Below are 288,358 nucleotides of genomic sequence, written 5' to 3'. Positions count from 1 at the left end.
GTCTATCACTAGTTGTTGCTATTATTTAGTCTTATTGCTTTGTTTAGATAATACCAGTCATATAACAGAAAACTAAATTAAAGAATTAAAGTGAACATTGATTTTCAACTAATAACACTGTGTGTAATTACTTCTCACATATTATCTTATGAATTTCCCTCCCAGTACAGTTGTATTCTGGGTTGTCTTCCTAAAGGCTAATCACCCTAATAATATAATAAAGTACATTGGTAAAAGACAATAGAAACAAGGTACTACTTGTATATTGCATAGACAAGTTTTTAAGTCAAAACTGTGGAAGTCAGACAGTGCCTTTTCTTTTTTTAAATGTTATATGTTGTGTACAAACTACTCTTTTTTTTTTTTTTTCATTTTGGTGACTCTGATATTTATTCTCGCAGGCAAGAATTCATGGGACTGGCATGGGGCTCCCATGAGCTGAGCTCAGTGCCGAGGTGACTCTCGTCCTGAAGAGGGCTGAGGCATTCTGAACTTGCAGAGGTCCAGGTTCAGGTCTAGGAAGGTGTCTGAGTTGTAGTCATGATGCTGTAGGTTCTTGTAGGTGGTGGTTTTAGGCGACTCAGGGACCAGAGTGGACTCTGTGGGTGCACTTTGATTCTTGGGATTTGGTTGTATTCCCCCTTTACTCTTCCCTGACTCTTTAGAGAGGGGCACCGTAGAAGGCAGTTCTCAGAACACCCTTGCCTCCAGGAACACAGCCTTCAGTGCCTGGATTCGTCCTCCCCGAAGCAGGAGAGCCATGGTACAGAAGCTGCTCCCTGAGGTCGCACCTCGTATGTCAAACTACTCATTTATTAGTTTCTACTTATTTTGAAATGATAATCATTTTGCACACTGGTCAGCTGTTCTAAGAGTAGGGGAAAGATGCTATGGAATGAAGGTTCCCACTGGAAAATCACACGGTCATTCCCACGGGAAATAACATGTTGCTAAGTGGGTTCATTCCCACTGGAAATAACGTGTTGCTAAGGTGGGGAGTCATTCCCACCGGAAATAACGTATTGCTGGGGGGCATTGTTAGCATGCACAGGGCTAGAACGTCAAAGTTCAAAATGGCTATCTGTAGGTCGGTTGATGCTGATGAGATCGTTGAGGTGCCTGATGAGGTAAACTGCTCTACCCAAACTGAAAGGTTTTCTAAGCCCCTAAAGTTTAATGGGGGGGGGGAGCTATTGTATTTGTTATAACTAGGAGATCTGTTCAGTTGTAAGGAAGTGAAGGAGCCTCATTTGGGAGGCCTAATTCAAGGTTAATAAGCAGTTAATATAAAGATGTTACCATCACAGCTCTGGAACTAAATACCAAGACACAATGAGATGTGATGTGATTTTGTGAGGTAACCCTGATAAAACTTGTTCCTAATTAATAGGCTAAGGGAAAGAGATGTTACTGCAGACCATGTCTGATCTAGTTGACATGGCAACCGTTTCAAAGGCAGGAGATAGTAGAATAGTCGACACATTTAGGAACAGGATTCTCTGACACCTTTTAAGCCAGAGCCTGTTAACTGATGTCTTTTTAATTTGGAGGGGGCGAGAGGAGATCGGGAGAGTTGGTGCCATAGCATGAACGTCATGGCGCTCAAGCCCAGGGGCATTTTGTAGAGGAGGAAGGGTCGTCAAACTGTCCTCTTTGCTGGTCCCTATGCCTAACATATTCTAAAAAAAATGGGACTGGGCAATCTGGGAGGCAAGAAAGGGCCCAGTTTGGACCTTAGTGGACTGTTCAGATCGTGAGAGGGACAGAGGGAAGAAGGTATTTCTGTAGGCTTGTCTATTTCAGTGGTTCTCAACCTTCCTAAGGCTGCGACCCTTTAATATAATTCCTCATGTTGTGGTAATCGTTAAACTTATTAAATATTATTAAATTTTAATTTTATATTATATATTACATATAATTATTTATATTTATATATGTTTACATATTAAATATAATGTATAAATATATGAAATATTAAAATTATTAAATCTCCATAAAATTATTTTATTGCTATTCATAACTGTAATTTTATTACTGGTATAATCATAATATAAATATCTGATTGCAGTCCCCAAGGGGTCTCGAACCACAGCTTGAGAACCACTCGTCTATTGGGTAGCGTTCTCAGACTTAGAAAAGAAAAAGAATTCAAAATGCTCATTTAAATTTGAATTTCAGCCGGGCAGTGGTGGCGCACGCCTTTAATCCCAGCACTCAGGAGGCAGAGCCAGGGGGATATCTGTGAGTTCGAGGCCAACCTGGGCTAGAGAGCGAGATCTAGGACAGCCACCAAAACTACACAGAGAAACCCTGTCTCGAAACCGCCCCCCCCCAAAAAAAATTGAATTTCAACTAAGCAGCGAATAATTTTGTAGTATCAATATGGCCCGTGTAAATGTGGCAATACACTTACAAGCATGAATTCATTGTTAATGTGATACTCAAATGTAAGGGGCCAGGGCCGTGTTCCCCCTGAGACAGGTTCTCGGGAAGGGCCTCTGCGCGAATTCCAGGAAATTCCGAGGGCCGGTGGTCGTCAAGGGGAGTGAGGATGGTCCAGGCAGAGCTGGAGGTGGGTGGCGCACAGTCGCCCAGCGTTACTAGGGCGACTTGTCCGCATCTCTCCATCTCGGAGCCTGTGGCCGCCGCGCGCCGGGTAGCCGCCCCCACGCAGGTAGGGGCTAGGCGCTGGGAAGCCGCCCAGGCCCGCGGCGAGCCCAACTCGAAGCCGGCCTTCCATCCCCCACAGGGGTGGAGCCTGGGCGAGGAGGAATCAGCAGCCGGCAGCTCCCTCGCCTTGATTGTAGAGTCGCAGGAGAAAATGGAGCCTAGCAAGATGGCGCCTCTCAAGAACGCTCCTAGAGATGCCTTGGTAAGCCCGAGGGGAGCCAGGCCAGGCGCACTCGGGGGGCCGCCGGGTGTGACGGGCCCGACTGAGCGCCTGGCGGGGAGGCAGCGGGGCTCGCGGGCCATTTGCAGCTGGGCGACAGAGCTGGGTAAGGGCAATGGGGTTCCCCTGCCCCCTGGGGCGCCGTCCGCCCTCCGGGGAGCCCTTCCAGAGGGGCGCGGGCTGCCTGGGGGCTTTTGTCTCGCTAGCCCCGGGCCGCCCCCCGTCCCCAAGTCTGCAGCCTCCTCCCTTCACCTAGTCTATGAGCCCTGACTGCGACATAGGTTCTGATGCTAGCTTCCCTCACTGTCACATCCGAAAATGACAGCCAGCTGGACCCACCCCTGCCTCTGCCTGGGAAGCCAGTCCAGGCCTTTCTTGTGTCTTTACTCCTAGCCTTGCTAAAAGTTTTCAGCAAGAGCACAGGACTGATTTTGTGTGATCACAGACACTCACGGGAGGAGGCACAAGGAGGAGAGGATTGGGACTTTGTAGCAAAAATATGCCTTGAGTTCAGCCTTGATTTCCTTTATCTACATTGTGCATCTGACTTTTTGTTTTTATTTGAATCCACAGGTGATGGCACAGATCCTGAAGGATATGGGAATCACCGATTATGAGCCAAGGGTTATAAATCAAATGTTGGAATTTGCTTTCCGTAAGTTTAAAAAAAAAACAAAACACAAAAACTTGACCTTGTGAATTAGAAAAGATCATTTATTGTAACACTTTAAACCAAATTATGTTATCAATCTAGAAATGAGTAAAGCACTAAGAAGGAGCTCAAGTCAAGGGACAGTAGTATTTATATATAGCATGTCTGTTTAAATAAAGTATCATGTGAATAGGACAATTAGTTATTAAAGCCAAAAGTCACAAACGTTCCAGGAATTAGTGGAACCTTTTAAAACAAGGAGCCATAAATATAAATACTAAGATGCCTTCAGGTCAGGTTTGGCACACACTGTAATCTAGCCCTTGAGAAGGGGAGGCAAGAGGATCAGGAAGGAGTTCAAGGTATCCCTTGGCTACCTAGTGATGTCAGTGTGGGCTAGTTAAGATCCTGCCATATATTATTAATATTTTTTATTATTGATATTAATAAATTATTAATATATATTAATGTCTTCATTTATGTAATAAAAATTATTTTGCTGTTAAAGGATATGTGACTACTATTCTGGATGATGCAAAAATTTATTCAAGTCATGCTAAGAAACCTACTGTTGATGCAGATGATGTGAGACTGGCAATCCAGTGTCGGGCTGACCAGTCTTTTACCTCTCCTCCCCCAAGAGATGTGAGCAAACATTTATTTGCAGTTCTTTTCACTTAGACTTTAAAAATTATATTTCTAATGAGGATTTTTCTCTTTTAGTTTTTACTAGATATTGCACGGCAGAAAAATCAAACCCCTCTGCCACTGATTAAGCCATATGCAGGACCTCGACTGCCGCCTGATAGATACTGCCTAACAGCTCCAAACTACAGACTGAAGTCCTTAATTAAAAAGGTAAGAATTTCTGGCTCATGCCTGTAATCCCAGCAGTAGGGATGCAGAGGCAGAAACATCAGGAGTTCAACACCATCCTTATCTCTTCAGGGCCATCCTGAGCTACAAGAATTGTTTATCTCAAAAAAAGGGAAGAAGTTTCAGTTCATTTGTTTTTTAAAAGGTGGAAGTAATAGGTACACTTATAAAAAGCAAAATTCCTGTAGATAGTGCAGTAAAGGTTAAAATAGTTCTTAGAATGTTTTTTTTAATTTTCAGAGCTAGAAGAAACTTCATTATTTCATCTAACCCAGTGAGAATCTTTCTCATTATACAACTGAACCTGAACTCCCGGAGACAGTAGTAGGCTAGGACTGATTCCCAGATCTCATAGCTCACAATCTTTCTGCTTTGCCATAGCTTTCTCTGTGTGAGATCCAATAATGAATGAATGATATGCCATCAGTAATTAGACCTTTTTCAGACATAGGACCTAAGGCTCTCTCAGCACTGAAAAAGGAACTCTCCATATTGGGCTGCCTTTGTTTTCTGAAATTCTACTGTAAGACAGTTTTAATTTAGGCACAGTTAAGACACTGACTAGTTAAAATTCAATATTATAATACAAGGAAGTTAGTATTTGTCACCATTCATAAGACTCTACCTTAAATATTCTACAGAATTAGATAGGGTCATAATTATGTATTATGCAAAACTCCAAATATTGGATTTAATACACAGAAGAGTTCAATCCTCAGTAACATGACAAAAAAGAAAACCACAATAAAAACATATTTTTGCATTGGATCATCCACTAACAAGTCACATCAACAGTTACAGTTTCACTCTTCATCAAGTTGAGGTGTCAAATCTTAACATTAACACTAACTTGTGTTTGAATCCCCTAGGGACCTAACCAAGGAAGACTAGTTCCTAGATTAAGTGTCGGTGCTGTTAGTAGCAGACCTACTACTCCTACTGCAGGTAAGTAAGAGGGAAATGGCCTTTCTGGACGGTAAAAACAGTGTCTCAGCCTCTGCTTTGGAACCCTAACCCAAGTCAAAATGGGAGTCAAAAAACTCCAGTATGTTGCCATTGATAATTTTACTCATCAATGACAAAAACCACAGACTGATCCCAAATGACACTGGCCCAACTCTTGTTGGTATAAACTGTGATGCCAGAGACACTTTACTGTTTCTCCGCCTTCTATGCTTCAAGTCACCAAACACACCCTTGCCAGCTACCTACTTAATCAGAACTTGCCAGGTGGCAGTGGCGCACGCCTTTAATCCCAGCACTCGGGAGGCAGAGCCAGGTGGATCTCTGTGAGTTCAAGGCCAGCCTGGTCTACAGAGTGAGCTCCAGGACAGGTACCAAAGCTACACAGAGAAACCCTGTCTCAAAAAAACAAAAACAACAATCAGAAATATCTCGATAAACTGGGTATAGGTTCAGAGAAGTTTAAAATCTACAGAAAACTCAAGGATCTTAAAAATAGGCTTTAATACTTACCTTTTAAAAATAGTACAAGGACCAGCCTGGGTGACATAAAGGAAATCATGCTAATTATCCTATATTGATCCGTGAGAGTCCTCAAGCTGTGTCCTATAATGTATTTGATAGCTCTCCACCATACTGTGTACATTTCTGACATACAATGTTCCAAGCCTATCTTATATTTCTTTGTCCAGGTTTTAGAATCAACCACTTCTCCAAAGAGCCTTAGTTCTTTTTAATGAATGGTATTTAGGAACCAATATTTGTAATGATTTTTAAAAAAAAGTTTTCTGATTTTTTTTTCATGTTTTGCGGGGGGGGGGGGGGGATTCTCTTTTTCACTTGTATTAATTCCATGGCTCTTGCTGCTTTTGAGTCTTTTTTTTTTTTTGCTACTTTTGAGTCTTACCTGTGTCATTATACGTCTAGTATAAGAATGATTAATTTTTTTTTAAAACTGGGCCTTAATCTGTACTGGGATAGCCTTAAACTTGCTGTCCTTCAACCTTCTGAGAATTCAGATTACAACTGAGGAACACTGCCCAGCTATCATTTGACCTTCGAGGTGTGAACCATCTCTCTGTATTGTCAGGATATACATTTACACGTCAGCATTTTAACACTTGTTAGCCGTGTAGCTCCAGAAACCCACACATAACCTCGGGTGAGCGGACACTTGCGTATAAAATCTGTGTCACCACTTACCTGCGTGTTCACATTAAGTGAATATCCAACTTTTGCTTTTTGAGTTTTTGAAAGTTATCTCACTATGTTGCCCAGGCTTGTGTGGAAGTCCTAAGCTCAGGTGCTCTGCCCATCTCTGCTTCCTGACTAGCTGGACTACAGGTGTGTGCCACTGCACACAGAAGAGGAGCAGGGTGTAGTGTTCAGTTACTGTAACAGGCAAGTGAGCCAACCTCAGTTACCAGTTGCTTCTTCACGTTCTTTAGAGTGTAGCACCTAGAATATAAATCTTAACCGAAACTTTCTATTAAAGGTGTAATCTTTAAAATTAAGCAAACTTACACTTTTCTTTTTCAACATAGTAAACATACTTACTAAAGAAAAGTGAGGAAAATAAAACTCCCAAGAGTGAGAGGATTACGGAGGAAGAATCCCCATTGTAAATCTTTTTACTCTGCCCTCATTTCTCGCCTCCCATCAGCCCTCTCTACTTTGAAGATGTATTCCTGTAAGCTATGGAGTATAGAATATAAATATGTAATAAATCATCTAACTGATATGATCTGTTCAATTGTAACTACAGCACCCCCACAAACAGTATCTGTCCCACCAAATAAAGTTCCAACTCCAGTGACAGTGACAAGCCAAAGATTTGCAATGCAGATTCCACCTTCTCAGTCCGCACCTGCCAAACCAGGTAACGTGATATGGAAGCGGGTCAGAATCCAGGAATAATTTCCAGTTATACAACAGTTTGTATTACTGTAGGAAGACTCTTGCTTTAGGATCACAACAGAAAGGTGGCAGGCAGAGCTGCAGGTTCTTCAGACAAGGTCTCTAGCATGAAGTGAAGCTTTGCATATCCATAACATTTCAGGAGGAGGGTGGCATATTGAGTGTGCTCATCAAATTCTAAAATACTATAAACTAAGAGAAATTAGAGTTCACAGATCTCAGAGGTGTCTTCAGGGAAAAGCACTTCGAGTAAAAACTCAAGAAAAATGATGCCGTTTAGTGAAGAGTGTGCATGATCCCATTGTAAATTTGAATGAAGATGTGCCTGTATTCACATCATAGGTGGTAGCTATAATATTTTATAGACTGCTGACATAGCAGTTTGCTTATGTGTATGTTTAGATGCATCTTTTGAAACATTATCTCCATACAAGAAACAACTTAAATAAAAGTTGGGCCAGCAAGGTGGCTCTGTGGCCATCAAGTCACCAAGCCTGATGACCTAGGTTCAATCCCCAGGACCCACATGGTGTAAAGAGAGAACTTTCCCCAAAAGTTATCCTCCGACCTCCACATGTGTTCTGTGGTACACACAGACCTGCACACATACACACAAGTAACTAAAGGCAATTATTTTGAAAAATGCCCTATAAAAGCATGTCTCCTGGCCTTACACATGAATCCAGTGCACTGAATGCTAATTACAAACTCAGGTAAAAATAAAACAAAATTTTGTTAACTTTGCAATATATAGGTTTAGGGAGATTTATCCATACATTGATCCAAACATCCTTACGCCTGATAAAATCTCTATTAGCAAATTTAAGACAAGAATGTTTAAAGATTGAAACCCACTCTTAGTAATTACCTGTATCTCTTCTATGGTTTAGTTGTGTGCTGTGCTGTTGAAGCTTGTATAAAAATTATATTCTGCTTTGTTGTCTACTTTGGGACCGTGGGTAATTGATTATCTGTGGGGCTTTTCTTCTGTTTATAGCTCCTGCAACGACGGCAGTCCAAAATGTTCTGATTAATCCTTCAATGATTGGGTCCAAAAATATTCTCATTACCACCAATATGGTTTCCTCACAGAACACAGCCAGTGACTCAAACCCACTGAAGAGGAAGCATGACGATGACGATGACGATGATACTATGTAAGGAATAAAGTCTGTTCTCCATCCATTAAAAGTTGAGTGCGTTTGGGCCCACATGGTGGACCAGACAGCCTAGGTCTTCATACATTTTATCTTAGAAATAAATATAGTGACAATATTTTTCACACTAGTGATACCTGGTAGGTTTTGTTAACTGTACAAAAGTTTTCTGAGTAGGCTTCAGGTATACAAGTACTTGTTTCTAGACAGCTTCATTAATGTTGAGTCTCGCCATGGCAATTCTATTTTTAGAAGCAGTTTTGCGCCATGAGTCTCTGACAGCAGCACTTGGATTTCAGTTCCTGGTCTCCTTTACATGACTTTCTTTTGTTAGGTGAACGATTCACATTATCACCTCTTTGACTGACCAAATCTCTGAAATTAGTAAACTTTTTATTTGAAACAGTGGGTTTAGAAGGGTGCTAAATCCATTTTGAATGTATTTGGCTTTCGGTCTTTGCTAACGCCCCACCTCAGCTCCCTATCTAGATCCCATTCGTTTCCTGTCCCCAGCGCTCACCGCCTTAAGTCACTTGCCATGGCACTTCCACGTAAAAGGCTGGAACTGGAATTTGCCAAACGCCCTATATGCCTGACATTCTGTGGTTCACTTGAACCTGCGTGTCTGCATTTGCAACCTGTCACTCCACTAACAGAGCAGCTGGGTCTCAGCCCTTGCCTTCCATGCCTCTTAAGCTTTACTCAGTGACAGGCAGTTACATTCCCGGTTAACTTCACCATCTTTCATGTTTATAATTTAACAGACATAACACGAAACCTGCCTTGGTAATTTACACTGGACCCAGACAAAAACCACTGAAGAGCAAGTGTTTTTGTTTGTTTTCTTCCCACCTGCATAGACGCCTTGGTCACTACTGCTTGAAGCAGTCCACTGGTCTCATTCAGATCATCTTTTCTAGCTTGCTGCTGAGGGTGTCAACGGAAGATGGGTAGATCTAGCCTGAGAGTAGCCTAATGATCCTCCTTCCCCATCAGGCCACCAGGAAAAACAGACTACTGTCACCTGACTCATTTACACATGCCCTACAGGAATTCTCCAACCATGTTTCTAAACTTTCTATCTTGTTTTTATACATACCTACAAGACTCATTGGGAAAGACTGCAGAAGCTTTTTTGAGAGTATAAAAAGAACTGTTTGATTTGGTTGGAGTTAAGTTCCACATGGCCAACACTGGAAAAATGTAAGCAGAGCTTTCCAGAACCTTCACATTATTTAGATTTTATAGCCGTGGGTCATCAAATAAGGATCAGCATAGGATGGTGTTTGACACAAGCAAAGTAGTACAGTAACAAGACAGAAATGTCTCATCACAGTTGGAATGTTCAGGAATGTTCGGGAAAGTTGATCTGGTCAATGTCATGAGAAATGTGCATTCTACAGCACGGATGTGACTACTTGAATGTTCTCAGGGAAGCAGATCGGGTGGCCTAGGTTCTAGTGCTAGTTTCATTTGCCAACCATGTGACCTTACTTTACCTCTGAGCCTTGTTCTCACTAGGAATAGGGAAAGAAATAACACCCACCCTGCCTACCTCACAGGGATGTTGTGAGGGTTTGGCTGGTGTGTGTCTCTGTGTGTGCGTGTCTGTGTGAGAAAGTTCAAGATTGTAAAAGCTATATAAGTAATTATTAATGTATTTGTTCCAAGGTTATTAATAAAAATCTAACTTTATCAGTGACTTCATTTGTGACTGAATGGATTCAAGGAAAGTGAATAAGGCATCAGTACAGCAATTCAGATCTCCTGATGTTGTATCAGGGGACCGCTTGCTTTTGCTAGGAATTGGCATGACTCACGGCAAAGAAATCAATAAAAATCAAATATGGGTTTAAAATCTTACAAACTTAAGATGCTGTCTTTGGTGGAATTTGTATATAGAGCTCTGTACTGAACTATAACTGGTCTTGGGAAGGGTCATTGGGGAGTGAAGCCAGGGGACAGGTAGGAAGGTGACTTCTCACTGTATACCCCTTTATGTATGTAAATCTATGCCAGGGGAAACTGGATATTGAAAAAGCAGGAAACAATGAGTTAATAATTAAATATTAGCTGGGAGTGGTGATGCATAAATCCAGCACTCGGGAGGCTCTGGCTGGATCAGTTTGAAGCTATCCTGAACTATAGCATAATTCTTATAGCACAGCTCCCCAAAACCCAAAATTTGAATTCCTCATTTACAGCATGGGGATTCTGTGGACATATTAGGGGACTGAAAGTGATTTTACTATCTAAAATCTGTGCCTTTTCAACATTTTATGAAGTTACACTATTTAAATTTACATGTACAGGAACAGTTTGTTCCTGGGTATCTCCTTTAACTAGGTTTTAAGTTTTTTCAGGACAAAAGTCCTATCTTCTGTTCCCTCCACTGTGTCCAAAGTACACAGTGGTACTGCAATATTTGGTTGCTTGCCAAGGCACCTTTTCTTTTAAACTGGAGTTTCTCTATTCATTCTCTGTATTAAATATATAAATAGGGGGCTGGAGAGGTGGCTTAGTAGTTAAGAGCACTGGGCTGATTCTCCAGAGGACCCTGGTTGGATTCCCAGTGACTACATAGCAGCTCACAACAATCTGTAACTCCATCAACCTATTCTGGTCTCCACAGGCACTGCATACATGTTCACGGATGTACATGTATGCAAAAGACCCATACACATAAAGTCCAAAAACTGAAGGAACTTCGTAAATAGAAAACCCTGGAAATAGAAAAAAACCCATACACATAAAGTCCAAAAACTGAAGGAACTTTGTAAAAAGAAAACCCTGGAAATTGAAAAATTGAAAGACGGTGCTGTCAATTATAGTCTTAAGTACTAAATGCATGGATATTTATTTATAGTTCTTTCAACTTCTATGTACTTGAAATAAAAGTATTGAAGAAAAGGTAGTGTGTGTGGCAAGGGGGATCATCAGCTAAAGTTCTAGTCCAACAACAGTCAAGTTCACTTGCTACATCTCTGATCCTCACCTACAAAGACTGGACTAAACTTCCTGCTGCTCAAACCAGGTCTGTCTAATACTGTATTTAGGAATACAGAAACAAATATGGAGAAGCATATAAACTAGAATGCCAAAGAATTTAGGACCTAACTAGAGCTTTCAGAATCTCTGCTGAAGCAACTGCCAAGTTAGACTTGACAGTGGCAATGAAACAATGCCTTCAACTCTGATAAAAATGATGTTCGGGGGCTGGAGATGGCTCAGAGGTTAAGAGCACTGGCTGCTCTTCCAGAGGTCCTGAGTTCAATTCCCAGCAACCCCACATGGTGGCTCACAACCATCTGTAATGAGATCTGGTGCCCTCTTCTGGCCTGCAGTTATACATGCTGTATACATAATAAATAAATCGTTTAAAAATGAAATTCAGGCTCTAACTATACACACCATCATGTCTACATAACCAAGGGTAGTAAGTAGACAAACACCAGTATCTATATTAAACATAGACTTTATAATTTCTTTAGTATTTAAGAGATGGTCTAATGTTAGGTACTTTAAGCATGAGAGGTTGTACACAGGTTTTAAGGAAATACTATGTTTTATAAGAAAGAATGAGCATCAGCAGTTTGGTATTGGAGATACCTAGACCCAATTCCCCATAGATACAAAAGCATGGCCAGATAACAGCTATTTCAGACCAAGGCTCAGCCCTTCCTCCTTGGCAGTCCTTCTCAGGAAGTAATTAAGTCCAGATTTCATACAAAGTAAATTAGCCAGGCATGGTGATATTTTCCTACCATCAGCACTCCAGGGGCAAAGGCAGAAGGATCACTGCAAGTTCAAGGCCGGCCTGAGCTAGATAGCAAATTCCAGGCCAGCCAGGTCTACACAATTAACTCTCAAAAAACAAGTAAACTGAGACACAATTAAGTCAAGAGGAAACTGAGATACACTTAACTCTGAAAAAAAAAAAGAATAACTGAGAAAGAGGGGGAAACGGGTTTCCAAGGTGACAAGAACCCTCCCAAGAGGGACACAGGAAAGCCCTGAGCAACAAGTATACACCAAACCTAGGGCAGCCAGTGAAACTGGAGCAGAGAGGCACTAAGGATTCCAGAACAGATTTCTAAACTCAAAAAAAAAATCCGACATGTTTGAATATAGTTAATGTTCATACTTTTAGTGGATGTTGGAATGAATCAGTCCTGTAAAAAATGAGAAAATTGCCAGGTGGTGGCAGCGGCGGCGGCGGCACGCCTTTAATCCCAGCACTTGGGAGACAGAGCCAGGCGGATCTCTGCGAGTTCAAGGCCAGCCTGGGCTAGAGTGAGCTCCAGGAAAGGAGCAAAGCTGTACAGAGAAACCCTGTCTCAAAAAACCAAAAAAAAAGAGAAAATTATTTTATTTTTCTGTTTTGAGATAGGATCTCACTTTGTAGCTTTGGTTAATGTGGAACTTATGTGCTAAGATCAAAATATGTGCATCATGCCCAGCAAGAAAAAATTGTTAATTGTAAAATAAATTAAAATGGCAAAATAATAGCATACTATATACATATATTTATAGAACTTATAATCATCATGTAAACCTTAGGGCTTGAGACAGGATCTCATATAGATGAGACTGGCCTCTAACTCACTATGTAGTCAAGGATTCACTTGAACTTCTGTCCTTGCTACCCATGTGGTGGGATTACAAGCAAACACCATGCGCAGATCCCTCATAATGTAAATTTCTGATCTAATTTATAGCAATGGCAAACAACACTGAGAATGAGGAAGTGTATGTGGAACAGAGGCTGTTGATTCCATTCTTCAAACTACGAAATTAACAGACTGCTTGAAAGTCTCGATACTTAAAGCCATGAGATGGGAATCAAGAAAAACAATGGTCACACTAGGAAATGGGAATCAAGAATGGAAAGAATGAGCTGGGGCTTCTTTGGGTTGGTTTTGCTTATAAGGCTAGGCTTTTGAAATTATGGTATCCAACATTTATATGGAAAAAAAAGCAAAATCAAGAATAGGCCTTCATAAGGAGCAGGCATTTATCTATTCCCACCTCCCCACTGCTACAGCCCCAATCCTTCCATTCAAAAATCCATAGATTCTATTCTCACCCTTCCTAACAAAGCATGACAGGAAAACTCGTTTCAGTGGACATCTTTATTAATCATCATCAACGTCTCCAAACCTACAGCTGGAATTTCATCTCATTTCCATGCCGAGTCATGAACGGTGACAAAGCTAACCAGAGACTACTCAAAGAGAACTAAGCTTTTACAGCTCACTTTCTTTTACAGGCAGAATATAAATAGATGCACTCTAGAATGCACAACGGTTTAGTCACTAAGGAACTTAAATGGGATCCTGAAGAATGTAGACAAATCCCGGTGCAGTAAAGACGAGCTGAGTGAGATGCTGTGCAACTGTTTAAGGGTTCCTGGCGCTGCATCTCGGCCACTAGCTGAATCTTGCGCTAACACCAAGTGGAGATGCGGAAAACACACTAAGTTGACTTAGGGGCTGTGCACAGGAACCAAAAGGCAGGAAAATACTAAACATTGCTGAGAGCATCCACCCCAGGAAGGACTTTACCTGTTTTTGAGAGAGCACACACACAGACAGCGTTACTGTAAGACCCACTAAGTTACATCTGCCCTGGTCTTCCTGATAAAATGCCAGCTCTGTTAGGTTATAGTTCAAAAACCCCAGCATTCTGGGTCCCAGGTCAATTAAAACGTGTTCCTACCTACCCCTCCCGCCAAGTGGATGCAGGTGCTTTGTGCTACCTCGCTGATATGACTGCTCGTGACAACTGCTGGAGCTCTCCACTGGTCCCCACCCTGCCTTCAAATAAACACAAAACAACCTCACCTTCCAGGAGCTCGAGACTGGCACCACCCCCAGTGCTCACGTGGCTGACTTTATCCTCCGTGTTCCATTTGGCACAGCAAGTGGCAGTGTCTCCACCACCTGTTGAATGAAGACCGGAGAAAAATGTTTTGGCACCCAAACTGTAAAACAGTGTGGTTCCCAAACCAAAATGTAGCTAATAAACACCCCGCCCCCGCCACTCCATCTCAAGAGGATCCCCTATGATTGATACCTCCATGAACTATCAGCTAGAGATTTACCCATAACGAGACCCAGAAAATATTAACCACATGCCCCCTCTGAATACAGCTCAGCCATGTTGCATTAGTGAGTTTAGTACAGAACCCCTTACCTATGATAGTGATGCAACCCCTAGAAGTGGCTTTTACCACCTCATCCATGAGGGACTTGGTTCCCCTGGCAAAAGCTTCCCATTCAAATACCCCAACAGGTCCATTCCAAACAATCTGCTTAGCTCGAGCCACAGCCTCAGCATATTTCTTGCTGCTCTCAGTACCACAGTCCAAGCCCTAGAGGGTAGAATCAAGACGATGAACCATTAAGACAACTCATTTGAACGGGCGTGGTGCACCACGCCCTTAATCCCAGCACTCAGGAGGCAGAGGCAGGCAGATCTCTGTGAGTTCAAGGCCAGCCTAGTCTACAGAGTGAGTTCCAGGACAGCCAGGGCTACAGAGAATCTCAGAATTTTTTTTTTTATCCAGACAGGGTTTCTCTGTGTAGTTTTGGTGTCTGTCCTGGAACTCACTCTGTAGACCAGGCTGGCCTTAAACTCAGAGATCCACCTGCCTCTGCCTCCCAAGTGCTGGGATTAAAGACGTGTGCCATCACCGCCTGGTATAGAATATTATTTTAAGATGTGTTACATTTCTTCATGCTGGAGAACATTTGTTTTAATGATGCAAAGATGTGTTGCATTCTTTTATATTGCATTTGTTTAACTCCATTAAGCTGTGTTACTTTGCCTGTCTGATGGTCTAAAAAAAGAGCTGAATGGTAAATAGCAAGGCAGGAGAAAGGATAGGCGGGGCTAGCAGGCAGAATAGAGGAAGAAAAAGAGAGAAAAAATATTAAGGAGAAAAAAAAAAAAGAAAGGGCCAGCCACCCAGTCACACAGCCAGACACAGAATACGAAGGAAAGAAAAGATATACAGAAATAGAGAAACATAAAAATCCAGAGGCAAAGGGTAGACAGGATAATTTAAATTAAGAGAAGTTGGCTAGAAATAAGCCAAGCTAAGGCCAGGAATTTATAAGGGAGAATAAGTCTCCGTGTGATTTATTTGGGAGCTGGGTGGCAGGCCCCCAAAGAGCCAAAAGAGTAAAAACAAAAATAATCAACAACACTGTCTTAAAAAACAAATAAAAAATGTTAAAATCTGTTTCAAGTTTTATTCATTTGTGTGTGTGTGTGTTGGAGGACAATTTTGGAAAAGTAGGTTTTCCCTTTCCATAAAGTGGGTTCTGGGGATTGAACTCAGGTTGTCAGACTTGGCGGCAAGTGGTTTTATCTACTCAGCCATTGAGCTGGTCCTAGTCTAGAGTGCGTTCCAGGATGGGCCCCAAAGCTACACACATAAACTGTCTCAAAAAACCATAAAGGAAACTTACTAGCACCAAATATCACCTCTACCAAGACCATAATGTAAGGCTGAATGAACATCAAGAGTTTCTAGTAGAATCAAAATGCATGCATCCTCTATCCTGTGTGTATATGCCTTTTGACAAAAACATTTTACTTTATGGATCAAATAAGGCCAAACCTCATGTTGCCTAATAGCAGCCAAGATCTAGATCAGTGGTTCTCACCCAGATCGATTCTGCCTATCAGACCAGTATGTGCCAATGTCTGCAGAGGTATTCGGTTGTTGCAACTTGGGGTGAACACAACAGACACCTTGCAGCTAGTGACACTATACATATGCCGCAATATACCAACATCCTTGCCACAGCTAGAACTATTTGAGATGTCAATAGACTGAGACGCACTGAACTAGATCAGTTGTGTTCAAACCTTCCATGTATCATAAGCTCCAGGAAGCCTTGGTCAAAAACAGTGGGTTGAATCTCACTCCTAGGGTTTCTGATTCAGTAAGTCTAAAATAGGGCTCAAGAATTTGCCTCTTTTTGTTTGTTTTTTGAGACAGGATCTCACTATTCACCCTCGACTGGCCAGGAATTTGCTATGTAGACCAGGCCAGCCTCAAACTCTATGATTTATTTGTCTATATGATTTATTTATGCTCATGCATGTGTATATGCCACATTTATGGGGCGGGGGACCTCAGAGACCAGAAAGGGCACTGGATCCCCTGGCACTGGAATTATAGGTGGTTGTGAACCACTCAATGTGGGTACCAGAAACCTAACTCTCCCCATAATTGCTAAAGCCATCTCTTCAGATCCCAAATTTGCCTTTTTAAAACAACTTCCAAAAACGATGCTTGTGGGACCACACTTTGGGAAACAATGAAATAGAAAAATGTCTAACAAATGAAAAATAGTGAGCAAACAAGCATATAAACATGACTTTACAGTTATCAAACTAATGTGAAGGCCAGGTGTAATGGCACATTAGTTTAGGGTCTAGAAATATAGCTCAGGTCCCTCGGGTTTGTGTAGCAAGCACTTTGACCTACTGAGCCACCTCGTTGACCTGAAAGTTTACTTAGAATGGCTTGTAGTTAGCCATGTGGTCCGGAACAGTTCAGACCACGAAAGAGCATAGTACTATCTCCAGCACATAGTGCTAAACGAACACTGAATATTCAAAAAGTGGGTTTGCACTATTATTGGTAAAACTGCAGCAATTACTCCACGCAATTGCCCTCCAAGTGCCCATTGCAACATTTCCCATCCTCTTTGAGTCCCATGGAAATTAATATAAAACATTTGCTGGAGAGGAAAGGGCACAGCTCAGCAGTAGAGCACTTCTTAACATCTGTAAAACACTCAGCTGGATCTCCAATGCCACAAAAAAATTTGCTAGATGAGTGAATTTTCTGACCACTTACATAACCAACCAACTGACTCACCATCCAGCCAGCAGGTATACCCGAGGCCACAGTAGCTTGGCCAGTCTTGGCATTCTCATCAAATTTGTCAGCAGTGACAAAGTCAACAGGCAAGGTAATCTTCACACCATTCTTCTCAGCTTTGGACATGAGATCTTTGACAATCTTGGCTCCTTCTTCATCATACAGAGAAGTTCCAATCTACACAAGAGAGCCGAGGAAATGAAGATCAGCCTCTAAACTAAGAACATGACTGACTCACCACCGACGGGAGCATAACATACTCTAAGGTAATACAGATGAAATGGAAATGTTTTTAGGACTCACATAAAGTGCTATCACTACAGAAGCCATTTCACAGCCATTTGCCATGGGTTTCCTACCTCCATGTTGTTGAGCACCTTCAGGAAGGTAAAAGCCATTCCACCACCAATGATCATCTCATTGACTTTGTCCAGCATATTATTGATCAGCTGGATCTTGTCTGCAACTTTCGCTCTAGAAGGGAAAGCACACAATTGGTGAGGGTGGTGCTAAAACTCAGACACAGCAGGAGAAAAAGAAACGCCCCAAAGTGGCAAAAGCACTGCCTAACTTGGCCATGTTTCTCCATCACTCCATGTTTGAAGAAATCCTCAAGGCAGCTCCAGAACAGGGGCTTAAAATGGACATTCGCAGGTTAAGGGTAGAGCTAAGTATGAGAACATGTCTTCCATGTGTAAAACCCTGGGTTTGATCCTCAGCACCTAACCAGAAAAAGGAAACCTCCCTTATCTAAACAGCCACAACCCAATCCAAAATTCAAAGCCCAGATTGCCAGATTAGTAACTGTGATGGTTTGAATAGAAATGGTCTCCAGAGACTAATATTTGCATGCATACTCCCAGTTGAATGTCTGAAAAGCATGAGGTAGTGTGGCCATGTTAGAGGAGTGTCATTAAGAGTGGTTTTAAGGCGCTGGGCGGTGGTGGCGCACGCCTTTAATCCCAGCACTCGGGAGGCAGAGGCAGGCGGATCTCTGTGAGTTCGAGGCCAGCCTGGGCTACCAAGTGAGTCCCAGGAAAGGCGCAAAGCTACACAGAGAAACCCTGTCTCGAAAAACCAAAAAAAAAAAAAAAAAAAAAAAAAGAGTGGTTTTTAAGGCAACCAAAACCCATGCCAGGCCCAGCGTCTGTCTGTCTCTCTGCCTACAGCCTGTACATCCAGAAAAACCATAGTCTATCTTTAGGATTCGGGCTAACCTTGGCTTCAAGTGTTCAGAGATCTTACGACATATGCCCTGTGATTAAAAGACAGCTATACTTCAATCTTACTCTAAAATCTGAACACACCAGTGGTTGACTTTCACTCCGATATTCCAGATCTTCAGAAAACCTAAGAACCAAACCCAGACAGCTCAACGGAGAAGCCAGAGAAAAGAGTCTGATGATTTTAAATCAGTAAACAAAAGTGTCAATGTTTCCAGGAACTAACATTTTTGCAAGACAACACAAAAACCTACACCCATCTGGGTTATTTTTAGGACTCTGAAACAGGGCTCATGAAGCCTAGAGAGCAACTATGCTAGGTGAAGCTGACACCCAGTTCCAGAGTCAAATTTCATCAGGAAATGCTGAGTGTGCTTAGTCATGTGGAAGGGGAAAAAAAAAAAAACATCCCATAGATGGGTCATGGTCCTCTACCCGAAAGAGGCTGATGCCTAAACAGCTATGCCAAGTGAAAGGCAGCTTTCTCATCCAAGCAGTCCAAGTTCCTCCTTCCTACTTTATGTGCAATGTAGCCACTCGACCTTCTCTTCTGAAAGTTCTTCTTGGCTAAACTATTATTACCTACATACTGCCTTTCCCCACAAGACACATAAAATAGGTACATGGTCTGGAGAGTTACATCTAAATGATCCTTTAAGCACTCAGAGGGAAGTTTTCAGTTACTCCCTACCAGACTGCAATCTACCAGCTTTGGAACTGTTTTAAAAAGCACCTTGCCAGGTGTATGGCCCAAGCATGTCATCCTAGAGCTCAAGAAGTTGAAGCATGAGGGTCAGGGCAAGATCATCCTGGACTACAAAGCAATTTCAAGGCTAGCCTGGGGTATGTGAGACATTATCTTAAACTGGAAAAGAAGAAGCTCAGAGACTGAGATGAGCACCCCCGAGGGATCAGTCTCCATTTTTCCCTGTGGAACCATTTTATGTCCTCTACATTCTGCTGTCCCACCAATCTGACCTACATAGACCACATTAAGAGGCTCACATGCCTTCTCTTCTGCTTTCCAGGTAAGCTGGCCAATGAGTGGTGCATGCAGGGGGTGTCCAGGCAGAAACTGAAGAAAAGGCACAAGTATCTTTCCCTGGCTCCTTCTACCACTTGACCAACCCTATATCCCCTGACTAAAGAAAGACCAGAGGATTCTAATCATACTGCCTTTTTCCATGGACTACCTCTCTGGAATCTCTGTATCTTCAGATGCTGATGGCTATTAATAAACCCAGATGATGGCAGGGCCTTCCCTAAACCCCACCCTCACCTGTCTCTATTAAATTCTCCTCAGTTACCCATTGTGATTATGCTATCTGACCATAAGCCACCCATGTTATGGACGACTACCAGGCTAACACTATTTAACATGGTCCCGAGGTGTTCTTCATACCCTCCCAAGATAGCCAGGAAGGGTCGTTCAGGACTCTCCAAAGCTTTGGCAAAGTAGTTCAGTTCCTTCTTCATCAAAAATCCACCAGCCTTCTGTGGCAGATTCACACCCACCATGGAGCTAGAAGGAAAAAAAAAGAAACCAAATTTATTCAAAATCCAGTCAAATTCTACCATTTTTTTCACAGACCCAGAAGCCTGCTCCTTATCACTAAAATGTTTTCATCAGCTGGGAAACCATGGTTTCATCCCTAAACTGCAATAAAGCCAGTTACATCTTAGATACATTTCTGACTAAGTTTATGACCAAGGGTAAAACAAGCAATGGACTGAGGTGGAATTTAAAATATCCAGTTAGGTCAGGGTCTGAGCTAGGTCCTCTGCATATACTAATGTATATGGTTACGGTTGTGTAGCTGGGTGTTCTTATGGGACTCAAGATGTATGCCACCATACCCAGAAGTACTCTGTTTCATCTTAACACCAATACAAATAAATGAATGGCAGGCCAGTACCATTCTGTAATCTAAAATTCTAACTGCTTTAATAAAAGACTAAAATCTTCCCAGTTTTGCCTGCTCTTGGGACCCTTTTCCTCCTACTGGGTTGCTCGTCCAGCCTAGGAGGGGATGTGCCTAGTCCTATCGTAAGTTGGTTCTGCCACGTCCAATTGCCATCCCTAGGAGACTTAGTTTTTGAGAGGGAAAACAGGAACGGATCTTGGGGAGAGGGGAAGTAGGAGAGTGGTCCGGGAGAAGCGCAGGGAGGGGGAACTATGGAGGGGCTGCTCAAGATCACTGTACTCTGCCTAGTACTGACAAGGCTCTCGGTACCTGTGGGCTCGGTGTGCAGTCCCAAAAGCATCATTGACATAGACATCCCCAAGTTTGGACAGTGAGGCTCGGAAAGCATCAATTTTGGCTGGCTCGGCTTTAATCTGCAGAGAAAAATTTAAAGAGGAAAATCTAGCATGGGAATCCTCTTGAACATCTTGAGGACTCTGAGTTAGTAGGGAAAGTTTTACTATTAGCAACAGGGTCTGTTCTTTCTCCTAAATATTTCAGGTCCTTTGGTCATTTCTTGTCTCCATTACCTCCCCCTGAAAATCATACACGCATGTACGTATGTGTACACACATATGCAAAATACATGTGATAAAATTCAAAAACAAACAAAAAGAATGTAGGATAAATTCAAAGTTTTTCATGAAAAGATGCCATAGACATTATCAGGACATACCTCATTTTTGACTTGCCAATGAGTATAAGGAAGGCAATGTTAATTCTGAAAATACCAATTTGAACACACTGAACATTCAATTATGGGGCTGGAAAGATGGCCCAGTGGTTCAGAGCACTTGCTGCTCCTCCAGAACCCATACTGGAGCTCACACTCGCCTGCAAAAATCAACTTTTAAAACTGAATTGTCTTCATTTGGTTTGTGTCCAGTGTGAACTTGTAACTGAATGCCTGCAATTTCAGGCATTCTAAATAAGCCATTAGAGCGAAGAGCAAGTGAATTCACTAAAAGTGAAGTCAGAGACTAGCAGTCAGTTCACTGATTCCTGAATAAAACCTCCCGAGTCACCTTTCCAGTTGAGTGCTTAGTTTGGGCATCTTGAGTTTCAGTTTAAAAGGGCACTGAATTTTAGGTCAGCATTGAGTAGTACTGTAGCAAGACCACGCCAAAGCAGGGCAGGGCCAGCTCAGGGCCAACGCTGCTAAGAAAAGAAACTGCTTGAAAGCGGGCACTCCAGATGACCTTAAGAAATGTCAGAAGTCAAAAGGGGACTGACATATACCCTCAGAGCATCTTGTTCTTTCATCTCTAAAGCCCCAAAGAGTAGAAGGTACTAGGAACTGCCCTTGGCTAACTACCCAAAGGGCAAATCCAAAATCACTCAGAGGCGGTTTTAACATTTAGTGACTGAATTCTGTTGTCGTCTAGTGACCAGTCTTGTGGATTATCTACAGCTTTTATGACAATGGCATGTGAATAGATCCAACAGGACTGTATAATTGTAATTGACTACATGAGCCACATAGCTTACACCATTTGCTACATGGCTCTTTGTAGAAAAAAAGCTTGCAGATCTAACGGACTGAGCTATAAAGGCCAGCAACAGCACCACTACTAACTTCAGCAAAATGGCTGCCTTTCTGAAACCCAGGCTTCTTTCTGAGATGTTTCCTTAGGAAATGAGGATAACACCTGTACCTACTTTTTTTGGGGGGGAAGGGACTTTCAGGACAGGGTTTCTGTGTAGCCCAGGCTGGCCTCAAACTCAGAGAGATGCACCTGGCTCTGCCTCCCGAGTGCTGGGATTAAAGGCGTGCACCACCACCGCCCAGCCTGTACCTACTTATCTTACAGAGACTCAAATGTCCTGAGTCAGGTGAGAGGCCAAGCACTTGGAAGGTGGAGCAATCAGGAGCTCAAGGTCGTCCTAGGCTACCTCAAGTTCAAGACCAGCCTGAGCTACACAGTATATGAGCTACATGAGACCTTGTCTCCAACCACTCCTACCCTACCCAAGAAAGGAAAATCTTAAGTTCAATGCCTTAAGGAATCTCACCATGACCATTACCCTCACCAAATACTCTGATTACCTAAGAGCATTCATGTATTTTTTTTTTTTTCATTTTGTTTTTGAGACAGGGTTTCCAGTTCCAGGCTGGCCTGGAAATCTGTTTGTAGACCAGGATGGCCTTGAACTCAAGAGATCCACCTGCCTAATTCATGTATTTTTCAAAGGTATTTCAAAAAGTGAACAGGAAGAGAGTTTCGGCAGCGCTGGTCACATTCCACTCCTTGACTGGGTAGTGATTATATAATGTGTGTACTCTGTGCTAATTGGTAATTCATCACGTACATTTAAACAGCTGCTTTTGTTCTGCAGTGCTGAGGATTGTACCCGGGGCATCGTACACTATCATGAGCTACATCCATGGCCCACATTTGTACAGTTTTACAAGGATGTTATATCTCAATTTTAAAAGGTGTTTGGGCAAATCAAGATGAGTTTCCACTATTCTTTAATCATGGCCTCATACAAATTCAGGCCCAATAATATCAAAATCACAGGTCCTACCTTGTTCCCAGAAGCATCTTTTCCCTTCCCTTCTTCCTCTACATGAAAGCGGAGGTTCTCCAGCAGGATGACAGTGCCAGCTGCTGGGTTGGCACAGGCATTCTCTACTTCTGGGCCCACACAATCCTTCAAGAACAGAACATCCCTGGGGGAGGGAGGAGCAAGAAATGAAGATTAGAGCAGCCTGAAAGCTGAGACCCAGCGACAGCGTGCCCGACTGCTGAGAACCAGCCTACCTCACCTCCCCGAGCTCACCAGCACCAGAGCCCTGTACTTACTTGCCCAGCAGAGATTTGAGTTCCGCCGCAACTGGCTCTAAGGAGTACTTGTCAGGCATGGGAACACCATCAGGCCGGCCCAGGTGGCTCATCAGGACAACCGACTTGGCTCCATTGTCCAAGCAGAATTTGATGCTTGGGACAGCAGCCTTGATCCTATAACCAAAAGAAGACAGAAGATAGAACAGTGTTCTTCCTAGGAATTAGAGGGAACTATTTTAACTAGTGACTTGGTAAAATATAAAACGCCGTTTCTTCTCCAAGTTTCCTCAAGTCTGACAGTTGCAGAATTCATATTTGTGTTCCTAAGATAGATATGATGCAGACCTGCCACCTGGAACTACAGTCTCACCACAGACCTGTTCCACATGCAGAAAAGAACCTAGCAAAGCCTGTAGTCTCTCTCCAGCAGGGCCTGCCTGGGAGGTTAGCCCTCAGCTTTTGGGGCTTGGCGAGGTATCTCACTGGGTGAAGTACTTCCCTGGCATGCACAAAGCTCTGGGATAATCAGCTGCAGGACATGGTGGGGGAGAAGAAAGAGGATCAGAAGTTCAAGATCATCCTCAGTAACACAGCAAACGAGGCAACCCTGGCTTTTCAAGTGTCCCCCAGTTCTCTGACAACAGCTGGTCACTGTTTCTATACTCTCTAGAAGCCAGGTAATGATGACTAACACCTGCTCCCTTCTAAAAGTCTGAAGTTAGTAGTTGCTAGGTACAGGATACCTTTGTGACCAGAGCCACCTGGTACAGACCCAAAGGAAATGAAATTAGCATGCAAAAAAAGACATCTGTACACTCAAGTTTATAGTAGCATTGTTCACAATGGCTAAAATGAAGACTTCACCTCATCTCTCATCAGCAGATGAATGGGGGGAAAAATGAGGTATCATTCAGTCGCAAAAATAAACTCTTCATACACATAAAATAAATCTTTAAAAAAATTTAATTTGGGCCAGGCGGTGGTGGTGCCCGCCTTTAATCCCAGCACTTGGGAAGCAGAGGCTGGAGGATCTGTGAGTTCGAGGCCAGCCTGGTCTACAGAGTGAGTTCCAGGAAAGGCACAAAGCTACACAGAGAAACCCTGTCTCAAAAAACAAAAAAAAAATTTAATTTGGGGCTGGTGAGATGGCTCAGCAGTTAGAGCACTGGCTGCTCTTCCAGAGGTCCTGAGTTCAATTCCCAGCCACCACTTTGTGGCTCGCAACCATCTGTAATAAGATCTGGTGCCCTCTTCTGGTGTGCAGGTATACAAGCAGACAGAGCACTCATTTTAAATTAAAAAATTTTTAATTTAAAATAAAGAGCCAGGCATCATGGCGTATGCCTGGAACCAACACACCTGGAAGGCTGAGGCAGAAGGACCCCAAGCTCAAGCCCATCAGAAGCTGAGACCCTTCTCAGAACAATGTTTTGAAATAAAATCTTATATCATTTTCTTAAAGGCAACAACAGTACTATGACTTAAAAATTCTGCTTTTGAAAATGAAATCTGCTTCTGCAGGGCACAGGGAGAGATCACTCAGTGGTTAAGGCTTGCTATTCTAGAGAACCTGTGTTCAGTTCCCAGTAGCTGTATCAACTGGCTTCCAACCACCTGCAACTTCACCTCCAATGTATCTATTCCCTCTTCTGGCCTCCATAGGCAACTTCACCTCCAATGTATCTATTCCCTCTTCTGGCCTCCATAGGCAACTTCACCTCCAACATATCTATTCCCTCTTCTGGCCTCCATAGGCAACTTCACCTCCAATGTATCTATACCCTCTTCTGGCCTCCATAGGCAACCTCACACAGTGCAACCAATGCCCTTGCACACACATGCAAACATACACATCATCTCTCCACACCCCACCCCCTCATATAAAAATAAATCTTTTACAAGGAAATTCTGCTTCTGAAGCTAGTACCCAAGACACCAGGAAGCTAAAGTAGTGTTACTTCTGAAATCTTTTCTAATTTTTTAGAGGCAAAGGCAGAGCAAACTATCCCCTCCCTAAAAAAAAATACTTTATCTGAGCTCCTTGTAACAAACTCTAGTAAATCTACATGTAAGCTTAAAAATTACTGAAACTAAAACCCATTCTCTTGCACACTTCATTTTGTAAGAAAAGTCAACTAATCTTTAACTCTGATTTAAAAAAAAAAAGTATCTCCAAATTCCTTGAAATTTTTCTTAAAACAAGGAGTACTTCCTCAGGATGTTTTTGTTGGTAGGAGGATTTTTTAAACTGGGGGGTGGTCTGGAGTTTTCTGTTTGGTTGTTTTAAAATATTTATATTAATTCTTCAAGAATTTCATAGTGTATGTTGATCATTCCACTCACTTGTTTTAGGTGTTGAGACAAGTTTTTGGACAGCCTAGAATGGCAGGAAACTGGCTTTATAGCTCACACGCCTTTCAATTTAACTTATGGCCCTCCTCAATTCAGCCTTGCAAGCACTAAGATTATAGGCATACACCCCCACGTCAAACTAGAATTCCTGTTTGGTTGTTTTGTTTTTTTGAGACAAGGTCTCTCTATAGACCTGGCTGTCCCAGAACTCACTCTGTAGACCAGGCTGGCTTCAGTCTCAGAGATCTGCCTGCCTCTGTCTCCCCAAGTATTGGGATTAAAGGCGTGCGCTACACACCTGGAATAGGGTGAATTTTTTTCCAATATTTTTCATGAATTTAGAATAATTCCCACACTGACAAGAAAGCAGGTTAGTAAAGACCCAAAGTCATGTGGCTTCGGTTGATGTACTTCCACAGTATGGAGAAAGAAATTTGTACCTCATATACTCACACTTCTTAAAGCCAGGCCAGGTTTGGTAGCGATCTTACCTTTGGTTATTTGTGATCTGGTTGTTCTTCATAGGAACATTGAAGTCCACCCTAGGAAAGAAAAAGGCTTCAGTTGCACAGCCATCATCAACTTCTTAGTCCCTCAAAAGTTTAAACCGTTAAAAGCTCAAAGCTCACCTTTAAAATAATAAGAGGCATTAAAAGAGAGGGCTGGCAAGATGGATCAGGTGGTACAGGCACTGGTGCCAACCTGACAACCTGAGTTTTATCCCCACGTCCCATGGGTGGAAGAAAACTACTCTAGGAAGTTGTCCTCTGAACTCACACCTGTACCTTGGCATGTGCATGTACATATGTACACACACACACACACACAGAATAAATGTCATTTTAAAAACATTAAATGAAGACAGTACTTGGTCTCGGGCAAGAGTGACCACAGTGACTGGGACAGGCCAGATGACGATTCTGCGGTATGGCTTCACATTCCTCACACATGTGCTCATTTCATAGTCATTTGAGTACATGATTTGTATCTTTTTAGATATGTAGCTAATAATTTTAAAGGAATTTCCAACTAGACGAACTTGTCCAGGAGACCCGGGAAGCTAAAGGCAATTACACCTAAATGTATTTCTCTATTTTAGCCCAGTATTTTCTATTTAGTCTCATGATATCTGTAGCAGTCTGCTGGAGTGACAAAAAATATTTTGATACTGATTCTGGATCCTTGTAAAAACAACATCCCCCAGTAAAAACAACATCCCCCAAAGAAAAGAAATTGAAAAATAAAACACATCAAGAGAAATTCTGGCACATTAATAGAAAAAAACCTAGGCTCGAGTATCCAGTTTACACAATGCCCTTCAACATATAAAGAACAGTCACTTTCAAAGAACTTGAGGGAAAAAGGGGTGAAATGTGCCTCAGCCCATTGACCAAAATGAAAGCCAATAATATATTGAAGCTTTCCCTTTTGACCTAACAGATTACTGCTGGAAATTGAACCCAGGGCCCTGGCCATGGCAGACAACTGTTCTAGTGCTCACATAGCTCCCCAGCCCCATTTTATCATTAGGAACCAATTCTTTTGAACTACTGTCTGTATGGTGGCTGATTTTAATGTCTAAGTGGTTTTTGTTGTTGTTTTGGTCTTTTCGAGACAGGGTTTCTCTGTGTAGCTTTGCGCCTTTCCCAGAACTCACTCTGTAGACCAGGCTGGCCTCGAACTCACAGAGATCCACCTGACTCTGCCTCCTGAGTGCAGATTAAAGGTGTGCCCTGCCCTGCCACCCCCACACACACCCGGCTAATGTCTAAGTTTTGTCTGCCATGATTTGAGACAGACTATGTGGTCTAGCTTCCTTTCATCTCCTGAATAAATGCTGAGATTAAGTATTAGATTAATGTACCAATACATCCACCCTAAAACCATTTAACTAATTTTTTCTTTTTTTTAAGGGGGGGAGGGTGGTGTTCAAGACAGAGTTTCTGGCTGTCCTGGGTGCATCTCTGCCACCACCACCACCCAGCTTATTAATTTTTCTTAAATCTGAGAAATGAGGGCTGGAGAGATGGCTCGGTGTGAGAACACTGACTGCTCTTCCAGAGGTCCTGAGTTCAATTCCCAGCAACCACATGGGGGCTCACAACCATCTACAGTGGGATCTGATGCCCTCTTCTGGCCTGCAGGCATATATGCAGGCAGAACACTGTATACATAATAAATAAATCTTTTTTAAAAGCTGAGAATTATAGTATCTAGCTTATAGTTAAGAGAAACAAATTAGTGAATGACAAAAGGCTTAGAAGTGGTACATAGTATCATGCAAATGTTAGCTGTTATTATGTTAACAATTCCCCAAACTGTAGTTTTTATTTGAAAGACCAACTATATTAAAGACCTTACCAAAAAAAAAACCCAAACAAACAAAAAAAAGCAACAACAACAAAAAAAAAAACACCTAGTACCAGTCACTAAGGGACTATATATGGTAAGGCAGGATTGCTACTGTCCTTGACTGTGAAATTCCATCTTTTCCCGATGTCTTTTTCTCTGTCTGAGCAGTGACCACAAGTCCTGCAGATCACTGATTTCCTCTATCCCGTGACCACTAATCTACCTACCTCACCAAGGACCTGGAGGGACATAGTTCTTGATTTGGATTTAAGAAAGCCTTTAAAATTAAAAGGCACTACTCTAGTTGGTTTCTGGTACCTATGGCATCCTCTTTAAATATCCTGAGTAGGCCCTTGCCAGCCTTAAAGTTCAGAACTAGCAGATCAAGTATCCCACTACCATGATCCTCCTGCAGCCTCCAGGAAGGCTAATGGGCAAAACGGTTAACTACATAGGCTAAATAGTGCTGCTCCCTGCCCCCAAAACCTAAGAAGGAGGAAAAGGCTGAAATACCCAAACATCTGTGGCTTCCATCCAAGCTCTGATGGCATCATCTTACTGATGAAAAACTGGATTAGTTCTCTCGCTGTCCTCTTGATAACTTCAACCTTCACCTACCATCTCCTGGACTCACAACTCTGCCTGCCATTAGCTTCTCTTCTGAGGACTCCAAAGCAGGGAAGAACCTTGCCTACACGTTCCACTTGTTCTGATATATAATGTGCACCCTTTTCCACTCCCCAGTAATACTCTTGAGTTTTGCCTTAAGGACAAATTCAGGTATCACCACATATATCAGAATGGCTAAAATTAAAAAAGGATGACTACCAAACTCAGAGTGACAGTCTATGCCCCAAGAAGACAGGTTCGGCCACCTTTCCCTAGTAAGTCAATTAGAACAGTCACATTAATAGCAAAAAAAAAAAAAAAAATCAGAAAGACATTGATTTAATGTCACCACCATAAAAGACAAAGCAATCCAGTGGCCCTCCAAATCCATCTTCAGGAACCTATAGTTCAAACACAGATGCACACATCTGAGCAGCTCCCCGTCTAAGCAATCTGAAGGTCAAGGTGTGGTGCTGCTCACCACTGACCCATCTTTGTCTTTGTAAGATTGTAATTCTGCTGGAAAATAGCCCAAGCTTTTCTTCTCCCGGCATGGGATTCCTGGGGAAATTGCAATTTCTTATAGCCTACTGGGTTTTTTGTTTTTTTTTTTTTTTTTTTTTTTTGGTTTTTCGAGACAGGGTTTCTCTGTGTAGCTTTGCGCCTTTCCTGGAACTCACTTGGTAGTCCAGGCTGGCCTTGAACTCACAGAGATCCGCCTGGCTTTGCCTCCCAAGTGCTGGGATTAAAGGCGTGTACCACCACCGCCCAGCTTAGCCTACTGTTTAAATCATGCGGTAGCTAAAACCCCTCCTCAGTATACAGTCATTTCTGCCAGTCGGTTTTACCACCACCAAACACTGGTGAGGATGCAGAAAAACTGATCACTGATGTCCTCCAACAGGAATGTGAAATGGTGCAGCGCCTTTGGAAAGCTATCTGGGGATCCCTCCAAAGGTTAAAGATGGAATTGCTCAGTGGCAGAATGCCTGCAATCCCAATCCTAGGATTTTTACCCCAAGTACAGCATGTGACCATCCCTAGACTGGCACACAAAAAAAAATTCATAGCAGCTTCCTGTGTGAAAACCCCAAACTGGCAACAACCCAGATAGCCTTTAATGGGGATGGATGATAAAACTCTTGTACACACATCCTGTGAAAAAGCACCCAGCAATTCAAAGGAATATTCTGTTGGTACGTGTACCAACTTGGATAACTGTTCAATGAATGTTGAGTAAGCGTGCATCTCCAGAAGTTACACATTGTACGAATACGTATATACCATGTTTTGGAAATGACAGGTTTTAAAAGTAGAGCAGCAGGTCAGTAATCATCAGGCATTAAAAATGGACAGTATGATTCTAACCAAGTAACATGAGACATCTCGATGGTGATCAGCCAGTGCTGTCTTGACTGAGGTGGTGGTTATACAAATCTATGTGATAAAATGCTAGAACTGTACACTTCATACCAACGTCGAATCCCCACTTCTGCCATTGCACTACAATTATGCAGCCACTGGGAAAAGCTGACTTTCCATACAATCTTTGCAGTCTTCTAGAAATGTGTAATTATTACAAAAAAGTTTTTAAAAAATTTAAGTTCGAATAACAAGTCTTGTTGGGCAGCCCCTTTAATCCCAGCACTTGGGAAGCAGAGGCAGAGGACTTCTGAATTAAGAGGTCAGAATGGTCCAGAGAGAGCTCCAGAACAGCCAGGGCGACAGAGAAAGCCTGCCTCAAAAAACCAAGACAAAAAAAAAAAAAAAAAAAAAAACCAAGTCTTTCTGCAATCTCCGGATTCCAGGCCCAGTTCTAAGAACTCTCAGAGGAACCATGCCATTGTTGCTCTATGGACTGCTTGCTAAATTACACTAGTGTGATTCCATTTTCTTTCTTTCCACCAGGGCTGTTACTTCGCAAGTCACAACAAAACGGTGAGGCTGGAAAAAAATAAATAAATTGAATCCAAAAAAAAAAAAAACCAGGAAGTACAAGAAAAAAGAGAAGTACTTTACCAGCAAAGGGTGACTGGTAACCTACGAGGGGATAGAAAGGAAACAGTATGACAAAACTCAAGCAGGAAATGTACTCAAATGGCCTGGTAAAATCAAGCAGTTGGCGAGAATGGAAAAAAACGCTGAGCCGTGGAACCTGTTGGGGTTTCTGGCTATTTTCAAGTTGCTCTGAAAGGAGTGGGGGTGCTCAGGCATAAAACACCTAGTGTTTGACCCCAGCACATGGAAAATAGTTAGCCCAACCAATCCACTTCCCTCGCCAATTCAAACCAAGGGACTAGACACGTGAGAAGACAAGGGTACCCTTCTACTACCCTTCTACAGGCCAGAAAGGAGGGGAGTGAAACAGCCCCTGCTCCTGAGGCCCCGTTCCTGAAGCACCGCCAAGCACCACAAAAAGCCCTGAAACAAAAAGGTATTGAGCTCACCCAGGCAGAGCTGCCTGGACTCCTCTAAAATGGAAGCCTGCAATGAAACTCCCTATTCAAGATGCATTAATAATCAGGAAACAAAGCAACCTTGCCAGTGTGGCCTTCAAAATAAGTACAATGTATCCATACAAAAAAAAAAAAAGGAAGCGATTGCAACCCCCACAGACAAAGTCTACTTCAACCTGTCCCTGGGTCAATGTCCAAGTGTTTAGACAATGGGATTGGTAGCTAGAGACCCAAATTCTAGTCCCGACTCAGCCACAAACTTGAGAGTTCAATAACTTTCAACATGTCTCATCAATTGCCATCATACTGCTAGTTCAATAACCTTGAACAGTAAAACTGGACTAGCCAATCTTTTCAAGACTCCAAGTTAAGCTGTGTTAAATGAAACTTGATTTGGTGCAAAGGGAGAAAACTTGTTTCCTCCATTCTCACGCCCAAGCAGAGGTAATTCCTTAAGACAGTTTCCCTGTGGAGGAGAGCATAAGGCCCCAAACTGCAGTTACAGGAAGGTGACCAACACAATGTCCCCCTGGCTTTCAGCTGCTGCACACATCCACCTCAAGCCATCGGAGGTAGAAGGAAATATCTGAAACCTTTTCAGCTAGTTGCAGGCTAACATCTACCTTCTCAGTTTCACAGGGTCAATCTCATTTCCTCGGAGCACCATGAAGAGCTAGAACCTGCCCTTTAATCCTAGGGTGGCTGGGATCTCTACTCCATCCAGATTACAAAGGTCTAGCCCATGAAAGGTAGCACGAGTGCTTTGCATGAACACTGGATTCTGGCTATCTGCACAGCAAGAAAAGGCCACCTGCCTAGCAATATTGGCTACGATGAAATATGTGCCTGTACAGTTCTCCTAGCTGCAGAGGTAGGAGAGCCTCTGCTCCCTCACACGTGTTAGGATCTAAAAAAATGCCCTCATTCGAACTGGCCCAAATTGTGAAAGGGACCGGGATTACGTCATTCACACACTGCCAATCAATCAACCGCTTCCAAAAAAGGTCAAGCCGGCAGAGCAGTCACTGCGATTACCTATGGCCCTTCAAAAATTACCATCCGTGGGTCCTGTAGTTACACGAACAGCCAAGTGCATCAGTTATGTATCTAGCCATCATCTTTCACTCTGGCACACATTATAAATTACGAAAGTTAGAAAGGTAGAAGTCCCATACACGCTAGGAATTCTGTCAGGTAAGGGAGAAGTCAACTTGATAAATGACCAAGGATCCACATGTGCCGAGTAAGGAGTAAGTGAATGCCATGTGCGTGGAAGCCTTGCTCGCTTCTAACATCCTGCTTCGCTAGCCACCTCTGAGGGTGAGGTTAGAGGCCTCCAACTCCGGGCCGCCACACCCTGTATGTGTCACAATCCTGATGCAAACCTCAAGGCCAGTAGTCCAATGGCAAGGTAGGGCTGCTGAGGCCTGTTACATAAGCTATACAGAGCTTCATTCAGTGGGCCTCACCCTCCCACCCAATTTTTTTAGGGAAGAGACCTCCACTCCTGAGCATTTCAAACCACAGCCTCTGGGAAAGAAATCTTTTTGTACCGGGACCAATGAAACGTGGGCGGTTTCGAATTCGTCAGGGATGGTCCAAAGACCGTGGGGGAAGGGAAATTAGCTAAATGACCTTTCAAGGTCCCTCAACTGGGGCCTAGAGATTTGCAGGATAAGCATTAGGTCCCATCTCCTTACAGGAGACGAAACTGCATTTCGGAAATGGGGAAAAGATTCAGTCCTGCGAATCTGAACCTTTTCTCAGTGAGATCCACTCCCTAAAGGACACTATTGATCCCTTTTTATGCTGGAAGAAAAGCAGTTAGGAAGCATCAAACTCGGACAGTCTCAGCCCCAACGAGGTGAGGACACCCCTGGCTCAGCAAACCCAGGACCCCTGAGACCTAGCTGAAAACTAAGCGCAACTTAGGGTGCACGGAAAAGCGTGCTTGCCAGGGCCAGAGAGGCTGTGCTAGAGCCCCGAGGGCATGAGTACAGGATTACCTCATCACGACCCGCTTCCCCTTCACGTCCAGCTTGTCCAAAGTCAGCTTGTTAGAAAGCGACATTTTGGCAACAGAGTGAGATCAAGAGGCGCGGACCCGAGGAAGAGGAGATCACTGCGGCCGACGTGCGCTTTTGAAGCGTGCAGAACGCCGGGTTGCGGGGGACCAGAGGGCGCTCGCTCCGCCCCTAGCCCCGCCCCTGAGCCCGCCCTTGGACCCGCCCCTTCCCGCCGCTGCTCCCAGAGAACGAAGCGGCAAAGCTGCTATTGGTCGCAGCCCAGAAGGCCGGTCCGCTTCCATTGCTCCGAGGCGCTGTCCATCTACAAGGAACTGGTGGGACGTGCGACTTCCATTTGTCACGTCCAGCACGACGCGAGCAGCGGGGAACCTTCCTGACGAGGGGAGGAGTAGAAGATTTCACCTAAGGGCCCCTAAAGAAGAGAGTGGGTTGGCCCCTCAGGGTGGGCGTGGAATGTGTGCTTGACCAGAGGCCACTTGTGCAGCCAAAGTGCCCAGCGCAGCTGCTCAGCAGCGCATGCTCGGGACTGCCTTGGGAAAAGCACCGCCCCACCCGGTGGAATTCCCAGGGGCCTTTTCAAAAGCTTTGCAAATGCCATCTCCTTTTGGAATCTTTTGTTTTCTTGCCTCCAGAATGGAATTCTACATAAGGCCTTACTTAGTAATCGAAACTTCTCAGAAGTCAAAAAAGGACCAGGTCCTCCACCCCCTTTTATAATAAAAAATACAATGTAATTGCCGTGGTTACATTATCCATTGTAATGGTGAATACATTCAGCATGTGTCATGTTAACTAATAATGCTCATAAAACGCATAAGTACGTTCTGTTATTAAAGATGAAGTAACTGATGGACAAAGGTTTAGTGTCTTAACTAAGATTGCAGAGCTTAAGTGATTGTTTCAATCGTGGGCCACTGGGATTTAGACTTCTTTGTGAGTGTAGCTTAGTGATAAAGTGCATTCGAGAGGCCCTAGATCCAATCTCCAGCACTGGAGAAAACTTGAAATCTCTACGGACACTAATTTGGGCTAAGGATGCTTCTCAGTGGTAAAGCACTTGCCTCCTGTCTGAGACAGGACAGCTACTTAGGAAGTTGAAGAAAAGTAAGCCCTTCTCCCTCATTCTCCTGGTTCTTGTTTCCTTCCACCTCGTTCACTAGCTGACACCCAGGAGTAACTGACCAGACCATCTCTGAAAATTTCTATAATATGCAAAATAACTCAGAAAATAGCATGTGTTTTCTCTCATACGCAGATTTTATATAAACAGATATATGGAGAGGGTAGATACAGGTCCACAAAGGGCAAAAATAGGTTTTAAGAGAACAGGAGGAGAAAAAAAAATAGCGAAACAGAAGACACATGACATGGAAGAGACAAAGAATTACAGGCAACTGAGGAATGCTGAAAGCCCCCAATTGGTTATTCAATACCAAGTGGTCTGAAATCGTATACAATCATATACATACAAGTAACTTTATACAGACTAGGATGGTTGTAATTACATATTTAGGTACACAACACACACAAAGAAAAAGAAGCCATGAATTTGAAAGAGGAGCTGCACTTTTACGCACTAAACCATCCCTGGCCTGAAATAACAGTGAGAAACAGACAGCCTGAGATGAGAAGAAGCCTGTGACAACAGAAAAACAGAAAAATAAAGAGATCTCACACAATTATACATGTGAGGCAAGGCTAACATGGAGCAGATCCCTTGGGTGTTATAACAACGTTAAAGACACAGTTTTCATCCTAGCAGAACTGAGAACCCATTCGTTACAGTCAGTTACCTCCCCAGTAGCCATTCCCCACGTTCACTGCGTGCAGAAATCCGATTTAATAGAGCAGTGGGCTAGTGACCAGTGCTCAGCAAAGATAGGCTTATGTCCTAGCACCAAGGGATAAATCACTGTTGACCTAAGCCTGGGTCTGGTAATCCCATCCCCCACATGCCCCTTTGTCACACATTAGTCTGGGAATGAGCAGTGATCCAACTTAGGTCAATGAGATAAAAGGGAAGTCTGCTGTTCTGAAAAACAACAGAACAGTGAAAAAAAGCAAGACCTGTATATGTACTGACTATTGACTCGTTGCTAATTAATAGAATGTTGGGAAGTAACTGTGCATGACTTCTACACTAGGCCATAAAATGCACGATGGAATTCATTATCTCTCCCTCTCTCTCGTTCTATCCTTTCTCTTTCCCTCCCTTCCCCTTTGCCCCTTCCCCTCCTCTTCCTCACCTTCTCTGATCTCTCATTCTGGAGACAGCAGTTGCCATGTATTGGGGACATTCAAATAGTTTTATGGGGTAGCCCAGATGGTGAGCCACTCGGAGTACCTGTAAACAGCCAGCACAGAACCGAGTCCTGCTGCCCGCAGCTCTAACGGAACCAGCTTGGAAATGGACTCTCCTGTCCCCAAGTCAAGCTTTCAGATGTGTGCCACCTAACTAAAACAAATTTAGCTGTTGTCAAATTCCTGACTCACAGAAAGGATGAGGTAATATTTATTGGTTTGAAGTACTAAACTTTGAGGTACTTCCTTACTCAGAAATAGATGAGTAATGCAGAGTTTCAGCAATGAATTTGTTCCCTAAGACAAAATAATCACCGAATGTTGATAATGGTGAGCTCAAATTACAGAATAGCTGAGTCCTTGAAGACATCAGTGACTTACTCAATTTACCAAACCACAGCACTATTATACTACCCACCTTTCTGTCATGTGAAATAAACAAGCCTCTAATGTGAATAACAATTTATTGAATATAATGTTGCTTGCAGCTGAAAACATCTCACTACACTATTGAGGGAAATTAAATGGCATGCATATGATCAAGTTTAGATTTTTGTAAATTCTTTTTTTTTATGACAGGATCCTGCTGTGGCCCAGGCCATCCTCCAAGTCATGACCTTCCTGTGTTAGCCTCCTGAGTGCTGGAATTACAGATACATACCACCACATTTAAACTACACATCCATTTTGAAGAGATTTCCACATCTGCTCATATTGGAGGTAGATAGTTGAGGCTGATTCTTTCACTGAAAAATAATAGAAAAGTTGGACCTTTTGGAGGGACCAGTGCTTGGAGCTATGCCAAGGGTAGGGCCTCACACATGCTAGGAAAACATGCCGTCTGTTTGTTTGTTTGTTTTTAAGACAAGGCCTTATTGAAGTTGTTCAAGCTGGACCTGGACTTGAACTCACTCTGTAGCCCAAATCAGACTTCGGTGTGTAATTCCCCTGCCCCATTGTCCCAAGTACTGAGACTACAGGACTATGTCACCAGGTCCAGCTTAGCCGAAAACTTTAAAACACTGCTTTTTAAATGTTAGAATACTACCATTTGGGTTGGGGATTTAGCTCAGTGGTAGAGCGCTTGCCTAGCAAGTGCAAGGCCCTGGGTTTGGTCCTCAGCTTTTGGGGGGGGGGACTACCAAGATTAAGGAAGCACCAGAGGCAGGTGGATCTCTGAGTTTGAGGCCAGCCCAGTCTACAGATTGAGTTCTAGGATGGGCTCCATAGCTACAGAGAAAACCTGTCTAGGAAAAAAAAAAAAAAGGATTTAGGAAAGAAAAAGTAAGTCTGGGGCCGGTAAGATGGTTCAGCTAGTATAAGCCTGACACCCTGAGTTTGAACCTTGGGATCCACAAGGTAGGAGAAAATTGACTCCCTCAAGTTGTTCTCTGACCTCACAAGCATGTTGTGGTATGCATATAAGGACACACAGACAAAAAAATATTGTTTTAAAGAAGTGTGTCTGTAGTTTGGGTTATTTTCCTACAAGTCGCATGCCAACTCCAGAAGAGGCGGTTGAGACTAAAAGGATGAACAAGGCTTCATCTAGAGTCCTAAGACTTCAGAATCCACCGAAAAGAAGGAACTGTGGGGGTTTAGGTAAGAATGGACCCCACAGGCTCATATATTTGAATGATTAGTTCCAGGGAATGGAACTGTTTGGAAGGACTAGAAGGATTAGGATGCATGCTTTTGTTGGAGGAAATGTGTCACTGGGGTAGGCTCTGATCTGAGATTTCAAAAGTCCATGCCAGGTCCAGCCTCTTCCCCCCCCCCCCCCCCCGTGTGTGTGTGTGTGTGTGTGTGTGTGTGTGTGTGTGTGTGTGTGGTGTACATGCACGTACCTGTGTGGATGTCAGAGGAGACCCTTCAGGAGTCAGTTCTCTTCTTCTACCTTGTGGGTCCCACGGATCCAACTCAAGTCCTTGAGAGATTGTTCCCTAACCTAACTTAGCGGGTTCGTTCTTCAACTCGATTCTTCGGTGACCAATGGTGGAAAGCTGAGTTGGAGCTAGTCAAACAGTAAGCTCTGAGGACCCTGGCTGCAGTTTTGGTCAAAGGAGCTAACTTGTCAATTTGCAGTTATCTGACCATTTGACTGACGGTGAAGATCCTATTTCAAGATGGTGCTCTCACTGATCCTGGAAAGAGATCTAGTTTCTTACCAGCATGGTCCTTGCCATAATGCCTAGTGAGTGTCCTCATGATGTAAGAGTTGAGTACTCCTCAAATCACTGATCCAAATGGTAGAACAAGAAAAAATTGCAATAGCTCTTGTTACTCTTTCTCAAATTCCATGCTCCATTATCTCACCCAGATTCTATTCACTGGGAATGAATGATTAAATCCAATCCCCACTGGGGTGGAGAGTTACTGGGCTTCACCTTTTTTTTTTTCCTTTGGGGGAGTTCACCTCTTGAAGGTAAAAATTAGAGATCTTTGAGCATACATTGAAAACCACCAGACTCTTGTCTTAACCCCTTTTTCCAACATAATATTTTTATTGATTATTTGTGAGTTTCATATAATACACCCCATCACATTTACTTCCCAGTCTTCCCAGACCTACTACCCCCACCCTTGTGAACTCCCCCACAAAAAAGAAGAAAAGAAATAAAAAGAAAAAAATACCAAGTCCAATATGTGTTGCCCATATATCCACTGGAGCATGGTCAAACTCCCAATGGCCAGCCCCTTAAAGATGACTGAGTCCTTCCCTACCCACCCCTGCCAGAAACCATCAGCTGTGAAGAGCTACATTTCAGGTCTTATTAATGACTGCAGGCTCACAGTGGAGAATGAGAGACGCAGAAGGCTTCTGTGAAGTCTCCCCTGCCCCCCCCCAAAAGTAACAATCTAGACAGGAAGCCATTGAAGAGAACTCTCAGGCCTTTTGTTGCTGAAAGCTGGGTCGGATGAGATCCTGAGGCACACATTTCTTGGCCCGTGAAGAGGCAAGCAAAAGGAATATTAAAGACACCAAAGTTCAGTCCCTCTGACCATTGCCCTATACTTCTACTCCCACCTCACCTCTGCTGACAGTTCTTGGAATTGTAAAATGTCCATCTGGTAACAATTCTGAAGATTTCACAGGTCCAAACTCTTACCTTCTCTGCAGTAAAATAACTGTGATGGTTTTGAACATCTAGCTTTATTTTAATATTCAATGACTATTACATTAACTGAAACGTAGCATCTAACTTCAATTTGGATATTCAGTGAATACTACATTAAAAGATAGTTACATTGTTATAATTATTGAGATATTGTTATGCTAAACTATGACCTGGGATACAACTGGCAAAATCCAAAATTCAGGAAATCCAACAGGAAAAAAAAATCACCTGGTCTGCCAAGCAGTGGTGGCTCACACTTTTAATCCCAGTACTTGAGAGGCAGAGGCAAGTGGATCTCTGTGAGTTCGAGGCTAGCCTGGTCTCCAGAGCAAGTTGCAGGACAGCCAAGTCTACAGAGAGAAACCCTTTCTCAAAAAACTAAAAAAAAAAACTTAAAAAAAAAACCCACCTGGCTTTTAAAATTGCAAGGACAGGAAAAGGGTTGGAAAACAACATGTTTCGATACATAAGAGACACTTCAAAGTACGGTGCCTGTTTCCTGTTACTATTCTAATTCAAACAAGCCAACCACAAACTTTAATATCCACATATACATGTTTATGGAATAACCTGGAAAATTTTAATATTGACTGGATAGTTGATGGTTTTGGGATATTTGATTTAAAATTTTAGGTATGATAACTATATAATTGTGAAATAGTTTTAATATAATTCTTTGAGAATTTCATACAGTGTCTTTTGACCATATTCACCCCTCACTCCTCACAAATCCATCCCCACATCTCTTCAGTTTTGAATTTTGAAGAGTCTTTAATTAGACATACACTGAAGTGATTTTGTTTTCTTTTGTTGGTGGTGTGAGGATCAAAGACAGAGTCTTTAACCACTAACCTACATCTCCAGCTCCCCCCCCCACAGGTCTCACTGTAGAACCCAGACTAGTCTCCTTCCTGCCTCAACGTCCTTACTTCTAGAATCACACACCATCAGACTCACTTTGTTGACATTTTGTTGTTGTTGCTAATGGGTTTTTGATCCTCACTATGCAGAATAGGCTGGTCTTGAATGCTCTTCAGCTTTCTATGCCCTGAGTTTACAGGTTTGAGAAACTACACTTAGCTGTTATTGACATTTTGTTTTTGAGAAAGGTTTTCAATATGTCACCGTGGCTGAACACTATGTAGAGCAAGCTGGCCTCGAACTCACAGAGTTCCACCTGCCTATCTCTCCTGAGTGCTGGGATTAAAGGTGTGCAATGTGTGCTCAGTACACTCTTATTAGAAAACACATGGGGGCCGGGTGGTGGTGGTGGTGGTGGTGACACACGTCTTTAATCCCAGCACTCAGGAGGCAGAGCCAGGCGGATCCCTGAGTTCCAGGCCAGCCTGGGCTACCCAGTGAGTTCCAGGACAGGCTCCAAAGCTACACAGAGAAACCCCGTCTCGCAAAAACAAAGACAAAAACAAAAAGAAAAAGAAAACACATGGGGTTGGAGAGATGGCTCAGAGGTTAAGAGCACTAAGTGCTCTTCCAGAGGTCCCGAATTCAATTCCCAGCAACCACATGGTGGCTCACAACCATCTGCAATGAGATCTGCACCCTCTTCTGGCCTGCAGACAAACATGCAGACAGAACACTCTATAATAAACAAACAAATAAATAAATAAAACCCATGATGCTTGTTACTGTGCTACTGGTAATATTAACTTTGATCATTTGGCTAAGGCACTCCCTGAAACTACCCACTCTTTTTTTAGATGTAGTTTTGCTATATAACTCTGGCCTAGTATGTAGAGCATCTTCCTTCCTCAGTTTCCCAAGTGCTAGGATTACAGATGTGTTCCACCATACCCAGCTACCCTTATTCTGTAAGTAATTTGTCTCATTGTTCTGACTGTTGAAGTTGTTACATGAATCTCTCTCTTTCTTTCTTCTTCTTTTTTTTTTTGTTTGCTTGTTTGTTTTACAAGACAGGGTTTCTCTGTGCAGTTTTGGTGCCTGTCCTGGAGCTCACTTGGTAGCCAGGCTGGCCTCAAACTCACAAAGATCGCCTGGCTCTGCCTCTCGAGTGCTGGGATTAAAGGCGTACACCACCAACTCCCGGCCTTCCTCCCTCCCTCCCTCCCTCCCTCCCTCCCTCCCCCCCCCTCTCTCTCTCTGGACTGCAGAGTGAGTTCCAGGAAAGGCACAAAGCTACAGAGAAACCCTGTCTCGAAAAACAAACATGTCTGCCAACTGAATCCAGCACATACCATGAAGTTCCTTTGCTCTTTACTACCCATATTAAAATACAGTGTCTCAAAATAATCTGTGGTGCTGAATATCAAGAGAGTGGTTGCCTTTGCAGAGGAGAAGTGGATATTAACTGACCAATTACTTAAGAACTTCCTGGATGCCAGTAATTTCCTATTATTCTGGGTGGTGTACTGTAAACGGCTGTCTGGTTTGCCTAGGACCAAGGCATACAATATTTGTAGGGCTAAAATTAGGACAATCCCAGTATAATCACAACAGCTAGCCACCCTAACAGTTACATGTTCACATAGTGAAAGTTTACTGAGCTGTATATTCATACATCAGTGCCTTGAACTGAGCCGAGAAGCAGTCTGGTTAGCACAAATATGGAACTGATTCATATTTGCAGAATCTAGACTTCCATTAAAAGGATATTAAGGTTATGTTATCATTTTCCTCAGCCATATCATAGTGTTAAACTTTAAGGTAATTAAAACTCTCAGACATATTTCTCATGAAGTAAAGTATGATTTAGACATGATTCCTCTTTCCTTCCTTCATACAAGTAACTTTTTAGCTTTATTTATTTTATGTGCATAGGTGTTTTTCCTGCAGGGTGTCAGATCCTCTGGAACTGGAATTACAGACAGTTGTGAGCTGCCATGTGGCTGCTGGGAAATGAACCCGGGTCCTCTCGAAACAAGCAGAGCTCTTAACCGCTGAGCCATCTCTCCAGGGGCACACAAGTAATTTTCAACCTTAGAGACTTGAGCTCCATTCAAGTTCATTCTGCTTCTGTTTTTATTATCTTTTCCTGAAATACGTCCTTGACTTTGAGAGGTGTAATGGCTTAGTCCTGGACACCCCCATCCCCACCCCATGGTCTTTTGCCTGCTAATAAAGGCCACGGAAGTGCTCTCACTCTCCAGACCGTATCCACTTCCACTAATCTTGGCATTGTGGTCAATACCTTTGTTTCTAAGTAGCCTGCTGTATTTGAATCTTGTGTCCTCCAAAGGCCCCTGTGGTAACTAAGGCTCTACCTAGTGCTGTGCCCCTGGGAGGTAGTGGAACCTTTTTAAGGTGGTGCTAGTGGGAGGTTCTCAGGTCACTGGAGATATTCCCTTCACTCGGACAGAGGACTCTAGCTCTGTTGTCTTCTGTTTGGCTTCTAGCCATAAGGTGAACAAGTATGCTCTCATGTGTTGCCATCGGCCAAAGCAACAAAGCTAGTCAGGTGTGAATGGAACGTTCTGAAGGCCTTTCTCTTTATGAGTCTGTTTACCTCAGTCATTTGTTGTAGTTGTGGGAAGAAGCTCATTAACACATAATACTGACTCAGCTGTCAGTATAGCCCCAAACATTTAGTGTTTAGTGCGTTTTGTATTATAGACTCAACTGATTTTTATTCACAGAGCTGGGAAAATAAGTGAAATTGTGAGGGAAATTTGGGGGGTGGGCTTTATTTATTTATTTATTTATTTATTTATTTATTTATTTATTTATTTATTTATTTTTCGAGACAAGTTTCTTTGTGTGGCCCTGGCTGTCCTGGAACTAGCTCTGTAGATGAGGCTGGCCTCAAACTCACAGAGACCTGCCTGCCTCTGCCTCTGCCTCCTGAGTGTTGTGGCGTGCACCACCACCACCTGGCTGTGAAGGAATTTTTTTAGTTTGCTAAGTAAAATAGCGATGCTACATGTTGCTCAGAATTGGGGGAGTAATTCTTAATTGTTGAAAATACTAATTGCTGATAGTTCACAGTTAATTCCTTTTCCAAAAACTTCTCTTTGTTATGAAGAGCACTACCTTGCCTATGGCATGCCCCCTTTCCCAGGAGTATCCACCAAACAATCGCTCGATGGAGTCACAAAGGCCTAGCCTGCATGCTTCATTTCTGGGCTGTTTCTTTTCTTTTCTTTTTTTTTTTCAGAGCTGAGGATCGAACCCAGGGCCTTGTGCTTGCTAGGCAAGCGCTCTACCACTGAGCTAAATCCCCAACCCCATTTGTGGGCTGTTTCTAAAGGTCCATGTGTAGTTCAGAAATGTCTGTAGGACTGGCTGAAGCCTCCACTGCAATTTTCCCTCTCTGTATTTATTTCTTTATTCCTTTACTAATTTTGTTCCTACAAGAAGTCCCCAACAATCTACTGCCATGTAAATCTCAGCTACTCTTTCCCAAAGAACACTAGGAAGAATTCTAAGATGGCCCCTATGATCTCCTCATTCTACCAGGTTTGTGTAATTCTCACCCCTTAAATGTGAGCCGAATCTGGCAGTTGCTTGTATCCAGTAGAATATATCCAAAGCAATGGAGTATCATTTCAGTAATTAGATTTCCAGGTAGCCCTAGGACCCCATCTTGTTAGTATGCACTAGGGAACCTCCCTTGCTGGCTCTGAAGTAAACAAGCATTTTGTCAAAGGCTCTATGGAGAGGGACACATAGCAAGTGTTAATCCCACCAGTCGAGAATAAGACCACTACCACAATTTAAAGCCAAATTTGAAGCAAGCTTCAATTAAATGCTGGCCAGGAAGATGGACTCCGACCAGGTCCACTCCTGGCTTCCCAGGAAATGACCATAAATCACATTTTGCAGAGGCTTAAAAAGGCAACCTCACAAGGCACATGTCCAGTCAGGGGCAAACATATATCCTGACGCACTTTCTTCCTGCATGTGAGGGGTGGGGGTGGGTGGCAACACTCACACCCAATCAGGGGCATATCCTGACATATTTCCTGTCTGCATACCTCCAGCCTTCATGTGATCAAGCACTTCCAGGCCAAGCAAACCTGCTTAGGGGGGTGAAAATATGTGCTTTGTTATCTTCCATAAACAAGAGCTTCCAGCATTTCTGAAAGTATCTTGCCCCTGGGCAAAGGGCTTACAGGTTAGGCACATTTTTGTTTCATGGATCTCTTAGGCACAGTAATTTTTCTACAATTTATTTATTTTTTATTTTATTCGCATGGGTGTTTTGTCCGCATGAATATCTGTATGAGGGTACTGGATCCCCAGGAACAGAAGTTACATACAATTATGAACTGCCATGTGGGTGCTGGGAATTGAACCTGGGTCCTCTAGAAGAGCAGCCAGTGCTCTCAAGCGCTGAGCCATCTCTCCAGCCCTTTAGGCACAGTAATTAAAACTTAAAATGTGACTTTGGCTTTCACAGAAGGAAGTATGGGGAGAGCCTAGGATGTAAGATCAGTCCCCTGGTGAGTAGCCAGTAAGAAAATATGGACCTAAGTCCTCCAACTAACTGGAAGGTCAACTTTGCTGACCATGTTAAGGGAGAATACATCTCTCCTCAGCTGAACTTTTGATGAGACTGCTCCCTGCATGATAACTAGACTATCCCCTTGGTAACATGGCCAGGTTATCTAGTTAAGACGTACCCCCAGACTCCGTGTACAGAAATTGGGAGATAGTAAAGATGTGTTACTTTAAGCTGTTAAATTTGTTTCACAGAACTAATACCAGCATGTGACACTAAATGCTAGCGTATATACTCATGGAAAGAAGGAGGAGAGGAGAACCTGGAGCTAAATAAATCTTCACCCTGCAGCAATATAATACAGGCCCTAGGAAAGAAAACATCTTCAGCCAGTCTCTGCTGACAAGGAGAGAATAGCCTGGAGCTCAGAGTCTGGAGAGCGCCCTCCCAGGAAAAGACTTCTCCCAATTCTGAGAACTTACTCCACCCCTAAATCTACAAGTCTCATCTTTTCTATCAGTTATCACACTGCTAAATGAAAGGCAGAGCAACCAAGAGGTGTTCTACCCTTAGGTTTTTATCTCCAGGTTTTTTGTTTGTTTGTTTGTTTTGTTTTTTGAGACAGGGTTTCCCTGTGTAGCCCTGGCTGTCCTGGAATTTCTCTGTAGCCCAGGCTGACCTCGTACTCACAGAGATCTGCCTGCCTCTGCCTCCCAAGTACTGGGATTAAAGGTGTGTGCCACCATACCCGGCTATAACCCTTGTTTGTGTGTGTGTGGGGGGAGCATGCTGAGGACTGAACCCAGGGCAGAGCAGTGCATGCTCTCTACCAGCCGACTAACTCCTCACAGAATAATTTCTTTCTTTTTTTTTTTTTTAAGATTTATTTATTTATGTATACAGTGTTCTGCCTGCATGTATGCCTGCAGGCCAGAAGAGGGCACAAGATCTCATTACAGGTGATCGTGAGCCACCATGTGGGGTTGCTGGGAATTGAACTGAGGACCTTTGGAAGAGCAGCCAGTACTCTTAACCTCTGAGCCATCTCTCCAGCCCACAGAATAATTTCTTGATTCAAACATTACGGCCTACATAGAAAAATCAATTGAAAAATGTCTATATTTTCACATTTTAGGCTTAAAATATAGTTGTAATAAAACAGATTATAGGAAATATCATGAAAAATTAAGAATAGTAAGATCATATTAGGAAACTACATTTTGAGAAAAATACTACTAATATGATATTGAAGACATTATCAAGAAATTACTGTTTATGTTTTTTATTTTCTGGTTTTTTGAGACAGGGTTTCTCTGTGCAGCTTTGAGCCTTTCCTGGATCTCGCTCTGTAGCCCAGGCTAGCCTGGAACTCACAGAGATCTGCCTGCCTCTGCCTCCTGAGTGCTGGGATTAAAGGCGTGCCCAACCACTGCCCGGCTCTGTTTATGTTTTTTAAACATAATTTTTTATTGATTCTTTGGGAATTTCACATTACGCACCCCAATCCCACTCATTTCTCAGTCCCTCCATATCCACCCTCCATCTTTGTAGTGTCCCCCCAAAGGAAAACTTAAAAAGAAATAATAAAATAAAAAATACAAATAAGTGTATGGGCCCCTGTGGTAACATGAACAATGGACATCAACACAGACCCTGGCTGCAGTAAGGCTATGTACCCAGACTTGGCCCCTGGTCACAGCTCAGAAGGACATCACCATGGCCCCCAGTGGCTGTGCAGGCCACCCTAATCTGTATGGCTCTGGTGGCAGCACGACCCGAGGGCACCAACATGGCCTCAGCTGTCGGACCAGACCCTCAGAATCTGTACAGCCTTCTGAGGTAACAGGAGCATTTATGCTATTTTTAATGTCCAGATAAGCAATATAAATGAAGATATATGTAATATATATTGTTTATTTTAGAAAGAATTCTAGCCGGGCGGTGGCGGCGGCGGCGGCGGCGGCGGCGGCGGCGGCGGCGGCGGCGGCGCACGCCTTTAATTCCAGCACTCGGGAGGCAGAGCCAGATGGATCTCTGTGAGTTCGAGGCCAGCCTGGTCTACAGAGGGGGATCCAGGACAGGTAGCAAAACTACACAGAGAAACCCTGTCTCAAAAAAATAAAAAAAAATAGAATTCTTTCTGTTGGTTTTTGCCATGTGGCTCAGGCTGACCATAACTCCCGATCACTCTGAATGATTTTATTATGGAAGTTAGTTTTTTGTTGTTGTTTGTTGGTTGGTTTGTTGAGGGTTTTTTTTTTTTTTCCCGGTTGGTTTTTTGAGACAGGGTTTCTCTGTGTAGCCCTGGATGTCCTGGAACTTTCTCTGTAGAGTAGGCTGGCCTTGAACTCACAAAGATCCACCTGACTCTGCCTCCCAAGTGCTGAGATTAAAGGAATGCTTCGGCTGGGCGGTGGTGGCGCACGCCTTTAATCCTAGCACTTGGAAGCAGAGCCAGGCGGATCTCTGTGAGTTCAAGGCCAGCCTGGGCTACCAAGTGCCTTCCAGGAAAGGCGCAAAGCTACACAGAGAAACCCTGTCTCGAAAAACCAAAAAATAAATAAATAAATAAAAATAAAGACATGCTTCATCACTGCCCAGCTGGAAATTAGTTTTATTTTTCATTTTTTTCTTTTAATCGTTTTCACTGGTGTTTTGCCTACATGCGTGTATGAGTGAGTATGTCAGAAGTTCTGCAACTGGAGTTACAGGCAGGTGTGAGCTGCTGTCTGGGTGCTGGGAATCAAACCTGGGTCCTCTGGGAAAGCAGCCAGTGTTCTCAACAGCTGAGCAGTCTCTCCAGCCCAGCAAGTTAGTTTTTAATAGAGCTCTTTTACGGCCTACCAATATAACAAAGTGAATCTTTCAGCCTTCAGGTAACTCCTTTAGTGCCCTAAACTCTTTGAAATACTCTGGCTTGGGTGGTAAATCACAGGGCCTTAGTAGCATCCCTTTGCGGCTTTATTCCTATCCTCTAGTACAGCAGAGTCTGTAACTCAGGTTCCCTTTCGAAAGCAACCTCAGCCTTCCCTAGGGACAGAAAGGGCCACTTAGGCGTCTTAATTCCCACTCCCTCCTTCTCTATCAGATTTAAGTGAGGTAGCAAAGCAAGGAGCTAGACAGTCCGAGGTATAAGAAAGAGGCTCTGGTGTTTGTTCCCTGGGAGGCATCGTTTTGCCAATTAATTTATTAACAAGCCCCAAGAGTTGTCTTGGAAATAGATTGCTGTCTCCATGGACATGTGAGCAATGGGAAAAGAAGCAACAGAAAATGCACACATTCAGCTGCACAGACACTACTAACATGACAGGGAACTGAACGTCTATCGCCTTTAAACTACTTGCGTAAAATCTTGAGTGTTTGTTGCAGTATCTGTCTTATCCCTAATAAGACTATGCTGAACTAACGTTGAAAAAGACACCACACACACACACACACACACACACACACACACACACACTTGCATGCATGGAGGTGGGGGGACCAGAACATGAGAAGACAGAGCAATGGGAGATAATAGAAAGTCCTTTGGGCAATGGTGGCACATGTCTCTCATCCCAGCACCAGGAGGGGGCAGAGGCAGGTGATCTACAAAGCAAGTTCCAGGATGCCCAGGACTGTTACACAGAGAAATCCTGGCTCTAACTGCCCGCCCCACAAAGAGAGAGAGAGAGAAAGTCCATTGGGCCATTAGTAGATTAGTGGGATAAATATGGGTTTCTTTTAAAAAATCAGTGCTGCTGGGTCAACTGTGTAATTATGCACTGAAATAACTTTTTTGTTATTTTGATTTCTTCATGATGCTGAGGATGGAACCCAGGGCCCCATACATTCTAGGTAAGTGCTAGACCACTGAGCTAGATTTCTAGCCTAGAAAGATAAAGTTCAATTATCTTTTTCACATATACAGCAGTTTAAATTCTAAATGGACAAGGATTTAATGCCTTTATCTTTTAAGTCAGCAGTTCAATTTCTGTGAACTTAATGTAAAATATATCTGCACTTTCCAGATTAAGGCATAAGTATTTCCTCATCATGTATAACAACAACAAAAGACAAGAAGAGTCCCCGAGCATTACAGATCTCCTTGCATTGCTTAGGGTATGTCAAATTGACACAAGCCAGGGTCATCTGGGAAGAGGGACCCACAACTGAGAAAATGCCTCCATCACTTTGGCCTGCAGGCAAGTTTGTGTGACATTTCTTGATTAATGATCGATGTAACCACTGTGGAAAGTGACATTCCTGGGTAGGGGGTCCTGGATTGTATAAGAAAGCAGGCTGAGTAAGCCAAGAAAGTAAGGCAGCAAGTAGTGTTTCTCCACGAACTCTCACTACAGCAGGCTTCCTTGGTCTTCTTGTGCATCGACACATATCTTTTTAAATCACTAAATGATATTCCATTGCCTACGTGTATCACAGTTTACACATGACCTATTAAAAGACATGGTGGCTTCCAAGTTTGAGCAACCTTGAGTAAAGCTTCAATGAACATTTGTGTTCAGATGTTTGGCTGGCTGACTTGTTTTTGAAACAGTCTCACTATGCAGCCTAGGTGGGCCATGAATTCAAGATTCTCCTGCCTCTGCCTCTCCTGCTGAGAACTGACATGGACCATCACACTGATATTTGTGCACAGAATTTTTGAAAACAATATGTCTTATTTATTCTTTAGTGATTTCATACATATATACAAAGTATATTGATCATATCCACCCCCGGTGCATATTTTTATATGAATGGCTTTTTATTTGAAAATCAAAGTTTCTTTAAAATACATTTTAGGACCAGCCCAATGGCTGAGTAGGTAAAAGCACTTGCCGCCAAGTCTGACAACCTGAGTTCAATCCCCAGGACCCACTTTATGGAAAGGGAAAACCTACTTTTCCAAAATTGTCCTCCAAAACACACACACACACACACACACACACACACACACACACACACAAATGAATAAAACTTAAAATAAATTAAAACAGATTTTAACATTTTTGTTTGTTTTTCAAGACAGTGTTGTTGATTGTTTGTTTTTACTCTTTTGGCTCTTTGGGGGCCTGCCACCCAGCTCCCAAATAAATCACATGGAGACTTATTCTCACTTATAAATTCCTGGCCTTAGCTTGGCTTATTTCTAGCCAGCTTCTCTTAATTTAAATTATCCTGTCTACCCTTTGCCTCTGGATTTTTATCTTTCTCTCTGTATATCTTTTCTTTCCTTCTTATTCTGTGTCTGGCTGTGTGACTGGGTGGCTGGCCCTTTCTTTTTCTTTCTTTTTTTTTTTTTTTCCTTAATAATTTTTCTCTCTTTTTCTTCCTCTGTTTATTCTCTCTGCCTGCCAGCCCCACCTATCCTTCCTCCTGCCTTGCTATTTACCATTCAGCTCTTTATTAGACCATCAGACAGGCACAGTAACACAGCTTCATGGAGTTAAACAAATGCAACATAAAAGAAGGAAACACATCTTTGCATCCTTAAACAAATGTTCCATAGCTTAAACAAATGTAACACATCTTAGAATAATATTCTACAACAACTGAGATTCTCTGTGTAGTCCTGGCTGTCCTGGAACTCACTTTGTAGACCAAACTGCCCTCAAACTCGCAGAGATCTACCGGCCTCTGCTTCCTGAGTGCTGGAATTAGAGGTGTGCGCCACCACCGCCTCAATAACATTTTTGGGTTTTATTGATTAATTTTGTTCTTCGATAGTTTCATACTTGCACATGGTGCAGCCTGATTATTCTCTCCCCCACTCACGCCAATTTCTTCCTGCCCTATCAACAACTACACACACCTACCAGTCCTTCCCCAGATTTATTACTTTGGGTTTAGTTTTGTGACCCCTTTTAGTTTAGCTGTCCATCTTTGTGAGCATTGGGGCTTAGTGGGGTCACAACAGAAGACAGTGACTCCCCTCCTCTCTGAGTCTATCTGCAAACATTTAAGTCCCTCCTGCATCCCTGTCTGAACCTTGATGTTCCATTCTTTTGCCTTTTAGTATTTTCCATAGTGAAATAATACATGATTTCTATCACACATTCAAATATCACGGAAATAAAGTAAAACGTGAAAACTAATCCCTAATATACTGCCCAACCTTTTAAAAAATAATCATAAAAATCAGTCATAGTGGCACACACCTTTGATCCCAGCACTCAGGAAGCAGAGTCAGGCGTATCTCTGAGTTCAAGGCCAGCCTGGTCTACAGAGTGAGTTCCAGGACAGCCAGGACTACACAGAGAAACACTGTCTCAGAAAAGAATTATAAAATAATACATATTCATTGTACAGAAATTGAAAAACATAACGAGTAAAATGTAAACAAAGAATGACTTCCTGTTTCAACCTACAAAGACAGCCATCATCATTAACATTTTGGATGTATTTTCTGTCCTTAGGGATGGCTGTTTGATGTGTAGCCTAGGCTGGCCTCGAACTTGAACTCTTGATCTTCCCACCTCCACCTCCCAATTACAGGTACCACAACACCCAGCTCTTTAAGGCTTTTCTTTTTTTCTTTTGTGTTGTGTGTGTGGTGTATGTTCATGTAGTGCATGCATGTGAGTGTGCAGGTACACGTAGAGGCCAAAGCAAGAGTTTGCATGTCTTCCCCTATTGCTGTCTGCCTCACTGCCTTTAGATATGGTCTCTTATTGAACAGAAAGTTCAGCTCTTGGCCTAGACTGGCAGATTAGCAAGCTCTTGGAATGCACCTGTTTATGGCCCAGGGCTGGGATTATAGGCCTGCTTTTCCTATGGCTGTTGAGATTTGAACTCTAGTCCTCTGTTTACAGAGCAAGCACTCAGATCCACAAGCTGTCTGCCCAGCTCCCTCCTTCAGGATTTCCCCCAAATTAATTATTCTCTCTCTCTCTCTCTCTCTCTCTCTCTCTCTCTCTCTCTCTCTCTCACACACACACACACACACACACACACACACACACACAATCATACACACACACACACACAAGTTACACACATCATTAGAGGAAAAATTTTAAGATATAGATATAAAAAGATTAAACCATCCAAAGTTTTACCACTCAATGATCGTCACTGTTAATATTCTGGAGTGTGCCTTTATAAAATTGTAAATTTCGTGTCTAGATATATAAATGTACATATATCAACATGGGAGTTTCCTTGAGATCGTTTTATAAGCTGATCTTTTTTCATCTTACAATACAACTTACAATGTGCTTCTTTCCACTTTGATAAATACATACATTTATATTCTCATTGATGAGGCCTATATAGCACCCCACTCTGTGGATATATTATAAATTATTTTTTATCAGTGTATTCCCACACCATTATTATGATCTCCAGGTTTTCACCATTACAAAAATACTTCAAGCAATAGCTTTAGGGCTAAAGTGGTGGTTCCGAAGTTGAGAGCCCAGCTGGGCTATGAGATCCCAGCCCACTCGCTGGGTGGCTCACAAGTGTTTTCAACTCCAGCTCCAAGGGTTCTGCCGCCCTTTTCTGGCCTCATTAAGCACCAGCACATACACTCCCGCAGACACACACATTCAGAGGGGGTTCTCATGGTGCAGCTCCACTCCCACCTCCCCCATTGGCAGCTACCCTCCCTGACCTACCCTCAAATCCAAACTCAAAACTCAGCACTCTGTGTGCCATCCACTCCAACAGGTCAGTCCTATATATTAATTATTAACAATCGAGTGAATGAGGCTGGGGAGATGACTCAGTGTGTAAAACGCTTGTTCTGCAACTTGAGGACCTGAGGTTAATCTCCAGGACCCATGTGAAAAGTACCTATAACCTCAGCAATGGGGAGGCAGAAACAGATGACCCCTGGGGCTTCCTAGCCAGCCAATCAGTGAGCTCCAGAGTCAGGGAGAGACCCTGTCTCAAAACAGGGAGAGAGTAATCAAGGAAAGCATTAACAAAGGTCTCTGGCGCGCGCGCGTGCGCACACACACACACACACACACACACACACACACACACACACACACACACTCGCTTTGGAATGTCTGGCCTCTAAAACTGTGAAGAATAGTTTTCGGTTGCTTTAAGTCACCACATTTTTAGTAATTCGCTATAGTGGTCACAATAAACTGACACACAGTGTGTTGTTTGCTCTGTTCGCAGTGGAGTGCTTAGACTGCTCATTAGCAAAGAACAATGGGGCCAACAGGACTTGCTCCAGCATTGGCTGATCGGTTATTCCTCAGATGACCACCAGGTGGAGGTGCTGCACAGGCAATGGAGAGGAACCTACTTGTAATTCATGTTCTCCCTCTATTTTCTTTTCTTGAGGAAAAAAATCTTCCGTGTACCAGGCTGCCCTCTAATTCACTATGTAGCTGAGAATAACCTTGAACTGATACTCTTGCCTCCACTTCCAGTGCCGGGATTACAGGTGTGCATTACCACACCCGGATCCCTTTCTCCCTTTAAATAGCTTATTTGCTTTCATCCTTCCTACTCATAAAACCAGAATCTTCTTCCCCAAAGCAGCATGTTGGGCCCTTGTACGTCTTCAGGCTGCAGATAATTTAGATTATGGAAATTAGATTGGGCGTTTCTCCCTCCCTCCCCTCCCTCCGTATTCTTCCTTTCTCTTTTTATTATACCATCTCATGCGTCTCCGGCTAGTCTAGAACTCAGTGTGTAGTACAGTAAGTATTCAACTCCCAATCCTCCGGACTCCATCTCCTGAGTGCTGAGATGGAAGACAGGTACACGACCACACCCAGTTTATGTGGTGCTGAGGTTCAAACCTGGGATTGCATCCCTGTTAAGACAGAACTCTTCCAATTGAGCTACATTCCCAATCCCCAGATTTGGTATCTTAAGGACTGAAAAGGAATTTTTTTAAGACAAGGTCATGCTATGTTCCCCAGGCTTGCTGAGAGCTCAGTCTTCATGCCTTAGCCTCTCAGGTATCTAGGACTTTGGGTACAAGCCACTGTGCCCTGCTGAAGATCTATTAGTATTTAAATACAAAGCTTTCATGCTGGAAAATTGCAACCTTTGATCTGGATCTGTTGGTACATGCCTATAATCCCAGCTACTTGGGAGGCATAGACTGGAGGACTCCATTGAGTTTAAAGCCTGTGTGGGATGCAGAAGGAGTTCAAGGTCAGCACGGGTAACTTAGTGAGCTCCTGTCTCAAAATAAAAAGTCAAAAGGGAGCTGTGGCTATAACTCAGTGGTAGATTGAGGCTCTAGGCTTAATTCCCAGTATAGTAATAAATAAATAAATAAACAAATGCTGTGGACTTTGGAGAAAATGCTCCAGGTTTGTCTTTAGGGGTGGTCTTAGCAAAAGTTGAGATGGACAAAGCTGGTGGCCACTGTGTTTATAGTGGCTTCTCGTTAATAAGATCAGACACAATGCTTTTTCTGCTCCAGCTCCTTTTGTCAGGAGGAAGATGGGTTTCTTAGTTAACATTGTGGGTCAGGAGTGCTTCTGAGCCCTTGTATGCATTATTTCAGTTAATGCTTACAACATTTTGGAAGATGTTGTTTTGATGGTGCCCATTTCATAGATGGGACACAAAGTTTAGGGAAGTTGAGCGTCAGAGTTAGTTACTAAGGGGGGATCTAAACCCCAAGTCCTGGTCATCTGGGTATCAATTTCAGAGCTAATGTTAGGGATTTGACTTCTGGCCATCTTTCCTTTCTTTGATTTAATCATATACTGCATCATTAATTTGATCCTTGAACCATACGTTGCACAACATTATAATTATCATTTTATGTAGAGATGCTGTATTAATTACTGCTCTAGGTTCCATGATAATACCTGGAAAAGGCAGTTTATCTTGGCTCACAGTTCAAGTAGAGTCCACTATGATGCGAAAAGCATGGCAGCTAGAGCGTGAGGCTGCATCAGCAGCCAGGGAGCAGAAGGAGATGAATGCTTCTGCTCAGCACGCTTTCCCTTTTTTATGCATCCCTTTCCCACCACACTCAACCCACCTACAAAGGCCCTCATAGACATGCCCAGAAGTCTGTCTCCTAGGTGATTCTAGAGCTTTCAAGTTGACGGCCAATACTAGTCATCACCTATATGTTATATTTTCCTAATTAGATAACAAATTTCATCAAAGAAAGGTTAGCCGACCTTTGACGTCCAACCGGAATCTGGTGCTATGCTTAAAGCCATTGCTTTCCACTAAATGCTTGTTAACATGCGATTTGGGGAAGCTCCCTAGTTAGACCTCGAGATAATGAACTTTTCATTGCTGTGACAAAGTCCCTGAGGAAAAGCATCTTAAAGAAGGAAAGAGTAACTTTGGTCTATGGTCTCAAAGGCTTCAATCCCTGTTCGCTTGACTCCACTGGCTTTGGGCCTGTGAAGAGGCAGAGCAGCCTGGTGGGGAGCACCATGAAGCAAAGTCTCAAACCTCAAAGACAGAGGCAAGGGGTCAAGGTTGCAGTATACCCCTCAGGCTTGCCCCCACTGATGTAACCTCCCACTGGGCCCTGAGTCCTACAACTTCTACCACCACCCAGTAAGTGCGCCAATCTGGCAAACAGGTCTTTATTTAGGATATGGGAGTTGGGGGGTGAGGGGGACTTAAAATCCAAACCATAACAGGCTCTTATTCACGTCACTGTATTTAATGATTTTGTATGGAAAGAGTCTCTGGCAAACTTCACCTCTGATCTACTTACCATTGGCCACCGATAATAGGCTTAAATGCACCCTGAAGGTGCGGCGCATCCTGAAGTAAGATGGTTGTGTTGAGCCATTCTTGAGTCAATTTACAGACAGATCTGCACAGCAGCCCAGTGTCCAGACACATCTATAAACCTGCTTGCATAGTTCCTCAGCTAATGGCCCATTTTTCTTGAACTAATTGGAGGACCGTCAAGTTAAATTGCTCAGTTGGGTATAAATACATACCGTATGACCGGACATGTAGTGATAGGGCAAAGCCCTCGCTTTGATCTCTCACACTCCATAAAGCAGTGTGATAGCACAGGCCTTTAATCCCAGCACTGGGGAGCTGGAAGCTGGAGGATCGGGACTTCAAGGAGTTCAGCTACATAATAAGTTCAAGGTCAGCCTTGAACACATGAGATCCTGTCTCAAAAATTAAGCACATACACAAACAATCTTTATAATGTAGCTTGCAGATCCTCTATTTTATTATTTTGACAATTAGAATGAACATTATTTTGGACAAATAATTAAATTTGTCCAAGGAGCCTTCTGGGATTTGATGAGCCATTATGTATTTTCATACACAGACATGCATCCTCACTAAATTTCTAAAGCACTAAAGTACTGATTTCTGAAGCACTAAAGGTGCTCACTTCCAAGCCTGACAATCTGAGTTTGATCCCTGGGACCCACACAGTAGAAGGAGAGAACCAGTCTTCTGACTGCCACACACTCATGAGCACACACTATACATATCATTATATATAATCCTTATCGACCTAACTTCATATTTATTGGTAGAATGATTAAAATGCAAGGAACCGAGGATGATCATGTATGAAAGTGTATGGATGTTATGACTGGAGGACAAGTTCATAGAGTCGATTCTCTCTTTCCATCTTGACATGGATTCCTGAGATCAAACTCACATTGTCAAGCTTGTTTGACCAGTGCCTTTATCTACTAAGCCATGGCACCAGGCCTGTTACTATTGTTTTTTAAGAGCTATTACACGAAGAAATCCAAAGAATATGTAATGATAAGCGTTAATCACCATGTCACCTAAGGGAAGTTAATTTTTGAAGATAGGAGAACATTGCCAGAGTAACTGTTTAACTCAGAGCATCTCAAACTTGCCTGTGCCTAAGAATCACCAGGGAATTTTGCTGACAGGCAGATTCCGGCTGAGTAGGCCTGAGACTTTGTATTTCTAGAAAGCTTTCAGGGTGTATATTGATGCTTTGGGTTTGTGTAACAGTGTGAGGAGAAAGCAATCATGCTGACTCTGTCTTTGGTTTGGTGTGGTGTGGTTGAGACAGGGTGTCCCCATAGAGCATATGTTTGCTTCAAACTCATGATCCTCCTGATCAGTCCTGGCTCTGCCTTTTAAACCACTCCCAATCCTATTATTAATAGAATATGTGTGGTCACAAGAAAACACTATGTAACTGGGCCCCAGAACTTAGTAGACCCTGAGATTTAACACAACTGACTCCATGATAGAAGCACTATTCAGGCCATAAAACTCTGCATGTAGACAGCACCACCTGCCAAAATGAAAATAAAGACCTAATCCATCAGTCTATAGTTCTGAAAAGTCTCTGAATGTACTAACCTTGCTTTTTGGCTTCAAGTAGTTCCACTTTTGGCTAACTGTTCTTGTTGACCAAAGTATGTCAACCTAGAATATGGTTTTTGTGCTTAAAAACTCACCCAGAGAAAGGCTTGGGGCTGTGCTGGGATCCCCAATACCAAGTGTAGGCATCGGCCGGCTACATCATCATCATCATCATCACCATCGTATGTGGATGGGAGAGAGAAAGACAGAGACACAGAGAGACGCTGTTTAAAATGGCTTAAACCCATGCCTGAGCAGTCTTCTCTGGTGAATACTCCACAACAATACATAACAATGATGAAGTGGAGACACCACCCCCTTTTCACAAATACAAAACTGGCACTGAAATTGTGGTTTGGAAAACCTTGAGAGCCACACAGGTAGGCCTCAGATTCATTTCCCAATGGAGAAGTCTCTAACCCTCTTTCTGTATTCATAGGGAAGAACATTTAATTCTTCAAATTTAATTAAAGCTTAATATATTCTGTCTTTAGTAGCAGGGGGTGTTTGTTTTTATAGTTTAGTTTTTTTCTCCTGTGATATAACCCTTTCTAGTTCAGACTTGTTAAAAGAGAAATTGTACAAAGATTTTCAAATCTCTTTTCAAAAATAGAGCCCAATGCTTTCATTAAAAATTAAAAAGTTATTGGAGCTCTAGTAATTTAGTTTAGGAAATGAATTTTCTTGTGTCTTGACTAGCTAGTTAATATTTAACACATAAGAACACATAATGCAATTCCCTGTGAAATTAATAAGTATGCCTTGAACTACAGCACCATCCCTTCTAAGCCCCCCACAAAAATGACTACAGCACTGTTTCATCAATGATGGCATCATCACCATCATCATCATCATCATCATCATCATCGTATATGGGTGGGAGAGAGAGAGACAGAGACACAGAGAGAGACGCTGTAGAGTCAGTTCTCTCCTTCTGTCTCCATGAGGGCTCCAAGGATCAAACATAGGTCACCTTTTTTTTTTGAGGAAAGTGCTCTTGCCTGCTGATCCATCTTGATTGTCCTTATATTTTTCTTATATTTAAGACTTACTTATTTTTATTTTATATGTATGGGTTTTATCTGAATGTATATCTATATACCATGTGAGTGCAGTGCCCTCAGAGGCCAGAAGAAGAGGTCATATTCCCTGAAAATAGAGTTATAGATGGCTGTGAGCCACCATGTGGGTGCTGGAAACCAAGCCCCTGTCCTCTGAAAGAGAAGTGATCTGAACTACCCACCCATTTCTCCAGTCCCTACTTGTTTTTTAACATCAACTGCAGTCCACTTCTCAGATTGCTTCAGAGGCACAGGATCATTTGGTTGCAGCAAGTGTCCACCCCTTCACTGAAGTGGTTTTTAGATGCTTTGGGCAAACCCCACTGATTTCCTCTCTGGAGACTGATCTTGTGGGGACAAATCTGATACTCTTCTGGCTGATAGCAACAAGCAAGACCACTTTCATGAACACATGACTGATCTCACACGAGACCCCCAAACCCCAAAGTTTCTTGTGCTTGGTTGAATGCTTTATAATCTCTATCTTGAAATCCTGAACAACCTTGAACTCACTATGTAGACCAGCCTGACCTTGAACTCACAGAGACATGCCAGCCTCTGCTTCCCGAAATCTGAGATTTAAGGCATGCACCACTGTGCCCAGCTACATTTCCAGTTTACACAGGGTCCCCTAATCTCTGCAATACAAGAGCAAACATGCTGTTCATCTGGTTTCCTAGAAAATGCTTATCTCATCCTCTCCAAAACTATGTCCGTCTGAGTAGTTAATTATTTACCTTTTCGTCAAGAAAGACTCGACCTCTATGCACCTAAGTACACTTTCCTGTTAGCCCTCAGCCAACATCATCTTCACAATACTGGAAACCTCATGTCACATAGTTTCAAGGACTCTTAGGTCATTGACCAGTGACCTAAGTCTTTTTTATGATGTGTGAGATAAGCTGGTTTCATTAAGATAAATGTGGCATGTTAGTTATGTCAGTAAATCTTAGTCTGTGCTTTGTTTTCCCTGCTGTGACAGAATCAGTAAGAAGAACATGACAGTGCTCTCCCCATCCAAAAGAATCTCTGCTTATGCCCGCTGGGGTTGTTTGAATATCATCTCTCTTCTGCCCGGCATGCAGGATGGGTAGAGAGGAGAGCAACCACGGGGTGGAGTGGGCAAGCACGCAGTTGCCAGATGAACCAGACAGGTGAAGATTGCCCAAGACCAGGAGAGGAACACAGGTTCGCACGTCCCTTCCATTACTCAAGAGGGAGGCGACAGAACCTCGGGAAGGAATGGGTGTGGCCTGCTTCAGCAAAATTACACTGCCTGGCGTTGCCCAGAAGCAACAGAGTCTCAGGCTTCCAGGGTCCAATTTGGACAGTGGAAATATTATTGGTGATTAATATGGCCAAAACTGGGACCCTGTCCCTGTCCCCCATTTTCTCTTTATGTATAAAACACTGGGGAATAAGGTGAGTGTAGTGGTGCATGCCTGTAATCCTAGAAACTGTGAGGCCACAACAAGATTTTGAGTTCCAGGCCAGCCTGAACTATGTAGCAAGAAGTTGGTTCAAAACAAGGACGAAAATGTCTGAGTAAGTAGAAGAAAGTAGTGGCTTTGAGTAGGATGCCATTTATGTTGATGACTGGGCAAGGGCCTATGGAAGTAGACACCTGCTGCCCCCGTTGAAAAGAAATTCTGTCCATCAGGTCTCTTCCTAACAAGTTCCTCTTAGAATCATGTAGATAAGGAGGAAACTAGAAGTCAGGTCGTGACTTCGGGGAAAGAGTCTGAAACAGGCAGTGCTGGCTCCCTGTCAACTGATCTGACTTAGGTTCCTAAAGCCCCACATACAACGGGAATTGTTAGCACCTTTGTACAAAATACCTACCAGTAAGACTTCGTGGCCCCTTTGTCTAATGCCAGGGTCAGGCCCCCTTGCAACTTTAAAAACATACAATTGATAAGGGTTCAGAAACCTCAAAACAGAAAATCAGTCCGTAGTCATAGTACTGGTACTGAAAACAACAACGAACTGGTTTTTTGTTTTAACTAGAATCCGTGTTGTTTCCATTACAGTTTCTGTTATCATGAGACTCCATAAGTCAGCTTTTTCTCCACCATTCAGAGCACAGGCGCTTAAGAGAGCACTTGAATAAACCTATCGGTTTAAGACGTGGGCTTGATGAGTTAGCAGAGCAGTACGAGCGGCAACAGATATCACCCGGGCTTGTTGGGCAAAACAGACTTCATAGCAATGCCATTTTAAGACATCTTAAGATAGATTTGAGGAGCCAGGCATTGATGACACACGCCTTTAATCCCAATACTTGGGAGGCAGAGACAAGCAGATCTCTGTGAGTTCGAGGCCAGCCTAGTCTACAGAGCAAGTTCCAGGACAGCCAGGCTACACAGAGAAACCCTATCTCAAAAAAAAAAAAAAAAAAAAAAAAAAAAAAAAAAAAAAAAAAAAAGATAGATTTGAAAACTCCAAGGGCGGTGGGCGGTGTATCTGGGACATCAGTCACAGACTAGAGTCATGTCATGTAGGAGGAAATTCCTTTCTTTTTTCTTTCCTTATTTTACTTTTTGATTCTATGTGGTTTTTGTTGTTGTATTGTCTTTGTTTTGTTGTTTCTGTTGTTAGGGGTTCTTAGCATTACAGTGCTGTTATGTGACTCTATTCTGGGGAGAAATGAACAACTGTCTACTCACTCCAGATAGGGAACTGACCACAGACCAAAGTATGGATACCACCAAAGTCCAACTTGGTGAACCAATGAGTTTTATTGGGTTTATTTACAAGAACATGAGTGAGGGGTTACTTATCGGAGCAGACATGACTGAAAAACAAAGCCCACCCAAGCTTGGATGACAGCTGACATAAGCTGGAAACCTAGAACCCATTGCACAGCCTGCAGAGAGCTCAGCGGGGTGGAGTGTCCTTTCCTGGGGGCTCAGTTGGTGTGAGCCTCTTCCAGGGAGCTGGGCTGCTCTCCACTTCTTCCCTCTGCTCCTTCCGGGCAGCTAGGCTTGTCTGAGGTTGTCTCTCAGCAGGCTTTACTGCTTAGTCACACTTGGGGAGGGAGGGGTCCAGGAACTGGTCAGTATCAGGGACTCGGTGAAACTATTTTGAATTGTTTACCTCCTGTCTTAACAAGCTTTCCTGTGGGGTGGAATATTTCATTCTCCCCTAGAACATCCTGTTGTTTTATCTCTCTGTAAACATCTGTCTTAGGAAGTTTCCCTCCAAGATGGAAGGTTTTAAATTTTGAGGAAACCCGTACACAACAAGTACAGTCTCTCTTGACAGGAACTGACTTGGAGAAAATGATTGAGCAACGATCTCAAAGACACACAAGACCTTTCTGTTCCCCAGAATTTCAGATGACTGGTGTCCCAAGTCCTCTCCTTAATAAAACAGGAATTTCTTCCATCTATCCAATTCCATAGCAGTGGGACCCCGCTCCTGAAAGTTTTCCAAGCACTTCTCTGCACTCTCCTGGCTGCTTGATGAACACTACCCAAATGGTCCTAGGTCTTACAGTTATAAGCAACCCCTGCCTTTGTCCCCAAAGAGTGGGTTCATTTAGTCAACTCAGCTTACATGTATTTTGGGTAACATTATGCAGCCAGATTTGGGGTTATAAGACTTTCAGTCACTCGACAACAATTAGATGTGTATTTTCTTTCTCCACAGTCTCATTGCCCAGTGCATTTCTAATGCGAGCCCAGAAGAGTGGCTGCTGGTGAGCACTGTCTGGCCAGGTGATAAATGTCTGTCTGTTTATGAGTTTCCTGAGTCGGTGGTAGCTGGACAGCCTATAGTTAGGAATCTCTTCAAGGAAGATCAAGATAATGACATCCTTGTGCTCATAGAACATCTTCATGCTGGCCAGCTGGACTTCAAGCCGGCACCATTCACTGTGCAGGTACTGGTTACTGACCACACACAAAGTTTTCCGGCTTGTGTTGATTGCATTCTGGATGTTCTCGAAGATGTCAATGCCAGGTTCAAAGTCCCGGTGGTGAAGACAGAGCTTAAAGGTGGTCTGGCTGCCTTCTTCTAGGGCTGGAACAAGCTCTTTATATACCCACTCCTCATCGGTGGCTGAGAAAGAGACAAATGCATCATACAAGAACTTCTTCTCTGTTTTGTTCCATTTAGTGAGGTACCAAGCCCTACATATGTACAAACCATACCACAGAGAGGAAATCATCTTGGCACTGAACCAAGAGAAGACCATGGTGGTGAGAACTATACTGAAGGAACAGAAGAAGTAGACCATTCCAAAGTCAAAATTACACATGGCATCATCAAAATCTACAAGCAAACTCTGGCTGTCTGGCTGCTGACAAGGGTAGCTCCGGAGGAAGGGGACGTGGACCTCCCCTGTGTTCATTGACCAGTTCTTGAACCACATATTGTCACAGTTGCACTGAAGTTTGTTCCCATAGACATCAAAAAACATCAACGATTTCAGATTCTCCAGATGACTTTGATTAATGACCTTCAAGTTGTTGAATCTTAAAGATAAGACCTGTAGGCTCTGTAAGCTGGAGAACATGCCAGGAACCAACGAATCCAAGTTGTTATTTTCAAGGCGCAGGATCTTTAGCCTTTTGAGCTTTTTGAATAAGGAAGCATTTAAATAGAGACTTCGATCTCCACCTTTTGTTCCTGAGATATCCAACTTGGTGAGATTAATCAGAGGGTCAAATTGGCGGTGGTCCAGGAATATGGAGGGATTTTTTCCTAGGAGTAACTCCTGCAAGCTACTCAACCCTTGGAAAAAGTTACTTGGAACAACCTGAATCCCATTTTGTTGTCCTTCTAGACTGAGCTGTTTCAAAGACTTGAGCTTCATAAATGGAGGGTATTGAAGGGTCCTAGTGGTTTCATATTTGATCTTATTAAAACCGAGTTTCAAAACCTGCAGCTTTTCCAGGCCCGAGAAAAGGTGTTTATGAAAATATGACAAGCTATTGTACACCAGGTCAAGGTGATGTAGGTAAGTGAGACCGGAAAAGGCACTCGGCTCTATAATTTCCAGGCGGTTGTGGGAGAGAATCAAAACACTGAGTTTTTTCAGACATCGGAAGGTTCCACGGTTGAGAGTCCGGATATTGTTGGCTCCAAGATCTAAGAGCTCTAAATTTGGAAATTGAGCAAAGGAATATCTATCAATTGTTACTATCCAGCACCCAGCTAAGTTGAGCTCCTTCAGTGAAAATAGCCCACTGAAGGCCAAGTTATTGAGTTCTGTGATGGGGTTTCTTGAGAGAAAGAGAGACTTCAGGCCCTTCAAGGGTGAAAACGCAAAATCTGGAAAGCTTTTAAACTTGTTGTGGCTCAGATCTAGGATGGTCAAGTTCTGCAAGGAACTCCAGGTCCTGTTGCTGATGAAGGAAAGCTGGCACTTGTTTAGATTCAGTCTTTGGAGACTGGGTAGAGCGTCAAACTCACTGTCATTGAGATGAACCAAGTCACTGTTTTGGCCCAGGTCAAGGAACAAAAGCCTGGTACACTTTGCTAGATGCTTAATGCCCTCCGAATTGGTGGCATTTTTCTGAAAAACCAGCGCCTCTAACATGGGTAGGTTTCTGAGGAGGTGACAAACAGTTTTCACATTTAAGTGACCATGTCTAAGCTCCCGGTTACTGAGGTCTATAACCCTTATATTCTGCAGGTGTTTGGCCGAAAGCATCTCCAGTTTCACTGATGTTCCACTCAGATTCAAGCTCCTGAGTTGGGGCAGAGTTTCCAGATACACATTCTGAATGACGCCATGGCCATTCTGGGAAGCACTTAGAGTGGTTAGGTTAGGCAGTGACAAGGCAGAGAAGTTTAACTCCATTAGTTTGTTCCCCTGGAAACTCAGGTGGAGCAGAGAAACCAACGACTTAGGACTGTGGTCCAAGTAGATAATGCTGTTGTTAGTAAGATCAAGGTACTCCAGGCACGGGAGATACTGGACTGCTTCAAGAATAACAGAAAAATTGCTAATGCTGTTTCGAGCTAGGCTCAAATATTTCAACTTGACCAGAGGAGCAAAGGCTTTTTGGTGAATATGGGTAATCTGATTGTGGTTCAGGAGCAAGGTCTCCAAGTTGGACAGGCCCTCAAACGAGTTATTCACACTTTGAATCTTATTTTCCACTAAGTTCAGAAGGGTCAAGTTTTCCAGTCCCCTGAAGGCACCTTCATCGATCTTCCAAATGGAATTCCACTCTAGTCTCAAGTCCAGCAGAGCAGGCACATTAGTGAAGCTCCGGGCAGGAAGGATTTCAATGTAGTTCTCCGTCAGGTTGAGGTGAGTAGTGTATCCAGGTATGTCACTAATGGCATCTGTCAAGTTGGTGATCTTCTTCCGAATGCAGAACACATGGTGAATATCAAATTCATACTGTGTGCACTTATTGAACCCATATGTGTCTACCAAAGACAGCAGAGAAAGCCCGATGAACAGGAGCAGGAGCTGGAGAGCAGGCACCAAGTTGTCCCAACTCATCTTGACTGCCCCAGGCATCCAGGTTACAACAGGAAAAAAATCCCTCCGCACATGCAATGCTCATGTTCAAAGGCATGCTCTTTACCTATGGACTTTGCTGCAAAGAAAAACAAAGGTTTTTAGTTTAAATTTCTCTTCCCTAATAACTATTTCATAGCTGCTTCAAGGAAACAAAAAAAGCTTAATCCCAAACATTGACTTTTTTTTGCCCCTGAGGTAGGGTTTCTCTGTGTAACAGGCCTCTGTCCAAGAACTTGCTTTGTAGACCAGGCTGGCATCAAACTCACAGAGATCTGCCTGCCTCTGCCTCCTAAGTGCTCAACACCAACTTTCAAAACCCACTTCCAGATCACTCTCTTATCAAAAAAGGCTGCTGCTCGTTTTTTTTTGCAAGCAAAATGTTCAGCACAAAGAGCTAAAGGAGGCAAGACTGTGTGTCATTTAACTTATGTAAATCGGGATATGTCTCCTACCCTCATTTTCCATCTGACAGTAAAACATCCCCCTTGTCTTGTGGGCTGATACCCAAAATGCCATCACGACTGATGCATTAGATGGGTTGGGGTAACAGAATGTCATATGTGACACAAGTCACTTGTGCCTCAATGTGAATGAAGCCATATGATCAGTGATTTCACCACAATTTGCATTTGATGGAGGGAGAGGTGGGCTGGTAAAGGTTTGTACTTGAGCTGAACTGAAGGATGAAAAGGGGGGAAGGGAAGAGAAGGGAAGGGAGAGAAACATTGGGCAGGAGGAAGAAGGAACATTGAAATAACTTGATATAATTTGAGCAAGATGCCTTGACTAGTGACGAGCATGAACACAATAGCTGAGGATTTGTGATTTTTAGGATCAGTCTATACATCTGGTAGCTTTTCTCCCAGTGACTTGCTTGTTTAGCTCCATTCTTCATTTTCTTTCTTCCTTTTTTCTTTTCTTTTCTTTTTTGATGCTTTGTGAACATTCTTGTATATTCTTTGTATATTTATTAATCCTTTGTTAGTATCAATGATTTACATATCTGCTGCCATCTATAATTTAACATTGTCTAAGAACTCCTTTGTTGATAGAAAAAAATCAGTAATAATATGGTGTGGAAGTAAGTTTTAATTGTCACCCTGAAACAATGTAGAATCGAGTGAGACAAGTTTCAGGGAAGGACTGTCTAGATGAGATTAACCTGGGAACTAATCTGTAGGGGGTTGTCTTAATTACATTAATTGATATGGGAAAACCTAGCCTAAAAGCGGGTGGCCCCATTCCTGTGGCTGGGTTCAGAATCCTGTAAGAGTAGGGAAAGCTAGCTGAGCAGTTGGCATGTGTTCACTCTCTGCTCTTGACTGTGGTTGTAACGTGAGCAGCTGCTGAGTTCCTGCTGCCCACATTTCCCTGCAATGATGGACTACATACGAAAATAGGCTCTGTGAGATGCTGTTTTGTTTGGATCTCTGCAAACACCGGGACTGGCAGAGTGACAATCTATGTGAGGCAAGAAGGAAATCTGGTTCAGCGTGATTTAGTTAACTGGTGCTGGTTGAAACTTCTAGAGTCTGACACTAGGCAGTTTATTTTAGGCATATTCAAGCACAGCACCATTTTGGAAATTCCTGATGATGAATGAAGCCTGTGTGTACAACAAAGCTTAAGACTTGTTTACACTGAAGCTCTTTACAAATTGCATATGGTTTCTTCCATAAAGATGGGTTCTGTTAACTCAGAAACAATGCTCAAGATAAGAGTCTATGGAGAGTGACTGAGCTAAACATAACAGCCCAGGGGGGTCAGGAGTGGCCTGACCCTACAGATCCCACAGAGGTTTCCTAGGCTGTTGTAAAGAACAAGTGACATCTCTCAGAAGGATGGGTTTTATGCACTGGGAAACAACATTCAAGAGAAAGGACTAGGGAGGAAGTGTCTAAGATAAACCAACATAGTAGTTTTTCAGGATACAGGTGTAACCTGGCCTAACCTGGCCCCACAGATAGCACCAGTCACCAGGCTATTAACTACATCCATTCCCAGCTCTCTGGGTGGAAAACAGGTCAACATGTTCTTGTTAAGCAGACAACCCTGCCTGTTTAAATTCCCAGTTTCCCTAGTACTTACCTGTGAGCACAAGGACCTTCTGCCCTCTACACTATTTTCTGTGCTGTCTCCTGGAAGTGTTTAGGTCATGTTATTTTAGGACTCTATTTCCTCTTATTTTTCTAGTTTGATACAGCAAAAGTACCAAAAATTTTATTGGTGTTGATCTTAAATACAAGCTGAATTCCCTTATTTGTTCTTAAAATGTGAGTGTTTGTTGTATTAGGGGTTTTCATTAGTTAGTTTTTTTGTTTGTTGTTGTTTTTGTTTGTTTTTGCTTTGCTTTTCTGAGACAAGTTCTCATTATGAAGGTCTAGTTGTCCTAGAACTCACTATGTAGACCAGGCTGGCCTCAAACTCAAACTCACAGAGATCTGCCTGCCTCCGCCTCTCAAGTGCTGGGATTAAATGTGTCTACCACTATAACCAGTGTAGTTTATCTGTTAATGATTATGCCTTCAGCAAGTAATAGAAATTACACCTTTCCTTTTAAGTTCACTCATTTTCTGTGCCTTTCTTTTATGTTGATTTCCTAAAAGCTTCTAATACTAAATTAAATTATAGAGCATGTCTTCTTGTCAGTGAGATGACATCTATAAGCTTCCTATTAATTATTATTTGCCATAGTTCTTGACAAATGTCAAGTCAGGAGAATTCCTTCCTATTCTTAAATTTTTAAGATTGTGTGTGTGTGTGGGGGGCTGTTTCCATGGATGCCAGAAAAAGGTGCCAGATTTCTTGGACCACAGAGCAGGCACCACGACTGAGCTGAATAAATTAGCTCAATAGGGTGCAGAAGTTTAAGGAGTTTTGTTTGTAGTTCTTGAGAAAAGGTCCCACTCTGGAGCCCAGGCTGTCCTAGATCTCACTATGTACCCCAGGCTACACTGTGGTTTTTAAGGCATTTTTATCTTTTAAGGTAACAAGAATGAAACAGTACAGAGAGGAGAGACCTCCTACAAAAGTAAATGCAAGAAAAGGAGAGATGGGATGGAGCCAGGTGTTAGAGCACAAGGCCCTGGGTTGGGGCCCCAAGACTCTCCTAAACCAAAAGACCTTAACTTTCCTGGGCGTGGTCACCCATGCATACAATCCCAGCACTCAGGAGCCAAAGCGGGAGACCCACTTGGCTGAGAAACCTAAGGCCGCCTGTGCAACTCCGAAAGAAAGGAAAAGGGAATGAAGACAAGAGCAGAGAGGACAAGGAAGGGGAAGAGAGGGAGGAGGAGAGGTGGAGGAAAAGGAGAAGAAGGAGGAAGAAGCAGTAAATCCATATTGCATAACGTGGCTGGAGGAAACTGGGTGAAGCAAGATGACATTGCTAGATTAATGTGCTCTTTGTTCTCGGCGGTGACGAAGGCCGGTGGTATAAGCTCTCCAATCTACTGGAGTTTGCTACAAGAATATTGTAAATATTGTTTAAAAAAAAAAAAAACGCCAGGAAGTAGTCTAAAGGCAAACATGAAACACGTCCTAAACATGGAAATCTCCTGTCCTCCAAGGGACACCTAGGGGAGCATCATCACTGAAGTTGTCCTGGGGCAGGACGGGTAGAGGAGACAAGGAGCAGACAGAGCCAAAGTCAGAGCAGGAAGCTGAGGCCTGACAGCCACACAAAGAGAATTCTCAAAGGTGTGGAGCTGGCTTCAGCAGGCTTGGCAGGTGAGATCCCAGAGCATTGAAGAGGGAGGCCAGGCTTTAAAGGCAACTGCTCCTTCAGCTGGGTTTTTAAAATTACATTACATTTCATTTCATTGAGTGCTTGTGTGTGCGCGTGTGTGCGTGCGTGCCTGCGTGCCTGCGTGCGTGCGTGCGTGCGTGCGTGCGTGCGTGCGTGCGTGCGTGTGTGTGTGTGTGTGTGTGTGTGTGTTTTGTGTGGGCATGTGCACAACAGCTCGAATGTGGAGGTCAGAAGACAATTCGGGAGTTAGTTTCTCTTCCCACCGCTTACTTGGGTCCCAGGGACTAATTTAAATTCAGGTTGTCTCAGGCTTGGCAGCAAGTGTCTTTATTTGTTGACCTTTGCAGACTGGAGTTTATGGGCTCACTCACCACAACAGTGTGTGATGCCAGGGACTTTGGAAAGGACAAGGCAGAGGACCAACCCCTCTAGTTGTGGCATTGAAAATAAGGCAAGGATGCCTAGTATAGTCATACACGCCTGTAATCCTAGCACTGGGGAGGCCAACCTGGTCTCAAGAAAGAGCTGAAAAACAAACGTCAACTGATTTATAATGTTGCACACCCTTGTTTAGAAATCCCCAATCCTAAAGCTTCTCTTTCCACTAGCACCATATGCTACACCAAAAGCACCTTGAGCCCAATTAAAACAAATGAACAAAAACCTAAGCAGCAGGAAAAGGAAGTGGGTGAGTAGGATGTGGGGACTCATGCCTTGAATCCCAGTACTTAGGAGGGAGGGGCTGGAAGATCAGGAGTTGAAGGCTAATTTCAGCTATATGTCAAGCGTGAGAGTCTGGACTATGTGAGCCCCCTTTTCAAAAACCAAACAAGTAAAAACGGTGTGGCCAGAAATAGTGAGTGGCACACATGTATAACCCCAGCACTGAGGAGATGGAGGCAAGAAAACCATGAGGTTAAGGCCAGCCTAAGCCACATAGTGAGACCAAGCCTTTAAAAAATGGTTCCAAGCCTGGATAGTGGCACTCACCTTTAATCCCAACACTCATGAGGCAGAGGTAGAAGGAACTTTGTGAGTGCCAGGCCAGCCTGGTCTACATATCGAATTCCATAACAACCAGGACTACACAGAGAAATCTGAATGCCCGACCCCACAAAAAATGGGTGCTAGCATCAGAGGTATGTCTCAGTGGGTAGAGGTGCTTGCTACAAAGCCTGGTAGCCTAATTTCTATCCTGGGACCTACATGGTAAGAGAGCTGACATCTCCAGGCTGTCCTCACCTTCACGGGCACAGCATGGCAGGCACACACTCAGCATCTCCACCCCTTTGCACACAAAATAAAGAAATCAAACTCTGTGTGTGTGTGTGTGTGTGTGTGTGTGTGTGTGTGTGTGTGTGTGTCTTTAAATGGGTTGCCGCAAGCCAGTACAAAGCTACCACGCTAAAAGCTTCACTTCTCCAAACACTTGGGACTTGGCTTCCACCAGTCATTTAAGGATCGAAATAAATACGTGAGTAATGGGGAAGAATGAACAAATACAGAACATATGAACTAACTCATTCTCAGGGGAAGCAGAAAGGCGGCTGTTTTTTTGTCTCAGGAGAGGGAGGAGCTTGCTTCTCCAATCTCCCGAGCCCAGCTAAGGGAAATGCGGCTCTGAGGTGGAAGGCTCCCATTGCAGGAAGTGCAAAACCAAGAGAGCCTTTCAGAGAATGGCGCAACCAAGGCTTTAGAGAACACTCACTGCAATGCTTGCAGAGAAGGGGGACCGAGCTTGCGATCTGTGACCACAGTTCAGTTATTTGGAATCTGTTGCTCTTAAAGCCTCAGAATTTCCTCTCAGGTTAGGACATTTTTAATTGAAGGGCAAAGAACCTCTGCTAACTTGATGTTGTTCTTATTTGTTGTTGTTGTTCTTTTGTATGTGTTTTGTGTGTGTAGTGTACATACTTGTTGGTGTGTGTGCACGTGAGTGAGTGCCTGTGCACATGTACATACGTGTGTGGAAGCCGGAGGTTGATCTCTGATGTCTTTTCATTTTGACAAGGGCTGGCTGGCCAGTGAGTCAGGGATCCTCCTGTCTCTGTCCCTTCGCTGTGCCCAACATTTAATGTGAGTTCTGGGGATCTGAACTCAAGACCTCGTGGCTTGCCATCTCCCTAGCCCCCAGCCTACTTTTTATTAAAAAAAGAAGAGGAGTTTATTTGTATGTGTCTGAGTGTTTTGCCTGCACGTATGTGTGCACCACATAGGTGCCTGCAACTGGACCTGCAGAAGGCTGTGAGCTCCAGTGTGGGTGCTGGGATTTGAACTTGGGTCCTCTGGAAGAGCAGCCACTGCTCTTAACTGTCGAGCACCCCAGCCCAGTTTTTTATTACATGTTTTACTTTGAGGTAATAAGGATTTCCAATCAGCATTAGGAAACAATACAAAGAAGTGCCACTCTACCTTGAATCTTGAATGTCCCTCAGAGGTCCATGTAAGAAAGACTGAGTCCCCAGTTGTGGCACTGCAGGGGAGGCGGTGGGACCTTTAGCAAGTAGAGCCTGGCAGGGGGTATTCAGGCCCCTGGAGGCATGCCCTGGAAGAGACTAGTGGGACCCAGGCCCCTTTGTCTTTCTCTTTTCTGCTCCAGCCACAAAGAAAACAGCTTTGTTGCAGCACATATCCATCCCTGCAATGTGCTGCCTCAGTACCAACAGATCAAAAGATCGTGCGCTGAAACCCCCTCACCTGGAATACAGTAACGGGAATGGGCTACCGCAGATGTTTGTACATTTGGCCTGGTTCCCCTCCATGGTGCCATCAAGCCAACTTACAGTGCAGTATCACAACCAGGAGATCAACACTGATAGCATCCCCCAGTCTTTCTCAGCTCTCCCTGGTCTTACCTGTAATGGTGTGTATGAACTCAGCTCCGTACAATTTTATCACATACAGATATGTTTGTGTATCTGCCATCACATTCAAGGTATAAGACGGCTACCACACCACAAGTAGCTTCTAACCTGGCCTCTGCTTCTACAGGTTCCCAATTTTAAGAATGTTAGACAAATGGAATCAGGCAACATATGATGTTTAGAGGCTGTTTTTTTAATTGCACATAATTTCTTAAGGATTGATCCAGATTGCACTCCTTTCATTTCTGTGTAGGAGTCACATAGCTGCTTTATCCACATCTGTTGGTGGACATCTGAGTTGTTTCTACCTTTGGCTGTTAAGACTGAAGTTGCAATGAACATTTATGTACATGGTTTTTTTCAAAGTATATGTCTTCATTTCCCAGACAACTATAAATGTACTTTCAAACTCTCAAATTCTATTGTATAGATTTAGAACACATTCCATATATCCTTTCACACTACTGAATAATGTGAAAGATTAATGAATCTCTGACTCAACATATATAACGTTAAAAATGTTTAAGACAAATGGGACATGTATGTCACACACACACACACACACACACACACACACACACACACACACACACACCCTCCCAAGGCCCAGGAACCATCCTGGAAGATGAATGGAAAGATTATAAGAGCCAAACATTAGGAAGGATCAGAGTGAAACATTGTCTTCTGGATATGACAGGACCACTGCATTTATAAACTCAGCAACTGTGGCTGCCAGTATAAGACCTGCACAAGATCAAGCCAGTCAACGCTCTAGCATGAGTTTGAGGGGATATCTGAAGCGACTCATAGCTGAAGGCATCTGGGGATGGGAGAGTCAGTTTTCTTTAGGGTATGGCTCCTAGTTGGTTGACAGCAAAACAGTTGGTTGACAGCAAAACACTCAGGCATATATGGCCACCCAAATTGGATTTGTTGGGTTATTTTTTAAAAAAGGAGGACACGAAGTTGGGAAGGAGTGGGGAAGTGGAATAGATCTGGACGAATGGGAGTGGATATGATCAAAATACACTATATAAAATTATCAAAGAATACAATATTGTTTTTAAAAAGAATTAAATAACAATGAAATTATTTAGCATGGAGTTTGACATGATGTAGGTTCTCAATGAGTGTCAGTCCTTGTTATATAGGAACTGGGGCTTTAATGACATCCAGTGTCCCTACAAGATCAAGAAAGACAAGCTTCAGCTCCTTAAGTATGGTCCAAAATGATCCAAACATCATGTTCATTGTTAGGACTGTCAGTGTTTCAGGATCTGTGGGACCCGAGGATTACAACTGAGACACACAGTATCACAGATAAACTACAACACACCAGAATTCAGGGGGAGTTTTCTCCCTATAGGAGAACCACAGACAGAGACACTAGATCGGGGGTGGGGGAGATTAAAAGGGTATGAGAATGGTGGGCAGGAAGAGATGGGTGTGAGCCCTAGCTGGCTGTGGAGACTAAGGAGATGGACAAAGAAGACAAGCTCACCAAGCTTTACGATTTTGTTTTGGATCTGGAGATGGAGCCTGGTTCCCACACAGAGGAGGAAAGTGTTTCTACCACTGAGCACACTCACAGCCCCAGCTTTATAGTTGGACATGTGGTGTAAAGTCCTCCACTGGGCCTTTAAGACAAATCTACAGGCCGTAAATGTTGCTCAGTGGTAGAGTGCTTAGCCCTGTACATAAGAGAGAAAGGGGGAAGGAGGGACATGGACAGAGGTAGAGAGGGAAAGAGGACAATGGAAAATCTGCAGAAAAGCCACCGCCCCACACACACTTTGAGACAGGGGTTTATATGGTGGTATTTTATTTGTACTGAAATGTGATTTTAATTGTATGTTAATAAATAAAGTTGCCCGGGGGTCAGAGCTATTAGAGCCATAGCAAGAGCATGGCGGTGGTGGCGCACATCTTTAATCCCAGCACTTGGTAGACAGAGCTAGGTAGATCTCTGTGTGTTCAAGGATACAGCCAGCATTGGAGACACACGCCTTTAATCTCAATACCATAGAAGACCTGGAGGGCTGTACAGACAGACAGTGACAAGGCAGTCATGTGTTTGGGTTTACAACCAATGAGAAGGCAGAGCAGAAAGACTATATAAAAACAAACACACAGGAAATAGGTCTCTTTCGGAGAGGTAGGACCACCGCAGGAGGAAGGGTAAGGTTTTAGCTCTGAGCTCTGACCTCTTGGCTTTCTTCTTTACATTGGTTCTGTGTTTCTTATTTAATAAGATGGTTGGTTACATCTACAGGTTTATGTAGCCTAGAACTCACCAAGATCTGCCTGCTTCTGCCTGTCAACTGCTAGGACTAAAGGCACGTGCCATCACCCCCAACCAGCAGGGGTACATGCTTTTTAAAAGAAAATGTTAACATTGGATTTGCATTGTAGGGAGCTACAATGACCCACTAGGGGACTGAACTTTTAAGTTCACGTGGACCTACCTAAAGTGTGTCCCATTGCAACGCCTTAGCAGCATTACCTAGAAAAAACCCACAGGCCCTTGCCTTCTCTAAAATCTGAAATCCCAGAGAGAGCACCTGAACTTTTCAGCCCATTCATTCCCTTGAAAGCAAGGAAGAGCAGTGATGGATTCTTGGACCAACATAACCTGACATAGGCTTAGCTTTGAGGTCAACACAACTTTATTTTATATACCTACTCTGGGATTTACCAAATGTGCTCAAGTTACATACTTTTATCACCCGTTTCCTCATCTGTTCATTTGGGACTCAACCAATGGCCTGCCTCTCTGGGCTTAGTAGCACACACCTGTAATCCTAACACTTGGAAAGATCAGGAGCTCAAGGCCAACCTCAGCTCATGTTGTAAGATCAAGGTCACCCTGAGCTCCATGAAAACCTATCTCAAATATCCAAAACAACAGGGCCCGTGAGATGGCTAAGTGGGTTAAGAATGCTTGCTGCGAAGTCTGATGACCTGAGTTCAAGCCCGGGACCCACATGGTAGGAAGAGTGAGTTAACTCCAGCAAGTTGTCCTCTGACCTCCACACGAGTTGTGATGTATGAGTATGAGTATATACATACATAGAGAGACACACAGAATAAATAAATTAATTAATTAATAATAAATAAATACATAATAAATAAATAAATTTAGTAAAGAAAAAATGGTGGCCCACTCATTAACAACTCTTAACTCAGTGTAAAAGTTTGCTATGAGCATGGATCCACCCAGGTCCTTGACAGCCCAAAGGCTGTCTCATATGTTAATGCTAAAGCGAGTTTCCCATAGAAAAAACGGAAGTGAACCGAGGCACCATGGGCAAAGAGCAGCAGGGGAAACACTGTTCTGTGTGGTAGAGGGCCTGGAGAGGTCCTCTTCACACTGCTCTCGGGTGAGAGCCATCTCCAAATTCCTAGGCCATTACAGCAAAACCCAGGAGGTGGGGCTAGAAGCTACTGTCCAGTTCGCCAAGGAAGTTTTGCTCACGCTATGACAGCTGAGGGTGGATACGGACTGGTCAGTAGAGCTGAAACTCACCAAGGCCAGGAACATTGGCTTTCATAAGCTGTCCAACAGGTGGATCTAGAAAACAGAAGCTTCCTTCATTCCAGTCACCAGGGACTTTTCAGAGCAGATGTGGTTTGTGGCACAGTGTCTTTCTCATGCTAGGAGCTGCCTGGGTCAGCTCTGACCTCCACATGTGGAAAAGTAAAGAGTGCAAGTGGGATTCAGGCAGCACAGGCCATCATCCACCACTGCCCTTGACTCATGTAGGTGATCTTGGAAAACTCAGCTTGAGAAAGATGGATTCTGACATTTCAACAAAGAGGTACCCAACGTGACTGCCGCCATTAGCTCCTTTCCTAAGACAGATGGAGATTTCTTGGCTCTGTGCTTTAATTCATCCTGGGATCAAATACCTGCTGACCTTAACCCTTGGTATAACCACTGAACTTTACTGGTAATCTGGCCTTAAATTTCAACAGAGAGGCAGGTATGATGGCACAGGCCTGTAGTCCCGGCAGCACTCAGGAGGCTGAGGCAGGGGCATCATAAGTCCAAAGCCAGTCCTCAGAGTGAGTTTCAGGCCAGCTTGGGCTATGAGTGACAACCTGTCTTTAAAAAAACAAAAAACAAACAAACAAAAAGTAGTTAGAGAATCTCAAAGGTTATAAAAAGTTAGAGACCTTCAAAGGTTATAAAAATCTTGTTGCAGGCCCTGGACTAAGAGAAGCAGAGGAAAGCTGAGACTACATGGCAAGGCCTGAGAGCCCATCCATAACACTCTGTGGTAGTTTCTAGACTTGTTTAGTGGTTCCTCCTGACCTGGATCTTGTGTCTACAAATAGAAATTAACACACATCATATAGGATAAATGTAAAAAATGATAAACACCAATAAACACAGTGCCATTAATACAACTCAGAGTCCTTAGACATGCTGAGGATTAGTAATGCAAGAACATCTTAGCTAGATCTGATTGTATAGCCCTATAATTACAACTATGAGGAGGCTGAGACAAGAGGACCATAAGCTCAGGGCCTGCTACAGAGTAGGTTCAAGGCCAGCCTGGGCAATTTAGTTAGGCCAATCTTAAAAACCAAGAAGGTCTGGGATATGACTCGGTGATAGAATGCTTGTCTGGATTTGGCAATCTCCAGATGACACCCATAAAATATTGTTAAAAGCGGCCGGGCGGTGGTGGCGCATGCCTTTAATCCCAGCACTCGGGAGGCAGAGCCATGCGGATCTCTGTGAGTTCGAGGCCAGGCTGGGCTACCAAGTGAGCTCCAGGAAAGGCGCAAAGCTACGCAGAGAAACCCTGGCTTGAAAAACAAAAACAAACAAACAAACAAAAAAAAATATTGTTAAAAGCAAAAAAAAAAAAAAAAAAAAAAAAGAGGAAAGATGCCTTACGAAGGATGACTACACACAATTTGCCAAAAAAACTGAGACACTGATTATGAGAAGGGCACCAAAAATAACAGGAACTAACAGAGATGCAGCAGGTTGCAACATCCGAGTCACCCCATACATAAGGCTAAAAGGCAACACAGTCTATGAGTTCAAACAGGAACAACATGATTCTCGATTTGCAGAGGCTGGAGCAAATGTGACTTGGAGGGACCAGAGTGCCAAGACAGTTGAGGTACTGGTATGAGAATACAAAGCTGTCTCGGATCCATGCATCCATCTGTTAATTTTTTCCAGACACATGTCCAGTGCCTACTTTCGTTACTCTCCTAGGTGATGTGTAAGAAGCACTCCTTTCACTAGGGCAATAACTCCTAGTGAGGGTATCTCCCAGGGGAAATGTTCTGGAAAGGAAGACATTTATAGAGTGATTATTGTAGCTAGATTTATGCCTATAGCTCAGTAATTCCATTTATGAGTTCCTCCTTTGGCTCTCTGCTTTGTACGATAAGCTATATAGATGCTCTTTGCATACAGATAATCTTTATTACTGTCATGTATTGTGCACTAGTGCTTGTCATGAAAGATCCCAATTGTTACTCCAACCCTACGATTCAGGCGTCACACCCTTATCCTCCTATAGACACAGAAACTGAATCCGTCCATAGCCATACCAGTAGCTCCCTGAGTGCTGCAGTTGGCCAGCCCTACTTCACAGTGACCATGTGTGACTGGAAAGCAGTGATTAAAAATGAAGACATGGGGGCTGGAGAGAAGGCTCAGTGGTTAAGAGCCCTTGCTGCTCTTTCCTCCAGTACCCACATGGCAGCTCACAACTATCTGTAACTTCAGTTCCAGGCAATCCAACATACTCTTCTGACCTCCACAGGCATCAGGCATGCCTGTAGTGCACAGACATACATGTAGTCAAAACACTCATACACATAAAATTAAATAAATTAAAAGAGTTTAGTGCAGACACTTGGGAAGAAATGTGACAGGTATGTTACCCAAGATTAGAGAAATACAAAAGCAAAGGGCACCACAGGCCACGTCAAGAGTCTAGCAAGAAACACAACCCCACCTGGCACTTTATCATGCAAGGAATGGAGTAGTCGTGTGACATATGAAACCAATGACTTCATCTACTTCTACGTGGGTCACATGGTCATTCTTCTATTTGAGTCTGGTTAAAAGCGTGGGCTGTGTCAAGCATCCCTCGATCCGTCTGAAAACCAAAGCTGCAGTCTAAATTCCAAATACCAGAGCTGACATTGTTAGCCCTGTTAAGGGAACACGTTCAGGGTGTTTTGTACAGAGAAGCCTCTGTACTAGTTAGTTGTGGCTATGGAATTATTAATAAATCAGTTGGCATTTATATTTTCTGTTTCCTTCTTTCTTTTATTTTGTTTTTTGTTTTTCACTTTTGTTTCTTGGGACAGGGTCTCATGTAGCCCAGGCTAGCCTCAAATTCACTAAGCAGCTGAGAGTGCCTTAAACACCTGATCTTCCTGCCTCTACTTCCCAAGTGCTGGGGACTGCAGGCATACATATCCGGCCGTGTGCGTGTGTGTGTGTGTGTGTGTGTGTGTGTGTGTGTGTGTGTTTTGTCTTGTTTTGCCTTTTTGCTTTTTTTCCGAGATATGGTTTCTCTGTGTAGTTCTGGTGTCTGTCCTGGAACTCACTCTGTAGACCAGGCTGGCCTCAAACTTACAGAGATCCTCCTGCCTCTGCCTCCCAAGTGCTGGGATTAAAGGTCTGTGCCACTACCGCCCGGCGTGTGTCTGTGTGTGTGTGTGTGTGTGTGTGTGTGTGTGTGTGTGTGTGTTTTTGCCATTCTTCCGTGCCCTCTGGCTTTTTCTCTTAATCCATTCTTTCAAAAAATAAACCCTGGGCCAATGAGATGTCTCACCAGGTAAAGACATTTGCTGCCAAGCCTGAGAAATGTGATTCCTGTATCACAGAGTGAAAGGAGAGACCTGGCTCCCACAAGTTGTCCTCTGACTTTCACACATGCACTGGGGCATGCACACACACGTGCATTAATCATTCACGTGCATGCACACACCCCCACATAAACTGAAAACAATCTGTTGTAGGTGTGGGGATAAAAAAGAATATAGGCTGGGCATGGTGGCACATGCCTTTAATCTCAGCACTCTGGGAGAGCAAGGTGAGTCCAATTGACAGTGAGTTCCAGGCCATACAGGGCTAAATAATAAGACCTTTTCTCAAAACAGAGAGGAGGACAAGGCAGAGGAGAAAGAGGGGGAGGAGGAACTCTGAGTGTTTAATCATTGAACTCAAACACATAAAGACAAGCAACAGGGCTGAACTTCCCACTAGGCACAGTAGATACAAAGTTTTTGGTATGTAATATTTCTAGGGTTCAATAAAATGATATTATTTCCTTTTAAGATTTGTGTGGTGTGTGTGTGTGTGTGTGTGTGTGTGTGTGTGTGTGTGTGCAGTGCCCCCAGAGACCAGAAGAGGGAATTGGATCCCCTGGAACTGGAGTTACAGGGAGATGTGTGCACCCATGTGGATGGTGAGAACTGACCCTAAGTCCTCTGAAAAAGCAACTAGTGCTTTTAATCATGGAGCCATCTCTCCAGCTCCGTATTTCCTTTTAAAAGTAAGGTTTAAAATGACACTCAGGTGGAAGGAAGTGTTTTAATTCACAATGCTAAGATAACTGTCTAGATATTAGCAATGTCTAGTTTACAATAAGGAAGGCTCGGGGCTATAGTAACTATGTCCTCTGTTCACTGTTTCTTTTTGTTGCTCTTTTGTTCCATTTATTTTTGTTGTTGATTAAGGCCCATGAATGAGGGGAACTATGGTATTTGTTTTTCTCAGTCCAGCTGACTTAATTCATTTAATACGATAATCTCCAGTCACATCCTTTTTTTTTTTTTTTTTCAAACCACACACTTGTATTCTTCTCTGTAACTGAATAACATTCCCAAACCACAGCATGTATATGTAACGGGATTTTATCCAGCCACCTGCTGCTTCTAAGCCCTACCTAGGCTCTGATGCAGTCCAGAGGCAGGTCGTGCGCTAGGAAACCATCTGATCCCCAAACTCCAATCCATAACTGTGAGCGGACAGAAAGCCCACGCCAAACATGCAGCATGGTCTCAAGTAACTTGTCAACTTGACAGAAACTAAGATCATCTGGAAAGTGGGGCGGGGCAGGTTGGAGGGGGGGAGAAGTGTCACTCAATTAAGAAAATTGATGCCTCAATCAAATTGGCCTGGAGGCAAGTCTTTAGGGCATTTTATTGATTAATGGTTGATATGGGAGGGCCCAGACTAGTGTGGGTGGTACCACTCCTGGGCATGGGGTCCTAGGTGGTGTAAGAAAGCAAACTGAACAAGGCATGGGGTGGGGGTGGGGGCGACGGGCGATCCAGTAAGCAGCACTGCTCCATGACCTCTGCTTTAGTTCCTGCCTCAAGTTCCTACCCTGACTTCCCTTCGCGATGAACTGTAAGCTATAAAGTGAAACGAATCCTTTTCATCCCAAGTTGCTTTTGGCCATGGTGTTTATCATAGCAGAAAAAAGCAAACCAGGATACTTGCCCTCGTGGACAGAATGCATGTGTGATTCTCAATCCTGCCTGGGAAGGAGAATCCCCTAGGGATCTTTGGTCTCACTGCAGAGTCTGGATTCAAAACCAATGTCTGAATACGTGAGGGCAAGATTGAAACTAAGCTCGGAGGAAGAAATTCTCAAACATTAGTATGACTCAGATTCACCTGGGAGGTTTGCTAAGTCCAGGTTGCTGGGCCCCACCCCTTGACACTTTTAGAGTCCAAGATATGCATTTTCAACCTGTTTCCATGTCACATTGATGACTCCGGGGACCACATTCTGAACAACTATCACCACTTACGAGAGTTTGGCCTTGATTCCTAGCAATCCCGACAGCCTCTTCCCCAGTTTCCCCCTGAACCAAATCACTGGTGAGAAGACAGGCGTGGCCCCCATGATCAGTTATCAGGTCAGTCGCTACCCTGTACTCACTACAGATTAAAAAAAAATCTGCTCACAAAGCTTCCAACCTCACCACAGCTAAGCAGAGTTTCTGTCTCTGTGTCTCTGTATGTCTCTGTATCTGTCTCTGTCTCTCTTTCTCAGTCTCTCACACACATGCACACCTCAGGCCCCAGGCCTGAAAATACAGTTTTTCCCTCAACACTGAACCCCTCATAACACTGGAGTCTGAAGGGCAGGACTGGCCCCACAGGGAACAGCAGCCTTTGACCCGTGGGTTTCATTGAGGCTTATCTAAGATAAAGTGTACAGACCAGGTCAGCAGTCACATCCAAACAGACAAGAGATAAGTGGAATTCAGAAGAGGAGCCTACTTCTGTTCCATTTACAAGGCTTATCATGCCTCTGAAGCATTCCTGAGGGTTTTTTTTTTTTAATAGGTCCATGACCCCATTGGCTTTCCCAGAATCCATCAAAAGCATTCTTGAAATGGGCAGGGGCTTAGGGGCTGTGGGAAGCTAAAGATGTGGGAAGGAGTCCTGAGGAGTGTTGTAGAAGAAGCAGAACTTCTTGGCTCTCTTCCAAACTTCCAACTCACACTCACAAGCAGTGTTATGTGCCTTGAAGGAAAGCCTCTACTGTCTGTGAAGTGCTCTGTGAGTCTCCAATAAAAGCTTTCTATGACTTTTGAAAGTTAAATATCTTACTCTATTATAACAGTTCTACCTTTTCTCTGTGGAGTTAAGAAGATGCTTCTGTTGCTGCCCTTGGAGTGTTCTGTTTGTCCCTCCCTCCCTCCCTCCTTCCCTCCTTTTCTCCCTCTCTCCCCTTTTCTCTCTGTGTGGCCTAGGCTGACTACAAACTCTTGGATTCAAGGATCCTCTTGCCTCAATCCACCTGTAGGGTGCTTGGCATTGTTATTATTTGACCATCAGTGAAAGGATGGAGGAGAGCCTCCTTTTTTACAGGAAGTGAGCCAGAGTCCATGGTCTAATCTAATGGGTCTGTGGAACTTGCTGCCCAGGAAAAAAAAAAAGCCTCATAATTGCTTAGAACTTCATAGCTTACAATCCTACCACATAATTCTCCATAAAGTTTTATAGAAAAGGGATGTCCACAGGGTGGTGGTGGCACACGCCTTTAATCCCAGCACTCGGGAAGCAGACACAGGCGGATCTCTGTGAGTTTGAGGCCAGCCTGATCTACAAAGCAAGTTCCAGGACATCCAAGACTACTGTTACACAGAGAAACCCTGTCTCAAAAAAAAAAAAAAAAAAACAGAGAGAGAGAGATGTCCATAGAAGCAGAATGAGTTTGCATTCAGATAATGATAAGCGTGATTACCATTCAAATTCAGACCTCCTGACCTCAATCCAGAACTCTTACCACTTCAGCAGAGAGGGTGAAAACAGATCTATGCATATGTGTTCCACCCCAGTCACATTACTGTGAGCTGGGCACCTTTGAAATGCAGCCAAACCCTATCAACAAGCACTAGAAGAACTGTGGATATAGCTCAGTTGGTAGAGTGCTTGCTTGCCTAGCATGTGTGGAGTCCTGGGTTCCATTCTCACCACCAAATGAACCAGGCTTAGTGGCCCACACTTTTATTCCTAGCACCTGGGAAGTAGAGGCAGGAGCATCAGAAGTTAAAAGTCACTCTGGATTACACATTGAGAGAGAACAAACCTGTAATCCTAGCACTCCGGAAGCTACAGAAGGAAGCCAATTCCGGCTAGTCTGGGCTATTGTGGCTAGACTTCAGTCTACATAGTCACTTTCAGGCCAGCCAGGGCTATAGAGTGAGACCCTGTCTTCAACAAACAAACAAAAAAGCAAAGGAAAGTTTAAAATTTTTTTTAAAGCTTATTAAAATAAAAATGAGATAACCTTGCATACGCTACTTTGGAAAGTTTATTATTCAAAGCATAGAAGTACTTTTCAAAGCACGACAATAATTTGCATGACAGATTCTGCCCAGTAGGTACTGCAATGCCTGCCAACCTTAACAGGTTGGGGATGTAGTTTATTTGGTGGGGTACTTGTCAAGCAAGCACAAAGCTCTGGCTTTGATCCCACATACTGCATAGACCAGCACTCAGGAGGTGAACACAGGAAGATCAGAAGTTCAAGGTCATTTTCAACACCTAGCTAGTTTGAAGCCCACTTGGACTATGTAAGACCTTGCCTCAATAATAACAATATAATAATAATAATAATAATAATAATAATAATAATAATAATAATGACATTGGGAATAGGCAAAAAGTCTAAGCACCAGGGAACAAGGGGACTTATAGTAATAAGAAAATAAGTAACAATGAATGTTACTATTGTCTATGGTGGGAGTGATGAAGTGAGTTATGTAGAATTAAAAGAAATTTCTCGGACAGAAGTGGTGATGCACATTTGAAATCCCAGTACCCTTGAAACAGAAGATCAGTGGTTCAAGATCATCCTTGACTTATAGAGAGTTTCAGGCAAACTTGGCTTACATGAGGCCTGTCGCAAACAAAACCTGGCCGTAGCCTCCTTTGCTGGATACTGCTGAAATGGAATCAAGTCAAGGAAAACAACATACCTCTGAGAAGCTCCTGGCACATGGTGCAGTTGTTCATCTTCTCTAAACAATGACATTCTGTCTTGGGACTCTTAAAAAACCTCGTGATGATTGTTCCAAACTCTTAGGACACCAGACATTTCCTTCCTCTTTAAACCTCCTCCTCCTCCTCTTCTTTTTTTTTCCAGGCATGGTGGGGGAGGGGGACAAGGGGGAGGACTTTAGATGGATCAAAATCTTGCCTGATGTGTATTGCAAAAACAAACAGGGAGATTTCACCTTCTGCCCACCATACTCCCTCCCACCCCCCGAGTTTCTTCCTGTGTAGTCTCATTTGGGGATGTTCAGCTGGAGTAAGCCCTGGTGTTGGGAACCATCCTGCCCTGAACCTAGAACTGTACCTCGAGGTCCCAGTGGTGGTTAGATCATGGGATCAGGATGTCTGACTCTGCTTCCTGACCTTTGACTCATCAGCCCACCACAGGCTTTGTTGCCTAATGGATGCGACTCCTCTGGTTATTCTGTATTGACTTCATTTTGGGGGATACAATTTTATTTTTCTCCTAAAACTGTGGCCAAGGAAGCTTGTGAGACTTAGTTTGCTTTTTGTTGCTCTGATAAAACACTAGGGAGAAGGGACTCGGGGTGGTATTTCATCTTACAGGTTACAGAACCCCAAGGCAAGAAACTCAAAGGCAGGGACCTAGAGGTAGGACCTGAAGCAGAGACTATGAAGGAGTATTTGGCATAGTTGCTCAGTCAGCTTTCTTATATAGGCCAGGCCCACTTGCCCAGGAATGGCACTGCCCATGGTGGGCTTCATCAATTAGCAATCAAGAAAATATTCCACAGACATGTGTATAGGCCAATCAAAAGGGAAGAAATTCCTCAATTGGGATTCCCTCTTCCCAGGTATGTCTAGGTTTGTGTCAGATTGATGAAAGCCAACCAGCACAAAGATAAGTCCTCAAGTCACCACACTGTCAAGAAGTGATGTGAGAGGGGGAGAATCAGTCTTCTCCAGGGGTGAGTCCCCTGAGAGGTTGTCCAATTTCAAGTGGTCAGTCCTAAACACACTTACATACGAGCAACATTAAATAGATGAAACATGTTTTATATGTGTGGTGGTTTGAATAAAATGGACCCCATACATAGGCTCATACATTTGAATGCTTAGTCATCAGGGAGTGACACCACTTGAGGATTAGGTGTGGCTTTGTTGGATGAAGTGTGTCACACAGGGTAGGATTTGTGGTTTCAAAAGCTCAAGCCAGGCACTGTGTCTCACTCTTCCTGCTGCCTGTGGATCCAGATATGGAACTCTCAGCTCCTTCTCCAGCATCATATCTTCTGGCACGCAGCCATGCTTCCTGCCATGCTGATAATGGACGAAACCTCTGAAACTGTAAGCAAGCCCCAGTTAAATGCTTTCCTTTATAAGGGTTGCCACGGTCATGGTATCTCTTCACAGCAATAGAGCACTGACTAAGACAACATGTATATTTAAAACAATGAAGAAGTCATGGATCTGAGAAGGAATGGGGCACACACAGGAGGAGGTGGAAATGATGTAAATACAGTACTCATGCATGAAATTCTAAAAAAATAGAAAATAAAAGAGGATGGATTAGTGGCTCAGTGGTTAAGAGCACTGGCAGCTAGCTCTTCCAGAGGACCCAGATTTAATTCCCAGCACCCACGTGGTGGCTCACAACCATCTTTAACTCTAGTCCCAGGAGATCAGAAACCGTCTTCTGACCTCTTCGGGCACCAGCACACTCATGATGCACAGATATACATGCAGGCAAAACACTCACATACATAAAATAAAAAATAGATAGTGATAATGATAATGATGCATAAAATAGAACTGATGGATCACATTCCAGTTGTAATTATTTGAGAAAATGCCATGCTGTTTTCCATAACAGCTTTACCTTTTCTCATTTCCACTACTATACACAAGGCACTGTAGATATTGCCTCTGAATCCTCACCAATAGTCATTATTTACTGTCATTTAAAAATTTTATGGCAGCCATCATTATAGCTCTGATATGACATCTCAGTACAGTTTTGATTTTCAGTTCCCTGGTGATCAGTGATAGTGAGATTAAATCCTGTGCTTTATTTATTTGTTTATTTGTTTGTTTGTTTTCAATACAGGGTTTCTCTGTGTATCCCTGACTGTCCTGGAACTTGCTCTATAGACCAGGCTGGCCTTGAACTCATAAGAGATCCTCCTGCCTCTGCCTCCCAAGTGCTAGGATCAAAGACATGTGCCACTATACCCAGCAGGAAATCCTGTGTTTTATGTATCAAATATTTACTTCTAAGACCAGAACTCTATTTCAAAACCTGGGAGAAAGTGAACATATAATTGATGTTCTAATTATAACAGAGTTCCTCCTCAGGGTTTTCAGCTCATTTGGTCTCTTATTACTATATATGAATCAGTAGAAATGAGCAGTGCTTGATGGCTCTGATGAGTCACTGTACCTGCCACAGTCATGTATTCCCTTATTTCTAAGTGAGATGAAAGCCTTGGGAGGAAATGACAGATCTGACCTAAAGCCTTCCTCTGGCAGTTGGGCTGGGAGGAGATGTCTTAGCTATTTTTCTAGTACCGTGAGATGATACCATGACCAAGGCAACTTATAGAAGAAAACGTTGATTTGTGGCTTACTGTTTCAGAGGCTTAGATCCATGCCTGTCATGACAGGGAGCATGGCATCATGCAGGAAGGAATGGTACTGGAGCAGTAGTTTAGAGCTCACATCTCAAGATGTGACCACAAAGCAGAGATCGAGAGAGACACTGGGAATGCTCCAGTTTTTTGAAACTTCAAAGCCTACCTCCAGTGACACACATCTTCCAACAAGGTCACCCCTCCTAATCTTTCCCAAAACAGTTCTAACAACTGAGAACCAAGTAGTCAAACGTAAGAGTCTATGGGAGGTCATTCTCCTTCAAACCACCACAGTACACTAGAGGGGAGCATTATGGGTACAAACGGACAACAGTGATGTCAGCTTGCTTGGACCTTAGGGGAACACTGGGAGTAGCAAGTTGGAAGCTTCTTAACATAGTTCAAAGGCAGAGCCATCTTGCTTCATGTTGGATTGAAACTGTAATATGGACAGGAGGAGAGAGCATGTCAAAGACAGTCGTATATTTGCTAAATTAAACAAACATGTCTCTATCTATTTGTGTGTGAGGTGGGCGATCTTGCAGGAGTCCGTTTTCTCCTTCCACTAGGAACTGAAGCAGTACCTGCCTTTGCCTGCTGAGCCTTGCCTGCCGAGCCATCTCACCAGCTTTCTAGCCTAGGCTGGTCGCAAACTGCTTATGTAGCCAAGGAAAACCTTCAACTTCTGGTCCTCCAGCTCTCCACCTCTTAAGTGCTGAGTGTACCACCGCGACAAGTTTATGCAATTGGTTGTTTCAAATCAGTTCTTCTTTCATTTAATTTTTATTTTAATTAATTAATTAATCAATCAATTAATTTTGTTTTGTTTTTCGAGACAGGGTTTCTCTGCATAGCCCTGGCTGTCTTGGAACTCTCTCTGTAGACCAGGCTGGCTTCGAACTCAGAAAGATCTGCCTGCCTCTGCCTCCTGAGTGCTGGGATTAAAGGAATGCACCACCATGCTTGGTCTATTTCTTGATATATAATCAAATGTATTTAAAATATAGACTTGAATAGATATTTATGTACCCATGCTCATAGTGGCTCAAATGTTCACCCACATACAGGTAAACAAAATGTGCTATGTACACACATGCAATATTATTTCACCTTAAAAAGGACATGAACCTAAGTAAAACATTGTTTTGTGGCAGACTTTTCCTGGGGAGACTCAGCATGTGTCACACACAGCTGCTCACCTCAGAGAGGGACCCCACAGCAGACCAAAGGAACAATTGCACCCATGCCCAACTTGGTGAAACCAATTCATTTTTCTGGAGTTACTGATAGAAATATGGATGACAGAAGAGCAGAAATTAAGCAAAGACAGCTGTATTACTGAAGCCCACCCAAGCATAGGTGACAGCTCGTAAAACCTGGGAACCTGGAGCACATTGCACCAACAGGTTGGAGAGGGTCCTTTCCAAGTGACTCCGCTGGCCTAAGCCCCTTCCAGGAAATGTGGCTGGTTTCTGTGTCTTCCAGACAGCTGGTATGGTCTGGGTCTTCTTTGCAGCTTGACTTGTCTGAGAGTGACTCTCTGTAGTCTTTACTGTTTACTCTTGGGGAGGGAGGGGCTAGTGAGTCTGGTCAGTTTCTGGGACTTCTGGAAGCTATTTTGAGTGAATAAAAGCAAGTTGGATAGGAAAGCATTTAATCCATTCTATACTTCCAGGTCACAATTCATCATTGAGAGAAGTCAAGTGTTGGCATGTCTCTGGAGCATTATTTTGATTAATAATTGATTTGGGAGGAACCAGCCCACTGTAGGTGGTACCATCCCTAAACTAGTGTCCTGAGCTGTATATAGCTAATCATGAGCTTGTGAACGAGCCAGCAAACAGCATTCAGCCATGGTTTCTGTTTTCAAATTCCTGACTTGAGTTCCTGTCCTAATTCCTGCCTTGACTTCTTTCAGTGATGAATTGTGTCCTGGAAGTGTATAATTCATTAAACCCTTTCCTTCCCAAGTTGCTTGTAGTCATGGTGTTTATCACAGCATCACAAAACAAAATAGGATGATTAGTATTCAAAAATAAAATGAAAACAAAGCTATGGCTCATAAGGACCCTCCCGTCCTTGAGGAGTTACAGGTGATTAGTGGTTGCTGGGAGAAGGGAGTCATATTCGTCAGTGGTGTAGGCACTGGTAAGTTGTCTTTGCTCAAGCAGACAACCCCCTACCCATGCTCATGAATGCAACATTCATTAAATGCAGTGGGACACAGTGAAAAAAAAAAGATAAGAGGTGCTCAAGAGATGGTTTAGTGGTTAAAAGCATTTCCTGTTCTTCCTGCGAACCTCAGTTCAGTTCTCAGTACCAATGCCAGGTTGCTCAGTCTTAGAGTTCTTATTGCTGTGAATATATACCATGACCACAGCAACTCTTAAAAAGGAAAACATTTAATTGAGGGGCTTACAGTTAAGAGGCTCAGTCCAAGCCGGGCGGTGGTGGTGCATGCCTTTAATCCCAGAACTCAGGAGGCAGAGGCAGGCGGATCTCTGTGAGTTCGAGGCCAGCATGGGCTATAGAGTGAGTTCCAGGAAGGCTCCAAAGCTATACTGAGAAATCCAGTGTGTGTGGGGGGGAATCAGTAAGAGGTTCAGTCCATTATTGTCATGGTGGGACATGGCAGCATGCAGGCACACATGGTGCTGGAGAAGTAGCTGAGAGTCCTAGTCTTGGGCAGGAAACAGGAAGTGAACTGAGACACTGGGTGGTATCTTCAGTATAGGAGACTTTAAAGCCCACCCCCACAGTGATACATTTCTTCTAACAAGGCCACACCTCCTAATAATGTCACAGGGCAATCTTCTTTCCAACCAACACACTCACAATCCCCTGTAACTCCACTCCAGGGAATCCAATGCTCTATTCTGCTCTCCTAGGACATCCACATATACATGCATAAACACAGGCATAGACATAGACACACACACACTGAATCAAATCTCTAAAAAATAAGGTAGGAAAGGAACTTATTTGAAAAAGAAGGTATGTGGTGGGAGGGGTAGCAGATAAGAGTGAATAACGTAGAAATATGACCAGAGAGAGAGGAAGAGAGAAAGAGAGAGAGAGAGAGAGAGAGAGAGAGAGAGAGAGATGAATTTGTGAAAGAATAAAGTAAAAATAAGAGCAATGATGTTATTTTTAATGAAACTGATGCATTTCTCTTTCTCAGAAAGTATTAGCGGAATGCCTAGTCTGGAGTTTTGATGGAAAGACAAGAATTGGTTGGAGATATGGAATAGGCCAGAGCCTTGGAAAAACATGACTATATTATTTTAAGCTCGAAATTCAAAGAAAATAACACTGATTCTCTTATATGTGAAGCTTCAATATTATGAAAACACACTTCAAAAAATTAGGAAAAATGGGGCAGGAGAGATGGCTGAGCAGTTAAGAGGACCTGAGGTCAATTCTTAGTATTCATGTCACATGGCTCACAACCTCCTGTGACTCCAGCTTCAAGGGGATCTGACATCTCTGGCCTCTAAGGGCACCTTCACATGTGTATACCAGGAAATGTGTATACACACAATTAAAAATAATAAAATAGAACTGTGTATGGTGTGTTCACCTTTAATCCCAGTACTTGGGAGGCAGAGGCAGGTGGATCTCTGAGCTTGAAACCAGCCTGGTCTACAGAACAAGTTTCAGGACAGCCAGGGCTGCACAAAGAAACCCTGTCTCAAAATACCAAAATAATAACAACAATAATAATCATCATCATCATCTTCAAAAAATGTAGGAAAAAACTTAGTATAATCTCCTACCCAAGGTGTGTAAAAAAGGGATACAATCCCCAAAGAATGTGAAGACTGGAAAGAATATTTACAAAAAAGAAAGTGAAGAATTAAGAACCTAAGATATAGAAGACAAAATAAAAAATGATTCTGAGGATAGCCTGATAAATTTGCTTCCACGTGTGATTCTGTCAAGTCAATGGGGGAAATTCTGAGAACAGAAAGTGGAGAGAAGCATATAGCCTCCAGCAAATAAAAGAGAACCACACAGACACACTTGTTACTGAAAACAAAACAAAATAACGAGGTGCTTTCCTCTGGAATGTGAGATACCAGGAAAAGGACACAGATGGTATACTGTTGTTTGCAACAGAAAAAAAAAAAAAAAGATGTGCCTCATTCCTGTTTTGTTTCTGCTTTTTTTTTTTTTTCCTGTCAAAAATGAATGGATTTCTTGAGGAAACAGATGTGAAACTGCAGTAGTTTACAGCGAAGACGCGCTGCCCTGGCAATCACAGGAGCAAAGTGGGAAATGTTGATTTGAAGCAGTTTCTGGCAAAATTCAGACTGGGTCATTTAAAAGAAAGACTTGAAGTGAGCAGCTTGTCAAGCTGTGCTCATAGGGGTTCACTCTGGAAGGCCTCTGCTAGCTCCAGATCTTCACTCCCAGCTCTTCTGGCAGTGCTGGGGGTGGTCCTTAAACAACCTGGTGCCCCACCGCTGAGCCACAGCCTCAGCCTCCAAAAGAACATTATTGTGAGTATGAAGACTCAAAACTTCGCCCATCCACTTTGCTCACATAACCCTGGAAAACTTGCACAGTTTAATCAGGGTGAATTTAAAGGAGTGAACCTCCTCATTCCATGAACTTCTATGTTCAGCTATGCCGGAGATCAACAGGAATTAGTCTCTGGCTTCCAAAGGTAGTAGACCATAAATATTTGCTAAATGCTTTGACAAAAGTATGAGTGTGTTCACAATTAAGAGATTATTTCCCGAGGTACAGTGGGAAGCCTGTTCACTAGTTTACCAACTGAAGAATATTTAGCAAGTTTAGATGAGCTATTCACTAGCAACGTTTCCCTCAAACTTTAACATCAGTGGGCTCACTCAGTTTGGCAGTGGTAAGCCTGCAACTGTTGTTGTTTGGTTGGTTGGCTTTTGGTTTTTTGAGACAGGGTTTCTCTGTGTAGCTTTGCGCCTTTCCTGGAACTCACTTGGTAGCCCAGGCTGGCCTCGAACTCACAGAGATCAGCCTGGCTCTGCCTCCCAAGTGCTGGGATTAAAAGTGTACACCGCCGCCACCACCACCACCACCACCACCACCACCACCACCACCACCACCACCACCACCACCACCCCCGGCTCGCCTGCAACAGTTTTAAGGGCCTATTTCTTGGTATTCTGAGATGGGAGTCTCTCTCCATAGACCAGGCTGGTTTAGAACTCACTTTTGTTTTTCTAATGCTAGAGATTAAAGTGGGGTTTTTATACACGATAGACAAACATTCTACCACTGACTTATATATACATACATATATGCATGCATGCATGCATACATGCATACAGAAGGGCAAGGAAAGAGGAAGAGGGGAGAGAAGTACTGGGTATGAATTTAGGGTCTTTTTTTTTTTTTAAGTTTTTCGAGACAGGGTTTCTCTTTGTAGCTTTGTGCCTTTCCTGGAACTCACGCTGTAGACCAGGCTGGCCTCGAACTCACAGAGATCTGCCTGTCTCTGCCTCCCGAGTGCTGGGATTAAAGGTGTGAGCCACCACCGCCCGGCGAATTTAGGGTCTTGTACATATCAAACTAGCATCCCTCCACCAAGATACGTTCCCAGTGAGGACCACCATTTTCATATTCTATTTTTAATTTCTTTATATTTTTAATTTGCATGTGGCATGTGCACACATGGTTTCAGGGGTACCAGCGGAGGATGTTTGCTGTCCTGCTCTATCACTGTCTGTCTTGTCCCCTTGAGAATCTCTCACCTAGCTTGGAGCTAGGCTGGTGGCCCCAGCAATCCTGCTGTGTCTGTCTCCCCAGGCCTGGGGTCACAGCCATGCATGGCCACACCCAGCTCTTCATGTAAGTGCTAAGGATTTGCACTCAGCTTCTCATGCTTGTGCAGCGAGCACTCTTACCCCCTGGGCTACCCACCCAGCTGCAGAACTACATTTTCAAGTGGACTTTATCAAAGTTGGTTTTACATGAAGTCAGGATATTAAGAGGATATGGCAGTCACATAACCTGAAGAGGGAGGGCCCAGGTGAATAGTGTGCCTTTTAAGAGCTCTGGGAAGTGGGGCAGACACAAAAAGTAGTTTCAAATGAGTTGCCATGTGAGAGAATTGATTCTCTGCTCAGAGATTAGACTACTTAACAAGGTTAGAGATATAGGAACGAGGTGGAAGAAGATGAAAGTAACTTTAATCTTATCTTTAGCTGGGTCAGCCCATGGAAAAGAGCAAGCTCCACTAGTGTTTTCCATGACCTCAACCACACTTGGTGAGCAAAAATGACAATCAAATCATATATTAAGAGCCCAGAAGACTTCAGGTCTCTGTTGTTTTCCTGGTACATTATATATATTTTTCCCCAGTACATAATATATATGCATATAATCACTATTTTATTTTTATTCATTTTTTATTTATTCTTCTCTCATACAATACATCCCAACTGCAGTTTCCCCTCCCTCCACTCCTACTAGTTCTGCACAACCATTCCCTCTCCCCCAGATCCACTCTTCTTCCCTCTCCAGAAAAGAGCAGGCCTCCCAGTGATATCAACCAAACATGGCCTAACAAGATACAATAAGACTAGGCACAAACCCTCATATCAAGGCTGGACAAGGCAACCCAGGAGGAAGAAAAGGGTCCGAAGAGCAGGCAAAAGAGTGAGAGACACCCCACTCCCACTGTTAGGAGTCCTACAAAAACCCCAAGCTACACAACCGTAGCATATATGCAGTGAACTAGTGCAGACCCCTGCAGGCTCCCTGATTGTCACTTCAGTCGCTGTGAGCCCCTGTGAGCGCTGGTTAGTTGATTCTGTGGGCCATGTTCTCCTGGTGTCTTCAACCCTTCTGGCTCCTACAACCCCCCCCCCCACCTCTTCTGCTGGCTTCCCAAGCTCCACCTAATGTTTGGCTGTGAATCTCTGTATCTGCTCCCATCAGCTGCCAGAGGAAGCCTCTCTGATGATGATCCGTAATATATATTTTATTATTCTGCCAGGTCAAAGGATAAGATTGTGAGTTCCTCATTTCTCAGCTCACTTCTCTGTTCCCTGGCTATTCTCAAGGTTAAAAGTCCATATCTAACTATGAGAAGCAGACCCTGATGGGCAGGCACTTGGCCTGGCCAGAAGAAGGGAGCTTCTAAAGGTCACTTTCACACAGCCCCTGCAGATGGTGACCTTAGAGCAACAAGCAGGAAGGCCAATACATCCAAGAGCAGCCTGCTGCAAAAGCATCCATCTGCTGATAAGCAAGTATAGTGGAGATGACAGGTTAAGCCTGTAGCTGGAGCAAATATGACTTTCTTCCCACGAAGCTTTGACAGGAAGTTCTGTGACTCATGGTATACTCATCTCTTTTTTTCTTTCTTTCTTCTTCTTTTTTTTGGTTTTTGGAGACAGGGTTTCTCTGTGTAGCTTTGCTCCTTTCCTGGAACTCAGTTGGTAGCCCAGGCTGGCCTCGAACTCACAGAGATCCACCTGCCTCTGCCTCCCGAGTGCTGGGATTAAAGTCGTGCGCCACCTCCGCCCGGCTGGTATACTCATCTCAACCACGTCTCCTGCACGTTCCCAGAGCACAGATAAAGGATATTGATTCTGAATCTGCACCTCTACAACATGTTGGCTGCCTGGTTTGTTTCCTTCAGAAGAGTTGCCTTGTACCTAAAAGCACAGTTCCTTTTCAAATATTTTTGTGGACAGAGTTGGGTTTTTATGGTGCTGGAGATCAAACTGTAGGGCTTATCATATTAAGTGTGTGCTCTTCCTTAGCTACATTCCCCACCCCCAATTGTGCTACTTTCCTAAAGCAAAAGCTGCAGCTAACCAAGCCAATGCCTTGCAAGGAGGGTGATGCTCTGTGGGTGAGGACTGTCTCCAGAGTGAAAAAAACTTAGTGGCTGCTAAATTTCACTACCTCAGTCACTCAGCCACAGGGAAAAAGCACTTATGCTGAGCTTTGGTTGTGTGTAAAAGAAAAATCTCAAAGGACACTATCTTAGTTAGGGTTTCGATTGCTGTGAAGAGATACCAAGATCTTGGCAACTTGGATAAAGGAAAACATTTAACTGGAGCTGGCTTACAGTTTAGATGTATAGTCCATTTTTTGTCATGGCAGGAAGCATGGCAACATGCAAGCAGACATGGTGCTGGGGAGGAAGCTGAGAGTTCTACATCTGAATCCACAGGCAGCAGGAAGAGACTGCCATACTGGGTCTGTGTTGTTTTAAGTTCGGCACAGGACCTGTGCCTTAATCTACTGCTGTCTCAGTCAGCAATTGCAAGTCTGAAGTCACCAGCCTGTTTCTCTAGCAGTGGCCTCATTGCTTAGGCTGCAGTTGGGTGAGAATTCTGCTCCTGCAGGCATCAGCCCTTTCGCTGTTGCTAAAGGTAGCTTTAACTAAATCTATATCGTTTTAATTATGAATAAGACTCAAGAGTCAAAGGCTGGGGTGAAAACCTGCGAGCTCAGAGAAGCTGAGTAGCAACTAGCTAACCTTCTCTCCTTGCTGGCATCCACAGAAGACCCCTGCTTCTACTCTGCCGAACCAGAAAAGGCTGTGCCACTCCAAGCCCCACCCTACTACTTCCTGTGTCTCTATCTCTCCTAGATGCCCTCTGAGGCTCTATGACTACTTTCTTTCAACTAGTTGCTAATGCACCCTCCTGACCCAAGGTTAATTTTATTTAATTAACACAAATGCAAACTTGGGTTTCACAGTGTGATTCCCCCAATGGGCCTGGCTTGAGCACCTGACACTTCAAAGTCCACCCCCTAGTGACTCACTTCCTCCAACAAATCCACACCTACTCCAACAAGGCCACACCTCATAATAGTGCCACTCCCTATGAACCTATGGGGATCATTTCCTTTCAAACCACCACAGGCACCTACCAAACATTACCATAAGTTGTCCCTAAGAGAATAACTATAGGAGATTTCTGTAGTTGAAGTTATTTTGTTCCTGTCTGGCTCCCACAGCCCTTAGACCCAAGCAAACACATAGAGACTTATATTATTTACAAACTGTATGACCTAAAGGCTCAGGCTTTTTGTTAGCTGTTTTTATATCTTAAATTAACATTTTTATTAATCTATAACTTGCCGTGTGGCTTGTGGCTTACCGGAATCTTTTTTGCTTTGTTTTGTTTTGTTTTTCCAGACAGGGTTTCTCTGTGTAGCTTTGCGCCTTTCCTGGATCTCATTCTGTAGACCAGGCTGGCCTTGAACTCACAGAGATCTGCCTGGCTCTGCCTCCCGAGTGCTGGGATTAAAGGCATGTGCCACACCGCCCGTTGCTTTCCGGTATCTTAACATGTTGTTTTTCTTCGTGGCGGCTGGCAGTTTCTCTTTGTCTCAACCTTTTTTTACCCAGCATTCTCCTCTCTCCTTTTCTCGCCTACACTATCCTTCCTGCCTGGCTACTGGCCAATCACTGTTTTATTTATCAATCATTCATAGCAACATATATTCACAGCATACAGGACATCACACAGCAGATTTCATTTAGGAAAAGAAAAACAACAAGAAAAAAGCATCACTTATTAAAATGCCACATTGAAATATGAAAATCTTCCAATGAAAGCATTTTCTCTTCCATTTTGTCTCTCTTGAGATTGGCTTTCTTTCCTGCACAGAAATGTGTGTGTGCTTAAGGGTGCTAAGGAGAAATGTGACAGGCACTGTCTCTCCAGCTGCTGTGGGTGGCTGAGGGAGAAGGGAAAGTGACGCCTTCATCACAGGTCTGCACTTGCACATGATCTGGCCTTACCACTGTCTGTTAGAGGGCTTTATCAGTGGCTGATGAGCTGTGGGCCCAGGTGCCACCTACACCAAGGTGAGCCAGTGGTCAGCAACAACTCGTGAAATCCACCTTGGTGCTCCAGGCAAGTCACCGACTTTCCCAGAATAGACAGACAGACAGACAGATGATAGATAGATAGATAGATAGATAGATAGATAGATAGATAGATGGATGGATGGATGGATGGATGGATGGATGGATGGGTGGTGGGTGGGTGGGGGGTGGGTGGGTGGGTGGGTGGATAGGTAGATAGGTAGATAATTAGATAGACAGCCAGACAGCCAGCCAGCCAGCCAGCCAGACAGACAGACAGACAGACAGACAGATAGATAAATAGATAGATGAATAAATAAATAAATCACTGTGGAGATATTGCTTCACTTCTGCTTTTCAAATCTCTTGCAAAATGAATTTTGTGGCTAATACTGGCATACAAAAGGACATAATTCTATGAACTATAGTTCCTCTTTACCAAAGCTTGTGCAGTAAAAAGTTATCACAAGTGTGAACTGAGAAACTTGGTTTCCTTTAGTTATAAACTGCAGATTACTCAGATTATGCAGGGGAAGGGAATAGAAGTATTATGGCAGCCAAGCCCAATGGCTCATGCCTCTAATTGAAGCTGCTCGGAATTCACTGATACACAAATCACCTGGGATTCTGTTAACTGAAACAGGAGGATCTCAAGTTTAGGTGATCCTCAGGACAAAAATGATGAAGGGTCATCGACACAGCTCAGTGGCCCTGGAGTCAATCCTCAGCACCACAAAGAAAAGTATTAAAGGTAAATAAATCCCATCCGTTTTAACTGGGGAAAATTTTAAGGTTTATTTTGTTGTTGTTGTTGTTGTGTTTAGTGTGTATGGGTGTTTTGTCTGCATGATGTCTGTATACCATGTGCATGCCTGGTCCTCTGCAAGAGTAACAGGTGCTCTTAATGGGTGAGTCAACTCTCCAGCCCCACTCCAAATGTATTTTTGGAATACCCACTGTGGTGGCTCGAAATGGTCCCCATAGGCTCACACGCTGAATTTGTAGTCTATATATCTCACAATTTGAATTGTATATATACAATTGCTTCTTTGACATCTCCTCTGGGATACCTATGGATATATCACAAGTATAGCCAAAAGTGAACATTTCCCCTTTCTTCCTTTCTCTTCTGCCCCCAAACCCAAACCATTCGACCTATAGTCTTCCCCATTTTAGTAAATGGTAACCCCAGCCTTGTTTGTTTGTTGAGACAAGGTCTCACTATGTCTTGCCCAGGCTGGCCTTGAACTTCCTGGGTCAAGCAACCACTTCTGCTAGTAGCTGAGCCTACAGGTGTGTCCCCCCACACCCACTTAACCACCACCTTTTCTTTTCCTGACAGGGTCTCTCTATGTACCCATGGCTATCTTAGAACTCACTATAGAGACCAGGCTGGCTTTGAACTCACAAAGATCAGCCTGCCTCTGCCTCCCGAGTGCTGGGATTAAAGGCAAGAGTCACCATGCCTGGCCACAGCCTTCTTAATACACCAAAAACCATGGAGTTGTCCTTGACTCTTCTCTCTCCTACTTTATAATCCAGTCAGGGGCCAGAACCACGTCCAGTGCTGCCGCCCCATTTGAGCTGCCTCCAGGGCATGATTATTGCTGTGGCCTCCTGAGTAGGCCTGCCAGGTAAAATAACAAGGCAATCAGTTCAATTTGAATTTCTGATAAACAGCAGAAATCTTTTAAAGTATGGGCCTCATATAGTATCATCCTCCTCTAGTGGTCCTCTCCTGTGTCTCCTCACGGCAAACTCCCACTTACTTCAAGGATTTTCTCAAATGCCAGACTTTCAGTGGGTTCCAGAGGTTCAGTCTGTGAACATCTTAAATAGCAACTCCAGTATTCTGTGTCCCCTTCTCTGTTCATTTTTCTCCCATGGTGGCTGCTAGAGTTTGTACCTAAAATGTTCTCCAAGGCAGAGCTTTCTGCCCAAGCACTACCAGGCTGGACAAAGAGCAGCTGCGGGTTTACAAAGACCACCAGTGTAGTGGGTAGCCATGCCAGCTTTGGTCTGGAAGTTCCAACCCCCATTGAGGCTTTGGTAACTATCACGCCTACAAGGCAGGGCCAAGGGAGGGCCCTGAAGACCTGAGATCGGGATGCACCATGCTCTCTTGCAGCTGGGAGCCCAGACGGTGGATGGAGGAGAGTTCACCAGAGTTCTCCAGAGAACACCGCCAGACTACGCTGCATCTTACCCAGAACCCTCAACCCACCTATCCCTTCATTTGTAAGTTACGCCATTAAATAAATTTCCTTTTAATTACGTGGAGTGGCCTTAATAATTTCACCAATACATCAGAATAACCGGAATTGTGGGGACTTTTTGACAGCTATTCCCATATTGGCAGGGAGCAGTAAGATAATCAGCCAATCAGTGTTCCTCAAAAATTGGACAGTTCTGGGACTTCAGAGCACCCTGCAGGCAGAAGGGACTCCTCAGCCCTGCCTCAGCCTCTGAAACTCCATGTCTCAGATTCAGACAGGAATTCTGAGGTAATTTGCAGGCTCTGATGTGGCAGCAACCCACCACTTCCGATCAGCGGCTGCGGAAGCCTGCGGCCTGCAGACTTGCTATGCCAAGGATAGCTCTCGATTGGAATCTCAGTGCCTTCAGAGCTTTGAGGGGCAACACTTCTCTGAGCTGTACCAGCTCTCACTCAGCCTCCCTTGCATTACTGAGTTCAGATTTGCTCATTTCAACACCACATGACACTCAATTTGAACTTGTGTTACCTGTTTAATGGCTGTAATCCCATTTGGACAGTAAGTGGCGCCCATTCGTTCTGTATGCTGTCTGTCCACTCAGTTCTGGGAGGAGGTCGGGAGAGATCCCAGACGAACAGAAAAGATGGTTCCCACTCACCACAGGGGGACCTCTGTCTTTCTGTCTACTCCCCCTCCAGAAGATGAATAGATCCCCTCCACATATTTTATCACAGTGACAGAAAACTAATACAAATTATTATCATCTATCATAGTAAATATTTTGTTTATCATTTGTCTTACTACAAAAGAATCTAAGACCCCCCGGGGGCAATGCTTTGGTTTTTGTTGTTAATGTTTTGTGCTCTAATGTATGATTATTAACATTTGGAACAGTGCCTGTTACACAATGACATCCAATATTTATTGGATGGATGAAAGAATAAAGAACCTTCATTTTAACAAATATCTGGGCAAGTTTTAAATGTACATTCTACCTAGAACTCATAGGAGAGCGGGAGAAAGACAAATAGCTACTACTGAAGGCAGGTCCTTGACAGATTTATGAGCATTTCCAATTCATCCCAAGACAGAGTCGGTGTTGTCACGTGCTAACTGCCTTTTTGTGGGTGTCTTCTTTTGGAGGAAGGAAGAGGGTCTTAAGCATCTTAAGACCTGGTCCTCCTGTTTTGACCTCCTGGCTGCTAAAATTCATGCTTACACAAGTCATCTGGGGCTGTCAATAGGCAGGTTCTGGTTTATTCAGTCTGGGCTGGGGCTTGAGAACTTGAATTTCTCACAAGCCCCCAGGTGATGCTAGCACTCGGGTCCGCCCTGGGAGTAGCAAAACCTAATGGATTTCTTAAAATTATTCTTGTGTGTGTTTTGCATACATGCTACAGCATTCACATAGAGGTCAGGGGACAAAATTGGAGTAGATTTCTCTTTCCAACTGTATGTGGGCTCCAAGAATAAAAACTCAGGTCATGAGGCTTGGGCAGCAAGTGCCTTTACCCATTGAGCTACCTGACAGGCCGAGGAGGAGGAGGAGGAGGAGGAGGAGCCCAAATGTAACAGTGCTGTTAGATCACAAATCTCTAGTTGCCTTTATTTCTCCCTGAAGTCAGGCCATGCCCCTTGCAGATCTCTCCAGGGAGTTGACATACAGGTATGCTACAACTCCTGAGTTCTCACAGAGTTGACTTTTCTCAGATTTGCTCATGGCTACAAGGCCTGGCCAACGTTCCCTACTGCTCAGACAGACCCAAGACAGACTTGAATTGTAGCTAGATTTTAATCCATGATTTCCTGACTTCTAGCATGAGGTCAGGGTTATCTAGCATGGAACTGAACTGCTCACTGACCATGAAAACCGCTAAGAGCACGAAATGCCCCCTTTGCTCTCTGGAATCAGAACTGCTTTCTCTCTTTAAGACCCCGTGGTGGTGGCACATGCCTTCAATCCCAGCCCTTGGGAGGCAGAGCCAGGTGGATCTCTGTGAGTTCGAGGCCAGCCTGGTCTACAGAGTGAGTTCCAGGAAAGGCACAAAGCTACACAGATAAACCCTGTATTGAAAACAACAACAAAAAAGTTATGATCTTAAATATAGAAATGTACTCTGCTACAGTTCAATGTGGCAGTGTTATTTTAGTGCAACTGGCACATACATGAAGAGCAAAAATTATGGAGGAAAAGGGAAGGCTAACAATGTTAAATTTAAGCACCCAAAAGTGTATGGCTGCTGTTGGGAGTATGTGGGGCAAGGAGGCTGGTATTTTGGTGCCCCTCAAATCACACTATAGGAAGGTTTCTTAAAGGCAAGGGAATCTCTTTGTGATGTACACAATTAATAACTCTAATAGCTCCGTACCAGCAAAGGACCTACATGCCCAAGTGGCATGGCCAGTTTCTCTTTCCTTGCACTCAGGCCAAGGAAGTAACAGAAACCACTATGTTTTTGCAATACCCCCTCCAGTGAGTCTCTCTCCGAGAAGTCCACACCCACACTCTAGGGTGTGCCTTACTTTCTTCTGGAATGTCTCTCTTTCTCATAACTCTCAGGCTTAAAATCTATTTTAAATTATCTTTAATAAACACCAACTCTGCCTCATAAAAAAGGAACACCGCTTCCATTCTCAGTAAGCCTCACAACTCCACAAGGTAGACAGTATTGTTCTCATTTTGTACTTGAGGGAACTGACTTTCAGGCCACATCAAAGAACTTGACCATGGTTACCATGGTAGGGGCCAAGATATGGACCCCAAAGAGGTCCCAATCCCCAGCAGCTATGACTTTGGTACCTTTGGTAGAAAAGGGATTTTGCAGCTATGATTAAATTGAAGATCTGGGCCTGAGGGAATCACCCTGGATAATCTGTGTGGACCCAAAGCAATCTCACAAGTTATTGGAAGAGGAGCCAGAAAGTTAGAGATGACAGTATAAAATATGGCTGTGGGAATAGAAGATGGATCAGTACAGTGATGGAGCCATGAACCAAGGAGCGCAGGCAGCTTTTGGAAGCCAAAATCCCTCAAGACACTTTCAGAGCCTCTCAAGGGAGCACAACTTTACTTTACTAACACTGGTTTTATCCCTGTCACCCGTTTTGGACTTTGGATCTCCTAGATTGTATGATAGCAACTTTATCGAGACAAGATCTCATGCTGTAGCCCAAGCTGGCTTATAACTTAATATGTAACTCCAGCTACTCAAACACGACAGTTCTCCTGCCTCTGCCTCTTGAGTGCTGTAATAACAGGTGTGAGCCACCATGCCATGCCCAGCTAGATCACCAGACATACCAGCCCCAAATAATTTCTTCTACATGCATGGCCTGCTTGTCGTTTCAGTAGTTACAGTCATCTGGAGTGAAGAGCATGCTTTTTAAATGAATTGCAAACACCTCTGGCCATTTCTAACAGTCATGATCCTTTAGAATGGATTGAGTTAACCTCAGCTTTTCTGTTATACTTGATTATACTTGGCAATGAAGAAACTCAGAGTTTTGATTGGGTGAGGACAGCACTTCAGTTTACAGATCAGAAGTTTACAGATTCACTTTACAGAAATCAGCCTTGGATTTCTGAGGGGCACAGAGGGTGGTGACAATTAAAACTGTGAAGCCACTTTGAGGGCAACAGGTCCAAAATGCCAAAGGCTGCTGAGTTGATTTCAAACTTCTCCCAGGAGATCCAGATTGCACAGAAATGATCATTTTTTCAGCTGCTTGTGACTACTGCTGCTGTTATCTAGCTCTTTGATCCTGGCCAAGAGCCTTCCTTCCCTTTCAGTCAGTACATGCCTTTACATGCAGAAGCAGGTGGATCTCTGTGGGTTCCAGGCCAAGCATGGAGAGTTCCGGGCCAGCCAAGGCTACATAATCAAGAGCCTGCCTGTCTCCAAACAAACAAACAAAGGCACTTTCCCTTCTGTAACTCCCTTGCAATCCACGATCCATGTCCACAAATGGAGAGAAAAACACACAGCAAGGCTGGTAGGTCCTCGTCAAAGTGGAGAGCCAACTCTCCTTCTCAGTCTCTATCCTCGTTCTGTGAGGTCCTTTGAGTCTTAACCTAGCATTTCCAGCACCAAGGCTCCTTCACTTCAGGAAACCTGGAAGGTTTTGCAACTTCCTCGACCGGACTGCTGCTCTCACAGCACAGCCTTCTCAATCAGGTAGAAAAGGATGGGAAATGGGAACTCCGTAGGGGTAAAATCCCACTGGCAGGGACGCACGCCTTTAATCCCAGACTTAGGAGGCAGAGGCAGGCGGATCTCCAAGTTTGAGGCCAGCCTGATCTAAAGCGAGTTCTAGGCAGTCAGGGCTGTTACACAGAGAAACCCTTGTGGTGGTAATCTAATTGTACAGAATTATTATTTTGATTGTATGTTAATAAATAAAGTTGTCTGGGGGTCAGAGCTATTAGAGCCATAGCAAGAGTGTGGCGGTGGTGGCACACGCCTTTAATCCCATAGATATCTGTGTGTTCAGGGTCAGAGCTATTAGAGCCATAGCAAGAGTGTGGCGGTGGTGGCACACGCCTTTAATCCCATAAGATCTCTGTGTGTTCAGGGATACAGCCAGCATTGGAGACATATGCCTTTAAGACCTAGGGGGCTGTACATTCAGACAGTGACGAGGCAGTCATGTGTTTGGGTTTACAACCAATGAGAAGGCAGAACAACATACTATAAAAAAACGAACCGACAGGAAGTAGGTCTCTTTTCGCGAAGCTGGGACAGCAGAAGGAAGGGTGAGATTTAGCTCTGAGCTCTGACCTCTCGGCTTTCTCTTTTACATTGTTTCTGTGTTTCTTATTTAATAAGACGGTTGGTTACATCTACAAACCCTGTCTTGAAAAAAAAAAGAGTAAAATCCTGAGATGTCCATCCTCCTGGCCAGCTTCCCTTTTCTGACTTAATTATCCCATGTATTTGATGTGGATGGCAGAAATCATCTCTCACAAGTGAGTTTTCAAACTAACCTTTTAAATTCAAGGGCATGAAGGGTATGGGAAGGGATGTTAGGTGATGTTGGATACTGTCCTCCAAGCATGGCAGCTGTGACTACTCCAAAGAATCTCAAGATCTGGCCAGTCATTCCATCAAGAAGAGTGGGGCGTGTCCTTACACCCTCAGCTTATATTTCACCCATTGGCTCCTGCACCTCCCTCCGAGCTGTACAAGATTCTGCCCAGCTGCACAGTGTCAGGAGGTGATAGAACAGCTGTGCTCTGAGACTTCAATTAGTGAAGCTGTTTTGGGGTCACCTATATGCCTGTAAGTAAGCCCAGTAAGCTCACTGGTTCAGCAAGCTTGGGTGCACTCATTACTTTGGTCTGTTCTCAGTGCCCTATCGGGGATGAGTAGACATTTACTCGTATCTCCCCAGGAAAAGTCCATGCAGTAAATTGGATCTTCACGCCACTCAGGACTCCCCCAATGGAGAAAAGCTCACTTAGGTTAGACATCACAAAGAATAGGCCATGCATAGTCATGTTTCTCACTAAGTGACAGTGGCAGATGAGTGGGATCTGAAGGACACTAGACTTTGTCCTCCTAGTGAATGTGTGCTACCACCTCTGATCTTAGCACACCATGGATTTACAGTTGAAACAATATCCAAAGAACCGCAAAGAACACGAGGGTGGTGTGGAAATGCTGGGAGAGGGAGCCGGATGATTGAACATAGTGACACTTGACACCATTGTTTTTCTACAACACTATAATTATAAAGTTGAAGGCACATCTTCGGCAGAATATCAATTACATGCGCATGAGAAAAAACAAACTAGACTACAGCAAACAAATATTGCACAAAGTTGTCCGCTCCTGTTTTGGATACTAACCAAAGTTTTACAATACGTGGTTAAACATTTCTTTAAAAACACAAGGTAGAGACACCTGGTTCTGGCTATAAAAGGCATTTATTATCAATGTCATTAAAAAGCTCATGTGATTGAGAAATAAGACTTCATGCTTTTTGTTTTATCTGGTTACTCATACCAGACCAAGGGACTTAAGAAAGTCAGTTTAAAGTTGGCAATGATTTGGTATAGATCTGTATTTTTATATTTGGTAAAGAAATTGTTTTTTAAATACAGAAAACAAAATAATCCAAAGGAGTGATGTCAGGAATGTATGTTTTTTAAAAAGGGATAACCTGTAACCAGATGCCTCATCCAAAGAAAATAACATAGAGTAAAATAAATATTAAGAAAAATAAATTTAAAACAGAATCTACAAGTAATGGAAAAATCCTCTACTACATCTTTTTGATTTTAAGCTGAGTACAGAAAAGATATGCACACTCACATTTTTGGAAACATCTTGTCTATAGTGCTATTTCAAACATTCTGTATATCTGAATGAAGAATAATTTTTTAAAAAATTAAAGCATAATATAAAATTATTTGTTCATAAGGCATCAAATTTAACTTGCTAAAATGTTGATACTAAAATAGGAAAAGCAACATTTCTACTTCACACCAACAACTATACTTTTAAAACTACAATAGTAAATTCTCTAGTTGTGTTTTCATCTTTAAATTCAAAAGGCATCTTTGGATAGTGAAGTTAAAGGTGCCCCCTAGCTGAGTCCGCATCAGCACTGGACAATAAAACGTCCACAATGCCTTCTGACAGAGAGAATGGTTGCTGGGTGAGTACAGAAGAGCGGCAAAGAAAGGGTAAAGAGCCTCACAGCAGATCAAATAGAAACCCACTTTCTTTCTGTGCGCTCTCTCTCTCTGTGTATGATGTGTGTGTACACACACATGTGAACACTCACTTACAAAACCTGTTCTCAACAGTAACTCATTACCCAAGGTTAGTGGCCAACTGAAGGCAATGTGCTTGATCCCCTCTCTAAATGAACCCGCCCTCCTAGGAAGAGAGCTTCTCTCAAACACATTTTTTTTTTCTGGTAGTGAGAACTGAAATGCTATTCACACTGTCCAATAACATTATGTGGAGGCAAGAGGAGGACTCAATAACACATGCATAAGAGGAATAACTGGCCGAGAGCTGGGGGACTTCTATTCTCAATTTGGGTCCAGAGCAAGAAAATCTATTGTACATCTCTAGTATTAGCTGTTTCTTCTAGGAGTCAATGAGTTATGTTACGATGGGCCTCTAGAATTAAGAAACAAATATTCAAACTCAAACTCTCAAGATGGCATAGGGATTAGTCTACAATAGTTTAAACATAATAAAACAGGGTTGCCTTTCTAGATTACTAGCACCTTCATCAAAAGTCTCTCTCCGACAGCTGGACAGAAGTTAGGTCTTCTCCAGATCTGGAAAGATAGCACTGAAGAGTGTAAACATGTAGATGTGTGAAGGAAGAAGAGAGAAAAGAGGCGGAGGGGGGAACCGTTCTCCATTCACTTTAAACTCTGCTCCATAAAAATGACTTTTTATTCAATAGTGACCTGAAAAGGAGAAATGAACATTTTGGGGGCAGAAATCATGTATCATAGGCATTGTGCTATTGGCTTAAAGTATGGCATGTAAATAAAGAGTAGGAGTTTGTTTATAAGCACAAATGTTCTGAACAAGAAAAAAATAGAATTGACTATAACAGATCATGAATCAGGGATTTTCTTATTTCTATTTTACAGTTTGCTGTGTACTTTGATAAAAGCAGCTTTGTATGACAGTACTCTAAAATCATTTGGACAAATTATCTAAAACAGAAGAGGTAACTAAATTTTTATTAAATTATAATATACCAGCCAAGTGATTGTATCCTAAAAGAAGAATTTAGTGAACTCAGGTACTTTGATATGGCCCATATGTGTTAAAATAATAGTGTTAATCTTTGACGAATTTTTCAGTGAAAGAGGCTCACATGTGAAGTTTCTAGACGGGGACTGATGGATAGGCTCCAGTCTGAACAAAGCTGGACTCAGCAGAGAAGAACTGAAAGCTAGCACAGAGCTAGGGAAACTGAGGGAAGAATGTGAGATTTCTGACAACAGCGGAGAAACTGGAGGGTAGGGGACTCTGCATGCCTTAAGGTCTTCTGAGTGACACAATGAAACAAGAGAAGATTTCAGAAAAACTGTCAGTTACAAAAACGGTTTGAGACAGTCTTAGTGTATATAGCCCAGGATGGCTTTGAACTTGCAGTCTTCCTGCCTCACTCCAAGTGATTACGGTCAGTTATTTTTAGTCAAGGAAAACCCACCTAAAGCTGGCTCACTTGAAAGCTGACAAAAGCCATCCTGGAGGCTCCCAGAACTACAGGACAAGGATGCAAGTGTTATGAGGTGAAAGCAAACCCACAATAAATAAGGCACATCCATTTTGAAACAGTTGCAACTGTTTGCCTTCTAAACTAGATGCTTTGTGCAGTGCTTGGAAAGCCATTGCTCCCCAGTGGGGCAAGGATACAGGCTCAAGAATATCCTCAGGTTCATGCTCTCAGATCTTCACATTTTTAATCATCCTGTCTTTGGGCACTTCTTTTGGTCAAATAATGATTTGCCATACTAGCAGCAGGTCAGCAATCTCTAACTGTAGAGTTTGCTCTAAACTTGCTGCTCTATCCTCTGTCCCTAGTAAAACAAAAACTGCTGGGAATTTGTTTTGGATAATGCCAGGTTCAGAGCTCCTGCCCTGAGAAAGATACTTTGCCATTAACACAACTCAGGTAGATCCTGTACATAAGAGCATGAGGCCGACACGAGATCTTCCGTGACAACGTAAGTGCTGCGTCAGTGCACATGAACTTCAGCGAGCAGCATCGCCCCAGGCCTTTTACAGCGTGGTGTCATCATCCTCCCGGAAGTCTCCCACTCCCACCAGAAGCGAGTGCTTGTCAGGTTCGCTAGTAACCACGCTGTTCAGGGAGCGTTTGTCAGACAGCAGTGAGTTTATGGATGCTCTGCTGTAATTGACAATCCGGTCCAGCAAGCCCAGTCTCGGAGAACTTCTGGAGGCATCATCTATTCCAACGTGAACACTGATTTCTGAGGGACTCCTCTGTCCTGTGTGGCTTCGGGTACGCAACTCATAATTGTCATAAGTTGGTTTCCTGTAACTGGACATAAGTTTAAAGCAACCAAATGTTAACTAGATGCTTGTTATGTGCACAAAGAAAAGGAGATTTGCCCAGCATGAGATATGCAAAGGTGGCTACTGCTAAGAAAGTTGCTTGCAATTGACTTCATGGTGTCACATAAACCAAACTCCCACTTCTCAAAGCTAGTGTATGATACTTCACGACTTTCTGGGCTTGTGTCTGCAATACATCCACTACATAAAATGACAACTACTTAGCTTTTTCTTTTTGTTTGAGACAGGGTCTTTACTATGTAGCTTAGCCTGGAAAATTTGATTCTCTCGCCCCTTCCTCTGAGTGCTGAGAATACAAGTATGTACCACCACACACACAATATTTATTAATCATTACCTAATAATTCTTAAGAATTGTTTAAGAGTCTGGGATATGACTCGGCAGGTAAAATGATTGCTGTACAAGAATGAGAACCTGAGTTAGGATCCCCAGCACCCACATAAAAGTTGGGTGTGATGGCCTGCACCTATGATCCTAGTACTAGGGAGGTGAAGCAGGAAGAACATGGGGACTTGTTTCCAGTCTAGCTGAACTGCTGAACCCTAGGTTCAGTCAGAGACTCTGCCTCAAAATATAATGTAAAGAAAAACAGAAGACACCCCATGTCAACCTCTGACCTCCTCCACACACATGTGCACACATGTACATTCTTACATGCGCGCGCGCGCACACACACACACACACACACACACACACACACACTTACACACACACATCAATACACACAATCTTACTTGGGTAACCATACTAAGAAACACTGGATGTTAGAATATGAGCAAGTCATCATACTCACAGTTTGAGGAAAAGGGAAGAAAGTACTACAGAAACAGATGAAGCAGCCATTGCTGCAGATCCCATCCATGGTTGCAAGACCAAACCAATGGGCAGAAAAACTCCTGCAAACAAGTGGGGATCAGAGTAGGTAGTACTAAATGAATTACCAACACATTTCTCACACATGCACAAGTTATTTTCTTATTTCTTCAGCATTTTACCCTCTTGGTTGTGGAGATTTGTGTTGCTGCTGTCAAATTTTCCTTAGTAGAGTGCTGTCATGAATGTTCTTGTCCGTATTTACTCATGTTTAAGAATTTCCCTAGGGTGCATCCCAGGGGAGAAACAGCTGCATCCTGATAGCTGTAGGTGGATATTCTTTCGTTCTCTAGAGTACCGGAGCTCATACTCTACTAATTCACACACACGTGCTTTTTCTTTTCTCTTTTCTGAATATTTTCTTTTTTTGAGATAGGTTCTCACTATGAAGCCCTAGGGGGCCTCAAACTCACAGAGAACTGTGTAAGTGCTGTCTCCCAAAGGTTGGAATTAAATCAGGCATGCAGCATCATACCTGGCCCAACGTTTTTGTTTTCAGTTAAAAATTTAGATCTATTTGTCTGTCAGTCTATCTACCCATCTATCAATTTATGCTTTTTGAAACAATGTCTTGCCATGGTAGCTCTGACAACTAGAACAAGCTATGTAGCCCAAGCTAGCCTTGAACTTGTTGCTATCCTTGAACTTGTTGCTATCCTCCTGCCTTTGCCTCCCAAATGCTGGGATTACAGATGTGAGCTACCATATCGAAACACATTTGGTTTCAATAGATTTATTTGTTTGTTTATTTATTGTTTTCTTGAGACAGGGTTTCTCTGTGTAGCCTTAGATGTGCTGGAACTCACTCTGTTGACCAGGCTGGTCTCAAACTTACAGAGATCCGCCTGCCTCTATCTCCTGAGTGCTGGGATTAAAGGCGTGCGCCACCACTGCTCATCCTTCTATTTTTAGTTTTGTATCAAAGCCTCCCCACACCCCCAGACAGGGTTTCTATGTGTAACTTTGCGCCTTTCCTGGAACTCACTCTGTAGCCCAGGCTGGCCTTGAACTCACAGAGATCCACCTGCCTCTGCCTTCCAAATGCTGGGATTAAAGACATGAGTCACACTGCCCTGCTTATTTTTAATTTTAAGTGTGTGTGTGTGTGTGTGTGTGTAGGCACAGATTTTCTGTACCATTTTTTCAATGTTTACCCATTTGTGAAAAATTTCAAATTATAACATTGCAGGGAAATTTTTTTTTTTTTTATTTCGAGACAGGGTTTCTCTGTGTAGCTTTGGAACCTGTCCTGGATCTCACTCTATAGCCCAGGCTGGCCTCAAACTCACAGAGATCTGCCTGGCTCTGCCTCCTGAGTGCTGGGATTAAAGGCGTGCACCACCAACACCCAGCTGGATTTTTTTTTTAAATACCAAAATTTTTATAAATTCTTAAGCTGTAATGAACTTTGTTGAACATTACCAGTTCTAATATCACCTCTCACCAAATTAAAAGAGTATATGTGAAAACTAAGGTCAAAACTAAATCTAATTCTTCTAATATGATAGGTGTCTAATGACTTTAACCACAAAAGTGAAAACTGTTTAAAAGTCACATACCAGCAGCAATGGGAATTCCAACCAGATTATAAATTAGAGCAAAGACAAAATTGATTCGAATCCTCTTGACTGTCTTCCTTGACAAGTCAATACTTGCCACAACATCCAGAAGGTCATTCTGAGAAGAGAGAGATGGGTGATATTAGTGAGACTAACTTCACTAGGAACTTCTCTACTTGTCACTGTGTACAATGGGGGTTACATATGCCTTGGGATACAAGGTGAAGTCAGTACAAACTTCAGATACTGCTAAGCCTTGAGTCAAGTTTGGAAGAGATTGTGTGCTAGTATAAGGACTGAATGTTTACATAACATGCAGGATCACTACACAGTGTGCCTTACAGCACTACCACTAACCATGTCAGCAATGTCCCACTCCTCAGATTGCAGACACAGGACCCACTCTAGTGTATAAGGACTGAATGTTTACATAACATGCAGGATCACTACACAGTGTGCCCTACAGCACTACCACCAACCATGTCAGCAATGTCCCACTCCTCAGATTGCAGACACAGGACCCACTCTAGTGTATAAGGACTGCCCGCTCCAGGACTTACCCTTATCAAAACCACATCAGCTGCTTCAATGGCTACATCTGTGCCTGTGCCAATGGCAATTCCAACATTTGCCATAGCCAGAGCTGGAGAATCGTTGATTCCATCTCCTACCATTGCTACCCGTTTTCCCTCCTCTTGAAGCTGTTTCACCTTAGCAACTTTATGGGAAGGCAGAACTTCAGCAAACACCTTAGTAATGCCAACCTATGTGAAGAAAATCAACTCATTTCAGGAAGTAATACTGAGCACTATACATAAAGCTGAGCTTAGAGTAATGAGCCATCATTTTTAACCTGCCAGATGTTTACATTTAAAAGACTGAAAATATCCATTGATAATGTGGAGAAGTGAGCATTCTTTTTAATACTTATTTATTTTTAATGTTTTGCCGGCATGTTTGTAAGCATACACATGTGACTGGTGTTCACAGAGGTCAGAAGAGGGTACTGGATGCCCTGAATTTGGAGTTAAAGATGGTTGTGAGAAAAAAAAAATGGTTATGAACCACCAATAGGTATTGGGAACCAAACCTAGGTCCTCTGCAAGAACAGCTAGTTCTCTAAATGGCTGAGCCATACCTACAGCCAATAAGCATTCTTATGTACAGAATGACACTGTCTTTAGGGGCAGAGCATTCATCGAAGTGTGCACATCATCTGCTCTGGAAAATCAACTTTTAACTATATCTGGACAGACTCTTTCATGTCCAAAGATGTCAAGGATATTCATTACTGTCTGTTTACAAAAACAGAAAATTCAAAACCACCTAAATGTCCACCACTAGGGGAATGGTAACATAAATTATAATTCATCCATACTATAGAATTTCATGCGGCAATCTAGAAGGAATGAAATAATTTTATAGGCTAAGACATGAACAAAGAACTAGGAAATATTGTTATATATAAAAACCATTGAATACACTATAAAATGATCCAATTAGTGCTGAAAAAGCAGAACTACATAGTTGTATACAGGTATACATGCATACATAAAAGCAAGGGAGGAGAACTTGACAGAGAATGTGGAAATGGTACCAATTCTTTTTTTTCTTTACTGAGATATTTATTCATTTTACATACCAACCACAGATCCCCCTCCCATCTCTGCTCCTGCTCTGCCATTCCCCCTCCCCCAGAACAAATTCTTTACAATCTTCATATTCTTACAGAAGAATGTACTCTCATATTCCTTCTGTTATTTACTAGAAGAGGACCATCAAGATGGCTCAGTGGGTAAAGGTATTTATCATCAAGTCTGATAAAACCTGAATTTAGTCCCCAGAATCCATACAGTGAAGAAAAGAACAAGCTCCCACAAGTTTGCCCTCTGACCTACACATTCTGTGGCACATGCATGGACACACACCCCCTATATACATACACACTAGAAGAGGAGAGAAGGCATTCTAATTGAAAAATTCTGGAGGTGAAACAAATGTACGGTTAAGAAAAATGGTAGGTCAAAGAAAAGAGTTCCGCTGGTGGCATCCAGAATGGATCAGAGAAGAAAGTGCATGCAGCTGCTGTCATTTTCACAACAGGTGATGTTGAAGGACTGGCAGCATGGCTGAAAACTCGGTGTACCATTTCAAAGGAAGCATCAACAGAAACCAGTGTGCAGTGTCACTCCAACATCCCACAAGCTAAGCGAATACCTTTTCAATTACGTCTGTAACAGACAAGCTCCTTCTACCATACCATGCTGATGGTTTTGAAGCAGTTAGGGATAGCTACTTGAAGATAATGCAAACAATAGGTCAGGTGACTTTCTCAGCAATTAAACAGAAGAAAGAAAACGTGTATTTAGAATGAGATGTTAGCACATGTGCCCATCTCAATAACTAAGTAAACCAATTCCTTACCTGAGAAGCAATAGAACGAGCTGTTTTACTGTTGTCTCCAGTCATCAGAACTACTTCTAAGCCCATAGATTTCAGAATGTGGACAGCCAGCTCTGCCTCAGGTTTCACAGTATCAGCAATGGCTATCAAGCCACACAGCTCATCTGATACAGGAGCAGCAGAAAAAGAGATTATGGTGAAAGAAGAATAACACAGCAGAATAAAAGTTCAGAAAGAAATGGATTTTGTTAAGCCATTGAGGGCTTAGTTTAACTCAAGACATTCTGATTCTCCTATCTCAGGCTCCCAAGTACATGTGCTACAACAGCTGGTAAGGAAATCCTTTGTTAACAATAGTCATATTTTGCTAATTTTCAACTTTGAATTCAAGCCTCTTTGGAATAAAACTCATAGTTGAAGTCCTACAGACACATAAAGTAATGACTGAAATCACAATTGTGTCATAGAGTATTTCAGAGAAACTTTACCATCAATTGTCACCAATACAGCAGTCCGACCTTTTCTTTCATGTTCAATCATGGAATCGTCTACATCTTTACTTATGACAAGACCATTTCTAATCATCCATTCCCGGTTACCAATGAGGACTTTGTACTGATGAGTATCAACAGCATCTAGAAGTACAGAAAAACCATTTAGTGAGCTTATTTAACCTTTAAATCCATCTTAGGCAAGTTCTTCCTGCCTAACCTTGCAGTCACTACAGTGCATTTTTGGTAGAATATAACCTATAACAGTGATTTTTCAAGTTTTCTAGGGATACATTCTGCTCTTCCATATACCTCTGAATCCATGTTGCTACCATCACTCAAAGGTCTTTAAGTTTTCTTTCCAAATAGCAAATTCCATCATACTGTTCAAGGGCTAAGGATATAACTCAGTGGCTGAGTACTTGCCTAGCATGAGTGAAGGAAGGCCTAAATTCAATCTCCAGCAAGATGGGGATTCAGAGGTTCCCTTCTTACTGAGGTTTTCCCTGTGACCCTCTAACACAATTCAAACACTTAACTGGGCATCAGTAGTTAATGTGGCTAAATGTAAATATGCAAATATGTTGATGTCTCACTTTAAACTGGTAACCACTAATTTTAAGTGAGCCTTTTAGTTCTGTTGGGATAGATGTTTGACTGCATGTCCCTAGTTCACTTATTATTTCTTCAAGATGACTATTTGAAATCTTCTCTCCTTTCAAATCCCTTTTCAGATGCTCCCCCAATCATAAGAGGACTTCTCATGGCCATACCTCCCCAGCTCCTGTACCTCCTAGGTGCACATAGCTTGTTTTCCCTCTGTTAAAGGCAGAGCCTGTACCTGCTGAAGGCAATCTCTTTCTCTACCTGTATGCTAGGTCACCCTCCTTTGCCTATTCCAGAGCTTCTCTCCTTCATGAATAATCAGTTTTCTATACTCTCTGCTGCATATTGTCCTGTCTTTAGAAACGGAAAAAGCCTCTCTCGAGCTCACTGCTCTAGCTGTCACACTTCTCTGCTTCTGTACACAAGACAAGTATTTTCCCTCCTAGCTGGCTCTAATTCACCACTTCCCATTTTTTTGTGAACCCACTCAAATAAAGCTTTAGTCTCTACTATTCCGATAAACTATTCCCACAATGCACCAGTGACCTTGACTTCAGTAAACCCAGTGAGGTTTGAACAGCTGTTCCAGCAATGATGGAAATGCTCTATACCTGCTGTTTGATTCGATGGCCACTAGCCAACACATGTGGCTATTAAGGGCCAAAATGATCAAAGACCTGGACTTTACATGAAAGTAAATTTTAATTAACTCAAAATTAAATAATCACATGTAACTAGTGACTATAGTACTCAATGCCACAGATCTACAAAGCAAATGACTCCAAACTCTGTTTCTCTAATTCAGTCTTTTCCCTGGGATCTTCAGGCCCCTGTAGAAAACTGCCTACCTAATATTCCATTGATATGATATTTACACTTAGATAGCTAACAGACATCCAAATGTAACTTTTATAAAGCTGGACTCCTGCTCCTGTCTCCAGTATCGTTCCTCTTGTCTTCTTGATACTATCTAAATGGGCAGATGACTAACTTTGGCATGACTTTGACTCTTGTGTTTTAATTTTTAAAAATTAATTAGTTTTTATGTGTTATGTGTTTTGTCTGCACATGTGTGTGTGCATCATGTGCATGCAGTGCCCATATAGGTCAGAAGAAGGCATGAGATCCCCAGGGACTCGAGTTAACAGCCGGTTATGAGCTGCCATGTGGGTGCTCGGAATTGAACCCGTGTCCAATGGAAGAGCGGCCAATGTTCTTAACTGGTGAGCCATCTTTCCAGTCCATTGACTCTTGTTTTACTTACATTCTAGATATCTAATTTGGTAATTAAATCTTTCAGCTTGCCTTTCAAGACACATCTGGAATTTGCTCATGTTTTACAAACTCCGTTACCACACGGGTCTGAGCCATTGATATGTTTTGCCTTGGTTATGGAAACAGCCCACTAACTCATCTGCCAGCTTCTTTTCTTGCTCCTAACTCCCATCTCCTCCCTCAGTTGTACTGGAGATCAAACCCAGGGCCTCACACACACTAAGCTCAAGGGGAGAAGAGAACTGTTGGAGAGATAGATGTACTACTGAGTTACACCTCCACCCTCATTGATGATCATTTAAAGTGCTGTCAACAGTCCATAACACACAGTAGATACTCAACGAAAAAGCTATTGAATGACTTCCTACATGTCAGTTACTTGATATTACATCCATAGACAAATAAAAAGAAGTCACAGAGAAGTAGAAATGGCCAGGAAATAATTATTTTGTAGTGTGTCTAATATAATAGAAATGAAGTACAGCTATAATTTAAGAAGAGCGAGTATTTCTATCAGTGTATGTCAGCAAAGGTGTCACTGAAAAAGAGATGGAGTCAGGTCTAGAAAGATAAGCACAAGTCAACAGGGTAGATATATTTGTGGGAGAGGCCACTGCATGGAGAAAACAGTAAATGAAATGATATAACAAGTAGGAAATGGCAGGCCATAAAGGGGTCCGAGAAAACAGTAAATGAAATGATATAACAAGTAGGAAATGGCAGGCCATAAAGGGGTCCCATGGCACACCCCCCAAAATACCACAGGCTACTACCAAGATTAATTGTTGCTCTCTACTGGTAAGGCCCTGTTGCTGAAGACAACACTTACTTATGTCATAGAAGATGGAATAATTGAGCTGGTGCCTAACTAGAAGCTTCGCTCCTACTGACTAGTTCAGGGTACTAGAAGGTACGTGCTAACTATGCGTGCCACTGGAGAAGAAAGGTAGGCCATCACTATCACCACTCAACAACAAACCTTGCAATCTGCAGCAGTGACCTGCCTGTAAGACACACCAGTGCAACAGTGGTACAAGTGTTACGGGAGGGACTTGACCACTTTTTGGTCAGATTTAAGGCTTACCCCATGAGACGGAACCAATACCTGGTACTACTAAAGTGGCCAAGACCCTGAGACTAGACAGATCATGGATGAGGGAAAGGCTAAGGTTATTACTTCGCTAAAGAATCAGGAATAAAATGACTCCTAATGACATACTGTAATACCCATAGATCAATCAGCACCTTACTCGATCCACATCAGAGAAGCTTCTTGCAGAAGATGGAAATCAATACAGAGACCCACAACTGGACAATATGCAGAGAGTGAGAGACTTTGGACTACTCAGTCCTAAATGGAATGTCTTTATCGACACCCTCCCCTCAAGGCTCAGGGATCTCTGCAGAAGCAGAAATATTTAAGAGTCAAAGGTGATGGATGACTCCAAGGAAACAGTGCCTTCCAGACATAACAGGACCTTTGCACATATGAACTCAGACTGTGGCAGGATACACAAGACCTGCACAGGTTCAAGCTAGATGGGTCCTGCTCCTAACTAAGAAGCTATCTGCAATTGCTACCCATTGTCAAAGGAGAAGTCAGTTTTCTCCAAAAAGTGTCATCAGTATATATATGAACCACACTCTAGGGCAGGCCCTGTTCCCAACACAAAATTAACTCAATGGTATTTATATGGACTTTTTGTTTCATTTTGCTTTGGGCATTTTTTGTCTTATTGCTTTGATGTTTCTTTTTTGTGTTTTTGTTTTTTGAAAGAGAGAAAGAATATAGTTGAGTGGGTAGGGAGGTGGGGAGGGTCTAGGAGGAGTTATGGGAGGGGAAATATGATACAAATATATGAAAAATTTCAAGACAAAAGTAATGAAAGAATAAATGGTAGGTCAGGAGGAGGAACTATAGGTAGGTAACTAATAGCACTAGAACATAGAGCACATGTGGAGCATCAGGGAGAGACAAATAAGTAATGAGGAAGGCAAGAGACCAACCAGAGCAGAGCAGACACCAAAGTCCTGAATGAGTGAGAACAATGAAGACAAGGACTCTGCGTGGCTCACAGTGTGCACACCTTGCAACACTCAGGAAGCAGAGTTAACTGGATCTCTGTGAGATTGAGACTAGCCTGGTGGACATAGTGAACTGTTTCAGAGCAGCCAAGGGCACATAGTGAGAACTTATCTCAAAACAAACAAATAAAAAACAAAGATCCTTGATTAAGATCCATGGAAGGGCTCTAGGATATAAGGGAACCTTTTAAACCAGACATAATAATAGCTTATCATGGGGGTGATCCACAACTTCTAGTACATTCATTCAAAAAAACATAAGTCAAAAACAGGCAGCCAAGCATGGTGGTATACACCTTCAATCCCAGCATTCTGGAGGTGGAGACAGGCAGAACTTTGTGAGTTCAAGGCCAGCCTGGTCTACAAATGATTCAGAAACAGGTGTTACACAAGAAACCTGCTCAAAAAAAAAATACAAAAAAAACAAACAAAAAATCAGACAATAAACCACTAAAATAAAGTCATAGGTAGTATGATCAGATTTGCATTTCAGCAAAATCACTTGGCACAAATTGCTGGGAGGTTTGGGAACACTTAGGTAAGTAGATCATGGTTGATTGACCAACATGATACCCAAGAAATACATCTCCACCAGAGATACAGAATTTGGAGAGGTAATGAAAACCTGTAGTTGATGAATAAGTGATAGGAAGCCAGGAGGCACATAGCTTTAATCCCAGCGTTCAAAACAAAAGAAATAAGAGATAGGTATGAATGACATTGTATAGAGGAGAGAATGGAAAATGAGAAGAAAGTTAAAGACCAAGTAAATCATTGAGGATATCTAATACTTGAATCAAAGAAAAATTAGAAGGAATGCCCAAGGAGGGGAAAGAAGAATCCAGAGATAATTGACATGCATTCAGAGGATAAAGGAGTTTTTGGAGGAATGCACAACCAATATCCTCAGCTACTTTGTGAGGACATGCAGAATGCAGAGTGGGCAGCAAGCACTGGAGTGGGCTTGGGGTCCCCAGTCCTAAGAGACTGCTTTATAGTGTGAACGGAGCAGGAGTGGGTTTGTAATGAACTGATACATGCCTCTGGAGTAAGTGAGTGAATTCAACAAGTCTAGACTACTCTGTCTTGAAGTTTCAGGGAAATAGAGTGGGTTTTGATGGAAGAAGTGTTTATATGTTTTAGAGACACTACTCCAGGAAGAGACATGGATTGTAAAGAAGCAAGGGGCCATAACAGAGGGAAGCCCCTGAGGAATTCAGAGAAGGTAGGATCTAGAGAATAGACAAAGATACACTTGTTAGCAAGATGAGGAATATCTCCTCTAATGAAAAAGTAATGACCATCTGGGCAAAAAGACAAACAAAAATAAAGAACACTGCCTGAGAACTCTAATTTTCTACGGGATAAATAAGGTAATCTGCAGAGAAGAGAAAGAGGAGGACCACAAGATTTTGTGAAAGATGTACAATTTCAACCAGCTATGGAAAGAAATAAGAGAAAGATTCATAGAAGATCAGCTCAGACTTATCTTCATCACCCTAGAGTCATTAGTTGTAGTAGTATGAATGTAATTAGTCCCCATAATCTCATAGGAAGTAGCACTATTAAGAGGTGTGGCTTTGTTGGAGTGGGTATGGCCTTGTTGGAGGAAGTATGTCACTGTGGGGGGTGGGCTTTGAGGTCTCATATGTTCAAGATACTGCCCAGGGTCTCAGTTGACTTCCTGTTGCCTGTAAGATGTAGGACTTTCAGCTACTCTTCCAGCACCATGTCTGCCTGCATCCTGCTATGCTCCCTGCCATGATGATAACAGACTGAACCTCTGAAACTGTAAGTGAGCGAGCTCCTTAAATAAATGTTTGCATTATAAGAGTTGCCATGGTCATGGTGTTTCTTCAACAGCAATAAAAACCCTAACTAAGTCATGCAGTGGTGGCGCACGCCTTTAATCCCAGCACTCAGGAGGCAGAGCCAGGGGGATATCTGTGAGTTCGAGGCCAGCCTGGTCTACAGAGAGAGAGATCCAGGCCAGGCACCAAAACTACACAGAGAAACCGTGTCTTGAAAAAACCAAAAAAAAAAAAAAAAAAAAAAAAAAGACCCTAACTAAGACAAGTCAGTAAGCATAGTTAGCAAATGTTTCTGAGTAACAGTGATGTCCTAAGAAGGCCTGTGGTAAAATGGGATTGGATGAAATGCAATCATGCTGTCCATTTTTTTTTCTTATACAACAGCTTGAGGTTATATACAATTAGCCATCTGAAACCCAGGATAGCTAAAGAATCCTGATTTCAAGCAGTACTACAAAGCAATAGTAATAAAAACTGCATGGTATTAGAAAAAAAGAGACATATTGATCAATGGAATCAAATTGAAGACCCAGACATAAATCCATACTCCTATGGACACCTGATTTTTTTTTAAATAAATAAGCCAGAAATATACATTGGAAAAAGAAAGCATCTTCACCAAATGGTGCTGGTCAAAATGGATGTTGGCATGTAGAAGAATGCAAATAGATCCATATCTATCACCCAGAACAAAACTCAAGTCCAAGTGGATCAAAGACCTCAACATAAAACCAGACACACTGAACCTGGTAGAAGAGAAAGTGGGGAATAGCTTTGAACACATTGGCACAGGAAACAACTTCCTGAACAGAAGACTAATAGCACAGGCATCGACATCAACAATTAATAAATGGGACCTCATGAAACTGAAAAACTTCTGTAAGGCTAAGGACACCATCACAAGTGGCAGCCTACATAACAAGAAAAGATTTTCATCAATCAACTCCACATCTGTCAGAGAACTAATACCCAAAATATATAAAAAAAAAAACTCAAGAAAATGGGTATCAAAAAATAATAATCCAATTAAAATGGGGAACAGATCTAAACAGAGAATTTCAATAGATGAATCTCAAATGGCTAAGAACCACTTAAATGTTCAACATCCTTATCCATCAGGCAGGGAAATGCAAATCAAAACTACTTTGAGATTCCATCTTATACCTGTGAGAATGGCTAAGATCAATAACACAAGTGACAACTCTGGCTGGCAAGGATGTGGAGCAAGGGGAACACTCCTCCATTGCTGGTAGGAGTGCAAACGTGTATAGCCACTATGGAAATCAATATGGGGGTTCCTCAGAGAATTGAGATTCAATCTACCTCAAGACCCAGCTATATCTGATTCTTGGGCATATACCCAAAGGACTCTCTATTCTGCGACAAGGACACTTGCTCAATTATGTTCATTATGGCTATCTTTATTCATAATAGCCAGAAACTGGAAACAACCTGTATGTCCCTCAACAAAAGAATGGATAAACAAAATGTGCAATATTTACACAATGGAGCATTATTACTTAGCTGTTAAAAAATGGCATGAAATTTGCAGGCAAATGGGTGGAACTAGAAAAAAAATCATCCTGAGTGAGGTAACTGAGACCCAGAAAGACAAATATTGTATGTATTCACTTATAAGTGGATATTAGCTGTTAAATAAATGATAGCCAAGCTATAATTCATAGTCCCAGAGAGGTTAGGTATAGAGGAGGGGTTTAGGCAGAATGCATGGATCTCCTTGGGAAGGGGAAATAGAATAGATTTTGCAGGTGGACTGGGAGCAGGTGGGGAAGGGAGCCAGAGGGATCAGGTGCTGGTTGGAGATGGGATGGAAGGAGAGAGTGTGGGGAAAGATGGTTAGAATTTGGGAGCACCTGGAATGTGGTGTGGAAACCTAGCGCAGTGGAAACTTCCTAAAATCTATGAGGGTGATCCTACTGAGGACTCTTGGCAATGGGGGATATAGAGTCTAAATTGGCCATCTCTTGTAGCCAGGCAAGGCTTCCAGTGGTGGGACTGGGTTCCATTTGGTTGAGTTGTTGGCTAAACGGGTGCCATGGAGATCCTTAAACAACACAGGCTGATGCTAGGACAGAGAGTTGCTCTCTGAAAACTGACAGCGGGGCCCCATTGCCAAGGACAGCATCCACACAGCTCATTGAACATGGACAAGTTGAGCTGGTGCCTGCATGGAGCCCTCAGCCCTACATCCTAGTCTCTTTGGTACAGGAAGGTACTCTGCAGGCTACTGAAAGAGAAATGTGGACACCAACCCAGCCACAAAAACTTTGACCTACAATCTATCCTGCTTGCATGTCTTATTTAACCTGAAGCCTACTCTTGGAGAGAGAACCCATGCCCAACACTGCTTGATGGCCAGGAACAGGAAATTGGATAGCCCAGAGACCTAGGGTAGAACCAAACATGACTAGTCTAAAAGAATCAATAAAATAATTCCTAAAGATATTCTGCTATACTCATTTGTCAGTGCCTTGTTCAGTCATCATCAGAGAGGCTTCCTCCAGCAACAGATGGGAGCAGATGCAGAGAGCTGTAGCCAGACATTATGTAGGGCAAGAGTCTAAATTGGAGGGCTTCATTGGGTGCCTACCCTCAGAGCTTAGGGAATCCCACAAGGTGGGAACAGAAAGACTGTAGCAGTCAGAGGGGATGGAGGATACCAGGGGAATACCACCCACTAAATCAACTAAGCAGGGTTCATATGGGCTCAGAGACTGAAGCAGCAAGCACAGGGCTTGCATGGGTCGGTACCAAGTTGTCTGTCTGTTATGGCTGTTAGCTTGGTGTTTTTGTGAGACTCCTACTGTAGGAGCAGATATGTCTGACTCTTTTGCCTGCTCTTGGGACCTTCCTCCCATTGGGTTGCCTTGTCCAGCTTTGGTGTGGGGTTTTTGCCTTGTCTTATTGTATTTTGTTTTGTTGTGTTTGGTTGCTGCTCCTGGAGGCCTCCTCTTTTCTGATGGGAATTGGAGAGGGTGTTGATCCAGGGTAGAGGGGAGGTAGGGACAGATGGAAAGAGTGGAGGGGGGAGTACTGCGGTCAGGATGTATTGTATGAAAGAAGAATCTATTTTCATTAAAAAAGGAAGAATAAGAAAATTTCCAACCAAACAAAAGATATCAACAAAAATCTAAAAACTACTACAAAGAAATCAGCTTACTTGAGAGATGAGCATCAATAATCATAGAAGATGAAGTTGACGACTGTTCATTAATTGCATCAATTTGAACCAGGGATGCATTTTTAATGTTATTTTCTTCTACTTTCAAGTTACTCTTATGTAGCAAACCTTCAATATTGGTGACTTTACAGCTAATACCACAGCCCGGTACAACCTGGAAATCTGTGCAGGTACCCAAGGTTTCAGTGTCCAGCTCCTAACAAACAGAAACACAACACAATAAATAAGCAAATAAACAGATAAACAAATAAATAAATGAATGAATAAATAAATAAATGGTGTAATAATTTTTAATTAAAAGAACAATGTTGTTAAGTATATGAGAAGACAGGAACTCAAAACTTTGGGTGCAGGTACAAACTGATACAATCGTTTGTATGGATGTTAGTAATAGTCATGAAAAATGAAATTTTAAGCATCCTTTGACCTAGCAATTGTATTGATAGATTTTTTTTGCGGGGGGGGGGGCGCGTTTAGTTTGACACAGGATTTTTTTGTATAGCTCTTGCTGTCCTGGAACTAGATCTGTAGACCAGACTGGCCTGGAACTCACAAAGATCTACCTGTCTCTGCCTCCCAAGTGCTGGGATTAAAGGCATGTGCCACCACTGCCTGACTAATACATATGACTTCTATTTTAATGTTTTATGTCATATAGGGGTTACTGTGTGGTAAGATCAGTGTTCATTGCATTTGTTTGTTTGTTTTTGTTTTCCGAGACAAGGTTTCTCTGTGCAGCTTTGAAGCCTTTCCTGGAACTTGCTCTGTAGCTCCAGCTGGCCTCGAACTCACAGAGATCCACCTGCCTCTGCTTCCCAGTGCTGGGATTATTAAAGGCGTGCACCACCGCCGCTAGCCTCAAACTTACTATGTAATGAAGATGACCTTGAACTTCTGACCTCCTGTCTCTACCTCCTAAATTCTCAGATTAAAGTCATGGGCCAACATGCTCACTTTATTAGTGCTGGGTATCAAACCCTGGGCCTCAAGCATCTAAGCAAGCACTATACCAACTAAGCTACATTCCCAGGCCCAACATACTCAATTAAATAAGAAAATACAATTCTCTTTATCCTCATACTCATTATATAAAAAACTACAGTCAAAAGCCAGTCCAGATTTGGTCTGCATCATTCCTATATGAGATGGCAATATGAATATAAAATATCAAATTGTACCTGCTTGCAGTATTTGGTTACAGCTGCTCCTAAAGGGTGTTCGCTGTTACTCTCCGCAGTTCCCACAATGGCCAGGATCTTATTGCGTGGTATCCTGTTACTTTCCACTAGAACCTTTACTTGATTCACTACTGGGGTTCCATGGGTAATTGTTCCAGTCTTATCAAATACTACTACCTTTACCTGGAGAAAAGATTAAAAACACAATGTACCCCCACGACATTATCTTCCCAGAAATAAGAGACAGATTTATTCGTTAAAGACTGCTATTTCATTTTTTAATAAACTGGTCTTTGGCTTCCAACTTCATCAACTGATCATCTTTGTGTGAACAAAAGACATATTAAGAAATATTCTTGTAGCAACCAATTTCCCTACCCAAGAGTTAAGTTTTAATCCTGTTAAATGTATGTGAATTTATGTTAAACAACTAGACTGTTAGTTATGGGTTGGCTGTTAATAGGTAATTAGGAGATGCCACTGGTGCATCTAGGGAAAACACAAAGGCTTTCCATACTAATGAATTATAGATCTACTGGAGAAATCTGGGTAGATAGCAGATGACTAAGAGAAAATGTAAATGTTAGGCTGAAGGGAACCCAGCCGGACTGCTTGCCTTGACTAGGTTTTGGTTAATAACGGGCTGGTAAGAGGAAGCTCAGGAAAGCAGTTTGAAAAAGTTAGGCCACATAGGAAAAGGAAAGAATTTGGACAGACCATGCTTACTTCACCATAAACTAGAATGAGAACCTTGCGGACTTAGCAGCACAATGAACCAATATAAAAAACATAAGAATAAGTTGGCCAGTGCTGGCTCATGCCTTTAATCCCAGCACTCAGGAGGCAGAGCCAGGCGGATCTCTATAAATTCGAGGTCAGCCTAGGCTAGAGAGTGAGGTCCAGGAAAGGCTCCAAAGCTACACAGAGAAACCCTGTATCAAAAAACAAAACAAAAATAAGAATAACATTCAAAGCATGTTGTAGAGTATTATTTTAAGGTGTGTTACATTTGTTTATGCTCTGGAACATTTGTTTAATGATGCAAAGATGTGTTGTATTTGTTTATGTTGCATCAGTTTAACTCTGTGAAGCTGTGTTGCAGTGCCTGTCTAAAAATATCTGCTTGGTCGGATAAAGAGCTGAATGGACAATAGCAAGGGAGGAGAAAGGATAGGTGGGACTGGCAGGCAAAGAGAATAAATAGAAGGAGAAATCTAGGAGAAAAAAAGAAAGAGCAAGAGAACAAGGGGAGGTGGACTATAGGGGGCAGCTACTCAGTCACACAGCCAACCAAGGAATAAGAAGGAAAGAAAAGATATAGAGACTGAGAAAGGTAAAAGCCCAGAGGCAAAAGGGAGATGGGATAAGTTAAAGTTAAGTAAAGCTTACAAGAAACAAGCCAAGCTAAGGCTGGGCATTTATAATTAAGAATAAGCCTCCATGTGTGATTTATTTGGGAGCTGGGTGGTGGGGCTCCAAAGAGCCAAAAGAATAAAAAAACAACCAACTACATTTTGGCATACCAATGTGGAACTCTTGAATTTCCATAGGGCCTGAGAAAACTGGGGAAAACACACACACACACACACACCGAGAAAACTGGGGAAAAACACACACACACACACACACACACACACACACACACACACACACACACAGCTCCTTTAAGAGGAGCTGCTGTTCAGCTGGCAGCACTAAAAGAGGAGCTGCTGTTCAGCTGGCAGCACTAAATTGAAACGGCAAGCTAAGTAAAAACTGCTTGTGGCAGCACAGGTACCAGCTTCCTACAACTAGGAAGGTTGAATGCAGTTGCTGGTCATGCACCTCCAACAGGACCTTGAACTTTAGGCTTGGCGAGCCAGCCAATAGAACAGTGTAGAGGAGCCAGCTGTAGCTTAACAGTTTCAAGTTTGCTCACATGGTCAAAAAAGGCTAAAAGATAAACAGTAAAAGAGGTCCAGATGGAAAAACCTCTAAAAGTTTGTTTTGCAATGTGTGTAGGCTTAAGAAAGAAATAAAAAGAGTATGGATAAGTCATAGAAGAAAAGAAATAGTTTTAAAATAATAAAGTCTTTAAAGAGAAGTAAAGTAATATTAAAAAGAGTAAGCCATGTAATGATGGAAAATACACAGGGAGTCTGGATCCTGAATATTAATGTGCTAATTTTGAATTTTTTTGAATGCAGATGAGTGAAATACAGCTGCTAGCAGACATGGGTGTGTGAACTGGACTGAAAAACGGAACCAACCTAGAAACTTTAGGGCTATTTTAACTTTAAAAAAAGAAGTAAAAATATATATTTGTCAAATGGAAGTAAAAAATGCTTTGGAGTTTTGTTCCCATAGGAGATGAGAGCTATGGATTTCTTCAGGAACGATATTGATCAGGTGTGATCAAGGGAGACCTCCTAAAACATGACAGGTGATATCTATCAGCAAAGGTTACTGCTGGTCTTTCCAGGACTTGATCATTATCTCAAATTTTCTCTGGGACCCTAAAAATACTTCATCCACAGACAGCAGGAAGCAGTTTGGAGAACACAACGTCCACATTCCCAACAGGGGTGTGGGAGGTTTTTGGTTATTTGGTGGGTTATGGATGTTTGTTATACTTAGGGGAATATAGGAATATAGGATAAAAAGACAACTATTAATCTCAGATATTTTGCATTGGCATGGATTCTGTATATTGATACAAATTTAAAGTTATTTTTGTTATACTGAATGTATGTTTTAACTCTTGTTTGGGGGTATTGTGCTTATGCAGTTCATTTAAAAATGCAATATATAATTGAGAAATGAGGTTGTTGCTTAATCTATAATAATCAAATTGGTAGTTATATTAGGTATGTTTTCAAGGTTAAACAGGTATACTTTACTTATTTATTTATTTATTTGGGTTTTTTGAGACAAGGTTTCTCTGTGTAGTTTTGGTGCCTGTCCTGGATCTCACTCTGTAGACCAGGCTGGCCTCGAACTCACAGAGATCTGCCTGGCTCTGCCTCCCAAGTGCTGGGATTAAAGGCGTGCAGCACCACCGCCCAGCCCAAACAGGTATACTTTAAACAGATAGATGGTCTTCATATAATTGAAAGACCGATAGAATATGGCATTTGAAATGTTTTGTTAACTTGAGGTTTTTCATGACAATGAGACATCTGCTCCTGGCAGCACAATTTACTACAGAGATGATAGGCATTGAAGAAACTCCTTATGGAGTTTGCTTTCACTGTGGCAAGGTTAGCCACTGGGCAAAGAAACTGCTCTTGCCTTTGACTGCTGAAAATGTGCTATGCAGACTAGACATGCAGAACACACAAGAAAAAGACTGTTGATCATTGCTAAAACAAGGCAGGACAGTCCTTCAAAATTCCTGCTTCACAGAAAAGTCTGCCAGATATTCTGCAGGAAACAGAGGAAAGTGACTGACAAACTTTGCCAATACAAGGAAGGGCAGTCCTTCAAATTTCCTGCTTCACTGAAAATTCTGCCAGATATTCCGGGCCTGTAGGCTGAAGATGGATGCCCAATGTAGCAGAGGAACTTTGGGTGACTGTCCAGGCAACCAAATGTCTCCATTGTTAGGTAATATTACACCCTTCTGGGTCTCTGATGGAGTAGAAGAGTAGATAGTTAAGAGTTGTAGTTTTCCTTAGTCATGATAGAAAGTAAATTAGGTATAAAACTTTGGATTCACTAAGTTAGGATAGATAATGCATTATTTTCTCTGAATATGCTAACTACAAATGGATAGAATATTGTAAATGTAATTCTACTTGATAACTGTTTTTGTTGTGTATAGTTTTACTATGTTAAAGTTAAAACCTTCCTTTTCATTTAGACAAAAAGGGGGAAATGTAGAATATTATTTTAAGATGTGTTACATTTGTTTATGCTCTGGAACATTTGTTTAATGATGCAAAGACGTGTTGCATTCTTTATGTTGTATTTGTTTAACTCTGTGAAGCTGTGTTACTTGGCCTGTCCAAAACACCTGATGGTCTAGTAAAGAGCTGAACAGCCAATAGAAAGGCAGGAGAAAGGATAGGCAGGGCTTCCAGGCAGAGAGAATATATAGAAGGAGAAATCTGGGAGGAAAAGAAGGAGTGAGAAAAGGAGGAGGATGCAAGTGGCCAGCCACCTAGCTACACAACAAGGAATGGAGTAAGAAAGATAGATATACAGAAATAGAAAAAGGGGAAAGCCCATGGGCAAAAGGTTGATGGGAAAATTTAAGTTAAAAAAGCTGGCAAGAAACAAGCCAAACTACGGTCAGGCATTCATAAGTAAGAATAAGTCCCTATGTGTGATTATTTGGGAGCTGGGTGGCGGGCCCCTCAAAGAATAAAAAAAGCAAAAATAACCACCAACAAAAGCATCATTTTAGACAAGAGAAAAACTGCTGTAAAGGGTATCATGGAAAGAACAGAAGAAAATAGAACATAAAATTACAGATAAGACAACAGCATTGTCAATATTAATTTCTTGGTTTTGATAAATGTACTGTGGTCACATAAGAAAGTGTCCTTGTTCTTTGGATAGGTGCTCAACAGCTTCAAAAAAGGGAACCCTTATCTTTGGGTTTGAAATTATGTCATTTTTTCTATAAAAATTACTAGCCTGGGAACTGGAGAGATGACTCGGTGGCTAAAAGCACTTGTGCTCTTGCAGAGGACCCCAGTTCAGTTCCTAGCACCCATGTTGAGCAGCTCACAACAACCTGTAACTCTAGTTCTAAGGGATCTGACACATCTTTCTGGCCCCACAGGTACCCATACATATGGATAAAAATAAAAACTAATCTTTAAAAAATTCCTTAGGGCTGGAGAGATGGATTAGTGGTTAAGAACACTAGCTGCTTTCCAGAGGGCCCCAGTTTGGCTCCAAACACCCACATGGCAGCTCACAACTGTTTATGACTTCAGTACCATGGGGATCCAACACTGTCTTCTAGCCTCTGCAGGCATGTGGTACATGGACATACATGCAGGCAATGTACCCATACACGTTTTTAAAAGTCCTAGCCTGTATGTATGTATGTATGTGTTGTGTGTATATATATATATATATATATATATATATATACACACTAGCTATTCAAGGTTGCAGAATCGTCCTAAGCCATGTGTTCTGTATCCTCCATGCATCCATCTATGTATGTTTTATATCACTGTAATAAGATTGTATTAGTGGGAGCAGGGCTTCAGTTGAAGTCATAACTGCAAACTGCCAGCTGGTGGCAGTAAAGGCACTGCCACAGCAGGTGCAGCTCCCATAGAGTCAGAACCCTGGGAAGCCTTGGCAGATTTTCCAAGGCAAGTACTGGAGACTTGGGTTTGAACTACAGGTTCTCCATTCAGGTCTGCTGTTGGAGAATGGCTGAAAGAGTATGATTAGAGATTTTACATAACTAAGGCAAACCTGAAGGAGAACCAACATCACAGCTACCCTACTTCAATCCTCAGGGTAGTCCCAGAAGAGCTCAGCCTAGGAACCACATGCAAAGAACTAAGAACCCTATTTCTCAATAGCGGTGCAAGTGTAAGTTTGGATAGTGCAATTTTCAGTTCTGGAGACTCTTACCTTATGAGCCATCTCCAGTGGCTCCCCACCTTTGATAAGTATCCCATTCTGAGCACCAACTCCTGTGCCCACCATCACAGCAGTTGGAGTGGCTAGTCCCAGGGAACAGGGACATGCGATACACAGAACTGTAATAGAGGCTTGGAAAGCAAAGCGTATTATGGTTTCTGTTCGTGAGATGCTTCTATTGTAGCCCTTTAGAAGAAAGACATGCGCTTTGGTTATTCATTTACAGTTAGAGCCGTGCAAAACAAAATAAAGCTCAACCCTGTTTAAAGAACACCAGTGTCAAAACCACACATTCTACCTAGCTACTGACATACGTTTCCTTACTAATAATCAACATGAACACTGGTTAACAAGTGATAGTCTTAAAGTAAAAACTTCATTTTTGATGATTCCAGAGTTACTAATTACGGAGAAAAATAAGGAGCACAGAACTCCACAATTCTTCTATATGTAGAAGAACTATTAGCAACACAATTCTCAATGAATTTGGCCTTGAACAAATTCTGATTCTCTGATACTGAGGCCATAGGTTAGACATCATACAAAATTTTAAAGACAATAACTTAAATATTCATTTTCGAGAACCAAATGGCTAGCAGACAAAAGTACTTGCTATGCAAGCCTCCCAACCAACCTCAGTTCAGTTCCAAGAAATTACAGAGGAAACAAAACAAACTTTTCAAAGCTGTTCTCTGTCCTCCGCATACATACATGTGGGGGCATGTTCTAACATTCACATATAGATGTCACACACACAGAGTAAGTGAAATAAAAATTTATAAAGTTTTAAAGAGGCTTATGAGATGGCTTAGTGGTTAGGAGCACTTAGTACTCTTGAAGAAGACCCAAGTTCAGTCCCAGAACCTATATGTGGTAACTCACAAGTGCCTCTAACTCCAGCTTCAAGGGCTCTGACCACTCTTCTGGTCTTCACGGCCACTTGCACTCACATGCATATTTCCATACAAAGATACATACATTTATGCATAATTAAAGATAAGTCTTTAAAATATTTTAAAATAGAAAGTTAGAAGGGATTTTCATAAATATCTAGGCTTAGACTTTCATATACATCATATATGAACGTTTTCACATAATGTTGTGTGCTCTCACGTATGAATTCAAATCTTTTAACTTAGGCATTATTATCCCTACTTTGCAACTGACAAAAAGAGAAGTTGAGTATAAGTTTATATATCTAAAGTGAGGGATCCCTGGATCTACATCCACCAAGATGAATTTCAATCCCTTTGTGACTTCTGACCGAAGACAGAATGGCAAATGGCATTTCAATGCATCTTTTCTCACATTTGAAGGAAGATCATGTTTTCCCCTTTCCAAAGAGCTGAGACAGAAGTATAATGTTCTGTCTATGCCCATTCAAAAGGATGATGAAGTTTGTGCTCGAGGACACTACAAATCCAAGCAGCTTGGCCAAGTGGTCCAGGTGCACAGGAAGCAATACGTCATCTACACTGAATAAGTGCAGTGAGAAAAGGCTAATGGCACAACTGTCATCCATGTGGGCATCCACCTCAGCAAAGTGGTTAGCACCAGGCTAAAGCTGGACAAAGACTACCAAAAATCCTGGAAAGGAAAGCCACATCTCAACAAGTTAGAAGTGATTGAGAAGATACAGGAGTAGAGGAATTTCATGTACAACTTTCATTAAAGACTGCCTAAGTAAAATAAATAACGTGAGGCACATCACAACAAGTTATGCAAAACGAGCATTATAAAATGTCACTACCAGCTAGGCATGTTGGCCTACACCTTTAGTCCCAGCACTCAGGACAGAGAGACAGGCAGAAGTTCAAGGCTAGCCTAGTCTACACAGAGAATTCAGGGCAGTCAAGGGCTACAATGTGAGAACCTGTCTCAAAAATACTAATGAGCACACTGCAATATTATTCTGTCCTACCTGAACAGCACACCCATGGTACATATGTAGCATCTGCCCTTAGCAACCTACTAGCTGTCTCCTGGTTATTAAATAGTTACTGAAGTATTGCACTTGAGTAGAACCCTTGTTTTATTAAATTGTGTTCCCAAAGAGTAAAAGGGTCATGATGACAATTTAGATATGACAGAGAGATGCCAAATATGCTTCTTCTAAGGGAAAAGATGAAAGTTCTTGATTATAACGACAGAAAAAAAAAATCATATGCTAAGCTTACTAGGATCTACAATAACAAATCTTCTATTCACAAAAATGTGAAGGACAAAACAGAAAATTGTGCTAGTTTTGCTGTCATATCTCAGAACTATACAGGTCATAAGCACAGAGCATGACAGTGCTTAGTTAAGATGGAAAAGTCATTCAGTCTGTGTACAGGGGTCTGTATAGGGCCTAAGGTGGCACATACAACATTAGGTAATATCTGTGGTTTCTGACATCCGCTGGGGCTCTTAAAATATATTCCCAAAGTAGAAGGAGGGAGTGTTATACTGGGCATTTCTTCTTTAGGTTTGTCTTTTCTTTTCCATTCTTGTCTTCATTTCCTTTTCTTTCTTTTCTTCCTTCTCTCTCTCCTTCTTTTTGATACTGAGGATACACACTCAGGGCCTAACAAATGCTGGGCAGCATTCTACCACCTACACTCTCATACTGCTCATTTCCAAAGTCTGTTTGTTTTGAGACAAGCTGTTGTTGTTCATCCCTGGCTGGCCTGGTAGTCACAAAGTTTGGCCCTAAACTCACAGAGATCTGCCTCACTCTGCCTCCTGACTGATAAGGTTAAAGACATGCATCTCAAGATCATTTATTTATTTTTCTTATGTGTCTGGATTTGTGGGTAGGTATGTGAAGATGAGCGCAGGTACACTCAAAAGCCAGAGGCATCAACTTCTGCTGTAGCTGGAGTTACAGATGGCTGTGATTTGCCCAATGTAGGTGCTAGAAATCTAACTCAGGCCTCTGCAAGAGCAGTATGTACTGCTGAGCCACTGTTTCCAGCTCCTCAAAATTATTTTTACTTAATTAGCTCTACAAAAGACTCACAAAGTGTTTTGCACATAGTCAAGAATTGCTGTAAGTCACTTACAGGAAAGTAGGCTTCCACAATTTCAAAATTTTGAAATCCAATTATAATCCACACCAAGAGGGTAGCAATGGAAACGAAGACAATAAAAGGAACAAAGTAGCCACTGAGTTGGTCTGCAAACTGCTGGATAGGAGCCTAGAATTTAGAATAATAATAATAATAATGAGTGTCTTGAAGTCTTTGTTCTCACATGGAATACAGAATATATTTGGTAGTTATCATAGACAGAAATATTTTAATAAACTCCACATGAATGCAAGTAGATCAGAAGAAAATACACATCAAGACCCGTACTAGCAAGCTTTAAAGAATACACCTTCTGCTTTTCCTAGGGGGCTAGGTTACCTTTGATGTTTGTGCTTCCTCCACAAGTTTGACAATTTGAGAAAGGGTGGTGTCTGCTCCCACATGGGTTGCTCGGATAAGGAGGGATCCATTCTGGTTAATGGAACCTGCGATCACTGTGCTGCCAGGTTTCTTAGCCACAGGCATCGCCTCCCCTGAAGGAAGAGGAAAAAAAAATCAGAGACAAAAATGATTACTATCCTCTTGGAACATAGGGTTATGCATTCACTATCAACAAATACCTAGAAAAGACATTCTTCTCAAACTAGAATCTGGACACTTGCAAAGGTAAAATTGCCCTTCCTTTTTCTCACCTCAGTTTTAGGCCAAACACAGGGATCTAGACTTTGAACTGGAAAAGCTTACGATGTTAGCTTTTGTTTGACAGATACTTTAGAAGCTTCTCTCTACTCCTAGATCAGAAGTTCTCAAAGAGCATTTGGAAATGGGGGAGCGTGTTTTTCTTTGTAACAGTGTGGGGAAGGAGTAGGGTGCGCTACTACTGCCTAGGAGACCAGGGTCAGTATCACTACATCATACTCTATAGCCCAGGACATAGAACTAACAATTTCTCATCCAAACTGGCCATAGCAGACCACTGTGAAACAGAGTCCAGAATTAATAAATAAACTGAGCCTCTGTTAGGACTGCCAGAGGTGGGAGAGCTGTTATTTTGATTCTGATCCACTCTGCTAGCCAAGATTTCTAAACATCTTCCAGTCCTGCTTTCTTCAAGCTGCCCTGATGTGGAAAACTTGGTGCTCTGGTCTAGCTTTGACTACATCAACTGCTAAGGCAGGAAAATAGAATATTTATCTGCCCTGGGAAATTTGCCAATCAACCTGGTTCTACAAGGCACTGAATAACTTTGTTTTTGTGCATTCTAGTAATTTAGAATCTTCAGCGTGGGTGCTTGGGCAATGGTTCAACAGTTAGGAGCACTGGCAGGCCAAACACATACGCATAAATAAAAATCAATAAATCTTTAAAAAAAAGAATCTTCAATGCTTAGCCTTCAACAACATACCTAAAAACATAGTTAAACCCTAGAGAACTGAAGGCAGTCTTTAAAGAGCTGATATTCTTTGCTCATGATTTATATATTCATTGGTTCTCCTTTAGTGTCTGCTGACTTTCATGTCACGATCCTCTGACAGAACATACCTGTGATGAGGGACTCATCTACCATAGAATGTCCTTCAATAACACGGCCATCCACTGGAAACTTGCCTCCTGGAACCACCTTAATTATATCTCCACGCTGTACAAGTTCCACATCCACTTGTTCTTCACTGTACATGAGTTAACATAAAAAGTGTCATGGCATCTGCTTCTTAGTCTAACCTACACACACACACATCTGGAGATCATGCCAAGCTTATAGCTCCATAATTCCTACCACCAGAACCTAGGACCAACATTTATGCTCGCAACAACTATCTATTAGTTTTACTCACTATTAGTAATGAACAAAGTCTTGGCCCTAAGCAGATACTCTAAATATTTATTCAATAATCACTGAATATGGGAAAGCTTAAAAAATAATGCCATAGTCAAGCATGGTAGCATACATCAGTAATCTCAGCACTTGGGAAGTGGAGGCAGGAGGATCATCAAAGTTATCCTGGGCTATATACAGTGAATTCAAGATCACCCTGTGTTACATGAGACCCTTAGTAATTATACATAATTGCCATCAGGTATCTTATGTTTCTTTTTAAATAGACAGCTCCTTCATTCCTTTCTTCCTTCCTCCTCCTTTAGTCAAAGGAGGAATCACTAAGGGAAAAAAATAAAGTAAGTACACAGTGGCAGAGTACTTGCTTGGCATACTTAAGGACCTCAAGTAGTTTCTTCCTAACACCAGCAAAATTCTGGAGCCACAAAGCAAGACCTTATGTTAAAAGATGAGGACGGTAAGAGATTGGCCCATATACTTCCAAAGCCATGATCTTGGCTGGAGAGATGGCTCAGGGGTTGAGAGAACTGACTGTTCTTCAAGAGGACCCAGGTTCAATTCCCAGCACCCACATGGCAGCTTACAACTATCTGTAACCCTGACACCCTCACACAGACATACACGCAAGCAAAACACCAATGCACATAAAAATAAATAAATCAATAAATGAATGAATTGTTTACTTCTGGAAGTTTCCATGTAATATTTCTGGAGTGTGTTTGATCTCAGGTAACTGAAACTGTGAAAAGGGAAACCCCAGATAAGAGGTGGGAAGGGCTGGAGAGTTGGCTTAGTGGTTAAGGGCACTGGTTGCTCTTCCAGAGGTCCTGAGTTCAATTCCCACCACCCACATGGCAGTTAACAACTGTCTGTAATTCCAGTTCCAGGGAATCTGACACCTTCCAACCAATACACATAAAATAAATTTAAATAAATTATTTGAAAAAACAAAGAAAGAAGAGGTGGGGAGATGCTGTATTTAAGAGAGTGGAAATGGGGGAAACTGAGACCCTTCACCCCAAAGGTAAGCTTATAAGGCTTGGGGGCCTACAGGTTCCCAATGGGGCATCTGAGACGAGGGCTAGCAAGAACTAGGAAAGTCTGGGCACCAGACACAGCTCAACGGTGGAGCTCTGCTCAGCCTGTGGGAACCCTCAGGTCCTGCTCCTCCAATAAAACTAGAAAGCTTAAAGATGGTGGTGGTGGCACACGCCTTTAATCCCAGCATTCAGGAGGCAGAGGCAGGTGGATCTCTGTGAGTTTGAAGACAGCCTGGTCTACCAGGACAGCCAGGACTGTTTCACAGAGAAACCCTGTGATATTTACTTCCTATTTCACCAACAGAAAGTTGAAAAAGCTAGATGAAATAAAGTATGATAAGATAGGGATAATTGCTAAATCTGAGAGGCAGATTATGTGGGGTTATGATATTCCTTACTTCTGGATAGAGCTCATAAGAAGTTACAAAAGAGAGTCAGTAAGCTGGCTCAGCAGGTAAGAGAGCTTGCTGCCAAGCCTAAGAGCCTGAGTGCTATCCCCAGCACCCATATGGGAGGAGGAAACTCCCACAGGCTGTCCTCTGACCTCCACATAAGTGCCTTTGCATGTGTGTACTCACCACAATAAAATCAATGTAATAAAATGTTTCAAACAAGTTATAAAAGGAAATGAAGATAAATACCTAAGGAGGAGATTTTCAGAGTTAAGAGTTACAATAGTTGCTTCTGTTGCTTGGAGTGAAATTAGCTTTGCAAGAGCTTCTGAGGTTTTGCCCTATAAATTAAAACACAATAATGATGCTAAGAAAGAAAATATTTAAACCTTAAAGATATAATCTTAAACATTCACTCAAACGTCAGCTTAAGAAAAACATATGATGAGAAAAACATTTATATTGAAATACTAATATAAAGAACATGGCACGCCTTTAATCCAGCACTATCTCTGTGAGTTCGACATACCAGCTCCAGGAAAGGCGCAAAGCTACACAGAGAAACCCTGTCTCGAAAAAACCAAAAAAAAAAAAATAATGATGCTAAGAAAGAAAATATTTAAACCTTAAAGATATAATCTTAAACATTCACTCAAACGTCAGCTTAAGAAAAACATATGATGAGAAAAACATTTATATTGAAATACTAATATAAAGAGCATTTTAAAAGTACCAAGCATAATTTATGAAGAAATACGATCTATTAGAAAAATATCAGGAATCTAATTCATACATGAGCAAAGCAAATGAGTAGGCAGATCATTCAAGAAGGAATATAAATACTCAACATATAGGAAAATGTTCATCCAGAAACTCAAACTAAAGCCACCTTGTAATTCTATTCAACATCTACTAACTTAGCAAGGATTTAGTTAGAATGCAATGCTGAGGACGCCATATTAAAACTACTTTGCTGACAGACCCTCACTGGCAAAATTTCCCACAGTTTATAGCATGACACCATGAAAAGATATATGCCATTTAAGACAGCCGTCATATCCTTTCTAATTGCTCCTAAGGCACTCAGCTCAGAGGAGATGACTATTAGACATGAATATGTTCAGTGGAGGACTATCTAAAACAAAAATTTGGAAAAGAAATTGAGAAGAAAACTAGAATGGTTTAGTAAATGAGAGCACAGTGACTTGACAGAAATAGCACGTGATTGTCTAGACTGTAGTCAGGGAAAAACCTGTACAGTGCTTTCTACTCTGCTAACATAAAGTTACATGGAACAGGATTAGAAACTGACTTTCATCACAGCATGGGAGCATGGATGGCCTTTGACAACAGTTTCAAGCCACATGGCCAAATCAGTTCTCAATTAATAATCTGATATAACACATAAGTACTTCTCAAATGTCTCTCATAAAGTACCATGGGTATATTATCCTCGGCAGTAATTTAAATTTGATATGTTTCCTGAAGATACTGTTAAAACTAAAATGGTTAATTACATAAATCAATACATATTTCTAATAAATGGTCTAGAAAATATTAAGGCCATTGATCCAATATTTTAACAAATGTAACCTTTCTTACTTTACCTTTGCTATATGTTCCAGCCATCGACCTAGGGCAATAAACACAAACAGCATAGGAGGTGTATCAAAGAAGGTAATAGGGTTCACTCTGGCTCTCTCATACATTGCGACCAGAAGAATAACCAGCGAGTAGGCAAATGCAATGGTGGTTGCCAGCACAATCAGCACATCCATATTTGCTGTCTTATGCTTCAGTGCTTTGTAAGCCTGATGTAGAAGTACCAGCCTCCACAGAACTGTAAGAGAAGAGTGATAATTACTGGATTTCTTTAGACATTGAAATGCATATGTATACCTAAATAAACTTAGCATAATAAGATATCAGTGTTTGCATCCGTTGCCTTTTAACCAATCCATAAACACTAAGAGCAGTTTGTTGTTGTTATAGAGCTTCATAGGTATCTCAGGCTGGCCTTGAACTTGACAAGATCCTCCTGCCTCTGTTTCCTAACTCCTAGGATTACAGGCACGCACCACTACATCTGACTGTAAGGGGGAGATTTTGAGCTAGAGCAGAGTTATGTGCAGAACAAGGGCTTCAAATTGCTGTGCAAGACAGGAAGGGACATCTCTATGATCCAGAGGATACTTCATACCATAAAGAAGGTCAGATGGCTATGGCATTCTTCTTGTGAGTGATGCTAAGTTCTAAAACAAGTCAACTATCATTATCAGTATACAGTCATATATACATATATATATATATATATACTTATACATACACACACACACACACACATATATATATATACATTTTTAAATATATAAAACTTAGCCCCTTTCCAAGAGTCAATCACAAGCCATGGGTTCTGTTGAGAAGTGTAACAGTAGAGCTTCTTTCATTAGTGCACTTGGCATTAATTAGTTGCTAGTACTATTTACTACCTTTTGTTTTATTTTTGGTTTTTTGGTGGTGCTGAGATTGAGCCCGGAGCTCTCAGTATACTAGACTATTAATCTACTACTGAACTACACCCTCGGCCCTCACTTTAAACCATTAATGGAGATCAAATAAAGGGAAAAATCTTATTAAATAGAAGTGAAACTTTTTACAGCAAAAAATTATCTCAAAACAAGGGTAGAAAAGTATAGAAAGTAAATAACTAAAGAATCAGAAAGAAATATAAAATTATATATGACAGCAGACAGGAATACCCAGTTTTAAAAAAAAAATTAAACTTTTTTTTTTTTTTTGTTTTTCGAGACAGGGTTTTTGTGTGTAGCTTTGAGCCTTTCCTGGATCTCACTCTGTAGACCAGGCTGGCCTCAAACTCAGAGATCCACCTGCCTCTGCCTCCCAGGTGCTGGGACTAAAGGCATGCGCCACCACCGCCCGGCAAAAATCAAACTCTTTTTCTCTACTTTTTGAAATAATATTCTCAGGGATTAAATGGAATATATTAGCTACTTTAAGTATTCATAAAGTAACCATTATAAAATGATCAGACTTCTAGCTGTTATCTATTTAACAATGGAATATAACAGTGCCTACCACATTTTGGTTATTTTTTTCTTTATTAACAAATATACTTGCTAATATGTTACTTGCCTGTACAGGTAGACACAGTAAAAGGGACAGCAAATTCATAATGGACAATCCTGGCAGGATCTGACGCTCCAGGAACATAGAAGAATGAATCTTGATCATTTCTTCATTACTCATACTCTGATTATGGTGAAGAGTTGCAAGGTGGTGATCCATAACCATCATATATATCATCAGCCCCATTACAGGGATACAGAAAAACAGGCTCACAAGGAAAGACCTTCTCCATCTTATATGGGAAACATTTTTAAAAGAAAAAACACATTTTCGTGAGTACCTAAAAGTTAAATATTCTATGTACTATAGAGAAAGCCAGATTGTAACCATCTCACCCAGTGTAATAATGGTATCATGGGGGTTGCAGCAACGGCTCAGCAGTTAGAGCTCCTACTGCTCTTGCAGAGGACACAAGTTCAGTTCCCAGCACCCATGTCAGCTCACAAGCACCTATAACTCCCATACCAGCAGATCCAATGCCCTGTTCTGGCCTCCGCAGGCTCCTGCATATATGTGGCATACATTCACACATACACATATACATAATTTTTTTAAAGTAAATCTTAAAAAATGCTAGAGTAAAAATTGACATGCTAACAGGTTGTTAAATTTCTAAAAGGAATTGAAATGCTTTTTATTGACAATACCAAAGTACTTACTGTGTTATTTCTCGTTTATGATCTAAGTGACTGGCTGACCGATCTTTCTTGACCAAAGAAGCTTCAAAACCTAAGCTCTAAGAAAATTTATAAGAAAAATGTCATTTCACTCAATGCAGAGATACTCTAAACCATGCTGTTATCACATAAAACAATTCAGTTCAATTCCTGAGTAAAAGTCATTCTGGAGACTAGAAACATGAAGCTGTCCAGAGTTTTCTGCCCTTGACTGCTTTGGTTTCTAATTTTGCAAAGAAATTAATAGCTCATTGATTTCAGCTGCTGTCTATTGTGCTGCTCTCAAACTAGCAATTTAACTCACGTACAGTAGAGGTTTTCACTGGCACTGCACAAAAGCTAGCATTATATTACATACATTGACCAAGGCCTTGCCTGCAGTTTTCATTCTTCTTCCACCATAAAAAGAACATGAAAAAATCCTTTTCCCCAGTCCAACTAAGTATAAACAGATAACTACAGCAAAGTAAGATGCACACACACACACACACACAGTTACAGACACCATGTTTTCAACTGCTAGGGAGACAGCTGCCATCTTCAAGCTGTTAGCAGGGGAACATGGTGAAAAGAGCATATGCGAGCTCTCGAGGCAGAGTGATCAGGACCAACAAATAACTTCTCAAGTTGCTTTACTTCTGAAATAAGATGGCAGCCCTGATGTGAGAATTCAGAACTGAAGCCTGGCAGCACTACTGAGTACCTGCTGAGGGTGGTTACGGTAGGTACTCAGTAACGGCAGCTTCACAGATGTCAACGGTAATGCAGCCTAAATGGACCGGGTATTCACTCAACTCTCGTATGCCTTCAGTCATCAGAACACCAATTGCATAGCACACGGAAACTTTGCACCTATACTATTACTAATTAAGACACACTGAGGAACACAGGATGAACTTAGCACAAAGAAGAGGTTTGGCATTTTAACTTTTACTTTAACTTGGAAGTGGTTTTGTTTTATTTTGTTCTGCTTTGCTTTAACAAGCCATAACACATCTGGCATGATGCTTTAATTTCATGGTGATTAGCTTGGATTTTCCTAATAAATTACACTTTATATCCTTTTCCTAAATACTCTGTTCGTTTCAGCTTAAGTCTGCTCACGATTTAATAGTGCAAACGTACCTTTGTAAATTTCCCTGACGAAGGTCATTGGTGGAGGGAAACAAAAACAGACACACTTACACTAATGTTCTTATGTGGAAGAGTCAAAGTGGTTAGAGACTTTTCATTGTCTCTAATGTAAACCAGATGTGATGCCAGGAAGTAGTTGACAGTAAAAGTAAGACAGAAAAGCAAAGTCATGGTACTTACTTCAATGGTATGGATTATATCTCTGGGACCAATAATTTCCGGATCATATTTAACATGTGCTTTGTTGGTTGCCAAGGCCACAGAGCAGTAGAAGATTCCTTTGTGTTTTGTGAGAGTAGACTCAATTTTATGGACACAGGAGGCACATGTCATTCCTCTCACCTGTTTAAAAACAAAACCTTTGTTACTGAAAATACCTCTTTTCTTCGATTAAAACAGAGTTAATACTTCTAGCTAAAAGGACTATCATAACACAGGATTGTCTTACAAGGTTTTACCTGTGTACTTAGTGTACTTTTGATATGATCATTAGAATTCTGTTTTTATGAGGGACTGCCAGCTCTGATATATTCTCAGGGGTAATGAAAAAGATCGAGAATTGGTTCTAAAGATAACTGTACTATGCTACACATATACTAAGAGCCATGGAGTTGTACATCTTTAATGAGTGGATTATACAGTATGTGAGTTATATCTTATCTTGATAAAAATTTAATAAAGAATTCTATTTTTTAGCTGGGCAGTGGTGGCACACGCCTTTAATCCCAGCACTCGGGAGGCAGAGGCAGGTGAATCTCCGTGAGTTCGAGACCAGCCTGGGCTACAGAGTGAGTTCAAGGAAAGGCTCTCAAAGCTACACAGAGAAACCCTGTCTCAGGGGAAAAAAAAGAATTCTATTTTTGTTGTATACATATATGGTGTGCATGTATATGTGTTCATGTGTGGGAAGTTGTGTGTCTACGTGCATACATATGTGTAGAGGCTAGAGGTTGAAGTTGAGTATCTTACTTAATTACTCTATTTTATTGACTGGGATTACTGAGGCAGCATCTCTAGCTGAACACAAAACTCACCTTTTCTGGCTTCCAAGGGCACCCTAATACATATGACATATATTTAAGCATGCATACACACACACACACACACACACACACACACACACACACAAATACAAATAAAACTTTTAAAAATTATGTTATGTGCATGGGTGTGTTTTATCTACATATATGTCTTTGTAGCACATGTTTGTATGGTGCCCTTGCAATCCAGAAGAGGGTGTGAAATACCCTGGGACTGGAGTTATAGATGGTTGTGAGCCTCTATGTAGGTGCTGAGGTTTAAACCTGGGTCCTCTAGAAGAACAGCCAGTGTTCTTAACTGCTAAGCCATCTGACCAGACCAATTAAAAACTTCTAAGTGAATAAGGGCTAGAGAGATGTCTCAGTAGTTGAGAACACTTGCTGGTGTTACAGAGGACCCAAGTGGGTTGACACACTGCCTGTAATGCCAGCTCCAAGGAATCTGACATCCTCTTCTGGCCTCCTGCAGGTACCTGCACACATGTGAATATATACAGAAACACACACACATCTGTACAAATAAAACTATTTTAAGTAAGTAAAAAGTTAAGTAAATACCTCTAAAATTCTTCCATAAAAACAAGAAAAATTTTTAACTGTCTTAACCAATTTGTTTTTCAACTTGTAGATATGCAGGAAGCATTTATTTTAAAACCAAATCAGAGGAATTTTGATAAAAACAGCGAGTTGTGTGGCATTACAATCTGTTGCATTCTCTTCTCTTCCTCTCCATCTGTGGGAGGGAACTAGGGGCCCACAACCATGAAGAAAAACAACAGTGTAGCCACTGGACATCACAGAACAAAGAGTTCATTCAGAGCCTCCTTTCCAGAGAACTGTTATCATTTCACCTGTCAGGTGGTTCCTGGAAATAGCCCCTGCAAGAATGTCTGCCCTGACCAGATGACCGGAATGAGTGCAAAAAGCCTCCTTCTTGGGAACATTCCTTAGCGAGGAATGGTTTCCTTATTTAGGGGAAGCATAACCAAGAAGTTATTTCCAATTAACACCCATTGGTAAAGGAAAAATTAGTTTCTTCAAGAGTCTCTGTGTAGCCAAACTCCCTTAAGTGCAGGCCCTATGCCCCACAGTAGATGGCCAACACAAAACAAAGTCAAAAGTGGTTTTGGAGATTAGTTGTCTCATATTGCTTTGTTTAGACTCTCTTTTTAACCTTCCTTATCTTTTTCTAGTATATTATGGCTTCTGATTTTGTGTTTTTATGGGTTTGTCTGTGTGTGTGTATCCACGTGCATGCCTTTCTCATGCTCTTTACTAGTTTCTTTTTTGCTAGTTCATCCATTTTGTCTGATTCTTGTTGGTCTTCTCTATCTGCTTGTCTCTTTTCTACTTGGAAGTTGGGGAGGATCTGGAGGAGATGTGGGGAGGGACAAACCATGATCAGAATATACTGTAGGAAAAGAACTTTATTTTCAATAAAATAAATATACTTTGCTTGTGTTTTACAATTTTTATTTTTATTTAATTCATTAGTTCTTTGAGAATTTCATACAAGTATTTTGATCATATCACCCTCGCCACAACTCTTTCTACATCCACACCCCCTTCTCTATCCAACTTTTTGTGTTCTCTTGTTTTTTTGGTTTTTTTTTTTCAGTTTCTTTTTTTTGAATTATTTGTTTATTTATTTATTATCTATACAGAAGAGGGTGCCAGATCTCATTACAGATGGTTGTAAGCCACCATGTGGTTGCTGGGAATTAAACTCAGGACCTCTGGAAGAGCAGTCGGTGCTCTTAACCTCTGAGCCATCTCTCCAGCCCCTTGTTTATTTTGTTTTTTTTTAAAACCCATCAGGCTCAGTCTTTTCCTTTACACTAGAGTTACTTTGGTACAAAGTTAGTTTACCTTTTTCTTTCATTTCCCTTTCCTTAAGGCAGTGTTTCACTATGTAGTCCAGGCTGACCTCAAACTCCCAGGAATCCTCCTGTCTCTGCCTCCCAATACTGAGATAATGAGTATACACACCCACACCCACTGTTTTCACGCATGTATTTCCATACGGTGTTCGAGGATGGCTTTGCAGAGTCAGTTCTCGCCTTTCACCGTGTAGGTCACAAACACTAACCTCTGCTCATCAGACTTATTGGCAAACACCCTACTGGCTGAGCCATCTTGACAGCTCCCACCCCCATTTTTGGTTTTTAAAAAAGAATGATTCTATTCCATGCCTGAAGATTGCCATTAAATCATAGCCTTCTATCTTCTAGTTTCCTCCATTTTCATTATATGCCCTACTTTCCAAGTTTTTAGTTGGAAAAACCTACACAGTTTTTCTCTGAAAGCTGCTCCAAGTTCCCGACAGAAGTCTATTAATCATACAACAGTTCCTACTTACAACAAGTTCCAAAATGCCATCCCCTTCTTCAGCATCTTCTATCACCGTGGCTCCAAATCCAAGCTCTCGGATAAACTCTGCTATCACTGGGGGTTGGATGACAGCTGGGTTATATCTTACTTCTGCTTTGCCAGCCATCAGGGCCACAAGTACAGAATATATTCCTGGGAAGATTGATAAGAAAAACAATGCAGGTAATAAGTTTTACAAAAAGAATGATGTTATAACTACTTCTCATATTTTTAGTTAACTGCAGAAGTACTAAAGGAAAATTTGCAGAAATTTACTACTCAACTTTCCATACAAGTCTTAAACCCAAACAATTTAAAACTGTTTTTAAAGGTAGCCTTAGTTCCTTAAACTTATTATACAAAGTTTTAATTGTATATGTGTAAAGGGGAGAGCAATATGATATACCTTCACTGAGCTTAAACAATTATCAATAACACTTGGCTCACTTGTTTTTGTTCAAGGAAGGGTCTCACTATGCAGCCCTAACTGGCCTGGAACCTGCTCTGTAGACCAGGCTGGCCTTGAATTAGAACTCACAGAAACCTACCTGCCTCAGTGTCCCAAGTGCTAGGGTTAAAGACATCCACCACTACACCTGTCTCATCCTTTTATTTTGTTTTATCTTTTTTAGAGACAGAATCTTGCTGTTGCTCAGGCTGACATAAAATTCCTAGACACAAGCTATCTTCCTGCCCCAGTCTCCCAGATGGCCAGGAGCACAGGGGCTACAACAACTGGGTCTTGTTTATCTATACTATTACTGATTCTACTCCCAGTCCTCTATCCAGATTATGTGGAAGCAAATCCCAAACACCCTAGTACTTTGTGTACAAATATTTAGATATGAACCTCCAAAATCTCCTTAGAAACAGCATAGATTTAGCTTTCATGAGGCCCTGAGCAGACAATTATAACTGGCATTGACATTGTCTCATGAAAAGATTTCTGTAATGCTTCTCAAATAGGAACTGTCCAAACTTCCTCTGCATTCATTTGCTTGTCAACATTCATTTATTCACTCCCTCCCTCCTTCCCTTCCTTTTCTTTTTTGAAACAGGATCTCACTATGTCGTCCTTGCTGTCCTGGAACTGGCTATGCAGACCAGGCTGATCTCAAATTCACAGAGAGCTGTCTGCCTCTGCCACTCTTTTCCTTTTTAATAAATCAAACAAAGCCTTGACTGCATATCCAGTCAGGAAAAGTGGGGGCTGAAATGAATAATGCACAATGAACCAAAGATGTATGTCTTACATCTCCCAAAAAATAATCTTCTGGTCTTATTATAAAAGATGAAATTATTTCCTCAATTGTCAGGATAATTGCTTGCCACATTAATCCTCACTTCCTTATCCAGCCAGCCCTTGTAAGTAACATCTATCAGGACACCTAGGGTTAGTTAGGGCAGCTGAAGCACCAAACATTAAGACTTTGGTCTCATTAAACATAATAATCACATATCTATATGGTTAACTAAGCTACTATGCTATACTGAAATGTCTATAAATATGAATATAAATTTGAGCTAAAACATCTGAGTGACTGAAGAAAAACTGTGGTGTTGATTTTCGAAGATTCTGTAACATGAAGTAAAAATACACGATACTAAGCAACTTGGACTTCTTACCACAAGGGAGATCAGAGATCAATTTGTTAGAAGAGACAATATAATTCTACATGAATACAGTTTGGCTCTGGTGCTTTATATGTGTAAGATAATATCTAACTCTTATTCATTATCACTTTTAAGAAGAAAGCTTTAACAAAAAATGTAGTTTCTCATAGTCCATTATAGCCATGGTTCAAAATAGTAATGCTAAGTACTTCTTTTAGCTATAAAGTTTTCAGTAAATTTCATTGGCACTAAAACATGACCATAAGATAAATGAAATAACATTAACAAAAACTACCAGAAATTCAGGGTTGTTCTGTGCATTGAGGATTTTCTTTATGAAGTCTTGGGAAGAATTATAAGCATGACCACAAAATACAAATGGGAAAGAATTTGGAAATAAGTACATAAAACAACACTCAAAAGCATCTTACCTTCTTCTCGTCTTAAATTCCTTTCAATGTTTGCTACACAAGAAGCACAAGTCATTCCGGAGACCTGTATGTAACACTTGCTATGAACTGGTGTCATCACACTATCTGGCTCATTAGTTGAGGGCAAAAGTGGTGTTTCCAATGAGGGCTGAGCTATCACTACCAATGGCTCGTTCGTGTCTGTTGGAAAAGGAAAGTTTCTTTTCATTTGTGGTATTAATTATTCTCTGGCTGCCACCTTGTCACATACCACAATTCACATTTCCAGGCCTGCTAACCCATTTCTTTAAGAGCAGTAAAGTCCTAAAAGCCCTCAACAAATACATTGACTTTGAATTTTGTTACTGCCCACCCAGGTCCCAAGAAAATCTGACCCAAGTGAGTATATAAAACTTTAGTTACATCAGACTCTTCTAGCCATTATCTCCAACCCCAACCCCAAGTAGAGAATAATCAGTTAGTGGACAGTTCTTAAGCTTGTATTTAGCTGGCATTATCATGCTGACAACTTGCACAGTGATATTAAAGGATCCTCCTTTATCTGTGGGAGATACTTTTCAGGGGGTGCATGAAACTATCAATAATACTATCCCTATGATGTGTCTGTATACACATATATATGTGATAAAGATTAATTTACAAATGAGGCACAGTAAGGGTTTAACAACTGATAATAAACCAGAAAATTATAACAATACACTGTTATTGAGCCATCTCTCCAAGCTGCTCACATGGTTTTTTTGTACAGTGTATCACATACAGATAGAAACTACCATGTTTGGTTTGCCTTTAAGTTTTTAGGCTCATGATATCCTTAGGCATTTTTATACACACTGGTGACTAATGCCATAGGACTCATTTATAAAAAGTGGAATTTCAGCTTGGTGTGGTGGTGCATGCCCTTAATCCCAGCATTAAGGAGGTAGAGACAGGTGCATCTCTTTGAGTTCAAGGGCAGTTAGGTCGATATAATGAGTTTCACACCAGCAAGGGCTACATAGTAAAACCCTATCTCAAAAAAAGGTAGAATTTCAGTGACTGTGAATAATTTTTTGTTGCTAAAAGCCAAATGAAGAAACAAAATAGGAATACAAAAACATTAGGGATATCAAAGAAAAATGATGATTACCTGGCAAGAGTGCCTCAAATCCCATGTCTTCAATTGCTTCTCGCAAGGTTTGTGGAGAGGTTAGTAGAGGATCATATTCAACAGTCCCGGTACTATTTGCGAGGGAAACATGGATGGATTTTACACCTGGCTTTTTTGATATGACACCCTCTATAGACTGCACACAAGAATTACAAGTCATGCCATTAATGTTGATCACAGTTTCTTGGGTCAGAGGCTGGCTAACTATGTTCAAAGGCATCTTCTGAAGAGATGAGCTGGAGGGAGAGCTGGCGGTACTTTCAACTTCATTTGCAATACTAACTCTGTATTGCCCTGGTGAAACGGCCTCTATTGCTTTTCTCAGCATTTCTGGAGTGACTGAGCTTGCATTGTACTTTACAATGGCTGACCTATTCTCTAAAGAAACGACTATACTGCTTACATACTGGAGTGTAGATAAAGCACTTTCGATATTTGACACACATGATTTACAATGCATGCCCTCTATGATGAATGTGGCTGTTGAATCACTGGGATATGATGGGCTCTTTTGCTGTGATCCTTCTGGGGATCTGACCGTTGTGTTCTTCAGGCGCTCAACATCAATGGCTCCTAATTTGAGGTACTTGGGCTGCTTTTTTATGAAGGCTGGGAAGCCCACAGCTTCAATCTGCTTCTTTATTTCCTCTGCTGTGATCAGATGAGGTTGATAAACAATAGTAGCTTCTTGGTTGTCTAGGGACACTAAGTAATAAACAGAAACATATTTAACTTAGTTATTCCTGGGCCACTTCAGAGTCAATCGCTGTTTCTCTCTCATTCTTCTCAATGCTTTCTCTTAGATACTTTAGTGCTTTTCAGAAAATGGGATTGGCATACACTGGAAACAAGAAAAAGACATGACCACTGCTCCTATGGCTCCACATTTCTGCATCACTCCAATAGAAATACATTGGGGGTAAAGAACACCCCAGGCAGGCTGTTCAGGGAGCTCAACTCCAAATTGCTACTGCAGCTGCCTTTTCTACTAAACTAAAGTTCAAGACTCTCATAACCTTTCATTATAGTCATTAACTTCACTAACATTAATCCTGGGAATACGCTACATCTCCAACTTCCATGAAGCAGAAAGCAATTGCAGGCCCACGGATTCTAAACGCATGCTTGGGAAGAAAGCAAAAAGTTTAAGGATCAAAACACAAAACAGCTTCACAAAACAAGCAAAAAGATGACACCAGATCAATTACCTTTAATTCGCTGAACCCCTTGCAGCTTGCCCACTTTGCCTTCAATGGTGCTAGTGCACGAATGGCAGGTCATCCCTTCCACTTTCATCTTCAGCATGACTTCCCCTGCCTGAGGCACGCTGTGCTCTTCACAAGCTCCTGACTTCTTCTCCTGAGTTCCCACGTCTAAACTGAGGTCTGGGACCAGCTCCACGATCTGACTGGCACTCACTATAGAAGGGATTATGGTTACGACTGCAGTTCTTTGCTGAGGGGAAATCTTAACGCCAGTCACACCCTTGGTCTTGAGCAATGTGCTTTGGATATGATCCCATGGTAGAGCCAGTGGAGCAGTAACAGTCAGAAACACAGTATTGGTTAAAACTGGGAGAGGGTTGGCATTGTGGAGAAGAGCATCAAAGCCCATGTCATCGATAGCTTCTTGGAGGGCCTTTGGAGTCTGAAGTTTAGGATCAAAAATAATAGTTGCACTTTTTTCTTCTAGTGAAACCTTTTGGAAAGAAATTTCAGAAGTTAGTTTAGCTCAATTATTTGACATAGGAATTAAGAATATCATAGGAATCAAGAATGGGCAGTGGTGGCACTGGCCTTTAATCCCAGCACTTGGGAGGCAGAGGCAGGAGGATCTCTGTGAATTCAAGGCCAGCCTGGTCTACAAAATGAGTTTCAATTAAGAATGGGCAGTGGTGGCACTGGTCTTTAATCCCAGCACTCAGGAGGCAGAGGCAGGTGGATCTCTGTGAGTTCAAAGTCAGCCTGGTCTACAAAATGAGTTCCAGGACAGTCAGGGTTTCATAGTGAGACACTGTCTTGAAAAAAAAAAAAACAGGAGGAGGAGAAGAAAAAGAAGAAGGAAGAAGAAGGAGGAAGAAGAAAGAAGATGATCAATGATCAAGAACCAAGCCCTCCTGAGCCATCTCACATTCCAATGCCTAGCTCCAGGACACTTAGTTCACATACTGGCCTTCCCTGATAAATGTAGCTCTCACTTCTCATCAAAGAAGTTTCATTTCTGCAGCAGATCAAGACTATTATGGAACATCCACAACTGGTCAAAATGCAGAGTACCGTGAGGTACACATCTCCGATTGATACATCAGCAACACAAATCCCACACCTAAGGCTCAGGGAATATTGCAGAAGAGAGGGCAGAAAGATTGTAAGAGCCCAAAGACCAGGACATCTGGTAAGAAAAGACAGTGTCTTCTATGCATGACAAGGAAGATGAATCCATAAAACTACAACAATATGGTTGCCTAAAAAGACTCGCACAGTGACAATACCAATTGACATGCCAGTGTCGATGGAAGAAATATCACAAGGTCCCACCTCTACATGCAGAGATATAGCCAACCAATGGTTGCTGAGAGATGGAGAATCAGTCTTCTCCAAGGATGGTGGTCATCCCTAAACATACGAGCAATACTAAATGGACTCATCAGTGTGTGTGTGTGTGTGTGTGTGTGTGTGTGTGTGTGTGTGTGTGTGTGTAAACATGTAGCAATAATAATTAAAGAAGAAAGAGGTCATAAATTTGAGAGGGAGTGGAGAGGGACATGGCAGGAATTGGAGGGGAAGGAAGGGGTACAAATGAGTTAAATATCCATACGCATGTACAAAATTTTCAACAAAATAAATAAAAATAAATTTTACGAGAATATCTATCATGCCATATTCAAGAAGAATGAAATAAATAACAGCACTAGGAACTAGTGGTTTCTCAATTAAGTTTTCACCTTTACTATTCTTGTTGGAAAGAAACACAAACTGTCTTCTCTACCTAAAAGAGCAATGTGTAGGCCTTCGTAACTGTGGTGCCAATCAGATATGCAAAGAATGTACACTGACATAGACTAGAATTTCACCACAGAATAGAGACTACACTTTCCTAACATATCCTTTCATAAATTACTGCAACATGTAATATTATATTGATTTAAAAGATTATATAGGAAATAGGACTACTATAGAAAATAAAAAGTAGGGCTCAGTAGTTAAGAACATCTGCTGTGCAATCATGAGGACCAGAGTTCATATTCCATCACCTAAATCACAATCCAGGCATCCAACACACAACTTTTAGTGTAGCTCAGAGTGGGGCAGAGACAGGAGGATTGTTGGGTTTGCTGGCTTCCAAAGCTGAGAAAAATGTAAAAAGAAACTTGCCTCAAAAGTAAAAGGGAGAATGTTCTTTTGAGTACCCATGAGCCCTCACATCTGTGACTATAAATGAAAAACCTTTTAAATATAAAATATAAGGTAATATAAAGTCTAATCCCTTAAAAATATTAATTAAAGGATGGAGGTATAGCTCAGTGGTAGAGTGGATGCTTTGCATGCACAAGACCCTGGATGTAATGCCCTAGATATAATTCCCAACACACACACACACACACACACACACACACACACACACACACACACACACACACACACGAGGCATTATCTTTCAGGGTTTTTAAAAGTAGGAAAATTCTTTGTAGCAGTAGTAAGTTATAAAATAAATGTAAACAAGGAACAGCTAACATTTATTAAGCACTTATGGGGTCTTATGTCAATAAGTTTGTAATTTACCTTAATAGTAATAGAGTGCCATGAAAAAGTTACACAGGGGGATGGCATGAGATCTGTATCTTAAAGAATCATTGCAAAGTCAGTATAGAAGATGACGGGGCGGGGCGGGGGTGGCGGTGGACGCCTCTAATCCTAGCACTCAGGAGGCAGAGGCAGGCAGATCTCTGTGAGTTTGAGGTCAGCCTGGTCTACAGAATGAGTTCTAGGACAGGCTACACTGAGAAATCTTGTCTTAAAAAAAAAAGATGATGATGATGGGGTGGTAGGAGAGGTATCAATTAGGAGGCTACTCCAATTGCAACAACAGCATAACACAGGCTCTGAATTAAGACACGTGCATGAAGAAAAAGGGAACAGAGTCAGTTCTAAAACATACTTAGCAGAGTGAGACCCAGCAACAAATACAGATGGTAAGATGACTTGTTTTCTAGCTTGGGCCAGTGGGCAGATGGTAGTGATGTTAAATGATTATGAGACAGGAGGGAAACAAGAGGCACTTAGCAGATTAGAATAGAAGGAAGGAGTAAATGATTAGTTTAATGCTACAACTATTCATTTTGAGATAGCAGTACAATAATGTTTAAATGACAGTTAAAAGATAGGAACCATTATTATTAATTCTTAGTACAAAGCTTTGTTCCATACAACAAAATAATGCAAAAATTCAAAGTAATTTAGAGTAGGAAATCTTGTTTTAAATCTTCTGTGATAATTATATAGTTAAATATTTTGTTTACTTTAAAATTATTTCTTTTAGATTTTTAAAAATGTGTATTGGTAGTTTGCCTGCACATATATCTGTGCAAAACATGTGTGTAGTGCTAACAGAAACCAGAAAGGGTCATAGTATCCCTTGAAACTGGAGCTACAGGTAGTTGTTAGCTATCATTTGGGTTCTGGGAATCAAACCCAGATCTTCTGAGAGAGCAGACAGTGCTCTTGACCACTAAAACAGCCCTCTTTTGCTTATTTTAATGACTTCATTTTTTTATTTCTTCCTTTAGCTTTGTAACTGATAACAATGCTTTTGATGAAAATTTGCAATATGATAATGGCATGGAGGTTCCTAAGGCTGAGATAACTCTAGTTAGGTAGCTTTTTCTTAATTATGGAAGAAAGCACTAGCATAAATGATCCAAAACAGAAATGGGAAAATAATTGATATTGGTTTTAGATTATACCATATAATATTTTCCTTGAAAAGGGGAGAAATTAAAAGCCATGCATGGTGATGCACTCTTTTTTTTTTTGGTTTTTGGAGACAGGGTTTCTCTGTGTAGCTTTGTGCCTTTCCTGGAGCTCACTTGGTAGCCCAGGCTGGCCTCGAACTCACAGAGATCCGCCTGGCTCTGCCTCCTGAGTGCTGGGATTAAAGGCGTGCGCCATCAACGCCCGGCTGGTGATGCACTCTTATAATCCCTGCATTCAGGGGATGAGGTGGGAAGATGATGAGTTCAAGGTCAGCCTCAGCTATAGCACAAAATACAGTCCAGCCTGGACCACATAGTTCTCTTTTGAGGAACTGGGGTTCAATTCTCCGTGACTATACTACAGCTAATAGCCATCTATAATTCCAGTTCCAGGGGACCAAACATCATCTTCTGGCCTCCATGGGCACTAAGCATGCACATGGTGCACAGACACACATGTAGGTAAAATACCCATATACACAAAATAAAAATAAATAAAGCTTGGGGCTGGAAAGATGGCTCAGTGAGAGTATCTGCTGCTCTTGCTGAGGACCCTGGTTTAATTCCCAGCACCCACATGATGGCTCACAACCTTATTTGTAACCTCGGTTTCAGGGGATCCAATGCCCTCTAAAGGTACAGACCTACATGCAGGCAAAACACCCATACACATAAAATAAAATAATAAAAATTAAAACAAATACATGGTTTTTCAAATTATAGTTTATAGACATTCACATTTTTAAGAGATACAATATAGTGTTAGCCACTATCAAATGCAGGTCTTTGTGTTATTAAATAGCTCTCTTTTAATCTGACTCACGTGAGGTCCACAACGTTCTGATTAAGGAAACAGATGCAAGTGCGGCTTAGTAGTAATATGTTTGCTTAGTTTGCAAGGACCTAGGCTAATCCTGAGTGTGGCAAAAAAAAAGGCTAAGTAATTTAGGCAGTCTTGCTAAAGGAGAAGAGGGAGAATAGATCACTGGTTGTCAGAGCCTATGTATAAGCCTAAGGCAGGTTTCAGGAGTGTTGGCACTGAGCTGCACAGTGGTGGTGGTGGTGGTGGTGATGGTGTTTAATGAATCTGCACACGCATTTCTGATAGCTGCTACAAGGGGCAGGAACCTTCAGGGGTAAACTGATATATTCACATACCTTCAAACAGTTCTTTACCTCTCTTTTCAGTTAAAACTTTATGATACAAACTGAGCATACCCAGAAGCATTCCTTGTCTTAACTTTTTAAACATGTGCTCCACTACCTTAGGCTAATTATGCCCCAAACTTTGTCTATTGCTTTTCCTTCTTAAATTATGACCTTAAACTCATCATATTCAGGATTGTACTGCTTAACTGAGCATGCTCAACAATGGGCCAGCCCCTGCATGAAAATGTGTAGGCTTCCTGAATAAAAACCCTCACGCTTCCTTGGTAACAGGCAAGCACTGCTTTGGAAATAATTACTCTATCACCTTCCCTACTGTAAGTAATAAATCTTTCTTCACTCCTTTATATTTGGCTGAGCTGATTTTAGCTTTTATACTCACCAAGACGGGAATCTATTCTATTTGGTTACATTCACAAAATGTAAATGTACATTTACAAAATAAATTTTTTTAACATTCACAATCAATAACATTCACAAAAATAAAAATGTCTAGCAAGTATAGAGCTCTAATTTTAATGCAAAAAATAAGAAAAGATTAAAAGAAAAATTCTAACTATTATACACCTAAAAAGGGTCAATGTTGTTAAATGGCAATTTTTTTAGACTGGGTGTATCTATGGCTCATGCTTGCTTCAAGCTCATAATCCTCCCTCCTCAGGTATGTGCCTCCACATCTGGTTCTACATGACATTTTTTTTTAAAATAAGAAATTCAAGTAAGGTTAAAAACTCAGTAACTCAGCTTCTCTACCTACAACTGACGTGCTCCCCATGGCTAATGCCTGTGATATCATCTATAAAATACTTCCATCACTGCTGAAGATTGTTGCACAGCCCTATTGTGTGGCCTACTGCATATTTAAAAGTACTAACTTAAAGGATTCTTTTCTTTTTAACTTTCAATACATCATAGCTGATATGTCTTTTTAAATGTTTTGTTAATTTTTTTCTTATGGGGCAGGGGGTCCACATAGGAGTTTGAGGCCAGCCTGGGCTTGATAAAAACCCTGTGTCAAACAACAATAATAAATAAATAGTATTTCCCCATGTTATTCATTCTGCAGATGAGGAAGACACGTTCTACTTAGTTACTTGTATTTCTGTTTTAAAGCTAGAGGACCATGCTCAGCACAAATCACTTTGGGGTATTATATTAGCACTCAACTTATAAGGAAGAGACTTTAGAGACCTAAAGTTTCAAAGGAAGCAAAATTTCACAGCTCCTTCTTTTCCTCTGAGAAGAAAGTCACACAGTAGCTCAGAATCATCAAGGACAGTTGTGAGTGCCAAAACCTTGGGTAGGAAGCTAAGTTGGCATTTATTTACCTAACAAATATTTACTGAGTGTCTATTCTGAGCCTGGCATTGTACTGGCTGTTAGTGACACAATGGTGAGGAAAAGCAGGCAAGGCTGTGCAGAGCTGGAAATTGCTGGTAGCAGTGTGATTCTCTGCCTGAGCAGCTTTCTTTTCACATGCTCCTCTCATTCCTAAATCACCACCTCCAAATCCCTACACTGTTCCAAAGTTTCTACAGACTTTTTCAGTAGGAATCAATGCTGTCATTTGATTTTTAGAGAAAGTATTTTCCATTATATCCAGAGTCCCTCTGACTGTAATCAGAACAGCCTACAGATCGTGAGCACAGGAAGCAGTGAAGACGGAGGACTATAAACCAGTTAGCAGAAGGCAATAGTGGGAAAGAAGAAAGGGAAGTGAACTAATGGTACTCTGTGATCCCAGCAACAACAGGTGCGGTGGGCAGCAGCCACCTACAGTCTTAGCCCTCAGGAAGTGCTGCCAACAGGAAGATCAGAACTCCAAGGTCATCCTATACTACATGCTGAGCTTGAGACTATACATACCACCACCACCACCACCACCACCACCCCCCCCCCCCCCCCCCCCCCCCCCCCCCCCCCCCCCCCCCCCCCCCCCCCCCCCCCCCCCCCCCCCCCCCCCCCCCCCCCCCCCCCCCCCCCCCCCCCCCCCCCCCCCCCCCCCCCCCACCACCACCACCAACCACCACCACCACCACCACCACCACGGCCATAATGTAGAGAGGTTGCTAATTGTCCACATAATTTATATTAGTGATGGTTATTTTCTGTGTCTCTTGAAATGTTAAACTTTAAATTAAGACATAAAACGATGCATTATAGCTCATATCTATAATTCTAACACTTGAGAGGCTAAAGCAGAAGAATGAGTGCAGGTTTGAGGCTAACCTGAAATACATAATGAGTTCCAGGTCAACTTGGCTACACAGTGAAACTCTATTTTAAAAAGGTATATTTCTTTACATACAATTTCTATGTAAACTGTATAAACTGTGTCTTCTACATACAATTTTTATGTAAACTGTATCTTCTACATACAATTTCTATGTAAACTGTTTAAACTGTATCTTTCATTCTCACACAATATAAAAAGTGAAAACCTTGAAAAAAAAATCATCCCACCGCTTCAGTTTCCTGAGAAGACCAGAGAAAATACTCCTTTTTAGCTCTACTGTTCTATGAAAGTTTAAAATTATGCCAGCAAGATGGCTTAGTGGATAAAGGTGCTTATCACCAAATCTAACAACCTGCATTTGAGTCACAGAACCCACATATGAAAGAGAGAACCAAATCCAGTCTCCACGAATGTGTGTCATACATACACACACACACACACACACACACACACACACACACACACACACACACAACACAAACACACACGCACAAGATGGAAGGAAGGAAGGCAGCCAGGCTGCCTGGCTAGCTGGCTGATTTTAAAAAGCAAAAAATTTAGGCTGGAGAGATGGCTTAGTAGTTAAAAGCACTGACTGCTCTTTCAGAGACCCGGTTCAATTCCCAGCACCCACATGACAGCTAACTATTGTCTATAACTCCAAAATCTTGACACCCTCACACAGACATACACGCAGGCAAACCACCAAAGCAGTCAAAATAAAAATAAATAAATTTTTAAAAAGTTTTAAAACTAGGACTGGAGAGACAGCTGAGCAGTTGAGAGCACTGTCTGCTCTTGCAGGACTCAAGTTCATTTCCCAGTACTCATGTGGTGACTTACAACTATCTATCTGTAACTCCAGTTCCAAGTGATCTGATGCTCTCTTCTGGCTTCAGTGGGCACCAGACATGCATGTGGTGCATATGCACACATAGGCAAATCACCTAACCACATAAAAATAAATAAATGTGTTCTCACAAAATCCCAATGTGGAAACCTAACAAGAAGGGTATAGTTGGACTTTCCTCTGGGCCCAAAGGAGGCCTGTTGTACATGACCTCTTAAAAGGAGAGGGAGAAGCCGGGCAGTGGTGGCGCACGCCTTTAATCCCAGCAGAGCCAGGCGGATCTCTGTGAGTTTGAGGCCAGCCTGGGCTACCAAGTGAGTCCCAGGAAAGGTGCAAAGCTACACAGAGAAACCCTGTCTCGAAAAACCAAAAAAAAAAAAAAAAAAAAAAAAAAAAAAAAAAAGGAGAGGGAGAAGGGTCACATGCCCCCTCTCCCTACTCCTGCCTGAAAGGTGGATTGGCTCCCAGTCAGATCAGCTGTCTGTTCTGTATTCGTGAATGTATTTCCTCAATTTACCTTAATAAATCTCTCTAATACTTCTTATGCAGACTCCTGTGGATTTATTGCTTTACTCCGCCTTATTGAAAAACTAAAATTCTATGTCTGTAATTTGAGCAATGTGTGGATTATAAATATAAACAACTAAAAAGCATGAAATATTTCTAGCGTTCAAATCGAAGTTTAGTTTTATGTCTGTTTTTCCTCTTTACATTTCACATCATCATGTTTTTGAGACAGTGTCTCATGTAGCCCAGGTTGGTTCTTAAACTCACTGTGGAGTAAGGATGACCTTGAACTCCTGATCCTCCTACCTCCACTTCGTTGTGTTGGAGATTAGAGGCTTGAGCCACCAGGCACAGCCTAAACAATTTAGAGAACATATTTCTTGAGATTTTAGTAGAACTGAAAATTCTGACTTTCTAGTGTCTTCCCATTTTAAAAGTCAATTTGGCAAAGGTCCTTGGCTAAATATATTATTACTGGAGACTGATCCTAGGGCCTAATGCATGCTAGACAAGTGATCTACCACTGAGCTACATCCACAGCCCCTTTGGCTGAAGTTTTAGCACACTGAAATTCCCTTTTTCTCCCAGAAACCAACTTACATGTCATCACAATAAATTCAGGTTAGCATGCTGCTTGGTCAGTATGGAATGTTCAGAATGGTTAAAGCCTACTTTCTTAAATTTTCCATGTACTGACTCAGCATAAAAGCAATCAGAGGTTTTGCAGAACTGAAAAGACTCTGACATTTTATAAACAGAGACTGAAGTCAGAAAGCAAAGTGATTTACTAATTATCCTAAATTTCTTCTCTTTTTTTTGTTTTTGTTTTTTTTTTCAAGACAGAGTTTCTCTGTGTAACAGTCCTGGCTGTCCTAGAACTAGCTCTGTAGTTCCCTTTTATACTGCTGCATTTAAATTTTATATGAATAGAAACTCAGAGAGTGCTGAGATTGAAGGCATGCGTCACCACCACCAGCAATTATCCTAAATTTCTAATGTGTCTTATCTACCATTCATAACATAGTTTTGAATCAACTAAAAACTATTTCTAATGCATAGTAAAAATGCCATTTATCAATATAATCTATATTATGACTTGTTGAAAAGCATGTATATTAATAGAGTAATGCTGAATGCTTGTCCTTTAATATATGACACTGAAAACTGAAATATAACAAGATGTCATAAAGCTCTATTAATATTTATCCAGGAGACAGAGCTGTAGTTCTGTGATAGAGCATATATTTAGTATGTGAACGTCCCCAAATTCAGTCCTCAGCTTACACGTATGCATGCACGCACACATTCAAACAGCAAGTATTTATCCTATTAGACCAATCAAAATAAAGGTGACCACTTACAACTATTAAGTCAACTATGAGACTGAGGAAGAATTCTTAGAACTACTACAGTAATCCAAAAGCAGTGTAAATATTCAAATATTTTAAGATGAAAGAGACAGAGATTTTATAGATTTATAAAAAAATATTAACAGTGCTTTTCACAAACTAAGGTACTTGTAAATTGAGTGTTTTGTCAAATCCCATTCTAATAGATTTCAATTGCATCAATAATATACAAAAAATGTATAATTATTCATATAAAATTTAAATGCAGCAGTATAAAAGGGAAATACTGAAATATCCTCTCTGCATTATTTCTCCACTGTTAGGTTTTTATCTTGGATTTGACCTTTCTTTGATCCTTGGAACAGAGTTCAGAAACCTAAGCTTCTCTGAATAACCGACAATGTCTTCATGGATATATGCTTGCTCATTAATATTTATTTTTTTAAGATTTATTTATTTTTATTTTATGTCTTTTGGCCTGCATTGAGTGTGTGCTCTATATGCATGCCTGATGCCCACAGAGAGTTACAGTAGTTACAGATGGTTGTGACCTGCCATATGGGTGCTGGGAACTGAATCCTGGTCCTCTACAAGAACAGCAAGCAAGTACTCTTAAGTCCCTATCCATTAATATTTATAATAAAACACTATTTTATCCTAATGCAGTGTTGGTAAAAGAGCATCAGTTTGAAAGACAATCAGTGCATGTGTTCCCTCTAACGAATCCTTAAGAAAGCTTAAGAGGAGATAGGAATGTGCTCATTGAACCACAGGAATCCTTTAGTGACTGCTAGCACTTAGGAGATCATTTTGTGGTATGTGCATGGTATGTATGTATATGTATTTGTGTGTTCACATTTGTGAGAGCACACATTTGTAGGTATGTGTACTCTTAATGTATGAATGGCAGCGCAGGCATTGCCTTCCTTGATCATTGTTTTATGCCACCTGGCATTTACATGGGTTCGAGGAATCCGAACTCTGGTCCTTGGTTCTCCTGATTGTGCAGCAAACACTTTATCCACTGAGCCATCTCCCCAGACCCCTGGGAGATCACTGTTAAAAGATACTCTATATAAAGAGAGTAAACTACAACACTTATATGTGCTGAAATGTGATTTTATTTGTATGTTAATAAAGTTGCCTGGGGGTCAGAGCTAATAGCAAGCTATTTAGCAGAAGTCTAGCAGTGGTAGCACACGCCCTTAATCCAGATCACATGACAAGCAGAGTCTGTGTGTTCAAGGATACAGCCAGCATGGAGATACACGCCTTTAATCTCAATACCAACCATAGAGACCTGAAGGTCTGTATAGACAGGCAGTGACGAGGAGGTCATGTGGTTGGGTTTACAACCAATGAGAAGGCAGAACAGAAAGTCAATAAAAAGACAGGCACACAGGAAGTAAGTGTTTTTCTGAGAGGAAGGACGACAGCGAGGTGTAAGATGGCGGTCTTGGTCTTAGCTCTTGGCTGCTGCTCTGACCTCTTGGGCTTTTAACTCTTCATTTGGCTCTGTGTTTCTTATTTAATAAAACCATTCAGAATTACATCTACACATATGAGTAAAGGGGAAAGTACTCCAAAAGTTAGCATTGTAAATTTCAGGTTAATAAGACATTAACATTTGCAGTCATTCAGTTCTTGTAGCTAATGAAATTTGATTTTCCATCCCACTTCAAAAGAGCCAAACAATTGCAGAGAAAGATCTTCACATTATCTTCCCATGTTATTTTTCCTTTGAACAGACCACTGGGGTGATTCAATTAAACTTCAGGTTAATTCCTTTAAAGTCTACAGTGATAGCCCTAGCAGGACAAATAAGAATATTACACTCAATAACAATACAATTTCAGACAAAATTCCCAAAATGTATTTAAATGCTAAAGCTAAAAAGGTAAATAATCACATTCCATTTATTTCAGATTTAGAGATTTCCTGACTCACCACTCTCTTTGAGTTAAAGCCCCACTCTCTTCTACCGCTGCATTATTCAATAAAGTAGCCTCACTCATCCTAACATCACAATTTTATTATTTCATTCCAAACACTATCAAGGGTCCCTTGACTTACTCCAAATATTGTTCTTCCCAGATCTGTTTTTAAAATTGACTTCACAGAGGCTGTGGATATAGATCAGTGGTAGAGTGTTTGTCTAGTACGTATTAGGCCCTGCATATCTCCCTTCCGCTCGCTTGCTCTCTTGCTCTCTTGCTCTCTCCCTCCCTCCCTCCCTCCCTCCCCCCCTCTGTCATACACACACACACACACAACATAGTATAACTTCAAAAATTATGGCTCAGAAAATCTAAACTTTAAAATTCTTTGAAAAGTGATCACTATTTATACATTTCCATGTTGAACTACATCCTGACATAAATAATGTTTGAACAAAGGCAATTTTAAAAATGGTGCCTAGAAAGAGACAAATCCTGGGTTTTTTTTTTTGTTGTTGTTGTTTTTTGTTTTGGAGCTTCTGAGACAAATAATTGGAGGAGCCTTATTTAAGGAAAGAATATAAAACTACAAGTAGCAAAATTCTATACAAAAGTAAGTATTCTGAATATAAAGTTACATTTGGGCATTGTGGTACAAGCCTGTAATCCCAACACTCAGGAGGCAGGGGGATCAAAAGTTGAAGGTCAGCCTGGGCTAAACAGTCACACACATATAAACACAAATAAATCACAAGTTACAAACTTCTTTTAAATCTTTTTTTACTGTGTGTGTAAGTGTGTGTGTGTGTGTGTGTGTGTGTGTGTGAGAGAGAGAGAGAGAGAGAGAGAGAGAGAGAGAGAGAGAGAGAGAGAGAGAGAACAACAGAGAGAGGAGAGAGGGCACAAGTTATAAACTTTTCAAAGATAAAGGTGAGGGCATGGTGGCACTAGAAAGGAAGAAGCAGGTGAATCTCTATGACTTGGAGGCCAGCCTATACTGAGAGTTCCAGAATAGCTAAGGCTATATATTGAGACTCCGTCACACATACACACACATAAAGATAAATGTAATAAAACTCCATAACTAATATTTGTATTAATATATCTGAAACATCTCTATAAGTCTCTTTATATATTGTAGTGGTTAATTGATCCACCCATGACCTTTGGTTATATGGAGGTGGTGCTTCTTACTGTTGTATGTGACCTCTTAAAGGGAAAGGAAGAGGGGTCATGAGGTCCCTTTTCTCTGGTTTCTGCCTCCTGGCATGAGTGGACTACCAGGTGGATTTGCTCCAGGTCAGAACAGAGGACAATTTCAGCTGTTTACTCGGTTCTGTATTTGTGAGTGTATTTACTCAATTTATACCCTAATAAATTCCCTAATACTTCTTAAGCAGACTCCGATGGATTTCTCACTTTACTTTGTGCCCCACATTGGGTGCCAAATGTAGCTGGAAGTTTCTCCGGTCCTGCCTTGCCTAGCAGTCTGGATGAATCTTTCCCACCTGTAGTCCCGCAGCCACTTATAAAATAATCACTCGGAGGCTTACATTAATTATAAACTGTATGGCATATGGCTTTAGCTTCTTGCTAGCTAGCTCTTTCATCTTAAATTAAGCCATTTCTATAAATCTGTATGTTGCCACATGGCCGTGGTGTTACCAGTCTGCTGACATCTAGTTGCTCATTTGCAGGTGAGCTCATGTCTCTCCTGACTCCACCCTTCATCTCTATCTCTGCTTGGATTTCCCACCTGGCTGTAAGGTTTCTTGCCACAGGTCAAAAGAACTTATTTATTATCCAATGGGAGCCATACATATTCACAGCATACAGAAAGATATCCCACAGCAATATATACTTTCAATCATAGTTATTTAATGCTAATGATTTTATAAAATCATTTTTGTACAGAAAGATAATTCAGTTTTTCCTACAGACTGAATGTTAGTTTCCTCTGTTTATCTGTTCTACAATGTTGGTGCTAGAATGCTGTATCCCCGAGCAGCAGCACCAGCCCAAAGTATTTGCTCAGCCATAGTTTAGAAAGGTTCTTTCCAGCATTACAACTGAACATTGAGTTTTTATAGATGCTGGCATATTTGAGGAAAGTCCTGAGTTTCATATATAAGCTATAAGATCTCAGGAAGTTTTGTAATTCCCTAAGTGGTGACTAATCTTATATTAGTTACTTCAAGGTGATGCTATCTATTCTTTTACCAGTTTTATATCAGGTCTGACATCTTCATGTTAAGATCTAGAAGGAGACAGCACAATAGATGGTAGGGACATTGTGAGCCATTCCTATACCATAATTCCTAGCAAAAACTTCACTAAACAGATATAACCAAAAGCCAACCATACAAAGCCAAATAAATAGCCTAGCAATCTTTAAGTATATCTCCTATTTGACTCCCCCGCTTAGATTGTCCAAATGCTCATATATACTCCAACCATTCAACACAAAGGGAACAGACCTCTGTTAGTAAGTAGAGGTAAAGTGAAAAGGACTGTTAAAAAGTCTTGCAAACTGTACAAAATATGACAATGAGCACAGTAGAACATATTTGTAATCCTCACTCTTGGGAAAGGAGACTAAGGCAAGCTCAAATCCTACACAATGAGACATTATGTCACTTCTTAGCATTTTGGCTAAGTTCCAACACAAATACACAACAAGTCAGGCAAGTATACAGAGGGTCATGAGTTCAAAGCCAGCTTGAGCTATAGTAAGACTCACTCAATCTCAAAGCAAGCAAACAAAACGCCTATCCACGTGAGAACGTTTGAGACTATTTTCAGAGTCACAGAAGGAAGTTAATGCAGGAGAGCCTCTGAAACTTAAGTTTTATTAACTTCACAATAAATCTCTATCTGAGTCAAGAGGCTTAATAGTAAAATATTTTTTAAGGGAAAGGTCACAATGTATCCTGTTTCATAAAAGCTTTTGATAAGAGGAGAGGCAGAGATGGAAAAGGCTGATGTGTTTCGTTTCAGGTTCAGCAATCAAATTACCTAGTGCCCTGGAAAGTTGCAGCCTTCAGTATCTGTCACTAGGATTTATATAAATCACTGTTGGTAACCCGAAGTGCTTTCTTTCATATTACAGCCCTGCTCTTCTCCCTTTACTATTTAATCAGGATGCAACTGCATTTGTCTAACTTTAAACAGACCTTATTAGAGTGGAAATAGCAGTTTTACATCTGAGTGGGGCACAAGTACACTGCTTTGAGAAATAGGAATGTATTTGAAAATATGAAAATAGAATCTAGCTCAGGGTGTAGAGCTTTTGAGCACACACAAGGCCCTACTTTTAATCCCCAGAACCACAAAAAAAGGCTGCCTGACATGGTGGCCTGTAATTTCAGCACTTCAGAGGGAAAGAGTAAGATCAAGAATCCAAGGACATCCTAAGCAACATTAGTGAGTTTGAGACTCACCTGGTACACTTTAGACCCTGCCTTAAGAAAAAAAGTGGAGGGGACTGAAGAGCTAAGTTAAGAGCACTTGCTGCTCTTTCAGAGGACCCAGGTTCAGTTCCCAGAACCCAGATGCGCAGCTCACAACTGCCTATAACTCCAGTTCCAGGCAATCCAACGTCCTCTTTCACTTTCTTCCAATACCTGCTCACATGTGGTGCACACACATATACTCAGCTCAGGCACATATACATAAAAGAAAATAAATGCATAAATATTTTGTTAAGTGGAATCTAGCCCTATAGTTATATATAGATGTTTTAACAGAAACAAATACTCAATACACTTTACTAGACAGAAGTTGAAGGTTTCAGAAAATACCCAATTGTCAGTAAACAGCAATTAACTAACTTGAAGAAAAATTGGTAAACTAGCATCTGTAGTTAAATGGCTTTACTGCAATTAGCAGAGGTACAACTGTATAATTAGTAATATTTGGCTTGAGTTCTGGCCTCCAGCACCAGCCCTACCTTAACTCAAGTGGAGGTTTAATTGGATTCATTTATGAATAAACCAAATAGAGGTGTCATACATATTACTTATTGAAATAAACTCATTTTAAAGCTTTAAGCCTGAAGGATGAGAAGCTTCCTTGCCGATCATCTTCCCTAATTGACAAACTACAAAGTATTCATCAAATTTTATAAAGCTATGATTCATAAATATCATGTAAATATTTTCTACAAATTTGGCTATTTGGGGAGATAAATATTTATTTAGGAAACTTGTAGCATAGTGATAAATGAGATAATTACCCATCACTTCTCAGCTTTTCCAAGCTGACTCTCTTGCCAAAGAACATTAAAGGCAGCCATACAAATCCTTATTGGTTTGTTGGTAAGAAGTAAAGGAACCAGGCCAAGGTAGAAGATGAAATCTATTTTTGAAACACGTGAAGATGGAAAAATGAAGGCCTAGGTGTTCACATGGATGCCTCTGAGAGAAAACTTCAGGCAACTCAATCACATGACAGAAATTAAGCTTCACTACAGCTGTCGACTTAGCTTTGGCTGAACAGTCAGCAAATACTGAACTGTACCCACAGTTTACTCCATCCTTTATAAGCAAGAGGAGTGGGAAAGAAGTGGAGAAAAGTACCTACAGATTCATATTTGGAAAAGAGGAACCACATGCATATGAACACTCTCACATGACTCTTGAATTAAGGAAATTCAAAAGGAATCATGCCGTGGCACTTAGTAAATGTTTTGTAATAAAAGCAAAGTAAATCAACGTGTTCAAGACTCTGAGAAGAATCATGGACAAGAACATTATATAACCAATAAAGTATAAATCTTGTATTTCTCTGAAAATCCAAAACCATTAGAAATCTCTGGTGACTAAGTAGTTAAAAATTAACATTTAGATAAAGTAGAGTTAGGTGAGTGTCTTATCTAGAGATACATAAAACTTCTAGTTCCAATGTAATATAGATATACTTAAAATATAATGAGCTTCTCATAAAAAGGAAATCTGGTGAATCCTCAGTTTTAAATTAGTTGCTAAATCTGGTGTATATCTGGACAAAGCTCCCTTTAAAATGCTAACATCGGGAAGCTTACCCCTGTGATAGTAGCACTCAGGAGGGTGAAACAAGAGGATGGGCACAAGTTTGAGGCCAGCCTCAGCTACCCAGTAGATTTGAAGTCACCCTGGGCCACAGTGAGACCCCTTCTCTCAAAAACACCTGCTCTTAGCAGTATGTCTAGGAATGCAATGTTTGCATGTGGATCAACTGTTCACAGAGAAAGCATTCCAGGACTAAAGCAAGCTGATCAAATTCCAAAGTGGCATTTACTTTCCACCAGCATTGTAATGAGCATTGCATAAAAGCAAAATTAAAGAAAATACAACTACCATCAATATAAGGTGATTTTAAAGATGGTGAAAACAAATATTAAGACAACAGGCACATTGTACAAATAAGAACAAAATCCAGAAAGAATACTACATATTGGAATTAACTCATTAAGCTCCAGCAGTGAAAATAAACATGTTCAAGTTTAAACAATTTGTAGCATAATATTTAAGAAAATGCTTCCACTTATTATTGCTATTATAATAGGAATCTCCAAACAAATTCTCTTTGAGGCAGAGTCTTGCTATTAGCCTAGTCTGGACTGGAACTTGCTATACAACCCAACCAGCCTCATACTAACAATTGGTCTGCTTCCTTCCAAGCTACCATACCTAGGAATTATCAACACTTTAATAAGAAAGGGGTTCGTTTCCTTGACCTCTATGTATGAGCTGCAGAGAAATGGGAGAACGGGTGCATGGGAAACTGGTGAAATGAGATGAATTAGTATCAGTGCTGAGACTATTAAAGAGCTACAGGAGCTAGGGGAAAGGGTCCAAACTAAGGGAGCAACTGAACTATCTGCACAGCTCCCTTAATTTGGACACTGACCACTATGAAACTCAGTTTGATTCCCAGCTCCCGTATAAATGTTCAGGTGTGGTACCATACACCAGTAATCCTAGTGCTGGGGAGGCAGACACAGAGGATTTCTGGGGCTCACTAGCTAGCAAATGTAGCCAACTGGTAAGCTACAGGCCAGTAAGAGAACCTGCCTAAAAATTAGGGTGGAGAGAAATTTAGGAAGACAGGGGCATGGACCTCTAGCCTTCATATGCAAACAGAGACAAACACATTCATATATCACACATACATAAATGTGTGTGTTTAATTTAAAAAGTATGCTTGAAGCCAGGTGGAACACACCTCTAATTCCAGCATTTGGGAAACCAAGGCAGGAGAATTACTACAAATTATAGGCTAGCCTAGGCTACAGAGACCCTGTCTCAAAATACAGAGGCTGGAGGAATGGCTCAGTGTGTAAGAGCACTGGCTGGTCTTCCAGAAGATGCCAGTTCAATTCCCAATAGTAACATAGCAGCTCACAACCATCTGTAACTCCAGTCCCAGAGGATCAGATGCCCTATTCTGGTCTCAAAGGCACTGCATACATTTGGTACACATACATGAAGACAGAACACCCATACACAAAACATAATAAAATAAGAAAAATTAAATAAAAGAACAAACAAAAGGCTTAGAAATGGCCATCGGTATGGAGACACACTAGTAATTACAATGCACTGCTCAGGGATCTCTGCGTTACCACATATAATAGGGAGGAAGGCTGAGGATCAGTTCAAGGGAACCATGCCTACATATCAAATTCATGGTCAACCTGAGCTACATACCATGTTTCAAAACAAACAAACAAAACCAAAACAAAAAAGATTCTTAAGAAAACCCCCAAGATACTGGCAGGCAGGGTGGCCGCCATCTATACTCCTAGCACTCAGGAGTCTGAGACAGATGAATCACATAAATTTGAGGCTAGCTTGAGCTCTATGGTGAGTCCATGGCAAGCCTGGCTACACAAATAGATCCTGCCCCCTAACTACCCCCAAAAGAAATACCAAAAAGACAGCCACAGGTGCCCCCCCATAGTGTTGGGGGGGGCACTTTTTAACAGCCTGAGCTTCAGCAGACACACAGCCCATGCCTATAATCCCAGCATTCTGGAGACTGAGGAAAGAAGACTGATAGTTTGGCACAGGACTCGGCCACACGTACCAGGCCAGCCTAGCACAATGTTGCTTCAAAACCCCCAAAATAAATAAAAGTAAAATAACCTGCTAGGGATACAGCTTAGTACTAGGGCTCTTGCCTAACATGTGCAAGGCCCTAAGTTCAAACTGCAGTACTGTCTCCCCAAAAGGTAAGTAACCTGAACTTCAGTCTCAACCACAGCACACTGAGAAACCTGCTGAGGCTTAAAGAATGTTAAATAACAATAAGGTATAATGCTTTAGATAGTTCATATCAACTGTAATTACAAAATAACCACCATTCTATAAAAGATAATCTCCTAGCTCATTCTCTGAGATCATATATTTTCTTTCAGCATGAAGTTAAAAGCAAATCTGGTCCTGATCCTATATTCCTATAATTCTAGCACTTGGGAGTTTGAGGCAGGAGAATACTGAGTTCAAGACCATTTTGTGTTACAAGGCAAGACCCTATTCAAATAAAAAGATAGAAATTAGGAGTAATAAAAAGCACACATATACAACCACAATAGAGTCCATCTTTCTTTCTTTCTTTCTTTTCTTTTCTTTTCTTTTCTTTTCTTTTTTTTTCTTTCTTTCTTTCTTTCTTTCTTTCTTTCTTTCTTTCTTTCTTTCTTTCTTTCTTTCTTTCTTCTTTCTCTCTCTCTCTCTTCTTCTCTTTTCTTTTCTTTTCTTTTCTTTTTTTTTGAGACTAGGAATGATTGTGTTACCCAGACTGGTCTTTGACTCCTGAACTCAAGCGAACCTCCTGCCTCAATTATATCTTTAAAACAGAAGTAAGTAGATAAATTATTCTTATTATATAGATTATTTAGTATCAGGTTAGCAGTGCAGTGTGATAGTCTTTTTTTGTCAAATGTGTCAGTGTGATGGCTTCAATCCCAGTAATAAAAGTAATGCTTAACAGAATTACTGTTGATGGAGTCTTACTAATTTACGAAGAGTAACTTACTTTAATGTGATGGACACCATTTGCTTTCCCGATCTTCTGTTCAATGGTCCGGACACAGGAAATACATGTCATTCCCTCAACAGAGATAGTGACTGAATTCACATCCATACTTGGCTCCATTTTGATGTCTTTACATTCCTGTTAGAGAAAATAAAATCATTAATTTAGCCTTTTCTACACGCCTCCAATTGAAAATGTGCTAATAATAAAATATGATCAGCATTCTTTTATACTTGCTGAGGAGAAAGGTTTTTTTTTTCTTTTGGTTTTTTGAGACAGGGTTTCTCTGTGTAGTTTTGGTGTCTGTCCTGGGTCTTCCTCTGTAGACCAGGCTGGCCTCAAACTCAAGAGTTCTGCCTGGCTCTGCCTCCTGAGTACTGGGATTAAAGGCATGTGCTCAGTGAGGAGAAAGTTTTAACCAACCCTTTGATGAAGTAAAGGAAAGTAGATTCCACAGCTAAGCTAATTAAAAAAAAAAAATACAACACTCTAAGCAATAAAATTTTGGGACCAACAAGTTGGCTTAGTCAATGACCTGAGTTCAAGCCCCCAGACCTACGTGGTAGAAGAAGAGAAACAACTCCCTAAAGGTGTTCTCTGACACCCACGTAGGCACACACATATAAATAAGCAAAATATAGGAAATTTAAAAAACATAACTTGCCTTTATAAACTACTTTCCTGATTATGAAACATGTTTAACATATAATTTTGTGTAATACAGGATGCCGACAGAAGAAGCAAAATTGCCCAAAGTCCTTAAGCTATTCATACAGTTCTACATGATTTTCCCTTCCTGCCCACCTCAAACTGACCTCTCTGGTCTCCAACCACTCAGCACACCTGACTCTGTGCCTGTCACACTGCCTACTGGGTGACTGCCACTCATGGCCTTTGGTTTAGCTATTCTCTTGGTTTGGGACTCCTCACTTTCAGAAAACTGCTTAGCTAATTCTCGGATCCCTTTAGAGTCTTTAACCTTTGTCATGGGGCCCACACTGATAGCACGTTTAAAACAGCAACCTATAGCCCTTCAACACAAACATATCTTGATTTCCCTTACCTCTATTTTTTTCTATAGAACTCCCAATTTTCTAATATGCAACTCCATGATTTGCTTATTTATTCTGTTCATTGCTTACTAAAGTCTTCCTATAGTGCAGTGGTTCACAACCTGAGAGTCACAACTCTTTTGGGGGTCAAACGATCCTTGCACAGGGGTCACCTAAGACCACCGGAAAACACAGATATTTACATTAAGATTCATAACATTAGCAAAATTACAGTTATCAAGTAGCAACGAAAATAATTTTCTGGTTGGTGGTCACCACGACAGGAGGAACTGTATTAAAGGGTCACAGCATTAGGAAGGTTGAGAACTATTGCTATAGTGGGTTTACAAACACTCACAGAATCTTTCTAACTCCTTTCAGGAAATGGAATTTAATTCTTTTTACCCTGAGTATGTCCTAGACTTGGTAATGCTCCCAATGAATAGATTATGATGGATATGACAACATGTTAATTTCCAAGACTAGCTCATAAAGGTCATTATGGACTATGGTGTGGTGGTGTCTGCCTGCCTGTAATCTCAGGACTGGAAAGGCTACAGCAGGAGGATGTTAAGATGAAGACCAGCTGAGCTACATAAAATTCAAGGCCAGGCATCGGAGAGAGAGAGCCAGGCACTGGCTGCTCTTCTTGAGGGCCTGGGTTTAATTCCCAGCATCCACATAGTGCTCACAACCTTTTGTAATTCAAGTTTCAGGGGCTCCAACAGCCACTTCTGCCCTTCTTGGGCACCAGGCACACATATGGTACACAAATATACATGAACACAAAACACCCATACATATAAAATATTTTTTAAAATAGTTCAAGTTCAACTTACATAGTAACACTCACTGTCAAATAAGAGGGAGGAGGCTGGAGAGATGGCTTAGTGGTTAAGAGCACTGGCTGCTCTTCCAGAGGTCCTGAGTTCAATTCCCAGCACCCACATGGAGGCTCACAACCATCTATATTGGGATATAGTGCCCTCTTCTGGTATAGAGCTGTACCTGCAGTTAGAGCACTCATACATAAAATAAATAAATCTTTAAACAAAATAAGAGGGAGGGGAATGTGTGTTTGTTTAGGTGTACACATACACATGAATACAAGAGAGTTCAGAGGACAGCTTGTGGGAATTAGTTCTGTTCTCCCACCATGTGGGCTCCAGGGGATCAAACTCAGGACATAAGGCTTGGTGGCAAGCCTCTTTATTTGGTCATCTCACTGGCCCTATAGTTCATTTTGGAACTGGGATGTAATTCACATGCTAAGAAACTCAGTCTTTCAAGTGTTTCAGTTCAGTGGGTTTTTGGTACATTATGGCGCAAAGCTACACAGAGAAACCCTGTCTCGAAAAACCAAAAAAAAAAAAAAAATGTATAACCGTAACAATCACAATGGTTGCAGAACATTTTCTTTTCCCTCAAAAAGAAACCTCCAGCCTGGCAAGACAACTTGAATTCAACCCGAGACTCACACAGTGGAAGGAGAAAATCAACTCCTCCAAGGTGATCTCTGATCTCCACTCATACTCTGGCATATGCATATACATATGCAAAATAATAAATAAAAATGAAATGAAAAAAAATCCCCACTGTCATAATCAGTTGCACCCATTCCCTTCTACTCAGTCCCTGGAAAATATTGATTGACTTCCTATCTCTACAGATATGCCTATACTTGTCATTTAATGTAAATGGATTCATTCAATCTGTGGCTTTTTTTTTTTTTTTTTTTTTTTTGGTTTTTCGAGACAGGGTTTCTCTGCGTAGCTTTGCGCCTTTCCTGGAGCTAACTTGGTAGCCCAGGCTGGCCTCAAACTCACAGAGATCCACCTGGCTCTGCCTCCCAAGTGCTGGGATTAAAGGCGTGCGCCACCACCGCCCGGCCAATCTGTGGCTTTTTATGTCTATATTCTTATAGTTAGCATATTTTCAAGGTGCATCAACAGAGTTGCACACTGACATTTCATTCTTTAATGTTCTTAATGGTTTAAACTAACACATAAAATCTCTTTAATTTTATGAAGTCTAATTTATCCATTGTTTTTGTTGTTTCTTTTATTTGTGCTGAGGATCAAATCCAGGACTTGCACATGCTAAGCCAAGTACTCTACCATGCCTCACATACCCCAATTGATATTCTTATACATGCAGATATACAATTCTCCCAGAACCATTTTAAAGCTTTATTGAGACGTAGTTCACATATCTATCTATCTCCCTCTCTCTCTCTCTCTCTCTCTCTCTCTCTCTCTCTCTCTCTCTCTCTCTCTCTCTCTCTCTCTCTGTTTTTTGAGACAGGGTTTCTCTGTGTAACAGCCCTTGCTCACTTCGTAGACCAGGCTGGCCTCAGACATCACAGAGATTCACCTGCCTCTGTCTCTCAAGTGCTAGCATCGAAGGTGTGCGCCACCACTGCCCGGCTTATCTCACATATTTAAAGTATAAAATTCAATGGTTTTTAATATATGCATCCACATATGTAGCCATCACCACAGTTAATGGTAGAACATTTTTATCACCTCGTAATGAAACCCTGTCCCCTTACTATCCCTCACTAACTCCTAAAGTCATCACCCTCAGGGCTAAGCAACCACTAATCTACTTTCGGTATATATAGAATTCTTTTCTAGTTATTTCATATTACTGGAATCATATAATATGCTATCTCGTGTGACCTGGCCTTTCATTTTGCTTGTTTCCAACTTTAATTCACGTTGCAGCACATATTAACACACCATTCCTCTTACAGTTGAATAAATGTACATTTTGATTATCCACTTATTAGCTGATGGACATTTGAGTTATTTCTACCTTTAGTTCTTATACATACTGCTGTTATAACTGTTGGTATAAATGTTGTGCTTTCGTTTCCCTTAGGTAATAGTGAAGGGTGGACTTGCTGTGTCCTGTAACTGCTTAGCTGTCTGGGTATATGCCAAAGCAGCTGTGTCACTGGGAATTCCTACCAATAGTACATGAGAATTTCACTTTCTTTACTTTCCTCAGAGACAGTCTGCTGCTATCTGCTTCTTACTGGAGCAGGCTTAGCTTTGGTTTTTTTGAGACAAGGTCTTTCTCTCCCTTTCTGGATGGCTTTGAACTTGTAATCTTACCGATTCATCATCGTAAGAGCTGGGATTACAGATGGGGACTGCCAGGCCCTGGCTTTGCCTTTTCCCCTATCTATTAATCTATTAAATAGGAAAAGCTATCTCATGGTGGCTTTGATCCAGACTTCCGAATTACCCATAATATTAAGCATCTTTCCATGGGCTCAAAGCATGAATCACATCAATCTTTCTTCAAGTCACTTCTTGTCAAGGATTTTGTCACAAGCCCATTTAATAAAACCAAATTCTCTGGGATTCACATATTAGGGAGAGCAGAAGAGAATGTCTGAACATAAATGAAAATTACATTAATGCAGCTGGATTTCCTACTATATTTTAATTTAAGTATGGAAAATAAACTATGAGAACATCCGTTTTTCATTTGCTTTCATTTTCAAAATTCTATTTCAATTAGGCCTCACACACAAAACAGGATTTCATCTTCCTCTTACTGTATATGGACATACACACATATATAACTGACTTTGTCATATACATAATATCCATCTTTAAAATTTCAAATGTCTTTAAAGTAAGTACAAAATCAGGACTATGTATTGTAATCTTGCATTGCATTCAGTAAAATGACTTAGCAATCAGTGCATAAGCAATTTCACATGGTATGAAAAATGTAGGCTTTGGAAAATCACACTATCAAAGAGACAGACCTGGTATACAGCTATTAAAAAGAAGTGACTCTGAGACAAAAGCATTCAACAACACTAAGGGAAATAATTTCTAGTTATTAAAATAGTTTAGCCACTCCCTAAACACAGACAGCAATGCCATTTCTACAAGAAGATCAGCATTACAACTGGACCATCATCTCTGATACAAAAGCCAACATGTGTACAGCCCAGACCACTTCACAGAAGCACAAACATTAGTTTTAAATTCCTTTAAGATAAGGCCTCATGGTTTGGAAATTCTCTTTTGGATACAGTTATATCCAGATAGGTTTTTTAAAGTCCTTGTGACAATCAAGGAAATAAACTAAAATCATAAGTGAATATCATTTATCTGACAAAAATTTCAAAATATGACCATACAAGGTACTGATATAGAATGACAGTATCTTTCTTATTCATCTGACTAATATAAATTACTACAATTGCAGAAATTATGTGGCAATATCTGGTAGAGTTAAAAATATGAATATAATAGACATCAACCTCTTCCATCCTCTACTATTACCCTAGGGACAGTCTTACAGCTGTGCTCGAGAAAGCTCACATCTGTAATCTCAGCACTTGGGAGGCAGACACAGAAGGACTGCCCTAAGTTTGAGACCAATCTGGTCTACACAGTGAGCTTCAGAACAACTAGGTCTAATGAGACCCTGTCAAAAAGAATAAAAAGGGGGCTTGAGAAAGAGAATGAGAATGAATATAAACAAAAAGTCTCACTGAAGCAGTCTTCCTAATCATTAACATTTGGGAAATAACCTAAATGCCCATCAGTGGATAAACGAAATATAGGTTTGTTATAATGTCATGCCGGAGTATGATACATCAGTTAAAATGAGTGAACTAGAGAAGTGATTCTCAGTGCAAGTGACTTCACCACCAATGGGACATTTTGCTATGTCTAGAGACACCGAGGTCAAGGGGGGTTGTTTTACTGATCTCTAGTTAATATAGGCCAGGGACACCACCAAACAACCTGTGATGGCACTAAATATCAGCAGCACAGATGCTGAAAACTCTGAACTAGAGCCATGAGCAACAAGATAAACCCCCAGAAACCCCAGAATTGAGGGAGAAATGCTTTAGAAGGACACACAAATTTAAAAGTCTATTCTCTTCTGTTTATATGCACACATATATAAGAAGAAACAGAGGTTGGAAAGGGAGCAGGAGTATAACTGTAGAGGAGAGCAAAGGGGCAATTCAACCCCTTAGGTGCTCACTTCTTAGGCTGGACAGTAGACACAGAAGTATGTTATAAGATCTCCTCTTTCTATAGGCCTCTCATAGTTTTTTGTGTTTTTAGACAAGGTCTTGCTATGTATACCAGACTGACCTCAAATTCACTATGTAGCTCAGGCTGGCTTCGAAATCACAGGTGGTCTTTCTCAAGTACTAGGAGTATAAGCATGCAATAGTATGCCTGACTCCTTACTATATTTTTTTCTTGAGACAGGGTCTTATTAGCCTAGGCTGGCCTCAAATTCATGATCCTCCTGCCTCAGATTATCAATATAATTATTTTTTAAGATAGGGTCTCATATAGTCCCAGGTGCCTGGAACTCAGAGATCCTCCTGCTTCTGCTTCCTGAGTACTGGGATTAAAGGGGTGAGCCACTATGCCTGGCCCTATAATAATTTTTATAAACAAATAAAAGACCATTTTAAGAGAAAACAGTGAAGGAGATGTAAGGAATGTGTAGAAATTAGAAATTACCAACACTTGAAATAATTTAGTGAGATTAACAATCAGTGAGATAATTAATTCACAATTAACTCAAGCATATAAATAGTCCAAATCACCCATTTCTATAACACCAGAGCTACACAAACACACCTACTTTGTTAAATTAAAAAATTGTTTAGTTAAACAGATGGATAAATTTCTAGCTATGCTAACAACACTGAACTAATTGCCTCCAGGGTAACTACACAATATTTCCAAATCGACTTAAATTTTCCTACTCATTTGCTTTCACTGGAAATCACTACCACTGCAATGTAAACAGACAGAAAAGAAACTGCCCTCTGTTATTATATATAACACATCCCTTTCTTTTAAATTGTGTAAGCTTCCAAAATGAAAATTAATCCTTCTACTTAATCTGTTTCCAAAATAATGAGTGCTAACTTTCTTTCGTCAGACAATTGTTATTACAGAAGGACTAGGATTCCAGATGAAACAGGTGGAGTATGTAAGGAGTGTGTTTTAAAACATAATTGCTCTTTTCATGTGGCTATTCCTACCAGATTAGGAGCCAATACTAAAAGAAATATTAGTAAGGTCCCAACAGCATAGAACATTTGCTTTACTGGTCATTTTTATGACTCTTACACTAGTCAGAGCATCTACAAATAATCAGTCATACGACAGCTATCCATGTACCTCAGATTCCTACAGTATTGCATAGCTGAAAACCTTCACACACATCTCTCAACAATCCTGCTACATAATAAGCAAAGTGGCAAACTCCTTTAAAATAAAGGAGCTAGAGCTCAGATGCAGCCACACTCACACAGCCAAGTCAGGAAGGAATCCAGGGTTAATCACAGCATCAAAATGATTAACTTAATAGGGCAACGTTTGCAAAAGCCATAAAGCAAAACCAGACAAAGATGAAGCAATGTGGAAGAATGTTTGAAAAATATTAGTGCTCTGCAAAGAAAACAGATGAAGACAGGTTCCCTAGAAATTGATAAATATTCCTCAGGTCTCTATGAACCTTTCTATCACGAGCTAAACAACTGCCATCCATGCCAGTAAGAGAGGGAGAGCGCCTGTTTCCAGTGAGCGTGAAACTTTCTTACTTTAGACAGGGCAGCTATCATGACCTCAAGAAAGTAGGAGAAAATCAGATTGACCTATGTAACATCATGAAAGAATCAGCCACTTCCCATGACTTAAATATGAACAGAATGCAGCAGTCTTAGATTCTAAGAAGACAGGCAGTTGGAATGTCTGACCTCTATCAAAACAATCACCTGGTTCAAGATTGTCAGATACAGCTTGTAGGCAAATTAAAGACTTCCTACAAGAATAGGTTTTTTTCATTGTTTTTCAGTTCTGAGGACCTCACCATTAATCAACACAGCTCATCCCAATACAGCTTTCTTCATGAAGGAACATTTAAAATTTTAGTTCTAAGATAAGGCAGTATCCCAAATCATTGAATACATATGAAAATTAACACTTTCAAAACTTAACTATTCATATAAAGTAGAAAAATGATGTTTCATATTTGTTGTTGGTTGGTTGGGAAGAAGTAAAGTACAAAACCATAATAGAGCCAAGTGTGGTGGCATAAACCTTTAATCCCAGCACTTGGGAGGCAGAGGCAGGCAGGATCTCTGAGTTCAAGGCTAGCCTGGTCTACAGGGCAAGTTCTAGGACAGCCAGGGCTGTTACACAGAGAAACTCTGTCTCAAAAAAACCAAAGGGGAAAAAAAGCTTTTTTGTTCCTAAGGCTCAGGGATGATTGCAGAAGATGGGGATGGGAAGATTGTAAGGGCCAGAGGAACAGGAAGTTTGCTGTGAAGTTGTGTGTCCTAGAAATATCAAGGAAGCTACACCTTTTGAAGTCTCACCGACATGGCTGCCTAAACAAGACCTGAACAAGAATGACACTTGCCAAAGTGGACAGGGGAAGAGGGGAAGGCCCATGACGTCTCAACACTACACAAAGAACTACAGGCAACTAAAGAATGCTGAGAGTAGGAAAATCGTCTTCCCCAGGGAAGAGCACACGAGTTGGTTATCTAATACCAAATGATCAGTCCTGAAAACACATATGAGTGACATTATACAGACACTGCAGGTTGTATTCACATAACTAGTAACACAGAGAAAAAAATTAAAGAAATCTGATGCTCTTCTCTGGCCTCCACAGGCACCAGACATGCAAGTGGTATACAGACAGACAGACAGATAGAACACATTTAATCCCAGCACTGGGGAGGCAGAGGCAGGTAGATCTCTGTGAGTTTGAGGACAGTCAGGGCTACATAATGAGACCCTGTCTCAAAACAACCCATCAAGTAGTCTTGTACCAAGAAAAACAACAATTTAAAAATAGGTAAATGGGGCTGGAGAGATGACGGTTCAGTAGGTAAAGTGCTTGTTGCACAAGCTTGAAGACCTGAGTTCAATCCACAGTATCCAAGTTAAAATGCCAAGGGTGCCCATCATGATAACCCACTCATTTAATCCCAGTGATTCCAGAGGAAGAGGCAGGCAGATCTCTGTAAATTCAAGGCTAGACTGGTCTACATATAGAGTTTCAGGCCAGCTAGGGACTCACAGTGAGATCCCATCTCAAAAACTAAAAAGAGAGGAGAGGAAGGCAAGCACAGTGATGTTCACTAAGGAGGCTCACTGGCCAAATAGCTTAGCCTCATCAGCAAGGCCCAGGTCGCACTGTCTCAAACAAGGTAGAAAGAGCCTAAGGAACAGCACTCCAAGTTGAAGTCTGACCTCCACATCTCACACGTGACAGTGTGGCATACATAAAAAATTGGGCCAATGTCCTCAATAAAGAAGATATACACAGGGCAAATAAATACATGAAAAAAAGGTTCTTCCTACCATTCTGGAGGCTGAGGCAAGAGGATGCTGAGCTTGAGGGAAACTCCACCTCCACAACCAGACCCTGTCTGGGGGTGGGAGGGAAGGTTGGATGCTTCTTTAATTTATAGGACAAGGAAAAGGCTAGGATCAGTAGGAGGCCAGAAATCTTGATTTTTCCCCAGCATATGGACCAAAAGCTGAAGAGGATGATGCAAATGCCTATGAAGCAAACCCCTCTGGAATTCCCTTAAATACATGGAAATTTTCAACAATTCCATAAAATATTCATAGGCACTATATGGGCATGCTCTCCTATAGGTGCACATGTGCAGGACTGAAATCTACTTTAGTTATCATCTATCACTCTCCACCTTAATTTTTGAAGACAAGCTCTCTCATTGAACCTGATGACCACTGTCTTGGCTAGGCTATTGGGCCAGCAAGCTTCTGGGATCCTCTGGTCTGCATCCCAGAACTGAGGTTACAGGCACATGCTACCATGGCTGGCATTTGTGTGGGCTCTTGGGATCCAAATTCAGGTCTTTATGCTTCCACAGCAAACATTTTACTCACTGGGCCACTGTTCAGGCCCTAGAACTGCACAGAAACATTTGAACAGAAAAACTGGACATCAGGAGTCAGAAGGAAGAAAAATAAATTGTACAAAAGATAAACTACAGAATGAAAACCAATCTAATAGTGTGCAGTCCTCATATGAAAGCTAATGCAAGGAGCTATCTCAGTGTTTTAGAGACAATGGCAGATTTGCATGCTGTTTAACCAAAAACAAGCCAGACCTTAAAAGTGGGACAGGACAGGCTGCAGAGTGGGATATTGACAAGGCTGAAGAACTCAGCAACCAGCCAAGATGGAAGCTGAAATTCAAAAAAGAAAGAGAAGGGAGGAGGGAGGAGGAGGAGGCAGATAAGAAGAAGACAAGGATGACAAGAAAGAAACCGAAAGTGGATGGGGACTTGAAATAAGGAAGAAATGGAAAGCCAAAAGCTACATGAAAGAAATTAGCCTTAGAAAGTTCTTAAGACATCTGTACACTGGTGTGCTTAGCTTACCAAAAAGATTTTCCAACTTACACACATACAGTACAAAAATCAATATAAAATCAATTTTGCTTTTTATCCCTTTGGTGTATCATAGTCTGTGAAGGCCCTCTTGCCTGCTCTTTGGATGATTGCATTTTTTTTTTTTCTAGAATTAGGCGGTGTGTGAATATGTGGGTGTGTGAGAGAAAGAGAGGTACCTACATGTGGAGAACAGAAGTTGACATCAGGTGTCTTCCTCAATCTATCTACACTTTTTTTTTTGTGGCAGGGTTTCTCACTAGACCAGAAATCTCAATGATTCAACAAAGTAGGCTTTTTGGCCAATGAGCTCCAGAGATATGCCTGTTTCTGCCCCATAGCACTGGGATTACAAACACATGCGGCCTGAACTTTATATGAACAGAAAGCACTCTACCTTGCTGGACAGTAGTGGTACACACCTTTAGTCCAGCACTCTGGAGGCAGAGATCTCTGAGTTCAAGGCCAGCCTGGTCTACAGAGTGAGTTCCAGGACAACCAGGGCTACATAGAGAAACATTGTCTCGAAAACAAAACAAAACAAAACAAAACAAAACAGAAAGCGCTCCACATGAAGTACTGGGCTTGATTCCTAGTAGTGCAACTGGGCATAGTAGAGCATGCCCTTAACTCCAGCACTAGGGAAGTGGAGGGAGGATTAGAAGCTCAAGGTCATCCTTGAGTACATAATGAATCTGAGGCCAGCCTGGACTACATGGCCCTGCCTTAAAAAGAGAGAGAAATATAACTTCTGTTTATAATGAATTCATCATAAATACAAAGATTCCCTATTATTACTAACTTCATAACATTCCAGCAGTGGCAGTGGCAGTAGTCCCAAGAAAGCCAGTGCTAGTGAAAAGGTCCTTACCACTCTCTTCCCAGGGTGTGACTTTGTTCTGTTCTGGCTTCATTGGGTTCTGACCATCCTTTATGTTGATTGTGTAAGCAATCTAATCAGCCACCAATACATTCCTTTTCTGGTTAGGTGAGTGAGCACTGCTTTATGTTGCTGCAAACAAGAACCAAGCCTAACACATGTGCAGTAAATAGCAGGTGGCCATTACAAACAAGGATGTAGGTCTACTTTCATGCAGGGAAAAAGTTCAGGAAACTAAGTGAGAAAAAGCAAATTCTATTCTGCTCAAAGTTCTCTTAAGCAACCTCCAGCAGTTTAGTCAATGGTCTGGCTTTCATCACCAAAATTTTCAGGTTCCCATAGTGTGCTTAACTTCTAGGGGCTGTTACTAAAATGCAGAGTCCTCATTCCATCAGAACTGTCTGCACACTAACAATCAGTTGTGTTTGACCTTCAAGTTCTTTGTGCTCACTGACCTTCGCATAATTGTGCAATTTAATTAAATATTATGTAAACTGTTAAAATAAGAACATAAAAAAAGATTTTTCTCCCTCTGAAAACAAAGGTGAATGGCAAAGTTACTGCCTAAACAGCCGTACAAAGACCAATTTAACAATCTGAAAGAATTCGGACATCGTAAATTTGCTTCCTTTTAATAAAGCAGTTCTCAACCTGTGCGTTATGACTTCTTTGGCAAACCTCTGTCTCCAAAAATATTTTATTATGATTCATAATAGTAGCAAAATTATAGTTATGAAGTAGCAATGAAAATAATTTTATGGTTTGGGGTCACCACAGCATGAGGAACTGTATTAAAGGGTCACAGCATTAGGAAGGTTGAGAAGCACTGCTTTAATCCAACCAAACTAGAAACTGGCAGTCTAGAATGAAACAATCAGTATGGTTTATGCAAGAAAGAAAATGATGGGGGCTGCAGAGATGCTCAGAGTGGTTAAGAACACTGGCTGCTCTTCCAGAGGACCTGGGGTCAGTCCCAGCACCCACATAGGGGCTAATAAACTTCTATAACTCCAGAGTTAAGTAAGAGATCTGATGCCCTCTTCTGGCTTGCCTAGACACCAGGCACACACATATACATGCAGGCAAAACATAAAATGAAATAAATAAAATTAAATTAAATTAACTAAACTACTTTTAAGAGAAAAATGAAGATTTCTCAAACCTGGTACTGGCATTTGTACCATCAATCAAGAGATGCTCTGCCTACAAAAGGGCACAAAAAAAAAAAAAAAACAAAAAAAAAAAAAAAAAAAAAAGAAAAAGAAAAAGAAAAGCCTTGGCCCTGCATATAAATATTGTTAAATAAGCCGGGCGGTGGTGGCGCACGCCTTTAGTCCCAGCACTTGGGAGGCAGAGGCAGGCGGATCTCTGTGAGTTCAAGGCCAGCCTGGTCTACCAAGTGAGTTCCAGGAAAGGCGCAAAACTGCACAGAGAAATCCTATCTCGAAAAACCAATATATATATATATATATTTTATTTATATATAAATATATAATTATATATATATATATTTTATTGTTAAATAAATGAATGAAAGTTTTAGGTTTTTTAAAAATGATTAGGCTTAGCCAGGCATTTTGGCACATGCCTGTAATTGCTACTCTTGGAAGGTGCAGGCAGAAGGATCAAGAATCCAAGGTCGATCAGAGCTATACAGTATGTTCCAAACCAGCCTAGGCTACATTACGTTTCAAAATAAGAAAATCTGTAAGTCTAGTTCCAGGGAATCTGATGCCCTCTTCTCAGTCTCCTCCAAGGGCTCCTGCACACATGGTGAAAAAAATGTCATCCAGGTTCACACATAAATACATAAATATTAATAAATAACTTTTCATCTTATTCTTCTCATCACAGACTTTTGCTTCATTTGTGTTCTATAAGGTCATGAACTGAAACAGCCTCCTAAAAATGATAACAATCCATGTTATACTACTGATTTCTAAGTTGTAGCCGTTCAGAATACTCAAAAGGAAAATGATTTCCTCACTTACAGGTTTGGATGATATTTGTTCTTTCTCTAAAAATATCTGTAGGCTATAGTAAAAATTCTATTTCCTGAGAAATAAAACAATGCTAAAATACAAATAAGATAAAACATTATTCTAATACTTATGTGTATAATTTAGTGACATTAAATACATTTACCTTGCTATGTAATGGCCACCACTATCTATCTCTAGAACCTTTTCATCATTTCAAACTAAAACTCCTTACCCACAAAGCAGTAAGTTCAATTCCTCTTCCAAATGTCCTTGGTAATCAATGCTCTAATTTATATCTCTATGAATCTGACCACTCTGGGCTACCTCATATAAGTAGAATCAAACATTATTTGTCCTTTTGTGGCTGGCTTCTTTTGCCTAGTATGTGTTGACAGTCATCCATGTGGTGCATGTTAAAATTTAGTTTCTTTTTAGAGCTTAAACACACACACACTCCCCCCACCCCCGCGCTCACATGCACACACTGCTCCACTCTGTATACACACCACATTATCTGTTTATCTGAGAAAGCCAGTACCACTGAAGAAGACCTCACCAGATTATTTAAGTGTGACCTTGTTTGCTCTGTTTTATCCTCTTTGGGTTATTGCTCATTTTCTAGCTGACCATCCTTCCTGTTGACTCTATAAGCAACCTAATAGCCTACCAATAAATTCCCTTTGGGTTAGGTGAGTCAAAACAAATTGGGTTAGATGAATCAAAACCTTTGTGTTCCTTCTACCTTTAAACTATTGTGAATAATGCTATAATGAATAGTTGTATATAAGCATCTGTTCGAGTCTCTGTTTTTAATTTGGTTGGTGTATTCCAGAATGAGAATTGATGAATCATGTGGTAACTGTGTTTAGTTTTTAAGGATCCCCCATACTGTTTTCTACCATGACTGGGCCATATTAAATGTTACTGAAAATGCACAGGGGTTCTGCTTTCTCCATATGCTCATCAACGTTGTTACATCTGGATGTCAAGTAACATGCTTTGGTTATACATCTCAGAAATGTCAAAGACAAATGGATAATCAAAACTAAAATATGACTGGGCACGGTGGTGGATGTCTTTAATCCTAGCACTGTAGAACTCTGTGCATTCAAAACCAGTTTGGCCTAGAATACATGGTGAGTTTCAGGCCAGTCAAGTCTACAGAGAGGAACCTTTTTAGTTGAAAAAGAACTAAAATATGAATAAAACACAAAGGAATATATTTTACTATCAGTCATTTCCTTTCTTATATAAATACAAATGTAACTTCATTTATAATACAGTTTATAATTTTTCTTGATAATTTTTGGCTTACTTGAAATACGGTCTCTCTCTGTGTAGCTTGGGCTCACCTGGAACTTGTTATGTAGTCCCAAACTGACCTTGAATTTGTAATCCTCCTGCCTCAGTCTCCTTAGGGCTGAAATTACAGGTGTACACCACCACAAATACCTTATTATAGTTTAAATGTGAAATATAATAATAATAGCCTTGAATTTTAGTTCATAAATGATTAGTTTAATGAGTTAGTACAATAATTTGGAATGAGTTCAAGAGGATCCGGATAAAAAGACAAACAAATGGTCCTTGGTGAGTGGCTCAGGCTTTGTAGAGTACTTATTTTCACAGTGGATATAAGGAACTGAAATGTGGCCAGGCGGTGGTGGTGCATGCCTTTAATCCCAACACTTGGGAGGCAGAGCCAGGTGGATCTCTGTGAGTTCAAGGCCAGCCTGATCTATAGAGCAAGATCCAGGACAGGCACCAAAACGACACAGAGAAACCCTGTCTCAAAACACAAAACAAAACAAAAACAAAAAAAAAAAAGAAAGAAAGAAACTGAAATGTGAATTTTCTTTCTACTAGTTCTTCAAATGCCTAGTTTGCATTTAGATTTAAAAACATTTCTCTAAATTTCTTCTAAAAGCAACACAAATAAAGTAGTAAATACAATATTGTGCTTTCAGCACTAGAAAATATTAGTCAAGTAATAATGAAGCAATATTGACCATGAGTACAGCAAAGTAAATAGACTAGTTAAGATGATATGGACAATATCTAGAATCTACAATTAACTTATCACCCTTAGCAACCTGTTATATCTGTCACAAACAACAATTCACATGCAAAGCCAAACCCATTAGAATAACAGCAGATTTATCAACAGAAACTAAAATCCAGGAGCACATGAGATGATGTACTTCAAGCTCAGAAAGAAAATTACTACCAAACCAGATTAGCATACCCAGCAGAAGTATCCTAATGAAGGAGAACTAAAAAGCTTTCTTGATTGGCTAGGTGTGGTAGCACACGCCTTTAATCCCAGCACTTGAGAGGAAGAAGCAGAGGGATCTCTGTAAGTTATAGGACAGCCTGCTCTACATAGAGAGTTCCAGGACAGCTAGGGCTACGTAGTAAAACAAGTTCCAGGACTACACAGAGAAACTGTCTGGAGAAACAGCTTCCATGATTAAAAAAAAAAAATTAAAGGAATTTATTACCACTAACCCAGCACTTCAGAAGACACTTGAAAACACTTCCAGGCAGCCACGGGAAAATGACAGAACAACAAAATGATAGAAGTTACTACATATCTTTCAATAATACCTCTGAGTTAACGGTCTGAAGTTTCCAGTCAAGACACAGACCAGTCAACTAGTCACAAATATTAACAAAAAAAAAATGTGTTGTCTCTAATAAATATCTCACTGGCAAAGATATATACTCAGCTTTAGGGTAAAAAGACTGAAAAATATACTCCAAGCAAATCAAGCTCAAATAGCTATACTAAATCTAACAAAGTATACCTCAAACCAAAATTATCAAGAAAAAATAAATTTAAAATATATAACATCAAGGAAACAATCTACCAAGAGGAGATAACAATTCTAAATATATACACATTAAATACTGGCACACACTACTAGAAAAAACAAACACTACTAAATAGAAACGCACAGATTGACTACAAGATTGTACAAGTGTGTGACTTCAATGCCCCACTTCCATCAATAGACAGGTAATAGACCAAAAAAAAAAAAACTTAACAAATAAACACACAAGTTAAATGACACTGTAGATCAAATGGACTTAATAGAATTTACAGAATTTATCCCAATGGCTACAGAATATAGTCTTCACAGCAGCCAATGGAACTTTCTTTAAAACAGGACCATCTTTTAGAACATAAAGCAAATCTTAACAAGTACAAGAAAACTGAGGTGGTCAGGCTACACACACACACACACACACACACACACACACACACACACACACAATCACACATACACCACTGCTCTCATTCATAACCCTGCTTACTTCTGCTATTGCAAGTTTCTGGGCCAGAAATGATGCATCTCCAGAGCCCTCTAGATGCTTCGGTTGGGTCAAGATTGTGAAAGACTCACTATGCCTTATCTTTGATGCTGCCCATCCCATGCAGTCTGTGCCCATTAACTGGCAGAGATCTTGCCCATTTCCTCTCTGTAGACTTGGGGCCAGGCACCACCCCCACAACAATTCCCTAGACATGTGGACTGGACTACAGGCCACATTCCCAGAGGACAGAATCATAGGAAACCTTGCATACTTCTGGCAGCCCAAGTAGTGTAAGGCTGGGTGGGATATCGCCACATAATAAACTATCTTCCAGCTGATACGTCTGCTGGCATTTACTGTGGCCGTGCCAGTGTCAGAGGTAGATTGTCTATTAGAGTCCAGAGTGGAACCCATAGTACAAGAATATGAAAAGGCTTAGAAATACCATGTTTATCTTCAGAGTACTTGCATAGAATTCTCAATGGAACCATTGTTGACTATCTCTAACCAGAAAACAACTTTGATTTGATCCTTTATACTCACTTATTTGAGTAATTCAAAGCAACTGGAAGAAGCTAAAATACAACCGTATTATGATACTCAATCTTGATGATCAACTTGATAGGATTTGGAATCACTATGGAAACATACCTCTGGATATACTTGAGACTATTTCCAGAAAGGTTTAACTGAAGAGGAAGGCCCACTCTAAATGTAGGTGGCACCATTCCACGGGCTATGCTTCCAGGATGAATAAAAAGGAGAAAGAAAGCTGAGCACCAGCATTTATCTCTCTCTAATTCCCGACTGTGGCCACAAAGGACCATCTGCCTGATGCTGAAATGCTCTGTACCTTCAAACTGTGAATCAAAACAAATCCTTGCCGGGTGTAGTGGCATGTGCCTTTAATCCCAGTGCTTGGGAAGCAGAGGCAGGCAGATCTCTAAGTTCCAGCTCAGCCTGGTTGAGTTTCAGGACAGCCAGAGCTACACAGAGAAATCCTATCACAAACAAACAAACAAACACAAAAAAAAAGGACAAATGATTTGAATGGACATTTCTCAAAAGAACATAGGCAAATGGATAAGAATATGAAAAAAAATGTTCAACATCACTAACCATCAGGAAATGCAAATCAAAATAGTCAGTTAACATCTTATGCCAATCAGAAAGGCTATTACCAAAAAGGAGGAACTAGTGCTAACAGGGTTGGGTGTGTGCCTCAGTGCTTCTCAGGCATACTATAAAAATAAAATAAGATAAAGCAAAATAACAAATAAAGACTGAAAAAAGGGACACTTAAATACTTCTAGTGAGAATATTAGTATAACCATCCAAGGAAAGTCATATAGAGATGTTCCATAGAAAACTAAATATCAAAAAAAAAAAAAAAGAAAGAAACTAGATATCCAGACTAGAGTGATGGATCAATGATTAAGAGCATGTACCACTTTTGCAGAGGACCCAAATATCCTTTCCAGCACCCATGCTGGGATGTTCACAATCACCTCTACCTCCAGGTCCAGGGGATCTGACACCTTCTTCTAACCTATAATGGTATCTATACTCAACCCATACACAGGCATACATAATTTAAATTTTTTTTAAAACAAATTAAGTATTAGAAAGGCTTCATGATATCCACCTATAATCTGAATCCCAGGACTCAGGAGGCTGAGGCTGGAGGATTGCGATTTTGAGGCCAGCTTGATCTACATAACACCATATCTTAAAACAAACAAAAAAAGGATGTGATTGGGAAGGAAGGACAATTCAGGAGGAGAAAGAGAAAGGGTAAACAAATAACACCAAGGTTGTTTGATAAAGCCTCAAAATCATTATTTTATAGTTATATAAAATAGTTATATTTTATATTATAAAATATTATAATATAGTTATATTTTATAATGTATTATTTTATAGTTACCTAAGTTATACAAGATCAATATATATCTTAAAGGAAGTTATGCCACTCAGGCTGACAATACAAGAACCATAGACTAACAAAAACCCAGTACCAGGCGTGAGAAACCTCTTTTTGAATGCTTGATCAGAGTAGTCCAAGTGACTCCCCAAACAATATACACCACTGTTGTCCTTTGTTGCCTCTCAGAGGTTGAAGGTAGGCCCCTGTTACTGAAGATAACACACTCCAGACACAGGACTCAGATTATTCGAGTTGGATCTGACCTGAAAGCCTCCCATCACTAGAGGTCTATAGCATCCATAGTGCCAGAAAAGACTATACAAGCTACCAAGGGTGAGAAGTAATTAACAGTCCTACCCAGCTGTGATACCTATGTACTGCAACAATGACCAACACGGCAAGATATCTGTAAAGATACAGTAAGTGGCACCCACATGAGGCAGTAACCATCAGCTGTCCAATTGGAAGTAAGTCATGTCTGGTACTGGAAACATAGCAGACTTCCTGGGCTAGTGAGGCCACAGATCTTAGAACATAATCTACTACTACCACTGTGTTAGACTACCATAATTCCTTACTACATTCTTAGTCTTATCCTTATACTCACAGAATAAGTGTAGCTATCTCCCCTCACCAAAGAAGCTTCTCATTACAGCAAGTGAAGACCATAACAGAAAACCACAACTAGACATAATGCAGAGATCAACTGACCATGGAGAGCCCAGCTCCAATGGATACATGTCCATCACAGCTCCTGCATCTACATGGCTTAGGGAACTTTGTGGAAGAGGAGATGGAAAGATTCTAAAAGCCAGAACCAGAATGTCTGTTGTAAAACAGTCTCTCCTAGAAATGGCTACATAAATAAGACTAGAATAATGGCAGCATCAATAGACATGCTAACTGTGAAGAGGGGAGAAGCTCACTGGATCCCACCCCTAGACAAAGAACTACAGGCAACTAATTAATGACCTCGGAGAGAGGGAGACTCAGCCTCTCCAAGGGATAAGGCCCCTAGTGAATTATTCAATACAAAGTGGTCAGGGATGAAACTATATACACACAAATATAAAAATGGACTCAGCAGGTTATATTCACATATATGCATCATTATACATACATACATATGTAACAATAATAATCAAAGGAAAGGGGTATCATAGAAGCTGTTAAACTGGAAGGCTCAAATTTTTTTGTTTGTTTGTTTTGTTTTTCAAGACAGGGTTTCTCTGTGTAAGAGCCCTGGCTGTCCTGGAACTTGCTTTGTAGACCATGCTGGCCTCGAACTTGGAGAGATCCACCCATCTCTGCCTCCTGGGTTCTAGGATTAAAGGCATGTGGCATTACCACCTGGACAAAAATTTTTAAAATTAAAAAAAGAATGTGATTAGCTGAACTGCATAATGGCTTTAATACATAAAGAATGACTTTAGGGATTAGACCTATGTACCACAGATCTTGAGAATAAAAGGGCCTAACTCCACTTTATCACTTATTATGATGTAAAATTTTTTTTTGATATATATTTTTTATTTTACAATACCATTCATTCTAATATCAATTTTATTCTTTTTAAGCACTCCATTCACCTTCAATAATTTGAGACTTGGTAGACTCATCCAAGCCAGTCCCCTACCAACTAAGCCTGCATAATTCTGTTCAAACAGCATTCATCAATAGCACACTTGTACTGCTAGATGCCTCCCAATGTAAAATTTTGTATACAAACTTTTATTTGGATGTGAAAAGCCTCTAACTCTGCTCAATCTTACCATACATGTAATTTAATTTAAATCACAAATGTTGACTGACAGTCAAACTCAAAAGTTAAACCTACATTTGTCTTTTCTGCCTCCAGTACCACCATGATACCTATGGTTTGAGAAAAAATGGCCCCCATAAGTTCAGATATTTGGATGCTTAGTCACCAGGGAGTGGAACTGTTAGGGAAGGATTAGGAGGTGTATCACTGGAAATGGGCTTTGAGGTTTTTAAAGAGCCCATACCAGTCTCTCCCCCTCTCTGCCTGCTACCTGCAGGTCAGAATATAAAGCTCTCAGCTACTTCTCCAGCACCATGCCTGCCTGTCACCACGATCGCCACCCTAATGATAATGGATTAACCCCCTGAAACTGTAAGCAAGTCCCAAATTAAATGATTTTTTTACAAGTTGTCTTGGTCATGTCACCTTGGCACAGCAATAGAACAGTAACTAAGTACCTATGAAAAAGCTTTTAGAAGGGGGTAAGGGGCAACATTGGAATTGAATTTCATTCTTGACTACATGGACCCTGAAGAATAGAAGATGAAACCACATACTGCAAATTTCAAACACTTTCTTGAAGAAAGAATGGAAGTGAATGGAAAAGCTGGAAATTGTGGTGGAGGGGTTATAACCATCAAAATGAACAATAGCAAAATTACCATAACATCTGAGATGCCTTTTCCCATTGAAATATCTTAGCAAAAAACATTTTTAAAAAATATCTACTTATTTATATTTTATATGTATAATGTTTACCTGCATGCATCACCTGCATGCCTGGTACCTGTGGTGGTCAGAGAAGGGGGTAGGATCCCCTAGAACTGGAGTTATAGATGGTTGTGAGCCACCATGTGGGTACTTAGAACCAAATCTAGGTCCTCTGCAACAGCAGCAAGTTCTCTTAACTGTTGAGTCATCTCTCCAATCTCCCAAAAACATATAAAGAAGTATAAGCTGCTGGGCAGTGGTGGCACACACACACACACACACACACACACACACACACACACACACACACACACACAGCAGCACACGCCTTTAATCCCAACACTTGGGAGGCAGAGGCAGGCGAATCTCTGAGTTCGAGGCCAGCATGGGCTACAGAGTGAGTTTCAGGACAGGCTCCAAAGCTACACAGAGAAACCCTGTCTCGAAAAACCAAAAAAAAAAAAAAAAAAAGGAGAAAAGAAGAAGAAGAAGAAGAAGAAGAAAAGAAAAAAGAAGAAGAAGTAGTAGTAGTAGTAGTAGTAGTAGTAGTAGTAGTAGTAGTAGTATAAGCTATGTGACTGGTTATAAATAGTCATCAATGGCAGAGTACAAGTTATGTTAATTCCCAATTAACAAGACTGAAAATGAGGTTTAAAATTAGTTTATCTGGTATATTTTGTTTGAATTCATAAGTGAATTTAGGAATAAAAATTTAAAAAAAATAAAGCTATTACTTGAAATTCTGAAAGAAATCTAATCTGCAGCCTTAGAAATATAACAATATAGGATTTTAACACAGGTCTTTAATTTTGAATTACGTGTGTGTGTGTGTGTGTGTGTGTGTGTGTGTGTGTGTGTGTGTGTGTATGCATGCACACATGCACATGCATTCCATGGCATGTGTGTGACAGTCAGAGGACACCTTGCAGGAGTCTTTTCTCTCCTTCTGTTATAGGTTCAATGTCAGCTCATCAGGATATCTGGCCCCTTTACCTACTAAGTAAGCCATTTCCCTGGCTTCTAAGTATAGGTCTTTAATAAAAGGCAACAGATAAACCTCTTGTCTGAGAACAATATTACCCTGAGACCATAGAAGAGAAAAGAACTTGGCCAGCTTTTGATGTTTCAATTTGTGATAGGATGTAAGTTGGAACTTACAACTTATCATTTCTGTGTTGACCTACTGAGATAATTTGGCAAATTACCCTTCTGCTACAACTTAGCTCTGTAATTCTTGGCAATTAAATATACTGGCCTACAGAACTCTGGCCCACAAAAACAACATAAAGAGTTGTCATGCCAGATTGACATTAAGCACTAATCAACTAAATCAGTTATCTAAAATATAGGTTAAGAAAATTTTAAGAAATCAAAAATAATTAACCTACATTAGCCTACTATCAGGAATGTCATGGGCTAGAGAGTCAGCTCAGCAGTTAAGAGCATTTGTTGCTCTTGCAGAGGACCAGAGTTTGGTTCCCAGCACCCACATGGTAGCTTACAACCATTTGTAAATCCAGTTCCAGGGGATCTGAAGCCCTCTTCTGGCACAATCTTTGAGAACACTACACATGCAGTGTACATACATACACTCATACATATAACAATAAATAAATAAATAAATAAACAAAGCTTCAAAAAAGGAATGGCATGATTGTCACAAAGACTGTGTAGCCCTGGATGAACCAGAGCCCACTAATGTAGACCAGGCTGGCCTAGAACTCACAGAGATCTACCTGCCTGTGCCTCCTGAGTACTGAGATTAAAGGTATGCGCCACCACAGCCCAACTATATGCAGTTCTTTTAAAGAACATGATCAAGCAAAGGTTCAGAGTTGGAAAGAAAGAAGAGACTACAGGAAAGAAAGAGAGGGGAAAGAATAGCTAGGCATTTATGGTCCCAACACTTGCCAGGCAGTGGTGGTGGTGCACTCCTTTAATCCCAGCACTCAGGAGGCAGAGGCAGGAGGATCTCTGTGAGTTTGAAGCCAGCCTACTCTACAAAGCAAGTTCCAGGACAGGCAAGACTGTTACACAAAAAAACCCTGTCTCAACAAAAAAGAAAAAAGAAAAAAATAATAATCCCCGAACTCTGGAAGTGGAGGCAGGAGGATCAGGATTTAAAAACAGTCCTCTAGCCCAGTGGTGGTGGCGCACTCCTTTAAACCCAGCACTTGGGAGGCAGAGGCAGGAGGATCTCTATGAGTTCAGCTGGTTATGAGGCCAGCCTGGTCTACAGAGAGATTCCAGGACAGCCAGGGTGGCCACACGAGAAACCCTGTCTTAAAAGCACCAACAACGGCAACAAAAAAAGGGACAATAAAAAACCCAGTCTTCTAAACAGCTAGCTCACAGCCAGCCTGGGCTACATGAAACCTTTTTCAAGAAAAGCAAAGAGTGAAGGGGAGATGGTTCAATCAGTAAAGTGCTTTGCTGCACAAGCATGAATGTCTGAGTCTGATGCCCAGCACCTACATAAAAAGTCACAGCCAGCAGCAGCATGGACCTGTAATGCAGTGCTAAGGAGACAGAAACAAAGGACCTATGGGACTCACTGGCAAGCTAGCCTACTTCGGGGAGCTCCAGAGAGATCTTGTCGGAGAGCAACTGAAGATAACACCCTACATCAACTCTGGTCTCTATGTGCACCTATGTATATATACACACACATAAAAGGAAAAAAAGAAAGCATACAAGAGGATTGATTAGGGCTGGAGATGGCTCAGCAATTTAAAAGGGTACACACTGCATTTCCAGAGGACCCGAGTTCAGTTCACAATACCTCTGTCAGGAGGCTCACAATCCCTGTAACCTTAGCTCCAGAGGTTCTGATGTACTCTTTATACCTCTATGGGTACCTGTACTCACATGAATACCCAGCCCACACAGAGACAAATATATATAATTAAAAATCAAATAAATCTTTTTAAAAGAGATAGAGGGCTAGTAAAAGGAATTATATTAGTGCTGGACTAAAACAGTGCTGAGCACTAAAATAATGAGCAGAATGTGACTTTATAATATTCTTTAAATGTCTAAGATTTTTGGAGGCAGGGTCTCATGGAGCCCAGGCTGCCTACAAATGACCTACATATCTGAGAACTTCCTGATCCTCCTCTCTCTACTTTCATAGTGCTGTGATCACAAAGTCCTCCAGCGCCCCCAGTTTCTGTGCTGTCCGAGAGTCAACCTACGCTAGCAACTGACCTACATCCCCCAACCCTCTGAAAGGTTCTTTAACCTTACATTTGTAACAGAAGAACAAAAGAAATCTGGAAATATAGTCTTCTTCAATTATAGGAAAATTTAAAACAAGAAGATGCAACAAGATTACAATTAGTTTTCAAAGCCAATAAAAATCCAACTGTAATCAGAAAAGAGAACAAGCCAGATTCAACTGTCTGATTGAGAGTCTTACAGATGAGAAGAAAACCCCTCATATTCTAATTTGACTTTGGCAGTGGATGTGAGTTAAAGAATACCATAACCAAGAATTAAATCATCTTCCAAACTAGGAATATATGCAATCTATAAAATAGAGAACAAGGCATTAAAAAATATATATATGAAACCCCACACATTAGCAATCACAGAGGTTCATATATTAAATGAAGATTTTAATTAGAATATGATGGTTTGGAATTGAGAGTATACTTTTTTAATTTATTTATTTATTATGTATACAGTGTTCTGTCTACATATATGCCTGCTTGCCAGAAGAGGGTGCCAGATCTCATTACAGATGGTTGTCAGCCACCATGTGGTTGCTGGGAATTGAACTCAGGAACTCTGGAAGAGTAGCCAGTGCTCTTAACCTCTGAGCCATCTCTCCAGCCCCTTAAAATTATGGTTTTTTATCATTATCATTACTTTTATTATTTTGAGATAGATTCTCACTGTGTAGCACTGGTTGGCCTGGAACTCACTATATAGATCAGACTTGTCTAGAATGCACAAAGTTCGCCTGCCTCTGCGTCCTGAGTGCTTCAAAATACTGAACAATCCAATTAAAAAATGGGCTACAGAGCTTAACAGAGAATTCTCAAAAGAAGAATCACAAATGGCTGAAAGACATTTAAAGAAATGCTCAACATCCTTAATCATCAGAGAAATGCAAATCAAAATGACTCTGAGATACTACCTTACACCTGTCAGAATGGCAATGATCAAAAAACACTAATGACAGTCTATGTTGGAGAAGATGTGGAGCAAAGGGAACACTCCTCCACTGTTGGTGGGAGTGCAAACTTGTACAACCACTGTGGAAATCAGTATGGTGGTTTCTCAGAAAATTGGGAATCAATCTACCTCAAGACCCAGCCATACCACTCTTGGGCATATACCCAAGGAATACTCAAACATACCACAAAGAAACATGTTCAACTATGTTCATAGCAGCACTATTTGTAATAGCCAGAACCTGGAAACAACCTAGATGCCCGTCAACTGAAGAATGGATTAAGAAAATGAGGTACATATACACAATGGAGTACTACTCAGCAGAGAGTATACTTTTTAACTCAATTCAATGTCAACAAATTCCAATAACTCTCTCTGTCATGGGCAAAAGAACTAGCAATAACATGTTATTTGGTAACTAAGGTCTTGGGTTCATTTTAACCTGCTTAAAAGTGATCAAACCAACAGACCAACTTTTTGTCCATGCTTTCCACACAAAAGGTCCAAAATTCTGCAAATGTACTTGATCATTTCTATTTGAGACCTATGGCATGGTGACATTGTTCCCAGAGGGAAAAATTCTGTTAATGTAATATACTTACCTAATAAATTGTGGGAGCCCACAGAGGTTTCCTAGTGAGATCTGAGCTTACTTTACCAGAAGGGTTGCATAAGGGGATGGTGTTTGGAAACATCTGCTCTTGGCTGTGTTGAGGGGAAGGTCTTTTGCTCCACCCCTTGGCATTCCTTTAAAAAGCCCTTTAGAAGAGACAGAAGGGGCCAGTGTATAAGGATCCAGGCCCTCCCAAAGCTATCCTGTTTTTATTATCTGTCTCTCTCCTGCTGTGGATATCGCTCTGTATAAATAAAAAGCTGATTGGCCAGTAGCCAGGCAGGAAGTATAGGCAGGACAAGCAGAGAAGAGAATTCTGGGAAGTGGAAGGCTGAGGCAGAGAGATGCTGCCAGCTGCCACCATGAGAAGATGTTAAGATACCGGTAAGCCATGAGCCACGTGGCAACTTATAGATGAATAGAAATGGGTTGGTTTAAGATATAAGAACTAGATAACAAGAAGCCTGATGTGGTCATACAGTTTGTAAGCAATATAAGTTTCTGTGTGTTTACTTAGTTGGGTCTAAGTGGCTGCAGGACTGGCAGGTGAGAGAGATTTGTCCTGACCGTGGGCCAGGTAGGACCAGGAAAATTCTAGCTACACTCTCCCCTCTATATTTCTATCTAAATCTCTTATCCCTCTCTCCTCAAGAATACCCCGGGGGAAAAAGGTGGGGGCAGGTCCCCCACAACAAACAAAATAAACTATCCTCATCCCCATTATAAAGATATTTTACATGTAGCCTACTTAGCATGTTATATCATTCAAAAGAACTTTAATACAAGAAAAAAAAACAGAATAGAATCTATTCCTAAAGCGTATTCTAAAGATATAAATAAATTTGAAAAATTCTTTTATAAACTCAGGTCATCAGGCTTGGCAACAAGTGTCTTTACTTATATCAAACAAAAGTATATCAAACAAATGTAGCTCAGTAGAGGAGTGTCTAACTAGTGAGGCCTCAGGTTTCATCTCCAATACTATAAAAAGAAAACAACTTTATCTCAAAAGAAGAAATAGAGACCTACCATTTTATAAAGTTGTTGTATGAAGGCTAGGAACACAGCTCAAAGTTAGAGCACTTGGCTAGCAAGTGCAAGGCCCAGGGTTCAATCCCCAGTACTGAAAAGAATTATTACATGGTAGCACATTGTGTGATTGTCACATTTTATTTCAATAATTCCTTTTTGATTAACATTTAGGTTGTTTTCAGTTCAGTCCTATTCCAACCATTGTTTCAAAGAATATCCTTGTATAAGGTCTTTAAATAAGATTCCTAGAAGTAGAACTGCTTGGTCACAGAGTACATACAATACAAACTTTGATAAACAGTGCCCAACAGACTTTAGAAAAAGCACACAAATGTATATTCTCACTAACATCTCATTAAAGTGGTTAAAGCCAGATATGGTGCATGTCTGAAACCCTAGTACTTGAGAGCTTGAGGCCAGAGGATTAGTGCAAGTTCATGGCCAGCCTGAGCTACATGGTTGGGATTCAGGCAGTGATGCATGCCTGTAATCCTAACACTGGAAAAACAAGGAACGAAGATCACAAGTCTGAGAGCAGCTCCAGTAACATAATGAGATCTGCCTCAAAAACAGTGATTCATGCTGGGAAGTCGTGGCGCACGCCTTTAATCCCAGCACTTGGGAGGCAGAGCCAGGTGGATGGATCTCTGTGAGGTTGAGGCCAGCGTGGTCTACAGAGTGAGTTCCAGGAAAAGTGCAAAGCTACACAGAGAAACCCTGTCTCAAAAAACAAAACAAAACAGTGATTCATCCATTTTACACACACACACACACACACACACACACACACACACACACACACACACACACACGGTTTTTGTTGTTTTTTGAAACAAGGTCTTTCTTACTGTGTGAACCATGTTGGCCTTGAACTCGCAGAGATTTACCTCCCTCTACTTCTCCGGTGCCAGGTTTAAAGGTGTGTGCCACTAGGCTCAGCCCCTATTAGTACTTTTAAAGCTGCTGCTACAGAGGATCTATTTTTCTCACATTAAGATCAGCGCTTTGTCTCAGTGTGGTGGCACACACCTTTAGTCGCAGCACTTGGGGAGCCAGAGATGGGCAGAGCTCTGTGAGTTCAAGGACAGCCTGATCTACAAAGCTAGTTCCAGTAGACTAGAGCTGTTACACAGAGAAAGCCTGTCTGGGGGTGGGGGGAGGAGAAACCTAGTGCTCTATCAGGCCTATTATAGACAAGGTAAAATGTATTTTTTACTTAATTATTCTTAAGTTCTGTCAATCTGTTATATGAAAAATGTTCACCTATTGATCCTAACCTCTGGTAAAAAGACTTTCTGACACTTTGAATTTCTGCTCTATTAGCATTATGCACTTTTTGTTGTTGTTTTGGAACTTGCGACATGACCAAGCTAGCCTGGAATTCACGGAGATTTCACTTGCCTCTGCCCTGAGTGCTATAATTAAAGGTATGTACCACCATGTGTGTCCTCCACCACGAACTTTTAGCTCTGTTTTTAAATTAGCATACAAAGCAATGGGTTTCCTTCTGGATTTTCATACACACTCTGGCGTTGCCCTCCTCCCTTGTACCTCTCCCCATCTCCCTGTTCCCACTTCCTCTCCACTTTCATGTCACATGTCCACTGTTTTCACAAAGACATTTGCTAAGTTAGATAGGTTTTTCTCCCTATCTGAAATGCTTTCACTATTACATATATGCTAAATTTGTATTTATAATGAGGCCTTTGTTGCTGTGCCTTTGCAGCTGGACAGATGGCTCAGTGGTTAAGACCTTCCAGTGGACCAGGGTTCAATTCCAGCACCCACATTAGGTGGCTCTCAACAGCCTGTGACTTACAGTAGTATCAGGTCCAAAAGAAACTAGGGACAAATGACTATCTGTGGTGCCTATTAGCAAACCGAAGTGCACGCTGGCCTCCAGGCTCTCTCATCATTACAAGTACCTATTACAGAGTCCATGCTGGCATCCTAGCTCTTCTCACCCCGCCCTAACCTAATCGTCTGCAGCTCTTGGGTTTCTCTTCCCCAGCTTCTCATTCCTATATAACCTGCCATTTCGACCATGGGCTCTCTTGATCCTCTCTTTTGTCTTCCTCTTTTCTCTTCCTCTCTCACTCTCCCCGCCCCTCCATCCTCTTATAGCAAGTGAAGTCTGCTGGCCACATTCAGTGTACTACTTTCTCTCCCTACTCAGAACTCTTCCAGATGCCTCTGGCATATCTACACTCCCTCATATCTACAATAAAAAATTCCCTCTCAACCATAGCTTGGAGTGGTCATGTCCTCACTTCATACACAGAGCACCCAACATCTCTGGCCTCCATAGACAGCCACACTTATGCGACACATAATTTAAAATAAAATATTTTTTTAAAGAGGAATAAGATCAGTGCCTTACTCAGCCATCATCACAGAAGCTTCCTCCTGCAGCAGATGGGAACAAATACAGAGACCCACAGCCAGGCAGTATATAGAGAGTGAGAGACCTTGGAATACTCATCCCTAAATGGGATGTCTCCACCAAATCCCTCCCCTCAGGGCTCAGAGATCCCCAGGAAAGAGGAGGCAGAAAGAATGTAAGAGCCAGAGGGGATGGAGGACACCAAGAAAACAAACCCCTCAACTCAGCATGATCAAAGCTCTTATGAACTCACAGAGATTAAGATAGCATGTATAGGGTCTGCTCATGTCTGCACCAGGTCATCTGTTTAGTGTTGGCTTCCTGTTTAGTGGTTTTATGGGATTCCTGAGTATATAAATGATTGGGTCTCTGATTCTTGTGCCTTCTCTTGGGTTCTTTTCTTCTATTGGTTTATTTTGTCCAACTCTGACATAATAGCATTTGTTTTATCTTATATTTTATTTTGTTATATTTTATTATTATCCTTTAGAAGTCTGCTTCTTTTCTAATGAGAGATAGAAAGGAAGTGGATCTGGATGAGAGGGAAGGTGGGGAGGAACTAGGAGGAGCAAAGCAAAAGAAACTAATCAGGCTATATTATGTGAGATATAATCTATTTTCTTTTTCTTTTTAAATTATAACTGCTTGGTCATTAGCTCAGGCTTATTACTGACTAGCTCTTATACGTAAATTAATCCATAATTATTTTTATGTTTAGCCACGTGCTTGTACCTTTTCTCAGTTCTGCTTGTATTTGTTTCTTTGTCTGTTCCAACTCCTGACTCAGCCTTCTCTTCCAGAATTCTCTCATTGCTTGCCTGCTATACTTCTGCTGGCTACTGGCAATCAGCGTTTTATTATCAACAATCAGAGCAACACATATTCACAGAGTACAGAACAACATCCCACAGCACTTCCCTTTTCTACCTAATCAAAAGGAAGTTTTAACTTTTTTTTATTATTAAACTTTATATATATATTTTATATATTTTTTTTTTTTTTATATACATTCAGTTCTACATATCAGCATGGGTTCCCCTATTCTCCCCTCCACCCCTCCCCTTACCCCAGCACACCCCCATTCCACCACCTCCAGGCAAAGCCTCCCGAGGACTGCGATCACTGTAGACTCAGTCCAGGCAGGTCCAGTCCCTTCCTCCCAGACTGAGCCAATCAGGCTATATTATGTGAGATATAATCTATTTTCTATAAAAGAAAAAAAGAAAAAGGATACTAGAAGTTAATGAGGCTTGTAAACAACAACAAAGGCATGAATGTGGGAAAGGGACTAGCAGGGAAAAAGGGGAGTAGTAAAAGTGAAGTTATAGTAGAGGGATACAGAGTTCCCGTAATCAGAATGCACTTTATACATGTGTTAAGCTGTCAAAGAACACATTTAATAAAAGTTATTAAAAATGATGTTATAATCTTGTCCCGTATAAGATATAAAACTTCAGGGTACTAGTAAAAGGAAAGCATTTGCCTTCTGTCCTGGCTGCCTGGATTGCAAAATAAATGATTTTCTGTAAAAGGCCAAGGAGTTTTACACAGGTATTACACTTGCAAAATTTACCATTAACTTATGGAAAAGGTCTACTCAAAGCTGAAGTGTGCTAAGTTTATCTGATACAACTAGCAACTTCCAGTGAAGTAAAAAGTCTACACTATAATGTATGATAAATACATGTGATTCTCTATTTTTAGCTGAAAAAGACATTTCTATGGCTTTCCACATAGTGATGGTAAACAATGTCTTATTTACTTTCTTTAATTGAACCGCCTTCATATAGTATTGATAGTATAATGAAGATTGCCTTTAAGTTTTTCTATGAGAACTAGCAAACCAAACCATGGTATTTACACAAACCGTGTGTCCATTGATTTAGTGTGAGTGGGCAAGAGAAAAAAAGGGTGGAAGACTGGGAAGGGGATAGAGGACAAGGAGAAAAGGAGGGAAATCAGGAAGCGGAGGGAGGGGGAAACACCAAAAACTCCCAATGTTACTCCTTTACTTTAAGTGGGAGACCAGCTCCCACACGTTTCCAACAGGGAACTCTTGTGGAGAGAAGGATAAGAGATTGAGGTAGAAATATAGAGGTAGAAGGATAGAGGGGAGAGAAACAGAAACACAGAATAGCCTCGGGAGGACCTGGATCATTATCCACCAGCCCCTTCTGTCTCTTAGAAAGGGCTATTTATAGGAATGCCAAGGGGTGGCGCAAAGACCTCCCCATAGCTCAGCCAAATGTAGACCCTTCCAATCACCTAGAAACCATGCACATGGTCAAGCAATCTTCTAATGCAGCGCTGGTGGATAAAGCAAGCTCAGATCTCACTAGGAAACCTTTGTGGGCCTCCACAACTTTATAACCAATATCCTGAACCCCCAGCACCCAGTGTTTTCCTCCTTAGTGTTTCTTTTCTGGGACTGTCATATAAATGGAATTTTGCACAATGTAGCCTTTTGAAGTTGGCTCCTTTCATTCAGCAAACTGCAGTGTTAGAGACTCAGTGACATAATGGCATAATCAACAGGTAGTTCCTTTTTTTATCAAAGAGGAGCATACATTACATGGAGTACAACAACAATCCGCTTATCTATTTCACCAGCTGAAAGAAGCAGCTTGTTGCCAATTTTGGTGACGACTGCTAAGTAACAGTGCTATAAACATTTGTGTACTGGGTTGTTTTATTGTTAACTTTCTAAAACAGGGGCTCAAAACCATGGGTAAGTGTTTCACTGTGAGCTACAGCCCTAGCAACCAAGTAGAGCTTTTGGTGAACCTAAGCTTTCATTTCCCTTGGCAGATACCTAGAAGTAGGACTGGTGAGTCATATGGTAAATACAGGTAATTGCACAAGAAACTGCCGAAAGGTGTTCTGCTCAGTGGGAGTATTGCTTTTGCTCTCCCACCCATCAGCAATGAGTGAATGTTCTAGTTGTTCTGCATAGCTGCCAGTTTTGTTTTGCATTTACACAATCCAATAATGTAACTTGTGTTTTCTAAAAGAACTTTGTTCCCAGGGCATTCTTACGGTCATAACAAAATTGAAACTTCCCATTTGCCTCCTGCCATATATATGATCTCTCCCATTATCAAGGGCCATTATAGTTTTATTTTCTTTTACCAATTTAAGTTGCATATGGTTTTTAGAGACAAGGTTTCTTTGTGTAACATCTCTGGCCTTCCTGAAACTCGCTTTGTAGACCAGGCTGGCCTCAAACTAACAGAGATCCACCTGTCTCTACCTCTGGAGTGCTGGGATTAAAGGCGTGCGCCACCATTGCCTGGCAATTCATTTATTTTTATTTTGTGTTTGATGTTTTGTCTGCATGTATGCCTATGTACCACGTGCATGCAGTGCCCAAAGACACCCAAGAAAGGAGATGGATCCCCCTAGAACTGGAATTACAGATGGTTCTGAGCTGTCATGTGAATGCTGGGAATCAAACCTGGGTACCCTAGAAGAGGAGGCAGTGCTCTTAACTGCTAAGCCATCTCTCTCCAACCCCCTTTTAGGGCTTTTAATTAGCAAGTTTTAAGTAATTTGTTATCACAAACAAGCGGAGGCCTTAATACAGCCATCTCAAATTTATTGAACTGCTAAGAACAAAATAAATCCTGCAATACCTCAAATGTATACTTGCTAAACAGAAATCAAGGCAAATATGCCTATAGAGAGAGATTGTCTTCAGTTGCAATTACAGGTAATGTGCACATGATCCTATAAACAATCTCACTTCCTGGAGTAAACACTAATGAAACTCACTGGGTCACTTAAAAACACACGAAAGTAGAAAGGGAACTAATGTGGAAGGAGAAAGGGATCTATCTGCAACAGTGGGAGGGGAACAAGAAAGAATAATGGGGGGAATCTGATCAAATGCATTACAATACAGGTATGAAACTGACATAATGAAACCCTTTTGTATAATAAATGTATACTAATAAACATAAAAGACCAAAAAGAATATACAGAACATGCATACAATGGGAGGGTAAGCTTTATTTTAAAAAAAAAAAAAGAGCTCACCATTTTCCATGCCATTCATGAGGTAGGGGGACTTGCCAAGTAAAATAAGCTAATCATAGAAAAGAAAATATCCCATAATCTTGCTTGTATGTGAAATAAACAAAACTGAATGTACAGAGATAGACAGAGAAACAGTAGTTCCTAAGGATGGGTGATAGGGAGGGGGAAGTCAAAGGATGCAAAGTAACAAAGACACAGGAAAGGCATAGCATGAACAAATCTAGAGTCACTGGAAAACATGAGAACTCCAGTAACGCATTTGTCTTTTTTTTTTAAACCTTTTTAGAGCTTTATTGGGAGATAAGGGGGAATAGAGAGAGAGGGAGAGGGAGAGGGGGGGCCGACAGAAGGAAGGAACAGAAAAGAAAAGAGGGGGGAGAGAGGGAGAGAGGAAGAGAGGGGACAGACAGAAGGAAGGAGCGGAAAGGGAAGAGAGAACGCATTGTCTTGAATGTGCATTTGTTTCATTATGGTAACCTTTTAGCAATTCACATGTGTATTCCACAGGAAAAAAACTATTTTTTTTTAAAAAAAGTCAATGTTAGGCATACCTTTAACCCCAGCACTCGGTAGACAGAGGCAGGAGGATCTCTGTGTTTGAGGCCTGCCTGGTCTAGAGAGAAAGTTTCAGGCCAGCTAGAGAAAACCTGGGTGGGGTGAATTAGGCCAAATTATTACTAACAATAATGTTTAATATTGTGGGTATTACAAATGCATACTCAGAGTGGAAGAGCCTAGCGTGTGCATGGCATTCAACCTCTAACACTGAAAAACATCAAGTACAAATTCGTCATGATTTACAGCAGCAATGTTCTGTCCAGAACCCACTCCTGAGTTCTGTGGTGTGGGAGTTGAAAAGTGTTAGGCTTTACACCTGGAACAAATGGCTGAGGTGCCTATTTCGCATATCAAAGTGGACCTGGCAGCTGGGTTCTCCCTCCACCCCTCAGCCCCTACCTGTAACAGGACCCTCCTGGCTGGCACACCCCACCGCTATCCCAAACTCTCTAGCCCAGGTGGCTGGGTTGCTCTTCCCCACATACTCAGACATTTTGGTTACCCCACTGCCTTTGTATTTTGGGCCTCCTGGCTGCTGCACCTGGTTCCCCTCTCTCCCTTCTCCCTGTCGTTCCCAGGGCCCCTGACCCATCTCCTCAGGGTCATGGCCACTCTGGACTCTCCCAGATGTCCCCGTCCCTGCCTCTACCTGTGCTCTCCCTTTTATCTACAAGGAACCTCCTACACCATACCAAGGAGCAGTCTGAAGCAGTCCTTTCTTTTCCTTTGGATTTCTTTGTTTCCTTCAGAAAGTACAACATGAACTTTATCATCTCACAAAACTTAAATCAGCTGAAATATTTAGAAAAGATGCTTGAGCAAAGTTCAAGATGAGCCTGACCTAGAAGAAAGCTATTTCCCCCACTTTGGATAAGCAGTTTTCACAAAGTCACGTCCTGCCTTTAGTTAGTACGCTTTAAAGGAGAAGGCACTCCCTTTTTTGTTGTGCAGGCAATCAGACCCAGAGCTCCCAGTCCAGCCCTAGGGGGCACATTTTGAATTCTAAAACTGGGGGGGGGAATAAAGCTACAACTAAATTTCAAAGGCTTTTCTATTGTGTTCTATGGAAATATTTGAAGTATTTTTTGTTTTGATTTTTTTGAGACAGGGTTACATTCTGTAGCCCAGATAGGACTAATAATCATAATAATCATAATGCTCCCACCTCAGCCTCCATAGTGCTGGTGATACAGACATGTCATTCAAAGCCTGGATTGAAATACATGTGTAAAGTGCTTTTGTAGTGTGATTTTTCTTTCCATATTTGATGAATTCTACAATACATATACATGCATATGTACACATAGACAAATATACACATATACACATGATAAACTAACAACTTCCAGTTAAGAACTAATTCTTCGGGGCTGGAGAGATGGCTCAGAGGTTAAGAGCACTGGTTGCTCTTCCAAAGGTCCTGAGTTCAATTCCCAGCAACCACATGGTGGCTCACAACCATCTGTAATGAGATCTGGCGCCTCTTCTGGCCTGCAGGCATACATGCAAGCAGAACACTGTATACATAATAAATAAATCAATCTTTAAAAAAAAAGAACTAATTCTTCATAATGTTTTCTCTCTGCTAACCCTTCCCTTTGAAAGTGATGTGACATTATTGTCATACAAGTATCTTATGTGCTTGATTAGAGTTACTGCAAGATATTTTATATTATTTGTGACTATTGTGAATAGTGTTGTTTCCTTGATTTCTTTTTCAGGCCATTTGTCATTTGTATATAAGAGGGCTACTGATTTTTTTGGAGTTAATCTTGTATCCAGCCACTTCACTGAGGTGTTTATCAGCTGTAGGAGTTCCCTAGTAGAATTTTTGGGATCGCTTATGTATACTATCATATCATCTGCAAATAATGATACTTTGGCTTCTTCCTTTCCAATTTGTATCCCCTTGATCTCCTTTTGTTTTCTTATTGTTCTAGCTAGAATTTTAAGTACTATATTGAATAGATATGGAGAGAGTGGACAGCCCTGACTTGTCCCTGATTTTAGTGGAATTACTTTGAGTTTCTCTCCATTTAGTTTGATGTTGGCTGTTGGCCTGTTGTAAATTGCTTTTATTACGTTTAGTTATGTCCCTGGTATCCCTGATCTCTCCAAGATTTTTATCATGAAGGGGTGTTGGAATCTGTAAAGTTTTTTTAGCATCTAATGAGATGATCATGTGGTTTTCTCTTACAGTTTATTTGTATGGTGGATTATATTGACAGATTTTCATATGCTGAACCATCCTTGCATCTCTGGGATGAAGACTACTTGACCATGGTGGATGGTTTTTTGATGTGTTCTTGGATTTGGCTTACTAGTATTTTATTGAGTATTTTTGCATCAATGTTCATGAGGGAGATTGGTCTGTAATTCTATTTCTTTGTTGAATCTTTGTGTAGTCTGGGTATCAGGGTGACTGTGACCTCATAAAATGACACTGCCTGGATGGCAAGGAACCAGAATCTGGATGGCCCAGAGACCTAGGATAGAACCAAACATGACTGGCAAAAAAAAGTCAGTGAAATGATTCCTAATGATATTCTGCTATACTCATAGATCAGTGCCTAACCGCCCAATTGTCATCAGAGAGGCTTCATCCAGCAACTGATGGGAGCAGATGCAGAGACCCACAGCCAAACATAGGCAGAGCTCAGGGAACAGTGAGGAAGTGGGGGCAGGTAAGACCTGTAGGAGCCAGAGGGGTCAAAGACACCACAAGAATACAGTTCACAATATCAAATAAGCAGCGCTCAAAGGAGCTCACAGAGACCGAAGTGACAATCAGGGAGTCTATATGAGTCTGAGCTAGGTCCTCTACATATATGTTATGGTACAGCTTGGTGTTCTTGTGGGACTCCTAACAGTGGGAGAGGGGGTGTCTCTGACTCTTTTGCCTGCTCTTTGGACCATTTTCCTCCTATTGGGTTGCCTTATCCAGCCTTGATATGAAGGTATATGTCTAGTTTTATTGTAACTTGTTATGCCATGTCTGGTTGATATCTCTAGGAAGCCCGCTCTTTTCTGAAGGGAAACAGAGGAGGAGTGGATCTGGGGGAGAGAGGAGATGGGGTGGGAGGGAGTGGGAGGAGTTGGGGGGAACTGAGGTTGGGACATAATATATGAGAGAAGAACAAAAGAAAGCAAGGAAGGAAGGGAGAGAGGGAGAGAAGGGAGAGAGGGAGAGAAGGGAGAGAGGGAGAGAAGGGAGAGAGGGAGAGAAGGGAGAGAGGGAGGGAGAAGAAAAGAAAGCAACACGACTTGGGGCTAGAGAGATAGCTCAGCAATTAGGAGTACTTGCTACTTTTATGGAGGACCTTAACTTGCTTCCAGAACCCATATCATGTGGCTCACAACTAACTTTAACTCCCGTTCCAGAGGATCCAAAGCTCACTTCTGGCCTCCACAGACACTGTATACACAGGGTAGAGGTACAAACACTTTCACATAATTTTAAAAAATAAACACAATTGAAAGTAATGTGACAATGGGAGCTGAAGCTATAGCTCAGCAGTTAAGAGCACTGACTGTTCTTCCCAGGGACTCAAGTTCAATTCCCAGCACCCATATGGCAGCTCACAACTGTAACTTCAGTTGCAGAGGATTAGACACCATCATACAGATATACATGAAGGCAAAAACACCAATATACACAAAATAAAAATAAAGAAACCAGTTTTTTTTTTAAAAAAGAAAGTAGTGTGACTGTGAATGTAAGAAAGTCAGCCAAGTGGTGGCACACACCTTTAAACCCAGCACATGGCAGGCAGATCTCTGAGTCTGGAGCCAGCCTGGTAAGAAACTCTCTCTCTCGGGCCCCCAGCTGGATCAGGCCCTCTGAATAGGTGAGACAGTTGATTGGCTTGATCTGTTTGGGAGGCATCCAGGCAGTGGTACCAGGTCCTGGGCTCATTGCATGAATTGGCTGTTTGAAACCTGGAACTTATACAGGACGCTTGGCTCAGTCTGGGAGGAGGGGACTGGACCTGCCTGGACTGAGTCTATCAGGTCTATCTCAGTCCTCGGGGGAGGACTTGTCCTGGAGGAGGTGGGAATGGAGGGTGGGCTGGGGGTAAGGGGAGTGGGTGGGAGGGGAGAGAACAGGGGAACCCGTGGCTGATATGTAGAACTGAATGGTATTGTAAAATAAAATAAAAGGAAAAAAAGAAAAAGAAAAAGAAACTCTCTCTCTCTCTCAAAAGAGTGAAAATAAGAAAGAAAGAAATTCAGCCAGGTTGTTGTGCCACATGCCTTTAGTCCCAGCATCGGGAAATCAGGAAGTAGAGGCAGGCAGATCTCTGAGTTTGGGGCCAGCCTGGTCTACAAAGCTAGTTCTAGGACAGCTAGGGTTACATAGAGAAAACCTGTCTTAAAAAAAAAAAAAAAAGAAAGAAAGATAGCCAGGCAGTGGTGGTGCACACCTTTAATCCCAGCACTAGGAGGCGGATCTCTGTGAGTTCCAGGCCAGTCTGGGCTACGAAGCGAGATCCAGGAAAGGCACAAAGCTATACACAAATGCTGTGGATATTGCTCTTAAAATAAAACACTGATTGGCCAGTAGCCAGGCAGGAAGTATAGGCGGGACTAGCAAAGAAGAGAAAGGAAAAGGACAGGAAGGAGAGCCACCACCATGACAAGCAACATGTAAGGTACCAGTAAGCCACAAGCCACGTGGCTACTTATAGATTAATAGAAATGGGTTAATTTAAGATATAAGAACAGTTAGCAAGAAGCCTGAGCCATTAGTCCAAACAGTTTAAATAATATGTCTGTGTGTTTATTTTGTAAGTGGGCTGTCAGACTGCTGGGGCTTGGCGGGACCTGGAGAGAAGCTCTCCAGCTACACACAAAACCTTGTCTCGAAAAACCAAAAAAAAAAAAAAAAAAAAAAAAATACAAGAAAGAAGTTCAGTTTGGACATACAGGCACCGAGAAAGATATAAACTGACTAAAACACAGCCTGTGTAAGTGTAACAGTAGCCATCCCTCCACACCCAAGGGTCTCTCATTCCAAAATTCCCAGTGGATGCCTGAAGGCACAGACCATAATAAACCCTAAGTGTACCATGTTTTTTCCCATAGACACAAATTGAATGGCTTTCCCAACTTAAGTAAGCATTTATCATGCACTGTGAGGTGATGTTTAAAATTTAAGAGAACGGGCTACCTTCCAAAGGTCCTTAGTTCAATTCCCAGCACCCATATGGTGGCTCACAACATCTATAACTGTAGTCTCATGAGATCCAATGTCCTCTTTCTGGTGTGCAGATGTAGATACAGACAAAACATCTATATACATAAAATATACAAATTATTATTTTAAAAACTAAATAAAATATAACAGGAAAAGGAGTTAGGTTTTTTGTCTTTATAGTTTCACAGACAAAAAAAATTCTCGTAAGGTATTTTAATTTTAAAAATTGTATTTATTTTTCTTTATATGAGCATCAGATCCTCTAGAGTTACAGATGGTTGTGAGTCACCATACAGGTGCTAGGAATCAAACTCAGGTCCTTCGAAGGAGCAGCCAGTACTCTGAACCACTGAGCAGTCTTCTCCAGTCCCTTAATATAGCTCTTAACAAGTTCAAGATGGTCATTTTCCCCCCTTGGCAAGCTGAGTTTTCACCTTTCTTATTAAAGGATGCACTTACAGCGTCTCTCAGCACAAACACCTTTGCCACTATTGAACGTTGGGTCTATGTTTATGTAAAATAAGGATTGCTTGATGACTCCTGGGTAAAGACTTCCACATAGAGGTAGAAGGCCAGAATGTAAAGAGTGAGATCCTGTCTTAAAAGATTAAAAATTCAGCCGGGCGTTGGTGGCGCACGCCTTTAATCCCAGCACTCGGAGCAGAGCTGGCATCTCTGTTCGAGCCAGCCTGGCTACAAGTAGCTCAGGAAAGCAAAGCTAACAGAGAAATGTCAAAAAAAAAAAAAAAAAAATAAAAATTCAGCCGGCCGGTGGTGGCGCACCAAGTGAGTTCCAGGAAAGTGGTATTACAAGTGAGTTCCAGGAAAAAGCGCAAAGCGACACAGAGAAACCCTGTCTCGAAAAACCAAAAAAAAAAAAAAAAAAAAAAAAAAAAGATTAAAAATTCAAACAATGGTTACAAATGGCACATTTCACTTTCACACACACACACACACACACACACACACACACACACACATGCACGTACGCCATAATTTTTTCTAAAATGCTATTGCTCATAAAGGAAAAACAGATCAGGGACTAAATGAAGATAGGGAAAAGCAGATAAATCTGAGAAATATTAAGGACTAGACAACAGACTCAGTGACTGAATTTGGGCATGAGTGTTTTAAAAAGTTATATAAATTTTCTTGCTCTATTTAAGTGTACACACACACAAGTGTAATAAAAATGGAGTTTTTGCCAGGCAGTGGTGGCATGTGCCTTTAATCCCAGGACTTGGTAGGCAGAGGCAGTAGGATCTCTGTGTTCCAGACCAGCCTGGTCTACAACAAGTTCCAGGACAGCCAGGGATATACACAAAAACCCTGTTTAGAAAAACAAAAACAAAACAAGAATATAGAGTTCTAGGTAGAACCATATACAACTGGCAAAACAAAACAAACAAAAATGATGAAATGTTTCCAAATGAGGTTCTGCTATACTTATAGATAGGTGCTGTGGGGGGCCCAAAACAGCTTGACCACACAGTTGCTATGACAAGTTTAGGGGCCCAGATATAGCTGCCATGACAAGCTTACTGGCAGGCACCTCCTGGTCCCCAGCAAAAGCCATAAGAGCTGAAGACACCCAGGGAGGGCTAACATCTGAGGGGAATTATCTGACATTCCAAACATTCCAACCATTAGATAAGATTAGATTGCCAGATGTCCCTGAGCCTAGCATACACATATTTCCCTTTTACAGATACTCCTAGACAAATGTCAGCCAATCAGGGTCCTGAACCCTGGAAATCCCCTCACCCCAACCTCTGCTATGATAAAAACCCTACCCCGCCCAGGCTCAGGGCTCTCTGCTCTCATCACTGCTTAGGACAGATGGAGAATCCAAGCTTGAGCTTGAAATAAAGGCTCTGTGCTTTTTACATACAGGATTCAGTCTCCATGGTGGTCTTTTGTGGTCCCCTCGATCTGGGCATAACAGAAGCCTAGTCTAGTTATCATCAGAGAGATTGCCTCTGGCAGCTAATTGAACCAGATGTCGAGACCCACAGCCAAACATTAGGTGGAGAGAACCCTGGTTGGAGATCTCCATCCAGTCCCTCCCCTCAAAACTCAGGGAACCCCAAGGAAGAGGAGAATGAAGCCAGAGGGGTAAAGGACATGGGGAGAACACATTCCACAGAATCAACAAAGCAGAGCTCATAGGGGTTCATAGAGCTTGAACCGCCAATAGCATGCATGGGTCTGCACTAGACCCACTGAATACATGCTGTGGTTTTTATAGCTGGGTGTTCTTGTGGGACTCCTAACAGTGAGAATTGGAGTGTCTCTGAGTCTTTTGCCTGCTTTTGGGATCACTTGCCTCCTACTGGGTTGCCTGGTTCGGCCTTGATAGGAGGTTTCATGCCTGATCTTATTGTATCTTGTTATGCCATGTTTAGTTGATATTACTTCAAGGACTATCTCTGAAGGGAAATGGAGGAGGAGGTAGATCTGGAGGAGAGGAGGAAAGGGAAGCTTCATGTCGAGATATATTGTATGAGAGAAGAATAAATAAAAATGTTTTATAACCCTGCAACTTTCTAGATAGATGAGGTGGCATTATTAACTTTAACTTACAGATAAAGAAACAAAGGCTAGGAAATACCAACTAATTTGCCCAAAGTCACAGTGTGTTAGCAAAACTAAAAGACTCCAGACTCAGCTGAAATTCAGTGCACCTTGCACTGCTATACAACATATCCAAAGTGCATATTACTTCACCCATGCACCACACACTATTTACAAAGTGTTTCACATACAATTATTTTACTTGATATTCATAATCTATATGTTAGAGCTGATACTGTCATTTACTAATGAGTACACACTAAATAGAGCAAGAAAACTGGCATAATTTCTTGAAATACAGAAACCCCTAAAGTTTATTTGTTGGGTTAGACAGGAATCTTAACACAAAGTGAGTTCCAGGATAGCCAGACTGTTACAAAGAGAAAGCCTGTCTCAAAAAAAAAAAAACAAGAAACTTAAGATGGGAAATGAAAAGATTCAAATTGTGAACTTGGCAGGACTCATTGTCTGTACACAGTAGGGGAACGAATGGACTGAAGGGCGAAGAATGGCTTGGGCAGCTTTCAGGCCCACCATTGCATAATTCCATGTCCTGTGGGTTCATGCAGCACAACAGCCTGAGATGAAATAAAGTAGGGTGTCTCAAACTTGCAGATCAGGATCTACTGGCACATCTAGAAACCTCCACTCCTGACACTCCAAACTGGTTCCAAAATGTCCTCTCCTCTCTGATGTATCTATCCCCTTCCTGTTGCATGGCCTAGATGAGATTCTCAGTGAGATAAAATAAGGAAGCAAGCAACTCTCTCTCTCAGGATTACACTAGCAGAGCCTGCCCTGACCTCAGGATTCTAAAATTAAAAAGGGGCTAGGTTGGGCTAGCAAGATGGTACTCAAGTAGAGGAACTTCTCACCAAGCCTGATGACCTAATTCTTCTAAGTTGTTCTCTGACCTTCACATGCACAACATGGCACATGCCCACACACAAATATCTTTAAATTTTCTTTAAATACAAGTTGAGTATTTCTCCCTGGTAATCGTTCTTCCTCACATATTCTTAATAAACCTGTTGACTCTGCTTTTAAAAAACATAAATGAGGAAGCAGCTTCTCCTTATATTAAAGGTGGCTCACAACTATGATCCCAGCACTCAGGAGACTAAGGCAGGAGTATTATTGTGAGTTCTTGGCTAGTCTGGTCTACATAGTGAGCGTGAGGAAAGCTTAGGCTACAGAGTGAGACCTTGTATCAAAAACAAAAACAAAACCAGCCCCAAAGCTACTTTTTTCCATGTGTTGCTGCTCAATTGTCTGTAAACCCAGTACTTGGGAGGCAGATTTATAAAAATTAACAAAAGTTCAAGACCAGCTTGGACTACATAGCAAATCAGAGTTACATAGGGAGACCCTGTCTCAAAAGATAAAATCAAAGAATTAAAATGTTAAAGACAGAGATCATCCAAACGAAAGATTGGACTGCAACAAAGTGATCTAATATGATCATTTCTACCTGTTTAGTGAGTGGGGGAAAGAACTAAAAAGTGCCAGGACAATAGTACCAAACCTTCCTAGAACATGATAACACATCAAATCCAAAGATAAAAAGAGAGAAAATACAGGTCAGAACAGGCATTCATGTGGCAATCCACTCATGCTGTAAGACAAACTAAGTTCTTGCTTCAGAAACCTCTACCCAAGTTGTGTTTAGGAGCAACAGAAAACCAAGACACAACTGGTCTGGCCAGTTGCTTCAATTATGAAAGATAATCTAAAATTGACCACATGCTTCAGATGCAGAACATAATCTGCATTTCCAGAGCTGTGGGTGTATCTCAGTGGCAGACAGCTGGTCTAGCTTGAGTAAGTGCCTGGGCTCCATCCCCGGAGACACAAAAATTTACAAGATAAAACAACTACTGGTAGGTTTCAAATGGACGAGTCAAGTAGTTGTTTCCCTTCGTATTTGGGAAAGGGAAACAGATTATTGCAGAATCATAGTCAGAAACCAAAGCTAGGGCTGGGCGCAGTGACACACACACCTGTAATCCTAGCACTCAGGAGCATAGCAAACTCAAGGCCATACTGGGCTACACGTAAAGTCTGAGCCAACCCTAAACTGCAGAGGGAGTTTGAGGTCAGCCTCAGCTACATAAGAGATCCTCCCTCAGAATAAGGAAAAAAAAAAAAAAACAAGGCTAGTGCTAGTGATACAGATTTGTTGGTAGAGCTCTTGCCTAGCCTGTGTGAAGGGATTCAATTTCTACCAGTGTATAAACAGAAATGGTGATCCATGCCTGCTCTTCAGCACTCAGGTAGTGGAGACAGAAGCATCAGGAGCTGGCTGTCATCTTCAGCTACATAGCTAGTTTGAAACCAGCATGAATTTATGAGACCCTGTCTCCAGAGAAAGAGAAAGGAAGGAAAGAAGGCAGGCAGACAGACTACTCAAATGTACTGTTTTGCCTGAAGACGTTGGGTACCCTCACAGCTATCACACAGCATGGCTTTCGCTTTCCCCACCTAACTTACTTCTTGTCTATCCTGATCTCTAAGACAGCTCACTGGCACTTCATGTTGATTAGCCTGTCTAATGCCTCGTGATCCTAGGGTTAATGACCCCAGTCACTTGATACAAATATGCCTATGAAGTTGTATCCCTGAGAAAACTCACAACAAAATTCTAAACTTAGAAGCCGGGCGGTGGCACATGCCTTTAATCCCAGCACTTGGGAGGCAGAGCCAGGCGGATCTCTGAGTTCGAGGCCAGCCTGGGCTACCAAGTGAGTTCCAGGACAGGCACAAAGCTACACAGAGAAACCATGTCTTGAAAACCAAAACAAAAAAACAAAAAAAAAGTCTGGATACATAAGATTGTCCATTGTGTTCACTAGCATACCCCTAGTGAGTAGGGTGGCTAGTTGGTAAATCATTGTTGAGTAATTAAAGGAACTGAAGTCCCACCTACACTAGGAATAGGCATGCCAAACACTCCTTCCTACTCACTTTCTTTTGTAATGTCAAAAACCTTGGAACTAGTATCACAGCCTAACACCTAATTTCTCTGCATTTGACTTCTTTCCCTGGCTAGGCTCCATTAGAGCCCAGACACCTTACAAACCTCTGCATATCTCACAAGTATAAGGAAATTTGGATACACAGGAAGCACACCATAAACATTTCCTAGCATAGGGATGTACTGCATGAGAATCCCATCTACAGCAACTTTGGGAGAATAGTTATTTTTGCACGCTAGGTTAGAGATGGCCAAGCCTCTTCGCTTGCTGACATTTTCTATTTCAAAACTCCTTAAGCAGAACTGTGACTGAGCATCTGGCAATTAGGGAAAGCATCTGGAAAATCTCGATGCCCCGGAATTTGTGGCTGCTGATTACACACACAAGCATATTGTTACAGGTTTTCTTGGTAGGGAAGTAGAATGACTGCATCATGGTGATTGCATCTGCTAGTTAACACGAGTTCCAAGATGCATGTTCAAATAGTAGGTGTACTGTTGGCTCCTGGGCCCTCCCAATACCAGTTTCCCCTTTTCTGTGGCATAAAGTAGAAATTAATTATTGCTTGTGGGTATTGATTAGTATAGAGCTCCTATAGTCTACTAAATTGATAGTAGAGCAGAACTACAATTTATAATTTTACTACATAGGTTACTAAAATTACTTTACAGTGAATAATATATTAAAATAATAATAGTAACTGAAATTTATTGTATGTTTACTACTTGCCAAGCACTGTTCTTTTTTTGTTTTTGTTTTTTGTTTTTCTGAGACAGGGTTTCTCTGTGTAACAGTCCTGGCTGTCTTGCAACTCGCTATGTAGACCAGGTTGGCCTTGAACTCACAGAGATCCGCATGCCTCTGTCTCCAGAGTGCTGGGATCAAAGGCGTGAGCTGCCACCACCTGGCACCAGACATTGTTCTTTAAGCATTATAAGTGTCAACTCATTGCCAATCCTAGGAGGTAGGTACTGTTATTGTCCCCACTTTACAACTGTGAAGAAGGGTGAGGATATGCCCTAAACTATTACCTATACCAGGAGTAAGCAGAGGACCCAGGATTCCAACCTAGATAGCTTGGGACCAGAGTCCCCAGCCACTTTTAACCCTATGTTACATTGCCTCTCTCACACAACACAGCATTGTAATGCAACAGTGACTTAAGGTGCTTAAAATAGCAAGAGAATATATTCACTGGATCCAAGAAATGTAACTGGAATGTTGTGATCTGTACCTGCTTAAGTTCTACTGTATTTTCTTTTAGAATACTTCAATTCTACACATGATTATAAATAGTAAAGTATGGCCAGGTGTACTATAAATATAGGAAAATATGTTGGTGGTGCTGGCACATGCCTTTTTGGGGGACGTTTTTTGGTTTGGTTTGGTTTTGACATAGTCAAGATGGCCTCCAACTTTTTTAAACAAAACTGTTCTGGTCCTTATCACTTATATGCATAAAAATAAGTACGGCAAGTGAATGATGGTACATGCCTATGATCCCAGCACTGGGGTGGCTAAGGTAGCAGAATTCGAAGTTCAAGGCCAACCCAACCCACATGCTGACACTCTCTCTCAAAAAATACACAAAAAGAGCTGGGCAGTGGTCTCGCCTTTAATCCCAGATCCAGGACAGGCACCAAAACTACACTGAGAAACCCTCAAAAACAAACAAACAAACAAACAAACAAAAAAAAAAGATATGGGAATCTGTGCCAGGCGTGGTGGCACACACGTTTAATCCCAGCACTCAGGAGGCAGAGACAGGTATATCTCTGAGATTAAGGCCAGCCTGGTCTACAGAGTGAGTTCCAGGACAGCCAGGGCTGTTACACAGAGAAACCCTATCTCGAAAAACCAAAAAAATAAAATAAAATATAGGAATTTGTGGTTTATATTTTTAATAATCACCGTGGGCAAACTCTTAAGACAATTCTAAGCAGACTTTTGCACTATTATACAATGTAGAAAACAGATCTCCTCTTAGCAATCATCACCACTGTCTAAGTATAATGAAAGCACAAAAGGAGGAGGCCACTACTGAATTCAAGGCCATTCTGGGTCCACAGTGAGTTCTAAACTACTGTGGACTACAAAGTGAAATTCATTATCAAAAAAACAAAAGGAAAAAAATTCTGAAGACTACGTGGTTTCCGTGACCCAAATTAATAGACCCAGCTAAAAATATAAGTGCTCTAGACGGACAATATTTGAAGATATATGATTGATACCTAATGTATTTATAATTGTGATTAAAAACCACTAACAAGATATTGTGGCTATAGCCAGACATACACAGAGAAACCCTGTCTCTGGGGGGAAACATACTGTGGCTATAAATTGGAACTAAAACTTTTTTGTTGTTTTTTCGAGACAGGGTTTCTCTGTGTAGCTTTGCGCCTTTCCTGGAACTCACTCTGTAGCCCAGGCTGGCTTTAAACTCACAAAGATCCACCTGCCTCTGCCTCCCGAGTGCTAGGGTGCTGGGATTAAAGGCGTGCCCAGCAGAAATAAAATTTAATAGCCCAATTAACAATGAAATAAGAAGCTAGGAGTGATGATTCATGCCTGTAATCCCAGCACTGGGGAGATAGAGGCAGGAGGATTAGGAATTCAATGTCAGCCTTGGCTATACTAAAGTCAAGCCAGCCTGGACTACAAGAGAACCTATCTCAAAACAAAGAAAATTCAGGTGTGGTAATTCACACCTGCAATCCCAACACTTGGGAGCTGAAGCAGGCTACATAGTAAGTCCAGGAAACTTAGGCTTGGAGTAAAATCCTTTCTCAAAGGGGGAAAAAAGAGCTACATGGTTAAGAGCTCATACTGCTCTTACACAGGACCAAAGCTCAGTTCCCAGCACCCAAATCTGGAGGCTCACAACCACCGTAAATCCAGCTCCATAGGAGCCTATGCCTTCTCTGGGCCTCCTCAGAACCTGCATACACAAATAAAAATAAAATAATTCATTTTCATTTTTCAAGACAGTTTCTCTGTATTGCTTAGGCTATCCTGGAACTTGCTCAGTAGACCAGGCTAACCTCACAGAAATCTGCCTGTCTTTACCTCCCAAGTGTTGGGACTAACGTATGGGACACTACCACCCGGCAAATAAATATTTTTTAAAAGAGATATCTAAATAGATAGCTCAGGCTGGGCTGCAGTGATGCACACCTTTAATCCCAGCACTTGAGATTATACTATATTTACTAAGTTATACCCTAAACTTGTTATTATGTTTACTAATACACTAACAATAATTAACACAGAATTGGACTAATACTAATTTATTATTAATAAACAAGAATCCTACTAGAGTTGGAATGCAGAGGGAGAGTATTTGTCTAGCATAAAGTAGGTTATATATTTAGCATCACAAAAAGGGAGGAGAAAGAATTAGCATTACCATTGTCTTTAGAGCAAATGATTTTATCAATTGAAAAATTAGACATGCCAGGCGTAGCAGTGGTGGTGCATGCCCATAATTCCAGCAATCAGGAGGCAAGTATGGGAGGATCTCAAGTTTGAGGTCAGCTAGGGTTACACAGTAAGCTCCAGGACCATCCGGACTAGCTAATGAGATCCTGTCTCAAAACAAATGTTAGATACCTTCCATTATTCCACCACAAAGGAGAGCACACACACTTGGAACTCTTAACAACTGAGCCCTTTGTAACTATTGGTTAGCTGTAAGGTCAACTCCTCCGTGTGCCAAGGATTGAAAGCAGGGATTCTCACATGTTAAGCACATGCTCTATGACTGAACTACATCCAAACCCCTTAGGAGCCACTTTTATGAAACTTTACCACACAAGTGGCTACAAATTTCTCCTACAGAGTTTGGAGAAAAATTTCTTTAGAAGGGGCTGTTGACTTTTCACTTCTTTTTCTCTGTTCTGGTCTTTTGATGGCTTTTCAGGTCTTAATAGAAGCCCTTTCAATTTTTCTTTCTCCTGAGCAGCATAGCAAATGAAAATCCAAGGAAGCAGAACCCAGCTAGGCATGGTGACTCAGGCCTTTAATCTTAGTACGTGGGAGGCTGAGAAAAAAGGATTACAAGTTCAAGGCCAGCTACGGCTACTTAGTGACTTTCAGGCCAGCTGAGGTTGCATAGTGAGACTGTCTCAAAAATAACAACGTGGAGCTTTTGTCTAGGATGTGCAATTACTACCACTACCTACATGTATACGCACATACCTAAGTAAATAAAATTCAAATTTTACTTAAAAAAAAAAAAGAAAGAGGAGGGAGAGGACTCAGTGGGAAAATGCTTGGTTAGCATGTACCTGAAGACTTGATTCAATACTTACCACCAAAATATGAGGGAGACAGAAAGACAGACAGAACAAATTATTTTCTTCTTAATGCCAAGAGGCACACAGAGCTCTGCAAACTGTCCACCAGGAGTGGAAAAGGGAAATGATTGCATTTTTCCTTCCCTGTCTGCTTTAGTTGTGACATCAGTTGCACATGCTGGAGCAGCAGCAATCACAACAGCATACAGCAAACACACTGCTTTTATGAACAAAATCAGCAAGTGTAAATAGCCAGGCTAAAACAATATCCCTGCCGTGTGAAGTGACCCATTTAAATGCACTTTTGATTATACGTGTGAAAAAACACACTTCTACACTAGGTACAGTAAAATTAGTAATTTTTTTCAAATCCTCTAGGCATAGCTGTACAATTCCAAATAATCAGACAACATGCAATGATGGTTATATAATCAGTTCAAAATTGAGCTATTTTCTCCTCATTTCTATCAAGAAAAGAAGTATTTGTGAAAATCGGTGTGATCTATCATACTTGAACTTACAAATGAGGAAATCAATTTGCTGACAATGCTAGACGACATAGGAACATATTTACGAAACCAGAAACACAGAACCTACTCTATAATAACACGCATCCTAAGTAAATATTGGTACTTTTCTTGCCATATTACCTTAATAAGTTAAATCTGCAAGTTTTTTTTTTTATTTTGTTTCTTTGAGACGAGGTCTTGCTATGTAGCCCAGGCTGGCCTCAAACTCTTAATATTCCTGACTTAGCATCTCAAGTGCTAGGAATTAAGCATATACCACCACACTCAGAAGTAAGTTCCATCACATTAAGTCAACCTACGGACTGAGATCAGGAAGTAAGAGAATTACAATTGTCAGAATGGTAGTTTGAACTGAAATATTCTAGTCATGGTTTATCAGCTACCTGCCTCATTCTTATTTTTACTTAAGTCCTAGGAAATATTCCCCTCTAATAACAAAACATTGGCATCTATTATCCCATCCCTTGGAAGATGGAAGTAAGAGAAACAGGAGTCCAAGGCCAGTCTAGGCGACATGAGACACTGTCTCAAAAAGAACAAAACAATCACAGGCTGCTGATAAGGGTGCCTGCTGCCCAGCCTGATAACCTGAATTCAATCTCTAGCACCCACATAGTAGATGGAAGACTTGAGCCCTCCAAGTTGTCCTCTGACCTCCACATACGAGCTGTTGCATACATACAGACACCCACATACAAATGCACATGTACAAAAAAAAATGAATACATAAAATGTTAAAAACAACACTTTTCTGACAATGTTAATTAAAGCAGAATGCTCCTTTTTTTTTAAAAAAAAAAAAAAGGCACGGTAATATATACAGTCCTAATACTCAGGGAGGTATAGTGGAAGATCACTGCCAAATTTAAAGCTAGCCTAATCTAGATAGCAAGCTCCAGGCCAGTAAGGCTTCATACAGAAACCCTATCTCAAAAGACAAAAAATGGGACTGGAAAAGATGGATCACCACTTACTGAGCCAGCACCAGTGGCAGGAAGTTCACAACCTCTTGTATCCAGGGCATCAAACACATTCTCCTGGTTTCAAAGGACACAGGGACACAAACACATACACACACAAATAAGTAATTTTTTCCTAAGCATGGGGTTGCATACCTTTAATCTCAGCACTCAAGAGGCAAAGGCAGGTGGATCTCTGTTTGTTCAAGACCAGCTTAGTCTGTACAGTGAGTTCCAAGGCTACATAATGAGAGACCTGGTCTCAAAAAAATTTTAAGAAGAAAAATACTTGGAAAACCTGGACTGTCCTTTTAACAAAGATAGGTAAAGAGGATTTTAGGAGAAAACTCCAAAATACTATTTTCATCTATACGAGGGACTGTATCAGCTCAGAAAATTTACTTCCCTAACTGGAAAATGAATATATTTTCATTCCCTGTAATGTCAAAAATTTTAATTATTATTTCATTTGCCAAGCAAATCTGAATATACTATATAGATAAAAATCAGTTTAACAAGTAATGTATACTTTTTAAAAAGGAATGTGTAGCTTTTAGAGCCCTCACAGGAGTACAGGTTATGAAGGATTACCTGTGATATACTGGAGTGCCCTCCATTTCTTCTCCACTTTATCTCCCTCCTCCTGTCTCCATCATTGCCTCCTCTCCCTTATCCCAAAACAAATTTTACTGCTTTTACGTGCATTTTTTTTTTCAAAGAAAGCAGTCTTCTGCATTAAGGAAAAAAAGATGTTCACCTACCCTTTAGGGGAAAATAGTGTTTACATTGGCTTGGGGCCACAAATCAAGATCTAGCACTGGTTTGAAGAGTTTCTATTACATTAGCAAGATGAGAAGAGAAATCAATTTGAGGAGAAATGCAAGGATTCCTTGAGGGGAAATTAGAACAGCTTCTAGCTTTAAAAAATGTTATTTGTGGCCGGGCGTTGGTGGCGCACGCCTTTAGTCCCAGCACTCGGGAGGCAGAGGCAGGCGGATCTCTGTGAGTTCGAGGCCAGCTTGGGCTACCAAGTGAGCTCCAGGAAAGGCGCAAAGCTACACAGAGAAACCCTGTCTCGAAAAAACCAAAAAAAAAAAAAATGTTATTTGTGCTGAGCGGTGGTGGCACACGCCTTTAACACCAGCACTTGGGAGGCAGAGCCAGGCGGATCCCTGTGAGTTCGAGGACAGCCTGGTCTACAGAGTGAGATCCAGGACAGGCTCCAAAACTACACAGAGAAACCCTGTCTGGAAAAACAAACAAATAAAAAGTTACTCAATGCCAACAATTTGGGGAGGGGGGGTTGAGACAGGGTTTTTCTGTGTATCCCTGGCTGCTCTGGAACTCGATCTGTACACCAGGCTTGCCTTGAACTCAGAGATCCAGCCTGCCTCTGCCGCCTGAATGCTGGGATCAAAGGTGTTTGCCACCACACCCGGCAGCCAATACTTTTTTTTAACTCATTGCAAATGAAGGCACAATAATCAGAATTAAAAACTGATTGAGGCTCAACAAAGAAACATAATGAGGGGAAGGCAAGACTTGCTCCCAAAACACAAACCATGCCTACCTACTTTTGTGTCTTTTAAATTTGGGGTTATATTACCATTAAGCTCATACATTTACTATGTTTATCATTTCTCTTTTTTTTCTACATGTAAGCTTTTTGTGGATTAACAATTAATTCTAAATGACTATCCTTCATGACTTTTTTTGTATTTTAAACTGTTTTTTTCAAGACGGGGTTTCTCTGTGTAGTTTTGGTGCCTGTCCTGGATCTCGCGCTATAGACCAGGCTGGCCTCGAACTCACAGAACTCTGCCTGCCTCTGTCTCCATAGTGCTGGAATTAAAGGCGTGCGCCACCACCGACAAGTTTATTTTAACTTTTTTCAAGGTTCCAGGGATAGAACTCATGGCCTTGTCCATGAAAAGGCAACACTCTACAAGCTAAATACCTCCCCAGTCCTTAGTCTTTTTTTCCCCTTGAAATCTTGAAAGGGTGATTGTTAGAAATAGACACATTGGTGTACAGTGTGATCTTACCAGTATTGTTGTGCCTGGACTATTCCATTCCTACAGAGCTACTTTTCCAGACCCAGCTCACATGCTTCTTTCCTTACACCCTTATAACACTTCCTGGTTGTAATATATGTTACTGAGATTTTAAGTCACTAAATGATTGTGTTTCTTTCCTACTTCATTGTGGGACACTCAAGTATGATAACAAAACTTTCATGTGACTACCATAGATGCAGGAAAGTTTGAAATTAAAACACTAAAATCTCTGTTCAAAATAACCTTTCATTAAGAGGGATGGTATAAACAACCTAAGTTGTTTATCCAATTAGTGGGGCTGCTAGAACCCAAGGTCTTTCTTTCTAGCTGAATTCGAGTCAATTGTGTGCAAACTCTTTTGAGTCCAGGAACTGTCTCAATCTGGAATTGCCCCATCCCTCAACCTCAGTATCACTTAATTCAATGTTCTGCACACACTGCCTCAATACAAAGCCTTATTACTAAATAATGAGACTATAATTAAAACACAGTTCAGATCCTAGAAAAAATATTGGCTTGTAAAAGCATGAGTGTTGTCTGAGTTTAAAATAACCTCGGCATCTACAACAAAAATTGTCAAAAGTAAGATGCAGCCCAGCATGTGGTAGGCACTGAATTCAACCCCCCAGCACTGAGAAAGGGGAGGAAGAGGAAAAGGGAAAAATGGACAGAGGAAGAGGCTCAGAAAGGCGTCTCAGGGTGGGATAGGAATGGCTCTAACTTTACTAGAAATGGAGTACAAAAAGCAAAACGAAGGAGTGACGAGTCTCCGTTTAGCTTAATGCTCCCAGAACGTGACAAGAAGCCAAATGCCTGTTTTCGAAAAACATTTAGTCAGTGATGGTGGTCTTCAGAACCTCAGTTTCTAAAGTAGAAAAAGATATCACTGGAGCAATGATCCAGTTCACAAGAAGTCCAGTGCGGGCAGACCTCGTAGTGTCCACAATTAACTAACACAGGCCACAGATGACCAGAATATTCTCTCCAGGAGAGCACAACAAAGTGACATAAATCAGGACCCAACCTCCCTTCTCTGTCCTGGTTGGGAGGGTAAAGCCTCAGTGTGGTTAAAAATGCGAGTTGTGAAGGAGTTTAGAGACTGCCCCAGCTTCGAGTGGTGACCTTCTCACCACTCTCGACAGCAAACCAACTGACAAAACGGCCCCTCCAATGAAGTCGCCGATGGGGAGCCGCTGTGGGACTCACCTGGGTTTCCAGGGCTGGGGTTCGAGCTCCGGCACTCCGCAGGGAGGTAGCGATCTGCCCGCACGCAGCCTCCGCGCTCTCACACACTGAAGAGTCTAGGCGCCAGCGGCGGCAGCTCCTCCCTCGACGGCTTTGCCAGCCCCAGCCTCCCCAGCCCGCAGCATTTGCCCCGCCCTCCTCCGCGGCCCCCACTTCCGGGTGATGCCAGAGCCCGGAAGCTGGGCCGCCTGGGGAAAACGGCCCAGGTCACGTGAAAGGGAGCGCGCTCCCTGAGCTCCGTGCGCCCCCTGCTGCCCGCACGCAGCCTCGGCCGAGATGGGTTAGGTGCTTAGAGTCCCCCTTGGCTTCCAACCCTAATGCAAACTCAACAAAAAGGGGAAAACGTACTTGAACAATAGAGCTTGCCAAAAACCTTCTATAGTTCGTCCTTGTCCAGCATAAAAATATCGTAGCCTGACAAACTGTGTTTACTTACTAAACTAACTCCAGACGGGAAAAATCATAACCATGAACTTCCACTGACATCGTGGTTTACCGTGATGGCTCCTGCTGCTTTCCCAGCTTTTGAATGAGGCAAGAGGATGGCGAGTTGGATCCAGCCTGGGCTACATAGTGAGTTCCTGGCCATACTGGGTATAGAGTAAAACCCTGTCTCAAAAAAAAAAAAAAAAAAAAAAAAAAAAAAAGTTTTCTCCAGGCTGGAGATAGCTCAGTACTTAAGAGCACTGACTTCCATAGAACTAATGGCCGCTCACAACCAGTTGTTACTTTGTTACTCCAGTTACAGCAAGTAATAACTCTGATGCCCTCTTCTGGCCTTCTAGGGCACTGTCTACATCTGGTGCACAGACGTACAAGCAGGCAAAACACCCATATACACAGAAAAAATAAATCTACCCAAATGACAGATGACAGACTGCTGCTATAAACTGTCCTCTAACCCACATAGATGCTGTGGTACGTGCTTGCGCGCGCGCACGTACACACAGAGATTTTCTTTAAAAAAAAAATCACACAGGCCGGGCGGTGGTAGTGCGCACCTTTAATCCCAGCACTTGGGAGGCAGAGGCAGGTGAATCTCTGAGTTCAAGGCCAGCCTGGTCTACAGAGTGAGTTCCGGGACAGGCGCCAAAAGCTACAGAGAAACCTTGTCTCGGAAAAAAAAAAAAATTCAATGGGGTTGGAGGTATAGCTCAGTGGCTGGAAATTCCTTGAGTTGAATCCCCTGCAGATAAAAATGCTTACCACCAAACCTACTGACCTGAACTCCGTCCTTGGTGGAGAGAGAACTCCCCCAAGTTGTCCTCTGGTCTTCACACCTGAGCTATATATAGTACATACAGCACACCCACATATAAATACATACAATAAAATGAATTTTTGAATAAAAAGGGGCTAGAGTAATGGCTCAGTGGTTAAGAGCACATACTGTTCTTGTAGAGGACCCAAATTTAGTTCCCAACATCCACAAGAGTAGTTCACAACTGCCTGTAACTACAGCTCCATGGGACCCAACACCCTTTTCTGAACTTGGAGGCCATCAACACCCAAATGTGCACATACCCAAGCACATATACACATAATTTTAAAATTAATTTTTTCAAGAAACTAAGGTGACTTTTAAGTGGTCTCCATAATATCAACAAATTGAGTTGTAAGTGCAATATGATTGGTGTTAAACTCAAAGAAATTCACAAAAATAGAAAATTCATAGTTTATACCTTCAGCCACTTGGTACACATTTTTCCCAACACAACTGTCATTGAACTATTAAAAATAAAACCCACTCAATGGTAGGAATCAGGAAACCAGCTTTAGAGAAGCAGGATAGTGAGTCAGCTACCCCTCAAGGTAATTCTGTCACCTACCACTTCACTCTAAAATGTCATCTTTGCCTCCATCCTCTCTACTGCCCACAAATGCTCCAGCATATTAATGTTCTTTTCATGATTACTATATTGAACGATATTACTATATTGTCATAGGACAATGTCTTCAGTAGGTTTCAGGTTTGCTGGGAGTTCAGTAATTAAGTACCTCCAAATTGCTTCAAATGTGACATTAATATATTCTTAATGAAGTTGCCAGGGTGAGGAAACTACAGCTGGCGCTGGGATGGCCCTATGGTTAAGAATACTTCCCACAACTGCCTGTAACTCCAGCTCTAGGGGATCCAACAAGCAATCCGGCCTCCACTGGCACCTCCATGAAGTGGCACACATAAAGAGCAAATCTCTTAACTTTAAAAAAGGCAACATCTGTATTCTCAAAATAGCAGTGTTTTGTACTTGATAAGCTTAATGAATTTAAATAACAGAAAAATACATGACAATTTCATTTCAGAGTAAAGTGAAAAACAAGACTTTATATTCAGCTTAAACTTAATAGTGCCTCAAAGAATTTTAAAGGATTAGCAATACTTGTGAGGTAAATTGTCTCAATTCTTCAGCCATAGAAATACATAACAAGGGCTGGAGAGATGTCTCAGAGGTTAAGAGCACTGGCTATTCTTCCAGAGGTCCTGAGTTCAATTCCCAGCAACCACATGGTGGCTCACAACCATCAATAATCTGATGCCCTCTTCTGGCCTGCAGGTGTACATGCAGGCAGAACATTGTATACATAATAAATAAAATAAATCTTTAAAAAAAATACATAACAAGCCGGGTGATGGTGGCACACGCCTTTAATCCCAGCACTCGGAAGGCAAAGGTAGGCAGATCTCTGTGAGTTCAAGGCCAGCCTGGGTTAGAGTGAGTTCCAGGACAGGTTCCAAGAACAAAAAAAAAAAGAAAAGAAAAAAGAAATACATAACAGAGAAGTTAATTTAGTGACCTCCCAACTCTAGGTAATAAGAAAATTCCAAGGAAGGTGTTAGAGGTACAAAGGACGACATTTTCATGAAAGGGTTGAACCTACCTGGCTGAGTGTAATAGGAAAGCATACAGGTTAGAATATTGTGAGGACAAGAATCAGTCAACTACTGCTTCATTTCTACTAGTGGTTACGGTAGTGTTAAAATCATCCAGCAAAGGAGGGCAAGATGGGTCAGTAGGTGATGCACTTGCTGCCAAATCTGATGACCTGAGTTTATTCCCCAGGACCTCCAGTTAAATGAGAACCTACTCCCAAAAGTTGTCCTCTGACCCTCACATGTGCACTGTGGTGAATGTGGGCACAAACACAAACACAAAAATTAAATAAATGGGGGTTGCTCAGTGGTAGCGCAAGGTCCTGGGTTCGATCCTCAGCTCAAAAAATTAAATAAATGTAAAATGTTACATGCAGCTGACAACTATCATTTACTCAACAAAAGAGAAGAAACCATAGTGAACATTAATTGCCTCATTATAAATGAGTGCTAGTTCTGAGGTTAAAAGGTTTAGGATCTAACATGTTAAAAATATCTTCTTTCCCCCCTCCCCTATCCCCTCACCCCGGAGCTGAGGACCGAACCCAGGGCCTTGCCTAGGCAAGCGCTCTACCACTGAGCTAAATCCCCAACCCCCTAATACTCTTTTAAATTTGTTTAATCACATTTCAGATTAATTTGTATTTGAATGGCTTAATACCAGTTTGAACATTTCTACAGATTTCATAAAAATGTTCAAGTTTTTCGGTTTTGGGGGGCAAGGTCTCAACCATGTACGGCCTGACTAGCCTGGAACTTGCAGTGATCTCTGCTTCCACCTCTGAATGCTGTGAATATGGCACCACATCCAGCTGAAGTTTTATCAAAAAGTATTCATATAGTTACAAATCTTACAAGTACAAATCTTACAATCTTTCAGTAAGCAGAATGTGAAACTCCTAGCAGATAAACTTAGAGATTGCTAAAGGCAACTTTTTTTTTTCAAGACAGGGTTTCTCTTTGTAGCTTTGCGCCTTTCCTGGAACTCACTTTGTAGCCCAGGCTGGCCTCAAACTCACAGAGATCCACCTGCCTCTGCCTCCCCTGGAACTCACTCTGTAGCCCATGCTGGCCTCAAACTCACAGAGATCCACCTGCCTCTGCCTCTGCCTCTGCCTCCCGAGTGCTGAGATTAAAGGTGTGCATCACCACCGCCCCCGGCTTAAAGGCAATTTCTATAACTCAGTTTTGTATCTGGGTTCTCTAAATCTAACTAATACAAATAATGCTACTTGACAAGAACTCCATGTTCTGCTTACTAGAACATTATAAATGTAACTGTAGACTATAGCTCTAACCAAAAGAATGGAGCACCTAATTCAATTAATGTTTCACTTAGTTGACATCTTACACAGCAAGTTCAGTGCCATATACTAAACTCAGGACAATCCCCAAACCTCAATGTTGTATATTTCTAGAATTACAGAAAGCCAACAGGAGAGGCCAATGAGTCAAGTATCAAAATGTTATCACTTTAAACCCATGATTAACAGATACTCTTATTGTTATGGCAACAATAACTAGGAAGTATGTGACAGATCCTACCTAAGGATTATGCTGAAAACCCACCACCTAATTAAGGCAAATGTGTTATGGGGACCGAGGAGCTAGTCTTTAGCAAACCTAGCTCACATTTACAGGATCATTATTCGCTTGGGTTTGGTGACAGTTTAAATTCTCTAAGCAGGAGAGGAAGGGAGTTAATGCCAACTCCAAATATAACCATGAGGTAGAAGGTACTAGGCATAACCTATCTGAACCAAACTCTTGACCGAGCTCTGTGGTTATTTATTCGATAGATGTGATTTCAGCTTATTATAAAGTCGTCTTCCAGATCATAGATTGCCCTCATACCACTTCAAAGAAAAAAGCCATTTTTAAGAGACAGCACAGCTTTTTGACTCAAATACAATGCTTAAATAAATGAAAAGTCATCACCCTTCGCTTCATTTACAAAGGAAGAAAACAAACTAAAATGAAGGTTTCAGAAGTACTTTATTTTTTCTTCAATATGCTATATTTTAGTGAATACATGATTCTTTGCCTTGGAATCACTTCTAAGTTGATTTCGACACAATCACTTGATTATTGTAGCAGCTGGCATGACTACTGATCTCTCCATTCTTTTGGGGTGACTCTGCCAACAGGAGACAGGTTCCATTCTATGCCAATTTGTGTTGCTGTCTGTAAGAATTAAAAGACTGTCAGTTATACATATTTAAACCACAGTCCATTCTCAACTTGGAAACTATTTCTTTAAAATTACAAAGAATTCTGCTTCTTAGGTTAACAGCAAACAGAACGCTACCAGGGATACAGTGCTTTTCATAGAGGTCAAAACCAACTGCTGTCCTAATTCTCCAAAGCAGTTTGCTTAACTCAACGTTCAGACTCGAGGTAAATGTTCTAAATCTGCACTGTCCAATACAGGAGTCACTGGCCATATCTGGCTGTTAAATACTTGGAATGTGGCTAGAAAAATGAGGAAATGAATTTTAAATTGTTCTTAATTCAAAATTATATTTTACATTTTCTTCCCCTTCAAAATCTTGCCTGTCAAGCACAACTACCTAAGAAAACTCATTTCATTTTAATATCTGACTTCAAGGCTGAGGTATAGATCATTAAAGGTGTATGAATATGCTTAGATACACAAGACCCTGGGTTCAATCCCCAGCACCAAAATTAATAGTATCTTTCATTTCAGGCAAGGATTGAACTGTCCCTTCTGTTTTACTGAGCTAGGGCTCCATGTGGTTCAGGGTGGCCTCAGACTTGTTACGTAGCTGAAGATGACCCCGAACTCTTGAATCCCTGCACGTCTAGTGTTGGGATTCCAGATGTGTACCACTTCACTCAGCAATTTGTATTGCTTACACCCAAAATACATTGCTCAAAATTCCAAAATAACCACTTTTAAACGATTGTTAAGCAACAGATGCAGAGCCCTGAAATATGGAAAACAAGTTACATTTCATCTATCAAGAAAATTATACTTATGTTTTGGGTGGGGATTTTTTTGTTATTGTTTTTTGTTTGTTTGTTTGTTTGTTTTGGAGACAAAGTCAACTATGTAGCCCAAGCTGGCCTCACACTTGCTCTAGCTCTAGCTGCTTATTCTCCCAAGTGCTGGGACTGCAGGGAACTGCAACCACACTGGTTTGTGCACCAGTTCAGATTACAGAATTTTAGAAGGAAATCTGATCACTGAAGTATATCCAGAAAGGTGACTCAAAATATGAAAATCCAGAAAATATACATGTTTTAATCTTAACAAATTAAAGACACTATGCTAATGGTTTCTGGGATTTGGTTTGGTTTTTTAGTGCTGTGGAGTGAACCCAGGGCCCCGTCAATGTCACGTATGTGCTTTACAACCTATGACAGAAATCTTCGACTAGCTGATGGCTGTCATATGGAAATATGATGGGTCAGAATATCTGACCAGTCTAACCTCACAACTGCAATCCTCTTGTCTAATCCTCTCAAGGGCTGGGGTTACAGGCATATACCACCATGCTTGGGCTCCACAAATAAGATCCTTCTAATAGCTACACAATATAGAAAAGGGCTGTCTTGTGATTCAACAAGCAATTTGTTACTGGAAACATTAAGAATAGAAGATGGGGGCTGGAGCGATGGCTCAGAGGTTAAGAGCACTGGCTGCTCTTCCAGAGGTCCTGAGTTCAATTCCCAGCAACCACATGATGGCTCACAACCATCTGTAATGAGATCTGATGCCCTCTTCTGGCCTGCAGGCATACATGCAGACAGAACACTGTATACATAATAAAAACAAATCTTAAAAAAAAAAGAAGATGGGTGAATGCTGAATGCAAATGAAGACATAACCCACACTGGGTGGACAGTCTTTCAAATCCCTCCTTCACTAGAAATTTAACATTCCCAATACATAGACTAGCTAAGAATAAAACAAATCTAAATGAAAAACCACTGACCTCAAAGTATAGCTCAATGACAAAGCACTTGCCTACCATGTACAAGACCCTGAGTTCAATCTCTAGCACTGCAAAAGAAGAAATAACCATTCCAGGAACTATCTGTCCTTAGGCAAGAGGCTCGCTGATCAGGGACATTTTTTTGTTTCATGGATCGGATCTCTTTGGCATAGTAATTAAAGTGTAACTTTGGCTCTCACACTATGTAGACCACACTGGTCTCGAACTTTCAGGAACTTTAGTGACCATCCAGACTCTGCCTCAGAGGTGCTAGAATTACAGGTATGCACCTCCATGCTGGGGAGATTCCTGCATTTTTAAATGAGCTCCCAGGAAACTGCCCTGCAGCTCAAAAGGAGAGCACTTACCTAGCATATGAAAGGCCTGGAGATTAAACCCCAGTGCCATGCCACAAAAGAAAGTGCTTCAAGGAGTTTGAAAAGAAGAAATAATCAACTAGTAGTACTTACATATGTCCATGTAGAAACACAGAAGAGGAATCCACCTGCTAATATAGCATTTCCATATTTGTCATGGAAATCAGGTGTCCGTTTCTGGTGGCTCTGCCTTGCCACCACTTGCTGAATGCTTCGAACTTAAAAAAGAACACAGAAATATATGTGTCAATTATTAAAACAGAGAGCACACAACTACAAAGCAGGAAAGGTAGTGAACGCTACATACTATACAATTCAACTAAATGTTAACCACATTACACATAGGAACAAGTGGCCTGGAGGTGGTGGTGCACACCTTTGATCCCAGCACTTGGGAGGCAGAGGTAGGTGGATCTCTGTGAGTGTGAGGCCAGCCTGGTCTACAGAGAGAGTTCCAGGACAGCCAGGGCTAGATAGGGAAACTGTCTCAAAAAAAAAAAAAGAAAGAAAAGAACAAGTGAGCACCTTCTCAAATGCTCTGAAAATGAAATGCCAGGCCCTGGGGCTCACATCTGTAATCTCAGCACTTGGGACACTGACAGGAGAATTGCCATGAGTTCAAAGCCAAATTGAGTAACACAGTGAATTCCAGGCTAGACTGAGCTAGAGAAATGCTCTATCTCAAAAATATACACATGGTAAACTGACATGCAGACAGAAGCAGGATTAAATAAATACAACAAAGTGTTAACACATAATGGTGAATGTTCTTCATGCTAGTCTCAATTTTCTGGATTCCCAAAAGTTTTCAGAATAAAAAGTTGGAGAACAGGAATGATAGCACACACCTTTTAATTTAAGCTCTCCAAGGCAGAGGCAGGCAGCTCTCTGTGAGTTCAAGTATAGCCAGCCTGATCTATATAGTAAGTTCCAAGCCAGCTAGAGCTATACAGTGATACCCTGTCTCAAAAAATGGTTGGAGGAAAAGAAAAATTGGAAATGTATATCAGTAATGGTTTATTGGATACAACTCATTAATTTGAATATCTCTAACTTCAATTTTCACTAAAATTTACTCAACATTGCTCAATAAAATAAATACAAGGGAAAATAAACTCAAAATTATCACATTAATAGATATCAAATGTTTATCACCTTAAAATTACAACAAAATATCTCCAAACTATGGCAAGCTAAATTTTAAAACAATTAGAAATGAATAAGGCTCGATTATATAATAAGAGTGTGTGTGTGTGTGTGTGTGTGTGTGTGTGTATGTAAGTATGTATATATATATATGTGTGTGTGTGTATACACACACACACACACACACACACACACACACACACAGGCAAGCATATTTGTAATCCCAGCACTGGAAGATGGAGGTGAGATCAGGAGTCAGCCTAGAATGCATGAGACCCTGTCTCAAAAAAATAAGAGTATAGGGGGCTAGAGAGATGGCTCGGTGGGTAAGAGTAGGCTGCTCTTCTAGAGGACCTGGGTTCAATTCCCGACACCCACATGGCAGCTCACACCTGTCTGTAACTCCAGTTCCAGGGGATCTGACACCGTCACACAGACATACATGCAGGCAAAACACTAATACACATAAAATAATTTTTTAAATGGAATATATAAAAATGTGTAAGATAGAGATTTTATCATTGGGTAATTTCTAGCCTAGAAGTGAACATTATATCTAAAGACAAAATCACTGTAGTACAAGAAAGTAGAATTAACTAAGTACTTTGAAAGGCAGGGAGCATTGTTTATATAGATGTAGAAAAGTAGAATTAAAATTGACAGAGATAGACAGATCTACTGTACCAGGAAGCCAATCAAGTTTTGATGAAGAACAAGGTATATATGCAGATTAATAATGAATAAAACTAGGAAGAAGTGGTAAATACCAAGAAAAGCTATTAATTTTGTTTTTGTCTTTCCTCTCCAACCTAGGTATTACGTCCTTATTGTTTTAAGGGTCTTTAAAGGTGCTTACAGATACAGTGGAAAGAGAGCAATGTTGATCTGAGACGTGTTGGTTCACACCTGTACTCTCAGCCCTTGGAAAGCTAAGGAAGAAAAACTGCACTCAATTTTAATGCCAGCCTGGACTAGAGTGAGACCATTTCAAAAATAAAATAAAAATGCTGTCCACTCACTCACACTTAAAAACATAATAGTTTCAGGCTGGGGTGAGGGCTCAGTGGCAGAGCTTTGGGTTCAAACCCCATCACCTCCCAAAAATAAGATAAAAATAATGGTCTCTACATGGTATAATCATGATAACTACTTAACCATCATATAGTTCTTTAGCTGTTTTACTTAGCTTTCATTTTCACCTTTAACCAGCCACACCCAGAGAAATGGAGTTCAGTTGGTGTAGTGCTTGCCGAGCATTCCCTAGACTTGATCCCTAATGCTGCAGAAACACACACACAATTAAGTCTATAAAGGTACTAAGTACTTGTAAGCCCAGCACTTGGGAAGTGGAGGCAAGAGGATTACAAGTTGAGGATCATCCTTGGCTACATATTAAGTTGGAGGTCAACCTAGTCTACATGAGACCATCAGATAACAGCCACATCCAGAATAAGCAAATTCATAAATATTTCATAATGCATTCTGCCCCTAGAACACTTAAAGGTGAGTATAGGAATTCAACACTGAGAAACAAAACACACAAACTTTTAAGATACTCTTTTCCTGCAGTATAAAAATCCCTAAATCACTTAAAGATCAAATAAATTGAGATTACCAAACTGTTGTTTCAACACTTATTTACCAAGTGGATTTCCTTAAGTCTCTGCTCTATAAAAAAAAAAAAAAGTGGGGGGGGACAGTGTTTACTGACCAGAGACTGGTTAAAGATCTTATGAAATATGTATTATTTACTAATCTCTGTTTTTCAAAAACAAGAAAACAAGCTCATAAAGTTAAATGATTTGCCCAAAGTGAAAGAAATAATAAATACAATTGTGGCATCACATCAGATGGGTTTCTATTTTTTTTCAATTATTCCTAAAGTATTTCAGTGTTTAGAACATAATTTGTGATACTCCTAATATTGCTGTAAAATAAAAATAAAAACATTGTTAGAGAAGCAAGCTAAAGGTAGTTGTGTAAAGTCACCTCTATTCACATTACTGAAGGTCACCTTCAAAGAAAAGCAATTATGAAAATGATTTTTTTCTCTCCAATCCAATGCATTCTCCATATAAAATGCCAGTCTCAATTTTCCACGTACTTGCCTTACTTTCAAACAGGAAAAAAATGACCACGATCGTTTTCACAATAGTTACTAGTCCGTTTATAACCTACAGATGGCTAAAGCTGCCAGGCTACCACTTATGATTTCCCCTTGCTATGAATCCAGGTGAGGTAGATTTAGTGTCCTACAACCGTTACAGTACAAGATCAGTTCCTCTATTTGGGTTAACAAATAAATACAATCCCAAAGCTAAAAATTAGAACATCACTTAAGGAGAACCAGGTGTCCGCCAAGCGTTCTTCCTGGAAATCATAGGTCCCTGAAGAATGGGAATGCAGAACTAGGCTAGGAACACAACGACGGGATGATAAAGCCACTGTCCCGGCTACCGCTGTCACTGCTATCTTCCCAGTGACTTGAGACCACGCTGAGGACCGTGCACCTAGAATTAAAAGTGCAGGATACTGGAAGAGGAAAAGGGCACGAAAGCACGAGGACAGACCGATCCGCGGCAGCTGTAAAGGACTCGCCCACGTTATCTGCTCACCTTGGAGACGGCTTACTGCGTTTTTGACAAAGGGCAACATCGCGGAGAAGAAGATGGAAATGCGGTGACCGCAGCACTGCCTGAGTGCAAATTCGCCCCAGCTACCCTTGCAAAGAGCCCTGAAAAACAAAATGGCTTTCAGTAGGGATTCCGAACGGTATTTGGGGAGAGCTCGCGAGATTTGGCGGTTGACCTATAGAAATTGTGATCCTGTTTCCTGCGAGGGAAAAGAAAGGCCTTTGGGAAATGTAGTTTCGAGCTTCATAAGGGCCATAGACTAGTATTCACTGAAAACTGAGATAATTCTTTAAAGAAAGGTTTAGGACTCTACAAAAGAGAGCTGAGAGACACTGACCTTACATAAGGCACCAGCTTCAAGATTGTGCAAAAACTCCAGAGGTTTGGGTCTGGTGTCTCACTTCAAACTATTGTCACTTCAAATTTTTCATTTTCTGTTTCCTATTACCTATACTAATTGGCTTAACTTTTAATCATTTTTTTTGTAATTTTTTTGGGAGGGGTGGTTGAGACAGGGTCTCTCTATGTAGTTTTGGCTGTCCTGGAACTCTCTATATAGACCAGGCTGGTCTCCAATGCACAGAGATCCTCCTGCCTCTGCCTCCCAAATGCTGGAATTAAAGGTGTGCACCACCATGCTCGTTTTAATTTTTAATCTTGAAATAACTCCAAATTTAGAAAAAGCCTGCAAAATTGCTTTGTTTTATTTTTGTAAAAAAAAAAAAATTAAAGGCTGGATATGATGGTGCATGCCTTTAATCCCAGCACTCTGGAAGCAGAAGCAGGCAGATCTCTGCGAGCTTGAGGCCAGCCTGGTCTACATAGTGAATTCCATACAGCCAGGGTCATATAAAGAGACATTCTTTTTTGTTTGTTTGTTTGTTTGTTTTGGTTTTTCGAGACAGGGTTTCTCTGTGTAGCTTTGCAACTTTCCTGGATCTCACTCTGTAGCCCAGGCTGGCCTCGAACTCACAAAGATCTGCCTGGCTCTGCCTCCCGAGTGCTGGGATTAAAGGTGTGCACCACCACCACCCAGCTTAAGAGACATTCTTAAAGCCAGGTATAGTGGAATAATCTATAATCCCAGCACTCAGGATGGTGCAATAGAACAATTCCAAATTCAACTCCAGTGGATCCAACACCTTTTCCTGGACTTCAAGGGAATATGCATAATCAAAGTTTTAAAATGCTTTTAAAACAGAGATAGTAGCCTGGCGGTGGTGGCACATGTCTTTAATCCCAACACTCGGAAGACAGAAGCAGGTGGATCTCTATGAGTTCCAGGCCAGCCTGGGCTACAGATTGAATTCCAGGACAGGCACCAAAGCTACACAAAGAAACCCTGTCTCGAAAAACAAAAACAAAAAACAGAGATAGTATACAATTTATTGTAATCAACACTTAGTGGACAGAAGAGAGGATGACCTACAAGACCAAGGGTAGCTTGGGCTATATAGTGAGGTCTAAGCCAGCCAGGGCTAGATAGAAAGACCGTGTCTCAAAAAAGACAAGGAAAATAAAAATAAAAAAGGAAAAATAACTAAGTTGCTAGCCAGATGCATATCTATACTCCCTCCTCAGAAGGTGAATGCAAGAAGAACAGAAATCCAAGGCCATCCTCCACCGCAAAGCCTTCAATGCATGAGATCCTGTCACCAAATAGGAAAACAAAATAATAAGATAAAATAAAATATTGAATGAATCTGAACCTTTGAGGTGAATATTTCCAGTATAATTGATTTAATCTTTCTCCATTTTGGGTACCTTCATAATAAAATATTAAAGGGACAGGATAGTGTATTTTGTCTTTTTTATGTATTTACATATGTGATACATTTTTTTCCCAGAGCTGAGGACCAAACCCAGGGCTTTGTGTTTGCTAGGCAAGCGCTCTACCACTGAGCTAAATCCCCAAACCCCATATGTGATATATATATATATATATATATATATATATATATATGTATGTATGTATATATGACTGTTGCATGACCACAATATAGTTACCAAATTGAAAAAAAGCTCTGATATAATACAGCTTATATTCCAATTTCACCAGGTTTTTCCAAGATCTTTATCCAGAATTCAATCTAAACCTCAACATTGAATTTAGTTACCATGTATCTTTAGACTCCTTTAAAAATCTATTGTTTTTCAGCCTTTCTTTTCCTTTCTGGCATTAATTTTTTTATCCATAGACATAAGCTTGTTGTCTCAGTTTTACAAATGAAGAGAGTAAGATGCAGAATTCTTAAGTGATCTTGCTCAAGCTCAGATCAAGATTAATGTGAAGAAATTATAGTGTTAGAACTAGTAATGATGATGCTTAGGACTCTATGTGTCTGTGCTCTGATTTTTGAAAAATATAGACTGTTGATATATCAACTTGCCTCTTTGTTTTTGAGTGATTCCATTCAATTTATGTACATCTGGCAAGAATACTATGGGGCCGGCAGTGGTGGCACATGCCTTTAATCCCAGAACTCAGGAGGCAGAGCCAGGCGGATCTCTGTGAGTTGGAAGCCAGCCTGGGCTACAGAGGTAGTTCCATAGACAGCCAGGACTGTTACACAGAGAAACTCTGTCTCGAAATAAATTAAATAAATAAATATGTTTAAAAAAGAAAGTATGCAGCTTTAGCATGTCCCATTATTGACAGTATGAACTTTAATCATTTAATCAAAGCACTGTGCTCCAGATTTATACACTTTAAAATCACTACACTCTCTTTGTAATTAAAAAGTATCTTGTGAGGAAAGGAGGGTTGTGTGCAAAAAAAAAAAAAAAAGAGTAACATAAAGAATGCATTGTGACTCTCCTGTTCTGAATCAAGCTTCCATCCACTGTGTTTTATTATTATAGCCATTGCTGATTCTGTACCATATTCTGTCCAAATTGTCATATACCTGAAGCAGTCTAAGTCAGCATACAACAAAGACACTCAAACACCCATGCTTATTTTGGTATGTTTGTTTATGTATGTGTTTGTTTCGTTGTTTGAGACAAGATCTCATCCTGTAGCCCACGCTGACTTGGAATTTACTATGTAGCCAAGGCTGGTCTGAAGGCCTGCTTCAGCTTCCCAAGAGCTGGGATTATAGATGTGAGCTGCCACACTTTTAATTTAACCATTTTAAAATTTTGAGATAAGCTCTAAGTTGCCCACATTGCTGTTAACTCACTCTGTAGTTCAGGCAGACATTGAACTTACAAACCTCCTGCTTCAGCTTCCCAAGTAGCTGGAATTAAGCTGCCCTATGAGGCCCAGCTTAATATTTTCATATCCTATTTTCATATGTTTTTCTCTTCTTTGAGACTGGGACTCACCATGTAACCCAAGTGGGCCTCAAACTTTTGATTCTCCTGCTTTCAGCCTGCCAAGTGCTGGGATTCCTTGCATGGGCCACCACATGTGGCTATTGCATTCTCTGTCTCTGTCTCTTCTCTCTGTTTTCTTGAGACAGGGTCTCTTGTAGCTCAGGGTGGAACTCCCTATGTAGCCCAGGCTAATACTGAACCCCTGCTCCTCTTGCCTCTGTGTCTTGAGTTCGTGGATTGCAGATCACCATGGTCATCTTCTTTCCTGTCTCTTTATGTTGAGACCAGTTACTTTCCTCTCAACGCATATCTCCTTAACTCTCCAAATAGTGGAATAACTCTGTGGGGATTTTGCTTTCCCATAGGACCTGAAAGAGTAATCACATAATATGTTCTGCACACTCAAAATAAATGCAACTTGGGCTTGGGATGCAGCCCTGTGGTAAAATGCTTGCCTAGCTCGAGTGGGGTCCTGTACTCAATCCCCTGCACTGTGAAATAAATAAATCCAACTTATAAATAGGTTGGTTTTATTTTACTATCATTTTTGATTTTTTCTTCTTGAGGGTGTTATTATTGTCTAGTGAATCACTTCAGTCTTATAATGCTCTATAATACAGTAAACAGAACTGGACCAAAAAATGGAATCTTCCTCAGCTGTAAAGCATTATCTTTAATTTTAGATGAGTATTGGATATTTGATGAAAACTGGCTGAGATCACTGAAGATCCTTAAAAAGAGGGAAATGATTCTTCACAATCTTACTTTTGCTCCCACCAATAAAACAAACTAAATAGTAAAAAGACATGGGCTGTCTGTAAAGCCCTCTTGGTCCTCTAAGCTTTTAGTGAAGAGTTTTAAAATATCATTAATAAATTTAAAAAATTTCTTTAGGGTCCATGACAATTGTCTTTGTGTAGTTCCAAACTTAGTATATAGGCTGCCAAGAAGGCAAAAAGAATCCACTTTTTAAATTTTTATTTGCGTGTGTATGTGTGTGTGTGTGTGTGTGTGTGTGTGTGTGTGTGTGTAGTGTGTGTGTAGGCACACGTATACTTATGGTGCATATGTGGAGGTCAGAGGACAATGTGCAAGAGTTGGTTCCCTTTCTACCTTGTGGACCTTGTGGAACTCAAATTGGGTTTGGCAGCAGGTGTCTTTACCAGCTGTGCTGAGCTAGCTCACCAGTCCACACTTTTGAGAGGTCTAGGTTTGTAGCCCAGGCTGGCCTCAAACTTGTAGCAATCTAGCCTCAGCCTCCCAGTGCCTAGATTACAGTTTTTACTTTTTTCTTTCATTTTGATTTTAAATACTTTAGGGTCTCAGCTCCTATCACTCATGTGAGTGGGTACTAATAGGTTTTCTGTTCACTGATAGTAGGGTTCTCGGCCAACTTAGTAAGTCAGATCAAGCCAAATTGAAAACGTAGAACCGGTTTATTTTAGCAAAGCAACTCTTGGGTGGGATCTCCAGTCCCAGAGATGAGGCGAGAGAAGCAAGGGAATTATATAGCCTGTAGGTGATGATGTGTCATCTCCCTAGACTCTTTTGTTTTTCTTATGTCAGTCACAAGCTGAGTTTGTGTCCAAGTATGGTCAAAAGCTGGAATGTTTAGGTGGGGACTTGGGCTGCTGGTGGCAACAGGGGAGGAACTTGCAATAGTTGCAACAGGTTTCCATATCTAGCCCTGACTGGCTGTTCTGGAACTCACTCTGTAGACCAGGTTGGCCTTGAATTCACAGATCCGCCTGCCTCTGCCTCCTGAGTGCTGGGATTAAAGGCATGCGCCACCATGCCTAGCTAGAATATTTTTAAGTTTTTTATTCTTTTAAATCATATATGTTTGTGTCTGTTTCAGTATGTACACTGAGAACAGATGTCTGAGGAGGCCATGAAATCCTAGGCCCAAGAGCCGGAGTTGCAGGCAATTGTGAGCACTTCAACATGGGTAATGGGAACAGAACTCGAGCCATCTGCAAGAGCAGTACGCACCGAAAAAACAAAGAAAGCCCAGCGGTGGTGGCACACGCCTTTCATCCCAGGAGGCAGAGGCAGACAGATCTATGAATTCCAAAGGCAGCCTGGTCTACAAAGCGAGATCCAGAACAGCCAGGGCTGTTATACAGAGAAACCCTGTCTCAAAAAAACAAAACAAAACAAACAAATTACTGTGTGTATATGAATGTTTTGGCTGCATGGATGTATGTGTACCAGGTTCCTGTGGATATCAGAATAAGGCATCAGATCCCCTGGAACTGGAATCTTGGTCGGTTGTTAGCTGCTATGTGGATGCTGGGAGCATCCTCTGCAAGAAGAGTTAAATATTCTTAACTGTTGAGACATTTCTCCAACCCCTCTTCCAGAATATTATACTAAATAAGTAGGTTTCAAAAAAATCGCTTTTTTGATGTAAGATCTCTTGTAGCCCAGGCTAGAGTGGAACTCTGAAGGTTTGTTTAATTTCTTGAACTCCTAATCCTCCTGCCTCCATTTCCACCTCCCAAACGCTGAGATTTTGGTTGTGAGAAACGACAAGGGCTCTTTTTTTTTTTTTTTGAGACAATCTTGCATTGCTCAGGCTGACCTGGAACCCTGGCAATCTAGCCAAAGATGACATTGAACTCTTGGTGCTCTTGCCTTCACATTCCAAACCAAATGGTTGGATTAGAGGCTTGCGTTACTGAGATTAGCTCGAATTTCAAACAATTCTTAACGAACGCTTTCTGAAAGACGATTCCATTTTTAAACGTACAAACCATTTTGTACAACGCCTCCCCTCCTCCCTCCCCCAACAAAAGCGCAGCCTTTCACAGCTGCGCATGCGCGTTGATCTTCGCTAACCGCGACGTCTTTACGCACCACGAAAGGGGCGGTGCAGCCTTTTTAGCAGACCAATAAGAAACCTCCAGATTATCCTTTCCCTATTGGCTCCCTGGAACCAATCGGAAGCGAACTGATTTTTAGCGGGCGTCTGCGGTGCGTGACGTAATGTGAGGGGTCGCCCTGCAGGGCCGAGCCGGGCCAATGGGGAGCGGCAAGGGTTCGATTCGCCCGTTCTCACGCTCCACCCTCGAACCTTGCTGGAAGAAAGTTTCACCCGGCCGCCCAGGGAGACGAGCGAACATGGCCTCGCCGAGGTGGCTGTGGTGTGTGTGTGCGACCGCGGCGGTGGCACTGCTGCTCGTTTCCAGAGTTCCCTCGGCCTCTGCCCAAAGAAAGAAGGAGGTGAGGCGGCTCCTGCCAGCTGCGGGGACTTTCTCGGCTTGGGGCTAGAGAGGGTCAGCTCACTCCTTCCCCGGGATCTGTGCTGGGCGTGACTTGGATTCCGCCTTTGGGAGGAAGTTGACTTCACAAAAGCGGGAGCTGTAACTTCTTGTGTGGTGGGGTTTCGGATCCAAAAGCAGGCTGAAGTTGGTAACTAACTGGCTTTCAGCAGCTGGGGAATGGGCAGGTACAAGTTGTGACACTTCTGGAGTTCGGGCCGATTTGGATGTCGGGCTGAGGAGCCCGATCTGCTACCCAGAGGGTATAATGAAAGCTTCTGTTGTCGACCATGTAGCTCCCTCGGACGTGTGTAAGAGCTGTCTTGTCTTGTCAGCCCAGGAGTGGGAGAAGTAGATGTGAGATGATGCCAGTTCCGTGCCGTTTATCAGCGTGATCCGCTGTGTTCTGTGTGCTTGACGGACACGAATGACCAAACTAAGACACCCCACGCCACCCCTTTGTGGAGCAGACAGACTTTGAGATGTGGGAAGCATACAATATTCTTTTCTTTTTATTTTTTGTTCTGTTTCCTTTGAAGCATTCTCCCACTGTAGCCCATGCTGGACTTGAACTCATGAAAATCCTGCATTTGCCTTCCAGGTGTGGGAATTACAAATGTGAGCCGAGATACCCAACTATTTTTCTTTTAGCTTTATGTTTAGCAGTCCGAACAGATGGATCTTAGCACTGTGTTTTTGAGTGTTTGTGACTTAGAACCATATACTTTTAGAGCTTTAAAAGGCTACTAACAATTAGTAACAATTGTTTATACCCTCTAATTTTATAGGTATGGAAAACCAACCCAAGTTTTACACAGTTAACTACTATAGTTGAAGTACACTAAAGCCCTTCATTCCAATGCTATTTCCTATGCAGTCTGCATTTTTCTTTAGTACACAAAAGTATGTGTACATTTTTGAAATGCCTGATAAACATGACAGCTGTTAAATCAGTAAATAAACTAATTTCTGTATCTATCTGAGTATTTGAATTATTTCATAAGGCTAAAAACTAAGCTAAGCCTGGCATGGTGGCCATGCCTGTGTTCAAAACATCATAGTGAAAGAGGAACAGGAATTCAGGGTCATCCAAGTGAGTTGGAGACTAGTCAGAGACACATGAGACCCCATTTGAAAAAACAAAATTGAAAAACTAGCAAATGAAAACATTGAATTAGGGAAGAAAAAGGAGGAAAGTAAAAAATGCAATTATCAAAGATATGATCTAGTGAGCAGCCTTTATGCTAGGCCAAGAAATTGATAGGGCTTTTTTTTATGTTTTTGAGTGTTTGCTTCATGGATGCATGCTCACCATCTCTATGGAGGCCCAAAGAGGGTGTGGAATCCCCTGGAACTATAGTTGAAGACAGTTGTGACCTGACATGTGGGAGCTAGGAACCAATCCTGGGTGCTGTGCAAAAGCATCAAGAGCTCTTAACATGACTTATCTCTCTAGCCCCTGGTGTGACTTTTTTGGAGAATCCCAATCCATTCTTTTTTGTTGGGCAGCAGTGGTGTGTGTGTGTGTTGTGTGTGTGTGGTGTGTATTCAAGACAGTGTTTCTTTGTGTAGTCCTGGCTGTCCTGGAACTCTGCCTCCCATGTGCTAGGATTAAAGGTGTGCGACACCACTGCCCAGCCCAGGCCATTCTTTATAGAAAACAATATGCAAAGCAACACATAATTTTGTACCCTCGAAGTCCTGTTTTTAAGCTGTATTTGTAAGTGTATGTATGGGGCAAATGGTGTTAGACCATGACAGTCTCTTAACAGCTGCTGTCTCTGGGCATTTAGTGGTGTTGGTAAGGAAAATGCTTTCACATTTTGCCCTACATATTGGTATTGTTTGAATGTTCACAGTAATGATTTAACTTTCTCTTGAAACAAGTTTTTGGTACATACTCCAAGCTGGCCTTGAATTCCTCTGGAGTGCCAGAATCACAAAGTAAGGTTTTGCTGTGTAGCCTAGACTGGCCTTGAGCCTTAGGTCCTCCTGCCTTGACTCCCCAGTGCTAGAATTAGAGGTGTCTGCCACTATCCCTGGTAACAGTCTTTTAAAAGATTTACTTTTATTTTTAATTAAAAAAATAGGTATATGAATGCTTACCTGGTTCCTTTGGAGGTGAGAAGAGAGCATCAGATCCCTTGGAACTGGAGTTACAAATGGTCTTGAGCCACTATGTGGGTGCTAGGAACATAACCTGGCCCTCTACAAAAACAACAAGTGCTCTGAACTGGCTAAACCATCTCTTTTTTTTTATTTATTTATTTTATGTGCACTGATGTAAAGATGTCAGATCCCCTGGAACTGGAGTTACAGTCAGTTGTGAGCTGCCATGTGGGTGCTGGGAATTGAACCCTGGTCCTCTGGAAAAGCAGCCATTGCTCTTTATCACTGAGCCATCTCTCCAGCCCCCGCTAAACCATCTCTTAAGATGCACTTGCATGTGTATGTGTGTGCATGTGCATGTGTGCATATACATGCCACTTATGTGTAGGTGCCAGTGGAAGCCGGAAGAAGACATTGACTTACCTGGAGCTGAAGTTACAGACTGTTAGCTCATTGATGTGGGTGATGGGAATTGAGTCCTCTGGAAGAGCTGAGTTATCTCTCTGGTTCCTTAAATTTTGTTTATTTGTTTGTTTGGATATGGGGCGTGTCAAGTGCCATTGCACCCATGTGGAAGCCAAAAGATAAATTGCAGGTAGGTTCTCTCCTACAATATGGCGCTCAGGGATTAAACTCAAGTCATGAGGCTTAGTGACAAGCACCTTTACCAATGAACCATCTCGCTGGCCCCACTTAATCTTTTAAAATAAAAGGTGTGGGTTCTTTGTTGTTGTTTTGAGACAGGATCTCCTGAAAGTAGCCCAGGCCAGCCTCAAACTCTTTGAGGACCTGAGGATCACCTTGAACTCCTGCCCCTCCTGCTTTCTCCTTACGTGCTGGGATTATAGGAGTGTGCTCCCAAGCCCAGCAGAGAAGGTGAAGGGTTTGTAAACCTAGAATTTCTATCAGTGAAGTTATGTGTATTAATTTTTTATTGAACTAAAACCAGAAATGCTTTTTACAAAGTAGATTTCTTGGGCAGTGTGGGGGCAGCTAGAGAGATGGCTCAGCAGTTAGGGCATGTGTTGGTCTTGCAGAGGACCTGGGTTCAGTCCACATGGTGGCTCACAGTCATTAACTCCAGATCCTGAGGACTTGATGCCCTCTTCTGACTTGAGAGGGCACTAGACATGTACATGGGCACATGTATACATGTAGACAAAACACAAACAAATCTTTAAAAAATCAGAAAATTGCTTACTTTCTAAAGGAATATACTAAATTATGTATTTTTAAATGATTAATGTGGATTTTGTGTTATGCAAATTTTACCTCAATAAAATTTTTTTAAATAATCTGATTCTAACTCCCTTTTATTCATGCTCACTGTTCAGACTTTGGAAATAAATTTCATTAACTACTTATCTGGCTGACCTGTAACCAATCCTTTTTTATGTATATCAAAGGAAATTATCATAAACAGGAAATAAGCCCAACAATAAAGAAATATTGGGGAAATTGCAACTCAGTTTTTTTTTTAATTAAGAAAAATGTTTTCCAAGAGTCTTTATGTTAGAAATCTATAACCAAGATACAGGAAAAAAAGTTAGTGTGGAGATAATATAGCAGTATTCACTGTATATTTTTAATAACTTTTGCTACTGTGTCTACGGACCACTATGCAACAGAGTAATAAATACTGTTAACAGAAGTCAGTGTTCCAGGCTAGTGCCATAGCTCAGTGTACAGTGCTTGCCTATCCACAAATGCTAACTCGAAACACCTGAAAACTTTAACCTACTTTGCAGAGTATAATAAAAATGGCCTTTATAGCCCCTGTCTTCTGCTTCAACCAGCCTTCTATCAACCCAGGATTTTTTTTTTTTTTTTTTTTGAGACAGGGTTTCTCTATGTAGCCCTGGATGTCCAGAACTTGCTCTGTAGATTAGGCTGACCGGTTTGTTTCTTTTTTGGTTCTTCGAGACAGAGTTTCTCTGTGTAGCCCTGGCTGTCCTGGAACTCTCTCTATAGACCATGCTGGCCTGAAACTCACAGAGGTCGCCTGCTGCTGCCTCCCAAGTGCTGGGACAAGAGGTGTGTGCCACCACAACCCAGGCAACAGACAAGTTTATTTTTTTTTCTTTATTTTGGGGACTGGAGAGGTAGCTCAGTGGTGTGTAGTGCTTCTGCAGAGGACCCGAGTTCAATTCCCTAGCACGCATGTCAGGCAGCTTTCAACCATCTGTAACTCCAGCTCCAGGGAATCTGGCTCCTCTGGCCTCTGTGGACACCTGAACTCAAATGCCCATACCTAACTCACATGCACATACCTATATACAGAAAAGCATGCACCCCAACTTTCACACACATACCTATAACACAGAAATACACATAACTAAAAAGAAATCTTTATGCATATAAGTGTTTTGCCTGCACATACGCACATGTGACATACATTCAGTGCCCATAGAGGTTGAAAGAGGGTGATCTGACCTAGAGTTACGGGCAGTTGTACCATGTGGATGCTGGAAACCGAAACTGTGTCTCTGCAAGAACAGCAAGTGCTCTTTACTGAGTACCACCAACTGAGCTACATCCTCAGTGTCAAGACCTTGTTTTAAATTTTTTATTTTATTTTTGTGTGTATATTTGTGTGAGTGAATGTGTACATGCATGTAGGAGTGCTTTAAGATGCCAGAAAATGGGTCAGTTTCCCTTGGAGATGGGGTTACAGGCATTTGTGGGCTGTCTGACTTGGGTGCTAGGCTCTGAACTCTAGTCCTTAAGCCTTCTTTCTTTTTTTTTTTCTTTTTCTTCTGTTTTTTATTTTTATTTATTTATTTATTTATTTTGGTCTTTTGAGACAGGGTTTCTCTGTGTAGTGCTGACTGTTCTGGATCTCGCTCTGTAGACCAAGCTGGCCTTGAACTCACAGAGATCCACCTGCCTCCCGAGGGCTGGAATTAATGGTGTGCACCACCATTACCCAGCCGTAAGCCTTCTTTCTGTATCAGGTATACTAAATGATCTGCCTTTCCTGATCTTCTACACTTGTGTAAATGTCTCCATATGTATGACTTTGCTGGAGGAACTTTATCATTTTCTCTACCACGATACCCCCGAGAGTCTCTGCTCCCTTTTCTGTGTATTGACTTAGAGTCTTGTGCCTGTGCTCATCTTGAACTCACTATATAGCCAACGTTGGCCTCCTTCTCTCTCACCAGTGCTGAGGGAGTACTGAGGGTTGAAGCCAGGTATTTTACAAATGCCAGTTAAATGTCTTACCAACTGATCTATATGTCCCCAGTGTTTTAGTCAGGGTTACTATTGCTGTGTTAAAACACCATGACCAAAGCAACTTGGGGATGCGAAGGTTGATTCTGCTTACACTTACATATCACAGTTCATCATGAAAGGAAGTCAGGACAGGAGTTCAAACAGGGCAGGATCCTGGAGTCAGGAGCTGACTTCCTTTGATGATGACCAACAATGTGGAAGTGAAATAAACCTTTTTCTCCCCCTACTTGCTTTTGGTCTTGATGTTTTATTGAAGCAATAGAAACCCTAACCAAGATGCAAGGTGATAGAAAATATGAAAAGGGATAGATGCAATAAGAATACCAAAGCATGATAAAAATGATCATGATAATGTTTGAATGGCTGTCATCCTGCTTCTTGGTTCTCAAAAAAATCTTGTCAAACTGTAAAGAGGATTTGCTTTAATCCAGTCATACTGAACTGTAGCAAGTTGCTGAGTCTTATTTTCATCAGCAGCAGGTTGGGGCGGGGATACTATTATTTGGCGTTTGTGAAAATTAAATGAGATGAGCTCGGTCCATAGATTCTCCATGGATTTTCTTTCTTTCTTTCTTCTCTCTCTCTTCTCTCTCTTCTCTCTCTTCTTCTCTTCTCTCTCTCTCTCTTCTTTCTTTTTTTTTTTTATTTTTTTTTTCTGTTTTCTTTTGCACATTTTCTATTATCAATTTGAGCACATGCTCTTACTCTTCTCTCTCTTTCTTTCTTTCTTTCTTTCTTTCTTTCTTTCTTTCTTTCTTTCTTTCTTTCTTTCTTTCTTTCTTTCTTTCTCTCTTTCTTTTCTTCCTCTCTTCTTCTCTTCCTCTCTTCCTCTCTTCCTCTCTTCCTCTCTTTCTTTCTTTCTTTCTTTCTTTCTCTTCTCTCTCTTTCTCTCTCTCTCTCTTTCTTTTTTTTTTCCTGAGACAGGGTTTCTCTGTGTAGTTTTGGTGCCCGTCCTGGAACTCACTCTGTAGCCCAGGCTGGCCTCAAACTCACAGAGATCCGCCTACCTCTGCCTCCCAAGTGCTGGGATTAAAGGCATGCGCCACCACCGCCTGGCTCTCCATGGATTTTCTAATGCAATACTTGAACTATAAAATATATGTGCTCCTTTTCCTCATGAATAGATGGTTTTCAATTGCTTTTGCAGTGCTAGGGCTCACAGCCAAGCCTTTCCACATGTTAGGCAAACCTTCTGTCCCCAAGCTACACCTCCAACTCTTTAATTCATCTTTCTGTGACTTAGTTTTTCAAATAAAGTGACTTCACAAAGAATTACCTGCATCTTTTGGCAGGAGCAGGGTGTTTTGTGGTTTTTTTGAGACAAGGTTTCTCTGTGTATTCCTTTATAATATTTTGATTTTTTTTTTTCATTTTGTTTTCCTTTCTTTTTTTCAAGATAGGGTTTCTTAGTGTTGCCCTGGCTGTCCTGGAACTCACTTTGTAGACCAGGCTGGCCTCCAACTCACAGAGATCCTCCTGCCTCTGCCTCCTGAGTGCTGCAGTTAAAGGCATGCACCACCATCCCCTAAACATGAATTACCTGCATCTTTAATGAGACAGGCTATGACTTGAAGAACTTTTGGATTCTGTAATGTAGTTTTGAAAACTGACACATAGAAATATCACAGATGTTAGACTGGAAGGTTGCCTCAGTTTTTATGAGCACTTGTTGCTCTTTCAGAGGACCTGGATTCGGTTCCCAGCACCCACATGGTGGCTCACAACCATCTATAACTCCAGTTCCAGGGGATCTAACACCCTCTTCTGACCTCCTTGGGTACCAGGCAAACAAAGCACTCATACCCATGAAATAAAATAAAACTTGACAAATAATTTTTAAAGAAATACCACAGAGGCAAATCCTGTATTTCTGTAGACAGTATCTATTACAGAAACAAAACAGTAGCTCTGCAAAAATGAGGCAGTCCTCCCCTCCCCCCAAAAAGCATCAGAGAAAGAGATGGGGATGAATTTTAGCTGTGTTTAGGAAGTAGGTAAACTGAGAATGGAGCAGATGGCAAAGGGATTAAAAATGCTCTCTTCCCTGCTCACAGTCTGTCTCTTTCAGTAATTATCTGTCAATTATGTTTCCAGATCTGTTCAGTTTTAATTGAAGGACAGAGTTATAAATGTATTGCTGAAGAACATTTAAATGAGTAGGAGAGCTAAAAATGAGTTTTGTTTTTAATGAGTAAGCCCTGATGGACGAGAACAGACAAACAATCAAGATTTTGAAGAAAGAGGTGGGGGGATGTTTTAGAGAAATCCAGACTGGTGATGCTTCTGAAATTCAAATAATTTGAATGACAGAGCTAGTTTTAGTTCTAAATGGTAATAGATTTCTGTATTCCATTACCATTGGGAGATGGTAGTGACAGAATTCATAGTGTTTAAGGTTTTGAGGTTTTTTTTTTGAATTTGAAAATAATTTATTCTAGCATCACATCAAAAAATGCTAGTGTTTCATCAAAGGGATAATTTCTATAGTTCATTGCTCAGTAGACAATATCAGTAAATGGTATCAACCAATTTGAGGTGATTAAATAATAAATTCATGTACATGAACTCTACAAGGAGCCAACAGTATTGTGGTGTTTCATTTCCAGTATCTTTAAGTCAAATCAGCTGCTCCCAGACTGCAGCTCATTGCTGCTATAATGGAACAGAATACAAGACCAAACACACAGAGAGCCAGTTGTACAGTGGAACTTTAACACTCTAGTGTGACGGCAAATTAAGTAATTTTAGAGCTGAATCTCTGTGCAACCACATAATATGATGTTCTCATTTTATATAATGAGAAGACTGAGGCCCAAAGATATTATCTGGCCTAAGGTTTGCACAGTCAACAAGGAACGGAAAGCTGCCCCTACCCAAACACTGTATCACAGCTTCTAAGTTCCTTTTGTTGCACACTGAATCTCACAAAGATGAGGAAAGGAGGAGACAAGTACAGGGACAAAAACTTTCTATGGTTTTGGAGTTTTGTTTTGTTTTTGTTCTTGTTTTTGGTTTTTTTTGTTTTTGTTTTTTTGTTTTGTTTTTTGTTTTTTGTTTTTCAAGACATGGTTTCTCTGTGCAGCTCTGACTGTCCTGGAACTCATTGTAGACCAGGCTGTCCTGGAACTCACACAGATCCACTTGCCTCTGCCCCTCAGATGCTGGGATTAAAGGCGTGCACCGCCTCCGCCTCCGCCTCCGCCGCCGCCACCACCACCACTGGCTTGGTTAAGATTCAGACTTCTTGGGTAGAACTAGTGGAGATAAATATGCCTGGGTGTGGTGGTGCATACTTGTTACAACAGGACTTGAGAGTCAGAAGCATTAGGATCTCTGTAAGCTTAAGGCTAGCCTTGTCTACATAGTAAAGTTCAAGGTTACATAATGGAAGAGAGAAAGCTAGCTTTCTGAGAGCGGATGTCTGTAATCCTAGCACACACTTGGGAGACCAAGGCAAAAAGATCATAAGGTTAAACCATGACTCGGCTACATGGGTTGACTGCCAGATTGAGCCACAAAGGAAGACCAAGTCTCAAAACAGAAGTAAGAAAATAGAACGAAAACATTTCCATTTAAATTGAACAAGAGAGCTGGGTGGTGGTGGCTCACAAGCCTTTAATCCCAGTGTTTAGGGAATTACAGGACAATGAAGGCTTTATGGTAGATCTTGTCTTAAAAACAAAAAAACCTATGGCGGCTGGAGAGATGGCTCAGTGGTTAAGAGCACTGACTGCTCTGCTCTTCTAGAGCTTCTGAGTTCAATTCCCAGCACCAACATGGTGGCTCACAACAATTTATAATAGGATCTGATGCCCTCTTCTAGTGTGCTGGTATACATGCAGACAAAGCACTCATAAATAAAATATATAAACAAATAAACCTTTTAAAATATTCATAGAGAAGACAAAAGTGTGAAAGAAGTGTCTAAGAATTACTAAGATATGGGGCTAGAGCTGGGACGGTGGTGGGGCATGCCTTTAATCCCAGCACTTGGGAGGCAGGAAGAAGCCTGGCCTACAGAGTGAGTTCCAGGACAGCCAGGGCTGTTACACAGAGAAACCCTGTCTCGAAAAACAAAAGAAAACAAAAGATGTTGGGCTGGAGAGATGACTCGGGTTAAGAGCACTTCCTCTTGCAGAGGACCCAGGCTCGGTTCCAAGCACCCACACGGTGGCTCCTAACTTCTTTTGATGCCCTTTTCTGACCTCTGAGGTTATGAGGTGCACACCTAATACCCATAACACACATGCAGACAAAACACTCGTTCGTACACATTTTAAAAAATCTCAAGATAAAAATAATTATTCAGGTGTTCTATTTTGAGACTGGAGACATGGCTTAGTGGCTAAGAGTGCTTCCTGCTATTTCAGAGGACTTGACTTTTGTTCCTCGCATCTACATCAGGCTGCTCATAACTCCCTGTGACTCCAGTTTCAGGGGATCCCATACTTTGTTCTGGACTCTGGACACACACACACACACACACACACACACACACCACATAATTAAAAGTAAAAAGCCTCTTGTTTTTTAGGCTGGGTGTGGTGCACACTCTTTAATCCCAGTACTCAGGAGGCAGAGACTCTGTGAGTTCTAGGCCAGCCTGGTCTATAGAGTGAGTTCCAAGACAGTCAGGACTACACAGAGAAACCCTGTCTTAAGAAACCAAAAAAAAAAAAAAAAAAAAAGAAAGAAAGAAAGAAAAAAGAAAAGAATCTCTTTTAAAATGAATGGATTTTTTAAAAAAAAATTGTTATTTTAGTTCTCTAGATTATCACATCCTTCATCTATTAAGGGAAAATAAAGGTGTGCTTTCCTATAAGTGGTTGTAATTTTCCTATTCATTTGAACTACTTAATGTTTATTTAATTTTATGTTATACATGGAAATTTATATAACACATTATCTCTACTCATAAGAATTCGAACGTAATTTTTTAAATTAAAAGTGGAGCATGGTAGTATCCACCTATAATCTCAGCACCTTAGAGATGGAGACAGAGGACCATCAGTTCAAGGCCAGCCTCAGCTACATAGTTAGTCCCAGGCCAGACTGGGATACATTAGACCCTATTTCACCAAACCAAAACAAAATGAGAATGTAGGGCTATGGGTCTCAAACTTCAGTGTTCAGACTCTGTGGGTCGCGACCCCTTTGTGGTCACATTATCAGATATCCTGCATATCAGCTAGTTATATTATGATTCGTAACAGAATCAAAATTACAGTTATGAAGTAGCAATGAAAATGATTTTGTGATTGGGGGTCACCACAACATGAGAAACTGTATTAAAGGGTCACAGCATCAGGAAGGTTGAGAACCATTGATCTGAAGAGTCATTTGGGGTTTGTGTTAGAATTCCATACTCAGTCAAGTCTATTGGAAGATGAAATCTAGAAATCTGTATTTTTAACAGAATTAGCTGCCTGACATGTACACATTCTAAACAGTATTTTCTTTATAAAACCAAGCTAGGCTTACTTAAAGATATAGTAAAAACATTAGATAGTTTGCTTTTTTCTTGGTTTTTGAGACAAGGTTTCTCTGTGTAGCCCCTGGGCTGGCCTGGAACTCGTTCTGTAGATCAGGCTGGTCTCTGCCTCCCAAGTGCTGGCATTAAAGGCATGAGCCATCACTGCCTGGCTTATTTTGCCTTTTTGTTTTTTTGAGACAGGGTTTCTCCGTATAGTTTTGGTGCCTGTCCTGGAGCTCTCTCTGTCGACCAGGTTGGCCTCGAACTGACAGAGATCTGCCTGCCTCTGGCCTTGAAATTCTAGCTTAAGCAACTCTTCTGCTTCATACTTCCAAGTAGGTACGTCTGCAGTCTGCACGTATGTACTACCACCCCTTGTTCTAACATCCAATTGTGAAATTCCAAGCTGTGTTCATGTAATTTTATGTAGAAATTTAAAACTGTTTCATCTGTTGTGATCTGTCTTCATTTATTTTTAGAAGGTACACTTAATTGCTCTCACTTTAAGCAGTATTTTGAAGATAATTGTATTTTATAATGTTTTAGAAAGAAACTGGGGGGCTGGTGGTGAGCTGTCTCAAACTAAAACTAAAATTATGAGAAATGTGAACCAGTGTTGTCTGAACTAAAAAGGAGCTAATATGTTTAGTTGCTTTTATTTATTTGTTTTTAGAATATCACTTATTCTTTGACAATCTGATATATATATGTATGTATGTGTATATATATATATATATATATATATATATATATATATATTCAATGTATCATATCCCCTAGTTGCTTATTTTTTAAGAATTGCCAAATGGTTTTCTCAGGTGGTTTTGTTGTGGGAGATTTGTTTGTGTTTTCACTCTGAGACCACCCATGGAGTGGACCATAGAGTTTTCTAGCAGAGTCAGAGGAGATAGAAGGAAGCAGAGAGTAAGGAGAGGCTAAAAAGAAGAGAACTCACAGACTTCTGCCTGCCTCAGCCTCCCAAGTGCTGGGATTAAAGGCATGCACCACCACCACCACCACCACCACCACCACCACCACCACCACCTGCACCACCACCTGCACCACCACCTGCACCACCACCACCTGCACCACCACCACCACCTGCACCACCACCACCACCACCACCACCACCACCACCCAGCTTGAATCTACTTTCAAACTAAAAAAGCAACTACTAGTCTCAAGTATTTTACATTGGTATGGGTTTTTGTATATTGATACAAATTTAAGGTTATTTTGTCATACTGCATATATGCTTCTCTTGTTTAAGATATTTTTGTATATTGGTACAGATTTAAGGTTATTTTTGTTATGCTATATATATATTCTATTCTTGTTTAGATATTATTTAATAATGTTATATAAAGTTTTAGTCCTTGAAAGCTATTTAGGATAATAAACATAGGCTAATAGTTAGTCATCTATAACAATCAAATTTATAGTCATGTTAGTTATTTTTTCAAGGTCAGAGATATATGTTAGATAGTCTTCAAACACTCCAGAGACCTACAGAACATGGCATTTAAAATATTTTAATAACATAAGGCTTTTCATGACAGTGAGACACGTCTGCTTCTGGAAGCACCCGTTTACTTTAAAAAAGGATGATAGGCATCAATAAACCTCCATCTGGAGTTTGCTTTCAATGTGGCAAAGCTAGCCATTTGGGCAAGAAACTGCCCTTGCCTTGACTGCTGACATTATGCTGTCCAAACTGGACAAGCAGGACACAAAAGAAGGTGACTACCGAACTTGCCAAGACATGGTAGGACAGTCCTTCAGAATTTCTTGCTTTATACAAAATTGTCAGAATATTCTAGGCCTGTAGGCCGAAGATGGATGCCCCAATGTTGCAGAGGAACTTTGGGGTGACTGTCCAGGCAGCCAATGTCTCTGTTGTCTCTATAGTTTTGGAAGTTTCTTGCTCTGCAATTCCTTCCCAAGTCTCTGATGGGGTTAAAGATTAGATAGTTATAGTTACAGTTTTCCTTAGTTATGATAGAAAGTAAATTAGATACAAAACTTTGGACTCAGAAAGATAGGATAGATAATGAAGTATTTTCTCTGAATTTGCCAAATACTAATGGACTGGACATTGTGAATGTGTTTCTTACTTGATAGTTGTTCTTATTTAATATAGTTTCATTTTAGCCGGGTGGTGGTGGCGCACGCCTTTAATCCCAGCACTCGGGAGGCAGAGGCAGGCGGATCTCTGTGAGTTCGAGGCCAGCCTGGTCTCCAAAGCGAGTTCCAGGAAAGGCGCAAAGCTAAACAGAGAAACCCTGTCTCGAAAAACCAAAAAAAAAAAAATATATATATATATAGTTTCATTTTGTTAAAACTAATACCTTTTTGTTCTTATTGTATATAGTTTCACTATGTTGGAGTTAAAAACCTTTCCTTTTTATTTAGAGAAAAAGGGGGAAATGTTGCGGGGAGATTTGTTTGTTTTCACTCCAAGATCACCCATGGAGTGGACCATAGAGTTTTCTGGCCAACTCAGAGGAGAGAGAAGGATGCAGAGAATAAAGAGAGGCTAAAGAGATGCTTGGTCTTTTTGATTGGAAGGGTGGAGAAGGGGATGAAGTGATCTTTGCTCCGTCACTCCATGAATCAATCAGGTGTATCCCCTATTATTTGACTCGCGAGCTTTATTGAATAATGAAATATTAAAAGAAGCTGCAGTAGGCCTTATCATAGTACCTTCTCTACCAGCAGTGTATGAAAGACCTTCTTCCACATCCTCTCTAGGATCCACTGTCATTATTGTATTTTATTTTAGTAAAGGGTGTATAGTGGTATTGAGTTCTCTTTTTTTTTTTTAAAAAAAAGATTTATTTATTATGTACACAGAAGAGGGCGCCAGATCTTAGTACAGATGGTTGTGAGCCACCATGTGGGTGCTGGGAATTGAACTCAGGACCTCTGGAAGAGCAGTCAGTGCTCTTAACCTCTGAGCCATCTCTCCAGCCCTTGAGTTCTCTTTTGTTTTTATATAGCCCAGAGTGGCCTCCAAGGGTGGCCTTGAACACCTGATCCTCCTGCTTCTACCTTTCAAGTGTTGGAATTATAAGCATGCAACACCATACCTGATTTATGTAGTGTCGGGGAGAGAACCCAGAGCCTTGTGCATGCTGGGACAACACCCTGCCATCTCACCTAAATTCCCAGTCCCTAAATAAAGTGTTTTAGAGTTTCATATCTTTGAGGTTTTCATTTATGCAAGCATAATTCGTTGAAAATGCTATTTGCTGGATTTGCAGAGTAGTTCATACTTGTAATCCTAAAACTCAGGAGACTGAGGCAGAGGAATCATCTCAAGTTTGAGGCCAGTCTGGACTATATGAAACCCTGTTTCAGAAACCTCCAGGACAGCCAGAGCTATTACACAGAGAAACTCTGTTTCGGGGAGGAAAAAAAAACCCACAAAACATATACCAGTGTTCAGTTCATCATTCTTTGGAATCTTTGAGAAACTGAAAGTTTTATGATTTTAATATTATTTTATATATTACTAATAGTAAGTAATGTACTTTCAAGTATAATGTTTGCTTAAATATTTTGGTGTTTTTAAGATGGTGTCTCTGGGCTGGAGAGATGCTCAGAGGTTAAGAGCACTGACTGCTCTTCCAGAGGTCCTGAGTTCAATTCCCAGCAACCACATGGCGGCTCACAACCATCCATAATGAGATCTGGTGCCCTCTTCTGGCCTGCAGTCATATATGCTGTATACATAATAAATAAATAAATTAATGAATGAATGAATGAGTGAGTGAGTGAGTGAGTAAATGAATGAATAAATAAATAAATAAATCTTTAAAAAAAAGATGGTGTCTCTGTAAACCAGGTTGGCCTGGATCTCTATGTAGGTGAGGCTGACCTTGAACTCTTGATCCTCTTTCTCCTGTACCACCACCTTCAGCTTAAATCTTATAAAATACTAAACTTTAAGGATAATTTTTAAGAAAGACTATTTGAGTCAGTTGTGATGGCTTACCATGTAATCTTGGTACTCAGGCGGCTAAGGCATAAGGATTTTGAGTTTCTGGCCCATCTGAGATGCCAGATAACATCTTATCTCAAAAGAAAAAAAAGTATCAGGTACAGCTCCTAAAATTTTTTTGTAGGGTTTCTCTGTGTAGTTTTGGTGCCTGTCCTGAATTTTGCTCTATAGACCAGGTTGGCCTCGAACTTACAGAGATCCACCTGCCTCTGCCTCCCGAGTGCTGGTAAGGCGTGTGCCACCACCGCTTGGCTATATTTTCTTTTTTAAAAAGATTAGTTTATTTTTATTTCTATGTTTGTGTATCTGCATGAGTTCATATGTTCATCACATGTATGCAGACATCTAAAGAAGCCAGAGGGCATTGGAGTCACAGGAAATTGTGAGCCACCACTCCATCCCCTGGGATTCATATATTCTGTGTACCTGTGCTTGGTGGGCTTGATTTAAGAAAGTTACTTTGCAAGCTAGTGTTGAATGCCTTTAATCCCAGCACTTGGAAGGCAGAGGCAGATCTCTGTGAGTTCAAGACCAGCCTGGTCTACAGAGTGAGTTCCAGGACAGCCAAGGCTGTTTATACAGAGAAACCCTGTCTCAAACTGCCCCCCCCCACAAAGAAAGTTCCTTTGCTAAAGTAACTTTTTAACATGTACTTATTTTATTTTATTTTTGGTTTTTCGAGACAGGGTTTCTCTTGTGTAGCTTTGCACCTTTCCTGGAACTCACTTGGTAGCCCAGGCTGGCCTCGAACTCACAGAGATCCGCCTGGCTCTGCCTCCCGAGTGCTGGGATTAAAGGCGTGCGCCACCACCGCCCGGCGTAAAGATTTATTTATTTATTATGTATACAGCATATATGACTGCAGGCCAGAAGAGGGCACCACATCTCATTACAGATGGTTGTGAGCTGCCATGTGGTTGCTGGGAATTGAACTCAGGACCTCTGAAAGAGCAGCCAGTGCTCTTAACCTCTGAGCCATCTCTCCAGCCCTGTACTTATTTTATTGTGCAAGTTTGCATGCACCACAGCACATGTGGGGAGGTCAGAGGACAAGTTCTAATTGGTTCTCTCCTTTTACCTTAGATTCCTGGGATCAAACTGAGGTGGTCAGCCCTAAAGGAATTTTTTGGTTTTTTTGTATTTTTTGCTGCTTCTGCTGCTGCGGACTCCCCCCTTCCCAAACACTTCTTTCTGAAACAAGGTTTCTCACTACTGTAGACCAGATCTGGCCTCGAACTCACAGAGATCCACCTGCCTCTGCTCTCAGTGCTAAGAATAAATAAGTAAAGGAGTGTGCCCAGATATTTATTTATTTATTTTATTTATTTTTTTGTTGTTTTTTAGATACTGTTTTGGTAGGAATTGTAGGTTAGCCTCAAACTTGGAAACTTGCCTTTACCTCCTGAATGCTGGGATAATAGGCATATGTCACCACACCTCTTTGTGGGTTTTTTTTTGTTGTTGTTGTTATTATTATTCTTGATATTTGAGGTTGGCATCTTACTGTGTTGCCCACCATGGTGTTGGGCTGTTGGGCTCAGGAGATCCTCTTATTTTAACTTTCTGGGTAGCTGCAATTATAAACAAGACCTACTAAACCCTGCTAAACCCAACTCTAAATGCCAAGTTGAGTATAGTCACAAAATCCCATTCTGTCTTTTGTAGATGGTGTTGTCTGAGAAGGTTAGTCAGCTGATGGAATGGACCAACAAAAGACCTGTCATAAGAATGAATGGAGACAAGTTCCGTCGCCTTGTTAAAGCTCCACCAAGAAATTACTCTGTTATTGTCATGTTCACTGCTCTCCAACTTCATAGACAGTGTGTCGTGTGCAAGTATGATCTTTCATCTCCATTTGAAATTTAATAACTTTTTGGTTTTTAACTATTTTTCTATCTCAGAAGAGTCAAATTTGTGTAGTGAGTTTGTTAACAAAGTGTATACCTTACTCAAGGGGTAAATAATAACAGACAATACTACTGTTTTCTTTTTTTAAAGATTTATTTTTTATGTATTTTATGTATATGAGTGTTCTGTCTTCATTCATGCCAGAAGAGGGACTCAGATCCCATTACAGATAATTGTGAGCCACAGTGTGATTGCTAAGAATTGAACTCAGGACCTCTAGAAGAGCAGCCAGTGCTCTTAATCACTGAACCATCTCTCCAGCCCCCAATAATTCTGTTTTATAATCAGTCTTGGTTGTGCATATTGGTAGTGGAGAAAGAATAAAATATTGTAGCTATCATGAATTATTTAAAAATCAAAGAACTACCATTTGAATTGATAACCAATTTCTATGCTAGTTGCATTGACATAATTTTTTTATTACGTGTACACATGTGTGAATGAGTGCATTCATACCACTGTGCACATGTGGAGACGAGAACAACTTTCAGAAGTCAATTCTGTCTTTCCACCATAGATTCCAGGGATAAAACACAAATCAACAAGCTTGCACCCACTGAGTATCTCCCGGCCCCATGTTATGAGTAGTTTCAGGCTGAGGATCTAGCTCAGGATATCAGGGTAGAACACTCGCCTAGCATTAGAAGTCCTGGATTCAGTCCCCAATGCTGCAAAAGAAAGGGTTTATAAGTGCTTTCAATTTCACAGTTTTTTTCCTTTTGAGATTTTATTTTATATTTCTGACACTCAGAAAGATTTGCTTTTATTCAGTTGAAGAATGTTTGGGATACTGAACAAAATATACAAAATGTAGCTAGAAAATAGATTTGTGCATGTCAAATTGAAATAGGCTCTAGGTTTAATCTCCAGCACTAAAATACATACAAAACAGAAGAGGATGGAGTTAAAAGTTTATCACATATGGAAAAAATGTTTTCTAGTTGGGCGGTGGTGGCACACCCCTTTAATCCTAGCACTTGGGAGGCAGAGGCAGGTGAATCCAGGCCATCCTGGTTTACAAAGTGAGCTCCAGGACAGTCAGAGCTGTTACCCATAGAAACTCTGTCTTGAAAAACAAAACAAAAAAATATTTTCTAGCAGCATAAGAATTAAAAAATAAAACAGCAACACTAGAACCCCAAAACTTTCTTGGATAAATAGTTTATGCATTTATGTTACTTATGTTACTTATGTTACTTATGTTACTTAGACTTAACCCCAAAGGATTGAAAAGGTAAGATAAAGGTATATATGGGGAAAACACATAAATAAACAGATCTTTAAAATGAAAACATAAAAAGAAAATTCAAGGATAACTAACTCAAGGCTTCAGTTCATCTCAAGTTCCTAGATTTTTCTTGTCATAATAACTCATCTGATTGTATTTTTACTTAGCAAATAGCATGTGTGCTTCAGAGTATGTGTGAGGGTTTGTACTTGTGTTCATATGTGTGCACCGGAGGGTAGAGGCCAGAGTGTTTGGTGTCATCTTCAGAAGTGCTGTCTACCTCCTTTGAAGCAGGGTCTCTCCTTTGCCTGGAGCACACTGGTTCGGCTGGGCTAGCTAACCAGCCAGCCCAAGGGATCCACTTGTCTCTGCTTCCCAAGTACTGCAGTTACAAGACCGCACCACCACCCTTGCTTTTTAAACATGGCTCCTGGGAAATGAACTCATGTCCTTAGACTTTCCAGGCAAGCAGTTTACTGAGTCATCTCCTCAGCCTCCAGGTTGTATTTTTAAATCGTAGACAGGGTCTCACTGTGGAGCCCTGGCTGTCCCGAAACCTGCTGTAACAGCAGGCAGGCTTTAACGTTAGCAGTCCTCCCTTCATTGCCTCCTGAGCGAAGCTGGGATTACAGGCCTGTGCCAATGGGTCTGTCTGGCTACATGCTTTAGATTTTTTAGACAGGCTGTTAGATCTTCTTTGCCTGGTGATTTAGGGTCTCAAAATTGTGACAGTTTGGGGTATAGATCAGTGTTAGATTCCTGCCTAGAATGTGTGGGACCCTGGATTCCATCCTCAGCACCAAAACCAAAAAAATCTGTGGACACTGTGTATGGTCATATATGCCCATAATCCCTCCTGCTGAGCTATCTGAAACAGAAGGAGCATTTGAGAGCAGTAGTGTGAGTCTAGGCTGAGCAACTTAGCAAGACCCTGTTTGCAAAACAAAAAACAAAAGTGAAAGCAGCACATTGGCTGGAGAGAGAACGCAGCTGGTAGAGCCCATGATTGCTCTTGCGGAGGACCCAATTTCAGTCCCAGGAACCCATGTTGTGCAGCTCACAGCCTACCTGTAACTCCAGTTTCAGGTGGATCTGATGCCTCTGGCCTCAGTGGGCACTGGCACCCCCACACAGACACATACATATAAATGAATCCTTTAGTTCCAGGACAGCCAGAGCTATACAAAAAAACCCTGTCTCAAGGGGAAAAAGCACTAAAGGGGAAAGCCCCCACAACTTATAGAGGATATTAGCTGGGTTTGTTTTTTCAGTGACTACCAAAAATGTTTTGCAGCCTGGCTGTAGTGGTGAATGCCTTTAATCCCAGCACTCGGGAGACAGAAACGGGCAGATCTCTGTAAATTCAAGGCCAGCCTGGTCTACAGAATAAGTTCCAGAATAACCAGGACTACATAGTAAGACCCCTTCTTGAAAAGAATTTTTTTAGATGTATTTATGTATACTATGTTCTGCCTGCATATATGGCTGCATGCCAGAAGAGGGCGCCAGTTCTCATTACAGATGGTTGGGAGCCACCATGTGGTTGCTGGGACTTTAACTCAGAACCTCTGTTAAAAAGAAATTTTTAAAAAATTGTTTTGGGGGCTGGAGAGATGGCTTAGTAGTTCAATTCCCAGCACCACATGGCAGCTCACAACTGTCTGTAACTCCAGTTCCAAAGGGATCTAATACCCTCACACAGAATATATACAGGCAAAACACCAGTGCACATTAAATAAACAAATGAACCTAAAAAAAAGAAAACATTATTTTGGGATTCAAAAATAAACCATATAATGGTATATAGCATGAAATGTAATTACTAATTTCTAATGAGATCTCCAACACTTAGATATAAGGCTCCTTTTATACGTAGACAAAGTGTTTTCTAACCTTATCAACTATACCTGACTTACTTGCCAATAACGTTTTTTTTCCGAGACAGGGTTTCTAACTGTGTAACAGCCCTGGGTGTCCTGGATCTCAATCTGTAGATCGGGCTGGCCTTGAACTCAGAGATCTGCTTGCCTCTGCCTCTGAGTTCTGGGATTAAAGGCATGCACTGCCACTGCCACCGCCACCGCCACCACCACCACCTGGCTTGCCAATAATTTTTAATACTTCTTTCACTAAAAATTGCCATTATGCTTGGCAGTTGTGGTACATGCCTTTAATCCCAGGACTCAGGAGGCAGAGGCAGGTGAATTTCTGAGTTCGAGGCCAGCCTGGTCTATAGAGTGAGTTCCAGTACAGCAAGGACTACACAGAGAAACCCTGTCTTGAAAAAAACAACAAAAATTGCTATTACTTAATTAGGTTTTGTTTTACTGCTGATAAGCTGGGTTGATTTTTAAATTGTTTCATATATTTTTTTTTGTTTTATTCCCCACCAATCTGATTCCATTCAGGCAAGCTGATGAAGAATTCCAGATTCTGGCAAACTCTTGGCGATATTCCAGTGCATTTACCAACAGGATATTTTTTGCCATGGTGGATTTTGATGAAGGTTCTGATGTATTTCAAATGGTAAGATGTTTGGTTTCTTCTTTTGTACAGGAATAAAGTATGGATAAAGCAAACAACCATTTTGGTGATTACAAGAAGTTAAACAGCAGGGCTGGAGGGATGGTTACTTAGTTAAGAGCACTTGTTCCTCTTGCAGAAGACCTGGGTTTGGTTGCCAGAACCTACATGGCAGTTCAAATCCATCCATAACTCCAGTTCCAGCAGATCTGATAACCTTCTATCTTCTACGGGCACCAGGCATACATGTGGTACACATTCATACATGCAAGCAAAACACTAATACACATAGAATAAATAAATTTAAAAATATTGTTAGGTTAAATAGGAATGCTTTAATATAAAAGGAAGAGTAGTTAGTGAACTAAAAGCAAAATTTGACTAATCAAAAGTAGTAACCAATGCCAACCTACTAAGTAAAATGGGCAGTAAGCAACATCCACACACTTTTAAGTTTGTTGTTGTGTGGCATGGTCTGTGTAACATAGGCTGGATACAAACTTCCAATCCTTCCTCCTCCATCTCCCAAGTGTTGGGACTGTAGGTGTTCATTACCCTACCTAACAACTTACACACATACACACTCAAACACACAAATTGTGTGTGTGTGTGTGTGTGTGTGTGTGTGTGTGTGTGTGTGTGTGTGTGTAAAGCAGAGAGGAATTTGTTCAATGTGGGAAGAACAGATAATTAGTGACACCCACTACTGGTACTAGTTTAAACAGAAGAATTGGTGCACAGGGAAAGAAGTGTATGTAATTAAACAGCCAGGTCAAGGTGTCATCTGATCATTGTCTCAGTTCTGGTTCATCAAGATGGTCAATCCAAGATCATCTCTGCCACAGAATGCAGCCTTGTAAGATAATTACCTTATTTGGCAGAAGGGTGTTGTTTCCTTCAAGGATTTGTTTTTCAGGGAATTCCACTTATACATATTTTTATTGTAAACATATAAAGAATAAGCCAGAGACAGTAACTTGTGTCTATACTCCTAGCAGTTGGGAGGTGGCTGTCCTGGAACTTGCTATGTAAACCAGACTGATCTTCAAACTCACAAAGATCTACCTGCCTCTGTCTCCCCAGTGCTGGGGTTACAGGTGTGTGACCCCATGTCTGGTGTTTTATTTCAAGACAGGGTCTAAGTTGTTCAAGCTTGTCTTGAACTCAGTTTATTGCTCAAACAGTCCTTAACCTGAACTCTTCCCATTTTAGTAACATGAGGTTGTTATAGCTATATAAATAATTTTAGGTGTCATGAATGCATACTTAATTTTTTAATAGGATTTCTGCACAATCTAAAATAACTGGTATGGGAAATTTCCTATTCAAGTTGAGAAAATTGTATATTACCTAGAAATTTCTATGTGGATAATAAAGTGTAATTGTTACAGTCACAGGTAGCCTTGTGTTTGAAAGCCTGCTCCACAACTCCCCTTAAGACAAATTTCAACTATATGATCATGATCTTCATATATGTGAAAATCCGAAATTTCTACAAGGCATAGTGGTACATGTTTTTAATCCTAGCACTCAGGAAGCAGAGACAGGAGGATTATTGCAAGTTCAAGGCCAGCCTGTATGACACAGCAAAACCCTGTCTGAAAAAAGTTCTAAATTTTAAATTTATTATTTGCCATCAAGATTATTTTCTTGGTAACTTATGTTTCCATGGCTACTCTTTATTCAGCTAAACATGAATTCTGCTCCAACTTTCATCAACTTTCCTCCAAAAGGAAAACCCAAAAGGGCTGATACGTATGAGTTGCAGGTGCGAGGGTTTTCAGCTGAGCAGATTGCCCGGTGGATTGCTGACAGAACGGATGTCAATGTAAGTTTCTCTCCTTTACAAAAAGTGTTTTTTTTTTTTTTTTTTTTTTTTTTTTTTTTACTGTCTTTGAATCTAAACGGGATCATAGCTGGTTTTGTCTTCATGTTACTGAGATGGAATAATTTGACGGTTCTTTCATAAGTCGGATTTGACAGCATCGTCTTGATAAAGAGTAAAATTATAAAATACCTTGTCTTAACCTGTTGAGTTCAGACTAGAAACCATTTTCCTGACCTTAAGTGTGTGTTGGCAAACATTTCTTATTCTAAAAGGTATTGTGTCTTGATTAACCGAAATAATACTATGCCTATAACATGTTGTTTCTAGGATATAGTTTAGACTGTTTGATTGGAGTAAAATGGTAAAAAAAAAAAAATAGTATTTTTACCTGAAAATACATTTTTGAGTGCTTTCATTTCATTATTATTAATATAAAATAAATTTTATATTTTAGAATGTTTTTCTCTCTCCTTTCCATTAGATTAGAGTAATTAGACCTCCAAATTATGCTGGACCCCTAATGCTGGGATTGCTTCTGGCTGTTATTGGTGGACTTGTGTATCTGAGAAGAAGCAATATGGAATTCCTCTTTAATAAAACTGGATGGGCTTTTGCAGCTTTGGTAAGTGAACTGAAGAAGAAAAATTGATTGAAAAAGAACCTAATCTGTATTCTTTACCTTTTTCTTTTTCTTTCTTTCTTTATTTTATTTTGTGTGTAGGCCACAGATTGACATTGGGTATCTTCCTCAGTCCCTTCTTCAACTTACTTTTTTTTTGAGATAGGGGTCTCTGTGAACCCAGAGTTCACCAGTGATCCCCAGAGATCCTCCTGTCCCCATATCCCTAATGCTGAGTTACAAGCACATATACTGCAACCAGAACTTTTTCTTGGGTTCTATTAGCTTTCATCTATGTGAAAAATAGCTTTTTTGTAGTGTGTGTGTGTGTGTGTGTGTGTGTGTGTGTATAAATATGTTTGTGTCCATATGTTTGTGTACATACATACAACTGCACATGCATAGGCCAGAGGAGGATGACCAGAGTCATTCTCTATTGTTCTCTGCCTTTTTTAAAATCCTCCTGAGACAGGGTTTCTCTATGTATCCCTGGCTGTCGTGGAACTCACTCTGTACACCAGGCTGGCCTATTTTGGCTTTTTTGGGGGCCCTTCATCCAACTCTCAAATCACACACACGGAGAGACTTACGATTACTTATAAATACCCAGCCTTGTCTTGGCTTGTTGCTGTCTAGTTTTCTTAACTTTAAATTAGCCCATCTACCTTTTACTTCTGGCCTTTTCCCATTCTCTTACTTCTGCAAATCTTGCTCTTACTCCATTGAAGTAGCTGGGTGGCTGGCTACTTCTTTTCTTTTCCCTCTATTTATTCTCTCTGCCTGCGAGCCCCACCTATCTGTTCTCCTGCCTTGCTAGTAACCATTCAGCTCTTCATTAAACCATCAGGTGTTTAGACGGATAAAGTAACACAACTTCATGCAACAAATGTAACATATACAAAAGTAACACACCTTAAAATAATATTCTGGGCTGGAGATACGGCTCAGTGGTTAAGAGCACCGACTGCTCTTTCAGAGGTCCACAGCCACTTGTAATGAGATCTTGTGCCCTCTTCTGGCCTGCAGGGACATATGCAGGCAGAATACTATATACATAATAAATAAATAAATCTTAAAAAATCATTCATTAATCAAGAAAATGCCCTATAGATTTTGAAAAAAAGAAAGAAAAAAATAATATTCTACAACAGGCCTAGAACTCACAGAGATCCGCCCGCCTCTGCCTCTCGAGTCCTGAGATTAAAGGCATGTGCTGCCGCCACCACCACCACCACCACCACCACCTGACTCCACCTTATTTTTCTAGACTGGATCTTGCACTGAACCTGAAGCTCCCCATTTGGGCTAGGCCAGCTGGCCAAAAAGCTCTCAGGATCTGCCTGTCTCTGTTTCTCAACACAAGGACTCCAGGATGTACAGCCATGGCTGGCTTTGGGAGCTGGGGATTTAGACTCAGGTCCTCTTGTTTTCACAGCAAGCAATTTCCCCACTGAGCTGTCTCCTCAGCCCCATTTTTGTTTTGGTGAATGTGCATGTTGGTGCTTGTTTGTGTAGGTGTGTGTGGAGGCCAGAGGTGAACCCCAGGTGTTATTCCTCAGGATCCATCTACCTTGGGGGTTGTTGTTGTTTTCAGAAGGTGTCTCACTGATTTGAGCAAGATTGGCTGGAGGCCAGAAGAAGGCACAGGATCCCTTGAAGTAATAGTTTGTTGTGAACCACCTGGTGGGGGTTCTGGGAACCAAACTCCACTGCTTTGCAAGAGAAGCAAATGCTCTTAACTGCTGAGCCATCTCTCCAGCCACATGCCCTCAGCTTTTTTATTTGGATTCTGGAAATTGAACTTAGGTCATTGTTTTGATTGCTTTTCTGTTGCACCTAACCAGGGCAACTTTATAAAAGAAAGCAGGGAGCTGGGTGGCAATGGTGCATGCCCTTTAACCCAGCACTCAGGAGGCAGAGCCAAGCAGATCTCTGTGAATTCGAGGCCAGCCTGGTCTACAGAGCGAGATCCAGGACAGGTACCAAAACTACACAGAGAAACCCTGTCTCGGGGGAAAAAAAGTTAAAAAAAAAAAAAGAAAGAAAGAAAAGAAAGCAGGGCTACAGTTCATGATGGTAGAGTGAAGGAACAGCTGAGAGCCCACATCTCATCCACAATCAGGAGGCATAAAGTACACTGGGAATGACACAGCTCTTTTAAACTTCAAAGCTCACCCTCCTCCAAAAAGGCCACACCTCCAAATCCTTCCCCGACAGTTCTATCTACTGGATACCAAGCATTCAAACATAAGAGTTTATGGGTCTGTTTTAGTCAGTGTTCTATTGCTGTGAAGCAGTAGACCACAGCAACTCTTACAATGAAAAGCATTGAATTGGGGCTTGCTTGCAGTTCAGAGGTTCCATCCATTATGAACATGGTGAGAAGCATGGCAGCACACAGGCAGACATAGTGCTGGAGGGAGCTGAGAGTTCTACATCTGAATCAGCAGGCAGCAGGAAGAGAGAGAGCCTGGCTTGGGCTTCTGAAACCTCAAAGCCTACCCCAAGTGACACTTCTTCCAACAAGGCCACACTGATCCCAATAAGGCCACATGTCTGAATCCCTTCAAATAGTGACGCTCTCTGTAGCTGGAAGATTTCCTGTGTCCTGTCTTGACAAATTTCTCCCACTTGTGTCCCCCAAGTAAACACACAGAGGTTTATATTAATTATAACTGCATGGCCATGGATAAAGCCTTTTGCTAGCTAACTCTATATCTTAAATTAGCCCATAACTATTAATCTATGTATCCCCACATGTTCCATGGCTTTACCTGTGTCCCATTACATGCTGCTCTTTGGGTGGCAGGATGGCATCTCTCTCTGCCTTCTTCCTGTCTCTCTCTTTGAATCTCCCACCTGCCTCTAAGCTGCCTTCCCATAGACGAAACAGCTTTATTTATCAACCAATCAGAGAACACATGTTTGCAGCATACAGAAAGACATTTCATCCCCATCAACTCCCTATGAGCCTATGGGGGCCATTTTCATTGAAACCATCACAGGGGTTCATTCTCATTCAAAACTACCACATTCCACTCTCAGACCCCCCCATAGACTTATGGCCATATCATAATACAAAATGCATTTAGTACAAATTCAAAAGTTCCCATGTTTATTTATCACCCTCCAATATGTGGTACCCTGGAGATGAAATACATTTTCAGGCATTTGTGGCAAATACCTTTATATGCAAAGCCGTCTCTCTGGTTCTAAAATTTTGTATATTGTTGCTGGGTAGTGGTGGCCCACACCTTTAATCCCAGCACTCGGGAGGCAGAGCCCGGTAGAGCTCTGTGAGTTCGAGGCCAGCCTGGGCTACAGGGTGAGTTCCAGGACAGGCACCAAAACTACACATAGAAACCCTGTCTCAAAAAAAAAGAAAGAAAGAAAGAATTTATTTGAAAAGTAAAAATATCTTACGTTTCCTAAATGGATAAGCATTTTCATGTACCTACTTATCTAGTCAATTGGGCTAGCTGGACCATAAATATTCCATTTTTTTCCTAGTGTTTTGTACTTGCTATGACATCTGGTCAAATGTGGAACCATATAAGAGGACCACCATATGCTCATAAGAATCCCCATACAGGACATGTGGTAAGAGAAGTTGGGAATTTCTTTGTATTTTATACCAAAGTTAATGTAATTATGTTTACCCTGTGAGGCCAGAGCCAGCATATACAGGAACTAGATAGAGTTTTGATTCTTTAGTCTCTGTTAAGGAACTCCAGTTACAATTAGAGCACACAGTACTCCAAAGTGGGATGTTTTTTATTCCATTTGTTGAGTTCTTTGAATAGGATGGCTAAGAAAGAAAGTCAGTCTCAAACTAAATACAAGAATTAATCAAGTATTATGAGCATCTATTATTTTTATCAGATTTGGTGATTGATTGGAAAAATGTGGTCCCTGTTGTTATGTTTACATTGTTTTACCTCATAGTTTTATGCTCTTAAACATTAACTTTAAATTTGTGTCAATAAACCAAATCCAGCCAGGCAGTGGTGGCACACACCTTTAATCTCAGCACTCAGGGATGCAGAGGCAGGTGGATCTCTGTGAGTTTGAGGCTAGCCTGGTCTACAGAGTGAGATCCAGGACAGGCACCAAAACAACACAGAGAAAACCTGTCTCAAAATACCAAAACAAACAAAAAAACAACACTGTTTTTCTCATATATTTTTGTTATTAATTTTTATACATAGTATGAATACAATGAAAGAAGTAAATAAATAATATAGAAATAGCTTTCAATAGCCTAACAAAGTATGGTACATGCTTATATACAGCAAGTGAATTGATAATTTTATAAGGTTTGACATATCATATTTTAGAGTTAGGACACTACAATTCAATGTATAATTTAAAGATTCCATTTTGTCTTCCTCTCCCAGAACTATATCCATGGAAGCAGCCAGGCCCAGTTTGTAGCTGAAACTCACATTGTTCTTCTGTTCAGTATCCTTTTACGATAAGTCTTTAGTGGTGGATTTTAATTTGCCTATTTTCTTACAATCTTATGCTCTCTGTACAGATTTGGTTGGAGCTGCTGTCCTAGTGTAGGCATAAGACCCTTTGGAAATTCTATTGCTTATGTCTTCCTTCTTGACCCAGTAAGTTATAGACTAAGGAGAGGCAAATCTTCAGTCTGACAAGCCAGGTTGATTAGCTCATTGATGTATGGATGTAGAAGAAAGATGAGGCTTAGGTAATATTTAAAATGAAACATTAAGCCGGGTGTGGTAGTGCATACCTTTAATCTCAGCACTTGGGAGGCAGAGGCAGGAGGATCTCTGTGAGTTTGAGACCAGCCTGGTCTACAGAGAGAGTTCAAGGGCACCCAGAGCTGTTACACAGAGAAACCCTGTCTCAAAGAAATAAGAAATATCAAAAATAAATATAATGAAACATTATTTTAATAGGCTAAAGGCATAATTGGGGCTGAGATATACTTCAATGGTTTAGCACTTACCTGGCATGTATAAGACCCTGAGTTCAATTCCTGGCATCCTTCAGAGAAAACCTAGATATAAAGAGCCACAGTAAGAAAAGGAAAAATACTGGAGAAGAGACATGGCTGAGTAACTTAACTCGAAAACAAAAACAAACCCAGCAGTGGGCTGGAGAGAAGGCCCAAGCGGTAAAGAGCTTGCCTACTGCCCACCCTGACAACCTGAGTTGGTTCTCCAGGACCAACATGGTGGAGGAAAGATCCAGTTTCTGCCAGTTGTCTTCTAACTTCTACACATCTGCTGTGACACAAGTACACCTGTGTCACACACGCCCATATATACAGCAATCAATTAATTATCAACATGGAAAATGGACAGGCTCCTCACAAGAGGCTACTTAAGAGAAAGCAAAAGATGGTAGAGCTGAATATTGTCGGGTATAGGGCCTCATCAGAACACCTGTTTCTCTCTTGGCACTTTAAGTATACCCGCATGCAGCAGCACACAATGGGCATCATGCCCATAATTAACTTAGGAATGTAAAGTACAGGTGATGTTCTCTGTTCTCCTTGAACATACTGGTTTTGTTTTAAACATTGATACTGCTTATTTTATTATTCAACTATGTGATGTGCTTACTGTTTGTAGTAGTATTTCCATTTTGATTAATACAGCTACTGTTACTAAAATGATTAAGTATAAGGTCATGCCACATGAGGAATTTTCCCTTTTCATTAGAATAAGACATAATTGCCTAGCTGAGTCATAATTTGTACTCTGAATATTAATTGTTGAAAATCTGAGAGGTTTTTGAGATTATTTTCCATTAAAAGTGAATTGCTATTGTCTTAAATGGTGTGGATTTCAAGTATGTCCTTTTCAGAGATGATAAAGTGCTAACAGTGACTACTTAGTATTTGTGTGTGAAGGTGGAAAATTGCTGTGTTCAGGCAGTTTATTTCACGGTATGATATCCCAAAAGCTCATTTTATACTTTTTTTTTTAAATGTATGAGTGTTCTGTCTGCATGTATGCCTGCATGCCAGAAGAGGGCATCAGATCCCATTATAAACAGTTGTGAGTCAGCATGTGGTTGCTGGGAATTGAACTCAGGACCTCTGGAAGAACAGCAAGTGCTCTTAGCCACTGAGCCATCTCGCCAGCTCCAAAAGCTCATTTTATATATAGGTGGGATTTGTGTTTTCTTGTTGTTGTTGCTGTTTTTCTTTTGTTTTGCTTTTTTGAGACAGGGTTTCTCTGTGTAGTTTTGGTGCTGTCCTGGATCTCGCTCTGTAGACCAGGCTGGCCTCCAACTCACAGAGATCCACCTGGCTCTGCCTCCCAAGTGCTGAGATTTAAAGGCATGCGCCACCACCACCTGGCTCAACCTTACTTTTTAATTAAATCTTTATAGTAAATAATATTGTATAATATAAGAGTATTAGTTTTGGTTACTGTTTTAAAATTAATACTTGAAGGTTTATATATTCATCTTAATTTTCTTCATGAGAAACTGGGAATAGGAAAGTGGAATGTCTTTTGTGGCTACGTGAATTCTCCTTAACCAGTTTTTCTAAGATGGTGGAGTTACCTTAGGCATGGTGCTTTTATGTGAAGCTGCTACCTCTGACTTGGACATTGGGAAGCGAAGGAGTAAGTCCCAGGGCACAGTGTTCCAATTCTGCCTTTAATGTAGGAAAAAACAACCCTCTGTAGTTAATTTTCCCTTTATAGAAAATATGAAAAAGAAACTGAAACTTCTAAGAAGTGTTCTATATTATTCCACCAAAAACAACTAATAATTTTAATATAATCTATTTCTTTCCACTTTTTTTGGTTAATTTTTTTGTTTGTTTTGAGATAAGCTCTGCTATGTGGCCAAGCTGACCTTGACCTTGCAATCCTCCTGCTTCAGCCTCCTTCATGTTCATCATCTCTTTCCACTCATAAGAACACCTTGTAGCCAGGTAGTGGTGATGCACACTTTTAATTCCAGCACTTGGGAGGCAAAGGCAGCGAATCTCTTGAGTTCGAGGCCAGCCTAGTCTGCAGAGCAAGTTTCAGGATAGCCAGGGGTACACAGAGAAACCTTGTCTCGAAAAACCAAAACCAAAACAAAGCAAAAAACACAAGAACATCTTGATTTTTTTGAGACAGGGCCTCATAGAGCCTAGATCAGTTTCAAACTGGCTAACCTTGAATTTCTGATCCTATTTCCACCTTCCAAGTATTAGGATTAAAGATAATGCCATTGTGTCTGATTATATGCTTTGGTGGGGACTGAACCCAGGGATTGGTATGTGCTAGGCAAGTACTTTACCAACTAAGCCACTTCTCCAGCCCTGTCTGTAAAAAAAAATTTTAAAAACTGTGTATGTAGGAACCAGACTTGATGGTACTGGCCCATAATTCCATACATTCAGGAGTGTGAGGTAGGAGGATCACAAGTTCAAGGCCTAACTGCTCTATAAAATGAGATGGAAGCCAGACTACAAGACTCTGTCTCAGAATAAAATAGTCAAAAGATGACTGGTCATATAACTGTGGTAGAGTACTTGCCTAGCATGTACTAGGCTCTAGATTCAATCCCCAATATCCAAAACAAAACAACAAAAAAAAAACTGGGCGGGCCTGGGGATCTAGCTTTGTGGTGGGGTGCTTGTCCTACACAGACAAGGTCACCAACAGTACAAAAGGAGTGTGTGTGTGTGTGTGTTTGAATCTTACACTCACTTTAAAAATTAAACCCTTGGCAGGCAGAAGTAAGATTGATGCAAGTTTGAGGCCACACTGGTGAACATAGCAAGTTCCAGGACAGACAGGAAAAAAAATTAGGTGGAGAGTGTCAGCACACACCTGTAATTCTAAAACTTGGACCCCTGGAAGCATCTACTTTTTATGCTTTAGAACATTCGCATATTGTTCAGTGGAGTGGTATAGTCTATAATCCCAGCATGCCAGACTGAGACAAGACGATTGCTGCCAGGTTAGGCTTTTCTTTAATAGGTAGCAAAACCCTGTCTCAAAAACAAAAAATATGTACAAGGTGACACACTTGTAATTCAAGCGCTTGGGAGGTGGAAGCAGAAGGAATAAGGAGTTCAAGGCCATCCTTTGCTACATGGTGCGTTTGAGGCCACCTCAGATTACATGAGACCCTCCATCAAACAAACAAATGTCCACACATTGAAAGATCCCTACAATGTAACTTCTAGTTAGCATAATCTCTGGAATTTTGTTAAAATATAAAAGTCATTCATATTTTTATTTTCATGTGGACCTAATATTTTATTTTCTGTAAAAAGATGAATATATTAGACTAATGATTTGACAGATACTTTTGCCAAGCATGGTGGTGCATACCTGTAATCCCAGTGCTCAGGAAACAGGTGCATCTATGTGAGTTTGAGGCCAGTTTGGTCTACAAAGCAACTTCCAGGCCATTCACTACTACATAGTGAGACCCTGTCTCAAAAAATTATAAAAATAAATCCTTCATGTTACAAGAAGAATATATATTTATTAACCATTTAATATATAATATGTCTTGATTTTTTAATTTTCTAGATTTAATTTTTAAAGTATTTTCATTTATTATTTATTTCTTATGTGTTTGTGTGTATACATACATGCATGTGAATGTGTGTGAGCGTGCTACAACATGCATGATGAAGTGAAAGGATAACTTGTAGGAATTCATCTTCTCCTGTTATGTGGGTCCTGGGGATCAAATTCAGTTAGTCAGGCTTGGCAGCAAGCACCTTTTTTTACTTTTCTTGATGGCCCAATTGTGATTTGTTTTTTGTTTTTAATTTTTTAATTTTTTGTTTTTAATACATCCCAGCTGTAGTTTCCCCTCCCTCCATTCCTCCTATTACCTCTCCCACCTCCCCTTTCCCCCATATCCACTCTCCTCTGTTTCCCTTCAGAAAAGAGCGAGCCTCCCAAGAATATACACCAAACACAGCAAGATACAATAAGAATAGGGCACAAACCCTCATATCAAGGCTGGATGAGACAACCCAGGAGGAGGAAAAAGTCCCAAGAGCAGGCAGAAGAGTCAGAGATACCCCAATCCCCACTGTAAGGAGTCCCACAAAAGCACCAAGCTAACAAACATAATATATATGCAGAGTGCCTAGTTCTGACCCATGCAGGCTCCCTGATTGCCACCTCAGTCTCTGGGCGCCCCTATGATTCCTGTGTAGTTGAAGTCTGTAGGCCGTGCTCTCCTGGTGTCCTTGACCCCTCTGGCTCCTACATTTCTTCCTCCCACTCTTCTTCAGGGTTTCCCTAGCTTGAAGAAGAGGGACCCAGGGGAGATCTCCAATTTGGGCTTACTCTCTGCCTGATGTTTGGCTGTGGATTTCTGCATCTGCTCCTATCAGCTGCCAGTGGTAGCCTCTTTGATGATGATTGAGCTAGGCACTGATAGATGAATATATAAGGATAGTGTTAGGAATCATTTTATTAATTTTTTCTAAAATAGATCTCTCAGCTATCCAGCTCTGGTTCCTGGTCATCCAGGTAGTAGGCATGGGCTCCATCTCAGGATGTGGACCTCAAATTAGACAAGTCACTGGTTGGCCACTCCCACAAGTTCTGTGCCTCCATTGCCTGAGTACGTCTTGCAGGTGGGATAGATTATAGGTAGGTTTTGTGGCTGGGTTATTGTCCCAGTCCCACCTCTGGAAGCCTTGCCTGGTTACAGGGGATGGCCAGATCAGGCTCTGAATCCTCCATTATTATAAGTCCTCCCTAAGGTCACTCTTATAGAATCCTTGAAGTTTCTCCTGGACTAGATTTACACACACACACACACACACACACACACACACACACACACACACACGCCCTCCTGTTCTAGTACTCTCTCCCTCCATCACCCCCCCCACATACACACCTGATCCCTCCTGTTTCCATCACCACCCACTCCCCGTCCACCCGATAATTCTATTTCCCCTTCCCAGAGACATCCATGCGTCTTTCTTTACAGCCCTACTTGTTACTTAGCATTTCTGAGTCTGTAGATTGAAGCATGATTATCATTTACTTAGCAGCTAGCACCCACTTAAAAGTGAGTACATACCATGCTTGTCTTTCAGGGTGTAGATTACCTCACTCAGGTAATTTTTTCTATTTTTTTGTTTGTTTTTTGAGACAAGGTTTCTCTATAGCTTTAGCTGTCCTGGAACTCACTCTATAGACCAGGCTAGCCTCATACTCACAGAGATACTCCTGTCTCTGCCTCCCAAGGTGTGCGCTACCACGCCCAGCTGATTTTTTTCTGTTTCTGTTTTTTTCATTTCCTTGAAAATTTCATGATATTTTTTTAACAGCTAAGTAATGCTCCATTGTTTAACTGTACCACATCTAATTCATCTACTCTTCAGTTGAGGAACATCTTGGTTTTTTTCCAGTTTCTGGTTATTATAAAGCTACTATGAACATAGTTGAGCAGTTGTACTTATGGTTGAATGGAGCTTTCTTTGGGTAAGAGTGGTATAGCTGGATCTTGAGGTAGATTGATTCCCAATTTTCTGAGAAAACTGCCATAATGATTTCCATAGTAGCTGTACAAGTTTGTACTCCCACCAGCAATGGAGGAATGTTCCCCTTGCTTCACACCCTTGGCCAGGATGAGCAATCATTTGTGTTTGATCTTAGCAATTCTGACAGTTGTAAGATGGGATCTCAAAGTATTTTTAATTTGTATTTCCCTGCCTGATGGCTAAGGATGTTGAGTATTATTTTATTTCTCAGCTATTTTCTTTTCCTCTATTGAGAATTCTGTTTAGATCTGTACCCCATTTTAAAAATTGGATTATTTCTTTTCTTGATATCTAGTTTCTTGAGTTCTTTATATTATTCTGGATATTATCCTCTACCTGATATGGCATTGGTGAAAATATTTTGCCGTTCTATAGGCTACTGATTTGGCCCCTTGATGGTGTCCTTTACCTTACAAATGTTTTCAGTTTCATGGAAGTCCCATTTACTAATTGTTAATGTCAGTGCCTGTGCTGTTGGTGTTCTGTTCAGGAAGTTGTCTCCTGTGTCTGTGTGTTCAAGGCTGTTCCCCACTTTCTCTTCTATCAGGTTCAGTGTGTCTGGTTTTATGTTGAGGTCTTTGATCCACTTGGACTTGAGTTTTGTGAAGGGTGATAAATATGGATCTATTTGCATTATCTACATGCAGATATTCAGTTTGACCAGCACCATTTGTTGAAGATGCTTTCTTTTTCTCCATTGTATAATTTTGGTTCCTTTATCAAAAATGAGGTATCTATAGGTGTATGGGTTTATGTCTGGATCTTTAATTCAATTCCATTGATCAGTCTGTTTTTCTGCCAATACCACGTGGTTGTTTTGTTGTTGTTTTTTACTATAGTTCTGTAGTAGAGTTTGAGATCAGGGATGGTGATACCTCCAGCAGTTCTTTTATTGTTCAAGATTGCTTTTAATCTATCCTGGGCTTTTTGGTAGGATAACTATTTTTACTATGTTGATCCTACTTACTGATCCATGAACATGAGAGGTCTTTTTATCTTCTTGATATCTACTTCTATTTCTTTCTTCAAAGACTTGAAGTTTTTGTTTTGGTTTGGGATTTTGTTTGTTTGTTTTTTGTGGGGGAGTTCAAGACAGGGTTTCTCTGTCTAATAGATCCCTGGCTGTCCTGGAACTTGATTGTAGACCAAGCTGGCTTTGAGCTCACAGAGATTCCCCTGCCTCTGCCTCCTGAGTGCTGGGATTAAAGTAATGTGCCACCACACCTGGCTAGACTTGAGGTTTTCATTTTGCAGGTCTTTTGCTTGCTCTGCTACTCCAAGCATATTTTATATTATTTGTGGTTATTGTGAAGGGAGTTGTCTCCCTGATTTCTTTCTCAGTTCATTTGTATACAGGAGGGCACCGATTTTTTTGGAGTTAATCTTATATCCAGCCACTTTACTGAAAGTATTTCTGAGCTGTAGGAGTTCCCTGGCAGAATTTTTGGGGTCACTTATGTGTACTATCATATCATCTGGGAATAGCAATACTTTGACTCCATCCTTTCCAATTTGTATCCCCTTGATCTCCTTTAGTTGTCTTATTATTGCTCTAGCTAGAACTTCAAGTACTATATTGAATAGATAGGGAAAGAGTGGACAACCTTGCCTTGTTCCTGATTTTAGTGGAATTGCTTTGAGTTTCCCTCCATTTAATTTGATGTTGGCTATAGACTTGCTGTAAATTGCTTTTATCATGTTTAGGTGTAGATGGATGAATCTCTCCTGCCCACTATTCCCAAATACCCAGCAGCTACTTCCCAAATAATTGACTTGGAGGCTTAATGTAAATTATAGATGCCCAGCCAATAGCTTAGGCTTGTTACTAGCTAACTCTTACACTTACATTAACTCATAATTCTTATCCATGTGGCTTGGTATCTTTTCTCAGTATGACATTCTCATCTTATTTCTCTGCATTTGCCGGCAACTCTCTGGCTCTGCCCTTCCTCTTCCCAGAATTTTGGCTCTCCTGCCTAACTTTATCCTGTTCAGCTATTGGCCAGTCAGTTTATTTATTAAACCAATCACAGTGACATAACTTCACAGTGTAAAAAGGGATTATTCCACAACATTTAGGTATGTTCCTTGTATCCCTCCTCTCTTCAAAACTTATGAAGGGGTGTTGGATTTTTTAAGGCTTTTTCACCGTCTAATGAGAAGAAAATGTGGGGTTATTTTCTTTCAATTTGTTTATGTGTGGATTACATTGATAGATTTTTGTATGTTGAACCATCCCTGCATCTCTGGGATGAAGCCCACTTGATCATGGTGGGTGATCTTTTTGATGTGTTCTTCAGTTTGTTTTGCAGGTATTTTACTGATTAATTTTGCATCAATGTTTATGAGGGAAATTGGACTGTAATTCTCTTTTTTTGTTGAGTCTTTCTGTGGTTTGAGTATCAGGGTGACTGTGGCCTCATAAAATGAATTGGGCAATGATCCTATTTCTCTTTTGTGGAATAATTTGAGGAATATTGGTATTAGCTCTTCTTTGAAAGTCTGGTAGAATTCTGCCCTAAAACCATCTGGCCCTGGACTTTTTTAGGTTGGGAGACGTGTAATGACTGCTTCTATTTCAGTAGGGGTTATAGGTCTGTTTAAATTGTTCATCTGATCTTGATTTAACTTTGTAAGTGCTACCGATTGAGAAAATTATCCATTTCTTTTAGATTTTCCAATTTGGTGGAGTACCAGGTTTTTTTTTTTTTGTTGTTGTTGTTGTTTTTGTTTTTTGGTTTGGTTTGGTTTGGTTTGGTTTGGTTTGGTTTGGTTTGCTTGGTTTGGTTTTTCAAAATAGGGTTTCACTGTGTTGCCCTCGATGTCCTTGAACTTGATCTGTAGACTAGTCTGTCTTGGAATTCACAGAGATCCACCTGCCTCTGCTTCCTGGATGCTGGGATTAGAAGCATATGCCACCTCCACCCCACCCCAGCTTTTTCTTTCCTTTTTTTTTTTTTTTGGTGGGGGCGGTGTACAGTTTTTTTAAAGTACGTCCTTGGGCTGAAGAGGTGGCTCAGAGGTTAAGAGCACTGGCTGCTCTTCCTGAGGACCAGAGTTCAATTCCCAGCAACCACATGGTGGCTCACAACCATCTATAATGAGATCTGGTGCCCTCTTCTAGCGAGTGTATACATAATAAATAAATGAATGGATGAATGAATGAATGATTAAATGAATAAATAAATAAATAAAAATATATTAAAAAATAAAGTACATCCTTATGATTCTCTGGATTTCCTCTGTGTCTGTTGTTATGTCCCCCTTTTCATTTCTGATTTTATTTAGATATTGTCTCTCTGCCTTTTCGTTAGTTTGGATAAGAATTTGTCTATCTTGTTGATTTTCTCAAAGAACGGAGTCTTAGTTTCATTAATTCTTTGTATTGTTCTCTTCGTTTCTATTCATGGATTTCAGCCCTCAGTTTGATTTTTTTTTCCTGCAGTCTACCTCTCTCTTGCTTGCTTCTCTTTATTCTAGAGCTTTCAGGCTTGCTGTCAAGTTGCTAGTATGAGCTCTCTCTGGTTTCTTTATGTAGGCACTTTGTGCTATGAACTTTCTCCTTTGCACCGCTTTCCTTGTGTCCCACAAGTTTGGGTATGTTGTGTGTTTATTTTCATTGAATTGTAGGTGCACCACCGCCTGGCATCTTTTTTTTTTTTTTTTTTAAGATAGTCTCACTATATAGACCTGACTAGCTTGGAATTTGCTATGTAAAAAGAGCATGCTTGCATCTGAACTCCCCATGTAGATCAAGGTGGCCTTGAACTGCCGGTTTTATACTTTACCTCCTGAGTATTGAATTACCTGTGTGCTCCACCACACAGGCCTTTCTTTAAGATTTATTTTTAAGGGTTGGGGATTTAGCTCAGTGGTAGACCGCTTGCCTAGCAAGCACAAGGCCCTGGGTTCGGTCCTCAGCTCCAGTAAAAAAAAAAAAAAAAGATTTATTTTTATAATGCTTAATTATATGTCAGTCTGTGTTTGTCTGTGTATGGGTATGCGCATGTGAGTATAGGTGCCCTTGGAGGCCAGAGGTGTTGGATCCCTCCTGGAATTGGGGATTACAGGTGATTGTGAACTACATGATAGGAGTGCTTGGAGGTAAATTTGTGTCCTCTGCAAGAGCAGTCCATACTGCTGACTGCTGAGCCATCTCTCCAGCTCTGTGCTTGGCCTTTTTTGTCTTTTGGAGATGATCTCACATAGGCCAAGCTGATCTCACACTTAGTATGTAGTCTAAGCTAGTCTTGAACACCTGCTATTCATAACTCCTCTGCACAAGTGGTGGGATTACAGACATAAGACAATAGTTTAACATTAAATCATTGAAGGCTGTCATGCTTTTATTTAATTAATTTGTCTTTTTTATCTCTCTAGACAGGGTCTTGCTATGCAGCCCTGGTTAGCCTGGAACTTGCTTTATAGACTGACCTGGCCTTATATCCTGCTGCCTCTGCTTCTGCCTCATGAATCCTGGGATTATACGCATGTACCACCATGTCTAGCGAGTATGATATATTTAAAGAAATGTATTGTTTCATTTGATTAAATTGCACAGGTACATAAATAGACTATTGCAATGTAGTGGAGTAAGCTTATGAGCAATGCAAACTCTGCAAGATTAAAAAGATGTGAGCTGGGCATAGTGGCAGATGCCTTTAATTCCAGCACTTGGGAAGCAGAGGCAGGCAGATCTCTGTGAGTTTCTGGTGAGTCCCAGAACAGCCAGAGCTACACAATGAAACCCTGTCTGGGGCGGGCGGGAGGCAGGGTGGGGATGAGAGTGACTCTCAGAGAAGCCCATACCTATGCTCTGTGATGTGCCTGTCTTCCAGGGCACCTCTCTTCCTCCTAACCTTGTCCTCAGAATCCATAGTAAAATGATAAACCCTATCGCTTATAATAGAGCTTAAATCTATTGGAAAGCTGTTTCTTAGTACAATTTCCTCTTTGGAAGTATGAAGCCTACACTGTGCTGGTGATTTAGTAGGTTCAACCTGATGAATTTTACTCTTTTTTTTTCTCACAGTGATGTGTGTGGCTGGAATTGGACTTGTTGTGTTATTCTTCAGTTGGATGCTTTCTATCTTTCGATCAAAATACCATGGCTATCCATACAGGTATATTCTTATTTTACCTATACTTAAAATACTTAGAATTAGTATTATATTGCTTTATAATATTTTGGATTTTTTGTTTTGTTTTTCTTTCTTTTTTTTTTCAAGACAGGGTTTCTCTGTGTAGCAGTCTTGGCTGTCCTGGAGCTCACTCTGTACACCAGGCTGGCCTTGAACTCACAGGGATCCTGTTGCCTCTGCCTTCCAAGGCAGTAAGTTCCAGGACAGCTAGAGCTATTACACAGAGAAACCCTGTCTCAAAAAACCAAATAATAATAATAATAATTAATAATAATAATAATAATAATAATAATAATAAAATTAAAAAAAACTTACAAACAAAACTCCTTATAACCCCACAAAAGAAATCCAAGGGCTGGGACTAAAGGCGTGTACCACTGCACAGCCTGTAATATTTTATTGCTTAGCTTTTTATTCCTTCATATTGAAAAGTCTCTTGACTTCTACTTTTTTTCTGTTTTGTTTTTGTTTTTGTTTGCAACAGGATCTCACCTACCCCAGGCTAGCCTTAAACTCCTGATCCTCTTGTCTCTATCACCCAAGTTCTGGAATTACAGGCATACACTACCATACTCAGCCTTTTGGAGGGGTCCTTTTATTTAAGAGTGTGTTTTATGTGTTGGTGGTGGGTTTTTTGTGTATCCCTCACTAGCTTGTAACTCATTATGTAGACCAGACTGCTTATGAACTTGGTAACAGTGCTTCTGCATCCCAAGTGCTGGTACTAGGGGCATGTACCTCCCCTGGCCTAGTCTGTGTGGTGTTCTCGTTCTCTCCCTCTGTCCCTCTGTCCCTCTTTCCCTCTCTCTCTCTCCCTCTCCCCCTCTCCCCCCCCTCTTTGAGATGGGGCCTCCAAATCATAGAGATCTGCCTGTGTTTGCCTCCCAGTGCTGGGCTTAAAGGTTGTATATCACCATGCCCAGCTGTCTGGTGATTTCTTTGTGGGGGTTATAAGGAGTTTTGTTTGTAATGTTTTTTTTATTTTATTTTATTTTATTTTTTGGGTTTTTCGAGACAGGGTTTCTCTGTGTAATAGCTCTAGCTGTCCTGAAACTTACTTTGTAGACCAGGCTGGCCTCAAACTCACAGAGATCCAACTACCTTTGTCTCCCAAGTGCTGGATCAAAGGTGTGTGTCACTATCACCCAGTTTTGTTTGTGAGTTTTAAAAAATATTTTATTTTTTTATTTGTGTGTGAGAGAGAATATATATACTGCATGTGTGTAGAAGCCAGAAGAGGACATCATTTCCCCTGGAGCTGGGTTAGAGTTATAAGACGCTCTATGTGAGTACTAGAAACTGAACTCAGGTCCTCTAGAAGAGCAGCAAGCACTCTTAATCACTGAGCCATCTCTCTGAATCCTTGATATTTTGTTTATTTGTTTTGTTTTGTGTGTCCGTGTGTGTTTTAAGAAGTGGCGTCATGTTTTCTGGAGCTGGAGTTATAGGTGCTTCCCAACACCCATGTTTTGTCAGGCGGCTCACAGCCATCTGTAACTCCAACTCCAGGGTACCCAATGCCTCTAGCCGCCGAGGGCACTTGCACTCCAACTCCAGGGTACCCAATGCCTCTAGCCGCCGAGGGCACTTGCACTCATGCACACATACTCACATGCAGACACATACATAACACATAATTAAAATTAATAAATCTTTAAAAAAATCAGAAAAGGAAACAGCTACATAGTTTGAAATGTTCATAGAGATCGCTGTTGCTAGGGGAGGAAATTGTTATATTTTAGGTTCTTGGTTTTGCTGTTATAGGGAACTAAAATGGTGGCTGGACTGTGGTGGTTCTATAATCTGAGTATTGGTTAACATAATTTTAATTTTTTAAAGATTTATTTCTATCTGTTTGAGTATTTTACCTGCATGTATATATGTGTGTGTAGCACATGCAGGCCTGGTGCCCACAGAGGTCAGTGAAGGGTTTTAGGACCCCTGGAACTGGAGTTACCAGAAGTTGTAAGTTGCCATGTGGGTGCTGGGATTGAACCTGAGTCTTCTGCAAAAGCTGTAAGTTCTTTTAACTGCTGAGCCACCACTTCAGCTTCTATAATTTCTGTTTTAATACATCATCCTATGGTATACCACTATGAATACTGAGCCAGGTATGGTTATTACAAACCTATAATCCCAGCACTCAGAGGCAGAGGCAGGATCACATCTGGATTATCTTTGGCTATATAATGAGTTTGAGGCCAACTTGGACTATCTGAGACACTGTCTCAAAAAAAAAAAAGAAGACTACTGGGTCTTTCAGTGTTTCTCTTTTTGTTATTGATACTCAGGTCATGGTACGTATATTAAAATCAACATACTATGTATTTATAAGAAGTTTTCTATCAGAGACTAATATATTGTTATATATTTTGTTTCAGCTTTCTGATGAGTTAAAGAGGATTACAGAGACACATATAAACTGTGTGGTAATAATGGAAACTGAAAAATAAGAAATATGTGGTGTTTGAAGAAGAATGCAACTCATGTATTTTGTATTACCTCTTTTTTGTCAAGTGATTTAAATAGTTAATCATTTAACCAAAGATGTGTAGTGCCTTAACAAGCAATTATAAGATCATGAAGTATTTGGAATTATTCTCCTCTTAACTTTCCCTTCCCTATGAACGTAAGAAACATTTGATTTTTGTAGAATTAAGTACTTTATAAAAATTTAAAACTACTACTTCATTTTACTTAGAGCAAAACTTGAAACTACTTTAGTTAACTTTTGGTCATCTGATTTGATCTTCTCCGAGGTTGGGGATGGAAGGTTCTGAGCAGGAATTTCCACCTCTGCCTATTACAAACAACTGCATCTGGAAGGCATCATTAGTTTTCTTCTGGGCAGGTGTATGAGATTTACATCTTTCCTTTTGGGCCAAGGTATCATATGCACTATGTGAACTTCTGAAAATGGACCATGTAGCCTTTGGAAAGTTAAATCTGTCTTCTTCTTCCTGTATCTTTCCTACTGAAATCAGAGCTACATATGCCTTTTTTATACATTAAGAAGTACCTCTAACTACAAGCCTATAATTTCTGCATGAATGTGCTATAACTACCTTGTACATGGAAAGACTTCTGATTCATTATGTTTCTAGTTTTATTTAAAGGCCCTTCTAATAATAATAATTTGTTGCTAAAAATCAGTATAACTTATAAGTGGTCTCAAATGTTTGTGTAAGTTAGTTAGACATTGTCGTTGATCTCATTTTTACCTAACAGAAAAATAAGCTGAGTTGTGTTCATGGAAAGGACTTTCTTAGAAAGAGAAAAGAAAACCATGAAATGTCGATTTGCTGCCTATGGATAGAAATGAAACGTTTTGCCAGGCTTATGGCAGACATAGGCTGATCTTTGTGAGTTTGTGGCCAGCCTGGACTACATAGTGAGACTCTGTCTCAAAGAAAAAAAAAGAGAGAAAGAAAGACAGAAAGAAAAGAGAAATGAAATGTTTTCAACCTGAGGTTGTAGCTCAGTGGTAGAGTGCTGGCCTAGCATGAGTAACACTCTGGGTTCAATCCTCAGTGCCACAAGAAAAAGGAACTATTTCTTAAAACCTGGTCTGTGAATTCTGTTCATTTGTTTGTTTTTAAAGAATTTTCCTTGAAACCTGGGCTCTTTTTTAAATAAGTATTCCTTGAAGCCTGCTCTGGCTTTTGTTTTCTTTTATGTGTTTGTTTTCTAAAAGAGATGTTTCTTGAAACCTGGTCCTTTTCCTTTGTTTTTGCTTTTTTGAGATATAGCACTGGCTGGTCTTGAACTCCCTTATGGAGACCCGACTCACCTCCAGCTCACATTGATCCTCATGTCTCAGCTTCCCAAGTGCTGGATTACAGGCATGCACCACCATTGACCCTGATCTGCTTTGTGCTATCGTTTTAGAGACACAAAGAATCAGGGTGTGCACGTGTCTCAGCTCTTAGCTGCCCTGGTGGCTGAACTGGGATCCCTGCAGTCCAAGAATTTGAGACACAGTCTAGCATCCTATCAACACCCCATTTCAAAAATATGCCTATAATAAAATTGTGAAGGGATTGTGTTTGAATTTTGTCTTTTTTTTCTGATAGCAGAAATAACCATATAAGCTAACTAAATTTCCATGAGGAATATTTAAGTCATGGTTATAATATGTCTAACTCTGACCTCCACCAGGGTTGTGAAGAGTAATTGGAAATGCCACTGTTATGAACATGTGGGGTTGGGATATAGCTCAGTGGTGGAGCACTTGGCTAGTATGTGTGAGACCCTGGTGTGAGTTCAATCCCCAGCACCACAAAAAAATGAGAATTGTAACTGAAAAAATGTAAAGAATATTAGAAATACTGCATTTAAAAGATACAGTGTTGGGTATGTGCTTCCATTGATGCAGTGTTTGCCTGCCACCATACAGGAAGCCTGGGGTTCAATCCACTACATCACATAACCCAGATGTGCTGGTGCATGCATGTAATCCCTCAGGAGACAGACAGGGAGATCAGAAGTTCAAGCTCATCCTTGGGTACATAGTGAGTTTAAGGCCAGCCTGAGCTACATGAGACCCTATCCCAAAGACAAAAACAAAAGATACTATGACTGTTTCCTGCTATCATGTAATAGCCCTCCCTTATCTTATATAGTAGAGGTTTGTGGAAAGAAGACATAATTGGCCTAGAAGAAATGTTTTACATGGGGTTTTTTGTTGTCATCGTTACAAATTTGATGAATAAGAGGATACAGTTGACTGTTCCTTATAAATTGAGTGATTCTGCTATTCTTGTACTTGTCTCTGCCAAATGCATTTAGGCTGTGGTTTTCAGGAAACTTGTGCGACACTGCCCTGACTTGTAAGGTTGAACTGGGCAGTACTCCCGCTGTGTATCTGTAGCTCCAGGTCATCTTCCATGGTCAATGTTCTGTCTGTTTTCTCTCTGTTAAGAGCAACATTCTTCAGCACGAAGAAAAGCGTGCTCTGGCTAAAATCTGTGGAAAGCAGATTTTCTCGCTTAAAATAGTGTTACTTTGGGGGAAATTTTAAATTTAGTTTTTATCTGAAGTGCCTTAAGTAGATTCTTAATTTACTTTTCTAGTACTGGTTTAAATATAATTCATTACATATTTTTAATATACTGTTCAAAAGTGATACATTATTATGGCAAAGATAAGCAAATGTCTGGCTTACTGCTTCCTATCAATAAACTTTTACAATCTAAATTCCAGGTGTTTGATTCTCTGTTGTAGTCATTTCTCTTCTGTTACTGTTAGACAATACTCTGACTAGGGCGCCTAAGGGAGAAAGGGGAGTACATTATTGAGAAGGCATGGCAACTAGAGCATGAAGCCCACAGGCAGTCTGGAAGCAGGAGGAGAGCCAGGCTATATAACCCCTAATGATGACCTCTAGCAAGACTACCTTTTAAAGCTTCCACAGCCTCTGGGTGGTGGTGGCGGTGGCACACGTCTTTAATCCCAGCACTTGGGAGGCAGAGGAAGGCACATCTCTGTGAGGCCACCCTGGGCTACAGAGTGAGTTCCAGGACAGGCTCCAAAGCTACACAGAGAAACCCTGTATCAAAATACCAAAAAAAAAAAAAAAAAGCTTCCACAGCCTCATACTACCACTGGCTAGAGACCAAATAAATGAGCCTGTGAAGGCATTTCCCACTCAAACCATGGCACCTCTCTATAGAGGGGTCAATTTGAAATAGCAAAAGGGGATTTTTAAACTGGTGGTGGTGGCACACACCTTTAATCCCAGCACTCGGGAGGCAGAGGCAGGTGGATCTCTGTGAGTCTGAGGCCAGCCTGGACTACACAGAGAAACCCTGTCTCAAAAGGGTGTGTGTGTGTGGGGGGATTCTTAATTAGAATATTCCATCTTAAATATATAATTAAATTTGCCTAAAATTCTTAACTGTCCTACAACAGTGCATTTCACAGAACAGCTTCCTTAATCACCTCTAGATTAAGATACTCTCTTCTGTTAGGTGTGATGACACATGCCTTTAATCCCAGCACTGGGAGATGGAGGCAGGCAGATCTCTGTGAGTTGGTCTACATAAGAGTTCAGGCTAACCAAGTCTCAACCCCTGCCTAAAAAAAAAAGAGATATACATCTCCTAGAATTCAGCACAGAGGCACAGGCCTGTAATCAAAGCGTTGGGAGATTGGGGCAGAGGATCATAAATTCACAACATCTCATAAAAGTGCACATTTTTGTAGTTATGGTAGCACATACCTTTAATCCCAGGACTCAAGAGACAGAGGCAGGTGGATATCTGAGTTTAAGGCCATCCTGGTCTACAGAGTGAGTTCCAGGAGAGCCAGGGCTACATAGTGAAGTACTGTGTCAAAAGAGAAGATAGTATTGAAAGCCAAAGCCAGAAAGACATTAGGTATGCTTAAATTAGTGCCTTCATTTGCTCTGCAGAAGAAAACCTGCCCTAGAAAAATGAAGCAATTTACTGAAGGTTATGCCAAGGAAATGCTTAGAGATTTCCCATTTTGCTGAATATACCCTATGGATTATATTTCACTTGCAGATGCAAATTGCTCTCTGGAGACCATAGTCCACCTTGATTGCTTCCCTGACATCCAGATTTCTGGAAGAAGTCCTAATGAAAAAGGCATTTCTCTAGAGAGCCTGGATCATGCAGGTGCCCTAAAGGAGGGAGTTTGGATTGACACTCTTTTGTCTGTAAAAGTAGAATGTAGGTGAGGAGACAGACTTTTGCCAGAAAAGGAAGCCAGAGAAGTAATAACCTAGAGATGCTTCTGAACGTTGTGCAGAAGTGTCCCTTAAACCTGGCGTTCTCTTTTTGCTTCATGAAGCTGAAGAGGTAAAATGCCAGTGTACATTAGCATAACCCCTGTAATCCTAGCACTTGGAAGGCTGAGAGAAGCTGGAGAGTGAGAAGTTCAAGGTTAGCCTCTGCTGCACAGTTTGCTCCCAGCTGTCTGTAACTCCATTTCCACAGGATCCAGGGTCCTTCTGTGGCCAAAACTAATCTTAGAAATGGTAAGATATTTGAGAAAAATTAAGTACCAAGGAAATAAAATTGCCAATCAATAAGTGGGCAAATAACTGAATAGACAGTTTTTTTTAAAAAAAAAGCACAAATGGCCAATAACTATTTTTAAAGGTGTTCAATTCAGGGCTAGAGAGACAACTCATAAAGAAAAGCATTTGGGTTTAGAGAGATGGCTCAGTGGTTAAGAGCACTTGCTGCTCTTCCAGAGGACCCAGGTTCAATTCCCAACACCCACATGGCAGTTCACATTTGTCTGTAACTCCAGTTCCAGGGGATACAACTCCCTCACACAGACATACAAGCAGGCAAAATACCAATGTACATAAAATAAAAATAATTTTAAAAAATGTATTCAATTCAATATTTCTAGCCATCAGTGAAATGCAAATTAAAACTACTTTGATAAAGTACCTCACCCTAGTCAAAATGACTGTCATCAATAACTCTAACAATAAATGTTGGAGAAGATGTGGAGAACCTTATTCACTGTTGGTGGGTGCAAATTAATACAGCCAATATGGAAATCAGTTTCAAGAGGGCTGGCGAGATGGCACAGGCTGATCTTGCAGAGGTTCCTGAGTTCAATTCCCAGCACCACATGGTGGCTCACAACCATTTGTAATGAGATCTGGTGCCTTCTTCTGGCATGCAGGCAGAACATTATACATAATAAATAAATCTTTTTAAAAAATTAAAAAATACCCTAGCGTGGTGGTACGCACATTCAATCCCAGCATTCAGGAGGCAGAGGCAAATGGATCTCTGAATTTAAGGCCAGCCTGATCTACAAATCAATTTCCAGCTCAGCTAGAGTACACAGTTTGACATTGTGTCAAAAAAAAAATAAAAATAAAAAACAGAACTACTAAGCCAGGCAGTGATAGCACACAATTTTAATCCCAGAACTCAAGAGGCAAGGCAGGCAGATATCCATGAGTTTGAGGCCAGCCTGGTCTACAGAGTGAGTTCCAAGACAGCCAAGGCTACACAGTGAAACCCTGTCTCAAAAAAAGTTAAGTAAATAAATGAAAATAGAACTACAATATAACCGAGCTATTTTGCTTCTGAGCATATACCCAGAGAACTCTGTACTCTACCATAGAAACATTTGTACCCCCGTGTTTGTTGCTGCTTTATTCATTACAGCAAATAATTGAAATCAATCTAGTTGTCCATCAATAGATGAATGGATATGTGTGTGTGTGTGTGTGTGTGTGTGTGTGTGTGTGTGTGTGTGTGTGTGTATAATACTTAGCTGTAAAGAAAAATGAAGTTGAAAATTTGCAGGAAAATGGATGGAATTTGAATCTATAATGTTAAACAAGGTCACACAATCTCAATATGAAGAAAACCACGTGTTCTCTCTCATAGGTAGAATAAAGCCAATATTACATGTCCATGTGTAAACAAATGTGCATGTGAGTACCATTACTGCCAGGAGACCAACTTCCAGCAGCGCAGGGCTCAAAAGGAATCCACGGAGTTGTCATGAACTAAGACTTTTCTATCTGAGACTTTTCTATCTCTCTTGATAGTTTCTTTCAGATCTTTTCTTTATTCTTTTGCATTCTCTATTCTTTATTCACCTGATGATTACCTTCTCTCATTCTTGATGTTTCCCTTCTAGTTCTTCTAATTCTCTCATTCCTGATGTTTTCCTTCCAACTCATTTTAACTCTCATTCTTGATGTTTTCCTTTGTAGCCCATTTTAATTCTCTTTACCTCTATCTCTATTCTTTCCCTTACAACTTTTTACCCAGCAAAATCTTTCAGGCAAAACAAAAATTACAATATGATTTCATTTTGTTTCTCAAACGAATGATTACAATGAATACAAATAAAAGATACAGGGCCTGAGGGTTAGTACCAGAAGCAAGACTATTTATGGGCCTATTAGGGTGGAAATTAAAGTAGTTAATAATAGCCATTTTATCTCTATGTCAGGGAGTTTTCTTTTGACCCAGCATTTCAGCCTTATCTGAAGAGGGAACATGGGACAACATATTCTCTTCTATAACTGCTTCGAGCTGGCATTGGGGTGCCATTGTCAGGGCCCCCAAAATGGTGAAAGGCTAGTCAAAGACTGGGCAATGGGGCATTTGTCAGAAGCATGTGGCTGTCTGACCCCATAGAGACAAGGAAGAACCATGTTGGCTGGGCTGGTCCATGTCAGCTTTTAGCAAGTCTGGAGCTCACAGTCTGAAGCAGTGTAGTCAGCAACTGAAGCTTGGAGGTGACTGCCAGCCAAGTGGAAATCTGTTGAGACAAACTTAAACTAGGAAAAGAAGTTAAAATTTATGAACTTATTTGGTACCCTTAGGTCCATACCCTTAGTAATGGGGAAAAGCAGGAGTCCCAAGACCAGGAGAGAAGAAAAATACCATCCTTAGGAATACTTATCTGGGGTCCTTCCCACATCTGTGAAGTAGATCTAGATTTTATGACTCTTTTAATCCTCTGAGGCCTACTTACAAAATGACATAAAAACTTTAGATACATTAGTATTACCAATCTGTACTGAAATTCATATTGTAGACAAAGCAGGTAATGGATATCTGTAAAGCAGCAAAGTAGACTCATACCTTTGAGTCTGAACAAGAAATACAGATTTGGGTTAAAAGCTTGTATTTTTTTCTATCCAGAGAGCCAGGTATAAGTTGGATAGAGATTTTTGACCTGATGAGAAGCACTTCAAGGTTTATATTTAGATATATTTAGGTGGTATCTAAAATGTTGAGCTTGTGGCTGAACAGTAAGTAGTCATTGCTTTATCAGCTTATCAGAACTCTATTAAATGTTAAGCTCTAAACTGTTATTTCATAAAACAGAAGAGCAATCTGAAACATTTATCTTAAATTATTTTGTTGAGATCCTTAAAGCTTAGAAGCTTTTTTATCCTCAGACCTTTTTTAGACTGATATCTGAACCTTTATGACTTATTTAAACTTTTATATCTTAGAACATTTTTAAAAAATGAACTAACAAGCTGGCTATAGCCTTGCAGAAGGATCTGGTTATAGCTAACCTAGCTGTCAGTACTACCAGAGATTTGAGAAGGATAAATTATATCTGAGTGCAGACCAAGCAGCTTTCAATTCTAGAAATGACAGGGACCAGTCCATACCCAGGTTTCCATAGCATTGGAGGTACCAGTCAGAACAGCATCAATCTTCTTCCGCCATCAGGCCCATAAGGTAAAGTATCTTTCCTGTGAAATAGGGACATGGAGGACTGATCTTGATTTGTCCAGGCAAAAGGGTGCAATCAATTCCAGTGTCCTGCTGCTTGTCCATAGTCTGGGCTGGGTTCTGGTGGCAGGCATTGCATTGGGGCATCTTGCTCTGTGGTCAGCGTTGCCATAATTCAGGCAGAGACATTGTGGTGCCTTGTATGTAATCTTTGGAGACCTTTGGTCATTGCTAGGATCTGGAAGTCTGTCTGATATAATAAACTTTTAGATCAACATTTAAATGCTATATTCTGCAGATCTCTGAAGTATGAGGGCTGTCCAGGTATATCCAAATAGACAAACTTTGTTTCTAGTTACTTGTTTTAAGCTCAACCCTGAAAACACATGCAAGGGACTGAGTAAAGTTATCCCTGTAATATTACATCAGTACTTATTTACTATAATTAAAAAACTTGATTATTGGGTGGGCTGGGGGGAATGGGAGGGGGGGGGGGGGGGGAGAACAAGGGAATCCGTGGCTGATATGTAGAATTAAATTATATTATAAAATAAAATAAAATTTTTTTTTTTTTTTTTGTTTTTCGAGACAGGATTTCTCTTGTGTAGCTTTGCGCCTTTCCTGAAACTCACTTGGTAGTCCAGGCTGGCCTCGAACTCACAGAGATCCGTCTGCTCTGCTCCAATGCTGGATTAAAGCGTGCGCACACCGCCGGCTTAAAATAAAATAAAATTTTAAAAAAACTTGATTATTTATGACTGACTATTTACTTATGTTCCCTAACAGTCTACAATAAGTAGCCTCAAAAACAATGATTTTAAAATGAAGCTCTTTTACCATCAAATATAGGTTCAGTAAAGAAACCAAAATAAATCATCAATATAAAATATATATATGAATCAATGTATCCAAATAGCTTAAGCCTAACAAATGTAGCAAATACAAGGAGACTAGATAACATTCTTTGTACCTTGGGCAAGGAGAAACATTCTCCAAGTCACTGGTTTTTAACTTTTTTTAATGCTATTTTATAACTGCAGTTTTGTCATTGTTGAATCTCAATGCAAACATCTGACATACAGGTAGTCCTAGGCCACCCCTGTAAAAAGATTTTTTCCATTCCCAAATGGTGAAAACTCATGGAATCAGAAGCTATTTCAAGCCCTTTGTCAGACTGCTTAGGTCATTGTCTTGCTGCATAACAAGAAATGAACATCCAAGTTTCTGGTTAGCATTTGGAGCTTATGGCTGTGACCCTAATTTTTAGCCTTTTATTCTAAGTCCAAACATTAACAATATAGAACATTTTATGAGCTAAAAATGTCTCATAGCCTTATAAACTTAAATATTATAAAAACTGTTCTTAAAAAGATTAAGATCTCTTGAAAAACCAAAAAAAAAAAATTTAAGATCTCTCGGGGCTGGAGAGATGGCTCAGAGGTTAAGAGCACTGCTTGCTCTTCCACAGGTCCTGAGTTCAATTCCCAGCAACCACATGGTGGCTCACAACCATCTGTAATGAGATCTGGTGCCCTCTTCTGGCCTGCAGAGTTACATGCCAACAGAACACACTGTATACATAATAAATAAATAAATATTTTAAAAAAAAGATTAAGATCTCTCAAATGTCTTTCTGCAATATCAAAAATAAAATACCTTCTTTTACTTTAAGGGGTAGAAAACATGGCATCACCAAAATCTGCATAAAGTAAAACCAAGCTCCACAGTGCAAACAATCCAAAGTTTAATATCTGGGATTCATTTGTAACTCCTTTGGTGTTTTTACTTAGAGGCTTGTAATTGGAGATGACCTGGAACTCCCGATTCTCCTGCCTCCACCTCTCAAGTTCTGGGAGTACATCTTTTTCCATTATTTTTTTTTCTTTTAAAATAGGAGAAACCAAGAACACAGCCCCCCACTACCACAAATTATGCAGTTGAGTTTCCTGAATTTGTGGAAATCACAGAGGTCAGCACATCCAGAGTGCAAGGGATAGGCCTCAACCTGGGAAAACCACCTTTTTTTTTTTTTCTGAGACAGGGTTTCTCTGAGTAGTTTTGGTGCCTGTCCTGGATCTCACTGTGTAGACCATGCTGCTCTTGAACTCACAGAGATCCAAGGGGGCCATGTTCCAGCACCAGTAAGCAGCAGAACTTGGCAGCTTCAACCACAATGCCTCCCGAGTGCTGGGATTACAGGCGTGCGACACCACCGCCCGGAAAACCACCTTCTTGATCATGGTATTTCCCCTGCCAGGTAAGTATGCTGTATTGGGTTGAAAGAAAATGGCACTCAAATGGCACTATTAGGAGGTGTGGCCTTGTTGGAGGAAGTGTGTTACTGTGGGGATGGGCTTTGAGGTCTCTTTTCTCAAGCTTCACTCAGTGTGACAGACAATTGACTTTTTGTTGCCTGCAAGATGTAGCACTCTCAGCTCCGGCACCACGTCTGCCTGCACACCCATGCTCCCCATCATGATGATAATGGACTGAACTTCTGAAACTGTAAGCAAACCACCACAATTAAATGTTTTCTTTATAAAAGTTGCGTAGTCATGGTGTCTCTTCGCAGCAATAAAAACCCAAACTAAGACAAAAGTTGGTACCAGGAACTGGGGTATTGCTGTGATAGATCTGACCATGATATTGTTTGGAGGAATGTGTACTTTGATACTTTGGGTTAAGAAAGCA

General features: G+C 41.3%; 6 protein-coding genes, 1 non-coding gene and 2 pseudogenes across 10 annotated transcripts; 2 read left to right on the top strand and 7 right to left on the bottom strand.

Annotated features, from left to right (window-relative positions):
- Positions 1 to 430: 430 nt before the first annotated feature.
- LOC114704862 lies at positions 431 to 762 on the bottom strand (annotated as a pseudogene).
- A 308-nt stretch (positions 763 to 1,070) lies between these two features.
- Taf9b (TATA-box binding protein associated factor 9b) lies at positions 1,071 to 10,327 on the top strand. 3 transcript variants are annotated; one of them, XM_037198867.1, is made up of 8 exons: positions 1,071 to 1,127; positions 2,750 to 2,872; positions 3,464 to 3,545; positions 4,051 to 4,187; positions 4,266 to 4,400; positions 5,288 to 5,363; positions 7,147 to 7,260; positions 8,296 to 8,459. In XM_037198867.1, exons 1-8 carry the CDS (start codon positions 1,074 to 1,076, stop codon positions 8,457 to 8,459), a joined length of 885 nt encoding a protein of 294 aa, XP_037054762.1. In that variant the 5' UTR covers positions 1,071 to 1,073. The 3 variants fall into 3 exon arrangements, with proteins under 3 accessions (XP_037054762.1, XP_028742228.2, XP_028742227.2); XM_028886394.2 differs by lacking the exon at positions 1,071 to 1,127 and having other exon boundaries at positions 2,648 to 2,872; positions 8,296 to 10,327; XM_028886395.2 differs by lacking the exons at positions 1,071 to 1,127; positions 7,147 to 7,260 and having other exon boundaries at positions 2,639 to 2,872; positions 8,296 to 10,327.
- Positions 10,328 to 13,569: 3,242 nt separating this feature from the next.
- Positions 13,570 to 33,316, bottom strand: Pgk1 (phosphoglycerate kinase 1). Its single transcript, XM_028886393.2, has 11 exons — positions 33,109 to 33,316; positions 26,177 to 26,227; positions 23,352 to 23,507; positions 23,074 to 23,218; positions 20,815 to 20,918; positions 19,983 to 20,102; positions 17,717 to 17,831; positions 17,355 to 17,534; positions 14,651 to 14,828; positions 14,299 to 14,397; positions 13,570 to 14,019 (listed from the first exon to the last, which is right to left on the bottom strand). The coding sequence occupies exons 1-11, from the start codon at positions 33,171 to 33,173 to the stop codon at positions 13,979 to 13,981; spliced, it is 1,254 nt and encodes a 417-aa protein (XP_028742226.1). The 5' UTR covers positions 33,174 to 33,316; the 3' UTR covers positions 13,570 to 13,978.
- A 26,693-nt stretch (positions 33,317 to 60,009) lies between these two features.
- Positions 60,010 to 81,963, bottom strand: LOC114704885 (toll-like receptor 13). Its single transcript, XM_028886392.2, has 2 exons — positions 81,874 to 81,963; positions 60,010 to 63,850 (listed from the first exon to the last, which is right to left on the bottom strand). The coding sequence occupies exon 2, from the start codon at positions 63,769 to 63,771 to the stop codon at positions 60,901 to 60,903; it is 2,871 nt and encodes a 956-aa protein (XP_028742225.1). The 5' UTR covers positions 63,772 to 63,850; positions 81,874 to 81,963; the 3' UTR covers positions 60,010 to 60,900.
- Positions 81,964 to 102,285: 20,322 nt separating this feature from the next.
- Atp7a (ATPase copper transporting alpha) lies at positions 102,286 to 219,452 on the bottom strand. The gene is given in 25 exon segments (XM_028886391.2): positions 102,286 to 105,624; positions 106,454 to 106,556; positions 108,093 to 108,210; positions 108,653 to 108,856; positions 110,517 to 110,659; positions 110,984 to 111,130; positions 119,945 to 120,161; positions 121,144 to 121,326; positions 126,727 to 126,921; positions 129,780 to 129,914; positions 130,125 to 130,279; positions 131,289 to 131,416; positions 133,265 to 133,356; positions 134,623 to 134,831; positions 134,834 to 134,855; positions 136,169 to 136,394; positions 136,822 to 136,898; positions 138,154 to 138,315; positions 141,373 to 141,536; positions 143,429 to 143,608; positions 144,558 to 145,283; positions 145,787 to 146,276; positions 165,613 to 165,750; positions 216,035 to 216,097; positions 219,283 to 219,452. Coding segments are annotated over 23 exon segments (4,479 nt in total). The 5' UTR covers positions 165,733 to 165,750; positions 216,035 to 216,097; positions 219,283 to 219,452; the 3' UTR covers positions 102,286 to 105,341.
- A 4,717-nt stretch (positions 219,453 to 224,169) lies between these two features.
- On the bottom strand, positions 224,170 to 230,447 carry LOC114704883 (cytochrome c oxidase subunit 7B, mitochondrial). The gene is made up of 3 exons (XM_028886390.2): positions 230,291 to 230,447; positions 226,623 to 226,747; positions 224,170 to 224,377 (listed from the first exon to the last, which is right to left on the bottom strand). The coding sequence occupies exons 1-3, from the start codon at positions 230,328 to 230,330 to the stop codon at positions 224,300 to 224,302; spliced, it is 243 nt and encodes an 80-aa protein (XP_028742223.1). The 5' UTR covers positions 230,331 to 230,447; the 3' UTR covers positions 224,170 to 224,299.
- Positions 230,448 to 236,633: 6,186 nt separating this feature from the next.
- Positions 236,634 to 278,886, top strand: Magt1 (magnesium transporter 1). Of its 2 annotated transcripts, none has more exons than XM_028886389.2 (10): positions 236,634 to 236,851; positions 253,377 to 253,546; positions 257,256 to 257,373; positions 259,058 to 259,198; positions 259,680 to 259,820; positions 263,328 to 263,417; positions 264,215 to 264,278; positions 266,351 to 266,425; positions 275,357 to 275,447; positions 277,847 to 278,886. In XM_028886389.2, the coding sequence occupies exons 1-10, from the start codon at positions 236,651 to 236,653 to the stop codon at positions 277,860 to 277,862; spliced, it is 1,107 nt and encodes a 368-aa protein (XP_028742222.1). In that variant the 5' UTR covers positions 236,634 to 236,650; the 3' UTR covers positions 277,863 to 278,886. The 2 variants fall into 2 exon arrangements, with proteins under 2 accessions (XP_028742222.1, XP_037054722.1); XM_037198827.1 differs by lacking the exon at positions 236,634 to 236,851 and adding an exon at positions 247,956 to 248,047.
- Positions 278,887 to 287,558: 8,672 nt separating this feature from the next.
- On the bottom strand, positions 287,559 to 287,727 carry LOC114704909. Its single transcript, XR_003736331.1, has one exon. It is a non-coding gene; the product is annotated as a U1 spliceosomal RNA (small nuclear RNA).
- An 81-nt stretch (positions 287,728 to 287,808) lies between these two features.
- On the bottom strand, positions 287,809 to 287,932 carry LOC114704911 (annotated as a pseudogene).
- Between the last annotated feature and the right edge of the window lie 426 nt (positions 287,933 to 288,358).

This window comes from Peromyscus leucopus, chromosome X (genome assembly GCF_004664715.2).
Source record: "Peromyscus leucopus breed LL Stock chromosome X, UCI_PerLeu_2.1, whole genome shotgun sequence".
Classification (NCBI taxonomy): domain Eukaryota; kingdom Metazoa; phylum Chordata; class Mammalia; order Rodentia; family Cricetidae; genus Peromyscus; species Peromyscus leucopus.
Note: the sequence above shows the minus strand (reverse complement) of the source record. Positions and strands in the feature narration are given on the sequence as shown.

What these genes read in the sequence shown, in the direction of transcription:
- LOC114704885 (XM_028886392.2), bottom strand. Translation starts at nt 63,771, where the DNA reads ATGCCTGGGGCAGTCAAGATGAGTTGGGACAACTTGGTGCCTGCTCTC.
- Taf9b (XM_037198867.1), top strand. Translation starts at nt 1,074, where the DNA reads ATGGCTATCTGTAGGTCGGTTGATGCTGATGAGATCGTTGAGGTGCCT. An exon ending in AATGTTGGAATTTGCTTTCC is followed by an intron (nt 3,546 to 4,050) that starts GTAAGTTTAAAA and finishes TTGCTGTTAAAG; the next exon opens with GATATGTGACTACTATTCTG. An exon ending in ACCTACTACTCCTACTGCAG is followed by an intron (nt 5,364 to 7,146) that starts GTAAGTAAGAGG and finishes TTGTAACTACAG; the next exon opens with CACCCCCACAAACAGTATCT.
- LOC114704883 (XM_028886390.2), bottom strand. Translation starts at nt 230,330, where the DNA reads ATGTTGCCCTTTGTCAAAAACGCAGTAAGCCGTCTCCAAG. An exon ending in CGCAGTAAGCCGTCTCCAAG is followed by an intron (nt 226,748 to 230,290) that starts GTGAGCAGATAA and finishes TTCTTTTTTAAG; the next exon opens with TTCGAAGCATTCAGCAAGTG. An exon ending in GTGTTTCTACATGGACATAT is followed by an intron (nt 224,378 to 226,622) that starts GTAAGTACTACT and finishes TAATTCTTACAG; the next exon opens with ACAGCAACACAAATTGGCAT.
- Pgk1 (XM_028886393.2), bottom strand. Translation starts at nt 33,173, where the DNA reads ATGTCGCTTTCTAACAAGCTGACTTTGGACAAGCTGGACGTGAAGGGG. An exon ending in TTCCTGGCTATCTTGGGAGG is followed by an intron (nt 17,832 to 19,982) that starts GTATGAAGAACA and finishes TTTCCCTTCTAG; the next exon opens with AGCGAAAGTTGCAGACAAGA. An exon ending in GTATACCTGCTGGCTGGATG is followed by an intron (nt 14,829 to 17,354) that starts GTGAGTCAGTTG and finishes TCTACCCTCTAG; the next exon opens with GGCTTGGACTGTGGTACTGA.
- Magt1 (XM_028886389.2), top strand. Translation starts at nt 236,651, where the DNA reads ATGGGGAGCGGCAAGGGTTCGATTCGCCCGTTCTCACGCTCCACCCTC. An exon ending in CTGCCCAAAGAAAGAAGGAG is followed by an intron (nt 236,852 to 253,376) that starts GTGAGGCGGCTC and finishes TGTCTTTTGTAG; the next exon opens with ATGGTGTTGTCTGAGAAGGT. An exon ending in GGACATTGGGAAGCGAAGGA is followed by an intron (nt 266,426 to 275,356) that starts GTAAGTCCCAGG and finishes TTTTTCTCACAG; the next exon opens with TGATGTGTGTGGCTGGAATT.